This window comes from Pseudophryne corroboree, chromosome 4, assembly GCF_028390025.1.
Source record: "Pseudophryne corroboree isolate aPseCor3 chromosome 4, aPseCor3.hap2, whole genome shotgun sequence".
Lineage (NCBI taxonomy): Eukaryota > Metazoa > Chordata > Amphibia > Anura > Myobatrachidae > Pseudophryne > Pseudophryne corroboree.
The window spans coordinates 324,873,674-325,086,562 of NC_086447.1; the positions used below are offsets into that span (position 1 = coordinate 324,873,674).

General features: G+C 47.0%; 2 protein-coding genes and 1 long non-coding RNA gene across 3 annotated transcripts; all 3 read left to right on the forward strand.

The window, feature by feature from the left end:
• The first annotated feature begins 21,007 nt into the window (after nt 1–21,007).
• LOC134909471 (uncharacterized) lies at nt 21,008–32,929 on the forward strand. The gene is made up of 3 exons (XR_010175947.1): nt 21,008–21,071; nt 31,589–31,710; nt 32,882–32,929. It is a non-coding gene; the product is annotated as an uncharacterized LOC134909471 (long non-coding RNA).
• A 1,121-nt stretch (nt 32,930–34,050) lies between these two features.
• On the forward strand, nt 34,051–69,351 carry LOC134910900 (anosmin-1-like). The gene is made up of 6 exons (XM_063919287.1): nt 34,051–34,098; nt 42,558–42,765; nt 44,647–44,831; nt 61,528–61,657; nt 62,415–62,480; nt 69,131–69,351. Exons 1-6 carry the CDS (start codon nt 34,051–34,053, stop codon nt 69,349–69,351), a joined length of 858 nt encoding a protein of 285 aa, XP_063775357.1.
• A 76-nt stretch (nt 69,352–69,427) lies between these two features.
• LOC134909470 (anosmin-1-like) lies at nt 69,428–161,216 on the forward strand. Its single transcript, XM_063916360.1, has 7 exons — nt 69,428–69,558; nt 69,973–70,122; nt 75,652–75,746; nt 89,259–89,427; nt 104,875–105,077; nt 136,526–136,644; nt 160,600–161,216. The coding sequence occupies exons 1-7, from the start codon at nt 69,513–69,515 to the stop codon at nt 160,643–160,645; spliced, it is 828 nt and encodes a 275-aa protein (XP_063772430.1). The 5' UTR covers nt 69,428–69,512; the 3' UTR covers nt 160,646–161,216.
• Nucleotides 161,217–212,889: the final 51,673 nt, after the last annotated feature.

Genomic DNA, 212,889 nt, shown 5'->3' on the forward strand with positions numbered 1-212,889 from the left:
TCCCAGCAAGCCTCCCCGGAAGCTGGTACACGGAGAACCACAAGTACCAGCATGCGCGGGGGGGGGAATGGGCCCGCTGGTACCTGTAGTTCTTCTGCAAAAAAAATACCCAAATAAAAACAGGACACGCACACCGTGAAAGTAAAACTTTATTACATACGTGCCGACACACGCATACTTACCTATGTTCACACGCCGACCTCTGTCCACTTCTCCAAGTAGAATCCACGGTGTACCTGAAAATAAAATTATACTCACCTAAATCCAGTGTAGCTGTCCTGTTCTTTTTTGTAATCCACGTACTTGGCAAAAAAACAAACCGCATACCCGAACCACGCACTGAAAGGGGTCCCATGTTTACACATGGTACCCCTTTCCCCGAATGCTGAGACCCCCCGTGACTCCTGTCACTAAGGTCCCTTCAGCCAATCAGGGAGCGCCAGGTCGTGGCACTCTCCTGATTGGCTATGCGCATCTGAGCTGTCAGACAGCGCATCGCACAGCCGCTCCATTATCTTCAATGGTGGGAACTTTGCGGTCAGCGGTGAGGTTACTCGCGGTCAGCGGCTGACCGGGGGTAACCTCACCGCTGACCGCAAAGTTCCCACCATTGAAGATAATGGAGCGGCTGTGCGATGCGCTGTCTGACAGCTCAGATGCGCATAGCCAATCAGGAGAGTGCCACGACGTGTCGCTCCCTGATTGGCTGAAGGGACCTTAGTGACAGGAGTCACGGGGGGTCTCAGCATTCGGGGAAAGGGGTACCATGTGTAAACATGGGACCCCTTTCAGTGCGTGGTTCGGGTATGCGGTATGTTTTTTTGCCATGTACGTGGATTACAAAAAAGAACAGGACAGCTACACTGGATTTAGGTGAGTATAATTTTATTTTCAGGTACACCGTGGATTCTACTTGGAGAAGTGGACAGAGGTCGGCGTGTGAACATAGGTAAGTATGTGTGTGTCGGCACGTATGTAATAAAGTTTTACTTTCACGGTGTGCGTGTCCTGTTTTTATTTGGGTATTTTTTTTGCAGAAGAACTACAGGTACCAGCGGGCCCATTTCCCCCTCGCATGCTGGTACTTGTGGTTCTCCAAGTACCAGCTTGCGGGGGATGCTTGCTGCGACTTGTAGTTCTGCTGCAAAAAACAATATTCTTTTAATTGTCACAAGGCTATCAGCCCCCCATCCGCAGCCCATGGATGGGGGGGACAGCCTTGGGCTTCACCCCTGGCCCTTGGGTGGCTGGAGGGGGGGACCCCTTGATTTAAGGGGTCCTCACTCCTCCAGGGTACCCCGGCCAGGGGTGACTAGTTGGGGATTTAATGCCACGGCCGCAGGGACCGATATAAAAGTGTCCCCCGGCTGTGGCATTATCTCTCCAGCTAGTGGAGCCCGGTGCTGGTGTTAAAAATATGGGGGACCCCTACGTCTTTTGTCCCCCGTATTTTTTGCACCAGGACTCGACGCAGAGCCTGGTGCTGGTTCTAAAAATACGGGGGATCCCCTGTCAATTTTCCCCCCGTATTTTTACAACCAGGACCGTCTCAAAGAGCCCGAGGCTGGTTATGCTTAGGAGGGGGGACCCCATGCATTTTTTTTTTTCAGGATTTTAACCCATTCCCACCCCTTCCCACTGAAAACCATGCTCTCTCTATTAGTCAGTTAAAAACAAAACAAAAATCTTTTAAAAAATATATAAAGTATACTTGTGTCTCCTAATAGACAAACCAAGTACATAATCCCTTCTAATATAAATAGATATGCTATTAGCAATAAAAAAACACACAAAAAACATGTTTTTAATTTTTTTTATTAGATTCCGCCAGCAAAGTGAGGCGGAATGAAATTGACGAAATTACTGTCGAAAAGCACTGTTGTCGAATCGACATTCTTCAATTGAATATACTTTTGTCGAAAAGCCGCATTTTTACCACTGCAGACATGTCGAATTTTAAAAATGTCGAATTGCAAAAAGTCGAATCTGAAACATCCGTTTTTTTGTCTAAAAGTACTGTATTGCATTGTCGAATCCAATTCGACATGTTTTTTTTGTCGAAAATGTCCAGTTTTTCGACTTTTGCGGCAATTTGACCGCAATTGCATATACCCCTATGTCTGTATGTATGTATGTATGTATGTATGTATGTATGTACCTCACAAAGAAAGTAATTTACAATAATAAAATTGAGGTTGTTCAGCATGTTCTTAAATGCGCACAGGTTGGCTATGAAATCCCAGAAGTCAAAATCCAGACATCCAATGTGCTGACAGCAGCATCCCAATGGTCAAAATTCCAATGGATCTCTGTATGTATTTTAACCCTAACTGTAACTCACCCATCATGCAGTTTAACCCAAACCACCCCCTCCCACAACTTAACCCTAACGTCTCCTCCTGCAACCTTTTCCCCAACCACCATCCCCTCCACACAGCCTAACTCTAACCTCCACTCCCCCGCAGCCTATCCCTAACCTTTCCCCTAGTTCCTAACCCCAGTACTTACCATTGAGATCACTCAGGATTCTGGGCCTCATTCAGACCTGATCGCAGCAGCAAATTTGTTAGCTACTAGGGAAAACCATGTGCACTGCAGGTGTGGCAGATATAACATTTGCAGAGAGCTAGATTTGGGTGGGTTATAGTGCTGCTGTGCAAAGTAAATACTGGCTGCGTTATTTTTACACTGCAATTTATATTTCAGTTTGAACACACCCCACCCAATTCTAACTCTCTCTGCACATGTTATATCTGCCCCCCTCCCTCCCCGCAAGGGAACATGGGCCCTCATTCCGAGTTGTTCGCTCGCAAGGCGATTTTAGCAGAGTTACACACGCTAAGCCGCCGCCTACTGGGAGTGAATCTTAGCTTCTTAAAATTGCGAACGATGTATTCGCAATATTGCGATTACAAACTACTTAGCAGTTTCAGAGTAGCTTCAGACTTACTCGGCATCTGCGATCAGTTCAGTGCTTGTCGTTCCTGGTTTGACGTCACAAACACACCCAGCGTTCACCCAGACACTCCTCCGTTTCTCCAGCCACTCCCGCGTTTTTTCCGGAAACGGTAGCGTTTATATCCACACGCCCATAAAACGCTGTGTTTCCGCCCAGTAACACCCATTTCCTGTCAATCACATTACGATCGCCGGAGCGAAGAAAAAGCCGTGAGTAAAAAAACTATCTTCATAGCAAAATTACTTGGCGCAGTCGCAGTGCGAACATTGCGCATGCGTACTAAGCAGAAAAACGCTGCGATGCGAAGAAAATTACCGAGCGAACGACTCGGAATGAGGGCCATGGTTTTGCCCTTAAGCTAACAGATCTGAATTAGGCCCTCTGACCATCAGGATCCTTCTGTTGGTATTCTATCAGGATCATAACCCCATCCCCGATTCTTTTCTTTTTTTTTTTTACAATCTCCTCTGCACTTTTTACACTTTGCAGGTTTTCACCTGTGACAGAAATACACAGATAGGAAATAATAAAAAGGTCACCTGAAAGTTCCACATTAGAAACATTTCCATATTGAAAAATGTTTGCTTTTATTTTGTTTACAATTCTACTCCTTTGAGCCTCATTTTTATAAAAAACAAAAAACACTGCATTGAGAAACAGGTACATTTTCTGGCTTTCCCATGTTAAGTATAGAATGGCAAATGCCCCATCAGCTCCACCAATCACAAGGAGTGAGCACACCTGTCACAAGTTGCAGTACGTTATTATTGTACTACTCGTAAATCACTTTCAGCTATATCTCTTACCTGACCATCTAAATATTTATACATCTGACAACAGGCTTAACGGTGCTTCTTCAAGGTTGGCCAGGGACAAGTAGTCCAACTTCAATATTTCTATTTCAACATTTATTTTTCATCCAACTATTAAACATCAAAGGTGACCTGAAGAGACTCTGTGGGATGTGACTTATCATTTGGCAGGGATACACAGTGTAGCTAGGGTCTATGAACTCCAACCCAGCACAGAGCCTGAAAGTGACAAGTGCACTCCAGTACAGTTTAGTTTACCTTCTATAAATCAGACTTGCTTACTGGCTGTGAAAACCTGTTTAATGGTGTGTCATTGAAAATAAAGGGGGAGAAACGCAGGAGCAAAAGCGCAGCAGGTGGCCCATTAAAACATTGCTAATCCTGCTACTGTATGTGGGAAAAGTTAACAGTTTTGTTGTTACTATAATTATATAGTCGGAAGAAGTAATATTGTTCATAAAGGAAAGATTTAGGGTATGTTACACAGAGGATGCAAATGTTCTGGTTACCATGTTGAAACAGTCTTCTGTTAGGCTGGGTACACACTAGACAACATTTTAAATGAATTTGCCGATAACGACCATTTGTTAAGACAAATTGTTAAAATCATCAAGTTTGTAATCACTACATTGCTAGCAATGTGTGCTCCTGCGGGTCGCTAGCGACATCTCCCATCACCTGTAAATTCAGCTCAATCTGGGAATGTCGCTAGCGATACCATGCTGATGAAGGCAACATGCCCCCTACACCCACCCCCGCTGTCGCTCCATCACTGACATCACTATCTAGAGCTGGGTACATATTAGATGGCAAAATGGATTCACAGGAAGTTGGTCTTGGTGGATGAAAAGCGTTCCTAATAACGGTCATAACAGGTGTCTAATGAATGTGCTTGACGCGTTTCGCTAAGAAATACCCATATCTTCCTCAGAAGCACATTTGCCCTCTACCTGAGCTGCATTCGCTAATTTTCAATAGAGCAAAATGCATCGAGACGGAGCTTTAGGTAAGTGTTTCCTATGACGATTTCCAAAGCCAGTAAAAAAACTATTGTGTGCAATGCATGGAGAAGGCAGGACAGAACGTATGTACATCTCCTAATATTTTCTTTCTTCCTTGTCACTGTGGTGGTCCTAACAGAGATTCAGACAGCTCTTGTGCTCAACATAGGACTCACAACACAGATATGATTTCTGGTGGCTGGACTTTAGCTATGACCTCTCCCTTCTCCTCCCACCTTAATGTTTGTCACGGCCTACTCCGTACCCCTTTATAACAAGCGACAGGAAGGGGACAGGTCCAGACATCACACCCAAAACAAGTATCTCAGACTCAGCCAGACCTCAGACACTTCAGCTTGGTGTCCTCCAGTGAAGGTCTCTTTTATAGTCTGCGGGACAAGACCCAGGAAGAGTGCTGCTCCTTCAGATCATCTGGCAGAGGTGAGCATGTTGGTGATCTACAAGCGTGGTAGTCTGATATATAACTAGGAATTTACCTGTGCCTGTCCAGCTGTAGCGAACTACAAGTCCCAGCACACCTTGTTAGCGGGATATATTGAAACCTAAAATGATGACTATTATAATAGTCTCACTCTACTTTATAGTCTAATCCAGAGGTTTTCAAATGCGGTCCTCAAGGCATTCCAACGGTCCAGGTTTTAGGTATATCCATGGTTCAGCACAGATTGTTAAATAAAATTGACTGAGGTGCTAATGAAGTTACTTGTGGCCAAGCATGGATAAACTTAAAACCTGGACCATTGGGGTGCCTTGAGGACCACGTTTGAGTCCCTCTCGTCAAATCATAATATATTTACATGTTACTATATGTTGACAAATTCAATTATTTAAAAATGTTACATCAAGAACAAGTATTTATTTTATTTTTTTGGCATAATCAAGTGATTTAGGGCCAGAGTTGTACAGAATTTGGGTGCATGTGCTCCTGCACTGCATCTAAAAGTAAAAATGTGTATTCATACATATACAGAACTTCATAATTGCACTTAGTGGGAAAACATAAATCCTCCAACACTACATGCACTTATTAACAAAAAATGGCACATATAGAAACTGGATCATATCACAGCATCAACCATGATTGCTGGATCCAATATGTCAGTATCTGGAATAGCTGGACTACTTATTATGAATCTAGCTTTAACTCGTATTCATTAAAGGTCCCTTTTTCTGGTACTTTTAACTTGTGTGCTTCCTTTCCCCCTTCTGCTTATCTCTTTATACTCCTTCAACCCAGTTTTTGTCAATTAATATACACACACACCTATCTATCTATCTATCTATCTATCTATTTTTTTTTTTTTTTAAACATGCATGTTCAGTTGCTCTGGTAAAGAATTATGAAGCTTATATTATAAGCAAACTGCAAATTCATTAAGTCTAAACGCTACCATAACAAGTTTACAACACATTATTCCCTTGAATGGCAAATGGGCATGACCTTTCCACTGAGATGTAAACTTATACTTAAGAGCCCCAAGCATCGACAGACTAATACAAAGGGATTGAAAAGGAAATGTTTTTGGCAAGAGTATTCTAAATCAGACCCCCCCACCTAGAGAGAGTTTTAGACTGGGAGAGAGGAAACACATAAGTATCTGGCCTTTCACATGCTTACAGATGTGTAACATGTCAAAATGTGAAAAATTCTGTATCAATTTTAGAATGCACATTTATAAAGTCAGTTTATACTAAATATTTAAGAGTAATCCATATTTTTAAATACTGTTGGTTCACAAATAAACAATTTTGTACAGTCAATGCAAATCCACATACATTTCAATATTACCTTTGCTGGGAGACAATAGAGAGAGGGCACTTATGTAATGTACAACTTCCTCACATTTCCCCAGACTTCCATCCTGTAGCTCCGGTGCATGACCTCATGGAAAATAAGAAATGACATTAAACTACAAAGCCTCAGCACACATCCGGAGCAGGGAGACTTGCGTGTAATGTATTACTAGCGTATAATGCTGAGTGTTTTGATCCCTCTTATTCAATCAGATGTTAAAAAGAGAGATATTGAGCATGTTTGCCTTCTCTTTGTTCATCCACTGTCTGTAAATCAGAAAAACACTACTTACAGTATACCACCAAACTCAGAGCTCTTCTTCCAGGTGCTAGGTATTATTTTATTCATCTGTGCTGAGCTTTTAAAGCATCGGAAATGCAACCCATGCACAAAGTATTTATACTGTCATTTCCGGAATTGTCAGTAGACTGTGAGTCACAGTCTCATCTCTTTATCTCACTCTTCATTTAATAATCTTGAAATTGTAAGATTTTTATTATTTTTTATATGTAGATGCAAAAGTAGGCTCCCTGTTATGCTAGGAACTCCTCCCATGGACTGATGCTAACTTTTGCATAATGCCAGGTGTATTTACACCACACATAAGAGTACTATAATTTGAATATTCAGGTTAAATGAAATCAATACACTCCATCATCCATTGTTTAGAGAAAGGATAGGTACATACAGAGACGTTTTATGAGGTCAGGCCACCCCTACGCACAATATGTTTAGGTGCCCACTCTACCCTGGGATTCTGGTCAGACTCCGATCCCTCCAGCTCTCTGTTGTTTTTTTACCTTTACAATCTAATGACTCTTTTGGACTTCCGGATTGCACATGCAAATGCTCCCAGACTCTCGCTGATACAAACGTAATCTCCCAGGCCCCTGGACAGCACATGTGCCCTCTGCTAAGACTCCCCCTGATGTATCATGGAGGATGTAGTCTTTGTTCTGGGTCCAAATTGCTGTGGTTTAATTAGGGCAGTGGAAAGCTTTGATGCAGGGGGACTGCTGTGCATCCCCAAAATGGTGGCTCCCGTAGGCATATGTGCCTAGTGGGAAATCCAGCACTTGGTACATGAGTGTCAGGAACCACAGTTCATGCACTGCTCGCACACGCCACTTACCGGCACGCTGGTGTATTCTGTGCCGCAGATCAGCCGCTGGTGCTTTCTGTGGTTACTAGCATGATTTCCACTGACTCTGGCAGAGTCACATGATCCAGAGTCACATGATCCAGGTATCCAGGTAATTACTTCCTGGTTCTGTGCATGCTGCTGCTGCTGCCGGCAGCAACCAATCAGCATCCGTCTTGGGGGATGTAAGCAGGCTTCCCAGAGTCCTCATTGCCTTGAACAACTTGTCAGTTCTCCTGCAAGTTCTCCAGCGTCGCTCTCAAGGCTCCAAGCTTGCTCCAGAGATCCGTTTACATGTGTCCTGCTGTACCTGCCTTTCCTGGTTACTTACCTGCCGCCAGAGACTTCCACTATCTCCATCTCAGTGTGTTACCAGTCTGCGGTGCTCAGTCCAGGATTCCCCTTACAGGCTCCGGATATCCTCAGCTACCCAAGCACTCCAGAGTTCACCATCTCCGATATACTTACCTTTTCATGTCACCATCGGACTCACCATCGATGGTTAAGCACTTCAGTATAATCCGGTATTAAGCATCCCTGTATACCCGAGTGTCTCACAGGCTCCACAGAGGAACCTGAGCAGAGGGCCGCGACCTGCCCGTCAGGCGCAGCGAAGACCATATCCCCTGGCGGGGGTCGCTGGCGAAAACCCCTGGCGAGTTATACTCCGCGCCTCTGCTTCAGGTCTCACCAATTCTCTGTGCTCACTGTGTAATCTTCCAGAGTGCTCCAGCATATGACTTGTCCATATCTCAATCCACCTAACTTCTGCCTCCCTGCGCCCTCCACTGGCTCATCCAGGTCATTACCGGGAACACAATTAGACCAGCCCGTGACAGATTGTTCAAGGCCGATGGACTCGGCACATGACCACAGTGTGGGCCCAGCGGCTCTTCAGGATGTTATTTCACGAATAGAGACACAGGAAGCCACACAGCAGCAAGTCACTACATACCAACAGGAAGTGTCCAATCACTTGGATGCCCTCCAGCAGTCACTCAGGTCACCTGCCCCTGTAGTGTCCACTCCACCAGCTGCTCATTCTTCTGTGTCTGTCTCTCACAGCTTCCTGCTCCTAATAAATATGCTGGCAACCCCAAGCTCTGTAGAGGATTTCTCAATCAGTGTGACATCCAATTTGAACTACAACCACAGAATTTCCCTTCTGCTAGGACCAAGATAGCTTACATTGTCTCCCTGCTAACTGGTTCAGCTTTAAGTTGGGTATCACCGCTGTGGAAAAGGTCTGACCCTTTACTCACTGATTACGTCAAATTTGTTTCCGCATTCAGACGCATATTCGATGACCCAGGTCGAGCAGCGTCCGCCTCTACAGAGATACTCGTATTAAACAAGGCTCCCGTCCCATGGGACAATTTGTAGTCCAATTCCAGACCTTGGCTTCCGAATTAAAGTGGAACAATGAAGCACTAACTGCTGCTTTCTGGCTAGGAGTTTCGGAGCTCATTAAGGACGAGTTGGCTACCCGTAATCTTCCAGTTCAGTTAGAATATTTAATCTCCCTGTGTGTTAAATTAGACCTACGTCTCAGAGAGAGAGGTCTAGAGCGGCAGGGAAAAGTTTTCTCCAGAGTTTCTTCTCCGCCTCTGCATTGTCCAGTGACTGCTAGCACAGAAGAACCTAAGCAAACAGGTAGATCTAGGCACTCACCGGAAGAAAGATCCAGGAGGCAAAAAGAGAAATTGTGTTTGTATTGTGCCGCTTCGGGTTCTATCCTGAGCGTCCAGGAAAACACCAAGCCCTAACCTGCAATGGGGGAGTCAGGTTAGGCCGTTTAATAAAGTCTCCTCCTTCTCCTGACGTAGTACTTCCAGTTACCCTTGTGACTCCAGCAGGTTCCTATCACGTCTCTGCCCTGGCGGACTCTGGGGCAGCAGTGAACTTCATTACCTCAGACTTGTCAAAAAAATGTAGTAATATTTCAGTCTCTTCATTGTCTCCGCCAGAGCCGGCCCTAACCAATATGATGCCCTAGGCAAGATTTTGGCTGGTGCCCCCTAGCACCGCTGCTAGTTCTGCAGGAGATGCCTGGCATGAGTCAGCTGGCAGCTCTGCTAACGTCGGGCGCCTTTTGTTTATGAAAATGCATCTTATTTGCATTACTATGTGGCTAGGATGCACAAGCAGCTTCTGCTGATTAAAATTATATGCAGCATGCTTATATTCTGTCTGCGACTGCAGCTGTATCTGCATACGAAATGCTACATTACAGTGATTTCCAGGAATACACTGCAACGTAGCATTTCGTATGCAGATACAGCCGCAGTAACACACAGAATATAGGCATGCCGCATATCATTTTAATCAGCAGAAGCTGCTGGTGCCCCTAAGCATACCAAATGCCCTAGGCATTTGCCTAGTTTGCCTATGCCTAAGGCTGGCTCTGGTCTCCGCACCTCTATCTGACTGCAGTTGATGGTAATAAAATTCTTGGCAGTGATATCACACATCAGACAGCTTCTGTTACCATCCAAGTGGGGGTTCTTCATCAGGAACGCATTGAGTTTCTCATCATTCCTAAATCTTCTTATGACATTGTGCTAGGTTTGCCGTGGTTACGACTCCACAATCCTCGCATCAATTGGGCCTCACTTCAGATTGAGGAATGGAGTGATTATTGCCAGAAGCATTGCATAAGTGCAGTAACTCCTATCCAGTCCACTGAGATTAAGCCCTTGCCTGGCCTACCCACAGCATATGAAGAATTTTGTGATGTATTCAGTGAACAGGCTGCTGATGTGTTACCTCCTCATCATAAATGGGATTGCCCCATTGACCTTCTTCCTGGAAGGTCCCCTCCTAAGGGGCGCACATACCCACTCTCGGTACCCGAGACTAAAGCAATGTCTGATTACATTCAGGAAAATCTGCAAAAAGGTTTCATCCGCCCTTCCTCCTCTCCCGCCGGAGCGGGTTTCTTCTTTGTAAAAAAGAAAGATGGAGGCCTGCGTCCCTGCATTGATTACAGAGGCTTAAACAACATAACAGTCAAAAACAGTTATCATCTTCCTCTCATAACTGAGCTGTTCGATCGTGTCAAGGGAGCAAAGGTCTTCACCAAACTGGACCTCAGAGGAGCATATAATTTAATCAGAATCCGTGAGGGCGATGACTGTAAAACAGCTTTCAACACCAGAGATGGGCATTACGAGTACCTTGTAATGCCCTTCGGATTAAGTAATGCCCCTGCAGTTTTTCAAGAGTTTGTGAATGATATATTCAGAGATGTATTATACAAGTTCCTCGTAGTAACATAGAAACATAGAATTTGACGGCAGATAAGAACCACTTGGCCCATCTAGTCTGCCCATTTTTTTTATCCTTTAGGTAATCGCAACCCTCTTTGAAACCTAATTCTTTGTAAGGATATTCATATGCCTATCCCAAGCATGTTTAAACTGCTCCACACTCTCAGCCTCCACCACCTCTGATGGGAGGCTATTCCACTTATCCACTACCCTTTCTGTGAAATAATTTTTCCTTAAATTTACCCTGAACCTGCCTCCCTCCAGTTTCAGTATATGTCCTCGAGTTCTAATACTTCTCTTCCTTTGAAAAATGTTTCCCTCCTGAACTTTGTTAAGACCTTTGGTATATTTGAACGTTTCTATCATGTCTCCCCTTTCCCTTCTCTCCTCCATACTATACATGTTAAGATCTTTTAGCCTTTCCGGGTAAGTTTTGTGATGTAGGCCATGCACCATTTTAGTTGCCCTTCTTTGTACACTCTCTAATGTATTTATATCCTTCTGGAGATATGGTCTCCAGAACTGGACACAGTATTCCAGATGAGGCCGCACCGATGACCTATACAGTGGCATTATTACTTCTCTTTTCCTGCTACTGATTCCTCTCCCTATGCAACCAAGCATCTGACTTGCCTTTCTCATTGCTTTGTTGCATTGCTTTCCTGCCTTTAAGTCACTTGAAATAGTGACTCCTAAATCCCTTTCCTCCTCAGTAGTTTCCATTATAGTACCCTTGATACTATATTTAGCCTTTGGGTTTTTGAGACCCAAGTGCATGATTTTGCATTTTTTAGCATTAAACTGTAGTTGCCATGTTCTTGACCATTTTTCAAGCCTAGCTAGGTCATCAATCATTTGTTTTACCCCTCCTGGTGTGTCTACCCTGTTGCATATCTTTGTATCATCTGCAAAAAGGCATACTTTCCCTTCAATACCATATGCAATGTCACCAACAAAGATATTAAAGAGAACTGGTCCGAGTACAGATCCCTGGGGTACTCCACTGGTAACATTTCCCTCCATAGATTGCACTCCATTTACTACAACTGTCTGTTTCCTATCCTGAAACCAGGTTCTTATCCATTTAACTATTCTAGAATCCACCCCCACGCTTTCAAGTTTATTTAGCAGTCTGCAATGTGGGACAGTGTCAAATGCCTTACTAAAGTCTAGATATGCTACATCTACAGCTCCCCCTTGATCTATTATTTTCATCACAGAGTCAAAAAAGTCAATAAGATTAGTTTGGCATGATCTCCCACCAGTAAATCCATGCTGTTTTGGATCCTGTAAGTTGTTTGATTTAAGATATTCCACAACTCTTTTTTTTAGTAGTTTTTCCATTACTTTCCCTACTACTGATGTAAGGCTTACTGGTCTGTAGTTACTTGCTTTTTCCTTGCTTCCACTTTTGTACAATGGAACTACATTTGCTCTTTTCCAGTCCTCTGGAATGGCACCTGTATTTAGTGACTGGTTAAATAATTCTGTTAATGGTGCCACCAGCACATCTTTTAGCTCTTTTAGTATCCTTGGGTGTATCCCATCTGGCCCCATTGATTTATCCACTTTCAGTTTTGAAAGTTCAGTTAGGACCTTCTCCTCTGTAAGTGTACTTTCATCTACCTTATTTTTATTAATGTCCTTGCAACATAACTGGGGCCCCTTCCCTTCTTCTGTAGTAAATACTGAGCAAAAATAATTATTTAGGTGATCTGCTATTGCCTTGTCTCCCTCCACCAAATTGTCACTCTCTGTCTTAAGTCTTATTATTCCTCCATTTGATTTTCTCCTTTCATTTATATACTTAAAAAAAGTTTTGCCCCCTTTATCTACCGACTGGGCCATTGTCTCCTCAGCTTCTGCCTTTGCACGTCTGATCACTTTCTTAGCATCCTTCCGTCTGTCAAGATACACCTCTTTGTCATTATTATTTTGAGTCCGTTAGTATATCTTGACGACATCCTGATATTTTCCCACGATCTCCAAACCCATCGCAGTCAGGTGAAAGAAGTCCTGTCCCGTTTACGTGCAAATAAATTGTACGGTAAACTCTCCAAGTGTACCTTTGAAGTACCCTCTATACCTTTCTTGGGGTACATTATCTCCGGCTCAAAATTACAGATGGACCCCGAAAAACTTGAGGCCATCAACGGTTGGGCCCAACCAACTACACTAAAGGCTGTCCAGCGCTTCATTGGCTTTGCCAATTATTACAGAAAATTTATCAGGGGATTCTCCACGCTCATCTCTCCAATTACAGCCCTGACCAAAAAAGGAGCAAATCCCGCCACCTGGTCTGAATAAGCCTTGCCCTCATTCCATCTGCTAAAACAAGCCTTCATCTCGGCTCCTATTCTCCAGCAACCAGACCCTGATCAGCTCTTTTCCCTTGAGGTTGATGCCTCTAATGTGGGTATTGGCGCAGTGCTATCCCAGACCGCAGAAGATGGGAAGCAACATCCATGTGTTTTTTTCTCACAAAAATTCCTTCCTGCAGAGAAAAACTACTCCATTGGCGATCAAGAGTTGTTAGCGATCAAGTTGGCATTGGAAGAGTGGAGGTACTTGTTAGAGGGTGCCAAATTCACCGTAACCATTTTTACAGACCACAAGAACTTGCTCTACCTCCAAGCGGCCCAGTGCCTGAATCCTCGCCAAGCCCGCTGGTCACTATTCTTCTCGTATTTTGATTTCAAGATCTTGTATCGTCCAGGCTCACAGAATGTAAAGGCAGATGCGTTATCACGGTCCATGGAGGAAGATGTTCAGCCTCATGACCAGCGTCCCATCATCAGTCCCACTGCCTTTGCCACCACTCACGTGTCTCCTGTGCCACCTCCAGGGAAAATATATGTGTCGCCAGAACTTCGGCCGAAGTTACTATCTTGGGCTCACGCCTCACCGTTTTCTGGTCATCCTGGGGTTCTCAAGACACTTGAACTTGTTCGTTGCTCTTACTGGTGGCCCAAAATTAGGAAAGACGTCCAAGATTTTGTGGCCTCTTGTTCCACATGTGCCCAACATTAAGTATATTGCCAAGCTCCTGCAGGTGCTCTCCTCCCATTGCCCATCCCTAAGCATCCATAGACACACTTATCCATGGACTTCATCTCAGAGCTCCCAAAGTCCCAAGAGTGTAATACCATCTGGGTAGTGGTGGATCGATTCTCAAAGATGGCACACTTTATACCACTCACCGGTCTACCTTCGGCTCCCAAGCTCGCCCAAATATTCATACAGCATATTTTCAAGATTCATGGACTTCCTACAGAAATTGTCTCTGACCGCGGTGTACAATTCGTAGCCCGCTTCTGGAAATCCCTTTGTTCTGCCTTACAAGTGAAGTTAAATTTCTCCACAGCGTACCACCCCCAGTCCAATGGGCAAGTGGAGATGGTAAACCAGGACCTTGAAGCATTCCTCAGGCTGTACATTTCCTCTTCACAGGATAACTGGGTTAGTCTACTTCCTTGGGCAGAGTTTGCCCATAATTTTAGGTAGCGTATGGCTACGGGTTATTCACCATTCTATATTGTGTACGGTCAACATCCGCGTCCACCTAACTTTGAGGCGCTACCAGCTTTAGAAGTGCCAGCTGCATCTTCTACACTCAAGCACTTCTCTCTAGTTTGGAAAAATGTCCATGTCTCGCTCAAGAAAGCTTCCAAGCGATATAAAATCTTTGCTGATGGCAAACGGCGAGCTGTTCCTCTGCTGAAACCTGGAGACAAAGTTTGGCTCTCCACTCGGAATCTACGTTTAAGGATTCCTACCATGAAGTTTGCCCCTCGATTCATAGGCCCATACTCCGTGGAACAAATGATCAGTCCTGTGGCATACAAGTTAAAACTACCAGCCTACCTGAGAATACCTAATTCTTTCCACATCTCTTTGCTGCGGCCTCTCATTCTTGACCGCTTCCAAAAAAAATTCCCTGAGTCTCCCAGAGTCTACACCCATCGAGGAATTGAGTTTGAGGTCAATAAAACTGTGGATACTCGCCAGAGATATGGGCATATCCAGTATCTTATTGATTGGAAGGGCTATGGCCCAGAAGAGAGAAGCAGGGTTAATGCCTCTGATGTTCACGCTCCTCGTCTGATCTCAGCCTTCCACAGGGACAATCCTTCCAAGCCTCGTGGGTGTTCGGTGCACACCCTAAAAGGGGGGGGGGGGGTACTGTCAGGAACCACAGTTCACGCACTGCTCGCACACGCCACTTACCAGCACGCTGGTGTATTCTGTGCCGCAGATAAGCCGCTGGTGCTTTCTGTGGTTACTAGCATGATTTCCACTGACTCTGGCAGAGTCACATGATCCAGAGTCACATGATCCAGGTATCCAGGTAATTACTTCCTGGTTCTGTGCATGCTGCTGCCGTCAGCAACCAATCAGCATCCGTCTTGGGGGATGTAAGCAGGCTTCCCAGAGTCCTCATTGCCTTGAACAACTTGTCAGTTCTCCTGCAAGTTCTCCAGCGTCGCTCTCAAGGCTCCAAGCTTGCTCCAGAGATCCGTTTACCTGTGTCCTGCTGTACCTGCCTTTCCTGGTTACTTACTTGCCGCCAGAGACTTCCACTATCTCCATCTCAGTGTGTTACCAGTCTGCGGTGCTCAGTCCAGGATTCCCCTCACAGGCTCCGGATATCCTCAGCTACCCAAGCACTCCAGAGTTCACCATCTTCGATATACTTACCTTTTCATGTCACCATCGGACTCACCATCGATGGTTAAGCACTTCAGTATAATCCAGTATTAAGCATCCCTGTATACCCGAGTGTCTCACAGCCTCCACAGAGTAACCTGAGCAGAGGGCCGCGACCTGCCCGTCAGGCGCAGCGAAGACCATATCCCCTGGCGGGGGTCACTGGCGAAAACCCGTGTCGAGTTAGACTCCGCGCCTCTGCTTCAGGTCTCGCCAATTCTCTGTGCTCACTGTGTAATCTTCCAGAGTGCTCCAGCATATGACTTGTCCATATCTCAAGCCACCTAACTTCTGCCTCCCTGCGCCCTCCACTGGCTCACCCAGGTCATTACCGGGAACACAATCAGACCAGCCCGTGACAATGAGATTTATAAAGGTAAACACTGTTGGCCTCCCTCCCCTAAATAAGAGCAGATGTTAAATCAATAGCATTAGTAGTCATCCACAACACTGAAAGTTGCAGAGTGTGTTAGTGAATGACATTACTGCACATAAGCAAACTGCTCTGTGGCCACTGAGCCCTGCTAGACAGATGGGATACAGGCCAAAAAGCTCCCAATGGTGACCAGTCCTCCTGAAATAAAAATTTGGCCCACTGGGGGACGGGGAGATAGGTCTAGGGCTAGGCACTTAGAAATCCTCCCTGGGTGTGCAACTAACTTGGGAACAAAACTAGGATTTCTTTTACCTGGGGTAAAGACTCAGCCCCCCCCTTCCTTTCGGATCCAGAAGTGGAATGGTTTGACAAGGTATTTGCTGGTACAAGCTTACACAATAAAACTGAAACCAAACAACTGTATAATATTCTACATACAATGCATGCCAGTACAGCGTACACCCAACCCACCATAACGTCTTTATTTCCTCTCCAGCAAGATCCAAGTCTCTAGCCTTATGGTTATGCATTATTGTCATTGATGAAGCTGTTTACCAGGTTAATACAGAAATGGCCACTTTGACTTAAACATTTTAGGATGCAACAACAAAACTCTATTGAAGGGTTTCCATTAAGGATCCATACTCTTTACATGCATACACAAACTTACTGCCACCTCCCTGAAGAGCTCTCACTGCCCCATTCAAATTGCTCCTATTGCCCTTCATATCTCTATCACTGCCCTCTCAATGGCTCTCTTTGTCTCCTTTCACTGCCCAGTCTATCCATAGCTCCCTCACTGCCAACTCCCTCCATATCTTACTGTTCCTTCATCGCTCTCACTGCCCCATACATATCTCTTTCCTCATCACAACTCTCTCTGCCCTGGAACTGTCCTCTTACCTATGCCTTCAGCTCCTTTGGCAGTGGTTCCCAAACTTTTTTGAATCACTATGCCCTAGAGTATCTACATTTGTTCAAGGTACTCCTAGGCCAAATGTTTCTTATTGAGAAATTCAGCAAAAATATAAAATTAAGAAAATTGTGCTTACCTGTCATACTTAGGTTCAGTTATGTGGTGGTGGACAGTGTTGTGTTTCTCTATGTCCAAATATTTTATGATAAGCAGCCACCAACAGTGGTTATGCCTATCACACTGACCATAAATAATTGGATATGGCCCTGAACCTCCAACTCGTGGCACCTCCGCAAGAGCACATAGTACCCAGTTTAGGGAACCACTGTCCTATGGCATCAGACAGAAAGTGAAGTGGACACACTGTGGAGATGGGACTTGACTTCTTGGAACACTTAGATAGTGATCTGAGTAAGATTTTAATCTCATCATCATGAGGTATTAGGGTCAGTGGCGGAACTTGTGAGTGGTGGGCCCAGGTGCAAAACTATACTTTGGGCCCCCCTTCTCCATCCCACCCCAAGTTCACAATATGTCACAAGGCTGTGGGTGAGGTAAAGGGTGATGGGGATGAGGCAGAGGATGATGGGAGTGAGGCAGAGGACGACAGGTAGATGGAGAGTTGGTGAAAGGGAGAGGCAATGGGTGACAGGAAAAAGGTGAGAGGGAGAAGCAGTGGGTGCCAGGGTGAGGCATTGAAAGATGGAGAGAGTGACAGGGATAGGGTGACTGGGAGAAGGTGAAGAGGAGAAGCAGAGGGTATGAGAGGTCTTTGTAGGAAGGATTAAAGGGAGTAAACTGGGTTGAAAGGGCTCACTGGGACATGAAAGGAAAGTGTCAGTGGGGGAGATAGGCAAAAAAAAAACAAGCAGCTTTAACATGAGAGCTGAGGAAAGACAATGCTACTGTAGTGTAAGAGGGTGTAGTATGGCTGCCAGGCGGTCAGGAGACCGCCGGTCAGCATACCGATGCCAGGATCCCGGCGGGGAGGGGCGAGTGCAGCAAGCCCCTTGCGGGCTCAGCGGCAACCTGCGGTCGCCAAGGGTTCTATTCCCACTCTATGGGTGTCGTGGACACCCACGAGTGGAAATAGTCCCTGTTGGTCGGCATACCGACCATCGGGATAGTGAGGGGGCGGGATTTTGGTGGAGGTCATGTGACCATCAGTCTCCCAACCGCCGGTCACATGAATACCACCCCTGTAAGAGTTTACTAAAGGGACAGAAGAAGAATTATGTTTGGGAAGAGGAGAGATAGCGAGAGGGAGGGAGGGAGGGAGAGAGAGACCGGGGAATAGAGATAGAGGGGTGAAGAGGAAGGAAGTGGTGCAGTGGAACAGAGAGAGAGAGAAACAGGAGATGGAGGGAGAGAGAGGAGTGGATACAGAGAGAGGGAGACAAGAGAGAGATACAGAGAGAGACAGAAGGGGGGGGCGGAGAGAGAGGAGCAGAGACGGAGAGAGAGACTGAGAGGGGGAGATGGAGAGAGAAAGGGAAGATGGAGAGAAGGGGCGAGAGAGGTGAAGAGGAAGGAAGAGAGGCGCAGGGGAACAAAGAGAGAGATGTAGGGAGAGTGCGGGGGTCGGAGATGGAGATAGAGAGGGATGGAGACGGAGAGAGGGAGGGGAAGACCACTGCCAGATTAAGGTCCATGGGGCCTGGAACTGAAATTTTTGAAGGGCCTACTGTATCACGTCAAAGGGTGTATGACCAGCGCCAGGTGGGTGTGGCTATTGAATATATATATATATATATATATATATATGGCCTGGATGTTCGGCACTCACAAATACACATGTCAGCTCGCCGGGTGCCCTCCACAGCGCTGCGGCAATGTAGATAAACACGAATAGGCGGCACTCAAAGTACTTTTGATGATGGTTAATTAAAACCGAAACGTTAAGACTACACAAGATGGAGTGATCTCTGTTCTTGTTTATGCAAAAGTCTGTGAGTGCTGCCTATTCCTGTTTATCTATCTATCTATCTATCTATCTATCTATATATATATATATATATATATATATATATATAAATAGCAATACACAGAGGCATTCCCGGACTTCCAACTTGGTGAAACAAATGCGGTGATTTAATTCAACGTTTCGGGGAACTGCCCCCCGTCATCAGGACACACATGTGTGTGTGTCCTGATGACGGGGGGCAGTTCCCCGAAACGTTAAATTAAATCACCGCATTTGTTTCACCAAGTTGGAAGTCCGGGAGTGCCTCTGTGTATTGCTATTTGTATTCAGGGATCTGTTTGACCCAAAGGAGAGCACCCTGGCAAGGTATTTGCAAGCTATCCAGAGAGTGCCGGCTGACAGAAAGTGGTATATATATATATTTTTATATATATATATATATATATTACAGATGAGCGGGTTCGGAGTTACTCGGTTCTTAATGCCAGAATTATCGCAAGTTCTTTTTTTCTGGATTTTTCTTATTGGCTTACCAAAACACGTGACGTTTGTGAGCCAATAAGGAGATTCGGGTAAATCCAAGTAAATCCGACTAAAACTGAATCCGCTCATATCTAAAATATATATATATATATATATATATATATAGATATATAGATGTATATATATATAGATATATAGATCTATACAGATGGGTCACTGCTCATCCTACCCATGAACGGGTCACTAGTGTGAATTTGCCACAATTCAGAATATTCATGGCAACCTGCAGCACGTTCATGGGAGCTTGGACATATTTGCGGGCACAATATTTGCAGAAAACCAGTTGCTGTTGCCGCGAATATTGTTTAAGATCAGCAGGAACACATCTGTGAGTGTTCCCGCCCCTCAACCCTAATGCAGGTCCTTGTCTAATTAATTACCCCCCAACCCTAATGTATAACACCTAATGACTGTCACCCTTTATGTAGAGCCATACCTAATGACCACCCCTTCCTCCTCTAATGTAGACCACTGTCTAATCACCTCCAACCTAATGCAAACATCTATCTAATGACCTTAACCTCTTATACAGACTTAACTCTAATGACCTCCACCCCAATGCAAACCTCAATCTAATGCTCCTCACCTCTAATGCAGACCTCTGAATTGGGATTGGGGTAATTAGACATGGGTCTATGTGCCAATAATGACTCTCCAGCACTGCAGCTCACCACGCACCAGTAACCGGCTATACCAGATACCAGTGACCCGCTATTCAAACAGTCTCATAACCCCCTAGCTGGCACATATCCTAAGATGCAGTCAGTCTGCTGAGCTGGGGAAGAGTATCTGCAGTCGGGGAGAGAGCAAACAGCATGCGGGGTGAGCGAGATCCTGCAGCTACTATGTGTGCGGTTCAGGAGGAGGGGAGGAGCACTGTAGTGTAACACGGAGATAGAGGTAGCGTATATGATTCCCACGGACCCCATGCTTCAAGGGGGCAGAGCTGGGAATGTATGTGGGTGTGGAGAGAAGGCTGGGCGCACCACTAGCGTAAAATGCATCGGCAGTGGGCGCCCGGCATTAGGGATTATGATTGTTGGGGTGCGCGGCAGGATACACCACTAGGGTGCACACCAGCTGCAGCACCCTCCTTATGGCCCTGCCTGTGACTACCTCCTTGGTGCCAGCAATGTGTGGGTAGTGCATGGCCACAGGCTGCCTGTCAAAACTGTATTGGTCTGGGGAGCGGGGGGGGGGGGGAACGGCACTCTGAACCCCATGCTCAGCCCGCCACTGCCTCTGACACAGTGCAACTGATTAACTTCGCCCCGCTGGTCAGTGCAGAAGGAGAGTCAGATCAGGGGGCGTGGCCTGTAGTGTAAATGGAGGGAGCCCCACACAGTTTTTGGTAGCTTGTGACAGGAAAAAAAACTATTCTTTCACTTTTGAGACACTTGAAGATATAAAACGTTTATTACAGGTAACACTTTTGTCTTGGAAAAGTGAGAGTTCAGCTTACCTACAGTGGTTGTAGACATAATCTATAGCTGTATTTGAATGTTTCATATAATTTTCATGCATTATTTGACCTGCACTACAGGTAAACCACAAAGCGAGAAAAATACTTAGGGGAAGAGCCACCAAAATTCTGCAGTCATTACAAGGTAACTAGAGCTAAATTTAGAGATGATTATAATGTCTATATAGTACATATTTTTGTTTTATTTGCTGACTGGACCAAAGCTCTGTTTGAACGTACATGATACAAAATGTCAGTGGGTACAGATAGTGCAGTTCCTATATAGAGCAATGGACAGCTCAATATGCATTGACTGTAGCTGAACAACGAATGGATGCCATTAAAAAAATTTTTAGAGCATATATATATATATATATATATATATATATATATAAAATATCTTATAGAAATGTGTATCTGTTGGGACAGTTTGCACATTTGTATGAAATCAGATTTAATAAAAACCCTTTCAATCACCTATTTCACTTAATATTTAGAGATAAAAAAGTGCATACCGATTTTGGTTGCCAAACTAGCCTCAAATTCTCATATGTGGTCTTGTACCCATCAATCATGTCTGCTCAGGAAGGACATGGCCATCTGAAAACAATTAGGCCCAAATGATCACACAATGAAAACCTCCAAATGTAATGAGCAGAACTCAGAGTCCACACACTCTAGTTCCATCCACCCTCACCCCTTAAATAGCATGTCACATTCTTGTAAATGATTAATCACACTGATTAAACCATGTCTATGAGCAGCTCCATTAGAAATATCCAAAGCTATACTAATACAATTGTACTATAGGCTGGTATATTTGCGTAAATGACACTTTGCAATGTCTATAGAGTATGAATAAAATATTTGAAATACTATTTTGTGAAGAATTTGATGATGACCAATGTAGTAATGCCTTTCATTGCTTATCAAGTACTGTATGATACCTGATAGTATAAAATGTGATTGAACATTGTTTATTTAGTTGAATGTGTTTATATGCATACAGCACCTGATTCTGAGTGTGGCTGGCTGTGGCTGCCCGATTCATGCATGTGGTCACACTGCACTGTTTTCTATCCACAGGCACGGTACAACTGTCATCAGTATTATTGGCCCTTACGGGATGCAGTCAATATACCGGCTGTCGGGAACCCAGCATTCACGAGACAGACAGCCAGATATATACCAACTCGCGGGATCCCAACCAACACTGCCACTCGTTTGGTGGGTCCGCGCCACAGAGTGGGAATAGAACCTGTGGTGAGTGATGTGAGCCACTGGGCCCGATCCATGGCGAGGGGACTCGCTGATGGGATTCCGGCAGGCGGAAAGCCACTGATGGTATAGTGACAGCTGGCATTCCGTCTGCCGGGATATCATATGTATCCCGCACTTACACCTTGGGTGAAAAAATCCAGTAGAAACAGGCTTCCATTCCTCACATGCAAGACTTACAATTATAGCAGAAAATGACTTGGCGCTGAGGTCCAGTGATATCCTCCTAGTTCTCCTGCAGCTGTCAATCAGGAAGTACTCCACCCAGAAAGCTACTGTACAAACACATCTGTTAAGACAGCGCTGATGACACAGTGTTTTTAATTAATTAATCAATCAAATCTCATTTAAAAAGACAAACTTTGTAACATGTACACCATTAATAACAATATGCACTGGCCAGTAATATTCACACAAAAATAATATAAAAAATGTTAACAATACAGTAGTCTGGCTACAAGCCAACAACACTCCCACAAAACGGATCTCTTGTGTGAAATTGGAGCCTTTACCAAGGTTTATAATAATTGGTATGCATGGATGTGTCCACTTTTGGACATTCGTCCGATTAAGAATCAGACAAACATTGCTTAATGCAGTTATAATGGATGACTTAAAGTTACAGGTTATTATGGGACCTGAAGGCATAGTGGGCCTGCCTCCACGGCTCATCTCCCCTGCACCAAGCTCACAACAGCATCAATAGTGCAGTAAGAAGAGGTGACACTACTGAATACAGAAAGGCACAGTCTGCAAACTACAAAGGTGACTAAATAGTTTCACTCGCGCTCACTGGTATGAGTTATACTGTTGTGGGTAGCAAGATTGCAAAGGGAGGCTACCTCAAATGCCTCCCTAAAGATAGCTAACAGTAAAAGAGATTAGCAAATGCACCTGAATAAATGTGCTGAAAAAAACTGTATATAAAATATTCTTTACTTCGTTATTATTGAAAAACATTATAGGTACCATCACAGAATGTAAAAACCTTCACAGTTGGCTATAAGATATGCAACAGATATCAGAAACCACATCTATTGGCCATGGTTGAAGATAATATACATTAAATGTAAAGTATGAAAAAAAAGAAAAAAAAAGAAAAAAAGGAAAAAATTATGAAAATTGTATATATATGTGTATATATAAGTCTTTAGTCCACTAGAGGGTGGCGTTCCACCTCTCTGTGTTGGGGGTTAATTGTATATACAATGAGCTCCAAAAGGAATCCCTCAAAGAGATTTTTACATATTATCTTTAACCATGGCCAATAGATGTGATTTCTGATATCTGTTGCATATCTTATAGCCAACTGTGAAGGTTTTTCCATTTTGTGATAGTACCTATATTGTTTTTCAATAATAACGTAGTAAAGAATATTTTATATACAGTTTTTTCAGCACATTTATTCAGGTACAATTGCTAATCTCTTTTACTGTTTGCAAACTACAAAGGGCCCGATTCAGACCTGATCGCTGCTGTGCGTTTTTGCAGAGGTCTGCGAACAGATAGTCGCCGCCCATAGAGAGTGATAACCCGCGCCGTGCAAGTGTGCGAATGCATGTGTACTCTGTGCTAAAACATCACCAGCTAGCGGACAACTGCAAATCCGTTCGCAACTCACTCACCATCAAATTATTTTTCCAGTCTGTGCGTAGCCCAGGATTTACCCCTACAGTGCGATACAAACAGGCTGATCGGGGCCGGAGCGAACATCACCCACCCACCCTGAAACCGCTTGGGAACGCCTGTGTTTTTCCTGACAATCCCAGAAAACGGCCAGTTACCACCCACAAAAGTCCGCTACTGTCAATCACATTGCGTACGCCTAGGTATCAAAATTTTCTCACCATTCTGTGATTCTGTCGCTGTTTAGTGTCTGTGCATTGCGGTGTATACGCATGCGCAGTCACTCGATAATCGGCCGCTGTGCAATTTCGCACAACAGTGATCAGGTCTGAATCAGGCCCAAAATCTGTTGACTGTCTCTTTCTTCTAGGTGCCACCTCACAGTAGATTGTGTGCAGCACATTTATGGGATTATTCAGGTTTGTTAGCAAACCAAAAAATTAAGCAACTGGACAAAACCATGTTGCACTGCAGGTGGGGCAGAGAAATTTGGATTTGGGTGGGTTATATTGTATCTATACATGCAGGGCCGGTGCTAGGGTGTTCGGTGCCCTCCTGCAAACTCTAAATTTTGCGCCCTCCTACTCCGCTCTCATCCTACCCACAAGCAGCCACATTGCGCTTGCGACTAGCTGCATCCAGTTAGTGGGAGTGCACACACCATGCGATCGTATGGATCATGAGTGTGTGAGAGAGAGAAGATAACAGGAGAGAAAGGGTGACGGGTAGAGGGTGAGAGTAAGTGGGTAACAGGAATGTCAGTGGGTGACAGGGAGAGGGTAACTACAGTGAGAGATAGTGGGAGACGGGCACAGAGTGAAGCTAGGGAGAGGCAGTGGGCAACAGTGAGAAGCGGAAGGTGACAATGAGAGGGTGACAAGCAGAGTGTGAAAAAAGAGGATGATGGGGAGAGGGTGAGTGTCAGTGGCTGACAGGAGAGAGAGTTGATGGGGAAAGGATGAGAATCAGTAGGTGACAGGGATAGTTCGACAGGAGAGAGAGGTGATGCGGAGAGGGGTGGGTGACAGGGAGAGGGTGACAGGAGAGAGAGGTGACGGGGATTGGGTTGGATGACAGGGAGAGAGTGACAGGAAAGAGAGGTGACGGGAAGAGGGTTGGATGACAGGGAGAGAGTGACAGGCGATAGAGGTGACGGGGGGAGGGTTGGATGACAGGGAGAGGGTGACAGGCGATAGAGGTGATGGGGAGAGGGTTGGATGACAGGGAGAGAGTGACAGGCGATAGAGGTGATGGGGAGAGGGTTGGATGACAGGGAGAGGGTGACAGGAGAGAGGTGATGGGTAGGGGGGGTGACAGGGAGAGAGGGACTGGAGAGAGAGGTGATGGTGAGAGGATCAGAGTGAGTGGGTGACAGGAGAGAGAGGTGACGGCTGTGGAGAGGCAGCGGGTGGCAGGCAGTGGAGAAACTGCATTTAACATAAATTTAAAAATTAGAAACATAACAAGTCCGGACTTACAGTCCCATGAAGAGAAAACACTTCCTATGGTACAGTAAGTCACTGCCACTGGTAGGCAGTCCCTGCGGGTGGCAGATTTTACTGGGGGGATGCAGCCATGTATTCCATAGGTATAATCTGTCAGTCCTAGTGACCTTTACACCACATATGGAGGTATCCTATTACCCACGGTCATTGATTGTGGGTAATTGTGTCTCCGGGGGCTATTCAATTAGCCCTGATAAGGCTGTGCGAGACATGGCTTACAAGGGATTTTTTCTCCATCTACCTCCCCCCAATGACTAATTAAGCAATTAATCCCCCCTCGCCACACGCTACACCACAGCTACCCTGCAGCCCAGTCCCCGCACACACTACACTACCACCACCACCCAGCACACATTATATGCCACTTTATCCACCCCCCACCCCAGCACACACTAATATTCCGCTTTATCCCCCCCACCCCAGCACACAGTAACATACCAGTTTATCCTCCTCCCCGACCCCAGTACACAGTAATATTCCACTTAATCCCCCCCAGCACACAGTAACATACCAGTTTATCCCCCCTCCCCCTCCCCCAGTAATATTCCACTTTAACCCCAGCTCACCGTAACATACCAGTTTATCCCCCCCCCCCCCGAGCCCAGTACACAGTAATATTCCACTTTATCCCCCCACCCCAGCACACAGTAACATACCAGTTTATCCCCCCCCCCGAGCCCAGTACACAGTAATATTCCACTTTATCCCCCCACCCCAGCACACAGTAACATACCAGTTTATCCCCCCCGACCCCAGTACACAGTAATAGTCCACTTTATCCCCCCCACCCCACAGTAACATACCAGCTTATCCCCCCTGACCCCAGTACACAGTAATATTCCACTTTCTCCCCCCCACCCCACAGTAACATACCAGCTTATCCCCCCCACCCCAGCACACAGTAACATACAAGTTTATCCCCCCCCCACCCCAGTCCAGTACACAGTAATATTCCACTTTCTCCCCCCCACCCCAGCACACAGTAACATACCAGTTTATCTCGTCTCCCCCCCCCCCCCCCCCGACACCAGTACACAGTAATATTTCACTTTATCTTCACCCCCACCACACAGTATCATACCAGTTTATCTCCCCCCCCACCTCAGCACACAGTAAAATGTCACTGTACACACACGCTAATATACCCTTTCTCCCTACCTGGTCCTGAATCCACCATTGATGAGGGGACTCAGGGGAGGGGTGGTGCTGAAGACTGCTGTGAGAGGGGAGGGAAGAGAGGAGGTGGGGACAATGCTCCTACCTCCCAGCTTGACATGTGCAGTGGGGAGGAGCAAGACGGACAGGGAAGGGGGAGGGCTCTGACACAGGAGGAGATCGAGGATCCTGTGTTTATGCTGCCGGCACCGCTTCTGCTTGTCACACGGTGTGACAGGCGCAGGCTGCGGCAGCTGGCACTAACACTGCGCATCAGCAAGGTACAGTAGCAGAGCAGGGAGAGCGCCTTTAGTGCCAGGCGCCTCCCTGCTTTGCGAACCTTGCTGAGCGGCTAGCGCCGGCACTGTGTACATGGTAAATACTGGCTGCTTCATTTTTACACTGCAATTTAGATTTCAGTTTGAACACACCCCACCCAAAATCCTAAACTGGGTACACACTAGAGCGATGTCTGCACAAAATGCCATTTCGCCTACATCACTCAGTGTGTATGCATGATTGCGCGCTCCTGCGGCCGTTAGCATGTAACATGTTTGTTCTGACCTTCATTAGCATTGCCCCAGTGTGTACACACAATCTAGGGCTGACAGGGATTCGTTCCGACGACAGAACAATCCTCGTCGCTCTAGTGTGTACCCACCATTTGGTTTGCTAACAAACCTGAATAAGGCCCTTAGAACATAGGGGAAGAAGACAACACCTGAGGCTGAAAAATACTGTATGCATTAGCCTGCCAATGTCAACTGGGGTCATTACATGGCATAATATGAACTTGAAAGTACTGTATGGAGCAATATAATCTGGGGTACTACTATGTGGCAAAATGTGAATTAGAGAATCTAGTGTATTATGTTATCTGGCACACTACCGAGTGGCATACGGTGAACTAGGGGCACTGTGTGACATAATATGAACTTGTAGTACTGAGTGATGTAATATAATCTGGGGTACTATAATGTGGCATAATGTGAACTGGGGGATCTACAGTGTGTTATAATGTTAATTGGGGCACTACAAAATGTCATAAGGTGAACTGGGTGCATTGTGTGGCAAAATGTGAACTGAAGGCATTGTGTGGCAAAATGTGAACTGGGGGCACCGTGTGGCATAATGTGAAGTAAGGGACTACTGATTACATGAAGTAAAGCGCTACTATGGGGCATAAAATGAAGAGCCGCTGTTCTTGTTATTCCCCTGCTGAAAATATTATATTTTCTAGCAAAAATCCCATTAATTGAACGGTAAAGTGAGGTGTACTTATAAAACAAATGTATGCAATTAAATAGAGCCTTAGCCACATGCGTGAAATTCTAGAATGGTTTGAAAGTGTATCAGTTTTATAGCTACTGCCCTTGGCTTCCTTTAATGTCTCATGAAGCCTGCCCTATGTTTATGGAATCTCAGCTGACCACTTGCCTAGAAGGCAGCTCTTGGATTTAATCTAGTTCTGCAAATTTATAGAAAGACGGGCACTGGGGGAGCCATATCTAGAGCCACACTCATCTTGTACCAAAACTGTGTACAGCCATATCTGGTGCAAATACTAATTTGTAGACTCCTAAGGTTTTAAAGAATATTAACATGACATTATAAATGTTGACATGATAAACACTGAAAAAATATATCCAATCCATGAAATAATTAAGACTAAAAATAATAGTACAGATGAAGAGTACACTTCACTAGGTGAAAGCATGTGTGCACAAAGTAAGTGGATGTGTTTTTAAATAGGAAATACTGCATCATCAGCTGCAATATATATCCATTAAGTACCATTATAAAATGAATCACTTTTTAGCTGAGGAAATACCTGGTATAATTATGAGAACAAACACTTGCATGGTCTAATGGTGTGCAGCAAATTGTAATCACTGACATTAACCAGGCACTAAGAGAATGGGAATTTAGGTGAGTAACAATGTCATGTCTGTGTACTAAATAATGATAAGTCTCTAGTGGTTTTATGTTGCCTCTTTTAAGACAATTATCAAAGAGCTTCCTAGCTACAACAAATGGTTAACATCCTCTGCAAGTGTTAGCAGTGTGAACTTGTAACCTTAGGTCTATGAAAGATGTCAAGGATCGGGACACCTTGTCTATTAACGGCTATTAAAATGCTGTTAATCAGTATGGTGTTTGATGGTGTGAATCTGCTACTTGATGCTTTCCAGGAATGAACAGCTCCTCTTCATGGGGGTAAGAGATATCAATCACAAGTGATAATACTTAGGATGAGGGCAGTTACACAGGTCACAAGTTCAGGACTAGGGCCATAAAGACATCCTTCTGAGCTCTGAGGTGTGCTAGGAAATCCCCATCTATCTCCTGGGAAGCTGCTGACTTGCACAGTTCAAAAGACAGTCCATAGGTGAAACTTCTTATAAATTATCTGTTTTTCCGCTTTGTGCCCTTCATTTATATAAGTAATAGACTGATATAACATGAAATGAAACAAGTGATTAGGAGACAACATTTTTCACGTTAATGTATAGATTATGGACTTAAAGGAACATGATCACAAAAATAGTAATATCTTAATGTTAACAGACATTTATATAGTGCACATACATCATGCAGCATTTTATAGAGGTTATTTCAGTCATACACATCAGTCCCTGCTGCAGTGGAGCTCAGAATCTATATTCCTGCATGGACAGACACAATCTAGGGTTATTTTTTTGGCAGAAGCTAATTTACCTATTATTATGTTTTTGAAAAGTCAAAGGAAACACACAAAAACACAGAGAGAACATACATACTTCACACTTATAATGCCTTGAACTCATGACCACAGGGCTGTGAGACAGTAATGCTAAGTGCTACACCAACCATCCAATAATATAAATTAGACCACTTCACACAAAAATTATCTTCCCTTATTTGATATGATTGGTCATTTGAGCTAAATATTGTTTTTTATCATTGTATTCTTTGTATAAAGTTTTCCATGAGAGGACTCCTTTTGGTATTTATGATGTAAATATGCAGAAACGTACTTTAAGGTCCAGGGTAGCCAGAGACAATGAACTGATGACAAGCAGATGTAATTGCTGCCCCCTCCACATTTACTCACTGTATTCATTCAGGCACCAAGGAAAACAAAACTGGGTCAGGCCACAGCAGAGTGGCCAATTACTCACTGTATACATCCAAGCACCATGGAAAAGAAAACGGGGTCAGGCCACTCTGAAATCTCAAAACCTCCATCTAGTGTAATACCCTGAGCAGAGCGCACTCAGTGGCTGGATAACCCCAAAAACTCTATGCACATCAAATGCAGGCATCGGGAGGAAGTTCCAAAGCACCACTAGGACTCCTGCTGTCTCTTCCTATCTAGGAAAGTGCCAGGGGAATGGGTTTTAGCAATGGCTGAACATAAAAATATGAAAGGTCTTGCCATGTAGATGTGCCAGTCGAAGAGAAAATGAGATTGGAGCAATGGTTGGGGCATTACGGAGCAGCAAAGATCCCATGTAAAGTTTATGTTAGAAGTGTATATGTATGAATATGTAAAATAAAATTGTTAATCACATAATGTTTACAATTGTTGCTTGATATGAGTTTATTCTTTAAAAAAAAAAAAAAAAAAACATTGATTTTGACGGGTTTCCACTAGATTTTTATCTGCGCACTACAGCTGACAATGAGGAGGCCTCCTTACATTGTGACTTCATATGAGGGGTCTACAGGGATTGAGTATCCCTAAGGAGATCTTTGTGCAAAGTGGATGCCAAAGAGGGAGGGTCTGTGTAATGTGGCTGCCAAAGGGACCCTCTGCATAGTGTGGCTGTCCAGTATTTTGTATGTCTATATTCAATTTGTTTCCAAGGGAGGTTTCTGTGCAGTGCAGCTACCATGAGGGTCACTCTGTAATTCCCCTGAGAAGGGGGCCCAAGAGTGTATAATAATGAAGGTACACTGATGGTACTATAATCATTTGCAAGAACACAGATTTATGGTAGGAATCTAAAACGGTGTACCAGTCACGCTAAACAGCTGTTGAAGTCGCGCCATGATGTGGGGGACTCGGTAGCAACAAGCGTCCTTTTTTAACATTTGTTCCGCAGAAATGCACCTAAGACTCAAAGTAATGTAATAGGACACACATGCAGCTTCTGCTGATTAAAATGATATATGGCATGCCTATATTCAGTGTGTAATTGCAGCTCTATCTGCATCCGAAATGTCATGTTACAGTGTATTCCATGAAAACACTGTTGCATAGTATTTTGTATGCAAATACAGTAGCAGTCACACATAGAATATAGGCATGCTGCATATCACTGTAATCAGCAGAAACAGCTCATGTATTACATTACTTTGTGTCTAAAACGCATTTTTGTAGAGAAAAAATGCAAAAAAGATGCTCGGCACTACCAAGTTACACGGCACTCACGCGTTATGTGTAACGCGACTTGTAGCACACGGCGCAAAGACACATCTGCACATGCATTATTTTGCATTTCTATCTTGACTGCAAGCACAATCTATAACCCTATAGATATACAGATACAATTCTCTGCAAATGACTGCAGAATAAGAAAATAGTAAAAACAAAATGTTATGAGATGCTTTGCCATGTTTATATTAACATGTAACTGTTATGCTCATCTATCCAAAGCGTTCACTCTGCAATGTGTCATCATGAGAACATATAATGCAGATATGTTACATTCTGACTGCCATTACAGCAAGCAATGTTTATTTACATCATTTCTAACAAAACATAGAAACAAATGTAACGCTAGAGAAACTCTGTCACCTGCTCCTATGACCCTATGTGAAATCATGCTTTTCAGACACCACATGTAGCAATCACAGAGCAGTGGGGGATACATGTCAGATTCTGGACTGTTGCAGAAGCTACTGTATAATGTGGGGTCATGCTTGAAGCTGAGGGAGACTGACTGGGGGAGTGTCCCTGTTAGAAGGAGCACCCTCCCAGATACAGACTTCTTACAGAGTGATGTACAGGAGCAGAACAGCACTGGGAAGGAGATGCAGTTACATGTGAGCATGTTATTCAATTGTCATTTGGTACTTTTGCTGGTATACAACATAGTAGTTCTTGCTGCAGGCCGGCGAGTGGATAAGAAGGATGGAGAAGACATTGATAAGAAGATAATGTTGGCCAGATGCACATCACGGTGTCTGACCCTGCACATCACCAAGCTGTCTGCCACTTTCAGAAGTCTACAGGTAATTGACTCAGCTGCTCTCTTCCATTACTGTCAGAGAAGACAAAATAGACTCAACATGTATCTTTATTATATTGCTGAGTATAATAATTCAAATTATGAAAGTAAACAAAGATTTATAAACAAAGACAAGTTTTGATAGCATAAAATGTCCAAGCAAATCAATATATTTTTGGCTAAAAATAATATACAGAAAAACTAAGAAAATAATATGGGTGGGGTTGCAACAATGAAATGAGCAGACAGACCCCAGGCGCAAGGTTTAAAGTGTGCACCAGAAAGTATGCTGTATGCTGTATGTCCCAAAATGTTACAGGTGGAAACTCTTCAAATATTCTACATATAACTTTAGGATAATATGTAAATTAACTGAAATGCAGAACAAACGTCATCATGATTCTGGTTTTATTAAATACAAAATATTTACATCAACGTTCATGTGGGCATGTCTGTCACAAGACCAAACATTTTTGGAACCACTACCCTAGTGGGAGCCAGTGGAGACATTTATCACAGATATATTGTACACACTAGAGGACAAAACAGAAACACTTTGAAAAAAATAGCTAGAGTATTTTGGAGTAATACAGGGACAGTAAACTGTATTTTTGGGCATTTAAAGCTACAAAACCTAGGATGGCTAAGACTGCTGAACTTGGCTTTCATTATAGGATGTAATTCTACTGTATAGTGCAGTCCCTGGTTTGAGGCCCTCAATAGGCTCATCTGTGACCTATACCTTTTATTTACTTTGAAATGAAAGTATCAGCATAGAATGAACAGGCTTCTTATTTAAGAGTACTACCTAACAATAATGCATTAACCTGTAGTGTAGATTTCATGGACAATAGCGGAGATACTGTGTGGTATAACATACTAAAAATATAGCTGTATTTCATCCAAAAGGATAACAGTAAGGATATAGGGAAATCTATAGATTGTAAGCTTGCGAGCAGGGTCTTCCTACCTCTATGACTGTCTGTTATTACCCAGTCTGTCTTATCACTGTTGTTTCCAGTTGTAAAGCGCAACGTAATAGGCTTAACTGTACTTAAATTCAAAAAAATCAAGACAGACTTTTGATTCTTTACATTATGTTATGTAGAGTATTTATGCTTGACCTGCATTTCCAGGTCAAATACATGATGCACTTAATTTTTAATCCTATGCAGAATGATGACATTTTGACATGGTGTGGGAATAAGCGGCGGTGCTCCCAGGTGAGTACAAATTAATGTTATTGGATAAAAATGTATAGTATGATTGTTGGCAGTTGATCAGTGTCCTTCAAGAGACAGAATGATAGAAGAGGAATAATGAATCTATTTATATTAAACCTGGAATGCTACATTAGGAGAATATTAAAACTGTGCATGACTTAGTCTATAACACACATCAAAATAATATGTTACTGGAATTGCTGCCAGCTAGAGGCATTGAAGCTATATTCAAGTCATTATCAGTTTGTAGTATTGTAAATCTGGTACAAGCATCATTGCAGTGTTGTTGTAATGAAGAGAACCCCCTGGAAAGACTTATTTGTCATCGCTTCCTCTCCTAAAGTAAGCTGAATGCTGATTTATCATTTTAACTGCTGTTTAGAATGTAGACAGAATAAGGTATTACTAGATGTAGTCCTGCATAAAATAGTGGACAAATCTACTTTTAATCCCTAGACCACATTTTTTATGTGGGTAATTGCCTATATATACATACATACATACATACATACATATATATATATATATATATATATATATATATATATATATATATATCGATGAAAGATAGCAGAATTTTACTATTTTCTCCTAAACAAAGAGGCTTACAGAATAGGTTTTCTATTTCTGTCCTGCCTCTTTTATCTTCGGTGGTCTACAATAGAGTAACAACAGCATTTCCTGGACCTCCGGGGGCAGTATAAGGGTTATCACAACAAGCAAGGATACCTGCCATGAGGCTGAAGCAATTAAGCATAAGAAAATATTATAGTGATGGGAAGACCTGAAAAAAACTATTTTAGGCCTCAAATATATGCTTATAGTATTAGTATGTGATTGTTAGACGACAGTGTCATCTGATGAAACGTTATTAAAGTTATGAGATGTTTGCCTACATTGCCTTACTATTAAATAAATTGTGCAGTTCAGTTATATTTACATACTATACATGCAATGCTAAAAATATTTTTTAATAATCACCCATTTAAATTATTAGCTATGGTTATGTCTTAGTTTGGAAGTAAAAGCATATGTTGTTTTTGTGATAGCAGTTGGACTGTAGAATATAGTTTTCCAATTCCTTAGTACTATTACTATTGTTTCAGTGTCTACAACCATGCATGGGGAAGTTGGACTCCAAGCCAAAACAGTGTCATAGGAAATGTGAGGTAATAAATATTTTCCTCTTTGTGACTGTCATTTTAAATCATTAAAAATGTTCTTCATTTCATGATGCCATATTTGTATAAAAGCCCCTTTGAAGTTTCTATTCAATGCCTATAATTAGAAGCAATAAAATAAAAACCTTTTAGAAAATACAGGCACTTTAATGGAGATCATCATGGTGGTCAGTCAGCTACTAGCTCTGATAGAAGAATCTGTATAGTTCAGACAAGAGGTGGCCCCAGGCTGGGAAATTTTTAAATGACCAAATTACGGAATAAATCAGAATCTGTATTCTATAAGGGGTGTTTTAACCCTAGAAGACCAACATCGATTGAGATTGATTAAAATTGACGTTTAGTAAATATACCCTCTATAATTATATTAAATATACTTCAATGTAACTAAACACAGAAACTTGTGACACTGTGTAGCCCTGGCAGAATAAAGGCTGATTCAGGGTTGTATACTATCCTAATATTTACGCAGTTGATTATCGGCTGACTGCGCATGTTTCCTGTGCTGCAATAGTCTTGCAACCTTGTACAGAGAGGATTTCCGCGCAAACTGATTGACAGTAAGGGATCATTTGTGGGTGGCAGCAGGGGTGAGGCGACATGTACAGTAGCAGCCATTTTTCGGGGCATGTCCCAATCACATATGCAGTAGAGAGGGGCCATTGAGCATCACCAAAGAGTTACTCAAAACTCTGATAATCGGATGATGTGTGACAGCAGCTGTGTCTTTGTGCTGAGATTTGCGAGGCCGCCGATTGGGCGTCTCTATACATTTCCTGGCGGCTGCAAAATGAGCTTATTTTTGCACATTAGCTGTGTACGGGATTGCAGTAGCGTACATCTCTGAATCAGGCCCTAAGCACTAATCATTGTAAGCTTTCTGATCTGCTAGCTATTGTAATAAATGGATATGAAAAGACAAGATCCGATTAAAAGTTATATTATAGGGCAATTCCACTGGTAACTGAATCGTCTTTTTACATTGATAAACTCCATTCACTACACAACTGCCCCCACTAATGTGAACAAATCACCATAACCCAACATCCCACAACAAACCCCATATAAAATACTATCAATTTAGTTTAAGTGCGATCTTCTGTAAGTTATCCTTGATAAATCAGACTTCTTTCACAGTCAGTAACGGGTCTGGGACTCCAGGTCAACACCAATTGGTCAACACCACAAATAGGTCAACACGGACAAAAGGTCGACGTGGACAAGGTTGACATGGAAAAGTTTTTGTGACTGTTTTTGGTGACGTTTTTTTCGTAAAGTGACGGGGAACCCCAATTAGTGCACCGCGTCCCCTCGCATGGAGGTGCCTCGCTCCGCTGCCACTGCACTCGGCACAGGTTACCGTTCCCAGTTGTAGTTCACGTGTATCGTACAGTCTGAAAAAGCTCAAAAAATGGGAAAAACTCATGTCGACCTTTTTCCATATCGACCTTTTGTCCATGTAGACCTATTTCTGGTGTCGACCTAAGGTGTGTCAACCAATTGATGTCAACCTAATTGGTGTCGACCTGGAGTCCGGATACCGTCAGTAACGGAATCACGGTTCATGCGATGTGTTACAATGTATGTTATCAAAATTGATAAATTCAGCTTCCAGAATTAACGCTAGAGTATTAAGATATAAGTGCAAGCTGGGGACATCCTGGGAATACGTCTACATAGATTAGGTAAAAGTATGACAATTTGTGTAACCTGGGCACAATTTTTAATAAAGTAACAGAATCACCAATGGGGTAATGAGCAAGGTAAAGTGTACTGATTACAATATATATGTTTGTTACGTACTAATGCAACTACTGCTACTTATACTTCTTACAATGTTTTACTAAATATTTAAGGACACAACTGCACAATTAAAACATGATTTAACCACATCATGGGTAGAGATTCATGGCTGTTAAATTTCCTTATTGAGATATTATCTGATACTTAACTGAAACACATATTTTCATTGCTTTATATGCAAATGAATAAAAGCTTGCCCATAATATTGTTTTCATTCAGTGAACACTGATCGTATAAAGGGGGTCATTCCGACCCAATCGCATGCTGCGCTTCTTCGCAGCCATGCGATCAAGTTGGAACTGCGCATGCGCAGCAGCCGCATTGCGCAGGTGCGTCGTTTCCTGTCGACGGCCGTTGCCAGGCAGCGACGCCGCTAGCGAAGAAAGCGGTCGCAGCGGCGACCGCAAGAAGATTGACAGGAGGAAGGCGAATCCGGGTGGCAACTCACCGTTTTCGGGGAGTGGTGAGTCCAACACAGGCGTGTCCAGGCGTTTGGAGGGTGGATGTCTGACGTCAATTCCGGGACATGCATCGCTGGATCGATCGCACAGGGTAAGTAACTCTTACCCTTGTCTTCTTTTACAGGAATCTTTTTTTGCATAGCAGGGCTGCACAAGAGTTCGCAGCCCTGCTTTGCAGAAATACACTCCCTCATAGCCGGTGTCAGGTTGATCGCACGGGCAGCAAAAAGTTGCTACATACGATTAACTCGGAATGACCCCCAGAGTACTAATATGAAGTATTAGATCACAAATCAAATGAGTTTTCTTTATTAGCAAAATAGAACACATCAACTGATTAATAATGCCAACATTTTGTACCTGTGTTGACATTATGTTTTAGGCTCTATGTCTATATTTTCACAGAACTGCCCTATACTAATATCATCCACTGACAGATTAGCTGCTGTAAGATTATTTATCTGATTGTATTCCTCTAATATATTATTAATATTATCCTTTATTTATATGGCGCCACAAGGGATCCGCAGCGCCCATTACAGAGTACATAATCAAATGAGCAAATAAGAAAACAGCACTTACAGTTCAAGACAATATAGGACAGGTATAGAAAACCCGGGGTTAGGTGCCATCAAAGGGACTAAGGAGTATAAAACAGTGTAAGTAAGAAAAGGCACATGAGGAAAGAAGTCCCTGCTCTTGCGAGCTTACAATCTAATACAGCGGTGGACAACCCACGGCTCTTGAGCCGCATACGGCTCTTTTATCTGCCGCATGCGGCTCGAGCAGCTCCTGGCCACGGCTGCTCCGAGCCCGAGACACACGCACGCCTCTCCGGCGGTGGTGTCTCTCTTCATACGGCGCCGGCCCGTGAGCCAATCAGCGCTCGCGGACCGGCGGCTAAGGCTCCTAATCAGGGCTGTCTTAACAGCAGTGTAGGCCCATGGGCACAGCAATGCACTGGACCCCAGGGCCGTCTTTTCGTATGGGCTCAATGGGCTCTTGCCCAAGGGCCCCAGGAGTATAAGGGCCCCCCAGGCTGATAGCTGAGGGTCCCCTCTTTCCAGGGGTACCAGATTTTTGAAAATCGGCCCCGGGGAACCGGAGATATCCGACTTGAAAGCAGTGGTCCCCATCCAAGCCTGTTAATTGCTCTTCCCAGCCAGATATCTCGGGTTCTGTCTGAGTTACAGTTTTTTTGCGGGTATAATCCTAAAGCTGGGATTCTCCCCTTTTGGTGGGCACTGGCAGCTTGTCTCTACTATGCCCAGAACCAGAGATATCAGCCTTCCAGCAGCTGGTCCCTGCTCCAGCTCCACACGCCTAATATGCAGTTTTAGATTTTCATTGGTGAATTGCTCTGGCTCCTGAACTCTGATCCCCAAGTCCCCAAATCCTCCTGAAAGGTGTCCCCAGTACCTCCTGAAAGGTGTCCCCAGTACCTCATGAAAGGTGTCCCCAGTACCTCATGAAAGGTGTACCCAGTACCTCCTGACAGATGTCCCCAGTACCTCATGAAAGGTGTCCCCAGTACCTCATGAAATGTGTCCCCAGTACCTCCTGAAAGGTGTCCCCAGTACCTCCTGAAAGGTGTCCCCAGAACCTCCTGAAAGGTGGGACTCTCTAGGTTTTTATCCCATTCAAAGCTAAGAAATAAATTTTCAGGAACTTAAGATATCTGTAGTCAAGCAAGCTGCCCTCCCACCAGAAAATGATAAATATTAAGCCCACTCCACTATACACCCTCCCCTACGTATTAAACACCTCCTACCACCCTGGAAGCCATGTACCGGGGCCCCTTCATTCAGCTTATGCTCTATTCTACAGTTTAGCCCCATCTGTGCAGTAAAGGAGTAACTAGCAGAAATTACTGCTCCAGGACCTACATGCTGAGCGGAAGATAGAACATCCCTACCGCCCACGGGACATCAAAGCTGCCACTGATAGCACCCCCTGCCCCTATCACTGGAGGATGGGTAGGGGGTCCAGCAGGGCAACATTACTACTGGGGGCAATACGGGCATTGCATAAGGGGCACCACTACTATGGGGTCTATATAAGGGGCACTACCAGTACAGTGGACATTGCATAATGAGGGCTACAACTGTGGGCATTGTATAAGAAGCGCCACCTCACATGCACCGAAGCCGCACGCAAATGTACTTGCCCCTTCCATGGTGCCCCCCCTATCATTTTCTTCTGGATCCGCCCCTGCTGTGGGGGCATGTGTAGCTGGCACTGGGGACATAGCTGGCACTGTGGGGACATGTGTATCTGGCACTGGGGCAGAGCTGGCACTGTGGGGACATGTGTATCTGCACTGGGGCATATCTGGCACTGGGGGGACATGTGTATCTGGCACTGTGGGGACATGTATATCTGGCACTGGGGGCATATCTGGCACTGGGGGGACATGTGTATTTGGCACTGGGGGGACATGTGTAGCTGGCACTGGGGGCATCACTGGCACTGTGGGGACATATGTATCTGGCACTGGGGGCATATCTGGCACTGGGGCATAGCTGGCACTGTGGGGACGTGTATCTGGCACTGGGGACATAGCTGGCACTGTGGGGACATGTGTATCTGCACTGGGGGCTTATCTGGCACTGGGCCATATCTGGCACTAGGGGGACATGTGTAGCTGGCACTGAGGGCATCGCTGGCACTGTGGGGACATATGTATCTGCACTGGGGGCATATCTGGCACTGGGGGGACATGTGTAGCTGGCACTGGGGCATAGCTGGCACTGTGGGGACGTGTATCTGGCACTGGGGACATAGCTGGCACTTTGGGGACATATGTATCTGCACTGGGGGCATAGCTGGCACTGTGGGGATATGTGTATCTGCACTGGGGGCATATCTGGCACTGGGGGCATATCAGGAACTGTGGGGACATGTGTATCTAGCACTGGGGGCAAATCTGGCACTGTGGGGACATATGTATCTGCACTTAGTGGTGCACCCAGGGGGGGTTTCCGAGCACCCAGAAACCCCCCTCCACTAAAAAAAATATTATTATTTTTTATTTTATTTTTTTGAGCTGCATGAGTATTAGTAATGGCTGTCTAGCATCCTCTGCAGCCTGCTGTCTTCCTGGTGGCACTTGTAATTGCAATAAAAGTTTACTTTATTTTAACTATAGTACATATATATCCATGTGCATACATATATACACATGTATATATATATACATACATATAAACACACACACACATGATATATATATATACGTGTATATATATGTCTACTGTATATATATATATGTATGCATGTTTAATATGCTATGTATATGTGTATATGTATGTGTGTGTATGTGTATGTATATATATATATATATATATATATATATATATGTGTGTAGATATAGATATATATATATATATACACACACACACTAGTTTTACGGACCCAGCATATACTGGGTCACCTCAGTCCCCAACCCCGTGATTCGCTCCGCCCAGTTCTGGAAACCCCCCCCCCCCATGCAAATCCTGCGTTTGCCACTGGCACTGGGGACATATATGTATCTGGCACTGTGGGGACATATATGCCCCCACAGTGCCAGATACAGATATGTCCCCACAGTGCCAGATACACATATGTATCTATCTGGCACTGTGGAGGCACCCATTTTTTTGCCGTTTTTATATGTACTGTACTGGGGCATTATATGTATGTGGCACTGTACAACATGACGAAAAAACGGGGTTATGATATGAGGTCATACTCCTACAAACGTCATACCGAAAGGTGTGCGCACAAAAATGGGGTGGGGCTTTGTGACAACTATGCCACGCCCCCATTTTTGCGTGCGCGCCTACGACGCGCGCATCATAGTGGCTCTTGTTCTTGACTACAGATCTTTCCTGGCTCTTCGGTTCTGACTGGTTGGCCACCCCTGATCTAATATAATGTAATAGTTTTGCTAACACAACTGCAATAAAGTCATGTTTTGTACAGATAACCATGATGTTGATTAAAGGACCACTCCATGCATGACTAGAAAGGTCACTTTGGTATGGCAAGCAAGCAGTTAGGATATGAAAACTTGATGCATTATTTGCTGGTTACTTCAGGGTCCCCATGACCGGTAATGAATCATAGAGTCGACCTGACAAAGGTCGACAGGCACTGGGTCTACGTGGCAAAAGGTAGACACGGAAAAGGTAGACACATGAAAGAGGATAACATGAGTTTTTTTGTTTTAATTTTGTCATTTACTCCGTAAAGTGACTGGGAACCCCAATTAGTGCACCGCATACCCATGCAGTGCTCTCTTCTCTCGCCATGCTGAGGCAGAGATTACTATTTCTAATTGTAGTCCACGTGGATGGTAAAGAATGAAAATTTGAAAGTGAAAAAAAAATTTGTAAAAAACTCATGTCAACCTTTTTTCCCAAATTGACCTTTTGTCCATGTCGACCAGTAGTGGTCGACTTAATGACTTTCGACCTAGCATCCGGATACCCCCATGACCATACCAGCCACATGTTTGGCATGTTGATGGCCCTCACCTATGAAATTTCATTTGTCCACCCTCCTGTAAAAACATAACTGAGACTAAGGCTGGGTATACACTTGTGCATTGGCCAAAGTTCCCGACATATAGGTCCGCCCTTCATTTAAATAGCACTAGATCGCTAGCGATTTCTTTTGTTGAGCCTGCAGCAGGTCGGACCGGAGCACGCCGCTAGCAACCTGCAGGAGCGTGCAATCATAGGTACACACTTCTCTATGTAGGCGATTTGTTGTACCACATGGCAAATTGTGCCAACATCATACTAGTATGTACCCAGTTTAACGTAAAAAATTAAACATTGTTGCTGTTTTCATCATTATTTTTTTCAAAATATTGGTGTTTAGTCACAACACTGTCTGGCTCTGCCATACTGTGTTTATAGGTTTACTTCTTTTTCCCATGAGTTCGAAATAATCCAGCTTTAATCCAACTAATAACAATGCGACTGCCACTTAGCCTATAATAAATATGGCTGGATTAAAATACTGCAGGTCGGGGATGCAGGGAGTTCCTCAACATGCCTGGCAGTTACCTCTGGAACCAATAACAGACGGTCAGACACAAAGACATAAGGATGAACACATGTAGTTTTAACTATGCATTACCAAAGTTATGTTGCTTCATTCAAAAAGAAAAAGTAATTAATTGTGTTTGAGGCATAGCTATTATTTGTAACAGAAAACTATGCATCTTTGAAGCATATTAGCTACGTTATGTATTAGGTATAGTCACACTTTCAGTAAGTACAGTGTACTATGGTATCCATTCAGATGGTCGACAGTGTTAATGTCGACACTCATTAGGTCGACCACTAATGGACGGCATTGCCATGGTCGACATGGACAAATGGTCGACACATGAAAGGTCGACATGGCTTTTTTTTTTTTTTTTTTTTACTTTTTTTTTTTTTACTTTTTCATACTTTGCCATCCACGTGGACTACGATTGGGAACGGTAACCTGTGCAGAGCGCAGTGAAGCACCTTGCCCACAGCATGGCGAGCGAAGCGAGCCATGCAAGGGGACGCGGTACACTAATTGGGGTTTCTGGTCATGTTACGGAAAAAATGACACCAAAAACCGTCCAAAAATCCATGTTGACCTTTTCATGTGTCGACCATTTTCATGTGTCGAACATTTGTCCATGTTGACCATGTCAATATCGACCATTAGTGGTCAACCTAATGAGTGTCGACTTTACCATTGTCGACCATTCATACCGGAACCGTGTACTACTACCCCGCAGAGTTCCCTTTAAAAGAAGCAATCTGGAAATTATAATATTAAAACATGGGAATAAATTGTTGTAAATTGTTGTAAACCATTTATTTAGAACTTGGTTAATAGTTGTGTCCTACAAACAATGAACATCAAACAGATGTAAATGTAGCTCACCGAGTACTGACTGGTTGTGGAACAATTCTCAATAGATTATACGGTTACCTTAATTTCCTTATTACTCAATTTAGAGCAATACTAATACCAAGAAGACTGCAATTGGGTAAATATAAAAAAAAAAAAAAACATTTTTAAAACGTAGCAAACCCCATGCTTTTGAAATGAATCCAGTTTATGGAATATTACACAGGAACATTACATTGTTCATCAATTTGTGATACTAATCTTAGTTTCTTAGTTTTGTTTCATTGCTTTACTTAGAACCACCATGAGTGTGTGACCAGCTGTGAGTTCCTGAGATCCCTGCAGGTGACAAGGCAGGGGCAGTGCCCTTCTCCACACAGAGCATCTGGATTTGCAGCTGCCTGTGTGCTGAGCTGCAGTGCAGACAGAGACTGTTCTGGCAAAAGGAAGTGCTGTGCCAATGGATGTGGTTTCACCTGCCAGATGCCAGTTCATATGCTTAAAGGTAGCTTCATTTTATTATCGTAAAATGGATAAAACATCAAGGTAATATGCTCGTAAAACACTGTGACAAAACGGTGTACTACAAAGTTTTCATTAAGCTGGCCAGCAATACTTGCAGACATATCAAACAATTGCCCTGGTATGTAACATTGTAAGGCATGCTGATTACTGTAGTTGGAAGATGACCACTATCAAGCCCCAGTGAAAGAGGAAGAGATCCATCTGCCCGTCCACTGAGCAGAAAGGTCTGGTATTGTTATATTGGCCACCTACGTGTGTTGTAGAATTCCACATTGATCCTGTCTGTACACATTCCCCCCGAGTGGGAGTCTTGATCCATGTGACCACGGGATCTCTATTTATAGAACGGTTTAATATGAGCACTAAAAATCTTGCCGCTTTTCGCTGCATTTTCCACAAAATACTGTTGGTGTTAACAATAGTGTCAAAATGCGACACTGCGACACAGCCTGGTTTTTAGTCCAGATAAATAACCAGCAAGTTGTATGGATATATTACCAGCTTGATGAAGGTGGAAGAGTCCATACAGATGAGTTTGCAACAGTTTGTAGAGGACGATGAAAGTAGTTGGAATAAAGCTCTTATTACTTTTATAAATAGACCCCAATGTACGGCCTGCCACATTAACATTGCCCTCATATATCACATTTCTGCTTCTCATTCATAAATGGCAGTTCTGTAACATTTAAAGTCATCAGGTTCTCTGTAGCAATAAGCTTTGCCACGCACATTGCTATACAGTCACGTTGAGTAATGATCCTGCTGCCCATCTCTGCTTTGATCATCAGGATCAGGCTCTGTGTGGCAGTCTTAAGGCATGTGCCACACAACTGTTTTCAGCTAGGCACAATAGTTCTGCTTTGTTGTACAGCTTATATATATATATATATATATATATATATATATAATTATTATTATTATCCTTTATTTATATGGCGCCACAAGGGTTCCACAGTGCCCAATTACAGAGTACATAAACAAATAATCAAACATGAAAACAGCAACTTACAGTTGACGACAATATAGGACAAGTACAGGGTAAATAAACATAGTTACATCAGCAGATGACAATGAAATAAGTATCAGGTGGCAGAAGACTGCTGGATGTGGTACAGTTGAAGATTATTAAAGTAAGAAAAGGATAAGCACATGAGGGAAGAGGGCCCTGAGCTTACATTCTAAGGGGAGGGGGAGACAGACAGGGGTGACACAGATGGGGTACATAGAGAGCGTGGAACAGAGGTTTAGGATGAGATTAGGCTGGGTTTGGTGAAGAAGTGGGTCTTGAGAACCCGTTTGAAGTTTTGTAGAGAGGTGGAGATGGGAGAGGAGTGGGTGAGGGCTTTGTAAGCAAGTGTGAGAAGCTTGAAATGGATTCTGAAAGGGAATATATACATACATACACACACGCACACACACACACACACACACACACACACACACACACACACACACACACACACACACACACACACACACTATATTGAGAGCTTGAATAATAATAGTATTTAACCTTTTTTAGTGTGTATCTAGTGAACAAGACAGCATTAAAGGGATATGTGGGTACTGGGGCATATTAAGGATTGTCATTGGGGATTTCACTTTAAGATGTTGAAGTTGCAGGGTAGGTACTGTACCTACTTTTATATACATATCTTATCCCTATTCAAACTTTTTATCTTTCTTTATTATTATTATTATTATTATTATTAGAATTTTGAACTCACCCTCAAATCGTTAAAAGCACTCATTTTGTTTTTCTTTTAATCTTATGTTGAAATGATTAAAAGATAATCTATTATCTAAGTTTTATTGCAATAAAGATATTCTTATCATTTTAAGAATACATCTCTCCTTGCAGGAGTCCCATTGAAACCTCACAGTGAATTCATATTTGATGAACATACAAACAGAAGTGTGGCGATAACTTGGAAATCTAGATTCAACATTTCCGTTGAGCCAGTTTTGTATATCCTCCAAAGACGATGGAATTATGGTATTCAGCCCAGTGAAGATCAGTCCACACCTTGGCAGACAATAACTGTGGTTAGTACAGATGGCAGAAAACAGAATTTGTTTTAGGAGAAATTTAAAATATGTGAATATTTTAATACAAAAAAATTAAATAAATTACATCTATGATCTTAATGGTTGCCTTACGTGACAACACATTATTTCTGTGTACTGCATTTCATAAATGTCACCAACAGTATTTAGCAATATGGATTTTTCCAGTGTAATCATAATGATAATCAAGGTTGCTTTGCAATATTCAGAAGTGAATTTAACACATAAGAAATACATTACATCTTGGGGTAAAAGTGTATATATAAATATTTTATTTACATTTTATAAACATTATTAAACATTTAACCTTGACAGACATAGGGCTGAATTATTGTCATGTACTTATTTTATAGAGAGCATAAAGAGGGGGTGAAAACCAAGAAATGCTATGCTGGCAGGTTAGGGACATGAGGCAGCACAGGAAGTGAACCATGCATTGAGCTAAATGTAAATTTGGCCATCATCCTGTACAAACAGATATTTAAACCTCTACATAGGGTCTAATTCTCTATGTATTTTCAGAACAGCACGTGTATATTGTGCTGGTGCTGATATAGAGTTGGACGGAATCTTGTTTTTTTTCCCTACAAAACACTCTTTTGCACTGCACATGCACACTACAATTTGTTACACGTCCATCTATATGTATACACTGTTGTATTTTGTGCTTATGACTTACATATGCAACTAGTCCCATGTACTTGTAGGCCACGGTGTATCCCGACCAGGATTTAAGGGGCAATAAAAAGACTCCCCAAGTATTTAATGAAATTAACCTAACCAAATTAATATAAAGCCAAAACAATAAAAATCAAGCATGAAAACGAAGATGATAATTTGATAGATCAATCCCTTGAGACAATTAAGCAATTAAAGAACAAAAAGGCCAGGAGAATAAGAGCACATAGTAAACATCTGAGTTTTTTAAATAGTAACAGATGAAAAAATAAAAATAGAATACAGGAGATGACAGTAATGAAATATGCAAACAGAATTAAAATAGTAGACACAACTAAGTAAGCAGTATTAATACAGACAGACAGTTTCAAAGATGAATGAGAACTCAGTTGCACTAAAGTTAATCAGGGAGGATCACCCCCCTTCCTCATTTACTCTATACTGTGTACACAGTGTACCCTATATTGTGTACATAGTACACTTGAAGGTCGAGGCTTCTTCAGCTTGTGTTGGCACCCCTTCCACCTGTCCGGAGTGTTTTTTTAATAGTATTGGTCTTTAGCATTCACAGACTGTCAGTTTTGTCACAATTTGTCAGTTTTAGGGCTTGGGGGGTTTGGGGCATGGGGCCCCCTGAGTTTCTGTGGCTGAGCTGATTTGGGGTGGCACCAGTGTCAGACTGGGGAATGAAGGGCCCATCAGGGGAATGCAGTGATAGAGTCCCATACTTAAGGGTGTGGCCAGCCTCCACAGAGGCTTGAAATACACAATAGTCTAGTGCAGTGTAATGCAACATATCTACCATGCACAGTCTGGAACCTGATCCCTAGAGGAAGGAGTGGGCACTCAGGCAGTGGGGCCTACCGGTGGTTTCCCTGGTACCCCTGTGGGCCAGTCCGACCCTGGGTGGAACATAATAACACTTAAGTTAGCACTTTTATTATTATTATTTTTTTACTAATGCAACACTTTTTTGCATTTTAATTAATACCTTTGACCTATGTAACACTGTTTAAACACATAACTTTTGCTCCTTTCTTATTAACACATACTAACACCTTAGCCTCTCACTAGTGTGCTGCCCTGGCTGGCCTTTGCTGGCTTGGTGGGGCCCGCTCCCTAGACTTAAACTTAGTGTTAGGGACCTACCAGAGACGAGGTCACCTGGACACTGGTTGGTAGGACAGTATTTTTTGACCAAAAAGTATGCCAAGCACTTCTATTTGTTCTTTGTTAGATTGCAGTGTGTATTATAATTATTCTGATTAGAAACACTTGATACTAAAGGTGTGCATTGGCATTACATTTTCTTTTTGGAACTACAAGTCTCAGCATGATAGCACATCTCATTATATTTGTAATTATGTTGTGCAGTACAAGGTCCCACTCCCCCATAGGATCATCCCAATCCGGAGCCCACCATCCAGGCCATACGGCAACCTCCCATAAAAAGTTGAAGAGACAGTTACGACCTCCCAAAACGTAGGTGAATAGGAAGCAATAATGAACAGGAAAGCTGGCTGACATACAGACGTCTCCGTAACTGGCTATTTCGATGTGCCAGGCTGTGAAATTCCAAGGAGGTCAGCAGTGCACTGACAAAGAGATGGCAGGTCACAAGGTGGAAATACAATCTTCAGTCTCAGCTATCCGAACCCACGCAAGTTGCAGTTCCTGATGCAGATGAGACAAGTCAGCATGCAGTGCCACCACCTTACCTTACCTGACCCTAATCGAGAATGGTGTCCAGAGAAAGGTCTGCTATTACAGGAACACTGAACAGGAGACTACAAGGTAAACAGCAGGAAGAAGCACAGTATCCTGCAACCCAGAAAGGCACAGAGAAATCTAAAATAACCGGAGTCCAGCAATAAAGCAAGAGTCCAGAGGGTAGCACTGAATGGGAACGGGAGACTAGGGTTGCAGAAGAACCAGCAGGACCATGCCTTGTAAGTGATTGCACCTTTAAAAAAAAACAGCCACAAATCTTGGGCGTCATTACATCCGGCCCCTGGTGTCCGTCTCTGAAATGCCCACATCTCTAATAAATATTTAGTGATTTTTCCAAGCAAAATACACTATTTTGACTGGAGTTTTATTCGTGTATGATTACATCTGAGTGCTACATGTGTACTCCAGTGGCAGTGTGGAATTTAATAACTTCGTTATGCACAAAACCTTGGGGCATTATTATCACTGTTGATGGTAGGTTCTGTAATTTTTCTTCTTGCAGGATAATACAGTATCAATACATAAAGTCATATATAGAGAATTCCCTTGAACTATTTCTAAAAAAAATAAAAATAAATAATAATAATAATAATAATAATTGCAAACTACAGTGGTCAAATCTTGTCCCATTACAGATTAGATTTACACATCACTGTTGTTTTTGATGAATTACAAGGTTAGTGTTATGAGCCACGGCTGTGGCTCATTCCTGTTTTGCATTTTGGTTATGTATTTTATGTTGTACTTCTGTTTATGTTCCCCGTGGGTGTCATGGGGTGTTCGGAGCTCACCCTTAAGGAGAGGGTACTGTTATGAACCACAGGTAGTGGTTCATTCCTGTTTTCCGTATTTTATGTTTATAGTTCTCTTGCAGGCCAGGATTTCCCTTTGCTCTGGTTTAGAAGATTCTTGTTTGCTGTCGGTGGTGAGTCTGTGTAATTGCAGCCTGTTTCCATGTGTTTGGCCTCACCTGTCTGCTAATTGCACCCTGTCAGTTTGGATTCATGCCACAGGGCAGCTGCACGACATAATTAATTAGGGCTCTCTGTTATATTCTGGCTCAGTGCAATACACAGACGCCGGTGATAGTTCTTGAGTTCTGAGCTAGTTCCTGCCAGTTCCTGAGTTTCTGAGCTTCTGTCTAGCTGCTTCCAGTGTCTGATCCCGTGTCCTGCCGTGAAGCGTTCCTGTCCAGAAGTCCTGTGGCTTTGTCTGTGCCTGGTCGAGTATCTGGCTTCTTAGTGTCCACCGGTCTGTCATTTGGGATTCTGCCTGTCCTCCGGTTCTGAGAGCATGTGTCGGCTACATTGGGGGTTCCTGTCCGTTTGCCAGTATTTGTACCGGTTCCGTGAGTAGCGGCTTTGCCGCGTCCGTCGGCCTAGGCCGCTGTATTCTTTGGCTATATCTGTTACTGGTGTTTTGCAGAGGGTTCTGCATATGCTGTCACCGCCGGTACACAACAGTATTGTGTCGGCGTGTGGACAGCATTTCCTTTGTTGTTCTTTTCCTTTGGCGGCGTGCCGCACATATATTTAGTTTTAGGGTTGTTAGTAGCCCCTAGCCTTCTGTTTGCTTTAGTTAGAGGTCCCCTTGTTATTATCCTGTCTCGGTTCACGCCTTGTCTCACTCTAAGACCTGGGTGCATCGGAGTTGGGCAGACCTAATCCGCCCTTCAAACGCGGCTGCCGTGGGCCCAAGAAGCCATAGTCAAGCAGGCGTGAACTGACCACACGGGTGAAACAATGGAGGTAGGCTGCTAGGGGCTATTTCCATACCACACCTTATTTCAGCATCACTTTCTGGTGCTCTGGACTCACTACGCAACATCTCTCTTGTTCTGAGCACCAGGAACGTAACATTATCACCGGCTATACAACAAAAAAGAAACAAAGCTAAATAGTATTTTTTTCTTTTTTGGTCCAGAGTCTTGTCTAGAATCCAGTCCTGTCTAGAACTCAGTGTGCAGAATCCAGTCCGGTGTTTAGAATTCAGTCCTGTCTAGAATTCAGTGTGCAGAATCCAGTCCTGTCTAGAATCCAGTCCTGTCTAGATTTCAGTGTGCAGAATCCAGTCCGGTGTTTAGAATCCAGTCCTGTCTAGAACTCAGTGTGCAGAATCCAGTCCGGTGTTTAGAATCCAGTCCTGTCTAGAATCCAGTCTAGAATCTTGTCTAAGAATCTTGTCTAGAATCGTGTCTGGAATCGTGTCTAGAATCTTGTCTAAGAATCTTGTCTAGAATCTTGTCTAAGAATCTTGTCTAGTCTTGTCTTGTCTAGTTTGAAATCCTCCTATGCCTACTATGCAAGCCCTGCAGACATCTCTCTCAGCCCTGAACTCTGCTTTCAGTGCTTTGAAACCTGAGCGGCTGGAAGTTTTGCAGCAATCCTTAAAGCAACTGCAAAACCTTCTGACCAAAATTTTGCTTATCTTACCAGAAGTTGTTGAGAGTACATCTATCTCTGAAGAGACTCTTGCTCACAATATGGTGACAAGAGAATCCTCAGGTTCAGTTGGAGAGAAAAAGTTTAAAAGTTTTCTGCGGCCCAGGCTCTCAGAAGAGGAGCGTCTGCGTCGCAGAAATGTACATTTATGCCTATATTGTGGGGGTTTAGGCCACTATCTGCAGACCTGTGAGTTGCGCAAGCCAAAGTGTGGCGACAAGTCCTGCCCTCTGGCCAAGTTGAGTCCGGATACAAGACCTACTCCTGTCTCTACTGTGGCAGAGGTACTTGTCACACAACCCACACTAAAAAGCACTCTGTCCTATAATTGGGGTCCTTGGGCTAGGGATCCCCATTATAGATTCAGGAACCAAAGGAGAATGTTTCTCTCCTCTCTTGATTTTCCTGTTGAAGCAGAGTTGCAAACCCCTGGAGTGGTGCCCGATGCCCGGGGACCTGGAGCGGTGCCCGATGCCCAGGGTCCTGGAGCGGTACCCGATGCCCAGAGTACTGGAGCGGTATCCGATGCCCAGAGTCCTGGAGCGGTACCCGATGCCCAGAGTCCTGGAGCGGTACCCGATGCCCAGAGTCCTGGAGTGGTACCCGATGCCCAGAGTCCTGGAGCGGTAGCCGATGCTCTGGGTTATAGAGAGACATCGAATATAATAGCTCAGGTGTCAATACCAGAAGGGGTCTCAGAAGCTGTTACTCCAGGTAGGGACTTGAAAAGTGCAACCCCAGAAAAGGTGTCTAAAACCATAGTTCTAGAAGGGAACTCGAGAAGCAAAATCCCAGAAGGGATCTTTGAAGTAATATCCCCAAGTGGGGTCTCGAGAGACACAGCCCCAAAGAAGGGTCTAGAGGTCGCTTCCCCAGGAAAGAACTCAAGAGGCATAGCGTTAGTGGAGGTTCTAAAGGTTATGGCTTCAGCAAAAGTCCTGGAGGTCATAATCCCGGGAGAAGTTTCGATATCAGAGAGGGAGGCTGACGGCCCGGTCCCAGAGAGGGAGGCTGACGGCCCGGTCCCAGAGAGGGAGGCTGACGGCCCGGTCCCAGGGAGGGAGGCTGACGGCCCGGTCCCAGAGAGGGAGGCTGACGGCCCGGTCCCAGAGAGGGAGGCTGACGGCCCGGTCCCAGAGAGGGAGGCCGACGGCCCGGTCCCAGTAAAAGAATCCGAGGTGCTGACCCCAGCGGGGTTCCCGAAGGCCACTTCCCCAGCGGGGTTCCCGAAGGCCACTGCCCCAGCGGGGTTCCCGAAGGCCACTGCCCCAGCAGGGGTTCCGAGGGCCACTGCCCCAGAGGGGGTTCCGAGGGTCACTACCCCAGGTGGGATTCCAAGGGCCACTGCCCCAGGTGGGGTTCAGAAAGTCACTGCCCCTGGTGAGTTTCAGAAAGTCACAGCCTCGAGTAAGGTCATTAGTGACCAGGTCCTAGCGAAGCACTCTAGTCAGTCAGATGGGAAGAAAGCAGATCCGGACTCTGTTGATATCTCAACATCTATAATCTTTGATGGGGACTTAGTCCAATTTCTGGCGCTTTACAAACACTATTACACCATTTTGTTGTCTAGACCATTTCTGGGCATCACTTCAGAGAACCTTGTGCTCTATCTGATATATTCCTTTAGAGGAGAGCCTTTTGAGTGGGCGTCCAGCTTAATGAAAGCTGAAGATCCCATTCTTCAGGATCCCCCGGCATTCAGTGATGCAGTTATTAAGAGATATGGTTCCAAAGAAATTGGTTCAGGTTCCTCTAGGTCACCCGTTTTATATGCTGAGAGTCCACCGTATACTGTAAACTCGGCACAAAAATCTCAGCCTATTGCTTTGACTACAGGATGTGCTTTTCTGTCTTCTTCTAGTAGTAATATTTTGCCTGAAAGTTCAGCTCCCAAGGTTAAGAAACCAATCTCTGATTTGAACCCAGCCTTGCTGGAAGGTACCATCAGTTCAGACAATGTTTGGGGAATTACCTTGGTCAGACCTCAAGAACTTTGTAAAAAAAGAAGAAAAATAAATAATTATTGACTCTTGCCTTGTGTATAAAAAAATATATATATTTTTTCCTTGTCTTGTGTCCAGCGGCCACCGTCAAGGGGGGGGGGGGAGGGGGGGCACTGTTACAAGCTGTTGCCACAGCTTGTTTCTGTTTTCTTGCCTGTTAGACCAGTGTGTCAGGTTTTTTTTTGTATCCCTTGTTTTGGAAAGGCTGAATTTTGGGGTCCGCTGACCCCTCCTCAAGGGGGGGTACTGTTATGAGCCACGGCTGTGGCTCATTTCTGTTTTGCATTTTGGTTATGTATTTTATGTTATACTTCTGTTTATGTTCCCCGTGGGTGTCATGGGGTGTTCGGAGCTCACCCTTAAGGAGAGGGTACTGTTATGAACCACAGGTAGTGGTTCATTCCTGTTTTCCGTATTTTATGTTTATAGTTCTCTTGCAGGCCAGGATTTCCCTTTGCTCTGGTTTAGAAGATTCTTGTTTGCTGTCGGTGGTGAGTCTGTGTAATTGCAGCCTGTTTCCATGTGTTTGGCCTCACCTGTCTGCTAATTGCACCCTGTCACTTTGGAGTCATGCCACAGGGCAGCTGCACGACATAATTAGGGCTCTCTGTTATATTCTGGCTGAGTGCAATACACAGACGCCGGTGATAGTTCTTGAGTTCTGAGCTAGTTCCTGCCAGTTCCTGAGTTTCTGAGCTTCTGTCTAGCTGCTTCCAGTGTCTGATCCCGTGTCCTGCCGTGAAGTGTTCCTGTCCAGAAATCCTGTGGCTTTGTCTGTGCCTGGTCGAGTATCTGGCTTCTTGGTGTCCACCGGTCTGTCATTTGGGATTCTGCCTGTCCTCCGGTTCTGAGAGCATGTGTCGGCTACATTGGGGGTTCCTGTCCGTTTGCCAGTATTTGTACCGGTTCCGTGAGTAGCGGCTTTGCCGCGTCCGTCGGCCTAGGCCGCTGTATTCTTTGGTTATATCTGTTACTGGTGTTTTGCAGAGGGTTCTGCATATGCTGTCACCACCGGTACACAACAGTATTGTGTCGGCGTGTGGACAGCATTTCCTTTGTTGTTCTTTTCCTTTGGCGGCGTGCCGCACATATATTTAGTTTTAGGGTTGTTAGTAGCCCCTAGCCTTCTGTTTGCTTTAGTTAGAGGTCCCTTTGTTATTATCCTGTCTCGGTTCATGCCTTGTCTCACTCTAAGACCTGGGTGCATCGGAGTTGGGCAGACCTAATCCGCCCTTCAAACGCGGCTGCCGTGGGCCCAAGAAACCATAGTCAAGCAGGCGTGAACTGACCACACGGGTGAAACAATGGAGGTAGGCTGCTAGGGGCTATTTCCATACCACACCTTATTTCAGCGTCACGTTCTGGTGCTCTGGACTCACTACGCAACATCTCTCTTGTTCTGAGCACCAGGAATGTAACATTATCACCGGCCATACAACAAAAAAGAAACAAAGCTAAATAGTAGTTTTTTCTTTTTTGGTCCAGTGTCTTGTCTAGAATCCAGTCCTGTCTAGAACTCAGTGTGCAGAATCCAGTCCGGTGTTTAGAATCCAGTCCTGTCTAGAATTCAGGGTGCAGAATCCAGTCCTGTCTAGATTTCAGTGTGCAGAATCCAGTCCGGTGTTTAGAATCCAGTCCTGTCTAGAACTCAGTGTGCAGAATCCAGTCCGGTGTTTAGAATCCAGTCCTGTCTAGAATCCAGTCCAGAATCTTGTCTAAGAATCTTGTCTAGAATCGTGTCTAGAATCGTGTCTGGAATCGTGTCTAGAATCTTGTCTAAGAATCTTGTCTAGAATCTTGTCTAAGAATCTTGTCTAGTCTTGTCTTGTCTAGTTTGAAATCCTCCTATGCCTACTATGCAAGCCCTGCAGACATCTCTCTCAGCCCTGAATTCTGCTTTCAGTGCTTTGAAACCTGAGCGGCTGGAAGTTTTGCAGCAATCCTTAAAGCAACTGCAAAACCTTCTGACCAAAATTTTGCTTATCTTACCAGAAGTTGTTGAGAGTACATCTATCTCTGAAGAGACTCTTGCTCACAATATGGTGACAAGAGAATCCTCAGGTTCAGTTGGAGAGAAAAAGTTTAAAAGTTTTCTGCAGCCCAGGCTCTCAGAAGAGGAGCGTCTGCGTCGCAGAAATGTACATTTATGCCTATATTGTGGGGGTTTAGGCCACTATCTGCAGACCTGTGAGTTGCGCAAGCCAAAGTGTGGCGACAAGTCCTGCCCTCTGGCCAAGTTGAGTCAGGATACAAGACCCACTCCTGTCTCTACTGTGGCAGAGGTACTTGTCACACAACCCACACTAAAAAGCACTCTGTCCTATAATTGGGGTCCTTGGGCTTGGGAGCCCCATTATAGATTCAGGAACCAAAGGAGAATGTTTCTCTCCTCTCTTGATTTTCCTGTTGAAGCAGAGTTGCAAACCCCTGGAGTGGTGCCCGATGCCCGGGGACCTGGAGCGGTGCCCGATGCCCGGGGACCTGGAGCGGTGTCCGATGCCCAGAGTCCTGGAGCGGTACCCGATGCCCAGAGTCCTGGAGCGGTACCCGATGCCCAGAGTCCTGGAGCGGTACCCGATGCCCAGAGTCCTGGAGCAGTAGCCGATGCTCTGGGTTATAGAGGGACATCGAATATAATAGCTCAGGTGTCAATACCAGAAGGGGTCTCAGAAGCTGTTACCCCAGGTAGGGACTTGAAAAGTGCAACCCCAGAAAAGGTGTCTAAAACCATAGTTCTAGAAGGGAACTCGAGAAGCAAAACCCCAGAAGGGATCTTTGAAGTAATATCCCCAAGTAGGGTCGCGAGAGACACAGCCCCAAAGAAGGGTCTAGAGGTCGCTTCCCCAGGAAAGAACTCAAGAGGCATAGCGTTAGTGGAGGTTCTGAAGGTTATGGCTTCAGCAAAAGTCACGGAGGTCATAATCCCGGGAGAAGTTTCGATATCAGAGAGGGAGGCTGACGGCCCGGTCCCAGAGAGGGAGGCTGACGGCCCGGTCCCAGAGAGGGAGGCTGACGGCCCGGTCCCAGGGAGGGAGGCTGACGGCCCGGTCCCAGAGAGGGAGGCCGACGGCCCGGTCCCAGTAAAAGAATCCGAGGTGCTGACCCCAGCGGGGTTCCCGAAGGCCACTGCCCCAGCGGGGTTCCTGAAGGCCAACTGCCCCAGTGGGGTTCCCGAAGGCCACTGCCCCAGCGGGGTTCCCGAAGGCCACTGCCCCAGCAGGGGTTCCGAGAGCCACTGCCCCAGAGGGGGTTCCGAGGGTCACTACCCCAGGTGGGATTCCAAGGGCCACTGCCCCAGGTGGGGTTCAGAAAGTCACTGCCCCTTGTGGGTTTCAGAAAGTCACAGCCTCGAGTAAGGTCAGTAGTGACCAGGTCCTAGCAAAGCACTCTAGTCAGTCAGATGGGAAGGAAGCAGATCCTGACTCTGTTGATATCTCAACATCTATAATCTTTGATGGGGACTTAGTCCAATTTCTGGCGCTTTACAAACACTATTACACCATTTTGTTGTCTAGACCATTTCTGGGCATCACTTCAGAGAACCTTGTGCTCTATCTGATATATTCCTTTAGAGGAGAGCCTTTTGAGTGGGCGTCCAGCTTAATGAAAGCTGAAGATCCCATTCTTCAGGATCCCCCGGCATTCAGTGATGCAGTTATTAAGAGATATGGTTCCAAAGAAATTGGTTCAGGTTCCTCTAGGTCACCCGTTTTATAGGCTGAGAGTCCACCGTATACTGTAAACTCGGCACAAAAATCTCAGCCTATTGCTTTGACTACAGGATGTGCTTTTCTGTCTTCTTCTAGCAGTAATACTTTGCCTGAAAGTTCAGCTCCCAAGGTTAAGAAACCAATCTCTGATTTGAACCCAGCCTTGCTGGAAGGTACCATCAGTTCAGACAATGTTTGGGGAATTACCTTGGTCAGACCTCAAGAACTTTGTAAAAAAAAGAAGAAAAATAAACAATTATTGACTCTTGCCTTGTGTATAAAAAAATATATATATTTTTTCCTTGTCTTGTGTCCAGCGGCCACCGTCAAGGGGGGGGGGGGGGGGAGGGGGGGCACTGTTACAAGCTGTTGCCACAGCTTGTTTCTGTTTTCTTGCCTGTTAGACCAGTGTGTCAGGTTTTTTTTTGTATCCCTTATTTTGGAAAGGCTGAATTTTGGGGTCCGTTGACCCCTCCTCAAGGGGGGGTACTGTTATGAGCCACGGCTGTGGCTCATTCCTGTTTTGTATTTTGGTTATGTATTTTATGTTATACTTCTGTTTATGTTCCCCGTGGGTGTCATGGGGTGTTCGGAGCTCACCCTTAAGGAGAGGGTACTGTTATGAACCACAGGTAGTGGTTCATTCCTGTTTTCCGTATTTTATGTTTATAGTTCTCTTGCAGGCCAGGATTTCCCTTTGCTCTGGTTTAGAAGATTCTTGTTTGCCGTCGGTGGTGAGTCTGTGTAATTGCAGCCTGTTTCCATGTGTTTGGCCTCACCTGTCTGCTAATTGCATCTTGTCAGTTTGGAGTCATGCAACAGGGCAGCTGCACGACATAATTAATTAGGGCTCTCTGTTATATTCTGGCTCAGTGCAATACACAGACGCCGGTGATAGTTCTTGAGTTCTGAGCTAGTTCCTGCCAGTTCCTGAGTTTCTGAGCTTCTGTCTAGCTGCTTCCAGTGTCTGATCCAGTGTCTGATCCCGTGTCCTGCCGTGAAGCGTTTCTGTCCAGAAGTGCTGTGGCTTTGTCTGTGCCTGGTCGAATATCTGGCTTCTTGGTGTCCACCGGTCTGTCATTTGGGATTCTGCCTGTCCTCCGGTTCTGAGAGCCTGTGTCGGCTACATTGGGGGTTCCTGTCCATTTGCCAGTATTTGTACCGGTTCCGTGAGTAGCGGCTTTGCCGCGTCCGTCGGCCTAGGACGCTGTATTCTTTGGTTATATCTGTTACTGGTGTTTTGCAGAGGGTTCTGCATATGCTGTCACCGCCGGTACACAACAGTATTGTGTCGGCATGTGGACAGCATTTCCTTTGTTGTTCTTTTCCTTTGGCGGCGTGCCGCACATATATTTAGTTTTAGGGTAGTTAGTAGCCCCTAGCCTTCTGTTTGCTTTAGTTAGAGGTCCCCTTGTTATTATCCTGTCTCGGTTCACGCCTTGTCTCACTCTAAGACCTGGGGGCATCGGAGTTGGGCAGACCTAATCCGCCCTTCAAACGCGGCTGCCGTGGGCCCAAGAAACCATAGTCACGCAGGCGTGAACTGACCACACGGGTGAAACAATGGAGGTAGGCTGCTAGGGGCTATTTCCATACCACACCTTATTTCAGCGTCACGTTCTGGTGCTCTGGACTCACTACGCAACATCTCTCTTGTTCTGAGCACCAGGAATGTAACAGTTAGCAATGCAGTGTACAAGAAGTAGAGGTGCTATAAACAGGCATAGGGGGAATTAAATTAGCTAATCCCCGTGATTTATTCAATTGTCCCCGATAGCCTACATTGCCCAGAGGGAGGAGAAAATAAATCTCCAATAAGTGACCTGTTTTCGCAGGCACGATCACAAAAGCACATAGATCCGAGAACATATGCCGGATCCTATGTGTTTTAACACAAAAACTGTCATTTTTGGTGTAGTAAAAAAAGACTCTAACTGAAAAATGCAAAAATAAAAAATTTCGGTAAAGTCCCACTTTTACCACAGAAAAAAATTAATGTGGGCAACTGAATTTTGCCCATAAGCTCACATTCCTCGTAACATAGTTTAGATTTTAATATAGCCTGAAGATCTATCCATATATTACATTACATACAGTATGTATTATAGCTACACAGTAATGTCTGAAAGTCTGAGTTATTTGTACAAAAAGAAAAGTAGAAGGGAGCTCTACAAACACAGAAATATTTTATAAAACTTAAAGGAACACTAGATCACAACTGTTTTCTGTATAAATTATTGTTAAAAGATTAATCAAAAGTTATTAACCACTCAACTGAGATTTTTTTTCCCCAAGAACTGCTCAGAAATTGCAGTTTTTTTTAGGAGTGACTTAGGTGAAGATGTATTTAAATGTAGATGAAGAAAAAGACATTGACACGCAATAGACCATTAACCAATATGAGATAAACACCACCCTTACACATAAGACTTTTAAATAACACAAGTTGAATGTGAATGTGAACATATTGGGGAATTCAATTCTCATCGCAGAGATGTAGCTCCTGGGTCAAGAGCCAGAGCTATTCAATTGATCGCGCAGTAAGGTGCATCTTCCAGTTAAATGCTGTGCATGATGCTCGGTTAGTTTAATAACTCTACGCACTTAACCATGGAGCTACATACCTACTATGAGGATTAAGTTTCCCTCATAGGGACATATACAGTACTTTTTCATATTATCAGCACTAATGTATTATATGAAGCCCTTAGACGGTATACGTTCAGGATCCTGACCGCCGGCATCCCGTCTACGCATACCGATCCTGCTTAAGAGCAGTGTTTACCAACCTCGTCCCTCACATCACACTAACAGTCCAGGTTTTAGTGATATCCATGCTTAAGCAAAGATAATTAAATCACAATAAAATTGAGAAACTAATTAAGCCACCTGTGCTCAAGTATGGATTTCCTTAAAACCTGGACTGTTAGTGTGCCTTGAGGACCACCATCTACCAATAGAAAAATGGTAAAAATCTGTGCCCAGGGGCGTCGGAACAGGGGAGGGGGTAAGGGGGCAGCTTGCCCCCCCAAAATATGACGGAGCGCTTAGCTACGGATCCCTGCAGGCAGAGCCGCCGCGGCTCACTCAGCAAGGGTATGCAAAGCAGGGAGGCGCTCTCCCTGCTTTGCTACCCTGCTGCTGCTGCGCCTGTCAAACTGGATGACAGGTAGCGGCAGCGTGTAGCGCCGCTCCCTCCCCCGTCCTCGCCCCCCAGTGTGCGGCCTCTGCCCACACACTGCTATGCTGCTGCCGCCGACTTCCCCTGCTGCCGAGACATTTGGGGGGGCATGGCCTAATCGTGAGAGGCGTGTCCATGCCCCCTTATGGAAAGTTTGGGGGGGAAATCTGTGCAGTGCCTGACCCCTGACTCAGTCCCCAGCCAGCACCTCAGCCAGGGTGAATTCGAGGGGGGGAATGTGATCAGTGTGATTCCCCCCTACACACACACACACACACACACACACACACACACACACACACACACACACCTGTACAGGAACAGGCAGAGGCTGAGCAATAACAGCAGCCTCTCTGCCTCACTGCAGCACAACACACTGCAGCATGTGCTGTGCTGCCAACATGAGAGCTTATGCTGCTGCCCAGTAAGGAGGGAGGGGGGTGGGAGTGCGGTGCACCAGGGCCCCCGGCGGACCCCTCCATCAGTCCCCGGCCCGGGTAATTAGTACCTGCCCCCCCCCCTCTCGGCATCACTGACGTCATCCTACGGAGCCGCTGCTGCTGGAGTAACGGAGCCTGCGAGAAACCGGAGGCAGAGAAGAGAGAGGAGGAGCAGCGCCCGAGCCGGGACCTTCTGCAGGTACCGGGGCCGCACTGTGGAGGGAATGAGGGCTGTACCTGGCATGGGGGATTATTCAGAGATGAAAGCAGATTGCTGCATACGCAGCCAGATCTGCATTCATCCCTGCACATGCTGGTGGCCGCCCAGCTCAGGGCAAGGCCGCCCAGCATTTGTAAGGCCGCCTCCCGATGCATCCGCAATTAGATTGCGCACACATCTGATCAAAGATTGTGTTGGCTGGCTGCGCTGTCAGCAGACATTTTTTGGGGGGAGCGTCTGTGTGTGACATCATGCAGCCGCCCCAAAAATGGTCCTGGCCTGCCCCTGTTTTTCCGGAACCACCCTGCCTTAACCCCACTATGCTGTCACCTGTCAATCACATTGTGATCGCATCCATCGGAGAAGCGACCACAATGTGTATGGCCTCACGCCCACTGCGCATGCGCAGTTTGCTGCCACCAAAAAACTGCGCTGCGGGCCGCTATTGCGGCAGGGTCTGAATGACCCCTATAATGTGTATAATGGGCTGTACCTAGCATAATGTGTATAATGACCTCTACCTGGCAAATGTGTATAATGGGCTCTAGCTGGATTACGTGCATAAGGGACTCTACCTGGCATAATGTGTATATGCTGCTCTACCTGGCATAAGTGTATAAGCAGCTCTACCTGGCATAACATGTATAAGGTGCTCTACTGTGGCGTAATGTGTATAAGAGGCTTTTACTCTGGCATAACTTGTATAAGCGTCTCTCCTGTGTGGCGTAACGTGTATAAGGGTACTACTGTGCAGTGTAATGTGAATAACGGAAACTACTGTGTGGTGTAATGTGACTAACGGACACTACTGTACAGGGTAATGTGAATTGGTACTATTCTTTGGCCCTATATTTTGTTCGCGCGCCTTCGGCGCATGCTGTATCTATTTTCAGCATGGCAGGTACCAAAGGAAACTTTCACCCTCAGCTTCTCATGGTCTAGAACTGGCCCTGTCATCGATTTTTTTTTAAAACTATCTTTTTCTTTTCAAATGCAAGATTCCCCCAATTCAATACAGAGGAGGTGGCGCTGAAACATACCTTTGCTCAGGGCACCATCGCACCTAGCTATACCTCTGATAAGGGGCACTACTGTGTGCATTGTGTATAAGGGATAGTACTGTGTGGCGAAACGTGTATAAGGGGCACTACTGTGTGGCGTAATGTGAATAAGGGGCACTATTTTGTGGCGTAATATAAATCAGGTGCACTACGTTTGGGGTAGTGCAAATAAGATTGTAATACTGTGTGGCATAATTTGAATTGTGGGTACCATTGTGGCCACGCCCCTTCCTTGTGTGAGCACACCCCTTCTTGCAGTGCGCGCTGTCCCTTTTTTACGAATGGAAGGGCGCAAATTTATCATTTGCAGGGGGACGCCAAACACTCTAGCACCGGCCCTCCTGCGGACGGCATCTCCTTTAAAAACAGCCTGCTACCACAGGGTGCTGTGTCCTCCTATCTTCGTTCGTTGTGTCCTAGCCCCTGCCGACTGTCTCTCCTTCACAGCTGCATTGCTGGGAGGAGGCGTGGCTATGGTCCCGGGATGCCTCCTCCCAGTAATGCATCTGTGAAGGAGAGACAGCTGGCGGCGGCTAGGACACAACGAAGATAGGAGGACACAGCAACCTGCAGTAGCAGGCTGTTTTTAAAGGAGATGTCGCCCGCATGGATCTGCCGGTAAGCGCTCATCTGCACGGCGGAGGAGGGCTAAAAAGGTAGAGGAGTCCGGCACAATGGGGGCGCCAAATTTTTTTTTGTACAATCCCCCCCCCAACCTAAAAACATTCCAGCACCCCTGTCTGTGTCCTAAAGGTTATGTTGCACATCACTGCAGGAACTACATGTTTTTTTCCAGATGGAAAAGCAAAGCATTCAAAGCTGGTAATCTCTGTAATAGTAATACATTACATGAGTGTAGCAAAAGGAAAATTATTCCTCTCTATCACACGGGAAATCCTACATATGAAATCCATTCTGTAACAGCAGCTAAGTTTTCTTTTCACTTCAGTCTGCCACCCAGTAGCCATGCACCTCTTACGAATGCTGCGATTTCCTAGGTTGAAAATCAGACCTCTAGCACTGCCATATGACACCGCAATATGAATATGGATGACAATTATGCTGAACTCAAGATCCATCATGCAGAAAAACTTTTAACAATAACTTTTAACAACACAGTAAAAAATAAATCACAAATATTTGCGATTTAGAGAATATAATTTTCCTTTTTCCAGTTCTCTAATGATAGCTTTCTGTCCTTCTCTTACAGACAGCGGCTCATAATTTTAATATGATAGACGTAAGGCCAGGCAGATGGTACCAGTTCCGGGTGGCAGCAGTGAATGTGCACGGAACACAAGGATTCACCACTCCAAGTAGACACTTCCACTCTACTAAAGGTAAGAAAAATATATGTCTGCTAAAGGATTCTGGTAAGTTTATCAATCCATTATTTTGTGTTCTTCACACAAACACTAAAGTAAATCATTATTAGTCTACGTAGACCCAACACTTATTACCCAACAGGAGAGCAACAGACGATTCTGAAATCTGTCCGGGTGCAGAGATTCTACAGGTATTGTGTGTCTATACAGTGCATCCAGAAAGGGGAGGCAGTCAATTGACTGCCTGTCGGGATCCCGATGGTCAGAATACCGACGCCGGAATCCTAACACCACGCCCCCACCCGTAGGGAAATAGAAACCTGTGGTCACCACCAGGCCCGAAGCGTGGCGAGCGCAGCGAGCCTGCGAGGGGACACGCTGCGCTGGGATTCGGCTGTCGGGGTCCCGGCGTCTGTCTCCTGTCCTCTATGATCTCATACTGATCCCCCGGAAAGTATTCAGAGCGCTTCAATTTTTCCACATTTTGTTATGTTACAGCCTTATTCCAAAATGGAATAAATTAATTTTTCCCTCAAAATTCTACACACAAAACCCCATAATGACAATGTGAAAAAAGTTTTTTTTGAGATTTTTGCAAATTTAATAAAAATAAAAACTAAGAAATGACATGTACATAAGTATGCACAGCCTTTGCTCAATACTTTGTTGATGCACCTTTGGCAGCAATTACAATTACTCAAGTCTTTTTAAATATGAAGCCACAAGCTTGGAACACCTATCTTTGGGCAGTTTCGCCCATTCCTTTTTGCAGCACCGCTCAAGCTCCATCAGGTTGGATGGGAATCGTCGGTGTGCGGCAACTTTCAGATCTCTCCAGGTATGTTCAATCGGATTAAAGTCTGGGCTCTGGCTGGGCCACTCAAGGACATTGATAGAGTTGTCCTAAAGCCACTCCTCTGATATCTTGGTTGTGTGCTTAGGGTCGTTGCCCTGCTGAAAGATGAACCGTTGCCCCAGTCTGAGGTCAAAAGTGCTCTGGAGCAGGTTTTCATCCAGGATGTCTCTGTACATTGCTGCATTCATCTTTCCTTCTATCCTGACTAGTCTCCCAGTTCCTGCCACTGAAAAACATCCCCACATCATGATGCTGCCACCACCATGCTTCACTGTAGGAATGGTATTGGTGATGAGCGGTGCCTGGTTTCCTCCAAACAGGACGCCTGGCATTCAAGCCAAAGAGTTCAATCTTTGTCTCAATAGACCAGAGTATTTTGTTTCTCATGGTCTGAGAGTCCTTCAGGTGCATTTTGGCAGGCAGGCTGCCATGTGCTTTCTGCTAAGGAGTGGCTTCTGTCTGGCCACTCTACCATACAGGCCTGATTGGTGGATTGCTGCAGAGATATTTATCTAGGGTGGCCAATCCTGGGATCGGCGGGATCCCGGCCTAAAACTGTGCGGGATTCAATCCCAGGATTGAAACTTCCAATCCCGGGGATTTTGGTACTGGCCACCAACCTATTTTTGGATATGTTGGGTAGCGTTCAGCGTCCTCAGGATGCTCAGATGCTGCCTGGCTCCCCCTGCTTACCTCCCACGGCTCTGGCTGTCCTGCGCAGCGCGACATGAAGTCAGGGGTCACGCTACGCAGCCACCTGCCCAGCTGCCGCACCTCAACCACCGCACTGGCTGCCCAATCACATAGGAAGTGTCCCACCCTCCCTCCCGGCCAGATTGCTGCGAGTTATCTGGCCTGGGCAAAGTGTGGGGTGGGGGGACACACTGAAATGCAGCCAATCCCAGTTATCTCGGGATTGAACATTTTTCAATCCCTATTCCCGGGATGTAAAAAATGGCCCGGGATTGGCCTCCCTATGGTTGTCCTTCTGGAAGGTTCTCCTCTCTTCACAGAGAAATGCTGTAGCTCTGACAGAGTGACCATCGGGTTCTTGGTCACCTTCCTAACTAAGGCCCTTTACCCCCGATCGCTCAGTTTAGGCGGCCGGCCAGTTCTAGGAAGAGTCCTGGTGGTTCCGAACTTCTTCCATTTATGGATGATGGAGGCCACTGTACTCATTGGGACCTTCAAAGCAGCAGATATTTTTCTGTACCCTTCCCCAGATTTGTGCCTTGAGACAATCCTGTCTCGGAGGTCTACAGACAATTCCTTTGACGTCATGCTTGGTATGTGCTTAGACATGCACTGTCAAGTGTGGGATCTTACATAGACAGGTGTGTGCCTTTCCAAATCATGTCCATTTAACTGAATTTACCACAGGTGGGCTCCAATTAAGCTGTAGGAACATCTCAAGGATGATTAGTGGAAACAGGATGCACCTGAGCTCAATTTTGAGCTTCATGGCAAAGGCTGTGAATACTTATGTACATGTGATTTCTTAGTTTTTTTATTTGTAATACATTTGCAAAAATAAAATAAATTTTTTTTTCACGTTGTCATTATGGGGTATTGGCCCTCATTCCGAGTTGATCGCACCAAGCAACATTTTGCTGCTGGTGCGATCAACTAATCTCCGCCTACAGAGGAGTGTATTTTAGCATAGCAGAGCTGCGAATGCTTGTGCAGCCCTGCTATGCTTAAAAAGTTTCCTGCAAAACAAGACCAGCCCTGGACATACTTACCCTGTGCAACGGATCCAGCGATGAAGGTCCCGGTCCTGACGTCAGACATCCGCCCTCCGTTCGCCTGGACACGCCTGCGTTTTTCTTACCACTCCCCAAAAACAGCAGCAAATGGTGAGTATCCGCCCCGGAACGCCTCCAGCCTAGCCATCTCCTTGCGATCGCCGCTGCGATTACATTTGTCGCTGGCGGCGGCGTTGCCCGGTGACCATCGTCACCAGGCAATAGCGCGCATTCGAAATGCGTCTGCCGCGCATGCGCATTTCCGACCCGTTCACACCGCAGCTAAGAACCGCTGCGTGCGAACGGGTCAGAATGACCCCCATTGTTTGTAGAATTTTGAGGGGAAAAAATTAATTTATCCCATTTTGGAATAATGCTGTAACATAACAAAAAAATGTGGAAAAAGTGAAGAACTGTAAATACTTTCCAGATGTACTGTAAGTGAAACCACCCTATGCTATCTAATGTGTAGGATTGATTTGCATATTAGTTTGCTGACAGAGAATGTTTGCAAACCAGTCCTTTAAATTAACAGTATAGGATAGTTAATTTATAGACAAACTATACCTGTGTATGCCCAGGCTGTAAGGCAGCAATTGTCCTCCTTAACACATGAATAATGTATATCTGCAATGTATATGTGGTCAGCATAAAGTTGCGCCTTGCACATTTGTAATTTTGTGCTATGTCAGTTCATGAAACATAACAACAAGCTATAATGAAGCAACCATCACATTACCTGCTACACTTCTGACCAACTTTACTGTTCCAGTTTTTTTTGGTTTTCCCCCCACGGCTACTACTAGGGACTCCAAAATGGAGCAATTTCTTCTCAGGCAGCGAGAAGAAATGTGTGGAAAGTACTTGGTTTAGACGTTCAAACAGAGGTTTGGGCATACGAACCACAACTTTAGAGGGGATTAGCCGCTATTCACAGCTAAATCCTGTCTATTTGGGCAAGGCACATATAAACTAATGGGTGCCTAATCAGAGCAGCAATCAAATTGCTCTGATGGGTGCCCATTATATTGGGCACCAAAACAAACATTTGAATCACCCCCTTAGAGACCCATGTCCATTATGCTAGAATATCCATTATGCTAGAACCACTGAAGTAGATATACTTGTTCTCAAGCAGCTTTGGAAGCCTCTGGGAAGAGGACATGTTATTTCAAGATCCTCCTTCACAGGAGGCGTTGACAAAAATGGGCCAGGTCCTGGTCATTCCTATAATAGCAGGGCTCCTGCTTGTGATGTCATGTTATAGTGGAAACCTGTCTAGGCTGTCTAACAATAGTCAGATGATTAAGATCTTTTGCAGTTCCCAAAAGCTTGAGTATGTGGGCGTGTTGCCAATTTTTTTGGGAGTTCGATGCAGATTTTCTGGCATCATCTACGGAGCTGCGTCAGACAATCTGAGTAGCCTCAGGCTCACTCAGATGGTCAATGTTTTTGCAGTATCTTAGGAAGTCTTAGGACACAGCAGCGAATCACAAAAGTAGTCAGGAAGCATCTATTTACACTGCTGCATTAGCATATTTTCACATTACAGCTGCTGCAGCGGGCATGGGACGCTGCAGGTTGTCCCGTCCATCAGGGATTTTGTTTTGCCTGCTTCAGGCAGGCGAAACCAAAGCCCCAGAAACAGCCTCGTTTCCGTGCGAAAAACGGGGCTGTTTCTACTGAAAACACACAGGTTTCACTGAAACTGTGTGTTTTCAGGAGAAAGGGCTTTTTTTTTTTTTACAGGTGATCAATCTGGATAGCCTGTAAAAAAAAAAAAAAAAAAAAAAAAAAAATCGGGGTGATTTACCAGGCCTAATAGGATATCCTCCGTAATGTATTTGTAAATATTAATCATATCTCCTTTCAGATGTCTCTTTTCTAATGTAAACATATCTAACCTAAATAGCCTTTCCTCATAATCTAATGACTCTAAGCCCTTAATAAATTTTGTAGCTCTTCTCTGAACCTTTTCAAGTTCCATGAGGTTTTTTTTATAATGTGACGCCCAGAACTGTATACTGTATTCTAGATGCGGCCGTACCAATGATTTATACAGTGGCAGGATTACACTGGCTTCCCTTGTCTCTATTCTTTGTTTTATTCATGCTAATACCTTATTTGCCTTTACTGCTGCATCCCGACATTGGGCATTGCTGCTAAGGGGGATATTCAATTAGTGACAAATTTTCTGACAGTCGGAAAATTGGTACTAATTCGACCTATGTGTATTCAATAGTGGGTGTTTTCGCCCATTTTTGGATCCATTTTCACCCATGCCTTTTCGTTTTTTTTGGTCGAATCGGCATGGGCAAAAACGGACCTAAAAAAATGGCCGAAAACGTCCGCAAATTTGACAGAACGCATGTATCTGCGGTGAATTCGCCGATCCACGTGAATAGATCGAATGTAAATTCGACCTAAAAATGGCCAAAAAGTGTGCCTTTTTTTCTACTGGTCGAAAAAACGGCACTAATTGAATACCCCCTAAGACTACTATCAATGAGCACCCCCAAATCCTTCTCCTTTACTGATTTTCCTACATTTACCACATTTAATTTATTGATTACGTGTTTGTTTAAGTCCCAAAATGCATAACTTTAAATTTCTCAACATTAAACCTCAAACTCCACTTAACTGCCCAAACCTCCAGTTAAATTAAGTCATCCTGTAGAGTCTGCATCCTGATCTGATTTAATTATCTTACACAGTTTAGTGTCATCTGCAAAAATGGACACTTTGCTCTCAAGACCATCTCCTATGTTATTAATGAATATGTTAAACAGAAGTGACCCTAGTACAGACCCTCGAGGTACACCACTTAATACTTTAGCCCAGCTTGAAAATGTTCCATTGGCCACCACTCTCTGTTCCCCAATTTTCCAAATAATTTTTGACCCAAGTACATATGTTGCTTCCTAGGCCAAGCTGTCTTAATTTATAAATCAACCTCATGTGAGGCACTGTGTCAAAGGCTTTAGCAAAATCTAAAAAGATAATCAGATTTCAACTGAATTATTTCTGAAGTCTTCACATTTTGGATCTGAGCTAAATTATCAGTAATTTTCAACTTTTGAACAAAGTAACATAAGTCATTACACAACCTATGCTCTTCTTTATTATTTTTCTGAAATTTTGAATGTCTTATAGCGGTATCCGGTCTTTAGGTCGACAGCACTTAGGTTGACACTTATTAGTTCAACCACTATTGGTCGAAATGGTCACTAGGTCGACATGGCAAAGGTCGACATGAGTTTTTCACATTTTTGGTTAATTTTTTAAAACTTTTTGTTACATTACAATTCATGTGGACTACGATTGGGAATAGTAACACGTGCCGAGTGCAGCGGCAGCAGAGCCAGACACCTTGCCCGAAGCATGGCAAGTGAAGCGAGGGGACACGGTGCACTAATTGGGGTTCCCGGTCACTTTACGAAGAAAATGACGCCACAAAATATATAAAAAAACTTATGTCGACCTAATGACTGTGTCAACCTATTTCAGGTGTTCACTTAGTCATTGTCGACCAATAGTGGTCAACCTAGTTACTGTCGACCCTATGATCCAGACCTCTTATAGCTTACCTCCCAACATTTATGATGTAGGACAGAGTATGAATGCTGCTACAAAGCATGTATAGTGGCACTTGATATACTGGCTGTCAGGATACCGGCACTCTGCATACCGACGCCAGAATCCCGACCACCGGTATACCGACAAGTATTCTCCCTCTTGGGGTGTCTGCGACACCCCTAGAAGGAGAATAAATAGCGTGGCGCACCACCGTGCCCTAGCATGGCGAGCGCAGCGAGGCCGCAAGGGGCTCTTTTCCGCTGGACCCGCTGCTGGCATTCCGGCGGTCGGGATCCCGGCGCTGGGATCCCAAGCGCCGGCAAGTCACACCACACCCGAAATAGGCATGATGATCCTGCTACAAGGAGGTGTGATCATATCACATTTGTACACACAAGATGCATGCACATCACCCCAGGGGCTTGCATGGCATGCCTGAAATGTGGACAGTTACCATCCCCTGTCCTCCACAAAGCAGCTGGTACACAGTGGCGGTTCTTGCCACGGGCAAGCGGTACTTTTGCCCAGGGCGCCGCCTTCCGGAGGGCGCCGGCGCCATCCGGAGGGCGCCGCACCAGGGCAAGATCCGCCACTGTGCCCCCCGCAGTGCCCTGCTGTGCCCCCCGCTTTGAAGGGAACCAGACGCGTAGCGTCTAGTTTCCCTTCATTGAGAGGACCTTAGTTGTGCGGTGCGCGATGACGTCATCGCGCACCGCACAGCAAAGGTCCTCTCCATGAAGGGAAACTAGACGCTACGGTCTAGTTTCCCTTCATGGAGAGGACCTTTGCTGTGCGATGCGCGATGACGTCATCGCGCACCGCACAACATACTGGCACAGACACTAGGGGTCATAATTGACCTCTAGTGTCTATGCTGTTCTATGGGAGAGACGTTATAACGTCTCTCCCATAGATCGAAGAGAGGAGAAGAGCGGCGGCGCCGGCGGAGGCGGTCTGGATCAGGAATGGGGATGGTAAGTATAATTTTTTTTATTTTATTTTTCTTTCAGCGCCGTGGCCACGCCCCCATTTGAAGCCACGCCCCTATATTTTGCCCGGGGCGCCACAAGGCAAAGAACCGGCCCTGCTGGTACACACAACATCACTTAGTAGTACAGATTTTTCAATTGTAAAGAATAAGAACAAAAATCCTGATATATGGGATGGCAGAGCAGTCCCCTGAAATTGGGATTATACCATCTATATCAGGACATTTCAGAGATATGGTATAGCTCTAGTGTGTAGATTATTTATTGACATTTAAAATGATATTACTGTAAATTAAGTATTATTATTCCTAATTTTCTGCAGATCCCTTGCCCCCTGCTGCCCCTAATGACGTCAGAATAGGTGACCTAACTTTTGCCCATAATGGCACTGTGAGCGTGCACATTATCTGGGCCCCTCCAAAAGAACAAGACTTAAAAATTCATCATTACAGAATCTCATGGAGCAGTAGCGCTACTGGAGAGCTGCAATCAGTGCGCAAGACGAACAGTTGGAGGATGACTGATGGGGTGCGTAACGGCTAAAATTCAACTTCCATCCAGATGCAGTCACCTGCTTTTCTTGGAAGATAAAATTATGGTTTCTTTTTATACAGGCAAATACTGAAATTACTTTGATCAGTCTGCTGCCTAATACGGAATATTTGGTGAAAATACAAGCAGTTTCTTACTGGAGACAGAAAAGAATGAAGAGTCTGCAATCACAGATCATTTTCAGTACTGCACAGCAAGGTGTGTTACTGACCATTAGAAATCTCACAATGGTACATACTATATATGTTCACCGGGATGCAGTTAAGTTGCCGACGGTCAACCGGAATCCCAACTGCTGACAATGCAGACAGCCGGTATCCCGGGTACCAGGGTCTATTCCCACTCGTGGGTGTTCACGAAACCCATAGAGTGGGAACAGAACCTGTGTTGAGCGCAGCGAGCCACCAAGCCCGCAAGGGAACTCTTTGCGCTCGCCCGGCTGCAAGCATACTAACGGCCAGGATGCCGCTGTCGGTATGCTGCCTGTATGTCATACTGATTCCTGTTCACCATACAGGTTAAACAGCCATGCAATATAAACTAATGTATAACAAAATAGGATGAACATATTCTGTTCTGCTGTCATTTTCTTTTTCCTGTTTTGATGTACAGATTTAGAATCAGCAAGCCAGAAATCCCCTGCGGATGCGTGTAATGACATAGCCAAATCATACAGACCTAGCTGCAAGAGCACTCTGCGTGCATATTCTTTTTACCACAATAATCAGATACAAATAAAACTGTCCTGGAAGGCAATGTCAGGTAAGAGAGTTATGCATTCTCCTGCCCAATTTTAATTAATTAAAAATTAAAGTTGTCTATAGTTGTGACAGCAAATCTGAACATATGAGCAAGCCTGTCTTAACAGCATAGTAGGCCCTGGGTAAATCAATGCACTGAGGTGCCTACACACCCATTCGCTCGGAAACAGGGCCGTTTCCGGGGATTTGATTTCACCGGCCCAAGGCCGATGAAACAAAATCCCAGCGAACTGCAGTGCCCCATGCCCGCCGCGGCAGCAGCAGGCTGGGAGCCCAGGAGCCAGCACTCAGCACTGGGATCCCGGCATGGAAGCCAGGGCAGTGGCGTGACCCGCATTCCCTCTTCCCCCGCCAGCGGGAGCGGTCATGTAATCGGGGGGAAGCCAGAAGTGGTGCGGTCAGGAGCCAGCACCCGGTTCAGTACAGCAGAAAAACCCAGATAGGCTGCAGCTCGAACCACCTTATCGGGACTAATAGGATAGCCCTGGGCGATATCATTACCTGCAGTAATGTACCCCAAAGGATGGTATCCTATTAGCTGTGGTGAGTTACAGCAGCTAAAGAATTCCTCAGGGACTATCCAATTAGCCCCATAAACCATCACTTATTGTGGCTTATGCTTCACGTGCCTCAAGCACGTGAAGCAGAATCCCCGATAACCAGCCCCAGGAGACTCGTTTTCAGACAGTAACACACAGCCGAGAAGGGACCTCATTCTGAGTTGATCGCTCGCTAGCTGCTTTTAGCAGCATTGCAAACGCTAGGCCGCCGTCCTCTGGGAGTGTATCTTAGCCTAGCAGAATAGCGAACGAAAGATTAGCAGAACTGCTACTAAATAATTTCCTGCAGTTTCTGAGTAGCTCCAGACCTACTCCTAGACTGCGATCACCTCAGTCCGTTTAGTTCCTGCTTTGACGTCACAAACACGCCCTGCGTTCGGCCAGCCACTCCCCCGTTTCTCCAGCCACTCCTGCGTTTTTCCCTGGCACGCCTGCGTGTTTTAGCACACTCCCGGAAAACGCTCAGTTACCTCCCAGAAACGCCCCTTTCCTGTCAATCACTCCCCGATTAGCAGTGCGACTAAAAAGCGCTGCAGGAACACCAGCAAATCTACTAAGTTTTGTGTTAAATAACTTAGCGCATGCGCGCTGCGTACCATGCGCATGCGCAATTTCCACCTATTCGCTGCATTGCGAAAAACGGCAATGAGCGAACAACTCTGAATGACCACCCATGAGTGAATTACTGCATGGTAAAAACGGGTTATAATTGGAAAACCGTGCGGTGAATCACTGCTTGTAATAGAATACCGCCCTAAAGCATTATCAGTGTGAGGTTTGAATGTTCTCCCTATGTTTGCATAGTATCCTCCAGGTGCTCCAGTTTCCTCCCTCACTTCAAAAAACAGGAATTTAATACCAACCGGTAATTCCTTTTCTCTTAGTCCGTAGTGATACTGGGGTCTTGTACTTTAGTACCATGGGGTATAGATCGGGTCCACTGGAGCATGACACTTTAAAACCTTTAGTGTGTGTATGTGTGTGGTGGCTCCTCCCCTCTATGCCCCTACTACCAGACTCAGTCTAGGAAAACTGTGCCCGAGGAGACGGACATAATATGAGAGAAGAACAATACAACAGCGGTGAGGCAACAAGCCAACACACAACCATTAATGAAAGGAGGGCGCTAACCAGAACAGAGGATAGCAACACCAACCTAACCAGGATAGCACAGCTATCCCAACAACTTAACTGGACTGCAACACCAATCCAACCAAATACTTACACAGGTAAACAGGAACGAAGCACTGAGGCGTGTGCCGAGTATCCACTACGGACTAGGAGAAAAGGAATTACCGGTAGGTATTAAATTCCTATTTTCTCTTACATCCTAGTGGATACTGGGGCCTTGTACTTTAGTACCAAAGCTCCCAAATAGGTGGGAGAGTGCTGATACCCCTGTAAAACCGCCTGACCAAACTGAAGGTCATCCTTGGCCAAGGTGTCGAACCTATAGAATTTTACAAACGTGTTTGAACCAGACCAAGTAGCAGCCTGGCACAACTGAAGAGCCGATACACCCCGGCCAGCCGACCAGGAAGATCCCACAGACCTCGTTGAGTGGGCCTGAATAGACGTCGGCAAGAGCAGAGCCGCCGAAGTATAGGCCTGTTGAATGGGTAACCTGAGCAAGCGAGCACTAGATTGCTTAGAAGCTGGCCGACCAATCTTGGAGGCATCATAAAGGACAAACAGCGAGTCAGATTTCCTATGACAGGCCGTCCGTTTGATATAAATCCTCAGAGCCCTGACCACATCCAAGGACTCAGGACCAACGGAAGCGTCAGACAACACTGGAATCACAATAGGTTGATTCACATAAAAGGTTGACACCACTTCATACAAAAACTGAGACGGGTCCTAAGTTCCACTCTGTCTTCATGAAATATCAAATAAGGGCTCTTACAGGATCAGGCCCCCAATTCAGATATGTCTGGCAGACGCCAATGCTAATAACATCACCTTCTTCCAGATGAGAAATTTTAACTCCCCCATATGTAAGGGTTCAAACCAGTCAGACTGGAGAGAGGACAGAACCATATTGTGGTCCCACGGAGCTGTGGGAGAGATAAAGGGCGGTTGCAACTGAAGAACACCCTTCAGAAAAGTTTGAACTTCAGGCACCATGGCAAGTTGTTTCTGGAAGAAAATAGAGAGCGCAGAAATCTGAACCTTGATGGAGCCTAACTGTAGGCCCATATCCACTCCCGCTTGCAGGAAAAGTTAAAAACGACCGATTCTAAATTCCACGGGAGACACCTTTCTACTTTCACACCAGGAAACTTACTTTTTCCAGATACAATGATAATGTTTTGACGTCACCATCTTCCTGGCTTGCTCCATGGTGGAAATAACCCGGGAGGGAAGACCTTTTCTTGCTAGAATCTGCTTGTCAACTTCCAAGCCGTCAAATGTAGCCGATGTAAGTGTGGATAGACGAACGGACCTTGCTGAAGAAGATCGTTTTGGAGCGGCAGAGGCCAGGGATCCTCCAGAGCCATGGCTAGGAGGTCCGAGTACCACGCTCGTCTAGGCCAATCTGAGGCAATTAGAATTTCTAGAACGCTTTCCCTTTTTAATCTTTTTAGAACTCTTTGGATTAGCGGTAGAGGAGGGAACAGGTACACAAACTGGTACGGCCAAGGCGTTGTCAGCGCGTCCACTGCTACAGCCTGCGGATCCCTCGTTCTGGAACAGTAACGGCATAGCTTCTTGTTGAGACGAGAAGCCATCAGTTCTATCTGTGGACAGCCCCACCAGTGAATTAATTGCTGAAACACCTGGGGATGTAGACCCCATTCCCCCAGGTGGAGGTCGTGTCTGCTGAGGAAGTCCGCTTCCCAGTTGACCACTCCTGCAATGAATATGGCTGAGATGGCCCTTGTGTTGGCCTCAGTCCAGAGGATTTTTGACACTTCTTGTATCGCTATTCTGCTTCTTGTTCCCCCTTGTCGGTTTATGTATGCCACCGCCGTGGCGTTGTCTGATTGAACCTGGATCGCTCGATCCCTCAGGAGATGAGAAGCTTGCAGAAGAGCATTGTGAACTGCCCTGAGTTCCAGGACGTTTATCGGTAGATTCCTGAACCGACCATATCCCCTGAAACTGGGCCCCTTGGGTCACAGCCCCCCAACCCCGGAGGCTGGCATCCGATGTCAGTAGAATCCACGAGTGGATATTGAAATTCCTGCCTTCTACCAGGTGAGGAACTTGTAGCCACCATAACAGAAATCCGGGCTTTCGGAGATAAGGTCACTTCCTGATGCATGTGAAGGTGAGACCCCAACCATTTGTCCAGCAGATCCAGCTGAAAAGGCCGGGCATGAAATCTGCCATATTGGATTGCCTCGTAAGCAGCAACCATCTTGCCCAGCAAACGTATGCAAAGATGTATGGACACCTTGAGAGGACAGAGCACTGAGCGAACCAAAGCCTGGATGGGCAAGGCCTTGTCCAGCGGGAGAAATACCTTTTGAGATACTGTATCTAGTATCATTCCCAGGAATTGGAGATGTTGGGTCGGTTCCAGGTGAGATTTCTGGAAATTTACTCATCCACCCATGATCCGTAAGCAGGAGAGTCGTCAGATTGGTGCTGTGCAGCAGATGTTCCATGGACATAACCTTTATCAGGAGATCGTCCAAGTAGGGGACTATGTTGACTCCCATCCTGCACAGTTGCAGCATCATCTCCGCCATGACTTTGGTGAAAACCCTCTGAGCTGTGGACAGGCCAGAGGGCAAGGCCTGAAACTGGAAGTGGTCATCCAAGATGGCGAACCTGAGGTAAGCCTGATGAGGGGGCCACATGGGAATGTGTAGGTAAGCATCCTTGACATCCAGGGATACTAAGAATTCCCCCTCCTCCAGACCGGACACCACTGCCCGCAGGTATTCCATCTTGAATTTGGACACCCGCAGATACAGGTTTAGAGACTTCAGGTTTAAGATGGGCCACACCTAACCCAAATCTAACTCTCTCTGCACATGTTATATCTGCCCCCCTGCAGTACACATGGTTTTGCCGAACTGCTAACAAATTTGGTGCTGCGATCAACTCTGAATTACCCTCTTTGTAACTTCGGCATCGGTTAGAGGGTGGCGGCTAGCTGCTGGCATGGGCACACATACTAAAGATCAGTACCTCAGGAGCTCAGTGTCCTGTCAGCTGAGATTACAAACGATTAACCCTCAGGAGGTTGGTTCGGTCCCCCCTCAAAGTCCCACGAAGCAGGTAGCCTAGTTGCCAACTGGAGCTACCTGAAAATAACTAAAATAAAAGCAAACTCTCTGGAGCTCCAGAGAAATGCACACGGCTCCTTGGGCACATTTTTCTGACTCTGGTAGGAGGGGCATAGGGGGGAGGAGCCAGCACACACATACACACACTAAAGGTTTTAAAGTGCCAGGCTCCAGTGGACCTGATCTATACCCCATAGTACTAAAGTTCAAGACCCCAGTATCCACTAGGATGTAAGAGAACACATACTGGTAAATTCACTGGCTTCTGATAAAGCAAAAAAAAGAATAAATAATCCAGGTGTTTGTGTGTGGCCATGTGGTAAGTAATACAGACTGTAAGCTCTACTGAGGCAAGGGCTGATTTGTTTAAAAAAATATATAGTGTGTGTGTGTGTATATATATATATATATAAATATACACATACACTATATATATATATTTTTTTTAAAAAAAATTTATGTCACATTATGGCCTTTTTAGTAGTGAGGTGACAGTACATCATTTTTAGCTGTATTCTAGTGATATTTAAGGCATAGACATGAACATAGGTCAGGACAATTGATGTTGGGTTGTGACCGCAAATGTTTTAATCAAAATATATTCAGATTTGCAGTGGTAAGGTGAAGTACTGACAACTGTCTGTTTCTTTCTCTTTATGTCACCTCTTGCAAAGTAATATCATGGCAATACATTAACCTATGTCTAAATATATTTCTTTGTATCTACAGATAACTATGTGGAGCCATACACTTACGTAATAAAGTGGAAACCAATTGTGTGCGACAGTAATGAAACTTTCTCTGAGGGAAAGGCAGTTGTTAAGGTGAGACGTACCTGAGTAATATGTTCATTTATAGCCAATAACCGCTGCCGCCTATATTCATTAACCTTTAATAAATGTCATACATGCCACAAATCTCTTTATTACAGTACACAAACACGCACGCACACACATGGGTAAATTTACTAAGGAGTGAGTTTTTCAGGAGTGGAAATGTTGCCCATAGCAACCAGATTTCACTTAACATTTATCTAGCTGCTTCTAGAACAGCGGTGGCCAACCTGTGGCTCTTTCTTTATTCAAATGTGGCTCCCAACACTCTAAATCATGTGACCACAACAGATACAGAAACCGCTGCACTCCAGCCAGACACGCAGAAGCACTACAGGGACTGAAAACTGAAGAAGTCAGATACTAGAGGTGAGACACCCACAAGCAAACAGAGGACACATTAGGGACTGCTGCAATGGCACAAGTTGATGGGGGGGCTGTAGTGATACATGAGGGTGGGCTAGAGTGACGCATGGCAGAGCTGGCTGGAGAGACACTGGAGGTCTTGGCAGGAGTGATGTGGGAGGGTGCTAGAAGTAGTGACACATGGGAGATATGGCTGGAGTGACATAGGAGAGTGGTAGCAGGAGTGACACATGGGAGATATGGCTGGAGTGACATAGGAGGGTGGTAGCAGGAGTGACACATGGGAGATATGGCTGGAGTGACATAGGAGGGTGGTAGCGGGAGTGACACATGGGAGATATGGCTGGAGTGACATAGGAGTGTGGTAGCAGTAGTGACACATGGGGGAGCTGGCTGGAGTGACAGGAGGGTGCTGGAAAAAGTGACACATGGGAGAGCTGGCTGTAGTGACATAGGAGGGTGGTAGCAGGAGTGACACATGGGAAAGTTGGCTGGAGTGACACAGCAGGGTCTTGGCAGTAGTGACACATGGGAGACCTGGCTGGAGTGACACAGCAGGGTCTTAGCAGTAGTGACACATGGGAGAGCTGGCTGGAGTGACACAGCAGGGTCTTAGCAGTAGTGACACATGGGAGAGCTGGCTGGAGTGACACGGGGGAGGCTGGCTGGAGTGACATAGGAGGGTTCTAGCAGGAGAGACACATGGAAGAGCTAGCTGGAGTGACAGGAGGGTGTTGGCTGGTGTGACACATGGGAGAGCTAGCATGAGTGACACGGAGAGCTGGCTGAAGTGACATAGGAGGGTGCTAGCAGGAGTGACACATGGAGGAGCTGGCTGGAATGACAGGAGGGTGTTGGCTGGAGTGACACATGGGGGAACTGGCTGGAGTGACACAGCAGGGTCTTGGCAGTAGTAACACATGGGCGACCTGGCTGGAGTGACACAGCAGGGTCTTGGCAGTAGTGACACATGGGAGAGCTGGCTGGAGTGACACGGGGGAGCTGGCTGTAGTGACATCGGAGGGTGCTAGCAGGAGTGACACATGAAAGAGCTGGCTGGAGTGACAGGAGGGTGTTGGCTGGAGTGACAAATGGGGGAGCTGGCTGGAGTGACACAGCAGGGTCTTGGCAGTAGTGACACATGGGTGAGCTGGCTGGAGTGACATAGGAGGGTGCTAGCAGGAGTGACACATGGAGGAGCTGGCTGGAATGACAGGAGCGTGTTGGCTGGAGTGACACATGGGGGAACTGGCTGGAGTGACCCAGCAGGGTCTTGGCAGTAGTAACACATTGGAGACCTGGCTGGAGTGACACAGCAGGGTCTTGGCAGTAGTGACACATGGGAGAGCTGGCTGGAGTGACACGGGGGAGCTGGCTGTAGTGACATAGGAGGGTGCTAACAGGAGTGACACATGGAAGAGCTGGCTGGAGTGACAGGAGGGTGTTGGCTGGAGTGACAAATGGGGGAGCTGGCTGGAGTGACACAGCAGGGTCTTGGCAGTAGTGACACATGGGAGAGCTGGCTGGAGTGACATAGGAGGGTGCTAGCAGGAGTGACACATGGAAGAGCTGGCTGGAGTGACAGGAGGGTGTTGGCTGGAGTGACACGAGAGAGCTAGCAGGAGTGACATGGGGGAGCTGGCTGGAGTGACATAGGAGGGTGCTAGCAGGAGTGACACATGGGGGAGCTGGCTGGAGTGACAGGAGGGTGTTGGCTAAAGTGACACATGGGGGAGCTGCTGGAGTGACACAGCAGGGTCTTGGCAGTAGTGACACATGGGAGAGCTGGCTGGAGTGACACGGGGGAGCTGAACTTTATTATGTGAATCTGGCTTTTTCAATTATATTTTGTGAAAGTGGCTTTTTCAATGGATCTGGCTTTAAAAATTTTATTTTATGTCGTTCTGGCTTTTTCAATGTATTTTATACCAGGGGTGTGGTCTAGCAGGCACAAGGCCACATTCCATTTTTGCATGCGCGCCATCGGCTCGATGTCGGCTCTTTGACGTACCTAACAAGGTTTTTTGGCTCTTTGTCACTGACTGGTTAGCCACCCCTGTTCTAGAAGATAATAGTTAGAATCTGACTGGTTGCTATGGGCAACATCTCCACTTCTACAAAAACTCACATCTTAGTAAATATACCTGAGAGAGAGCAAGAGAGAGAGAGTGTGTGTATTTGGCACTAACGCTCAACCAGCAGTTGCTGTATGTATGTATATATATATTATCCAAAAAACAGTGTCTACAGGTGCGCTGGTAGTTAAAAGGTAATAGTTCTCAGTCCACAGGTAATCCACTCTGGGCTGTAGCACACCGCAGCAACTCTCCTTAGAAGGCTCAGGACTCTTATGAGCATTAAATAGCGAGAATGGAGAATGAAGAGAGTGCGCTCATAGGGGGTCATTCCGAGTTGTTCGCTCGTTGCCGATTTTCGCTATACTGCGATTAGTCGCTTACTGCGCATGCGCAAGGTTCGCAGAGCGCATGCGCTTAGTTATTTTACACAAAAGTTAGGTATTTTACTCACGGCATAACAAAGCTTTTTCATCGCTGTGCTGATCGTAGTGTGATTGACAGGAAGTGGGTGTTTCTGGGTGGAAACTGGGCGTTTTATGGGAGTGTGCGGAAAAACGCAGGCGTTCGAGTTGCAAAACGCAGGAGTGGCTGGAGAAACGGGGGAGTGGTTGGGCAAACGCTGGGTGTGTTTGTGACGTCGAACCAGGAACGAAAAGGACTGAGCTGGTCGCAATGGCTGAGTAAGTCTGGAGCTACTCAGAAACTGCAGGGTAATCGTTACGAGAAAATTAGCGAAGCTTTCATTAGCAATTCTGCTATGCTAAGATACACTCCCAGTAGGCGGCGGCTTAGCGTGTGCAATGCTGCTAAAAGCAGCTAGCGAGCGAACAACTCGGAATCACCCCCAGTGTGCAGATCAATTTTTATTTAAAAACACAAATGAAATAAAAACATCAAGTAATTCTACAGGACTCGTACCCTGAATAACCCACACCGTGGGCAGGTTAGCACTTATACTTGCCTGAGGACTTTTTGTGACTAACAGAGGATCAAATCCCTCTGTTAGATAAGAGGCCAGATCTGGGTTTCATTTGTGGCTCAGCGCGCCTGCCTCACAGCATGGACACGTCCAAGTGTATCACCTTACTGAGCCCCTGGAGCGCAGCCTGCAGTTGTGCTGCGCTCCTACCCTTGTGCTGCCATTCCTGCCAGCAACCCGCTAACTGGGACCCCGGCGCTGTACTCACCACTCTTCTATCCTCTGGCTCTGTTAGGGGTGGTGGCCTGCTGCTGGAGGGTACGCGCACCCCGTGGTGGGGCTTGCGAATGACTCCCTCAGGAGCTCAGTGACGTGTCAGCGGAGAAACGGGACCATTAACTCTTCAGGAAATTGGGCCATTCTCCCCCATAAGTCCCACGAAGCAGGCAGGCTGTTGACAATCAGCCCTGCCTGAAAACAACAACCACAAAATAAATGCAGAAAACTCTTCAGGAGCTTCCTTAAGCGTGACCGGCTCCTCCGGGCACATTTTCTAAACTGAGTCTGGTAGGAGGGGCATAGAGGGAGGAGCCAGTGCACACTATTGATTTCTTAAAGTGCCCAAGGCTCCTAGTGGACCCATCAATACCCCCCATGGTACTAATGTGGACCCCAGTAAGAGAAAATGGGATGCTGTCAATTTACCTACAATCAAAATCCATACAGTCAAAATATTGACAACCATTGACCGATGGTCAAAATACCGACAAGGTCAAAATACAGACATTAAAAATGTCGACACGGTAAAAATACAGACATTTAAAATGACGTCAGGTCAAAAAAAAATAGACAACAGTATTTAATGATTTTTTTAATTGAAACCAGCTTGTTCATTCATCCCAGTGGACGTGGAATATAATAGTGTGCCAGAAGTATGGCTAGCACATCGAGGCATGCGAGGGGACGTGGCACACTTATTCTGTGTCCATGTCGACCTGTGTTGACATACACAACCCAACAATCGGAAAAAACTTGTGTCGACTTTTTGACCTGTCAACATTTTAAATGTCGGTATTGTGACCGTGTTGACATTTTAAATGTCGGTATTTTGTCCATGTCGGTATTTTGACCGTCGGGATTTTGATTGTAGATAAATCATACTGATCCCGAAAAAAAAATATATATTTTTTACTTTATACAAAATAATAAGAATTTACTTACCGATAATTCTATTTCTCGTAGTCCGTAGTGGATGCTGGGGACTCCGTCAGGACCATGGGGAATAGCGGCTCCGCAGGAGACAGGGCACAAAAATAAAGCTTTAGGATTAGGTGGTGTGTACTGGCTCCTCCCCCTATGACCCTCCTCCAAGCCTCAGTTAGGATACTGTGCCCGGACGAGCGTACACAATAAGGAAGGATATTGAATCCCGGGTAAGACTCATACCAGCCACACCAATCACACCGTATAACTTGTGATCTGAAACCCAGTTAACAGTATGACAAACGTAGGAGCCTCTGAACAGACGGCTCACAACAATAACAACCCGAATTTGTTTGTAACAATAACTATCTACAAGTATTGCAGACAATCCGCACTTGGGATGGGCGCCCAGCATCCACTACGGACTACGAGAAATAGAATTATCGGTAAGTAAATTCTTATTTTCTCTAACGTCCTAAGTGGATGCTGGGGACTCCGTCAGGACCATGGGGATTATACCAAAGCTCCCAAACGGGCGGGAGAGTGCGGATGACTCTGCAGCACCGAATGAGAGAACTCAAGGTCCTCCTCAGCCAGGGTATCAAATTTGTAGAATTTTGCAAATGTGTTTTCCCCTGACCAAGTAGCAGCTCGGCAGAGTTGTAATGCCGAGACCCCCCGGGCAGCCGCCCAGGATGAGCCCACTTTCCTTGTGGAATGGGCCTTGACAGATTTAGGTTGTGGCAAGCCTGCCACAGAATGTGCAAGTTGAATTGTGCTACAAATCCAACGAGCAATCGTCTGCTTAGAAGCAGGAGCACCCATCTTGTTGGGTGCATACAATATAAACAGTGAGTCAGACTTTCTGACTCCCGCCGTTCTTGAAATATATATTTTCAATGCCCGGACCACGTCCAACAACTTGGAATCCTCCAAATCGTTAGTAGCCGCAGGCACCACAATAGGCTGGTTCAGGTGAAACGCTGACACCACCTTAGGCAGAAAATGAGGACGTGTCCGCAGTTCTGCCCTGTCCGTATGGAAAATCAGATATGGTCTCTTATATGATAAAGCCGCCAATTCTGATACTCTCCTGGTTGAAGCCAGGGCCAGTAGCATGGTTACTTTCCATGTAAGATACTTCAACTCCACCGATTTGAGCGGCTCAAACCAATGGGATTTGAGAAAATCCAAGACTACATTAAGATCCCACGGTGCCACTGGGGGCACAACCGGGGGCTGTATATGTAGTACTCCTTTTACAAAAGTCTGGACTTCAGGAACTGAAGCCAATTCTTTCTGGAAGAAAATCGACAGGGCCGAAATTTGAACCTTAATGGACCCCAATTTGAGGCCCATAGACAATCCTGTTTGCAGGAAATGTAGGAATCGACCCAGTTGAAATTCCTCCGTGGGGGCCTTCCTGGCCTCACACCACGCAACATATTTTCTCCAAATGCGGTGATAATGTTGTGCAGTCACCTCCTTCCTGGCTTTTACCAGTGTAGGAATGACCTCTTCCGGAATGCCTTTTTCCCTTAGAATTCGGCGTTCAACCGCCATGCCGTCAAACGCAGCCGCGGTAAGTCTTGGAATAGACACGGTCCCTGCTGAAGCAGGTCCGGTCTTAGAGGTAGAGGCCACGGATCCTCCGTGAGCATCTCTTGAAGTTCCGGGTACCAAGTTCTTCTTGGCCAATCCGGAGCCACTAGTATCGTTCTTACTCCCTTTTGCCGTATAATTCTCAGTACCTTTGGTATGAGAGGCAGAGGAGGGAACACATACACTGACTGGAACACCCACGGTGTTACCAGAGCGTCCACAGCTATTGCCTGAGGGTCTCTTGACCTGGCGCAATACCTGTCCAGTTTTTTGTTGAGGCGGGACGCCATCATATCCACCATTGGTTTTTCCCAACGGTTCACAATCATGTGGAAGACTTCTGGATGAAGTCCCCACTCTCCCGGGTGTAGATCGTGTCTGCTGAGGAAGTCTGCTTCCCAGTTGTCCACTCCCGGAATGAATACTGCTGACAGTGCTATCACATGATCTTCCGCCCAGCGAAGAATCCTTGCAGCTTCTGCCATTGCTGTCCTGCTTCTTGTGCCGCCCTGTCTGTTTACGTGGGCGACTGCCGTGATGTTGTCCGACTGGATCAACACCGGCTGACCCTGAAGCAGGGGTTTTGCCAGACTTAGAGCATTGTAAATCGCTCTTAGCTCCAGTATATTTATGTGAAGAGACATCTCCAGGCTTGACCATACTCCCTGGAAGTTTCTTCCCTGTGTGACCGCTCCCCAGCCTCTCAGACTGGCATCCGTGGTCACCAGGACCCAGTCCTGTATGCCGAATCTGCGGCCCTCTAACAGATGAGCACTCTGCAACCACCACAGAAGAGACACCCTTGTCCGTGGCGATAAGGTTATCCGCTGATGCATCTGCAGATGCGATCCGGACCATTTGTCCAGCAGATCCCACTGAAAAGTTCGTGCGTGGAATCTGCCGAATGGAATCGCTTCGTAAGAAGCCACCATCTTTCCCAGGACTCTTGTGCATTGATGCACAGACACTTTCCCTGGTTTTAGGAGGTTCCTGACAAGTTCGGATATCTCCCTGGCTTTCTCCTCCGGAAGAAACACCTTTTTCTGAACCGTGTCCAGAATCATTCCCAGGAACAGCAGACGTGTCGTCGGGGTCAACTGAGATTTTGGAAAATTCAGAATCCACCCGTGTTGTTGCAGCACTAGTTGGGTTAGTGCTACTCCGTCCTCCAGCTGTTCTCTGGACCTTGCCCTTATCAGGAGATCGTCCAAGTAAGGGATAATTAATACGCCTCTTCTTCGCAGAAGAATCATCATTTCGGCCATTACCTTGGTAAAGACCCGAGGTGCCGTGGACAATCCAAACGGCAGCGTCTGAAACTGATAATGACAGTTTTGCACCACGAACCTGAGGTACCCTTGATGTGAAGGGCAAATTGGGACATGTAGGTAAGCATCCTTTATGTCCAGGGACACCATAAAGTCCCCTTCTTCCAGATTCGCTATCACTGCTCTGAGTGACTCCATCTTGAACTTGAATTTTTGTATGTACAGGTTCAAAGATTTCAGATTTAGAATAGGTCTTACCGAGCCGTCCGGCTTCGGTACCACAAATAGCGTGGAGTAATACCCCTTTCCCTGTTGTAGGAGGGGTACCTTGACTATCACCTGCTGAGAAAACAGCTTGTGAATGGCTTCCAATACCGTCGCCCTGTCTGAGGGAGACGTTGGCAAAGCAGACTTTAGGAACCGGCGAGGGGGAGACTTCTCGAATTCCAACCTGTAACCCTGAGATACTACCTGCAGAATCCAGGGGTCCACCTGTGAGCAAGCCCACTGTGCGCTGAAATTCTTGAGTCGACCCCCCACCGCTCCTGAGTCCGCTTGTAAGGCCCCAGCGTCATGCTGAGGGCTTTGCAGAACCCTGGGAGGGCTTCTGTTCCTGGGCAGGGGCTGCTTGCTGCCCTCTCTTACCCCTTCCTCTGCCCCGAGGCAGATATGACTGTCCTTTTGTCCGCTTGTTCTTATAGGACCGAAAGGACTGCGGCTGAAAAGACGGTGTCTTTTTCTGTTGGGAGGGGGTCTGAGGTAAAAAGGTGGATTTTCCGGCAGTTGCCGTGGCCACCAGATCCGATAGACCGACGCCAAATAATTCCTTCCATATGTCGTTTGGAATCCGCATCACCTGACCACTGTCGCGTCCATAAACTCCTTCTGGCAGATATGGACATCGCATTTACTCTCGATGCCAGAGTGCAAATATCTCTCTGAGCATCTCGCATATAAAGGAAAGCATCCTTTAATTGCTCTATAGTCAATAAAATACTGTCCCTATCCAGGGTATCAATATTTTCAGTCAGGGAATCCAACCAGACGACCCCAGCACTGCACATCCAGGCTGAGGCGATGGCTGGTCGCAGTATAACACCAGTATGTGTGTATATACTTTTTTAGGGTAGTTTCCATTCTCCTATCAGCTGGATCCCTGAGGGCGGCCGTATCAGGAGACGGTAACGCCACTTGTTTTGATAAGCGTGTGAGCGCCTTATCCACCCTAGGGGGTGTTTCCCAGCGCGCCCTAACCTCTGGCGGGAAAGGGTATAATGCTAATAACTTTTTTGAAATTAGCATTTTTCTATCTGGGTTAACCCACGCTTCATCACATACATCATTTAATTCCTCTGATTCAGGAAAAACTACAGGTAGTTTTTTCACCCCCCACATAATACCCCTTTTTGTGGTACTTGCAGTATCAGAGATATGCAAAGCCTCCTTCATTGCCGTGATCATATAACGTGTGGCCCTACTTGAAAATACGTTTGTTTCATCACCGTCGACACTAGATTCAGTGTCTGTGTCGACCGACTGAGGTAAAGGGCGCTTTACAGCCCCTGACGGTGTCTGAGACGCCTGGGCAGGTACTAACTGGTTTGCCGGCCGTCTCATGTCGTCAACTGATTTTTGTAATGTGCTGACATTATCACGTAATTCCATAAACAAAGCCATCCATTCCGGTGTCGACTCCCTGGGGGGTGTCATCATCATTATCGGCAATTGCTCTGCCTCCACACCAACATCGTCCTCATACATGTCGACACACACGTACCGACACACAGCAGACACACAGGGAATGCTCTTATCGAAGACAGGACCCCACTAGCCCTTTGGGGAGACAGAGGGAGAGTTTGCCAGCACACACCCAAGCGCTATAATATATATGGGAACAACCTTATATAAGTGTTGTTCTTTATAGCAGCTTAAATATATCAAAATATCGCCAAAAAAATGCCCCCCCTCTCTGTTTTACCCTGTTTCTGTAGTGCAGTGCAGGGGAGAGTCCTGGGAGCCTTCCTCACAGCGGAGCTGAGCAGGAAAATGGCGCTGTGTGCTGAGGAGAATAAGCTCCGCCCCCTATTTCGGCGGGCTTTTCTCCCGTAGTTTTAGATAACTGGCATGGGTTAAATACATACATATAGCCTCAATGGCTATATGTGATGTATTCTTTTGCCATAAAGGTATTAAATATTGCTGCCCAGGGCGCCCCCAGCAGCGCCCTGCACCCTCCGTGACCGCTTGGTGTGAAGTGTGTGACAACAATGGCGCACAGCTGCAGTGCTGTGCGCTACCTTCATGAAGACTGAAGAGCCTTCTGCCGCCTGTTTCCGGACCTTCAATCTTCAGCATCTGTAAGGGGGGTCGGCGGCGCGGCTCCGGGACGAACCCCAGGGTGAGACCTGTGTTCCGACTCCCTCTGGAGCTAATGGTGTCCAGTAGCCTAAGAATCCAATCCATCCTGCACGCAGGTGAGTTGAAATTCTCTCCCCTAAGTCCCTCGATGCAGTGAGCCTGTTGCCAGCAGGACTCACTGAAAATAAAAAACCTAAAAACTTTTTCTAAGCAGCTCTTTAGGAGAGCCACCTAGATTGCACCCTGCTCGGACGGGCACAAAAACCTAACTGAGGCTTGGAGGAGGGTCATAGGGGGAGGAGCCAGTACACACCACCTAATCCTAAAGCTTTATTTTTGTGCCCTGTCTCCTGCGGAGCCGCTATTCCCCATGGTCCTGACGGAGTCACCAGCATCCACTTAGGACGTTAGAGAAAGATAAAATAAAAACAAATCTCCATTTATTGTAAAGACTTTATTTAAAGAATAAAGTATTATTTTAATTATACTAATCTAAAAAACAAGTATTGTAGCAAAACGTGACCGCCAGCATCAAAGAAGGAATGAGGACAAGACATACCAAATACATACATGGAGTTAGGTGGGCATTACAAATTCAATCAAATGATCTTGGATTGCAGGAGTTAATAGAGGTACTGACACAACTGTAAAGTGCAATGGAATTTGCAGGCGCTATATACATAAATGTTAATTAAATAAATATATGATGAAAAGACATTCATGGAAATAGCCATTGCAGTCTGTAGAATTTAGATTACAAGTGCTAACACAGACAATGATAGCAACATATACCTGAATATGAAACAGGGAATGTGGCCATATCCACATGTAGGAGGACAGACTGGCGTAACCACTGCCCCCGCAGTCCTCGTGGTGGCTTGGGGGCGAGGGGCTGCGGGGGCGCCACTGATTTACAGCAGACTGACATGCGGACGAGCATCCGCATGTCAGTCTGCAGTCTCCTTCCCCCCGCCGCTTGTTGGAGGGACACGGAGGGACAGCGCGCCTCCCTGTGTCCCTCCTGCTGCATCATCTCCGGCGGCCGCGGGTCTAATAGGGGAAAGTGCCGTCCGTGAGCTCTAATTGGCTCACGAACCGGCACTTCCCCCTATTAGACCCGCGGCCGCCGGAGATGATGCAGCAGGAGGGACACAGGAGAGACGAGCTGTGCCCTCCGTGTCCCTCCAAAAAGCGACGGCGGGGGGGGGGGGGGGAGATATATGGCACTGGGGGCATATATGGCACGGGGGGGGGGGAGGAATATCTGGCACTGGGGCATTTCTGGCACTGGGGGGAATATCTGGCACTGGGGGCATATCTGGCACTGGGGGGGTATCTGGCACTGGGGCATATATGGCACTGGGGGGGAATATCTGGCACTGGGGGCATATATGGCACTGGGGGGGGATATCTGGCACTGGGGGCATATATGGCACTGGGGGCATATATGGCACTGGGGGGGGGATATCTGGCACTGGGGCATATATGGCACTGGGGGGAATATCTGGCACTGGGGCATATATGGCACTGGGGGGAATATCTGGCACTGGGGGGGGATATCTGGCACTGGGGGGGAATATCTGGCACTGGGGGGGAATATCTGGCACTGGGGGCATATGTGGCACTGGGGGGGATATCTGGCACTGGGGGCATATATGGCACGGGGGGAATATCTGGCACTGGGGGGGAATATCTGGCACTGGGCTCATATATGGCACGGGGGAATATCTGGCACTGGGGGGGGAATATCTGGCACTGGGGGCATATTTGGCACTGGGGGGGAATATATGGCACTGGGGGCATATCTGGCACTGGGGGCATATCTGGCACTGGGGGGGGGAATATCTGGCACTGGGGGCATATGTGGCACTGGGGGGTATATGTGTACCTGGCACATGGGGGGGGGACTATATTTGGCACTGGGGCATGTAAGTACACTGGGGACATATGTGGCACTGGGAGCACAGCCCTAGCAACAAGGACTACCTCCTAGCAACGAGCATGACACCCAGTGCATGAAACACCTGGCAACGAGCATGACACCCAGTGCATGAAACACCTGGCAACGAGCATGACACCCAGTGCATGAAACCCCTGGCAACGAGCATGACACCCTGAGCATGAAAACCCCTGGCACCGTGCATGGAACCAAGAGCATGAAACCCCTGGCAACGAGCATGACACCCAGTGCATGAAACCCCTGACAACGAGCAGGTAATTGAAAAGTAATTAGAAGCCTTACTGTAGGACTTAATGTGTAATGGGCATTACGGTGTGTGGCATAATGTATCACGGACATTGCGGTGTGTGTCATAATGTGTCACAGGCATTATGGTGTATGGTATACTATATCGCGGGCATTGTGATATGTGGTATAATGTCTCAGGGTCATTGCAGTGTGTGGCATAATGTATCACGGACATTGCGGTGTGTGTCATAATGTGTCAGGCATTACGGTGTGTGGTATACTATATCACGGGCATTGTGGTATGTGGTATAATGTCTCAGGGTCATTGCAGTGTGGCATAATACATAACGGGCATTGCGATGTGTGGCATAGGGTATAACGGGCAGGGCATTGCGGTATGTGTCACAGGCATTACGGTGTATGGTATACTATATCACGGGCATTGTGGTATAATGTCTCAAGGTCATTGCAGTGTGTGGCATAATGTGTCACAGGCATTGTATGTGCTATAATGTATCGGGCATTGCAGTGTGTGGCATAATGTATCACGGACATTGCGGTGTGTGTCATAATGTGTCACAGACATTGTATGTGCTATAATGTATCAGGGGCATTGCAGTGTGTAGCATAATGTATAACGGGCATTGCGATTCCTGTCATAATGTGTCACAGGCATTACGGTGTGTGGCATAATGTGTCACAGACATTACGGTGTGTGGCATAATGTGTCGGGGCATTACAGTGTGTGCATATTGTGTCGTGCATTATTGTGTGCAGCATAATGTCTAAGGGCCATTGCAGTATGTGGCATAATGTATACTGGGCATTAATATAAGGAGGAAAAATGACAAATAATGTAAGGGGCATGAATCAGGATTATTTTTCTTTCCTGTGGTGGCCAACGTATGGGCGTGCAGGTTGCAAAACTGGGGTATAAGGTAGTCTTTTCCTGCAATGCCACGCCCCTTTATGCGAAACCACGCCCACTCCAACAAAAGCACGCCCCTTTTTTGGCTCACGCGCCGAAGGCGCGCGCATATTTATTCCTTTCTTGCTCCCAATTATGGAGCATGAAGGGGGGGGGGGGGCGCCGAAGAATTTTTTGGCTTGGGGGAGAAAAATTTCTAGTTACGCCACTGGACAGACAGCTGAATATAGAAGGGTCTTGTCTAAGTGTGACATCAAATTACCTTTGTACAGTAAGTGAATCGCTTAGAAAAGGACTCGCAGTTGCATCCAACAGAGTAAATACATCTCTCTAATCTTCATGTATATTTAACAAAAAAAATGATTAATACTTTTTTATACTAAAAAGCTTTATTTATCCTGAAGAAGAAAACAAAAGTGCAGTCAGATCAACAAATCAAATGTAATTTTTTTTAAAAAGCAATACATTTGGAAAAGTAGTCTGCTCATTGACGTGTACCTCTAGATTTGAAGAGGTTAAATACACACTTTGATGAGTAGTCACAGAATGGGGGCTTTGTGTTAAATGAGGACTACCGATTTTTCTTATTGCAGGGTTCAAACTTCATTATCACTGGGCTCCAGTTTGCATGCAAGTATAAAGTAACTGTGCGGCCATTCACCCTTCAGGGACCACTGGTTGAAGAGGTGACATTTGTAAAGACGCCCAAGTGCAACAACATGAAAGTTAAAAGCCTGAAACATGGACGTTGTTCTAGACAGGGTGAGTGGCCTTCAAACAAATGGCATGTATATAACCTGGTTACTGCACACAAAATCTGTCAGTAATATATTGATTCATCAGAGACAAAAGTCAGTATGCAGAGAACACATCTAATTTAATTTTTGTTTAAAGTCATTTTTTATAGTTCTCAAAGAGCTACAGGTAGTTGGTCATGACAAATACATTATTTGTCTTTTTACCCGATTTTCATCGCATTGCGAATTGGTTCGATTTTATCACCTCACATCCACATCCTCAGATGAGGATGATGATAAATCGGCCCCTAAAAGATATAATAGGATTTTAATACCTACCGGTAAATCCTTTTCTCTTAGTCCATAGAGGATGCTGGGGACACTTCAAGAACCATGGGGTATAGACGGGATCCGCAGGAGAAATGTGCACTTTAAGACTTTAAAAGGGGTGTGAACTGGCTCCTCCCTCTATGCCCCTCCTCCAGACTCCAGTTATAGGAACTGTGCCCAGGGAGACGGACATTTCGAGGAAAAAGGATTTATTTTGATTTAAACTAAGGTGAGATACATACCAGCTCACACCTCAAGCATGCCGTACAACATGGCATTCAACCCAACGCATGCAACGGCATGAATAATGACAAAAAGGACAACAGCATGATCACTTTCCAAGTGACGAATTTCAACTCTACCTTACGTAAAGGTTCAAGCCAATGAGATTGCAGGAACTGCAACACCACGTTAAGATCCCATGGTGCCACCGGGGGCACAAAGGGAGGTTGGATGTGCAGCACGCCTTTCACGAAAGTCTGAACTTCCAGAAGGGAAGCCAATTCTTTTTGAAAGAAAATTGACAAGGCCAAAATTTGTACTTTAATTGAGCCTAACTTTAGGCCCGCATCCACCCCTGCTTGCAGAAAATGGAGAAATGGCCCAGCTGAAAGTCTTCCGTAGGAGCCTCCTTGGATTCACACCAAGACACATATTTTCTCCAAATACAGTGATAATGTCTCGCCGTTACCTCTTTTCTAGCCTGAAGCAGTGTGGGAATTACTTCACCGGGAATACCCTTTCAGGCTAGGATCCTGCGTTCAACCTCCAAGCCGCCAAACGAAGCCGCGGTAAGTCTTGGTACACGCACGGCCCCTGCTGTAACAGATCCTCTCGTAGAGGAAGAGGCCAGGGATCTCCTATGAGCAATTCCTGAAGATCTGGATACCAGGCCCTCCTTGGCCAGTCTGGAACAATGAGGATTGTATGAACCCTTGTTCTTCTTATAATCTTTATCACTTTTGGAATGAGTGGAATCGGAGGGAACACATATACCGACTGAAACACCCACGGTGTCACTAGGGCGTCCACCGCTATTGCTTGAGGGTCCCTCGACCTGGAACAATATCTCGGAAGTTTCTTGTTGAGGCGAGACGCCATCATGTCTCTTTGAGGAATTCCACAATGACTTATCACTTCTGCAAAGACCTCTTGATGAAGACCCCACTCCCCTGGATGGAGATCGTGTCTGCTGAGGAAGTCTGCTTCCCAGTTGTCCACAACTGGAATGAAGACCGCTGACAGAGCGCTTACATGCTTTTCCGCCCAATGGAAAACTTTTGTGGCTTCTGCCATTGCCGCTCTGCTCTTCGTTCCGCCCTGGCGGTTTACGTACGCCACTGCTGTTATGTTGTCCGACTGAATCAAGACGGGCAGATCGCGAAGAAGATGTCCCGCTTGTAGAAGGCCGTTGTAAATGGCCCTTAATTCCAGAATGTTTATGTGTAGACAAGCTTCCTGGCTTGACCATTTTCCCTGGAAATTTTCCCCCTGTGTGACTGCACCCCAGCCTCGGAGACTCGCTTCCGTGGTCACCAGGATCCAGTCCTGGATCCCGAATCTGCATCCCTCTAGGAGGTGAGAGCTGTGCAGCCACCACAGGAGTGAGATTCTGGTCTTGGAAGACAGGATTATCTGTCGGTGCATGTGCAGATGGGATCCGGACCATTTGTCCAACAGGTCCCACTGAAACACTCTGGCATGGAATCTGCCAAACTGAATGGCCTCGTAGGCCGCCACCATCTTCCCTAGCAACCGAGTGCATTGATGAATCGACACTCTTGCTGGTTTCAGAATCTGTTTGACCAGGTTCTGAATCTCCAGAGCCTTTTCCTCTGGAAGAAAAACTCTCTGTAATTCCGTGTCCAGAATCATATCCAAGAATGATAGCCTTGTCGTCGGAACCAACTGTGATTTTGGCAAGTTTAGGAGCCAACCATGTTGTTGCAGAATTGTCAGAGAGAGCGACACGCTCTGCAGTAATTGTTCCTTGGACCTCGCTTTTATCAGGAGATCGTCCAAGTACGGGATAATTGTGACTCCTTGCTTGCGCAGGAGAACCATAATTTCCGCCATAACTTTGGTGAAAACCCTCGGAGCCGTGGACAGACCAAACGGCAACGTCTGAAATCGGTAATGACAATCCTGAACGGCAGACCTCAGGTAAGCCTGATGTGGAGGATATATGGGGACGTGTAAGTAGGCATCCTTTATGTCGACCGACACCATCAAATCCCCTTCCTCCAGACTGGAGATCACTGCTCGGAGAGACTCCATCTTTAATTTTCTTAGATAGAAATTGAGGGATTTTAAGTTCAGAATAGGTCTGACCGAGCCGTCCGGCTTCGGGACCACGAACAGGCTCGAATAAAAGCCTTCTCCCTGTTGTGACGATGTGACCGTGATAATGACTTGATTTTGACATAGCTTTTGTATAGCATCGCATACCACCTCCCTGTCCAGAAGAGAAACTGGTAAGGCTGATTTGAAAAATCGTCGAGGGGGCACGTCTTGAAATTCCAGCTTGTACCCTTGGGACACTATTTCTAATACCCATGGGTCTAGAGCCGAACGAACCCAGAAATGATTGAAGAGTCGTGCCCCCACAGAGGAGTCCCAGCGTCATGCGGTGGATTTGGTAGAAGCCGGAGAGGACTTTTGCTCTTGGGAACCTGCCACAGCCGGTGACCTTTTTCCCTTTCCTCTTCCTCTAGAAGCAAGGAAGGAAGACCCTCGTCCTCTTTTGTATTTATTGGGCCGAAAGGACTGCATCTGATAGTGGTGCGTTTTCTTTTGTTGTGCAGGAACATAAGGTAAAAAGGATGACTTACCCGCGGTAGCCGTAGATACCAGGTCAGCGAGGCCGTCACCAAACAAGATACCACCTTTATACGGCAGAGACTCCATTGCCTTGTTAGAGTCAGCATCAGTATTCCATTGATGAATCCACAATGCTCTCCTAGCTGAGACTGCCATAGCATTGGCCCTTGATCCCAAAAGGCCAATGTCCCTTCCAGCTTCCTTAAGGTAGGCTGCTGCATCCCTTATATGACCCAGTGTCAAAAGAATGCTATCCCTACCCAGGGTATCTAACTCAGATGACAAGTTATCTGCCCACTTTTCAATAGCGCTACTCACCCACGCCGAAGCAACGGCAGGTCTGAGTAGCGTAGTGACATAAATGGATTTCAATGTATTTTCCTGCTTACGATCCACAAGTTCCTTTAGGGCTGCCATGTCAGGAGACGGAAGCACCACCTTTTTGGACAGCCATGATAGAGCTTTGTCCACAGTGGGGGGTGACTCCCACTTTTCCCTATCCCCAGAGGGGCCGGATATGCCACCGGAATTCTCTTGGGAATCTGAAACTTCTTGTCAGGATTTTCCCAGACCTTTTCAAAAAGAGCGTTCAGTTCATGAGAGGGAGGAAACGTTACCTCAGGTTTCTTTCCTTTAAACATACAGACCCTTGTATCAAGAACAGCAGGGTCCTCCGTGATATGTAACACGTCTTATCGCCACAATCATGTACTGAATGCTTTTAGCCAGTTTTGGATTTAATCTGGCATCACTATAGTTGACACTGGAGTCAGAGTCCGTGTCGGTATCTGGATCTGCTATCTGGGTAAAAGAACGCTTTTGTGACCCCGAGGGGGTCTGAACTTGTGACAACACATCCTCCACGGATTTCTTCCATGCCTGGGTCTGAGACTCAGACTTATCCAATCTCTTATTTAATAGAGCCACAGCACTCAAAACATTTCCCCAATCAGGCGTCGGCGGTGCCGACGGTCACTCCCACAGTCATTTCTTTCCCTAATCCAGTCTCCTCCTGGGAAGAGCACTCAGCCTCAGACATGCCGACACACGTGTACCGACACCACAAACACACTGGGCATATAGGGGACAGACCCACAGTAAAGCCTGTCAGAGAAACACAGAGGGAGTGTGCCAGCTCACAACCCAGCGCCTATCCCGGTTCTGAAACTTTTTATATAATGCCTCAGACCTGGTAGCGCTTTTATATCATTAATCCAGCACCAAATTAACTGTACCCCCCCCCCCCCCCGCTTTGCACCCTGTCACTTGATACAGCAGTGTTGAGGAAGGACCAGCGTCTCTGCAACTCTGTGAAGAGAAAATGGCGCTGATGAGAGCCCCGCTATTTTTTCAATTATTTATACTGGCAGGGGTTCGGATTTAGTGTCTAGGCACTTAAATACCACATAGCCAGTCTCAAAATGAGGATTTTATGCTGCCCAGGGCGCCCCCCTGCACCCTGCAGTGCCGCTGTGTGTGGGAGCATGGCGCGCAGCGCGGCCGCTGTGCGTTACCTCAAAGCAGTCACTGAAGTCTTCTGATCTTCTTCTACTCACCCGTCTTCTGACTTCTAGCACTGTAAGGGGGGTGACGGCGGGCTCTGGGAACGAGCATCTAGGCGTACCTAGCGTTCAGACCCTCAGGAGCTAATGGTGTCCTGTAGCCTAAGAAGCAGAGCCTTGAAACTCACAGAAGTAGGTCTGCTTCTCTCCCCTCAGTCCCATGATGCAGGGAGCCTGTTGCCAGCAGGTCTCCCTGAAAATAATAAACCTAACAAAAGTATTTTTTCAGAGAAACTCAGGAGAGCTCCTCAGTGTGCATCCAGTCTCACTGGGCACAGATTCTAAACTGGAGTCTGGAGGAGGGGCATAGAGGGAGGAGCCAGTTCACACCCCTTTTAAAGTCTTAAAGTGCCCATGTCTCCTGCGGATCTCGTCTATACCCCATGGTTCTTGAAGTGTCCCCAGCATCCTCTAGGACGTAGGAGAAAATAGGCTTAATTTCTATAAAGTGATGCGTAGTTCACTGGTGGGCAACAGGTAGCCTCAGCTTTGAAGGGGACTGCGGTTATGCACCGTATTACAAATCACACTATTGTAAAACAGGTGCTTGTAATAATAGGATTTTAATTACCTACCGGTAAATCCTTTTGTCGTAGTCCGTAGAGGATGCTGGGGTCCATATTAGTACCATGGGGTATAGACGGGACCACCAGGAGCCATGGGCACTTTAAGACTTTGATAGTGTGGGCTGGCTCCTCCCTCTATGCCCCTCCTACCAGACTCAGTCTAGAAACTGTGCCCGAGGAGACGGACATCTTCGAGAGAAGGATTTTACACAGATAGTGGCGAGATTCACACCAGCTCACACATACAAGGCAAATCAAGCTAACCAGCTCGAAAACTCAGCAACGGCTGAACAATACTACTTAACCAAGTAACCAAAACACTACTTAACCAAGAACAAAGCAGTACTGAACGAAATAACCACTGCAGGATCACTGCGGGCACCCAGTATCCTCTACGGAATACGAGAAAAGGATTTACCAGTAGGTAATTAAAATTCTATTTTCTCTTACGTCCTAGAGGATGCTGGAGTACATATTAGTACCATGGGGATGTACCAAAGCTCCCAGAACGGGAGAGTGCGCGCGGAGGCTCCTGCATAACTGATTGACCAAACGTCAGAGGCCAAAGTATCGAACTTGTAGAACTTAGCAAACGTGTTTGACCCAGATCAAGTAGCTGCACGGCAAAGTTGTAAAGCCAAGACACCCCGGGCAGCCGTCCAGGAAGAACCCACCTTACAAGTAGAGTGGGCCTTAACAGATTTTCGACAAGGCACCCAGCCATAGAATATGCATGCTGGATAGTGACCCTGATCCAGCGAGATATCGTCTGCTTAGACGCAGGAGACCCAATTTTCTTGGAATCATACAGGACAAACAGAGAGTCCGATTTTCTGTGATGAGCAGTCCTCTTCACATAAATTTTCAGAGCCCTTACAACATCCAAGGACTTTGATGGAATTAAGGAGTCAGTAGCAACTGGCACCACAATAGGTTGGTTGATATGAAATGCCGACACAACCTTCGGAAGGAACTGCTGACGTGTTCAGAGCTCAGCTCTATCTTCATGGAAGATCAAGCAGGGGGCTCTTACAGGACAAAGCCCCCAACTCTGACACACGCCTAGCAGAAGCTAAGGCCAACAAAGTGACAGCCTTCCACGTGAGAAACTTGACCTCAACCTCAGGTAGAGGCTTGAACCAATCCGATTGGAGGAACTGTAACACCACGTTAAGATTCCAGGGCGCCGTAGGCGGCACAAAGGGAGGCTGGATGTGCAGAACCCCTTTCAAGAAAGTATGAACCTCAGGAAGTGAAGCCAGTTGTTTCTGGAAGAAAACGGATAAGGCCGAAATCTGGACCATTATGGAACCCAAACTCAGACCCATATCCACACCTGCTTGCAGGAAGAGGAGAAACCATTCCAGTTGAAACTCCACCACAGGAAACTTCTTGGATTCACACCAAGATACATACTTTTTCCAAATGCGATGGTAATGTTTAGACGTTACTCCTTTCCTAGCCTGCATCAGGGTAGGAATAACCTTATTCAGAATGCCCTTCTGAGCTAAAATCTGGCGTTCAACCTCCATGCCATCAAACGTAGCCGTGGTCAGTCTTGATAAGCGAACGGCCCCTGTCGCAGAAGGTCCTCCCGAAGAGGAAGAGGCCTCGGATCTTCCAGCAATAGATCCAGAAGATCCGCGTATCAAGTGCTTCTTGGCAAGTCCGGTGCAATGAAGATTGCCTGAACTTCTGTTCTCTTTATGAGTTTTAGAATCCGTGGAATGAGTGGAAGAGGAGGAAACACGTACACTGACTGGAATACCCACAGAGTCACCAGGGTGTCCACCGCCACTGCTTGTGGGTCTCGTGACCTGAAACAGTACCTCCGAAGCTTTTTGTTGAGACGGGAGGCCATCATGTCTATTTGAGGTACACCCCAAAGACTTGTCACCTCCATGAACACCTCCGGCTGAAGGCCCCACTCTCCTGGATGGAGATCGTGTCTGCTGAGGAAGTCCGCTTCCCAGTTGTCCACTCCCGGAATGAAGATTGCTGACAGCGCCAACGCGTGCCTTTCTGCACAGAGGATTCTTGTTACCTCTGACATTGCAGCTCTGCTCTTCGTTCCGCCCTGTCGGTTTATGTAGGCCACCGTCGTTACATTGTCCAACTGCACCTGAATGGCTTGATCTTGTAGAAGATGCGCAGCTTGTAGAAGGCCGTTGTACACGGCTCTTAGCTCCAGAATGTTTATTAGAAGAATGGATTCCAGTCTTGACCACCATCCTTGGAATGTTTTCCCTTGGGTGACTGCGCCCCAACCTCTGAGACTTGCATCCGTGGTTAAAAGGATCCAGTTCTGAATCCCGAACCTGTGTCCCTCGAAAAGGTGAGACAGCTGTAGCCACCACAGGAGTGAAATCCTTGCTTTCGGCGACAGACGTATCCTCTGGTGCATGTGCAGGTGAGATCCCGACCACTTGTCCAGAAGATCCAGTTGGAAGGACCGTGCATGAAATCTTCCGTACTGTAGAGCCTCGTAGGAGGCAACCATCTTCCCCAGAAGGCGAATGCACTGATGAACCGATACCCGGGCAGGTCTCAAGACATCCCAGACCACCGTTTGTATCACCAACGCTTTTTCCACCGGAAGAAATACCCTCTGCACCTCCGTGTCGAGGATCATCCCTAGGAAAGACAATCTCCTTGTCGGCTCCAAATGCGACTTTAGAAGATTCAGGATCCATCCGTGTTCCCTGAGCAGTCGAGTCGTGAGAGCAATGGACTGCAACAACCTCTCCCTGGAAGCTACCTTTATCAGCAAATCGTCCAGATATGGAATTATATTCACCACCTGCTTGCGGAGGAGAATCATCATCTCTGCCATTACCTTGGTGAACACCCTCGGTGCTGTGGAGAGGCCGAATGGCAGTGGCTGGAACTGATAGTGACAATCCAATAGTGCAAATCTGAGATAAGCCTGGTGTGGCAGCCAAATCGGAATGTGGAGGTACGCATCCTTGATATCTAGAGATACCAGGAACTCTCCCTCCTCTAGCCCTGAGATCACCGCTCTCAGAGACTCCATTTTGAACTTGAGTTCCCTCAGATAAGGGTTTAGCGACTTCAGGTTCAAAATTGGCCTGACCGAACCATCCAGTTTCGGTACCACAAAAAAAGGTTTGAACAGTAACCCTGGTGTACCAGATGAGGTGGAACTGCAGACCTTTCCAATTTGCAAATGGCTTCCTGAAGGATAGCTCTTTCTGTCAGCAAAGCTGGCAGGCCTGATTTGAAAAACCTGTGGGGTGGTAGCTCTTGAAACTCCAGTTGTATCCCTGGGACACAATATCCAGTACCAAGGGATCCAGACAGGATAATACCCAGACGCGACTGAAACGTCTGAGCCTCTCTCCCACCTGCCCGTTCTCCAGGCAGGGAGGTCCACCGTCATGCTGAGGATTTTGAGGACACAGAGGCAGGTTTCTGTTCTTGGGAACCAGCAGGTGCCGGCTTTTTGGATTTTGCACGCCCACCTCTGAAGAAAGTGGTAGGAGCCTTAGATTTTTTTGCTTTTGCAGGACTGCATAGAGGAGTTAGAAAAAGATTTCTTCGTCGGCGGAGAAGCTGAGGGAAGAAAGGTTGACTTACCAGCGGTTGCTGTGGAGATCCACGCATCCAATGTTTCCCCAAATAAAGCCTGACGTGTAAAGGGAAGGTTCTTCACACTTCCCCTGGATTCCGCATCTGCAGACCATAGGCGTAGCTGAAAAAGCCATGGACGACGTCCTTGCAGTCAGATTACCCAGGTCCTTCATGGCCTCCACCATGAAACCCGCAGAATCCTGTATGTTACGTATAAACAATTACATTTCACTTCTATCCATAGAATCTAATTCCTCTAGTAATATGCCTGACCACTTTACTACGGCTTTAGAAATCCATGCACAGGCCATAGTGGGCCTTAATGCCACTCCTGAAGCAGTGTATATGGATTTGAGGGTAGTTTCTATCTTGCAGACTGCCGCTTCTTTCAAAGCGGTAGACCACGGGACAGGTAAAACCACCTTCTTAGACAGTCTAGATACAGAAGCGTCTACAATAGGCGGGTTTTCCCACTTTTTCCTATCATCCTCAGGGAAAGGAAAAGCTACAAGAACCCTTTTTGGAATCTGGAATTTTTTCTCTGGATTTTTCAAATAATTCCTTAAACGCAGGAAAGGTCAGGGAGACTTTCTTATTGTCTGTAAAGTAAGCCTCCTATACCTGTTCAGGTGGTTTTTCAGTAATGTGTAACACATCCCTAACAGCCTCAATCATGAGTTGCACCCCTCTTGCCAGGGAAGCCCCCCCCCCTCCCCCCCCCCCCCGCATATCCGCATCACCCTCTGCCATGTCAGAGTCGGTGTCTGTGTCGACCTGCATAATTTGAGCAAGCTCACGTTTTTTGGATACACCAGGGGATTTTGAGGTAGTGGGGACAGAACCAGACAAAGGCCCTCATTCCGAGTTGTTCGCTCGCAAGCTGCTTTTAGCAGCATTGCACACGCTAGGCCGCCGCCTACTGGGAGTGAATCTTAGCTTCTCTAAATTGCGAATAGAAATTTCTTTGCAGTTTCTGGACATGGTTATGTGGGAATTTGCATACATACACACACAGGAAAATGTCAGACACAGTTTCCCCCCCCAAGTACCTTCAGAGAAACACAGAGCTTGAATCCAGCACACACAGCGCCCCAATAGGCAGTTATAAAACAACTGGCTGGCGCCGACTGTGTACCCATAATAGAAATACACAGCAAAATACAGCCCCCCCCCTTCTACCACCCCCTGGTACCGCACAGGATAACTGGAGTTGTGGAGGGTCAGCGCTCCCTGTCAGCGTCTCAGCGGTGGATCTGCTGGTAGAAAGTGGCGCTGGATTCTGCTCTGAGAAGCTCCGACCTTTTAACATAGCGCGTCTTTGCGCACAGTTTGAATCTTTATACTGGCCTGAGGTAGCGGCGCTAGCAGCACAATCGAAGTCCCTGCTAGCTGAGTGACCAGTGAATAGGGTATCGTCGCTGGCCCAGGGCACTCCCCAAACAAGGCGCATCATTATCACTGAGCCTTCCGGAGCGCAGTGTTAGTACTGCGCTCTACACCCTGACGCCGCCATTTATACCGGCTCCCCGCTTGTCGGGTCACCGGTGTTACACTCACCACCACGATCTTCTGGATCTGTTAGGGGGTGGTGGCAAGCTGCGGGAGTGAGCGGTCGCCTCGGGGGCTAACGATCATCACCCTCAGGAGCTCAGTGTCCTGTCAGCGGAGATAGTGGCCATTAACCTCAGCGGGTTCAACACTACTCCCCCCCCTTAGTCCCACGAAGCAGGGAGGCTGTTGCCAGCAGCCTCCCTGTGCCTAACCTGTCTTAAAAAATAAATAAACCAAAGAAGCTCTAGGAGCACCCCTAGCTGTGACCGGCTCCTCCAGGCACATTTTCTAACCTGAGTCTGGTAGGAGGGGCATAGAGGGAGGAGCCAGCCCACACTATCAAAGTCTTAAAGTGCCCATGGCTCCTGGTGGATCCGTCTATACCCCATGGTACTAATATGGACCCCAGCATCCTCTAGGACGTAAGAGAAAAGGACTCGTTAAGCAGGTTTACCTGTAAAACGCAGTGTCTTTACTAGCATCAGACACTGGACATAGCATACACAGGCTAGGGCCTAGTCACAGAGACACATAACTTAAAACTAACAAATTAAAGCAAATGTTTTCGCACTCCCCGTGCTCAAGTCATTCTGCTGCAATGACCTGCAGCCACCATCCGCCATGCTCTCCTTGCACAGCAAACGTCCACAGTCCCTGGCACAAACAAAACTGCATCCTACTCTCTGGCCCCTAACAGGCATCAGTGCAATGTGCATGGGGTGAATGGGAGTTTTAAACCCCTTTCCTGCTTCTGACTTCCTGCTAGCGCTTGATGAGCTGGAAGACATGGAATTCTATTTTTCTAGCTTGAGCTGTGTAGCTTATAAACCCCGGAGTTCTACACTGCAGGTCTCGTTTTCCTCTCCCTTGGAGGGGGCTGATCCCACAGAGATGTGGGCAATTGTATTGAGACACAAGCCATCTTACCGCACTACGTGTGCAGTTGTGGTAGATATTTGGCAAGTCTACATAGTTTTTTTTCTGGTCTTTTGGGGATTAACAACGAAAAATAAAATCACCTATTGTCCAGAAATTATATATCCTTTCCCAGCCCCATTTATTACACAAGTGCACCTGTATATGCTTGATTAATCTCAGACGCTGCCATGGAAACAGGGTTTCTTATTATCATGTTTTCACTGACTGCACTGGCTACTACATAGTTTATACTTTGTTTACAGTTTTCCTTAACAAAGAAATTGACAGATAAATATAAAGTTAACAATATAATTCGGTGACGTCACCCCACCGCCAGGGCAAACATGCAAATTTTCTGACAGTCAAAATTGAGCAGCATGCACAGGCGACAACAACGACCCACAGGAGTGCGCTTCGTTAACGATATAGGGCCTAATTCACCCCTGGTCGCACGCAGGCTATTTTTTGCACTGCTGCGATCAGGTAATTGCCACCTACAGGGGAGGGGGTAAGCGCTTTGCAGGGGTGCCATCAGCTCTGCAGTGAGCAGCACAAACAAAAGTTTGTGCAGTTTCAGCACAGCCCAGGACTTACTTAGCCACTGCGACGACCCGGGTTGGTGGTGACATCAAGAATTCTTCTCCTGCGTTTTTACGGACACTCCAAGAAAACAGTGGGTTGCCGCCCACGAACGCCTTCTGCTGTCAATCTTCTTGCGATCACTTTCTTTGTTAGATTCGTCGCTGCCCGGCGATCCCCGTCTCCGGCGGCCGCTGCACCTGCGCATTGCGGACCGCACGCATGTGCTTTTCAGACCCAATCGCACAGCTTTGGAAAAAGGTAGCGTGCGATCGGGTCTGAATGACCCCCATAGTGCCTACACACTGGGCGATATTACAAAAGATATCGCTATTTAAAAGATTGCGTAGTGTGTACTCAGCTTTAGTATGTGTCACCTGCAGCCTAACATGTCCACTGTCATGTCCCATTAGAAATGCTATGTCCTGTTGGTAACATTTATCAAGTGCATTATACGTAGCAGTTCCATTGACTCACTTCTCCACTCTATTCATTGCTTCATACATCTACCCCACAATGCCTTGCCACAAATTACCATTTGGAACATTGCCTTTTTAATTGCACTGATACGAGTATTTGATGTTAACGGTGTTTTTAACACATTATATAAATACAGAGGGGTAAATTTACTAAGCTCCCGATTTTGACCGAGATGCTGTTTTTTCATCAAAGTGTCATCTCGGTAATTTACTAAGCAATAATCACGGCAGTGATGAGGGCATTCGTAATTTTTTGCAAGTCCAAGAAAAAAATGACGAATGAATACACCATCGGTCAAAACGCGGCTGTTTAAGTATGAATCTCGGTAATTTACTAAGAAGTGCAAAGCAAAAAAAAAACAAACACTGCCGTGAAAAATTACAACTCGTAAAAAAGTGCAAAAAAAAAACAGACCTGCTTTTTTTTTCCGTGATTGGATAGGCATGCAGGGATCCATGAGATCCGTGCATGTATATCAGTGGGAAGGGGTGGGAAAGTTGTTATTTTATTTAAAAAAATTGCGTGGGGTCCCCCCTCCTAAGCATAACCAGCCTCGGGCTCTTTGAGCCGATCCTGGTTGCAGAAATATGGGGAAAAAATTGACAGGGGTTCCCCCATATTTAAGCAACCAGCATCGGGCTCTGCGCCTGGTCCTGGTTCCAAAAATACGGGGGACAAAAAGAGTAGGGGTCCCCCGTATTTTTAAAACCAGCACCGGGCTCCACTAGCTGGACAGATAATGCCACAGCCGGGGGTCACTTTGATATAGTGCCCTGCGGCCGTGGCATCAAAAATCCAACTAGTCACCCCTGGCCGGGGTACCCTGGGGGAGTGGGGACCCCTTCAATCAAGGGGTCCCCCCCCCCCAGCCACCCAAGGGCCAGGGGTGAAGCCCGAGGCTGTCCCCCCCCCATCCAATGGGCTGCGGATGGGGAGGCTGATAGCCTTTTGTGATAATGAAAAGATATTGTTTTTAGTAGCAGTACTACAAGGCCCAGCAAGCCTCCCCCGCATGCTGGTACTTGGAGAACCACAAGTACCAGCATGCAACGGAAAAACGGGCCCGCTGGTACCTGTAGTACTACTACTAAAAAAATACCCAAAAAAAGACAACACACACACACCGTGAAAGTAAAGATTTATTACATACATGCACACAAACATACATACATACTTACCTTATGTTCACACGCAGGTCGGTCCTCTTCTCCAGTAGAATCCAAGGGGTACCTGTTGAATAAATTCTACTCACCAGATCGCGGGTCCCAGGGTCCTCGGGGCATCCATTTGTAATCCACGTACTTGCATAAAATAAGAAAACGGAAAGCCGAGCCACGAACTGAAAGGGGCCCCATGTTTTCACATGGGACTCCTTTCCCCGAATGCCAGAAACCCACTCTGACTGATGTCTAAGTGGGTTTCTTCAGCCAATCATGGAGCGCCACGTTGTAGCACTCTCCTGATCGGCTGTGTGCTCCTGTACTGTATGACAGGCAGCACACGGCAGTGTTACAATGTAGCGCCTATGCGCTCCATTGTAACCAATGGTGGGAACTTTCTGCCCTGCGGTTGACCTAAAGTGACGTCACCGCTGAGCAGAAAGTTCCCACCATTGGTTACAATGGAGCGCATAGGCGCTACATTGTAACACTGCCGTGTGCCGCCTGTCACTCAGTACAGGAGCACACAGCCGATCAGGAGAGTGCTACAACGTGGCGCTCCCTGATTGGCTGAAGAAACCCACTTAGACAGAAGTCAGAGTGGGTTTCTGGCATTCGGGGTAAGGAGTCCCATGTGAAAACATGGGGCCCCTTTCAGTTCGTGGCTCGGCTTTCCGTTTTCTTATTTTATGCAAGTACGTGGATTACAAATGGATGCCCCGAGGACCCTGGGACCCGCGATCTGGTGAGTAGAATTTATTCAACAGGTACCCCTTGGATTCTACTGGAGAAGAGGACCGACCTGCGTGTGAACATAAGGTAAGTATGTATGTATGTTTGTGTGCATGTATGTAATAAATCTTTACTTTCACGGTGTGTGTGTGTTGTCTTTTTTTGGGTATTTTTTTAGTAGTAGTACTACAGGTACCAGCGGGCCCGTTTTTCCGTCGCATGCTGGTACTTGTGGTTCTCCAAGTACCAGCATGCGGGGGAGGCTTGCTGGGCCTTGTAGTACTGCTACTAAAAACAATATCTTTTCATTATCACAAAAGGCTATCAGCCTCCCCATCCGCAGCCCATTGGATGGGGGGGGGACAGCCTCGGGCATCACCCCTGGCCCTTGGGTGGCTGGGGGGGGGGGACCCCTTGATTGAAGGGGTCCCCACTCCCCCAGGGTACCCCGGCCAGGGGTGACTAGTTGGATTTTTGATGCCACGGCCGCAGGGCACTATATCAAAGTGACCCCCGGCTGTGGCATTATCTGTCCAGCTAGTGGAGCCCGGTGCTGGTTTTAAAAATACGGGGGACCCCTACTCTTTTTGTCCCCCGTATTTTTGGAACCAGGACCAGGCAGAGCCCGATGCTGGTTGCTTAAATATGGGGGAACCCCTGTCAATTTTTTCCCCATATTTCTGCAACCAGGATCGGCTCAAAGAGCCCGAGGCTGGTTATGCTTAGGAGGGGGGACCCCACGCAATTTTTTTTTGGGATTTTACAGTGTTTAATTTAAAAAAAAAAAAAAAATGAACCCCAGCACGGATCACACAGATCCGGCCGAGATTCATTGTAAAAAAGTCGGCAGTGTTTTGCTAATCACTGCCGTAAAAAAAAAAAAAAAAACACGAATGACATCGACATCGGAACAAAAGAAAAACCCGAATACGACAGCTTAGTAAATCCATCGTAACAAATTCAAAAAGTTGCAGTTTTACACTTTCGATGTCATTCGTGATTGAACTTTGACCTGAAACGGGAAAACACGAATCTTAGTAAATTTACCCCAGAGTGTATATATATATATATATTTTACACACACAAACATTAGGGATACCCCATGAACTGCATGATGTGTTTGTTTGATTTTCTTATAAATGCTGAGGTCAATAATGGAACATGTTTGTATCTGTAACTCCAGGGCGCCACCGTCTGTCCAGAAACGTGATGCACACACCAGACAGGTTAAGTGCAGCCTTCTACAGAGTAAATGGAAGAATTGAAGGCAAATTTCACTGGCAATTTTTGCAAAGTGAACAATCACACACTATTACAGCCTTTCTGTTCCGTTGGGCTGAGATATCAGACACTGCTCAAGTTTACAATACACGGACACTCCCGCCTGTGAGTACAGTATGATGTGGTTATAGAATTAGTGTGCATTTACTGGGCAATATCCGATTATGGTCTTGTGATCTAATAATAATGTAATTAAAAGCAGAAAGGGTTTATTTAAAAATTAAACATTCTTAATACCATTACGGAAACTCTCTGTCATTATCAGAGAATGATGTGCCTATAATATTTCCAAGCAGCACTGGACTACGACTAAAAGCAGGCCTGATATTCAAAGTGCACAAACCCACCTGCTGTGAGCTCCTTGTAACAAAATCATTGGAATTATTGTAGCACCTAGAGCAGGGGTGGGCAATTATTTCAGCTGGGGGGCCGCTTAATACTTCCAGCGAATATTCGAGGGCCACACACAAAATACTCAAAAAGAGTCCCCTTTTTACACATTACGGCAGACAGCGTGCCCTTTTTTTTTTTTTACACATTACGGCAGATAGCGTCCCCCTTTTTACACATTACGGAAGACAGCGTCCCCTTTTTACACATTACAGCAGACAGCGTCCCCTTTTTACACATTACGGCAGACAGCGCCCCCGTTTTTACACATTACGGCAGACATCGTCCCCCTTTTTACACATTACGGCAGACATCGTCCCCCTTTTTACACATTACGGCAGACATCGTCCCCCTTTTTACACATTACGGCAGACAGTGCTCCCGTTTTTACACATTACGGCAGACAACGTCCCCCTTTTCACACATTACGGCAGACATCGTCCCCCTTTTTACACATTACGGCAGACATCGTCCCCCTTTTTACACATTACGGCGGACATCGTCCCCCGTTTTTACACATTACGGCAGACATCGTCCCCCTTTTTACACATTACGGCAGACATCGTCCCCCTTTTTACACATTACGGCAGACAGCGTCCCACTTTTTTACATATTATGGCAGACAGTCCCTTCCCCCCTCCCCTAAACCCATATTGCAGATTTTAACTCCGCGGCCTCCCCACCCCTAAACCTATATGGCAGCTGAAGCGCTGATCCAGGGGCTGCCTGGACAGGGGGTTTACCTGTTTGTCACAGTGGCAGACGATCCCCACTGTCCGATGATCCGCGCTGCTGCTGCCGCCTGGAGTCGCTGCTGATGTGGCCTCTCCTGCTCCCGCTCGCTGGCCACCGCTTCTTCTCCTCACTCAGCCGCCGCTCCTGCTCACTGCAGTGCCCGCCCCCCGTGCCGCCCAGCGCGCGCATGGTAACAGAGGAAATCCCGGTCAGCTGACCCTGTGACGTGACCGGGATTTCCTCAGCAGCGCCGCGTCTGAGAGCAGTGCAATGACAAGCGACCTGTCGGGCCGCTTGTCATTGCACTCTGGTGGGGCACAGCGGGCCAGGCACGATCGGTCCGCGGGCCGCATCCGGCCCGCGGGCCGCATGTTGCCCACCCCTAATTTAGAGCCTTATTCAGGTTGCATTGCAAATGCGATGCAACAGCAATTTTTGAGATTGGCCTGCAGCGTGCATGTGCAGGTCCTATCCTGCACGTTCATGTGCAGTTGATGCGGTCAGCTCACATTAACTGCGAACGCCTCTGCCTGATTGACAGGCAGAAGCATTAACAAGGCGGGAGGGGGGACATTCGCAGACTGTTGCAAGGGCGGCAGGGGGGAAAACGGGAGCTGGTAGGCTGCATTTTTGGGGCAGCTGCATGATGTCACACGCAGCTGCTCCGAACAAAAAGATGGGGGCAGGACTCCTGCCGTTGCAGCCAGGCTGCACCGGCAGGAGGCTACTCTAGTTTCTGCGACCACACACGAATTGTGGCACGATCGCAATTAGAGCGTGGTCGCAGTTGGTAAGCAGCGGACAGCATGCTGAGCGAACTTGCCCTGCGATGGGCAGAACATAGCACGCGACTGAATGGATTCCAAATTCTGTAATCCGTACTGAATAGAGTCCTTACTGCTGAAATTCCTGGCAAGTAAAACAGTTTAGTCCAGTGGTTCCCAAACTGTGTGAGGTGGCAATCTGGGGTGCCCCAGGACACTTGCAGGGTGCCCTGGGTTGGTGGTCCAGGACCAGTTCTTCATTACTTATGGTCAATTAAATTAGTGCTGGTGACTTCCAGTTATAAAATATGTGGACAAACATAAATGAGCCTAAGAGTGACATATAAACACAATTTACTTAATTTAATATATTTTTCTGAATTTCTCAATAAGAAACTTTTGTCCTAGGGGTGCCGTGAAATTCTAGGGTGCAGTGACTCAAAAAAGTTTGGGAACTACTGGTTTAGTCTATGTAATCCAAGGTTCTATTTAAAAAGGCAGTAAATGCCAGTTTGTAAGACGGCACATGGGCCCTCATTCTGAGTTGTTCGCTCGCTAGCCGCTTTTCGCAGCAGTGCACACGCTAAGCCGCCGCCCTCTGGGAGTGAATCTTAGCTTGGCAGAATTGCGAACGAAGTATTCGCAATATTTTTCTTTGCAGTTTCTGAGTAGCTCGAGACTTACTCTTCCAGTGCGATCAGTTCAGTGCCTGTCGTTTGTGGTTTGACGTCACAAACACACCCAGCGTTCGCCTAGACACTCCCCCGTTTCTCCAGCCACTCCCGCGTTTTTCCCAGAAACGGCAGCGTTTTTTCACACACACCCATAAAACGGCCAGTTTCCGCCCAGAAACACCCACTTCCTGTCAATCACACTCCGATCACCAGAACGAAGAAAAAACCTCGTAATGCCGTGAGTAAAATACCAAACTTTTTAGCAAATTTACTTGACGCAGCGCGAACATTGCGCATGCGCAGTTAGCGGAAAATCGCACCGATACGAAGGAAAAGAACGAGCGAACCACTCGGAATGAGGGCCATAGACCATGGTTTATTGAGGTGACAGAAACACCAGTTTGCATTAGGTGGGAAGAGATCTATAGGAAAAGTGAAGACAGGCACCCTCTGGTGAATTTTCTAAAACAAAATTGGTATTTTCAAGGTAAGTTATATTAGGTATACCATTAATTTGCCAGCTGACGATATCCCGGCGTTAGGGTACCGACGCCAGAATCCTGACAGCTGGCAATGCTGGCAGCCGAAATACCGAAGCAACAGGACTATTCACACTCATGGTTGTCCACAGGAACTCTTTGCGCTCGCCCTGCTGCCGACATACTGGCGGTCGGGATGCCACTGTCGGCATATTGACGCCCGGCATCCCAGCCGCTGGTAAATCATACTGAACCCGTATATTAGGCTGAACCCAAAAATACACAGTAGTAAATGTCTCCCTTCTTAACTCTGTTGAAAACCTGTTAATAAATAAGGAGATTTATGGTAGACTTACCATTGTCAAATCTTTCTGCGAGGTACACTGGGTTCCACAGGGAATACATTGGGGTGTAGAGAACGATCTTGATCCAGGCACCAACAGGTTAAAGCCTTAGCTGTCCCAAGATGCATTAGGGCCTCCTCTATAACCCCACCTCCAGGCACTGTGAGCTCAGTTTCGTTAACCAGTCCAATGCAGGAGCAGGTAAAAGAGAAGGCAGATGTTAGTCACATAGAACCACATTCTCATGACAGGAGAAGGGACCAGCGGCTAATACCATACAAACCCATAGAAGCTAGGTGCGTCAGGGCGGGTACAGTGTACCTCGCAGAAAGAGATTTAACAACGGTAAGTCTACCATAAATCTCCTTTTCTGCAGCGGGGTACACTGTGTTCCACAGGGAATTCATTGGGGATGTCCCAAAGCAGTTCCTCAAGGGAGGGGACGCGTCTTAGCGGGTATGAGAACCCGGCATCCAAAAGCAAGCAGGCCAGGTACGTTTGTGAAAACCAAAAAAGTACAAAAAGGGAATCTGACCTCTGATAGAGGCAGTCCTCTCCACGTATATACAGAGAGCTCGTACCAAACCTAAACTGCTCTTTGTAGGACAAACCAGAAGAGATGAAGGCCGGAACCACAATCTCTTGGTTAAGGTGAAAAGATAACCCCACCTTAGGCAAATAACCAGGGCGAGTTTTAAGAACTGCTCGGTCATGGTGAAATATCAGAAAGGGTGGACGACAGGACAAGGCGCCTAGGTCCGACACCCTCCTAGCAGAGGCAATAGCCAGTAGGAACAGGACCTTGGCCATGAGCCATTTAAGGTCCTCTGACTCAAGAGGTTCAAATGGAGACTCTTGCAGGGCATTCAGAACAACAGACAAATCCCATGAAGCCACAAGAGGGACATAGGGAGGCTGAATCCGTAAAACACCCTGAGTGAAAGTATGAACGTCAAAAAAAGACACAATTTTTCTCTGAAACAATACCAACAAGGCAGGGATATGAACCTTGAGGGAGGCCAGATGAAGGCCTAAGTCCAGGCCTTGTTGCAGAAAAGCCAGAAGTCTGGAAGTACTGAATTCGTAATTCTTAGCAGCCCACCAGGTGAAGTAAGAATTCCAGAACCTATAATAAATACGTGCAGATGCCAGTTTGCGGGCCTTCAGCATAGTTTGGATAACTATGCCTCAGAGAATCCTTTGGCCCTCAGGAGTAAAGCTTCAAGAGCCACGCCGTCAAAGCCAGTCTTGCCAGGTCCGGATAGGCACAAGGGGCCCTGAACGAGGAGATCTGGGCATTGAGGAAGTAGAAGAGGACGCTCTGTCGATAGACCCTGCAGGTCTGAGAACCAATGCCGTCTGGGAGATGCTAGAGGTAGTATTCCTCCTACTTCTTTGAACTTCCGTAGTACCCTGGGCAGGAGTGACACTGGAGGGAACACGTAGGGCAGCCGAAAGTTCAATGGAATTGCCAGTGTGTCCACGAACACTGCTTGAGGATCCCTGGTTCTTGATCCGAAGACCGGAACTTTGTGATTGTGTCGAGATGCCATCAGGTCTACATCTGGTAGACCCCACTTGTTCATTAGTTGAAAGACTTTCTGATGAAGACTCCACTTTCCGGCGTGCATGTCCTGACGACGGAGGAAATTACTTTCCCAGTTGAGGACTCCCGGAACGAACACTGCCAATATTGGCGGCAAAAGGCGTTCTGCCCAACGAATGATTTTTGACACTTCCATCATTGCCATGTGGCTTCGAGTGCCACCTTGATGGTTTATGTAAGCCACTATGGTGGCGTTTTCTGACCGTACTTGAACATGCCTGTTCTGTATCAAGAGGCAGGGCGAGAGACAAAGTATTGAACACTACCCGCAATTCCAGAAGTTTATCGGGAGGAGTGATTCCTCCATGCTCCACTGACCCTGGAAAGAGTGTTGCTCCAACACCGCACCCCAACCCCTCAGACTGGCATCTGTAGTCAGTAGGACCCAGTTGGGGATTCAGAATGAAGGGACGGACCCTGCTCAACTGCTGGTCCTGTAGCCACCAGGTCAGCGAAAGACGAACCTCCGGAGTCAAGGAGATCATGTGAGACCTGATCCGATGAGGCAGGCCATCCCACCTGGAAAGGATTAACCTCTGTATAGGGCGGGTATGGAATTGAGCGTACTCTACTGTGTCGAAAACCAACACCATGAGGCTTAGTACTTGTATCGCCGAGTGTATCGACACTCTTGGGCGAGAAAGGAAGTGTCTGATTCTGTCCTGAAGTTTTAGGACCTTCTCTGGAGACAGAAACAGCCGTTGACTGTGTGTCCGGTAGGGCCCCCAGGTGCACCATGCTCCAAGCAGGGACCAGCAAGGACTTCTTCCAGTTGATGAACCACCCGTGGGCTTGTAGGAAGTTTACCGTCAGTTGTAGAGGACTGAAGAGGACATTATGGGAGTTTGCCAGAATCAGCAAATCGTCCAGATACGGCAGGATCCTGACTCCCTGGTGATGGAGATGGCCGTCATCCCGGCCATAACCTTGGTGAAGATCTGAGGGACCGTGGCCAGTCCAAATGGCAGAGCCTGGAATTGATAGTGAAGGTTACCAATAGCAAACTGCAGACATTGCTGATGTGATATGGCAATAGGCATATGCAGGTAAGCATCTTGTATATCCAGGGATACCATATAGCCTCCGGGTTCCATGGCCAGTACAATGAAGCGCAGTTTTTCCATACGGAACTTGGACACTCTCACAAACATGTTAAGTGATTTGAGGTTGAGAATAGGCCGGAAAAACCCATCAGATTTCGGGACTAGAAAGAGGGTCGAGTAGTATCCTCTGCCACTCTGGGACAGAGGTACCGACACTACCACTCCTGTATCCAGGAGGGAACGCACAACCATCTGTAGAGCTTGCGCCTTTAACGGATCCAAAGGGATAACCTTTGTGCAGAACTGGCGAGGGGGACGTCTCTTGAAAGAGACTGCATACCCGTGAGAGAGAACTTCTCGCACCAATGCGTTTGAAGCGGTCATTAACCAGGCCTGGATGAATCGTAGAAGTCGGACCCCCACCCTGGGATCCCCCAGGGGAAGGCCTGTCCAGTCATGCAGCAAACTTGTTATGAGAAGCAGGCTGACGAGCAGCCCAGGATAGTTATGCCTTGGGCTTAGTGGTTGCTGGGAGCACGAGATTAGCTCTGGTATGCCTGACCTTCGCTTTCCCTTAAGGCCGAAAGCAGGGAAAACTGGTTCCTTATGCCTTCTGTACAGAAGGAGTAGCATTTGGGGGAAGGGCAGTCATAGTAGCCGCCGATTCAGATGCAATATTTAATTAGGTCTTCCCCAAATAAGATGTCCCCAGTAAAGGGGAATACCTCCAAGGACATTTGGAGTCCAGATCCACCTTCCATGACCTCAACCACAGAATACGGTGAGCCAGGACAGACGTATTCGATGCCTTGGCAGGCAACAAACCCACCTCGGGGGACGCCTCCTGGTGTAGAAAAAGGTGGCAGTGGTATTGTGAGACAGGGAATGTCTGGCATTGTTAGATATATCCTCGAGCAGCTCCTCCTCTAATGCCTGATCCAGTCCTCAATCTATTTTGCACCCCCAAGAGGACGCAATCGTGGTCTATGTACAACACCCGTAAGGGAGTAATAGACTTCAGGCATCCGTCCACACACTTATCTGTCGGTTCCTACAGTGAGGGGACAGTGGTGAGAGGCAGAGTGGACGACACCCGATGGGCGACACATGAGTTCACTAGCAGTGCATTACCTACTTGTTATATAACTCTGCAGGGGGAGGATATTGAGCTAATGCCCATTGTAGACGGGGGAATGTCTTAACATAGTAACATAGTATCTGAGGTTGAAAAAAGACAATTTGTCCATCGATTTCAACCTATTGGTGGTCTCCTGTGCAGTTTTCTTTTAGGACTAATTTTGCCTAATGCTGATGTCACCCGTTTTGTTTTAATGACAGCCGTTGTTTTAATAACTATAGTGCGTGACTAAGTACCATAACCCTGAATATCCTTATCCATTAGGAATTTATCTAATCCATTCTTAAAGGTGTTGACTGAGTCCGCCGTTACTACTTCCTCAGGCAGGGAATTCCAAACACGTATTGTCCTTACTGTCAAAAAAACTTTTTGCCGCATTGTGCGGAATTTCCTCTAACCTAAGCGTGTCCTCTGAGCTGATTTTATCAACAACAGGTCCCGCTCAAGCTCAGTGTATTGTCCCCTTATATTTTTGTAGATGTTGATCATGTCCCCTCTTAGTCTCCTCTTTTCCAGTGTAAACATGCCTAGCCTTGCAAGCCTTTCCTCGTATTCCAGCGTCTCCATTCCCTTTCTTCCCTGGATTAGACCAGGGGTCTTGTCTGATGTACACTTAATGGTCAGATTGTGGTAACAGAGTTTTATTTACCCTCTGACGTGTGAACATATCAGTGGGGGAATCCTCTTATCATCAGTGATTTGTAGGATATGTTTCCCAGTAACCACAATGTCAGTGGTATCATTTAGCAATGAAAAATCCTTGTCAGAAACACCTAATATAGGGACTGACAGGACAGCATGATAAAATATTAGAGAGATTATTGGATAGGAAAGAGGGAGCAGCCCGCTTAGATGACCCAGAGACACAAGAGTGACCTGGAATACGCCACAACCCATGAGGTAAAATTTTCCCACTCAAAGCGGAGTAACCATGAGGACATCAGTGACTAATGTTACAGGTGGTCCCATATGGGGCATAAAGCGTTCAACTAGAGTACCCAGTAGGTTTGAGAACGCAGCCCAGGTTGGCTCCAGATTGATTACAGGAGCTGCGGACTGACTGGAAGATGAATGACATAGTACAGAGACCATCACACAAAACTTCCCCCTCAGGTAAATTCATTGCGCATGCTCTGCAGGATGCAGGAGCGTCCCCAGATTTACTGCCCTACATGTTAAATATTATACACAAATGCAACAGAGAGCGGTTTAGTACGATGAAGCCAGACAGAGTACAATACCTGCAAATAATAGGATTTTAAATTAACTAAGTAAATCCTTTTCTCGTAGTCCGTGGAGGATGCTGAGGTCCACATTAGTACCATGGGGTATAGACGGGTCCACTAGGAGCCACTGGTACTTTAAGAGTTTGAGAGTGTGGGCTGGCTCCTCCCTCTAAGCACCTCCTACCAGACTCAGTCTAGAAACTGTGCCCCGAGGAGACGGACAACTTCGAGAGAAGGATTTTACACAGATAGTGGTGAGAGATTAACACCAGCTCACATACACAAGGCAAACTAAGCTAACCAGCTTGAAAAATCAGCAACGGCTGAACAATATTACTAAACCAAGTAACAAAGCAGTACTTAACCAAGACTAAGCAGTACTGAACTAAGTAACCACTGCAGGATCACGGAGCGCTGGGCGGGCGTCCAGCATCCTCTACGGACTACGAGAAAAAGATTTACCGGTAGGTAATTAAAATCCTATTTTCTCTTACGTCCTAGAGGATGCTGGGGTCAACATTAGTACCATGGGGATGTACCAAAGCTCCCAAAATGGGAGGGAGAGCGTGGAGGTTCCTGCAGAACTGATTTACCAAACTTCAGGTCCTCAGAGGCCAAAGTATCGAACTTGTAGAAAGTTGCAAACGTGTTCGACCCAGACCAAGTGGCCGCTCGGCAAAGCTGTAAAGCCGAGACACCCCGGGCAGCCGCCCAGGAAGAACCCACCTTACGAGTAGAGTGGGCCTTAACAGACGTAGGACATGGCAAGCCTGCCATAGAATACACATGCTGGATAGTGAACCTGATCCAGCGAGAAATAGTCTGCTTAGAAGCAGGACACCCAATTTTCTTGGGATCATACAGGACACACAGAGAGTCCGATTTTCTGTGACAAGCAGTCCTCTTCACATAGATTTTCAGAGCCCTTACAACTGTCGGGAAAGTGCAGCAGAGGTTGTTCTTCCTCAGGCAACTAAGGAAGTTCAACATCCCACAGAAGCTTCTGCTCCTCTTCTACTCTGCGATTGTGGAGTCGGTAGTGTGCTCCTCGATACTGGTATGGTACAGCTCGGCCAGCGCGATGGACAGATGCAGGCTACAAAAGGTGGTCAGAACCGCAGAGAAGATCATGGGGGCCGACCTTCCCTCCGTCCAGGACCTGTACCTGTCCAGAGCTAAAAATCGGGCAACGAAGGTACTAAAAGACCAGCTACACCCCAGCCACAGCATGTTTAACTTGCTTCCTTCAGGCAGGCGTTACAGGGTCGTCCCCGCCAGGTCCACCAGAAGCCTCAAAAGTTTCTTTCCCCAAGCCATCCGCCTGCTGAACTCCTGAACATTGACTGACTAGCCGTACATGTAACTCACTTGTGTCCCTACGATATGCCTATCTGTATGACACACCCTTATCTGTTACCTACTGGCTGTTGTATAGCAAACCGAAGACAAATTCCTAGTATACGCAAGTATACCTGATAAAATGAAGCTGATTCTGATTCTTGGACTCACACCAAGATACATAATTTTTTCCAAATGTGATGGTAATGTTTAGACGTTACTCCTTTCCTAGCCTGTATCAGGGTATTTGTTCGGAATGCCCTTCCGAGCTAAAATCTGGCGTTCAACCTCCATGCCTTCAAATGTAGCTGTGACAAGTCTTGATAAGCGAACGGCCCCTGTCGTAGAAGGTCCTCCCGAAGAGGAAGAGGCCTCGGATCTTCCAGCAGTAGATCCAGAAGATCCGCATACCAAGCCCTTCTTGGCCAGTCTGGAGCAATAAGGGTTGCCTGAACTCTTGTTCTCCTTATGAGTTTTAGAACTCTTGGAATGAGTGGAAGTGGAGGAAACACGTACACCGACTGGAACACCCACGGAGTCACTAGGGTGTCCACCGCCACTGCTTGCGGGTCCCTTGACCTGGAACAATACCTCCGAAGCTTCTTGTTGAGACGAGAGGCCATCATGCCTATTTGAGGTACACCCCAAAGATCTGTTACCTCTGTGAACACCTCCCGATGGAGGCCCCACTCTCCTGGATGGAGATCGTGTCTGCTGAAGAAGTCTGCTTCCCAGTTGTCTACTCCCGGAATGAATATTGCTGACAGCGCCAACGCGTGCTTTTCTGCCCAGAGGATTATTCTTGTTACCTCTGACATTGCAGCTCTGCTCTTCGTTCCGCCCTGTCGGTTTATGTAAGCCACCGTCGTTACATACTTAAATGGCTCGATCTCGCAGAAGATGGGCCGCTTGGAGAAGACCGTTGTAGACAGCTCTTAGTTCCAGAAGGTTTATTGGAAGGCTAGATTCCAGGCTTGACCACCTTCCTTGGAATGTTTCCACCTGAGTGATTGCGCCCCATCCCTGGAGACTTGCATCCGTTGTTAGAAGGATCCAGTCCTGAATATCGAACCTGCGGCCCTCCAGAAGGTGAGCTAGTTGTAGCCACCACAGGAGTGAAATCCTGGCTTTTGTATTCTCAGGTGCATGTATAGATGAGATCCCAACCACTTGTCCAGGAGATCCAGTTGGAAGGACCGAGCATGAAACCTTCTGTACTCTAGAGTCTCGTAAGAGTCCACTATCTTCCCCAGAAGGCGAATGCACTGATGAACAGATACCCGGGCTGGCTTCAGGACGTCCCAGAACATTGTTTGAATCACCAACGCTTTCTCCTCTGGCAGAAACACCCTCTGCACTTCTGTGTCGAGGATCATTCCCAGAAAAGACAACCTCCTTGTCGGCTCCAAATGTGATTTTGGAAGGTTCAGGATCCAACTGTGTTCCCTGAGCAGATAAGTTGTGAGAACAATGGACTGCAACAACGTCTCCCTGGACGATGCCTTTATCAGCAGATCGTCCAGATATGGGATGATGTTCACCCCCTTTCTGCGGAGGAGAACCATCATCTCTGCCATCACCTTGGTGAACACCCTCGGTGCTGTGGAGAGGCCGAATGGCAGTGCCTGAAATTGATAGTGACTGTCTAACAGTGCAAATCTGAGATAAGCCTGGTGCGGCAGCCAAATCGGAATGTGTAGGTACGTATCCTTGATATCCAGGGATACCAGAAACTCTCCCTCCTCCAGACCTGAAATCACTGCTCTGAGAGACTCCATTTTGAATTTGAACACCCTCGGGTAAGGGTTCAACGATTTCAAGTTCAAAATTGGTCTGACCGAACCATCCGGTTTCGGTACCACGAAAATAGGATTTTAATACCTACCGGTAAATCCTTTTCTCTTAGTCCGTAGAGGATGCTGGGGATGCTTCAAGAACCATGGGGTATAGACGGGATCCGCAGGAGACATAGGCACACTTCAAGACTTTGATTGGGTGTGAACTGGCTCCTCCCTCTATGCCCCTCCTCCAGACTCCAGTTTAAGTAACTGTGCCCAGGGAGACTGACATTTCGAGGAAAGAATTTATTGTTAAACCACGGTGAGCATCTTACCAGCTCACACCTCAGTATACCGCATAACGTGGCATTCAATAGAACACCAGCCGACGGCATGAAGAATATGCAGCAATACGCTGACATAAAGTGTAACGCATGCCATGGCATGAACATCATCAGCCACAGGCTGACTTAAACACAAAACACCATATGTGTAAACATACCCAATAACTGCAGATACAGTACGCACTGGGACGAGCGCCCAGCATCCTCTACGGCAGTGATTTTCAACCTTTTTTTACTCGCGGCACACCAAACAATATTTTAAAACTGCCAAGGCACACCATCCGACCCCCACAGAAAAGTTCCCAAAAAACACACATTGGGCCTCACAGTAATAAAAAATCCACACATACATTGGCCTACACAGAAAAAACAATCACATTGCTCCCCACATAAATCAATCACATTGCTCCTCACATACTGTAAATAATGTTGCTCACACATAAATAAATCACATTTCTCCCCACATAAATCCTATTGCTCCCCACATGAATTATTCACATTGTTCCCCCCCATAAATCCATAAATCCTACTGCTCCCCACAGGAGAAATAACATAAGAAATATTAGCCCCTACCGGTCAGCTGTCCCCCTCCCTGTTCCTCAGTGGCGGGGATTGTTCATAGTGGAGTGCTGTGAATACTGAGCAGCGGGCGATCGGGCACGTGTGGATGTGGGTGGGCAAGGAAAGCTGTGGATGTAGGTGGGAACTGGAAGATGTGTATGCAGGCGGGGGGGCTGGCTGGGTGGTGAGATGCGGCGGCTGTGACCTATGATATCACACCGCCGGGCCATCAAGGCACAGGTCACAGCCGGAGCATGAATGATCCTCTAAGAAGAGCCCGGGCCAACAGTTCACTCTGAAGATGCAGGAAGCTGCTCTGCCTCCGCGGCACACCTTGCAACTGGTCGCGGCACACTAGTGTGCCACAGCACACTGGTGGAAAAAGCCGGCTCTATGGACTAAGAGAAAAGGATTTACTGGTAGGTATTAAAATCCTATTTTCTCATACGTCCTAAAGGATGCTGGGGATGCTTCAAGAACCATGGAGTTTATACCAAAGCTCTAGAACGGGCGGGAGAGTGCGGACGACTCTGCAGCACCGAATGACCAAACAAGAAGTCCTCATCAGCTAGGGTATAAAACTTGTAAAACTTCGTAAAGGTGTTTGATCCCGGTCAAGTAGTAGCGCGGCCAAGCTGTAATGCCAGCCGCCCAGGATGAGCCCACCTTTCTAGTAGACTGGGCCTTCACCGATTTCGGTAACGGCAATCCTGCCGTATAATGAGCCTGCTGAATCGTAGCACAGATCCAGCGCGCAATAGTCTGCTTGGAAGCAGTAGCCCCAATCATGTTGGGAGCCCATAGGACAAATAGAGTCTCTGTTTTCCCAATATGATCCGTTCTGGCGACATAGATTTTTAAAGCTCTGACCACATCGAGAGACTTCGATTCCACCAAGGTGTCAGTAGTCACTGGCACCACAATAGGCTGGTTTATGTGAAACCACTTTTGGCAGAAACTGCTGACGAGTTCTCAACTCCGCTCTATCAGCATGGAAGATTAAATAGGGGCTTTTGTGAGACAAAGCCGCCAATTCAGATACCCGCCTTGCGGATGCTAAGGCCAACATCATGACTACTTTCCAAGTAAGAAATTTTAATGCAACCTTACGTAAAGGTTCAAACCAATGAGATTGCAGGAACTGCAACACCACATTAAGAACCCATGGAGCCACACGGGGCACAAAGGGAGGTTGGATGTGCAACACGCCTTTCAAGAAGGTCTGTAGTTCTGGAATGGAAGCCAATTCCTTCTGGAAGAGAATTGATAAGGCCGAAATTTGTACTTTAATGGAGCCTAACTTTAGGCCCGCATCCACACCTGCTTGCAAAACATGGAGCAACCGCCCCCGCGGAAAATCCTCCGTAGGAGCTTTCTTGGATTCACACCAAGACACATATTTTCTCCAAAAATGGTGGTAATGCTTTGCCGTTACGTCTTTTCTAGCCTGAAGAAGTGTGGGAATGACTTCACTGGGAATACCCTTCCAGGCTAGGATTTGGCGTTCAACCGCCATGCTGTCAAACGCAGCCACGGTAAGTCTTGATACACGCACTGCCCCTGTTGTAACAGGACCTCTCGAAGAGGAAGAGGCCAGGGATCGTCTATGAGCAACTCCTGAAGATCTAGATACCAGGCCCTCCTTGACCAGTCTGGAACAATGAGTATCGCCTGAACCCTTGTTCCTCTCATGATCTTTATCACCTTGGAAGGAGTGGAAGTGGAGGGAACACCTAGACCGACTGAAACACCCATGGTGTCACCAGGGCGTCCACCTCTATTACTTGAGGGTCCCTCGACCTGGAACAATATCTTTGAAGTATCTTGTTGAGGCGACACGTCAACATGTCTATTAGAGGAATTCCCCAACGACTTGACACTTCTGCAAAGACCTCTTGATGAAGACCCCACTCTCCTGAATGGAGGTCGTGTCTGCTGAGGAAGTCTGTTTCCCAGTTGTCTACACCAGAAATGAAGATCGCTGACAGAGCTTTTACATGCCTTTCCGCCCAGCGGAAACCTTTTGTGGCTTCTGCCATCTCCGCTCTGCTCTCCGAGCCGCCCTGGCGGTTTATGTACGCCACTGCTGTATGTTGTCCGACTAAATTAAGATGGGCAGACCACGAACAAGACGTTCCAGAATGTTTATGTGCAGACAAGCTTCCTGGCTTGACCATTTTCCCTGGAAATTCGTTTCCCCCTGAATGACTGCTCCCCAGCCCTGGAGACTTGCATCCATGGACACCAGGATCCCATCCTGCATCCCGAACCTTCTTCCCTCTAGGAGGTGAGAACTGAGCAGCCACCACAGGAGATAAATTCTGGTCCTGGAAGATAAGATTATTTTCTGGTGCATGTGCAGGTGAGACCCGGACCACATGTCCAATTGGTCCCGCTAACAACACTCTGGCATTTAACCTGCTCACTGAATGGCCTTGTAGGCCGCAACCCTCTTTTTCATCAATGGAACATATTGATGGATTGACACTGTTGTAGATCTGACCCGACTCTGGATCTTCAGAGCACTTTCCATTGGAAGAAACAAACTCTCAACAGTTCTGTATCCAACAGTTTTCCCAACGCCGACAACCGCGTCGTTGGGATCAACCGTGATTCTGGCAAGTTCAGGAGCCAACCACCTTGTTGAAGCTCAGTCAGGGATAAAACAACGTTTTGCACCACTTGTTCTTGCCCTCCCCGTACGCAGGAGAGCGTCCCAGTACAGAGTAATAATGCTTTTACTATTGAAGGAAATCATCATACCGCCATCACTCCGGTGAATTGGCACTGACAATCCTGAATAGCAAACCCAGGTAAGCCTAATGCAGAAGAACCATATTTAGTCCCTCTTTCTCCTTTAACAGATTGGAGATCCCTGCCCCGAGAGATTCCATCTTGTAGTTCAACTTCTTAAGTAGAAATTGTTTGGAATTGTTCTGCCCCGGCCTTCCGGCCTCAGAAGCACGAAAGCTTGAATAACAGCTTTTTTTTTTTTATGACCGGGACAGCAGGGCAATGACCTGATCCTGGCCTAGTATGGCGTCGCATACTACCTCCCCGTCCAGAGGAGATTTTGAAAAATCAGTGAGGGGAATCGTCTGGAACTCCAGTATGTCCCCCTTTGGACTCTATTCTTAAACTCACTGGTCCATGTCCATTCCAGGACTGACTGAAGAGTATTAGATGTGGTCCCACCGGTGTGGGCTCCCGCAAGATAGTCCCAGTGGATGTGGTAGAAACAGAGGATGAATTCTGCTTCTGCAAACTTGAAAAGGCTGCTGACCTCTTACCTTTTTCACCTTCCTCAACCTGCAAAGAAAGGGAAAACCGTATCCATTCGGTCGAAATGACTGCATCCTACAAAAATGCGTCACCAACCGTCGTGAGGGAACATAGGTCAAGAAGGTAGACTTACCAGTGGTATCTGCCGAGATCAACTTGACAAAGCCATCCCCAAACCAGATTTCACCTTCATAGGAAAGATACTCCAGTTCTTCTCGGAGTCAGCCTCAGCATTCCATTGGTGAATCCACAACGCCCTCCTAGTCGAGACCGCCATGGAAGTGGCCCGCGAAAATAAGAATCCTATATCCCTTGTAGTCGCACGGCAGTATGCTGCAATGATATAGACATGACTCTATTTAAGTTGCATACAACTACTCCCCCATGTGCATGTAATGCAAGTATAATCAACGGACATGCGGACACATACTTAAAGTATCACATATCTTCCTGCATACGATCCTTTGTGACAGGGGGTGACCCTCACCTTCTATCCATTGAGAAGGAAAAACTTTACCTCAGCATTCATTATAAATATCTCTATATACATATATATATATACCTTCCAATGCACCTATATACACACATCTATATATACATATATATATATATATATATATATATATATATACATACGCACACACATCTACATCTACATATCCAATACATATACATATATTTTGTCAGGAACAACAAGGTCCCTAGTGATGTTAATATTCTAATGTGTATGAACAGGTACTGAATGCCAATTCTTGACATTATGGTCGACCTAAGAAAGATTATTCGAGTCGATCTCAGGGAGTAGTAACTGGGCAAAATAACACTTTTGCGACCCTGAGGGGTATGAGAGAATCCATTCAATGAATATGACTCCCTCCATAAATATTATCACGTCTGTGATCTTGCCACAGACCTATATAATCTTACTATACATACATATTACATATAGGTATAGCTTTATCTGATATGCATCACATCATCATGTCCATATCCACCCAGTCAGATATTGTTGGTGCCGGCAGGGACACCCCCCTCGTCTGTGTCTCCCATATAGTTTTCTCTTGGGAAAAATATACCTCTACTGACATGTTGACTTGTACAAAGTACCATTAGGAGTCGACACCACCGACATAGTCATTCCCTTTGTGGCAGAGCCCTCAGCCTCAAATATGCCGACACACGTGTACCAAACACCCACCGACATTACACTGGCTATAAGGGATAGAGCCCAGTACATTCTATCATGGAAACACAGAAGGAGTTTACCAGCTCATTTCCCCCAGCGCCCATGATATAGTGTTTTTATTTCAACTTATAGAACAGCAAAAAACTGTGCCCCCCCTCATTTTTCACTCTGAACTATACAGCAGTGTTTAGGAAGGACCAGCGTCTCTGAGGAGAAAATGGCGCTGGAGAGATCTGTGAGGGCTAAGCCACGCCCCCTCACCGGCGCGCTTCAGTCCCGCTCAAATCTACAAATTATACTGGCGGGGGTCTTATATTTAGTGCCTCGGCACTTTTAATACACTTATTTGCCAGTTTAAAACTTCAGTGTTCATGCTGCCCAGGGCGCCCCCCCCGCGCCCTGCACCCTGCCAGTGCCGCTGTGTGTGTGGGAGCATGGCGCGCAGCGCGACCGCTGCGCAGTACTTCAACACTGAGGTCTTCTTCTCTTCTTTTACTCACCCGGCTTCTTTCTTCTGGCTCTGCAAGGGGGGTGACATCGCAGCTCCGGGAACGAACAGCTAGGCGTACCAAGTGATCGGACCCTCTGGAGCTAATGGTGTCCAGTAGCCTAAGAAGCAGAGCCTTTGAACTCAGAGAAGTAAGTCTGCTTCTCTCCCCTCAGTCCCACGAAGCAGGGAGCCTGTTGCCAGCAGGTCTCCCTGAAAATAATAAACCTAACAAGTCTTTTCAGAGAAACTCAGTAGAGCTCCCCTGTGTGTGACCAGTCTCGCTGGGCACAGAATCTAAACTGGAGTCTGGAGGAGGGGCATAGAGGGAGGAGCCAGTTCACACCCAAAGTCTTAAAGTGTGCCTATGTCTCCTGCGGATCCCGTCTATACCCCATGGTTCTTGAGGCATCCCCAGCATCCTCTAGGACATATGAGAAAAGGTTTAAATAATAACCCTTGATTTGCATATGAGGTGGAACTGGGACAATGACCTCTGACTTTTCCAATTTTAGGATGGCTTCCTGTAGGATAGCCCTGTCTGTCAGCAAAGCTGGCAAGCCTGATTTGAGGAATCGGTGAGGCAGGAGTTCTTGAAACTCCAGTCTGTACCCCTGGGACACAATATCCTGTACCCAAGGATCCAGGCTGGACGACACCCAGACGTGTCTGAAACGTCTGAGTCTGGCACCCACAAGCCCGTCCTCCAGGCCTTGCGGTCCACCGTCATGCTGAGGATTTTGAGGAACCAGAAGCAGGTCTCTGGTCCTGGGAGCCTGCGGGTGCAGGCTTTTTGGATTTTGCACGACCACCTCTAAAGAAAGTGGTAGAAAGTGGTAGGAGGCTTGGACTTTTTTTCCTTAACGGTCCGAAAGGACTGCGGCACAGCTGATGAAAATTGTTTCTTCTTAGAAGGTGTAGCAGAGGGAAGGAGAGGTGACTTACCTGCAGTTGCCGTGGAAATCCACGCATCCAACGCTTCCCCAAATAGAGCCTGACCTGTGTAGGGTAGGATCTCCACACTTCTCCTGGATTCCGCGTCTGTAAACCATTGGCGTAGCCAGAGTCCCCTGCGGGCTGAGACCGACATGGAAGATATCCGTGCAGTCAGCGTACCCAGGTCCTTCATGGATTCCACCATGAACCCCGCAGAATCCTGTATGTTACATAAAAACAATTCAATGTCACTTCTAACTATTGTATCCAAATCCTCTAGTAATGTGCCTGCCCACTTTACTATGGCTTTAGAAATCCATGCACAGTCAATAGTGGGCCTTAACGCCACTCCTGAAGCAGTGTAAATGGATCTGAGCGTAGAGTCAATCTTACGATCAGCCGGTTCTTTTAACGCCGTAGATCCAGGGACAGGTAAAACCACTTTTTTAGACAGTCTGGAGACAGATGCGTCAACAACGGGTGGGTTTTCCCATTTTTTCCTATCCTCCTCGGGGAAGAGAAAAGCAACCAGAACCCTTTTTGGGATCTGGAATTTTTTCTCCGGGTTTCCCCCGGATTTTTCAAATATAGCATTATTTTTTAGACGCAGGGAAGGTTAGCGAGGCTTTCTTATTGTAAGTGAAGTAAGCCTCCTCAACCTGCTCTGTTGTTGTGTCATTAATGTTTAACACATCTCTAATGGCCTCAATCATGATAACAAGGGATGCCGACCCCCTCAGCACATCCCCATCACCGTCTGCAGTATCAGAACCGTGTCATCTTACATAATTTGGGCAAGTACACGTTTCTGTGGGAACATGCTAGGGGATTTTGCAGGAATAGGGACAGAGCCTGACCAAACTACCATAGACTTCAACACCTGAGTTTCAGTCTCAGTATTAGCTACCCTAGTAGAGATCTGACAGATCATTCCTTTGATAGAAGTTAACCACTCAGGCTCAACAATAGGGATCTGAGACAAAGCATTACAATCCTGTGTACATGGAATGGATCCTTCCTGAGAGGAAACCTCTTCCGCAGCATATGACACAGAGGGGTACATTTACTAAGCAGTGGCAAGAGCATAGAAGTGAGCCAGTGGAGAAATTTCCCCATCAACCAATGAGCAGCTCTGTATCATTTTATAGTATGCAAATGATAGATGTTACTTCAGTGCTGATTGGTTGCCATGGGCAACTTCTCCACTGGCTCACTTCTCCGCTCTTATCACTGCTTAGTAAATGTACCCCAGAGTCCCTAGACATGGCTATGTGAGAAATTAAACACCCCCACACACACAGAGAAATGTCAGACACAGTTTCCCCCAAGTATGCCACAGAGATTGGAGCCAACCCACACACAGCGCCCCCCCCCCCCCCCCCTTCTACAACTCCCTGGTACCGCACAGGATAGCTGGAGTTGCTTGGAGGGACAGCTCTCTCTGTCAGCATCTGTGTACAGGAACTGCAGGCAGGAAAATGGCGTGGAACGCTGCTGGGTCTGCTCTGAGGAGAAGCTCCGCCCCCCGAATATGGCGCTGCTTCCCGCTCTTCATTATATTATACTGGCCTGAGGATTTCTGCTGGCAGCGATACGGGGACCCTGACAGGCTTGCTGACCAGTGTAGAGTATAGGCGCTGGCTCAGGGCGCCCCTCACAGCGCCGCACTATGTACCGCTGAGCCCCGGAGCGCAGTTAGTACTGCGCTCCCTACCCTATTACCGCCATCTTCACACCGGCTCCCCGCTTGCCTGGGGGGCCGGTGACTCACTCACCACCGAAGTCTTCTGGCTCTGTAAGGGGGTGGCGGCATGCTGCGGGAGTGACCGGTTGCCTGGAGCGGCTAACGATCATCACCCCCAGGAGCTCAGTGTCCTGTCAGCGGAGATAGTGGCTCAGACCCCGCAGGGCGGGGTGCCTAAGTTAACTCTTAGAAAAAAAGAAAACTAAAGAAGCTCTAGGAGCTTCCCTAGCTGTGACCGGCTCCTCCGGGCATATTTTCTAAACTGAGTCTGGTAGGAGGGGCATAGAGGGAGGAGCCAGCCAACACTCTCAAACGCTTAAAGTGCCAGTGGCTTCTAGTGGACCCGTCTATACCCCATGGTACTAATGTGGACCCCAGCATCCTCTAGGACGGAGGAGAAAAATCCTTTAGCATGTGACTGAGTGCCCAGTAGAATACACATAATAGGTAAATACTGTGACGCACTATATATTGACCCAGACACACCTAGTCCCCTAGGGTACTGTATACAGTGATAGACATATTTGGAATACACCGCAGTGAAATCATATAGCAGATACAGGCACACAGTCACGTTTGCAATGCAGATAATTATTTTCATGACAATAAAATTGCATTGGATTAATATATGAACACATATTTTTTTTAAAATAATAAGATTTTAAACACACCGGTAAATCTTTTTCTCTTAGTCCGTAGAGGATGCTGGGGACTCCGTTAGGACCATGGGGATAGACGGGCTCCGCAGGAGACATGGGCACTTTAAGAAAGAACTTTAGGTATGGGTGTGCACTGGCTCCTCCCTCTATGCCCCTCCTCCAGACCTCAGTTAGAGAAACTGTGCCCAGAGGAGATGGACAACATGAGGAAAGGATTTTGTTAATCTAAGGGCAAGATTCATACCAGCCCACACCAATCATACCATATAACCTGGAAAATACGCAACCAGTTAACAGTAACAGTCCAAAGTAACCAGTAAAACAGTATCAGTCCAAGACCGATTCCAACTGTAACATAACCCTTATGTAAGCAACAACTATATACAAGTCTTGCAGATTTAGTCTGCACTGGGACGGGCGCCCAGCATCCTCTACGGACTAGGAGAAAAAGATTTACCTGTAGGATTAAAATCTTCTTTTCTCTTACGTCCTAGAGGATGCTGGGGACTCCGTAAGGACCATGGGGTTTATACCAAAGCTCCAAACCGGGCGGGAGAGTGCGGATGACTCTGCAGCACCGACTGAGCAAACGCAAGGTCCTCATCAGCCAGGCTATCAAACTTGTAGAATTTTGCAAAAAAGAGTTTGAACCCGACCAAGTAGCTGCTCGGCAAAGCTGTAATGCCGAGACGCCTCGCGCAGTCGCCCAAGAAGAGCCCACCTTCCTAGTGGAACGGGCCTTTACCGAATTTGGTAACGGCCATCCAGCCGTAGAATGAGCCTGCTGAATCGTGTTACAGATCCAGCGAGCAATAGTCTGCTTAGAAGCAGGAGCGCCAACTTTGTTGGCTGCATACAGGACAAACAGAGCCTCTGTTTTCCTAACCCTAGCCGTCCAGGCTACATACATTTTTAAGGCCCTGACTACATCCAGGGACTTGGAGTCCTCCAAGTTCCCCGTAGCCACAGGCACCACAATAGGTTGGTTCATATGAAATGAAGAAACCACCTTAGGCAAAAATTGAGGACGAGTCCTCAGCTCCGCTCTATCTACATGGAAAATCAAATAGGGGCTCTTGTGGGACAAGGCCGCCAATTCGGACACCCGCCTTGCAGATGCCAAGGCCAATAACATGACCACCTTCCACGTGAGAAATTTTAATTCAACCGTTTGAAGAGGTTCAAACCAGTGAGATTTTAGGAAACTTAACACCACGTTAAGGTCCCACGGTGCCACTGGGGGCACAAAGGGTGGCTGGATGTGCAGCACTCCCTTCACAAACGTCTGGACTTCTGGGAGCGAAGCCAATTCCTTCTGGAAGAATATAGATAGGACTGAAATCTGTACCTTAATGGAGCCTAACTTCAGGCCCATATCCACTCCTGTCTGTAGAAAGTGGAGAAAACGGCCCAGATGGAAATCTTCCGTAGGAGCATTCTTGGTTTCACACCAAGATACATACTTCCTCCAGATACGGTGATAATGTTTTGCCGTCACCTCCTTCCTAGCCTTTATCAGAGTAGGGATGACTTCGTCCGGAATACCTTTCCCAGCTAGGATTCGGTGTTCAACCGCAATGCCGTCAAACGTAACCGCGGTAAGTCTTGGAACACGCACGGCCCCTGCTGTAACAGGTCCTCCCTGAGAGGAAGAGGCCACGAATCTTCTGTGAGCATTTCCTGAAGATCTGAGTACCAGGTCCTTCGAGGCCAATCTGGAACAATCAGTATTGTCTGCACTCTTTTTCGTCTTATGATTCTCAATATTTTTGAGATGAGAGGAAGAGGAGGGAACACATAGACCGACTGAAACACCCATGGTGTCACCAGGGCGTCCACCGCTACTGCCTGAGGGTCCCGTGACCTGGCACAATACCTCCGAAGCTTCTTGTTGAGGCGTGACACCATCATGTCTATTTGAGGAATTCCCCAAAGACTTGTTATCTCTGCAAAAACTTCTTGATGAAGTCCCCACTCTCCTGGATGGAGATCGTGTCTGCTTAGGAAGTCTGCTTCCCAGTTGTTCACTCCCGGAATGAAGACAGCTGATAGCGCGCTTACGTGATTTTCCACCCAGCGAAGAATCCTGGTGGCTTCCGCCATCGCCACTCTGCTCCTTGTCCCGCCTTGGCGGTTTACATGTGCCACGGCTGTGACGTTGTCTGATTGAATCAGAACCGGTAGGTCGCAAAGAAGATTCTCCGTTTGTCGTAGGCCATTGTATATGGCCCTCAATTCCAGTATGTTGATGTGTAGACAAGCCTCCTGGCTTGACCATAGTCCCTGAAAATTTCTTCCTTGTGTGACTGCTCCCCATCCTCGGAGGCTCGCGTCCGTGGTCACCAGAACCCAGTCTTGAATGCCGAACCTGCGATCCTCTACAAGGTGAGCACTCTGCAGCCACCACAGGAGAGACATCCTGGCCCTGGGGGACAGGGTTATTTTCTGATGTATTTGTAGATGGGATCCGGAGCACTTGTCCAGAAGGTCCCACTGAAATGTCCTCGCATGGAACCTGCCAAAGGGGATGGCCTCGTAGGCTGCCACCATTTTTCCCAGAACTCGAGTGCATTGATGAACAGACACCCTTTTTAGTTTTAGCAGGTCTCTGACCATGTTCTGGAGGTCCTGGGCTTTTTCCAATGGGAGAAAAACCCTCTTTTGTTCCGTGTCCAGAATCATGCCTAGGAATGATAGCAGAGTCGTTGGAACCAATTGAGACTTTGGAAGATTGAGAATCCAACCGTGCTGTTGCAGCACTCTCAGGGAGAGCGACACGCTCTTACGCAATTGATCTCTCGATCTCGCCTTTATCAGGAGATCATCCATGTATGGGATAATTGTGACTCCCTGCCTGCGCAGGAGCACCATCATCTCCGCCATCACCTTGGTGAAAATCCTCGGGGCCGTGGGAAGCCTAAACTGCAACGTCTGAAACTTGTAATGACAGTCCTGTATAGCGAATCTCAGGTACTCCTGATGAGGGGGATATATGGGGACATGAAGGTATGCATCCTTTATGTCTGATGACACCAAAAAATCCCTCTCTTCAAGGCTGGATATTACAGCTCGGAGCGATTCCATCTTGAATTTGAACTTTTTCAAGTACAGGTTTAGGGATTTAAGATTTAAAATGGGTCTGACCGAACCATCCGGCTTCGGGACCACGAACAGAGTTGAATAGTACCCTTTTCCCTGTTGGACCAGGGGAACCTTGACAATCACTTCCTGTTGAAACAACTTTTGAATTGCAGCTAACACTACTTCCCTCTCCGGGGGTGAAGCTGGCAAGGCCGACTTGAAAAATCAGCGAGGGGGCACCTCTTCGAATTCCAGCTTGTAGCCTTGGGAAACAATTTCTATCGCCCAAGGATCCACGTCTGAAAGAACCCAGATCTGGCTGAAAAGTAGAAGTCGTGCCCCCACTGGTGCGGACTCCCTCAGTGGAGCCCCAGCGTCATGCGGTGGATTTTGTAGAAGCCGGGGAGGACTTCTGCTCCTGGGAACTAGCCGAAGCAGGCGTTCTCTTTCCTCTACCCTTACCTCTGGCAAGGAAGGAGGAGCCCCGACCTCTTCTGGACTTATGCGACCGAAAGGATTGCATCTGATACTGTGGAGTTTTCTTTTGCTTTTGGGGAACAAAAGGTAGATTTACCCGCGGTATCTGTGGAAACCAGGTCCGCGAGCCCATCTCCAAACAACACTTCACCCTTGTAAGGTAAAACTTCCAAATGCTTCTTTGAGTCTGCATCACCCATCCATTGGCGGGTCCATAGAGCTCGTCTCGCAGAAATAGCCATGGCATTGGCTCTGGAACCCAGCAGCCCAACGTCTCTTTGAGCGTCCCTCATATATAAGACTGTGTCTTTAATGTGGGCTAAGGTCAGCTGACAAGGTATCTGTCCACGCTGCAACTGCACTACACACCCATGCCGATGCTATTGCCGTCTGAGCAAAGCACCTGTATGCGCATAAATAGACTTTAAAGTAGTTTCCTGTCTGCGATCAGCAGGATCCTTGAGGGCTGCCGTGTCCGGAGACGGTAGCGCCACCTTCTTGGACAGGCGTGTTAAAGCCTTGTCCATCCTGGGAGCGGATTCCCAACGTACCCTGTCCTGTGCAGGGAAAGGATACGCCATAAGAACCCTTTTGGGAATCTGCAGTTTTTTATCTGGAGTTTCCCAAGCCTTTTCAAATAACTCGTTAAGCTCATGGGATGGGGGAAAGGTTACCTCAGGTTTCTTTTCCTTATACATACGCATCCTCATGTCAGGGACAGAGGGGTCATCAGTGATATGCAAAATATCTTTTATTGCAATAATCATATACTGAATACTTTTTGCCACCCTTGGGTGTCATTTTGCATCATCGTAGTCGACACTGGAGTCAGAATCCATGTCGGTACCAGTGTCTGCTATTTGGGATAGGGGACGTTTTTGAGACCCAGAAGGGCCCTGTGACCCAGTCCAATCCGTGGATTGACTCCCTGCTTTTGCCCTGGACTCTGCTTTGTCCATTCTCTTATGTAATGAGGTCACACTTGCATTTAACATATGCCACATGTCCATCCAATCATGAGTCAGCGTTGCCGACGGAGACACACCACTCATCTGCTCCACCTCCACCTTGGACGAGCCTTCCGCTTCAGACATGCCGACACGCACGTACCGACACCCCCACACACACAGGGATATAGCTATAAGGGGACAATTCTCCAACAAGGCCCTTTGGAGAGACAGAGAGAGAGTATGCCAGCACACACCCAGCGCCAACTGACACTGGAATAAAAACCCAGATATAGCGCTTTTTATATGTATAATAAATGTGTATACACTCACTGCGCCTTACAAATGCCCCCCCCCCCCCCTCTTTCCAGTCCTCTGTCACCGTGTTCAGCAGGGGAGAGTCCGGGGAGCCAGCTTCTCTGCAGCGTTCTGTGGAGAAAATGGCGCTGTTAGTGCTGAGGGATCAAGCTCCGCCCCCTCCAGCGGCGGGCTTCGGTCCCGCTCCAATATACAAAGAATGGCGGGGGGATTTTTTATTTTACTGCCTCCGCAGCCTAATGTACCGTTGCCATTCCAGAGGTTTAGATTGCTGCCCATGGCGCCCCCCCTGCACCCTGCACCCATCAGTGCCTTCAGTGTGTGTGTAGTGTGTGGGAGCAATGGCGCGCAGCATTACCGCTGCGCGCTTACCTCAGTGAAAATCTGAAGTCTTCTGCCGCCTTGAAGTCTTCTTTTCTTCTTATACTCACCCGGCTTCTATCTTCCGGCTCTGCGAGGAGGACGGCGGCGCGGCTCTGGGACAAACGGCGGGGTGAGACCTGCGTTCCGACTCCCTCTGGAGCTAATGGTGTCCAGTAGCCTAAGAAGCAGAGCCTATCATTTAAGTAGGTCTGCTTCTCTCTCCTCAGTCCCACGATGCAGGGAGCCTGTTGCCAGAGGTGCTCCCTGAAAATAAAAAACCTAACAAAATTTTTTTTCAGAGAAACTCAGGAGAGCTCCCCTGTAATGCACCCTATCTCCTCTTGGCACAAAATCTAACTGAGGTCTGGAGGAGGGGCATAGAGTGAGGAGCCAGTGCACACCCATACTAAAAGTTCTTTATAGTGCCCATGTCTCCTGCGGAGCCCGTCTATACCCCATGGTCCTTACGGAGTCCCCAGCATCCTCTAGGACGTAAGAGAAAATAATAATAATATATATAACAATGTGCGGTCTGAGACCGGATGTATATATCAGAATACTCGTACAATATATTCTGGCACAGGTACACTTGTTCTTAACTACGCTGTCTTAATATCGACATGTAGAATACTTAAGTGTTTGTAAAACCACGGTGCTGATGTACAGCCGGGTTTACAAAGGAGACCTTGCCCTGCAGTCCCAAAGACCAGTTGCATCTATTTTAGAAAATGGCGCCCAGCATCCCAGTCAGGGAGGGAGAGTGTGAGGCAGCTCCAGGGCAGGAACACCAGCAGTAGATGGTGCCCTGGGTCGGGGGATGGGCTACAGGTCAAGCGCCGGCTTCCCTATGCTGGACTTCACCACCTGGTACTGTGGAGTCTTATTAAAAGTGGACATTAGTATAACCGACCTGTACTCCTATTCCCTGGTGGATATAGTGGGGTCCCTGCTCGGTCACAGTGTCCACGCCAGCGTCGCAGTCCGTCTCCCTAGGCTGCGATCGGACTGTGTGCCTAAGCGTCTCCGCCACAAGTACCCGGGAACAGAGCCAACGGGTGTATGCTACGCCGCTTGGGAGGTGATGGAGCTGCAGTGCTGAAGTGTCACCCTGACATACAGCGCTGACAGCCCAGTTTTGTAGAAATTTTCTGTCAGCCCACCTGTTAAGTGACCTGCTTCTGCAGACACCAACTGAAAACTGAGCTCACAGTGCCTGGAGGCAGGGTTATAGAGGAGGCCCCAATAACATGTTGGTGCCTGGATCAAGTTCCATCTCTACACCCCAATGTATTCCCTGTGGAACATAGTGTACTCCGCTGCAGAAAATAAAATTAGGAACCGCTCAAAATTGTACCCAGTAAGACTCGGTAATCTTTGCTGATAGTCTGCAGGCACAGAATGCGCTCACAAGGTTTTTATCATGTAATTTCAAATCCAAGCTACTGCGCTGAGTGCAACTGACGTTAGACTGATCTCTATGGGCCTGAGTCAGCATTGTGCGCTAATGCATTCACAGCTGCCAATGTGGGTCTTTCCGACCCGATCGCAACATGTTCATTCGCACAGCTGCAACCGGGTCACTACTGCGCACGCGCGGGGTCCATAATGTGCACGCGCGTCGTTGCCCAATGATGCCGACTACGAAGAAAGCGGTCACAGCGGCAACCGCAAGAAGACTGACAGCGGAGGCGTTCCACGGCAGATACTCACAGTTGGATGCCATTTTTGGGGAGTGGTCGGCCGAACGCAGGCGTGTCCAGGCGAACGGAGGGCGGATGTCTGATGTCAAAGCCAGGACTTTGTCGCTGGATCCGTCACACAGGGTAAGTAGCTCCAGCCTTACTCTTAACTTGCACAAAACTTTTTTAGCTAAGCAGGGCTGCACAAGCGAACACAGCCCTGCTAAGCTAAAATACACTCCCCCATAGGCGGAGATTAGTTGATCGCACCAGCAGCAAAAAGTTGCTTGGTGCGATCAACTATGAATGAGGGCCAATGTGTGAAAATATGCAAATGACACAGACACTTGGATTTCAATTGAGACACCCACCTGCGGCTTCGCAGATACAAGCAAATGCGTACAAACGCGCAGCGGTGATCACAGGTGCTTCGACAAATGTCATGCAGAATGTCCACGTATGCTAACGCCATGTTTTGTGGCTCAGTTGTAGGCGGAGACACATCACGAAAATGGTCATGACACATCTGCATTTTTGCCACCATTCTGTTACCTCCCCCAAACGGACCCTGAGTGTCAAACATTATGCAAATAAACCCTCACTGCGATTGGCATCTCTAAGGTACCATTGTGGGCGACAATTACAGGAAGCAAGCCTTCCTTGGAGGAAGCAAAACAGAAGAAGTGGCCTGCCTACTTTCATGTATTAACTGCAGCATGCAGTCATATTTTATTTGGTAGATGAGCTTTAACCTTAGTACCAGCCTTTTCCTGCCCTGGAGGCACTGGCGCATCAGACATTTGCCAGCTGGCCAAACCTGCAGGGCCGTCTTTTCGTATGGGCTCAATGGGCTCTTGCCCAAGGGCCCCAGGAGTATAAGGGCCCTAGGCTGATAGCTGAGGGTCCCCTCTTTCCAGAGGTACCAAATTTTTGAAAATCGGCCATAGGGAACCAGAGATATCCGACTTCAAAGCAGTGATCCCCATCCAAGCCTGTTAATTGCTCTTGCCAGCCAGATATATCGGGCTCTGTATGATGCAGAGTTTTTCTGAGGGTACATTTCAAAAGCTGGGACTCTCCCCTTTTGGTGGACACTGGCAGCTTGTCTCTACTATGTCCAGAACCAGAGATATCAGCCTTCAAGCAGCTGGTCCCTGCTCCAGCTCCACACGCCTGGGATGCAGTTTTATATTTTCATTGGTGGATTGCTCTGGATCCTGAACTCTGATCCCCAAGTCCCCAGAACTTCCTGACAGGTGAGACTTTCTCATTTTTATCCCATTCAAATCTAAGAAATCATTTTCCAGGAACTTGAGATATCTACAGTCATGCAAGCTGCTCTCTCACCAGAAAATGATGAATATTAAGCCCACTCCGCTATCCACACCGCCCCTGTGTATTAAACACTCCCTGCCACCCTGGAGGTTATGTACCGGGCCCCTTCATTCAGCCCAATGCCACCTTCTACAGTTTAGTGATCTCCATCCTGCCCCATCTGTGCAGTAAAGGAGTAATTAGCAGATTACTGCTCCAGGTTCTACATGCTGAGCGGAAGATAGAACCCCCCTACCCCCGCAGGACATCAAAGCAGCCGCTGATAGCCCCCCCCCCCCCCCTGGAGGATGGGTAGGGGCCCCAGTACATTGCTGTGCCCAGGGGCCCATACTGCTGTTAAGACGGCCCTGCAAACCTGGTTCTGTCCCTAAGCAGAATAACGATAACAACTGATTACTAAGAAAAAGAAGAACGTTGATCCTTGAACTTTGAAACTTCAATCCACTTAGTTCCCTTCTGATATTTACGAATTTACAATCCATTAGAAATACATGTGCTCCTGTGACACAGCTATCATTTTTAGTTGGATAGAAATTAATTTATTAACAGGCAAGACTACCTCTTTTTGCACATTTTATATACTGACATGGGAAACATACGATTAGTAGTACTTAAACATATAATAGAGGCCCAAAGCATTTCTAGGTGCAGTTTTTTAAAATGAGGAAACACCAGGATTGGTTCTGGACTGTGGATCAAAATACTATATAAATGCCAGTTAAAAGGTAAAATATATCAATGCTGGTCAAGAAATTACTAAGGGGGTTATTCAGAGTTGGTTGCAGATTTTGTAACAAAATCTGTGACCACTAAAATCGCATGATGGTGGTCTTCCAAGATGTGTGGTGCCGCCTCACGATACAATTGCAATTCAATTGTGATCGCATCGCAAAAAAACTCAAATAGAGGTTGACCCCCTGCCTGCACACCCCCATGTTTCAGATTGCAGGAAACACAGGTGATGTCATCAACCGACCCTGAAAATGGCCATGAAATGCCTACGTTTCCTGGACCACTCCCACCTAATGCCGCATTGCTCGCCCTTGTCAATCATGATGTGATCGCATCCTTCAGGAAGCAATCACATCATGATGGCTCGCACACTGCGGCCGTTGCACCTGCGCAGATGTCCGAACTTCACCTATTTGCACCTCTGAATAGCCCCCTAAGTCCTCAAGGCACCCCAACAGTCCAGGTTTTAAGTAAATCCATAGCTCAGCACAGCACAACTCAAACTGACTGAGGTACTAATTAAGTCACCTGTGGTCAAGCATGGATATACTTAAAAGCTGGACCTTTGGGGTGCCTTGAGGGCCGTATCTGATACTGGAAAATTAATATTTTTAAACATTCAACACTTCTCCATTAGCCATCATATTCTTAAGTTGCTACTAAACCTGCATTCACCGATGACACATTAAAAAGCCTTTTCTATTTCTTTAAATAAGGCACTTTGTCATAGAGAAACTGCTATATCTTGGTGGAATTGAAAGGGGGATATATATTTTGAGCCAAGATCAGTTCTTTAGTAGTTGCGCCCCTTGAGTATTGAGGTGGTGCAGGTCCCTACCAGTGGAATCTTCTCTGTTACCCAGGATTCAAGATTTCCTCCTATTGCTATAGGATAAAGCTTTAGTGGCAGAAGGTAGCATATAATTAAAGTATTCTGTAGAGAAAGGTTTATAACGATTGCCCCATCTGATTCGATGGCTACCAATCCAACCAGGGGTCACATTCACACGCAGAGTGGCAGTCCATAGCACAGGGGTAAGATATGTATGTCGAATGATGATATAGGACTTAAAAACTGCTTCTGCGCCTGTGGGAGACATTTCTGAGGGTGCTAGAGCACCTTCAATACCTACACTTATGACTAAACAAAGCTTTCAAGTTCAGTGCAAACATTGTTTAGTTATAAGTGTAGATATCTTGAGCAACCCCAATCAATAAGGACAGCATTTTGTGGTACCCATATATGACACGCCTGATGCGGAGTTGAATGTATGTCTATTTGTGGAGCAAATCCTGAGTCATTTCACATAGCAGAAGCTCTAGAGCAGGCCTGGCCAACCTGTGGCTCCCCAGCTGTTTTAAAACTACAGGTCCCATCATGCCTTACAACTGTTTTGCTATTAGGAAATGCTAAAACTGTGGCAATGCATGCTGGGATGTGTAGTTTCACAACATCTGGAGAACCACAGGTTGGCCAGGCCTGCTTTAGAGCCTGATGTACTACATGTCTAACACATCTCCATTTGTGACTAAAGCAGTGTAATAGAGCGCTCTCATGTAAGCAAGGCAGAGTTGGACGCAGGCATACAGTATATATACACCTGCACTTACTATAGGCTGGTGCAAACGTGCCATGATGGTGATCAAACTAAGCGTACTGATAGTTGTTGGGTGCATCATGATGCGTAGAAAAACTCTCCGTACAGGCAAATACACACATTTAGGTCCATGTACGCAAAGCGGGAGCAATTATAGATAATTCAGAATTAGGACCAACATTTCCAGAAATACTACACAGGTGCTGCACTGTGTTCTGCAAATAAAATACAGGTTCTAAGCTATTAGATCCATCTCGTGCTACATTTGCAAAAGTCTTATATTTAATTACTTGGCTATTTGTATTGCAGGATAACACCTTTACATATATTGAGGATCTCAAACCATCTACATCCTACCACATTGCAGTCCAAGTAATCTCCAGGAACCAAAATATATCCTCTGCAGAGAAAACGGTCCTCACACCTGGGTTAGTGATTTGCATTTGCATGACAAGCGTCCTATATTTGTATGTTCAATAATTGCAGAGTATACAGCCCACATGATGACTGGATGTGCCAAAATGTCTGGAAAAATCTGGGGGGGGGGGGGGGGGGGGGAGGAGGAGATTTATGGTAGACTTATCATGGTTAAATCACTTTCTTTGAGGTACACTGGATTCTACAGGGAATAACATTGGGGGGTGCAGAGTTAGATCTTGATCCAAGGCACCAACAGGCTAAAGCTTGGACTGTACCCAGGATGCATTGCACCACCTCCTCTATAACCCCGCCACCAGGCACTGGAGCTCAGTTTCGTTAACCAGTCCAATGCAGTAGCAGACAAAAGAGACGGTAGATGTTAGTCACATAGAACCACATTCTCACGACAGGAGAAGGGACTAGTGGCTAATGCCATACAAACCCAAAGAAGCTAAGTGCGTCAGGGTGGGCGCCCTGTGGAATCCAGTGAACCTCGCAGAAAGAGATTTAACCATGGTAATTCTACCATAAATCTCCTTTTTGCAGCCAGGTACACTGGTATTCCACAGGGAATAACATCGGGGATGTCCTAAAGCAGTTCCTCATGGGAGGGGACGCACTGTAGCGGGCACAAGCACTCGGCATTCAAAGGAAGCATCATGGGAGGTGGTATTATCAAAAGCATAGAACCTAATGAACGTGTTCACAGAGGACCACGTAGCCGCCTTGCACATTTGTTCAGCGGACGCACCTCGGCGGGCCGCCCAAGAAGGTCCAACAGACCGAGTAGAATGGGCTTTGATAGCAGCAGGAGCTGGGAGACGAGCCTGTGGATAAGCTTGTGCAATTACCATTCTAATCCATCTGGCCAAGGTTTGCTTATTCACAGGCCAGCCACGTTTATGAAAACCAAAAAGTACAAAAACGGTATCTGACCACCTGAGGAAGGCAGTCCTCTCTACATAAATACAGAGAGCCCATTCCACATCCAAAGACCGCTCTTTGGAGGACAAACCAGAAGAGATAAAGGCCGGAACCACAATCTCTTGGTTAAGATGAAAAGATGATACCACCGTAGTTAACCAGGGTGAGTACGAAGAACTGCCCGGTCACGGTAGAAAATCAGAAAGGGTGGACGACAGGACAAGGCGCCAAAGTCCGACAACCTCCTAGCAGAGGCAATAGCCAGTAAAAAACACGACCTTAAGTGTAAGACATTTAAGATTCACAGACTCAAGAGGTTCAAATGGAGTCTCTTGTAGGGCATTTTTTAGACAACAGAGAGATCACATGGAGCCACAGGAGGGACATAGGGAAGCTGAATCCGTAAAACGCCGAGTGAAAGTATGAATGTCAGGAATAGACGTAAATTTTCCTCTGAAACCACACCGACAAGGCAGATATATGAACCTTGAAGGAGGCCAGATGAAGGCCTAAATCTAGGCCTTGTTGCAGAAAAGCCATAAGCCCAGAAGTACTGAATAAATAGGCATCATAATCCTTAGCAGCACACCATGTGAAGTAAGAGTTCCAGACCCTGTAATAAATCCGTGCAAAAGCCGGCTTGCGGGCCTTTAACATAGTTTGAATAACCATCTATGAGAATCCCTTGGCCCTCAGGAGTGAAGCTTCAAGAGCCACACCGTCAAAGCCAGTCTGGCCAGGTCCGGATAGACACAAGGGCCCTGAACAAGGAGGTCTGGGCGTTGAGGAAGTAGAACAGGACGTCTGGGCCACGGCTGGAGCGACTAGAAGTAGTATTCCTCTTTCTTTCTTGAACTTCCTTAGAACCCTGGGCAGGAGTGACACTGGAGGGAACACGTATGGCAGCCGAAAGTTCCATGGATTTGCCAGTGCGTCCACGAACGCTGCTTGAGGATCCCTGGTTCTTGATCCGAAGACCGGAACCTTGTGATTGTGTCGAGACGCCATCAGGTCTACATCTGGTAGGCCCCACTTGTCCACTAGGAGTTGAAAGACTTCCGGATGTAGACTCCACTCTCCGGCGTGAACGTCCTGACGACTGAGGAAATCCGCTTCCCAGTTGAGGACTCCGGGGATGACCACTGCCGATATTGCTGGCAGATGTCGTTCCGCCCAACGGAGGATTTTTGATACTTCCAGCATTGCCATGCGGTTTCGAGTGCCGCCTTGATGATTTATGTATGCCACCGTGGTGGCGTTGTCTGATTGTACTTGAACAGGCCTGTTCTGTACTAGAGGCAAGGCCAGTGTCAATGCATTGAACACTGCCCGCAATTCAAGACTGTTTATCGTGAGGAGATTCCTCCCCGGTCCACCAACCCTGGAGAGAGTGTTGCTCCAACACCACGCCCCAACCTCGCAGACTGGCATCCGTTGTCAGCCGGACCTAGTTGGAAATCCAGAAGGGACGGCCCCTGCTCAACCCTTGGTCCTGTAGCCACCAGCTCAGTGACAGACGAACCTCCGGAGTCAAGATCATTTGAGACCTGATCCGATGAGGTAAGCCGTCCCACTTGGAAAGGATTAACTTCTGCAGAGGGCGGGAATGAAATTGAGCGTACTCTACCATGTCGAATGCCGACACCATGAGGCCTAATGCTTGCATCGCCGAGTGTATCGACACTCTTGGGCGAGAGTGGAAGTATCTGATCCTGTCCTGAAGTTTCAGGACTTTCTCTGGAGACAGAAACAATCTCTGTGTGTGTGTGCAGCAGCGCCACCAGGTGCACCATGCTCTGAGCAGGGACAAGCGAGGACTTTTTCCAGTTGATGAGTCACCCGTGGGCTTGTAAGAATTGAACGGTCAATTCCAGATGACTGAGGAGAACCTCTGGGGAGTTCGCCAGAATCAGCAAGTCGTCCAGATATGGCAGGATCCTGATTCCCTGACGACGGAGATGAGCCGTCATCACGGCCATTATATTGGTGAATATCCGAGGTGCCATGGTCAATCCAAAAGACAGGGCCTGGAATTGATAATGTAGGTTGCCAATAGCAAACCGCAGATACTGCTGATGCGATATGGCAATAGGAATATGCAGGTAAGCATCCTGTATGTCCAGGGATAGCATATAGTACACTAGAGCGCAGAGTTTCCATACGGAATTTGTACACTCTCACAAATTTGTTCAATGATTTGAGGTTGAGAATAGGCCGGAAGAACCCATTTGGCTTCGGAACTAGAAACAAGGTTGAATAGTATCCCGTCGATAACCTTTGTGCAAAACTGGCGAGGGGGACGTCTCTTGAAAGAGATTGCGGACCTGTGAGAGACAACTTTCCGCACCTAGGCATCCTAGTGGACTTTAACCAGGCCTGGGCGAACTGCAGAAGTCGACCTCCCACCCTGGGGTCCCCAGAGGGAGGCCCGCCCCGTCATGAAGCAGGCTTGTTTTGTTTGGAAGCAGGCTGACAGGCAGCCCAGGATTGTTTAGATTTAGGCTTAGTGGTTTTGGAAGTACACGCCTGCCGCTGATACACTTTACCCTTTGCCTTCCATGGAGGTCGAAAGGAACGAAAGGTGGCACTCTTAGCCTTCGGAGCAGAGGGATTAGTACTTGGGAGACACGCAGTCTTGGCAGTAGCCAAGTCAGTTACAATCTTGTTCAGATCCTCCCCAAATAGGATGTCTCCTTTAAAAGGGAGCAAGTCCAAGTTGTTTTTGGAGTCCAGGTCCACCTTCCAGGACCTCAACCACATAATTCGACGAGCCAGGATAGACATAGTAGACGCCTTGGTTGCCATTACACCTGCATCAGAGGCCGCCTCCTGAATATAGTGGGAGGCTGTGGTAATATAAGACAGATATTGTCTGTCAGTGTCAGAAAATTCCTGAGGCAACTCATCCTCAATTGCCTGAACCCATGCTTCAATTCCTTTTGCAGCCCAGGAGGCTGCCATAGTGGGTTTATGTACAGCACCTGTAAGGGAGTAAATAGACTTCAGGCATGTCTGTCGGTTCCTTCAGTGAAGTGACAGGCAGAGTAGATGACACCACCAGACAGGCGACATGAGAGTCCACCGGTGGTGGAATTTCGCACTTGTTTCTCAACTCCGCAGGGATAGGATAAGCTAGCATCTTTTTAGACTGGGAATTTTTTTTCCTGAAAACGACTAGGATTTTTGACTTATGTCAATTAAATGGTCCGAATGTGGCAAGACTACTTTAGCAATCTTCTGACATTTGAACTTATCAGGTTTCTTAGATGCAGTAGTATGCTCAATGTCATCATCTATTTGAAGAATTAGCTTAATTGCCTCCACTAGGTCAGGAACATCAACCTGGGTTGTAGATTCTTCATCAGAAGCAACTGTATCAGTGTCTGACGGATCAGTATATTCTCCATCCTCATCGGAAGAATTATCCAAAATATCAATGGAAGAAATGACCTGTTTAGATGACCCCTTGGCCCTAGAGGGGCGTGGACTATAGAATTTTGTCTAACCAAAGATTGATTTAATTGTTGTAACTGGGTAGACAGAGTATCTGCCCATGGCGGATTAACTATAGGGACAATATGTGGCTGCAATGGCACAGGAGGTCTCACAGGGGGTGTAAGATGTGTCACAAGTGTACTCAGCATACTTGAGAACGCTGCCCAAGGTGGGTCCTGATTGGCCACAGGTTGACTGGGTGTATGGCACTCAGCGTCTAAACCAGCAGCTAAAACTTCTCCCTCAGGTAATTTTGTGGAGTCAGAACTGCATAATGCAGATGTGTCCGTGGAATTCCCGCCCTATGTGGCAGACATTATAAGGAATGTAGCCCTAGGGCGTAACAGTATAATATAGCCAGACACATAAAATACCTGAAAATAACCCTCTGTGTTATGTGACAGTAAATACAGGACACAGAATAGAGGATTTAGGCGGTATGAGGTGACTGAAAAACCCCTGAAAAATACCAAACTGTATATTCTGTGTGGGACCCTGATGCCCCTCAGGGTACAGAATATAGTGATAGCAATATGTGATACAGAAGAATGGAATCCCACACAACAGCTACAGGCATACTCGGTCACATGTACAATGCAGGAGTTATTACATATAAACAATAAAACTGCACTGGACTAGTAATACTACATATAAATATTTATAGGTATAGATATAACAATGCACAGTAGATAGTGGATGTATATCACAGAATACTTATACTAAATATTCAGATAAGAGTACACTTGTACACCGTCTAAAAATAGGATTTTAATACCTACCGGTAAATCCTTTTCTCTTAGTCCGTAGAGGATGCTGGGGTCACATCAAGAACCATGGGGTATATACGGGATCCGCAGGAGACATGGGCACTTTAATACTTTCAAAAAGTGTGACCTGGCTCCTCCCTCTATGCCCCTCCTCCAGACTCCAGTTTAAGGAACTGTGCCCAGGGAGACGGACATTTCGAGGAAAGGATTTATTGTTAAACCATGATGAGCATCTTACCAGCTCACACAGCAAGCATGCTGCAGAACGTGGCATTTAATAGAACACCAGCCAACGGCATGAAGAATATGCAGCAATATGCTGACAAAAAACGTAACACAACCTGTGTGTAACCACAACCAATAACTGCAGATACAGTACGCACTGGGACAGGCGCCCAGCATCCTCTACGGCCTAAGAGAAAGGATTTACCGGTAGGTATTAAAATCCTATTTTCTCATACGTCCTAGAGGATGCTGGGGTCACATCAAGAACCATGGGGTTTATATCAAAGCTCTAGAACGGGCGGGAGAGTGCGGATGACTCTGCAGCACCGATTGACCAAACATGAGGTCCTCATCAGCCAGGGTATCAATCTTGCAGAACTTCGCAAAGGTGTTTGAACCCAAGTAGCCGCTCGGCAAAGTTGTAATGCCGACACCCTCCCGGGCAGCCGCCCAGGACGAGCCCACCTTTCTGGTAGAATGGCCCTTTACTGATTTTGGTAACGGAAATCCAGCCGTAGAATGAGCCTGCTGAATCGTATGACAGATCCAGCACGCAATAGTGTGCTTGGAAGCAGGAGCCCCAATTTTGTTGTGAGTATACGGGACAAAGAGAGCCTCCGTTTTCCTAAACTGAGCCGTTCTGGCCACATAAATTTTCAAAGCTCTGACTACGTAGAGAAACTTCGATTCCAGCAAGGTGTCAGTAGCCACTGGCACCACAATAGGTTGGTTCAAGTGGAACGACGAAACGACTTTTGGCAGAAACTGCTGACGAGTCCTCAACTCTGCCCTATCTTCATGGAAGATCAAATAAGGGCTCTTGTGAAATAAGGCCCCTAACTCAGACACCCACCTTGCAGACGCCAAGGCCAATAGGATGAGCAATTTTCAAGTGAGAAAAACCGCAACTCCACCTTCTGTAAAATAAAACAGAGAGATAGGAAAGTGCCTCAAGTGGCGCAATGCAGCTATAGTACCTGATGGTTTAAAATAAATGTCACCACATTTAAAGACAAGAATAAATACAACAAAAGTAAACCTTCCTAGTACACACAGCGCAAGCAACAAGAAAAGGAAAAATTACGTTCCTGATTGAATGTGCGGACTCAGATGTCTCTGTCCAGCTTTCCGAGTGTGTGGAATCCAACTCGTAAATATGAAACAGAGAAAATAAAAGGACAACCAATGTGTAGTATTTCACAACAATAAATGGATAAAAAATGTCTTTGGATGAGTAGACTTAGATATCCAGATCCAGCGTACCCCACTCACTCAGTGATAGGTGGATATATGCATATAAAGGTATCTTTATGCCATCATGACATTGTGACACATTGGTTGTCCTTTTAATTTCTCTGTTTCATATTTACGAGTTGGATTCCACACACTCGGAAAGCTGGACAGAGACATCTGAGTCCGCACATTCAATCAGGAACGTAATTCCACCTTCTGTAAAAGTTCAAACCCACGTGATTCAAGGCACAGCAACACCACATTAAGATCCCAAGGTGCCACTGGAGGCACAAATGGAAGTTGGATGCGCAACACGCCCTTTAAGAAAGAATGAACTTCCGGAAGGGAAGCCAAGTGTTTCTGAAAGAAAATTGGCAATGCTGAAAACTGGACCTTAATGGAGTCCAATTTCAGGCTGCATTCTCTCCAGCCCATAGGAAATGGAGAAAACGTCCTAACTGAAACTCTTCCATTGAAGCTTTCTTGGATTTACACCAAGACCCATATTTTCTCCAAAGACATTGGTAACGTCTAAACGTTACTCCTTTCCTGGCCTAAATAAGAGTGGGGATAACTTCCATGAGAATACCCTTTCGGCTAGAATCTGGCGCTCAACAGTTATGTCGTCAAACTTAGCCGCGGTAAGTCTAGGTACACACAGGGCACCTACTGTAGTAAGGTCTTTTCTAAGAGGAAGAGGCCAAGGATCTTTTTTTTTATTTTTTTAAAGTAACTCTGAAAGATCTGGGCACCAAGCCCTCCTTGGCCAGTCTGGGACAATTAAAATTTTCCCGAAACCACGATCTTCTCATGATCCTGAGAACTTTTGGGAACAGTGGAAGTGGAGGGTGCATCTATCGCTATTGCCTGAGGGTCTCTTGACCAGGAACAATACATCTGAAGCTCCCCGTTGAGACGTGATGTCCTCATGTCTACCTAAGACTTCTTGGTGGAGGTTCCACTCTCCCAGATGGAGATCGTGTCTGTTGAGGAAGTCTGCTTCCCAGTTGTCCACTCCTGGAATGAAAATTTGCCGACAGAGGCCTTGTTTTTCTGTCCAGAGGAGGACCTTTGTCACCTCTGCCATTTCCGCTCTGCTTTTCGTTCCGTCTTGCTGTTACATTATCGAACTGGACCTGCTCGGGATGATCTTGAAGAAGATGTACCGCTTATCGAAGACCGTTGTAAATGGCTCTCAATACCAGCCTGTTCATGTGAAGGCAGGTTTCCTGACTTTAGCATTCTCCTTGGAAGCTTTTCCTTGAGTGACAGCCCCTCAGCCTCGGAGACTTGCATCCGTGGTTACCAGGACCCAGTCCTGAATCCTGAACCTGTGTCCCTCTAATAGGTACGAGCTGTGTAATCACCACAGGAGTGAAAACCTGGCTTTCGACAACAGGACTATCTTCCGGTGCATGTGCAGGTGGGATCTACTTTACCAACAGGTCCCACTGGAATACCCTGGCATGGAACCTGCCAACCTGTATGGCCTCTTAAGCCGTCACCATATTTGCACGGAAGGATCGACCCTCTTGATGGTTTCAAAACTAGTATTACCATTTTCTAGATTTCCAGAGCCTTTTCCACCGGAAGGAAAAAAAAAATCTCTGAACTATCCTGCCCCGAAAAACAAATCTTTTGAAAAATGTATGATCCAACCGTGTTGTTGGAGTATGGACAGGGAGAGCGCAATGTTTTGTACCAACCGCTCACTGGATCTCGCCTTTATCAGGATATCTTTTAGATAAGGAATAATATTGACTCCTTCTTGATGCAGAAGGACCATCATCTCCACCATCCCCTTGGTGAAAAGCCCTCTGCGCCATGGAGATACCGAAAGGTAACATCTGGAATTGGTAATGGCAATTCTGAACCGCGAATCACAGATAAGCCTGGTGAGGAGGATATGTGACCCAGAGAGGGTCGCCTGCAGATGGAAGAAACAGAATGCTGACAAACATCTTCTACATATCCAGCATGCAGCCTTAGATACAGCCTTATCCAAGGCTGTGGAGGCATGTGTATCTGCACTGGGGGCATATCTGGCACTGTGGGGAAATGTGTATCTGCACTGAGGGCAGATTGACTTCAATTCTGACTGAGCAGTTTTAGACGTGGTCCGTCTCCTGGGACCGCAAGCGGATTGCGATTACCGGAGGGTCCCACCTGGGGGACCCTCTTACCTCCTCCCTGATGTGCAGCCACACGATCCTGGAGAGCTTCAGCGGTGGTGTGTCTGATGACCGGTGCGCCACTGCTCCAAGTACCCGGCTGTAGGAGTATGCAGCGCTGCTGAGGAAGGTGATGGAGCCACAGCACAGAATGTCAGAATGACATAAACAGTGCTGCGGCCCTTGAAGTCTTCTTAAAAAGCTCTTTTCAGGGCTGCCTAGCGCAGCCCCACCTGTTAGCTGCCTGGAGGCAGGCACCAACTTACAAACTGAGCTCCAGTGCCTGGAGGCGGGGTTTCAAAGGAGGCGGTGCAATGCATCCTGGGAAAAGTCAAAGCTTTAGCCTGTTGGTGCCTCAGATCAAGATCCAACTCTACACCCCCTGATGCTATTCCCTGTGGAATACCAGTGTATCCTGCTGCAGAAAACAAATTTTCCAATTTTTTTCCCCCACCAAATTACCTATTCCCACTTCTGCCTCCAAAATTTTGCCAGTGCTGCACCCCACCACTGGAACTCTTTCTCTCCGAGACTCTCCGCCTCTCCCCAAAGCTTCAAACAGGCTCCCTGCCTCTCAACTGTGTAACCCCTCTCTGCCACTCCCCTTTAGATTGTAAACTCCTGCAAGCTGACTCATCTCCCCTCATGTGCTTTTTCTTCCCTTACACCTCCCGGGATGTAATTAATTATGTGACCAGCGGTCAGGAGACAACTGGTCACAATACCTCCCCCTACATCTCGCCAACTCACAATCCCGATGGTCGGCATGCCGACCAACAGGGACTATTCCCATAGAGTGGGAATAGAACCCACCACCGAGCCCACAGCGCGGCGAACGCAGCGATGATGAAGGATGTACGAGCGCAGCAACATCTGCACTTCTAAAAACCTGCACCATAGTAAATCTACGCATTAGTATTGCAGATGTATCAAACTTCTAAATTAAATTCCTGGGAATTTCCTTACAACACCACCCATCAATTTTTTAAAGTCTGTAAAAGTGTAGCTGTTCTCAGAGTGCTCAGCTGATACATCTCAACGTCAAATAAGTCTTTTTCCAGACGTCAACTTATTTGAAGATAACACGTCAGCTATATTAGATGCCACCAATATATCAGTCTGAATACATGCAACTCTTTGATGTAACATATTGGCCCTCCTTCAGAGGTGGTTGGAGTCGCATTTGCAGCTGCTATGGTAATGCAGCAGGAGGTGTGCTTGCATTACAGGTGCAAACTGCGTCTAAGATGTAATATCGGATCATCTCCAACACCATCAGCTGGCTGCGTGATCCATGGGGTCGCACAAGCTGCCCGCCGTATTTGCTACACAGAGGCCAGGAAATCTGTGTTGTCTGATGGAGATCCTGGCCTCAACGGCTTCAGATTGTCAATCACTGATGCCATCCTGCATCTGCCGTCACAGACCCATACTGCACATGCGCAGTACGGGTCCAGTGCAAGCGCAAAGTACCAAACATGTGCCACCGCTCCTTTGGGATCTGGATGAGCCATTTATTTTTATGTAGTGCAATAGTATCTTAAATAAAATGTATATATTGAGGGTAATAAGTCAGATTAGCTATACATTATCTAGTTTATCTAGATTTAGGATGACTGCACTATAATTCTGGAGGAATTTGTAAAGACTTTGGAAACAGGCCAGGGGTCTGCGTTACAACTTCAGGGTAATTATGAGGGGTGTGCAATAAGTTTCTGGATGGGCAAAAAGTAGTATACTGTATTTATAAAGTGAGCGTTACATTTAAAAAATAAATAAATAGGATTTTAGTACCTACCGGTAAATCCTTTTCTCCTAGTCCGTGAAGGATGCTGGGGACTCCAAAAGGACCATGGGGTATAGACGGGATCCGCAGGAGCTTGGGCACACTGAAAAGACTTTAACTGGGTGTGAACTGGCTCCTCCCTCTATGCCCCTCCCCCAGACCTCAGTTATAGGAACTGTGCCCAGGAGAGACGGACATTTCGAGGAAAGGATTTTTGTTTAAATTAAGGGCTACAAATATTCCAGCCCACCGGAGTAAAAGTAAACCAGATAACAGCATGAAATAACCACATCAACAGGCTGATAACAAAAAATACAATACCCGTGTATAAACTAATTTAACCAGTAAGAACACACTGCAAGTAACAGTCCGCACTGGGATGGGCACTCAGCATCCTCTACGGACTAGGAGAAAAGGATTTACCGGTAGGTACTAAAATCCTATTTTCTCTTACGTCCTAGAGGATGCTGGGGACTCCAAAAGGACCATGGGGTCTATACCAAAGCTCCAACACGGGCGGGAGAGTGCGGACAACTCTGCAGCACCGATTGAGCAAATATGAGGTCCTCCTCAGCTAGGGTATCAAACTTGTAAAACTTAGCAAAGGTGTTTGAACCCGACCACGTAGCTGCTCGGCAAAGCTGAACTGCCGAGACCCCTCGGGCAGCCGCCCAAGATGAGCCCACTTTCCTGGTAGAATGGGCCTTTACTGATTTCGGCACCGGTAACCCAGCCGAAGAATGAGCTTGCTGAATCGTACTACAAATCCAGCGTGCAATAGTCTGCTTCGAAGCAGGATGACCAAGATTGTTGGAAGCATACAGAACAAACAGCGCCTCTGTCTTTCTGGCCACCGCCGTTCTGGCGACGTAGATCTTCAAAGCTCTCACAACATCAAGAGACTTTGGAACTGCCACAGCATCTGTAGCCACAGGCACCACAATAGGCTGGTTAATGTGAAATGAAGGAACCACCTTCGGCAGAAATTGTTGACGAGTCCTCAATTCCGCCCTATCCGAATGAAAGATCAAGTACGGACTCTTGTGTGACAAGGCCGCTAACTCCGACACCCGCCTGGCAGACGCTAGAGCTAACAGCATGACCACCTTCCACTCAACCTTATGCAAAGGTTCAAACCAGGAAGACATAAGAAACTGTAAGACCACGTCAAGGTCCCATGGTGCCACCGGGGGCACAAACGGAGGATTGATATGCATCACTCCCTTCACAAAAGTTTGAACCTCAGGGTGAACCGCCAATTCCTTCTGAAAGAAGATAAAGCCGAAATCTGCACCTTGATGGAATCCAATTTCAGGCTGGCATCGACGCCTGCATGCAAAAAATGGAGAAACCGACCCAAGTGAAATTTTTCCGCAGGAGCAGCTTTAGTCTCACACCACGAAACATACTTTCTCCAAATACGGTGATAATGTTTCGCCATAACTTCCTTCCTCGCCTTAAGGAGAGTGGGAATGACCTCCACGGGAATACCTTTCCGAGCTAAGATTTGGCGCTCAACTTCCATGCCGTCAAACGCAGCCGCGGTAAGTCTGGAAACACGCATGGACCCTGCAATAACAGGTCCTCCCTTAGAGGAAGTGGCCAAGGATCTTCCACAAGTAATTCCTGAAGATCTGGATACCAGGCCCTTCTTGGCCAATCTGGAATCACAAGAAGTGCTCGCACTCTTGCCCGACTAATGATTCCCAGCACCTTTGGAATGAGAGGAAGCGGAGGGTACACATACACCGACTGAAAAACCCACGGAGTCACCAGGGCATCCACTGCACTGGCCTGGGGGTCCCTTGACCTGGAACAATACCTCGGAAGCTTCTTGCTGAGGCGAGACGCCATCATGTCGATCATCGGAGTTCCCCAACGCTTCGTCAGTTCTGTAAACACCTCTTGATGAAGAGCCCACTCTCCTGGATGGAGATCGTGTCTGCTGAGGAAGTCTGCTTCCCAGTTGTCCACTCCCGGAAGGAAGACTGCTGACAGGGCGCTCACGTGCTGTTCCGCCCAGCAAGGGATTTTTGTGGCCTCCGCCATAGCCGCCCTGCTCCTTGTTCCGCCTTGACGGTTTATATGCGCCACCGCAGTTATGTTGTCTGATTGTATCAGGACAGGCCGACCCTGAAGAAGGTTTCTTGCTTGAAGCAGGCCGTTGTAAATGGCTCTTAACTCGAGAACATGTATGTGGAGACAGGATTCTTGGAGCGACCATTTCCCCTGGAAATTTCTTCCCTGGGTGACTGCGCCCCAGCCTCGGAGACTTGCATCTGTTGTCAACAGGACCCAATCCAGGATACCGAATCGGCGGCCTCCTAGGAGGTGAGAACTTTGTAGCCACCACAGAAGAGAAATCCTGGCCCTGGGAGATAGACATATCTGCCGGTGCATGTGCAGGTGAGACCCGGACCACTTGCTCAGCAGATCCCACTGAAAAGTCAGAGCATGAAACCTGCCAAACGGAATGGCTTTGTACGCCGCAACCATCTTCCCCAGAACCCGAGTACATTGCTGAACCGACACACTCTTTGGCCTCAGAAGTTCCCTGACCATCGACTGAAGTTCCAGAGCTTTTTCTTCCGGAAGAATCACATTCCCTAAGCCCGTGTCCAGAATCATGCCCAGAAAGGGCAACCGAGTGGTCGGAATTAACTGCGACTTTGGCAAATTTAGCAGCCAACCGTGATGTCGCAGAATGGACAGAGACAAATCCACATTTCTTAGTAACCGTTCCCTGGACCTCGCCTTTATCAGGAGATCGTCCAAGTACGGGATAATGGTAACCCCTTGCTTGCGAAGGAGACCCATCATTTCTGCCATGACTTTGGTGGTAATCCTCGGGGCCGTGGAAAGCCCAAACGGCAACGTCTGAAATTGGTAATGAGAATCCTGTACCGCAAACCTTAGGAAGGATTGGTGCGGAGGATATATCGGAACGTGTAAGTAGGCATCCTTTATGTCGACTGACGCCATAAAGTCCCCCCCTTCTAGGCTGGCAATCACAGCTCGAAGAGATTCCATCTTGAACTTGAAAACCTTCAAGTATGGATTGAGGGACTTTAGGTTCAGAATCGGTCTGACCGAACCGTCCGGTTTCGGTACCACAAAAAGGCTCGAATAGAACCCTTCCCCCTGTTGGGACGGGGGAACGGGAACAATGACCCTCTGTTGACACAACTTTTGTATTGCTGCCAGCACCACCTCCCTGTCCGGAAGAGACACTGGCAAGGCCGACATGAAAAACCGGTGAGGGGGCGTCTCCTGAAACTCCAGCTTGTATCCCTGAGACACAATCTCTAGGACCCAAGGATCCAGGCCTGATTGAATCCAGACCTGACTGAAGATCTGCAGCCGGCCCCCCACCGGTCCGGACTCCCCCAGGGAAGCCCCAGCGTCATGCGGTGGACTTGGTAGAGGCAGGGGAGGACTTCTGGTCCTGGGCGCCTGACACTGCAGGCGACTTCCTTCCCCTTCCTCTACCCTTTGAAGCGAGAAAGGACGAACCTTTTCCCCGCCTGTTTTTATTCGGACGAAAGGACTGCATCTGCTGATGTGGTGCCTTTTTCTGTTGTGTGGGAACATAGGGAAGAAAAGACGACTTACCTGCAGTCGCGGTAGAAACCAGGTCAGCCAAGCCGTCCCCAAACAAGACATTACCTTTGAAGGGTAAAGCTTCCATAGCTCTCTTGGAATCGGCATCAGCATTCCATTGATGGATCCACAGCGCCCTCCAGGCCGAAATCGACAAGGCATTGGCTCTTGATCCCAAGAGACCAACATTCCTCGCCGCATCCTTCAGGTAATCTGCAGCGTCCTTGATATAACCAAGAGTCAAAAGAACAGTATCTTTATAAAGGGTATCCATATCAGCAGCTAAATTCTCAGCCCATTTAGCAATAGCACTACTCACCCATACCGATGCCACAGCAGGTCTGAGCAATGCACCCGTATTAGCGAAAATGGACTTCAGAGACGTCTCCAGCTTGCGATCCGCCGGATCCTTGAGAGCCGCCGTGACAGGAGACGGAAGCGCCACCTTCTTAGACAAATGAGATAGAGCTTTGTCAACATTCGGAGACGCCTCCCATTTTTCCCTGTCAATAGTGGGGAATGGATACGCCATGTAAATCCTCTTGGGAATCTGCCACCTCTTGTCCGGCGACTCCCAAGCCTTTTCACAAAGAGTATTCATTTCATGAGAAGGGGGAAACTGCACCTCAGGTTTTTTCTCTTTGAACAAGCAAATCCTTGTTTCCTGCACCGCAGGTTCATCAGAAATACGTAAAACATCCTTTATAGCCACAATCATGTACTGAATACTCTTAACTAATCGTGGATGTAAAGCCGCCTCAGTGAAATCGACCTCGGAATCAGAATCCGTGTCGGTATCAGTATCTACCACTTGAGTAAACGACCGCTTTTTTGACCCCGATGGGGTCTGCACCTGAGTCAAAGCATCCTCCATGGATTTTTTCCACACCTGTGTCTGTGACTCAGACTTATCTAACTTCTTTGGCAAAGAAGCCACATTTGTATTAATTGTATTTAACAATGTGAGTAAATCAGGTGTCGGCTGCGCCGACAGAGCCAATTCCAGACCTGCATCTGGCCCCCCAATAACCTCCTCCGGTGAATAACATTCAGCCTCGGACATGTCGACACGGAGCATCGACCCACCGACACACACACAATATGTCTCAGCTAGGGGACAGGCCCACAATGAAGCCCGGAAGGAGAAACACAGAGGGAGTATGCCAGCTCACACCCCAGCGCCCATATATCCCCCAAAAGCATATATGTGAAAGCGCTGCTGAAGGACAATAATATGCACCACCAAACTGTGCCCCCCCACCCCCCCCGCCCAGCTCCCTGTTACTGTTAGAGGAGCTCTGGAGGTCCCGGGCCAGCGTCTCCTGCAGCCGCGTGTGGAGGAGAAATGGCGCCTGTGAGCCGCGAGGCTAAGCTCCGCCCCTTCCAGGCGCGCTTCAGCACGCCAAATTTGAAAATGAAAAATGCCGGCGGGGGTCTCGAAAAACGGTGCAGAGGCACCGAAAAAAGGCTTCTGCCGGCTCCCAGACCTCAGTAACTGCTGCCCGGGGCGTCCCCCCACCCCCCCCCCTGCACCCTGCGAGTGCCGATGGTGTAGTGTGTGGGAGCATGGAGCGCAGCGCTACCGCTGTACCTAGTTACTGAAGTCTTCTGCCGTCCTGAAGTCTTCTGCATACTCACGCGGCTTCTGTCTTCTGTGAGGGGGCTGACGGCGCGGCTCCGGGAACAAGCAGCAAGGCGCACCAAGCGATCGAACCCTCTGGAGCTAATGGTGTCTAGTAGCCTAAGAAGCAGAGCCCTTAACTCAAAAGAAGTAGGTCTGACTTCTCTCCCCTTAGTCCCACGAAGCAGGGAGCCTGAAGCCAGCAGGTCTCCCTGAAAATAAAAAAGCCTAACATAAAGTCTTTCCAGAGAAACTCAGTAGAGCTCCCCTAGTGTGTGTCCAGTCACTCCTGGGCACAGAATCTAACTGAGGTCTGGAGGAGGGACATAGAGGGAGGAGCCAGTTCACACCCAGTTAAAGTCTTTTAGTGTGCCCATGTCTCCTGCGGATCCCATCTATACCCCATGGTCCTTTTGGAGTCCCCAGCATCCTCTAGGACGTAAGAGAGAGAAAAAAATTAAGTATTCACCAGAGGAGTCTATGCAAATTTGCATGCACTCAAACCACTTGATGAAGTAGCTAAACCAGTCCGAAGCAGGTATGTCTTCTACAAGCTCAATAAAGATCTCCACTGCAGCTTCCGGTGACTTAAAATGAATCCCACGCATCTTGCACTTGACTGGCGCGAAAACGAAGTCGCAGGAGGCCAGGTCTGGACTGTATGGGGGATGACCAAGCTCCTAGATGCGTTCATGAGCCAGAAAATCCACCACTTTCCTCGACTTGTGCATTGTTATGATGAAGGGGTACGAGGGCAAGATCTTGGACAGCACCTGGAAATGGTTTCCAGCACTTGCAGCAGGCATTGGTTGGCGTAACAGTCCCCAGTGACGATGCACTGCTGCACAAGTGGTATGGTAGCTTCATGGCCAGTCGTGGCAAAAATAAGATTTTACTCACCGGTAAATCTATTTCTCGTAGTCCGTAGTGGATGATGGGTACTCCGTAAGGACCATGGGGAATAAACGGGCTCCGCAGGAGACTGGGCACTCTAAAGAAAAGATTAGGTACTACATCTGGTGTGCACTGGCTCCTCCCTCTATGCCCCTCCTCCAGACCTCAGTTAGGGAAACTGTGCCCGGAAGAGCTGACATTACTAGGAAAGGATTTGGAATCCAGGGTAAGACTCATACCAGCCACACCAATCACATCGTACAACTTGTGATAATTATACCCAGTTAACAGTATGAACAACAACTGAGCCTCATTAAACTGATGGCTCAGAACAAAAAACCCTATAGTTAAGCAATAACTATATACAAGTATTGCAGAATTCCGCACTTGGGACGGGCTCCCAGCATCCACTACGGACTACGAGAAATAGATTTACCGGTGAGTAAAATCTTATTTTCTCTGACGTCCTAGTTGATGCTGGGTACTCCGTAAGGACCATGGGGATTATACCAAAGCTCCCAAACGGGCGGGAGAGTACGGATGACTCTGCAGCATCGAATGAGCAAACTCAAGGTCCTCCTCAGCCAGGGTATCAAACTTGTAGAATTTTGCAAACGTGTTTGATCCCGACCAGGTAGCAGCTCGGCAAAGTTGTAAAGCCGAGACCCCTCGGGCAGCCGCCCAATAGGAGCCCACCTTCCTCGTGGAATGGGCTTTGACTGATTTAGGATGCGGGAGTCCAGCCGCAGAATGTGCAAGTTGAATCGTGCAACAGATCCAGCGAGCAATAGTCTGCTTAGAAGCAGGAGCACCCAGCTTGTTGGGTGCATGCAGGATAAACAGCGAGTCAGTTTTTCTGACTCTAGCCGTCCAGGAAACATAGATTTTCAGGGCCCGGACTACGTCCAGCAACTTGGAAGCCTCCAAGTCCCGAGTAGCCGCAGGCACCACAATAGGTTGGTTCAAATGAAACGCTGATACCACCTTAGGGAGAAATTGGGGACGAGTCCTCATTTCTGCCCTGTCCATATGGAAGATCAGATAGGGGCTTTTGCATGACAAAGCCGCCAATTCTGACACACGCCTAGCCGAAGCCAAGGCCAAAAGCATGACCACTTTCCACGTGAGATATTTCAACTCCACGGTCTGAAGTGGCTCAAACCAATATGATTTTAGGAAATCCAACACAACGTTGAGATCCCAAGGTGCCACTGGGGGCACAAAAGGGGGCTGAATATGCAGCACTCCCTTAACAAACGTCTGAACTTCAGGCAGTGAAGCCAGTTCTTTTTGAAAGAAAATAGACAGGGCCGAAATCTGGACTTTAATGGATCCCAATTTTAGGCCCATAGTCACTCCTGACTGTAGGAAGTGCAGAAATCGACCCAACTGAAATTCTTCTGTTGGGGCCTTCATAGCCTCACACCAAGCAACATATTTTCGCCATATGCGGTGATAATGTTTTGCTGTCACATCCTTCCTAGCTTTATCAGCGTAGGAATGACTTCAACCGGAATGCCCTTTTCCATCAGGATCCGGCGTTCAAACGCCATGCCGTCAAACGCAGCCGCGGTAAGTCTTGGAACAGACAGGGCCCCTGCTGTAGCAGGTCCTGTCTGAGAGGCAGAGGCCAAGGGTCCTCTGAGATCATTTCTTGTAGTTCCGGGTACCAAGTCCTTCTTGGCCAATCCGGAACGATGAGTATAGTTCTTACTCCTCTCTTTCTTATTATCCTCTACCTTTGGTATGAGAGGAAGAGGAGGGAACACATAAACCGACTGGTACACCCACGGTGTCACTAGAGCGTCCACAGCTATCGTCTGAGTGTCCCTTGACCTGGCGCAATATCTTTTTAGCTTTTTGTTGAGGTGGGATGCCATCATGTCCACCTGTGGCCTTTCCCAACGATTTACAATCAGCTGGAAGACTTCTGGATGAAGTCCCCACTCTCCCGGGTGGAGGTCGTGCCTGCTGAGGAAGTCTGCTTCCCAGTTGTCCACTCCCGGAATGAACACTGCTGACAGTGCTATCACGTGATTTTCCGCCCATCGGAGAATCCTTGTGGCTTCTGCCATCGCCATCCTGCTTCTTGTGCCACCCCGTCGGTTTACATGGGCGACCGCCGTGATGTTGTCTGACTGAATCAGCACCGGCTGGTTTTGAAGCAGGGGTTTTGCCTGACTTAGGGCATTGTAAATGGCCCTTAGTTCCAGAATGTTTATGTGTAGGGAAGCTTCATGACTCGACCATTGTCCTTGGAAGTTTCTTCCCTGACTGACTGCCCCCCAACCTCGGAGGCTTGCATCCGTGGTCACCAGGACCCAGTCCTGTATGCCGAATCTGCGGCCCTCGAGTAGATGAGCACTCTGCAGGCACCACAGCAGAGACACCCTGGCCCTCGGGGACAGGGTGATCAGCCGATGCATCTGAAGATGCGATCCGGACCACTTGTCTAACAGATCCCACTGAAAGATCCGTGCATGGAACCTGCCGAATGGAATTGCCTCATAAGAAGCTACCATCTTTCCCAGGACTCGCGTGCAGTGTTGCACCGACACCTGTTTTGGTTTTAGGAGGTCTCTGACCAGAGATGACAACTCCTTGGCCTTCTCCTCCGGGAGAAACACCTTCTTCTGTTCTGTGTCCAGAATCATACCCAGGAACAGCAGACGCGTCGTAGGAACCAGCTGCGACTTCGGGATATTCAGAATCCAGCCGTGCTGTTGTAGTACTTCCTGATATAGTGCTACTCCGACCAACAACTGCTCCCTGGACCTCGCCTTTATAAGGAGATCGTCCAAGTACGGGATAATTATAACTCCCTTCTTTCGAAGGAGTATCATCATTTCGGCCATTACTTTGGTAAATACACTCGGTGCCGTGGACAGACCAAACGGCAACGTCTGGAATTGGTAATGGCAGTCCTGTACCACAAAACGGAGGTACATCTGGTGAGGTGGGTAAATGGGGACATGTAGGTAAGCATCCTTGATGTCCAGTGATACCATGTAATCCCCCTCTTCCAGGCTTGCAATAACCGCCCTGAGCGATTCCATTTTGAACTTGAACTTCCTTTTATAAGTGTTCAAGGATTTCAAATTTAGAATGGGTCTCACCGAACCGTCTGGTTTCGGTACCACAAACATTGTGGAATAGTAACCTCGTCCCTGTTGAAGGAGGGGAACTTTTATTATCACCTGCTGGAGGTACAGCTTGTGAATTGCCGCCAGTACTACCTCCCTGTCCTGGGGAGTAGCTGGCAAGGCTGATTTGAGGTAACGGCGAGGGGGAGACGTCTCGAACTCCAGCTTGTATCCCTGAGATACCACTTGTAGAACCCAGAGATCCACCTGTGAGCGAACCCACTGGTCGCTGAAGTTCCGGAGACGGGCCCCCACCGCACCTGGCTCCACATGTGGAGCCCCAGCGTCATGCGGTGGACTTAGTGGAAGCAGGGGAGGATTTTTGTTCTTGGGAACTGGCTGTATGGTGCAGCTTTTTCCCTCTACCCCTGCCTCTGGGCAGAAAGGACGCGCCTCTAACCCGCTTGCCTTTCTGAGGCCGAAAGACTGTACTTGATAATACGGTGCTTTCTTAGGCTGTGAGGGAACCTGAGGTAAAAAAAGTCGACTTCCCAGCTGTTGCTGTGGATACGAGGTCCGAAAGACCGTCCCCAAACAATTCCTCACCCTTATAAGGCAAAATTTCCATGTGCCTTTTAGAATCAGCATTTATCAGACAGGGAATTAGACCACGCTGCTGCAGCACTGCACATCCATGCTGAAGCAATAGCAGGTCTCAGTATAGTACCTGAGTGTGTATACACAGACTTCAGGATAGCCTCCTGCTTTCTATCTGCAGGCTCCTTTAAGGCGGCCGTATCCTGAGACGGCAGTGCCACCTTTTTTGATAAGCGTGTGAGCGCCTTGTCCACCTTAGGGGATGTCTCCCAGCGTAACCTATCCATTGGCGGGAAAGGGTACGCCATTAGTAACCGCTTAGAAATTACTAGTTTCTTATCTGGTGAACCCCACGCTTCTTCACACAATTCGTTTAACTCATCAGATGGGGGAAAAGTCACTGGCTGCTTTTTCTCCCCAAACATAATACCCTTTTTTGTGGTAACCGGGTTAATGTCAGAAACGTGCAACACATTTTTCATTGCCGTAATCATGCATCGGATGGCCCTAGTGGATTGTATATTTGTCTCATCCTCGTCGACACTGGAGTCAGACTCCGTGTCGACATCTGTGTCTGCCATCTGAGGTAGCGGGCGTTTTTGAGCCCGACGGCCTCTGAGATGCCTGGGCAGGCGCGGGCTGAGATGCCGGCTGTCCCAAAGCTGCGTCATCGAACCTTTTATGTAAGGAGTTGACACTGTCGGTTAATACCTTCCACATATCCATCCACTCAGGTGTCGGCCCCGCAGGGGGCGACATCACACTTATCGGCACCTGCTCCGCCTCCACGTAAGCGTCTTCATCAAACATGTCGACACAGCCGTACCGACACACCACACACACACACAGGGAATGCTCTGACTGAGGACAGGGCCCCACAAAGTCCTTTGGGGAGACAGAGAGAGAGTATGCCAGCACACACCACAGCGCTATATAAACAGGGATTTACACTAACAAAAGTGAATTTTCCCTATAGCTGCTTAATATACTCAGTCTGCGCCTAAATTTAGTGCCCCCCCCCCTCTCTTTTTTACCCTTTGAGCCTGGAAACTGCAGGGGAGAGCCTGGGGAGCTGTCTTCCAGCGGAGCTGTGAAGAGAAAATGGCGCCGGTGTGCTAAGGGAGATAGCCCCGCCCCCTTCTCGGCGGACTTCTCCCGCTTTTTTATATACTTTTATGGCGGGGGATTATGCACATATACAGTTTATTAGACTGTATTATGTGCTTTTTGCCATGTAAGGTACTCTAATTGCTGCCCAGGGCGCCCCCCCCAGCGCCCTGCACCCATCAGTGACCGGAGTGTGTGGTGTGCAAAGGGAGCAATGGCGCACAGCTGCAGTGCTGTGCGCTACCTTAATGAAGACCGAAGTCTTCAGCCGCCGATTTCCTCCGGTTTCTTCCGTCTTCTGGCTCTGCAAGGGGGACGGCGGCGCGGCTCCGGGAACGGACGATCGAGGTCGGGCCCTGTGTTCGATCCCTCTGGAGCTAATGGTGTCCAGTAGCCTAGAAGCACAAGCTAGCTGCAAGCAGGTAGGTTTGCTTCTCTCCCCTAAGTCCCACGTAGCAGTGAGTCTGTTGCCAGCAGATCTCACTGAAAATAAAAAACCTAACAAATACTTTTCTTTCTAGGAAGCTCAGGAGAGCCCCTAGTGTGCAACCAGCTCTGGCCGGGCACAGATTCTAACTGAGGTCTGGAGGAGGGGCATAGAGGGAGGAGCCAGTGCACACCAGATGTAGTACCTAATCTTTTATTTAGAGTGCCCAGTCTCCTGCGGAGCCCGTCTATTCCCCATGGTCCTTACGGAGTACCCAGCATCCACTAGGATGTCAGAGAAATAAACAGTAACCATCTACTTAGCCACACTGCGCTCACATCTGAACTACTGTGGCGGTTCACCTTCAGTTGGGGTCCACTGGGCCGACTGCTGTTTGGTCTCAGAGTTGAAACTGTAGAACCAGGATTCACTGCCACTGATGATCTCCCAGAGTTTGAGTGACCAACATCAAACCTGGCCAGCATGTTATGGCACCAAGTTACCCGAGCCTCCTTCTGTAACTGGGCCACAGTCACCCTGGCGTCTAACTCAACTATGGCCCACACGGCAGCAAAATTGTCCTCAGTAATGGCAGACATAGGTCGGCCGTAGTGTTCCTCGTCTTCCAGGGATCTCCTGCGCCGAAATTCTGCAAACCACTCACAGTGGTTCGGGAAGGTGATTCCTCCCCAAAAGCAGCTTGCGGTCGATCAAAACTTTCCTGCTGTTGCACAGACCACTCTAGTAGTCGTAGAAGATCATGGCTCTCTAGTGGCCTCTGTTGAGCTCCATAGCGAGCTTGTTAAGGAAGTGAACATGTTAACTTCTTCGGTGTGCTTATACACGGTTCTGTGCCTTGACATTTCTCAAGAACTTTAGTCAGAGATTAGTTCTCAACCAGACAGACTGTAGGGGTAATTCAGAGTTGATTGCAGCACAAAATCTGTTTGCAGTTGGGCAAAACCATGTGCACTGCCAGGGGGGGGGGGGGAGAGCATGATATAACATGTGCAGAGAGTTAGATTTGGGTGGGTTATTTTGTTTCTGTGCAGGGTAAATACAGGCTGCTTTATTTTTACACTGCAATTTAGATTTCAGTTTGAACACACCCCACCCAAATCGAACTCTCTCTGCACGTTATATCTGCTCCCCCTGCAGTGCACATGGTTTTGCCCAACTGCTAACAAATTTGCTGTTGCGATCAACTCTGAATTAGGCCCTATGGGGGTCATTCCGAGTTGATCGTAGCTGTGCTAAATTTAGCGCAGCTACGATCCGGCACCCAGACATGCGGGGGTATGCCCAGCACAGGGCTAGTCCGCCACACGTCAGCCCCCCCCCCCCCCCCCCCCCAAGAAATGCAAAAGCATCATGCAGCGGCAATGCTTTTAGATTTGAGGAGTAACTCCCGGCCAGCGCAGCTCCTGCGGCTGCCCGGGAGAACGTCTTCGCTGCCGAAGTCGCAGCAGCTGCGTGTGACGTTACAAAGCCGCCGCGGCCTGCCCCCCCGAACGGTCCGGCCATGCCTGCGTTGGCTGGACCGCGGCCCTTAAATAGCGGCTTAACGCCACCGACCAGCCCCCTCCCGCCCAGCGACCACCTCTGCCTGTCAATCAGGCAGAGGCAATCGCTAGGCAGCGACGGCCTTCGGCCGTCTGGCATGGGCCGGCACACTGCGGCACCGGCGCATGTGCAGTTCCGACCCGATCGCTGTAAACTGCAGCGAGCGATCGGGTCGGAATGACCCCCTATGTGTCTACCGATGCACTGCACATCCAGAAACTTATCGCACACCACTCGTGTGCAGTACATACATTGTTCCTATAAGCTTAAGCATAAGAGGGATATGGTGAAAGCACACATGGCGTATACTGTATTTACAAAGTGAGCGAGTGCCTTATATTAATCCTCTATGAACTATCATATAATTGCTTTTGAAATACTGTTATTGCATGTAATTAGTCTTTTACATCTATTTTATACAACATTTGTTATCCTATAATAATTAAAATGTCTTTCTTTTCTACCTTAAGAGTAAAGGAAACATTACGGATTTCTATCAAAGCTGCTGAAAAATAAGCAGTTACATTAATAAATTGCTTAGAAAATGAATTTTAGAAGATCTTCACGTCCTTCTGCCAAGAAAGAAAAATAATTCAAAGATCCTGCCATCTTGGAATTTAATAATAAGATTGAAGGACAGATGTACTAAGCCTTAGTGAGTGATAAAGTGAAGAGAGATAAACTACCAATCAATCAGCTCCTATAATTTTAAACACAGACTGTAACATGGCATTTAGGAACTGAATGGTTGGTACTTTTATCTCGCTCCAAGGTTTAGTATCTGCCCCTGAGTCTTAAAGGAGTGCCACACTAAAGGAACCACTCACTTGTTGCCCTATTTTGACCAGTCTCTATGTATTCACTAAACCATTCCATCTCACATGTGCCACATAATTTGTGAATTGGAACAGATTTCAGTTAGTCAGAAAGAACATCCTCAGTTTCCCTAATAGTTCAGTTACAGTAGTTAGTAGTAATTATTGTAATTTCACATTTCTTAAGAAAGCACTCTGTCAACTTACTGAATTTAAGAATCTACTATTGTTAGTGTTATTTTAATGTTATTTCCATTTCACACAAGGCAAATAATTTCACAATTATGATGTATGTAATACTTTTCTATACTAATTATATATTTTATTTGTACAGTGCATTTTTAAGTTATCATTGAATAATGATTTTGTATATACTTCCGTTTCTACTTGTTTGTATTTTTATTTAGTGTATTTTCATAAAAATGCATATTTATAGGAAATACAGTAATGCTGACAAGTATGGTGGCCAATCCCAGGATCGGCGGGATCTAGGCCCAAAAATGGCCGGGATTCAATCCCGGGATTGGAAGCTCCAATTCCGGGGATTGAGGGATCAGCGTTGAGCGTCCACAGGACGCTCAAACGCTGCCCGGCTTCCTCCTTCCGGGTCCCCAGCGCAGCGTGAGAGGTCACGCTGCGCTGTCGGCTGCTGGTGGGAGCCACCAGCAGCGTTCACAGGATGTTCCCCTCCCGCCCGCCCCCGGTATATGGTGAGTTATATGTGCGGGGCGGGCGGGGTGGGGCGAGGGGGCGGCCACCTAGGTAAAAGCCAATCCCGGGTATCCCGGGAATCCCGGGATTGGCCATTTTTCAATCCCGATACCCGGGATTGAAAAAATGGCCCGGGATTGGCTTCCCTACTGACAAGTTTAATATACACTCACCAGTTGTAGAAGAGAGAAAAAAAATCCTTTATTGGAGCATTTCAGCAAGTAGAAAACCAAAACGTTGGTGTTTTCTACTTGCTGACATTCTCCAATAAAGGATATTTTTCTATTCTACAATTGGTGGGTACACCCATTTTATCCTATACATTTTGACTGGAGTGGATAGCTACATATCTTTATAATGTGTGGTACCCCAGGATATACTGACCTACTGTACATAGATGGATGGATGGATGGATATACTAGCACTTGTCTTCGGTGCTGTTTTTTTTCCCTCTTTCTCTTCATTGTATACCCCCTTTTTTCTCCTTCTTTCTCTTTTACTCCATCACTAGCTTCTTCATCCAGTCTCTTTTTTTCCCTCTGAAACGCTTCACCCTCTTTCTATCCACTTCCCCCCCCCCCCACTGTCTTGCTCTCCCACTCGTCTCTATTTTGCCTCCTCTCTTGCTCTTCTCCAATTTCTCTCTCTGTTATTTTTGATAACAGACACCTTCATTAGGGGCAGAAGCTGGGACAGGTTGCTGGGTCGCAGCCATGACCCCCTGCTGTTTCATCCAATCTGATAGCGGTAGTGGCAGGCCTTTGGTTCTTGAACCTGCATGCTGCAGCTGTATGTTAATAGAGCATGGTGGCAGGTGCGCAGGGTGCATATTAGGCCAAGTGTTCACTGTGCGCATGGCACCTTACATGACAACATAATTAAAATCAGGAAATAAAGCTTAGGGGCATATTTATTGATCTTATGGCAGACAAGATGGAGGGGTGAGTAGTATGGTGCCATGACTGCATTATGGGCTGCCCTCTGCTATATAAAGATGCGATTTGCATCAATTAAAAGCACAGAGATTAAATTATTCACTCTGGAAGTAAAAAGCATCCAGGACTCTTGGACAGTCACATGAAATTTTGAAGAAAATATGTATGGTTTGGTGCACCCCTCCAATTCTAAGGAAAAAGAACACATGAAAAGAGATTAAAGCAATCTGAGCCCCTTAGTGCCCTCTGGAGACTAGATAGGAGTCTATATTGCCTAATGTATGATCCGGCTGTGAATCACCATGGTATTACTTCTGGATGAATCTATATTGCACATTCATATTTTCAGAAAAATTTGGATTTTAATACCTACTGGTAAATCCTTTTCTCTTAGTCTGTAGAGGCTGGGGTCACCATTAGAACCATGGGGTATAGACGGGATCCGCAGGAGACATGGGCACTTTAAGACTTTGAAAGGGTGTGAACTGGCTCCTCCCTCTATGCCCCTCCTCCGGACTCCAGTTATAGAAACTGTGCCCAGGGAGACGGACATTTCGAGGAAAGGATTTATTGTTAAACTAAGGTGAGATTCATACCAGCTCACACCTCAAGCATGCCGCACAACATGGCATTCAACAGAACACAAGCCAACGGCATGAACAATTGCAGCAACATGCTGACAATAACCGTAACACAACATGTGTGTAACCACAACTAATAACTGCAGACACAGTACGCACTGGGACGGGCGCCCAGCATCCTCTACGGACTAAGAGAAAAGGATTTACTGGTAGGTATTAAAATCCTATTTCCTCATACGTCCTAGAGGATGCTGGGGTCACCATTAGAACCATGGGGATATACCAAAGCTCTAGAACGGGCGGGAGAGTGCGGATGACTCTGCAGTACCGACTGACCAAACTTAAGGTCCTCATCGGCCAAGGTGTCAAACTTGTAGAACTTTGCAAATGTGTTTGACCCCGACCAAGTAGCTGCTCGGCAAAGTTGCAATGCAGAGACCCACCGGGCAGCCGCCCAAGATGAGCCCACCTTTCTAGTAGAATGGGCCTTCACCGATTCCGGTAACGGCAATCCAGCCGTGGAATGAGTATGCTGAATCGTGTTACAGATCCAGCGTGCAATGGTCTGCTTGGAAGCAGGACACCCAACCTTGTTGGGAGCATACAGGACAAACAGAGCTTCTGTTTTCCTAATCTGAGCCGTTCTGGTGACATAAATCTACAAAGCTCTGACCACATCCAGAGATTTTAACTCGGTAAAGGCGTCAGTAGCCACAGGCACCACAATAGGTTGGTTCATGTGGAAAGAGGAAACCACCTTCGGTAGAAATTGTAGACGTATCCTCAATTCAGCTCTATCTTCATGGAAGATCAAATAAGGGCTCTTTTGAGACAAGGCCGCTAACTCAGACACCCGCCTTGCAGATGCCAAGGCCAACAGGATGACCACTTTCCAAGTGAGGAATTTCAACTCCACCTTCCGTAAAGGTTCAAACCAATGTGATTGAAGGAACTGAAACACCACATTAAGATCCCATGGTGCCACTGGAGGCACAAATGGAGGTTGGATGTGCAACACCCCTTTCACTAAAGTCTGAACTTCTGGAAGGGAGGCCAATTGTTTCTGAAAGAAAACCGATAAGGCTGAAATCTGTACCTTAATTGAGCCCAATTTTAGGCCCGCATCCACGCCTGCTTGTAGAAAATGGAGAAAACGTCCTAGCCAAAACTCTTCCATAGGAGCTCCCTTGGATTCACACCAAGAAACATATTTCCTCCAAATACGGTGGTAATGTTTAGACATTATCCCTTTCCTGGCCTGAATAAGTGTGGGAATGACTTCACTGGGAATACCCTTACGGGCAAGGATTTTGCGCTCAACTGCCACGCCGTCAAACGTAGCCGCGGTAAGTCCTGATACACGCACGGCCCCTGTTGCAACAGGTCCTCGCGCAGAGGAAGAGGCCAGGGATCTCCTATGAGTAATTCCTAAAGATCTGGATACCAAGCCCTCCTTGGCCAGTCTGAGACAATGAGGATCGGCCGGATCCTTGTTCTTCTTATGATCTTTAGAACTTTTGCAATGAGAGGAAGTGGAGGGAATACATACACCGACTGAAACACCCACGGTGTCACCAGAGCATTCACTGCAATTGCTTGAGGGTCCCTTGACCTGGAACAATATCTCTGAAGCTTCTTGTTGAGACAAGATGCCATCATGTGTACTTAAAACTCCCCAACGACCTGTCACCTCTGCGAAGACTTCTTGGTGGAGGCCCCACTCTCCTGGATGGAGATCGTGTCTGTTGAGGAAGTCTGCTTCCCAGTTGTCCACTCCTGGAATGAAGATCGCTGACAGAGCGCTTGTATGCTTTTCCGCCCAGCGGAAAATCCTTGTGGCTTCTGCCATTGCCGCTCTGCTTTTAATTCCGCCCTGACTGTTTATGTACGCTACTGCTGTTACATTGTCCGACTGGATCAGTACAGGCAGATCTCGAAGAAGATGTTCTGCTTGCAGAAGGCCAGCACCTCCGTTTACATACTACTCGCATTTAATACTCCGTTTACTATATAACATTGCTACAAAGGTACATGGTCCACTGTGAACTTGGGTAAATTATTTACAATGTATCTGAATATGAGTTCGTTACATGTTTTGCACATAATATCTGTCTCACTAGAGAGACATTACAAGCCAGAGTTGCTGTGGTTATAACCCAAATGTGCATATGAAACTAATCATTTAGAGCATAAATATTGATTTTATTGTGACATTTTATTGATTTTGTGCATTGCCGGCCGGCACTATAAATATATAATGTGCGTTTAGGAAATATTAATATTTAAGGAAAAATAAAATCCACATTAGATGTGAATAGCGCTCTCTTGTTTGGTTTTTCCTTTTCTTTCTCTTACTAATAAGAGCCACATTAGCATTCAAGGCGTTCAACACATTTACCTAATCAGGCGTCGGCGGCGCCGACAGGGTCACCGCCGTAGCCGTTTGTGTCCCTAATACAGCCTCCTCCTGGGCATATGGGGGACAGACCCACAGTCAAGTCTGTCAAAGAGACACAGAGGGGATTTGCCAGCTCACAATCCAGCGCTAAATCAACGGGTTTGAAATCACCAAGAAATTGCCTCAGACCTATAGCGCTTTTACTATCACATATATTGCACCAATTTACATGCCTCCCCCCCGTTTTGCACCCCTGGTACTTGTCATTGTGAGGAGGACCAGCGTCTCTGCAGCTTGTGGAGAGGAAGAAGCTCCGCTCCCTCAATGTTGCGCTTTTGTCTCGCTTTTTCTAATATTTACACTGGCGGGGGTTAGGACAGTGCCGTGGCACTAATGTCCCCTCTTGCCAGTGGAATAATGAGGATGTTTTTTAGCCGCCCTGGGCGCCCGCCCCCCCTTCACACTGTAGTGTTGTGTGTGGGAGCTTGCGCGGTACCTCAGAAAATGCTGTCACTGAAGAAGTCTTCTTTTCTTCTGTTACTCACCTGTCTTCTGACTTCTGGCTCTGTAAGGGGGTGACGGCCGGCTGCGGGAAGTGAGCATCTAGGCGTACCCAGCGATCAGCACCCTCAGGAGCTAATGGTGTCCTGTAGCCAGAAGCAGAGCCCTTGAACTCACTGGAAGTGGGTCATACTTCTCTCCCCTAAGTCCCACGAAGCAGGGAGACTGTTGCCAGCAGCCTCCCTGAACATAAAAAAACCTAACATAAGTCTTTTTCAGAGAAACTCAGTAGAGCTCCCTGTAGTGCGTCCAGTCTCACTGGGCACAATTCTAAAACTGGAGTCTGGAGGAGGGGCATAGAGGGAGGAGCCAGTTCACACCCTTTCAAAGTCTTAAAGTGCCCATGTCTCCTGCGGATCTCGTCTATACCCCATGGTTCTAATGGTGACCCCAGCATCCTCTAGGACGTATGAGAAATAATATAGCATGAACACTAACAGTCCAGCAGATCTTCATATCATCTGTGGAGACAATGCTACAATCTAAGAAACAACTTAAAGTACCTATTCTCATATAATTATGACACCATTGTAATGCCACAGTCATGTACAAGGCCCAATCTCACAAATCAAATGACAAGAGAATACTATGTCCGGATCATTATCTTTTGTAGACATTTTGGGGCGACACACTGTACAACATTGGATCAGTTGCCACATATCAGCTGAGATATTGCAGAATGCTTGATCACATTTTCTGACATGAAACAAAGCATGCATGTCAGGGAACCCAGTACGTATCCATGCGTTGCACTGACTATGGTCAGGGCCAGTGATTGATTCATCTTGACTGGTACTACATTAGCATGAGTACTGCAATCATGAAGATTCCCAAGCATGGATGTAATGAGGGCAGAGACAAATATGAAACAATGAATATCACTGTTCCCGTTACACCATACACTCTCTACTGCCATCACCCATGGAAATTACAAAGAGGGGCTCCAAGTACCCTAACATATGACAATTGTGCAGGCTAGGTGACACAATCTACCTCTCACTTAAGGTGTCATTCCGAGTTGCTAAATTTAGCACAGCTACGATCATGAACTCAGACATGTGGGGGGGGACCCAGCACAGGGCTAGTTCACCCCGCATATCACTACCCCCCCCCCCCCCCCAGCAGAAGTGCAAAGGCATTGCACAGCGGCGATGCCTTTGCATTTCGAAAGTAGCTCCCGACCATCGACAGTCTCTGCCTGTCAATCAGGCAGAGGCAATCGTAGCACAGCGACGGGCGGCCATGCGCCGGCGCACTGCGGCGGATGCGCAGTTCTGACCAGATCGCTACGCTGTGAAAAACTGCAGCGTGCGATCGGGTTAGAATGACCCCCTAGTTAGTCTCTCCTTGCTTCAACCAATAAATAGTAGTTATAGTGTTACCGCAGTGTTCAATTAGCTTCTTCAAAAACTGGGTTCTGGAGCATATGTGAAATAAACTAATAAAGGAACACTATTTACAAAAGAAGTATAATGATTAGTTACAGAAATGTTATAAATAAAAAGGGTTACAGATTATATACAGTACACAAACGTGTTGCAATTTCAAAATAAAAGGGAATGCTTACACAGAATTATAAGCAGCTTATTCTGGCTGGGGAAGTGGGGGGGGGAGCACGGCACGAAAATGTAGGTCCAGGATTCAAATTAGAATTGATCCTTTAAGTCTGACATAGAACAAAGGGCCTAAACCATCTATCAGCTCCCCCCACCCCACCCCCCAATCACTGATGTCATGACCAAGTTCCTGATGACTGGCTGCTTTGTTCATTAACTCAGGGAACATGTCAGTTCTGCCCAGTAACCTTTAACTTAAGTACAAATAACTGCAATGTAATAGCTACATTAAATATAACATGTCCACATTAAAAATCTATTATTTAAGCTATAAAATAAACGTAAACAATACTGGTCAGAGATGTGCGACTGGTTAGATATATCATTTCTCCAAAACCATATGTCCTAGGTGTCCGCAAATCACACCAGCCCAGCGTACATTTTTCTACGATTTTGGGAACTACTAGCTGTTATAGAAATATAAATTTTACAACAAAAATAGTTAAAATATGGTCAGGTCTTTGATCCCTGTTTATGTTGCATCACACCTTATATATATTATATATATACACACACACACACACACACACACACACACACACATACATGCACTGCTCAAAAAAATAAAGGGAACACTAAAATGACATCCTAGATCTGAATGAATGAAATATTCTTATTAAATACTTTGTTCTTTACATAGTTGAATGTGCGGACAACAAAATCACACAAAAATGATCAATGGAACTCAAATTTATTAACCCATGGAGGTCTGGATTTGGAGTCACACTCAAAATTAAAGTGGAAAAACACACTACAGGCTGATCCAACTTTGATGTAATGTCCTTAATACAAGTCAAAATGAGGCTCAGTAGTGTGTGTGGCGTCCACGTGCCTGTATAACCTCCCTACAACGCCTGGGCATGCTCCTGATGAGGTGGCGGATGGTCTCCTGAGGGATCTCCTCCCAGACCTGGACTAAAGCATCCGCCAACTCCTGGACAGTCTGTGGTGCGTTGGTGGATGGAGCGAGACATGATGTCCCAGATGTGCTCAATTGGATTCAGGTCTGGGGAACGGGTGGGCCAGTCCATAGCATCAATGCCTTCGTCTTGCAGGAAGAGCTGACACACTCCAGCCACATGAGGTCTAGCATTGTCTTGCATTAGGAGGAATCAAGGGCCAACCGCACCAGCATATGGTCTCACAAGGGGTCTGAGGATCTCATCTCGGTAGCTAATGGCAGTCAGGCTACCTCTGGCGAGCACATGGAGGGCCCTGCGGCCCCCCCAAAGAAATGCCACTCCACACCATAACTGACCCACTGCCAAACCGGTAATGCTGGAGGATGTTGCAGGCAGCAGAATGTTCTCCTTGGCGTCTCCAGACTCTGTCACATGTGCTCAGTGAGAACCTGCTTTCATCTGTGAAGAGCACAGGGCGCCAGTGGCGAATTTGCCAATCTTGGTGTTCTCTGGCAAATGCCAAACGTTCTGCACGGTGTTGGGCTGTAAGCACAACCCCCACCTGTGGACGTCGGGCCCTCATACCACCCTCATGGAGTCTGTTTCTGATCGTTTGAGTAGACACATGCACATTTGTGGCTTGCTGGAGGTCATTTTGCAGGGCTCTGGCAGTGCTCCTCCTGTTCCTCCTTGCACAAAGGCAGAGGTAGCGGTCCTGCTGCTGGGTTGTTGCCCTCCTACGGCCTCCTCCACGTCTCCTGATGTACTGGCCTGTCTCCTGGTAGCGCCTCCATGCTCTGGACACTACGCTGACAGACACAGCAAACCTTCTTGCCACAGCTCGCATTGATGTGCCATCTTGGATGAGCTGCACTACCTGTGCCACTTGTGTGGGTTGTAAACTCCGTCTTATGCTACCACTAGAGTGAAAGCACCGCCAGCTTTCAAAAGTGACTGAAACATCAGCCAGAAAGCATAGGAGCTGAGAAGTGGTCAGTGGTCACCACCTGCAGAGCAACTCCTTTATTGGGGGTGTCTTGGTAATTGCCTATAATTTCCACCTGTTATCTATTCCATTTGCACAACAGCATGTGCAATTGAATATCAATCAGTGTTGCTTCCTAAGTGGACAATTTGATTTCACAGAAGTGTGACTGACTTGGAGTTACATTGTGTTGTTTAAGTGTTCCCTTTATGTTTTTGAGCAGTGTATATATATATATATATATATATATATACACACACACACACACACACACACACACACACACACACACACACATTTATTATTTAAGCAATAGTTGATTAAATTATCATCAATGGTAGATATTTTCCATGTCTATAATGCCTTGAGTGTCACAATGCTGGTTGCCGACTACTAAACTTACTAGCAGATGTATATGAAAAGATTTCTGTACCTTGACAAAAATTTTAAATTTCACATAGTATTTGCATTTGATTTTACACGTTATGCAAGTTACTGTACTGTCGTGTTGTCAACCCTCTAGGCTGAGGAGAGGCTGGCTGCAAAGTCCTTACTGCTTAGATTGCTGTGTAGGAAAGGAACCCAAACAATTACAACTCTATCTCAGTTAACTTCAGATCTGATAAGCTCCATAAAATGTCACATATATTATAAGAATAATATTAGTAACTTGTTATATGAATCCTTTTAGGTTTTGTGGTCAGTTTCAACACAGTATCTGCTGCATAAATTACTAAATCAAAATAGTATTAACAAAATAATGTATCAAAAATCATCAGAAAATGAGACTATGTACATAAATGGTGCAAGTCCAATGTGATTGGTGAAGAGTTACTTATTGATTACTGTATGGGGGGGGGGGGGGGACTAAAACCAAATGCAAATTATTTTCTTTGCATGGCTACCTATTCACTGCATTTATTATGTTTTTTTAATGTATGTTAAAATGCAAGTAATACACACTGTACTGCAATGCAGTTATATATGTATTTCATATGCAAAAGAAAAATCTCCCATGGTCCATGGTAGAAGATATAGCAGTCAATCTCGGAGAAGGGTAGGGCGGTAATGGAAGTATCTTCAATCTTCACAATCACACACACTAAGAATAATTAGTCCCATCTACAGTATATAGGGATAGATCATGTAAAATGTGATATTATGTTTAATTTAAAAAAAACAAAAAACATTTCTTTCATCCAGTATAAAAATGCTAGATAAAATATCAAAAGTTTCTCTGTGACTCCGGCAGAGATCCAAATTCAGATACTCTCACAAGATGGTGGTTTTCCGGACCTAAAATGCCACTCTAACTAGAGTACACAGGAGTGGATGAAAGATGTGGCATTAGAGAACACAGATAAAAGTCACCTAAACTCCTACCATATGCATTTCGCCTTGAAACTTCTTTAGGGGATATCATCTATGTTCACTTTAGGCTTTCTTGCCCCTATGCCTAGATTCTCTAAAGGGCAAGAAAACTGGCATCTTATGAGAGAATCAGAATTTGTACCTTCACCAGAATTACAGGTTGGCTTAGATTTATTTAGATTTTATATCCGGATTTTTAGAATGGATATTTTTTTTTATTTTTTCGTAAAAGCTACCACACGACTATGTGCTATTTATCTAATATATATATATATATATATATATATATATATATATAAACCCTTCATTGCTAACCTGGTAACATCAGAGAATCTGTTCAGAAATTAGCCAATATCTTCTACACATACCCAAAGAAAAATTATCTGCATTAGGTTATATGGCAAGTAATTAAGTACCTTATTTAGCATGTGGTTTGGCCGCGTTCTGTTTCACTTCACCATACAGCATTGTCTGTTTTTGATCATACATTTATATTTATCTACAAACATGTTTTTCAAAAAAGTATCTGTAAGAAAACATTAAGCCACATACATTTAAAAATACATATGTAAACACTTCCTTTAGTACATGTACAGTGTACTTCCAGTAAATGCAGGTTCCTAACTGTAGACTCACTGAAATGAAACAAGAAATATATTTTTTTAAGTAAAATAAAGAAGAAAAATGCAACACACAAATAAAAATGCCAAATGTTTCATTTCATTTACTAGAATGCTTTTTATTTTCACAGCCATTTACTTGTACTTACTTTGCATTAGAAACAAAAAACAAAACAAATGGGAGTGCTGTCTAGCAGCCATTTAGACTCTGAGGGCAGTATTAAATTCTTTCCACCCCCTTCCACACCTGTTTTCTGCTGACAGGCATGGTATCATCATTTCAGCTCGCTACCCTTTGGGTAGCGAGGCACCTTAACCCTTTACGCAGGTAAACCTGATTACTATGGGCGTGATATACCGCCCTGAGAGGCTGAAGAAAAGCGCCATCTGTTATCTAGGTCACATATTAGGTGCCTGAATCTGAAATGAGAGCTGTTATCAACAAATTCTGGTCTGACCTTGCAAAATTGAGATCCCATACGGCACACTTGCACTAAAAGTGAACAAGATGTGTCAGTTCAAAACTACCATGGAACATAAATTTGCAGATCTAAGAAATTAATTTGAATCTAATAAAAATCAGCTTGAGGACATGTAAAAATAAGATTTTAAACCTACCGGTAAATCTTTTTCTCTTAGTCCGTAGAGGATGCTGGGGACTCCGTAAGGACCATGGGGATAGACGGGCTCCACAGGAGACATGGGCACTTTAAGAAAGAACTTTAGGTATGGGTGTGCACTGGCTCCTCCCTCTATGCCCCTCCTCCAGACCTCAGTTAGAGAAACTGTGCCCAGAGGAGACGGATAGTACGACGAAAGGATTTATGTTAATCCAAGGGCAAGATTCATACCAGCCCACACCATTCACACTGTATAACTTGTGATATACTACCCAGTTACCAGTATGAAAACAATATAGCATCAGTCCGAAACCGATGAAAACTATAACATAACCCTTATGTAAGCAAAACCATATACAAAACCATATACAAGTCTTGCAGAAGCAGTCCGCACTTGGGACGGGCGGGAGAGTGCGGATGACTCTGCAGCACCGATTGAGCAAACAGGAGGTCCTCCTCAGCCAGGGTATCAAACTTATAGAACTTTGCAAAGGTGTTTGAACCCGACCAAGTAGCAGCTCGGCACAGCTGTAGTGCCGAGACCCCTCGGGCAGCCGCCCAAGAAGAGCCCACCTTCCTAGTGGAATGGGCCTTTACCGATTTTGGTAACGGCAATCCAGCCGTAGAATGAGCCTGCTGAATCGTGTTACAGATCCAACGAGCAATAGTCTGCTTTTAAGTAAGAGCGCCAACCTTGTTAGCTGCATACAGGACAAACAGTGCTTCTGTTTTTCTGACTCTAGCCGTTCTGGCCACGTAAATTTTCAAAACCCTGACTACATCAAGTGGCTCGGATCCTCCAAGTCTCGCGTAGCCACAGGCATCACAATAGGTTGGTTCATATGAAAAGTTGACACCACCTTAGGCAAGAATTGAGGACGGGTCCGCAATTCTGCTCTATCCATATGGAAAACCAGATAGGGGCTTTTATGAGACAAAGTCAATTTTTTTAACACTTGCCTAGCCGAAGCCAAGGCTAACCGCATGACCACCTTTCATGTTAAGTGGTTCAAACCACTGCGACTTAAGGAACCTCAACACCACGTTAAGGTCCCACGGCGCCACCGGAGGTACAACAGGAGGCTGAATATGCAGCACTACAGAAAGAAATTGCTGCGCCTGTGTCTAACAATTATTCATTTAACCGGTCTTAATGACCCGAACCTGGAATTAATGATGTAAAGAGCACGTTCGCCTCTATATGGAGTTGTGTGGTACTCCTACCTACATGAACCAAGAAAAGAAATTAATAGAGGCGCTCATTGCATTTAAACACCATAATTTCCTGAGTTCTATTACAACCAGAGTCAAATAGATTTATAAAATAAATATTTAATGATCACAATGATTCAATAAAATACCACTTGATTAAACCAAGTACATAAGTAGTTAATATATAATTCCTATCTCACTGATTTACCACATGTATACACATAAGAATCACATGAATTGTATGAACTGTTACAGTAAATACTATAACAGTAAAGCTCACTGAAGTAGCTAATGAAGAGTTCAAATGTAAAAATCTGTTACAATAATTAGGGAACACTGTTGCCAAAGCTGCTGTATATGAAGTTCATGAATGAAACACAGTTACTAAGTGTGTGGCCAAATAGGCTCTGTAGTATTTAAACCGTTGGAAGGATAACTTCAGAATTGGTGGCCGGCATATAGATAGCAATTGAGCAAAAGATTACCTCTCCCTTTGGGCTGATGAACCCGAGCGTCCCCGGGTGAGTCCAGAAATTGGCCAGTATTGTATGGGGCTGGAGGTACAAACGTCTGTACCTCTGGGAGAGAAGTTAATTCCTTTGGAAAGTAAATGGACAGGGTCGTAATCTGAACCTTAATGGAGCCTAACTTTTAGGCCCAAATTTACTCCAGTTTGTAGGAAGTGAAGGAAAACGGCCCAGATGGAATTCTTCCGTAGGAGGATTCCTGGCCTCACACCAAGAAACATACATCCGCCATATACGGTGATAATGTTTAGCTGTCACGTCATTCCTAGCCTTTATCAGAGTAGGAATTACCTCATCCGGAATGCCCTTTTCCGCTAGGATCCGGCGATCAACCACCATGCTGTCAACGCAGCCGCGGTAAGTCTTGGAACCAACCTGTTGCAACAGGTCCTGTCTTAGAGGAAGAGGCCACGGATCTTCCGTGAGCATTTCCTGTAGATCCGGATACCAGGCCATTCGCGCCAATCTGGAACAATGAGAATTGTCTGTACTCCTCTTATTCTTATTATTCTCAACACCTTGGGGATGAGAGGAAGAGGAGGAAACACATAGACCGACTGGAACACCCACGGTGTCACTAGGGCGTCCACTGCCACCGCCTGAGGGTCTCTTGACCTGGCACAATACCTCTGAATATTTTTTTTTATTTAGGCAAGACGCCATCATGTCTATCTGGGGCAGGCCCCACTGACTTGCAATTTGTGCGAAGACTTCCTCATGAAGTGCCCACTCTCCTGGATGTAGATCTTGTCTGCTGAGGAAGTCTGCTTCCCAGTTGTCCACTCCCGGAATGAACACTGCTGACAGTGCGCTTACATGATTTTCCGCCCAGCGAAGAATCCTGGTGGCTTTCATTGCCACTCTGCTCATTGTGCTGCCTTGGCGGTTTACCTGAGCCACTGCTGTGATGTTGTCTGCCTGGATCAGAACCGGTAGGTCGCGAAGCAAAGTCTCCGCTTGACGAAGGGCGTTATATATGGCCCTCAGTTCCAGGACGTTGACTTGGAGACAAGTCTCTTCACTTGACCAAATACCTTGGAAGTTTCTTCCCTGTGTGACTGCTTCCCAACCTCGGAGGCTCACGTCCGTGGTCACCAGAACCAAGTCCTGGATGCCGAATCTGCGACCTTCCAGAAGGTGAGCACTCTGCAGCCACCACAGGAGATACCCTGGCCCTGGGTGACAGGGTGATCAACTGATGAATCTGTAGATGTGACCCGGACCACTTGTCTAGTAGGTCCCATTGGAAAGACCTCGCAAGGAACCTGCCGAAAGGGATGGCCTCGTAAGATGCCACCATCTTTTCCAGGACTCGAGTGCAGTGATGCACAGACACCTGTTTTGGCGTCAATAGGTCCCTAACCAGAGTCATGAGTTCCTGGCCTTTTCTATCGGAAGATAAACCCTATTCTGGTCCGTATCCAGAATTATGCCTAAGAAGGTCAAACGAGTCGCAGGAACCAACTATGACTTCGGGATACTGAGAATCCAGCCTTGTTGCTGTAACACCTTCAGTGAAAGTGACACGCTGTTCAACAACTGCTCTCGTGATCTCGCTTTTATGAGATCGTCCAAGTACGGGATCTGAAATTAGGAATGACAATCCTGTACCGCAACCCTTAGGTACGCCTGATGAGGTGGATATATGGGAACATGAAGGTATGCATGCTTTATGTCCAGGGATACCATAAAATCCCACCCTTCTAGGCTCAGTGTCACGATCCGGGTATCTGGACGCCATTTCTTACCTATCAGATGCCTCCTAAGGCTGGCTCAGCGCTCCAGGACCGGATCCCATCTGTCATCCTGATGTGCACATTCCCGCATTCTCTCCTGTCTCTCTGGACGCAGTCACAGTAACGCCTTATACATCTGGCATGGCGTCTCCCGCGGCCTCCGCCGCCGTCCCTGAGCTTCTGCATTCAGAGTGGCGATTACGCCAGCCGCGGCCTCCGCTGTGTCCGCGTGGTCAGATGTGCATCTGTCAGCCTGGCGTCTCCTGTCTCTGGTGGCCGGCGCCGCCATTGCTGTTTTCCAGACCACATGGATTGCAATCCAAACTTCCCTCCAAGTGTCTGCATGGGCGCAGCCATCTTGGATTCTGTCAGCTGATCATTCCTACCAATCCGTTGTCAGTATTATTAATTTGCATAATTGCCTAGCCAATGCCTTCCTTGCTGCAGGTATAAATAGGTTGTGCCTGAGCAAGGAAGGCGTCAGTGCTTTGGTTGTCAAACCTAGTTCCAGTTTGTCTCTCTCCTGTGATTGTCTTCCAGGTTCCAGCTCCTGTCTCCAGACTTCTGCTATAGAGACCCGCACCAGCATTCCATCTGCGGTGTAGCCTGACTCTCCGATCCATTCTGGACTCACCTGTTTCCAGCTTCAACAATCACCTGCTTCCAGCCCAGCTTCCAGCAGTGTACAGCTTCTCTTAAAGGGCCGGTGTACCAGCATTCCATCTGCGGTGTAGCCTGACTCTCTGATCCATTCTGGACTCACCTGTTTCCAGCTACAACAATCACCTGCTTCCAGCCCAGCTTCCAGCAGTGTGCAGCTTCTCTTAAAGGGCCGGTGTCCTTTCTGCAGTTTACCTCTCTCCACCGGTATTATTATTTCTCCGTTCTCAAATTCTACATTTCATCCATATTGCATCGCTCTCAAGCCTCATTTATTATTTAACTGGTTCCAGCCAGTATCCACTCTGTGCCAACACCTGTCTGGTTCTAACCAGTACCCACAGCAGCATTTTATCTTCAGCAGTCCAGCTTTCCCTGGAACACCAGCTGGTACGACCCTGGGCTTTCTGCATTGCTACAGTTGAGCCTGGTAAGGACTTTCCAACTTGCAGATAATAAGAACTGTCTCATACCACCAGAGCTCTGTGGCCCCTGCCACCCTGTAGTACCCAGGAACTGTATTAATATTTCTCTGCTGATTTTTATGTTTCTTTACTGCTACTGTGATGCATGGAGTTTGTCATAAATAAACATCATTGACTTTTATTCCTGGTTGTCGTGGTCACGCCTTCGGGCAATTCTTCTATATGTCTAGGGGTCTGATACAACCTACCAGGTTCCATTACACCTCAGCCCCTACAACTGAGGCTGCCTCCCGTCAGCTCAGGCCCTCAGTTGTGACAGTAAGCACTGACCTAATGAATCCAGCCGGAGACCAGGATCAAGCGGCTAGGCCAATGCAAGAACTGGCAGCCCGACTTGAACATCAGGAGGCTGCACAGGGCCACATCATCCGCTGTCTCCAGGATCTCTCTACTCGGCTGGATGGGATTCAGACAACCCTCCGTGGATCAGACGCGTCCGGTGCGTCAACCACAGTGACTCCAACTATAACCCCACCCACCTTACCCGTTTCTGCTCCACGTCTTCATCTTCCAACGCCAGCAAAATTTGACGGATCTCCAAGATTCTGCAGGGGATTTCTCAACCAGTGTGAGATTCAGTTTGAGCTACAACCTGGCAATTTTCCCAGTGACCGTACAAAAATTGCCTACATCATCTCTCTTCTCAGTGGCTCAGCCCTTGACTGGGCATCACCGTTATGGGAGAGGTCCGACACCCTGCTATCTTCTTACACTGCATTCGTGTCAACATTCAGGCGCATCTTCGACGAGCCAGGCCGGGTAACTTCAGCTTCGTCTGAGATTCTCCGTTTACGCCAGGGATCACGTACTGTAGGACAATATCTTATACAGTTCCAGATCCTGGCATCCGAACTGGCATGGAACGACGAGGCCCTGTATGCTGCATTCTGGCATGGTTTATCCGAGCGTATTAAAGATGAGTTAGCTACCAGAGACTTACCCTCCAAGTTAGATGAGCTAATCTCACTTTGTACAAAAGTTGACTTACGGTTCAGAGAGAGAGCAACTGAGCGTGGAAGATCATCTGCTCCAAAATCTTCTGCTCCTCCTCCTCGCCAACTGTCACCATCTAAAGATGAGCTCATGCAAATTGGTCGTTCCCGTTTAACTCCTGCTGAGCGCCGAAGACGTCTCTCCGAGTCTCTCTGTCTTTATTGTGCAGCTCCGTCTCACACCATTAATGCCTGTCCCAAACGTCCGGGACTCCAGACCCTAGCTCGCCAAGGAGAGGGCCGGCTAGGAGTAATGACCTCCTCTCCATCTCCTCAAGATTGTTATCTCCCAGTCTCGCTTCAAGTTGCTCAACGTTATCAGAACGTCATTGCCCTCCTGGATTCCGGAGCAGCTGGGAACTTTATTACCGAAGCCTATGTTAAACGGTGGTCCCTACCCACCGAGAGACTTCCTTCCTCCTTTTCCTTAACTGCCGTGGATGGCAGTAAAATTTTTGATACAGTTATTGCTCTAAGGACTCTACCAGTTCGTCTGAGAGTGGGAGTTCTTCATTCCGAACTTATTTCACTTTTAGTGATTCCAAGAGCCACACATCCTGTGGTCCTGGGCCTTCCATGGCTCCGTCTTCACAATCCTACAATTGATTGGACGACTACGCAAATCCTGGCATGGGGTTCCTCCTGTGCTGAGACATGTTTGTTTAAAGTGTTGCCTGTCTGTTCTTCCTCCCCCAGGTCGTCTGATGTTCCACCTCCTCCATATCAAGATTTCACGGATGTGTTCAGTAAAGCTTCTGCTGATATCCTTCCTCCTCATAGAGAATGGGACTGCCCGATTGATCTCGTTCCAGGGAAGGTTCCACCTCGAGGCCGAACTTATCCGTTGTCTCTGCCCGAGACGCATTCTATGGAGGAATACATTAAAGAGAACCTAGCAAAGGGGTTCATTCGACCTTCTTCTTCTCCAGCCGGCGCAGGCTTCTTTTTTGTAAAAAAGAAGGATTATGGTCTGCGGCCGTGCATCGACTACAGAGGTTTGAACGACATTACCATCAAGAACCGCTATCCTTTACCCCTGATTACTGAGCTCTTTGACAGAGTTAGCGGAGCTACCATCTTTACAAAGCTGGACTTGAGAGGTGCATACAATCTCATCCGGATCCGTGAGGGTGACGAGTGGAAGACCGCATTTAACACCCGTGACGGACATTATGAGTACCTCGTCATGCCCTTCGGATTGAGCAATGCTCCAGCTGTCTTCCAGCATTTCGTCAATGAGATCTTCAGAGACATTCTATACCGTCATGTCGTGGTCTATCTAGATGATATCCTCATTTTTGCCAACAATTTAGAGGAACATCGTTTTTGGGTAAAGGAGGTTCTGTCCCGTCTCCGTGTCAATCATCTCTATTGCAAATTAGAGAAATGCGTCTTTGAAGTCAAGTCCATTCCGTTTCTAGGGTACATTGTGTCCGGTTCCGGACTAGAGATGGATCCTGAGAAACTACAAGCAATCCAGAATTGGCCGGTACCCTTAACCCTCAAAGGGGTCCAGAGGTTCTTAGGGTTCGCCAATTATTACCGAAAGTTTATACGAGACTTTTCCACCATTGTGGCGCCTATTACTGCTTTCACCAAGAAGGGTGCTAACCCGTCCAAGTGGTCTGAAGAAGCCATGCAAGCTTTTCATCTTTTAAAACAGAGGTTCATCTCTGCGCCTGTCCTGAAACAGCCTGACATCGACTCTCCTTTCATCTTAGAGGTGGATGCCTCCTCCGTTGGAGTAGGAGCGGTGTTATCTCAGAGGGCTAAAGATGGCCATTTACATCCTTGCAGTTTCTTCTCACGGAAGTTCTCCCCAGCGGAGCGCAACTATGCCATTGGCGACCAGGAGTTGCTAGCCATCAAGCTCGCTCTAGAGGAGTGGAGATATCTGTTGGAGGGAGCTTCTCATTCAATCACCATCCTTACAGACCACAAGAACCTTCTATATCTGAAAGGCGCACAATGTCTCAACCCTCGTCAGGCCAGATGGGCACGTTTCTTTTCCAGGTTCGACTTTAAACTCCAGTTCTGTCCGGGCTCTCAGAATCGCAAGGCCGATGCCCTTTCCCGCTCATGGGAGCAAGAAAATGAGTCAGAGTCTTCAGACAAGCATCCTATTATAAATCCGTTGGCATTCTCCACGGTAGGGATGGACTCTACGCCCCCATCAGGGAAAAGTTTTGTGAAGCCGACACTAAGGAAGAAGCTCATGCATTGGGCCCATGCTTCCCGCTTTGCCGGACATACAGGTATCCAAAAAACCCTGGAGTTTATCTCTAGGTCCTATTGGTGGCCAACTCTGAAAAAGGACGTTTTGGAGTTTATTGCATCTTGCCCAAAGTGTGCTCAACATAAAGTATCCCGCCAGTCGCCTGCGGGGCAACTGGTTCCACTATCTGTTCCCCGTCGACCATGGACCCATTTGTCGATGGATTTTATTACAGATTTGCCCATGTGCAACAAGTTTAATACCATCTGGGTGGTAGTTGACCGGTTCACCAAGATGGCACACTTCATTCCTCTCACCGGTCTTCCGTCAGTTTCCAAGTTGGCTCAAGTGTTCATACAAGAGATCTTTCGACTCCACGGTCTTCCAGAAGAAATTATCTCAGATCGAGGAGTTCAATTCACAGCCAAATTCTGGCGAAGTTTATGTCAAGTCCTCCAAGTCAAGCTAAAGTTTTCCACGGCTTACCATCCTCAGACCAATGGTCAAACTGAGAGGGTGAATCAGGACTTGGAGTCCTTCCTCCGCATCTATGTGTCCTCCTCTCAAGATGACTGGGTTCAATTACTTCCCTGGGCCGAGTTCTGTCATAACAACCAGTATCATTCTTCATCTTCTTCAACACCATTCTTCACCAACTTTGGATTCCACCCTAAAGTCCCTGAGTTCCAACCGCTTCCAGCAACTTCTGTTCCCGCAGTGGATATCACCTTGCATCAGTTTGCCAATATCTGGAAGAGCGTACGATCAGCTCTGCTCAAGGCATCGTTCAGGTACAAGAAGTTTGCGGATAAGAAGCGTCGAGCAGTTCCTGCTCTCAAGGTGGGTGATCGGGTATGGTTATCCACGAAGAATTTGAGGTTAAGAGTTCCCAGTATGAAGTTTGCACCTCGCTACATCGGTCCTTTTAAAATTGATCAACTCATCAATCCTGTTGCTTACAGACTCCAGTTGCCTCCCTTCTTAAAGATACCCAGGACATTCCATGTTTCCCTGTTGAAACCGCTAATCTTGAATCGGTTTCATTCCTCACTTCCTCCAACTCCGAAAGTCCAAACTCAACGAGGCGTTGAGTATGAAGTAGCCAAGATCCTGGACTCACGTCACCGTTACGGTCAACTTCAGTATCTTATTGACTGGAAGGGTTATGGCCCTGAGGAACGTTCATGGACCAATGCTTCTGATGTCCATGCTCCTGCCTTGGTCCGGAGATTCCATTCCAAGTTTCCTCAAAAGCCAAAGAAGTGTCCTGGGGCCACTCCTAAAGGGGGGGGTGCTGTCACGATCCGGGTATCTGGACGCCATTTCTTACCTATCAGATGCCTCCTAAGGCTGGCTCAGCGCTCCAGGACCGGATCCCATCTGTCATCCTGATGTGCACATTCCCGCATTCTCTCCTGTCTCTCTGGACGCAGTCACAGTAACGCCTTATACATCTGGCATGGCGTCTCCCGCGGCCTCCGCCGCCGTCCCTGAGCTTCTGCATTCAGAGTGGCGATTACGCCAGCCGCGGCCTCCGCTGTGTCCGCGTGGTCAGATGTGCATCTGTCAGCCTGGCGTCTCCTGTCTCTGGTGGCCGGCGCCGCCATTGCTGTTTTCCAGACCACATGGATTGCAATCCAAACTTCCCTCCAAGTGTCTGCATGGGCGCAGCCATCTTGGATTCTGTCAGCTGATCATTCCTACCAATCCGTTGTCAGTATTATTAATTTGCATAATTGCCTAGCCAATGCCTTCCTTGCTGCAGGTATAAATAGGTTGTGCCTGAGCAAGGAAGGCTTCAGTGCTTTGGTTGTCAAACCTAGTTCCAGTTTGTCTCTCTCCTGTGATTGTCTTCCAGGTTCCAGCTCCTGTCTCCAGACTTCTGCTATAGAGACCCGCACCAGCATTCCATCTGCGGTGTAGCCTGACTCTCCGATCCATTCTGGACTCACCTGTTTCCAGCTTCAACAATCACCTGCTTCCAGCCCAGCTTCCAGCAGTGTACAGCTTCTCTTAAAGGGCCGGTGTACCAGCATTCCATCTGCGGTGTAGCCTGACTCTCCGATCCATTCTGGACTCACCTGTTTCCAGCTACAACAATCACCTGCTTCCAGCCCAGCTTCCAGCAGTGTGCAGCTTCTCTTAAAGGGCCGGTGTCCTTTCTGCAGTTTACCTCTCTCCACCGGTATTATTATTTCTCCGTTCTCAAATTCTACATTTCATCCATATTGCATCGCTCTCAAGCCTCATTTATTATTTAACTGGTTCCAGCCAGTATCCACTCTGTGCCAACACCTGTCTGGTTCTAACCAGTACCCACAGCAGCATTTTATCTTCAGCAGTCCAGCTTTCCCTGGAACACCAGCTGGTACGACCCTGGGCTTTCTGCATTGCTACAGTTGAGCCTGGTAAGGACTTTCCAACTTGCAGATAATAAGAACTGTCTCATACCACCAGAGCTCTGTGGCCCCTGCCACCCTGTAGTACCCAGGAACTGTATTATTATTTCTCTGCTGATTTTTATGTTTCTTTACTGCTACTGTGATGCATGGAGTTTGTCATAAATAAACATCATTGACTTTTATTCCTGGTTGTCGTGGTCACGCCTTCGGGCAATTCTTCTATATGTCTAGGGGTCTGATACAACCTACCAGGTTCCATTACACCTCAGCCCCTACAACTGAGGCTGCCTCCCGTCAGCTCAGGCCCTCAGTTGTGACACTCAGGGACGGATCTAGACTTTTCTTTAGGGGGGGCGGTTTACTGTTTAATCTTGACTCCTCCCTCTACAGTCCCAACTCCTCCCATCTGCAATCCTAACTCCTCCTCTCTCAATTCTGACTGAACTTTTTGAGTGAGACTGAGATAAAGCTTTGTGATTGTTCTATGTACATGTGACTGTGCTATGGGGTAATTTTATTTATTAGCCCTAGTACCTACACACCAGCAAGTGAGGGGCAAATGCTCTGTAACCCTTGCTCTTGTGGCTCCTCTGTGCTGCTGTGGTATAAGCTGCAGCACATCGTTCTGCCTCAGGCTATCCCAGTCATAGCCACGCCCAAAAGTGGGCATGGCTATGACTGTTAGGGGGGGGGGCGGTCACCCCCTTCGGCCCCCCCCCCTTAGATCCGGCCCTGTCTAGGCAAGCGATGACCGCTCTGAGCGATTGCATCTTGAATTTGAACCTTGTCAAGTATAGGTACAAGGGTTTTAAATGTAAAATGTGTCTGACCGAACCGTCCGGTTTCGGAACTACAACAGGGTTGATTAATACCCCTTCCCTTGTTGAAGTAGGGGAATTCTGACCACCACCTTTTGAAGATACAATTTGTGAATTGCATTTAACACTATCTCCCCTTCTGGGGGAGAATCTGTTAGGGCCGATTTGAAAAAAAACGGCGAGGAGACACCTCTTCGATTTCCAGCTTGTAACCCTGGGAAATAATTTCTATTGCCCAGGGATCCACCTGTGAGTGAACCCAGATGTGGTTGACAAGTCGAAGACGTGCCCCCCCTGGGGCGGACTCCCTCAGCGGAGCTCCCGCGCCATGCTGTGGATTTTGTAGAGGCCGGGGCGGACTTTTGCTCCTGGGAACTAGCTGTGGTTGGCAGCTTGTTTCTCCTGCCCTTACCTCTGGCAAGAAAAGACGATCCTCGTACTTTCTTGTTCTTATTTAACCGAAAGGACTGCATTAGATAATGTGGCGCTTTCTTAGGCTGTGAGGGAATATAAGGCAAAAAATTGGATTTACCAGCTGTAGCTGTGGAGACCAGGTCAGAGAGACCTTCCCCAAACAATTCCTCACCCTTGTAAGGTAAAACCTCCATATGCCTTTTTGAGTCGGCCTCACCTGTACATTGCCGGGCCCATAGGACTCGTCTAGCAGAAATCGACATAGCGTTGATTCTAGAACCCAGTAGGCCAATGTCTCTTTGAGCATCTCTCATATATAAGACAGCACCGTTAATATCCAGGGTATCAATTTCTGTCGATAAGGTACCTATCCACGCTGCTACAGCGCTACAAACTCCAGCCGACACTATCGCCGGTCTGAGTAAGGTACTAGAACGTGTGTATATGGACTTTAAGGTAGCCTGCTGTTTGCGATCAGCAGGATCCCTGAGGGTAGCCATATCTTGGGATGGCAGCTTTACCTATTTGGATAAGCGTGTCCACGCTTTTTTCCCCCCTTGAGGAAGATTCTCACCGTATCCTGTCCTTAGTCGGGAAAGGATACACCCTAGGAATCCTTTTGGGAATCTGCAGTTTCTTGTCTGGAGATTCCCAAGACTTTTCAATAACTCGTTCATGAGATGGGGGAAAGGTTACCTCAGGTTTCTTTACCCTATACATGTGTACCCTCGTGTCAGGGACAGGGGGTTTCTCTGTGATATGCAAAACATCTTTTATTACAATAATCATATATGGAATACTATTTGCCAATTCTGGCTGTAACTTTGCATCATCGTAGTCGACACTGGAGTCAGAATCCGTGTCGGCGTCAGTGTCTACTATTTTGGATAGTGGGCGCTTTTGAGACCCCGGAGGTCCCTGTGACATAGGGGAAAGGCAGGGTTTGACGCCTGTACTTTCCCTAGACTCAGTGCAATAAATTCACATTAGCACTAAAACATTCCACATATCCAACCAGTCAGGTGTCGGTGTTGCCGACGGAGACACCACAGTCATTTACTCCACCTACTCCCTATGAGAGCCTTCTACCTCAGACATGCCGACACACGCGTACCAACACACCACACACTCAGGGAATCCTCTTATCTGAAGACAGTTCCCCCGCAAGGCCCTTTGGAGAGACAGAGAGAGAGTATGCCAGCACACACCCAGCGCAAATGACCCAGGAAAAAACACACAATATGTTTACCCAGATAGCGCTGTAATCTTTATTTTTGCGCCAATTATGTGCCCCCCCCCCCTTCTTTAAAACCCTCTTTCACTGTGGATAAGCAGGGGAGAGTCCGGGGAGCTTCCTCTCAGCGCTGTGGAGAAAATGGCGCTGGTGAGTGCTGAGGAAGAAGCCCCGCCCCCTCAGCGGCGGGCTTCTGTCCCGCTAAAATATATAAAAAACTGGCGGGGACTCTTTATATATACAGTGCCTAGCTGTATTTATCTGCTTTTGCCAGAAAATTAGGTTATATTGCTGCCCAGGGCGCCCCCCCTGCGCCCTGCACCCTTACAGCGACTGCCATTTGTGTGTGCTGTGTGGGAGCAATGGCGCATAGCTTTACTGCTGTGCGTTACCTCAGTGAAGATCTGAAGTCTTCTTTCTTCTCATACTCACCCGGCTTCTATCTTCCGGCTCTGTGAGGAGGACGGCGGCGCGGCTCCGGGACGAACTCCAGGGTGAGACCTGTGTTCCGACTCCCTCTGGAGCTAATGGTGTCCAGTAGCCTAAGAAACAGAGCCTAACATTAAAGCAGGTCTGTTTCTCTCCCCTCAGTCCCTCGATGCAGGGAGTCTGTTGCCAGCAGGCTCCCTGAAAATAAAAAACCTAACAAAATACTTTCTTTTCAGGAAACTCAGGAGAGCTCCCTGTAATGCACCCAGTCTCCTCTAGGCACAATAATAAACTGATGTCTGGAGGAGGGGCATAGAGGGAGGAGCCAGAGCACACCCATACCTAAAGTTATTTCTTAAAGTGCCCATGTCTCCTGCGGAGCCCGTCTATCCCCATGGTCCTTACGGAGTCCCCAGCATCCTCTAGGACGTAAGAGAAATCATAATTCGCAAAAGAATATCCATCTAAAAAATATCCGTATCAAGGAAGCAGCAATGATAGCAAATCCAACCCAACCACACCTTAATGACCACCACAGATTTCTCTGCCCCAAACCCAACAAGGATCAACCTCAAAGGGATGTCATTGTTCCCTTTTATTTTAAAACCAAGGATAAAGTTATAATTTCAGTTAGGAAAGTTCTTTCTAGCACTTACAGTATTTAGGCTTACAACTATTACCGTACTATTGCAAGACCTTGGGTCTAATTCAGACCTGATCACAGCAGCAAATTTGTTAGCTGTTGGGCAAAACCATGTGCACTGCAGGTGGTGCAGATATAACATGTACAGAGAGAGTTAGATTTGGGTGGGGTGTGTTCAAACTGAAATCTTAATTGCAGTGTAAAAATAAAGCAGCCAGAACTTACCTTGCACAGAAACAATATAAGCCACCCAAATCTAAAGATAGGTACATACTATGGTCGATTGCCATTTGCTCTCATCCATTACCAAATTTTCATTCTAAACAGATAAATCTGGCAGATTACAATTATCTGTTAAATAATCTGCCAGATTTATCTGGTTAGAATGAAAATTTGGTAATGGATTAGAGCAAATGGCAATCGACCATTTGCTCCCAAAAACTGTAAAATAGACAAAAAAACTGTCATTCATCCAAGTTGGTTACATTTGTGTTTAACCAATTTGTATGACGGACAGGTTTTGTTAGTTTTCCAGTGTTTGGGAGCAAATTGTCGATTGTCATTTGCTCTCATCCATTACCAGGTTTTTATTACAACCAGCTGGATCTGGCAGATTATCTGACAGATAATTGTATAGTGTGTAACTAGGCGGGTCTGGGACTCAGGGTCGACAACAAAAAGGTTGACACACCTTAGGTCGACACACCTTAGGTCGACATGGACAAAAGGTCGACAGGAACAAGGTCGACATGGAAAAAAGTCGACATGAGTTTTTTATGTTTTTTTGGTGTCGTTTTCTTCGTAGTGTGACCGGGAACCCCAATTAGTGCACCGCTTTGCTCGCCATGCTTCGGGCATGGGGCCTTCGCTCCGCTACCGCTTCGCTCGGCACAGATTACCGTTCCAATCGTAGTCCACGTGGATCGTTAAGTATGAAAAGGTTCCAAACAAGAAAAAAATTGTGAAAAACCCATGTTGACCTTTTTTCCATGTCGACCTAAGGTGTGTCGACCTTTTTGTTGTTGACCTGGAGTCCGGATACCAACTAGCCTTACTCTCTCTGCAAATGTTTTATCTGCCCCACCTGCAGTGCACATGGTTTTATCCATTAGCTAACAAATTTGCTGCTGCAATCAGATCTCAATTAGGCCCCTTGCCCCTTCTACACTCAAAGAGACTTGGCCTTATTAATATTACAAAGGCTCTGTGGAATCACTCAAATACAAATGGGCTTTACCTTCCAACTTATCCTAACGAAGGATAGCAACAATTATTCTGTTAGAACACTGGATCAGGCTACATCCATCTTAAGGTGCATACACACAGTGAGATTTTGGCTATCTCCGATTTTGACTTTGCAATTTCCCCTGAACTCCCTGTAGTCCTGAACCACTGATATGGACTATCTTTACTTGAGATTTTGACTATGTGGCAATTTTGACTGTACCATGTACTAGATTGTACACAATATAGTCAAGATTGACTTGTGTGTACGCACCTTTAAAAAGCTTCATATCATGCAGGAACTGACAGACACATACAGCCAACCTACCTCTCTACCCAGGAGAGATTTCACTACTGCTACTTTGGAGCAGAACACGGCTAGATTCCTTGCTTCTCACTTGGACCACTGTTAAGTAAATTTTACTCTTACGGGGAGATTCAAATGTTTGAAAAGTCAGTTGGGAGTCTGTTTTTCCTATCTAATAGACAGGAAAAAACAGACACCCAACCGACTTTTCAAACATTTGAATCTCCCCCTTAGGCTTCTGCTCTATTTAAAGATTCAATGTACCTGTTTTCTACACTTGACCATCAAAGTTATACATGTTACCCAGTGACGATACCTCTTAAATTTGCATTTATCGTTGTTTCATATGCAAAGTTTTTCGTAGCTCTGTCTAGAGGTAAATGTGACTATTCTATAGGTATATGCAGGAATATTTTAGGCCAATCTTACTAATTTCATCAATACTAGTTTTTCTCCAGTTTTTTTTTTTTTGTGTAACTGTCTTTTCTAAGCAATCTATACATTGGTCCACACTTGTTTTCTATGCACTGTATGCCCATTATTACACTATAATGTTAATTGAAACTTTGTTTTTGTCCTTGTGACTGCATATTTTTCACACATTTTCCCCTACCAACCTCTGTTACGCCCCCTGTGTCCAGACAATGCTATTCTATTACATACACCCAAGAAGAAGCTTATTCCCACACTGATGAATGAAACATGGGTTCTCTCTCTGGCAGTTGTTCTGTGTGCACATGCATTAAAAACATTTGAACAGGTTATAGTTATCGCCTTGACAGTCTCCTATTGGACAACTTGTCCCCACAAATTAAAAAACCATGTTCATCAATATATTAATAGCATTAGGATGACTTATTAATGAGACATACATTTATTTCTATGATGCTATTGTCTGAGCATCAAAATTAAAGGTCTTGGTCCGTAGAATTGCAGAAAACTACTGGCATTGTAATTGGTTGCTTCGTTTTGGAGTTAAGTGACAAAACGTCCACATTCCATTTACAATGCTTCATCATTGTACTCTGGAAAATGTGACAGTTGGTGACTCTCCCTGTGCACCTGCTGAGTGACCTGTAACATGTGACCTGCAGGGTAGATGCATGATGGAAACTGCAGGGTAGATGCATGATGTTACATGTGTTGATACCGCTTCCCCCCATGTATTACAGTGAAGTGAGCGCCCCTGTCATTGTCGGCGTTGCTATCTAAAGAATAGCATGCCGATGTGCAGGGTAATGTATGAACGGTGAGTTGCACTGACCATTCCAACACCTGCAGCTATCAATTTCGACAGCTGCAGGCGTCGTTGCCCTATCTCCACAGCAGGGACAGCGATGTCCCTGGCTGTGGTGGATGCCTGCTCCAGGCTGCACAGGAAATGTTGTGATAATAGCAAGATCTCGATCATGCCCTGAGGAACAGAACTGCGGAGACACACAACGCATCAGCACTAGGCTGATGTGCTGTGTACACAGGCGGGGATCACCAGAAGGGGGGACTTTTCACTCCCACCCCAGCAGACAAAATGTTTATACATCTTGTTAGTATAGCTTCCGTGCCTCTATAATACATCTCCCCCTATTACAGCTATTATCAGCCACTCACTAAGCAGTGATTTTTCGAAATTCGACCCCTAAGGGGGTGAACAGGGGTAACATTTTTCATCTTGCAAACCTTTGCCCGGTTGAAACAGTGCACAGCAGCTAGTTAATCTTATTACCGCAATTAGCATGGCAAAAATGGACACCATGAATATGTAGGGGGGATTAATTTAGTCGTGGTGGATTACAATCAGACAATTATATAGTATACTATACTGACATTTTGTGGAAGGGTATGACCACAGGAATCTATCAGCATTTAGGATAAGAGTGTTCACTATAATAAAGTGACTGAAAATATGCTGCAGATGGGACAAATTCCCTGTTAATTTTATGTAACAATAATATTCAGGACAATACACTGCAGCAAGCTATCTAATAAAGTCTCTTAATTATAAGCCCACCCATTCCAGTGAGGGGACTATGTTTAAAACATTATATTACAATTTATACACATAATCCTATGGACAAATATTGACAACAGACACATTGCTATAGTTGGAGTTTATTAAAGAATAAGACTACATAGCTGATATTGAAAATATTTGAGACCAGTGTGTGTTCAATTCTTTTGTTAATTTTGAATTTTTCTTTGCACAATTCACCATTTCATTTAATTTTCTTTGAATACTTTGCAAGCTATTTAAGATTAGTATTTTATACTAGTGATGAGCGAGGTTCGGTTTTACTCGGTTTTACTCGGTTCTCAAAACGGCATCTTATTGGCTATCCAAAACACGTGACATCCGTGAGCCAATAAGATGCCGTTTTGAGAACCGAGTAAAACCGAATCCGCTCATCACTATTTTATACAAATAATAAATAAGATTTTACTCACCGGTAAATCTATTTCTCATAGTCCGTAGTGGATGCTGGGACTCCGTAAGGACCATGGGGAATAGCGGCTCCGCAGGAGACTGGGCACAACTAAAGAAAGCTTTAGGACTACCTGGTGTGCACTGGCTCCTCCCACTATGACCCTCCTCCAGACCTCAGTTAGGATACTGTGCCCGGAAGAGCTGACACAATAAGGAAGGATTTTGAATCCCGGGTAAGACTCATACCAGCCACACCAATCACACCATATAACTCGTGATACTATACCCAGTTAACAGTATGAAACATAACTGAGCCTCTCAACAGATGGCTCATAACAATAACCCTTTAGTTAGGCAATAACTATATACAAGTATTGCAGACAATCCGCACTTGGGATGGGCGCCCAGCATCCACTACGGACTACGAGAAATAGATTTACCGGTGAGTAAAATCTTATTTTCTCTGACGTCCTAGTGGATGCTGGGAACTCCGTAAGGACCATGGGGATTATACCAAAGCTCCCAAACGGGCGGGAGAGTGCGGATGACTCTGCAGCACCGAATGAGAGAACTCAAGGTCCTCCTCAGCCAGGGTATCAAATTTGTAGAATTTTGCAAACGTGTTTGACCCTATACCAAGTAGCAGCTCGGCAAAGTTGTAAAGCCGAGACCCCTCGGGCAGCCGCCCAAGAAGAGCCCACCTTCCTCGTGGAATGGGCTTTCACTGATTTAGGATGCGGCAGTCCAGCCGCAGAATGCGCAAGCTGAATTGTGCTACAAATCCAGCGAGCAATCGTCTGCTTCGAAGCAGGAGCACCCAGCTTGTTGGGTGCATACAGGATAAATAGCGAGTCAGTTTTCCTGACTCCAGCCGTCCTGGAAACCTTAAATTTTCAAGGCCCTGACTACGTCCAGTAACTTGGAATCCTCCAAGTCTCTAGTAGCCGCAGGCACTACGATAGGTTGGTTCAAGTGAAACGCTGATACCACCTTAGGGAGAAACTGGGGACGAGTCCTCAATTCTGCCCTATCCATATGGAAAATCAGATAAGGGCTTTTACATGACAAAGCCGCCAATTCTGACACACGCCTGGCCGAAGCCAAGGCCAAAAGCATTACCACTTTCCTCGTGAGATATTTTAGATCCGCGGTTTTAAGTGGCTCGAACCAATGTGACTTTAGGAAACTCAACACCACGGTGAGATCCCAAGGTGCCGGAGATACACAAAAAGAGGCCGAGTATGCAGCACTCCCTTAACAAAAGTCTGAACTTCAGGCAGTGAAGCCAGTTCTTTTTGGAAGAAAATGTACAGAGCCGAAATCTGGACCTTAATGGAAGCCAATTTTAGGCCCATAGTCACTCCTGACTGTAGGAAGTGCAGAAATCGACCCAGTTGAAATTCTTCTGTTGGGGCCTTCCTGGCCTCACACCAAGCAACATATTTTCACCATATGCGGTGATAATGTTGTGCGGTCACATCTTTCCTAGCCCCAATCAGCGTAGGAATGACTTCCTCCGGAATTCCTTTTTCCTTTAGGATCCGGTGTTCAACCGCCATGCCGCCAAACGCAGCCGCGGTAAGTCTTGGAACAGACAGGGCCCCTGCTGCAGCAGATCCTGACTGAGCGGCAGAGACCATGGGTCCTCTGAGATCATTTCTTGAAGTTCTGGGTACCAAGCTCTTCTTCGCCAATCCAAACCACGAGTATAGTTCTTACTCCTCTCCTTCTTATTATTCTCAGTACCTTAGGTATGAGAGGCAGAGGAGGGAACACATACACCGACTGGTACACCCACGGTGTCACCAGAGCGTCCCCAGCTATCGCCTGAGGGTCCCTTGACCTGGCGCAATATCTTTTTAGCTTTTAGTTGAGGCGGGATGCCATCATGTCCACCTGTGGCCTTTCCCAATGGTGTACAATCATTTGGAAGACTTCTGGATGAAGTCCCCACTCTCCCGGGTGGAGGTCGTGTCTGCTGAGAAAATCTGCTTCCCAGTTGTCCACTCCAGGAATGAACACTGCTGACAGTGCTAACACATGATTTTCCACCCATTGGAGAATCCTTGTGGCTTCTGCCATCGCCATCCTGCTTCTTGTGCCGCCCTGTTGGTTTACATGGGCGACCGCCGTGATGTTGTCTGACTGAATCAGTACCGGCTGGCTTTAAAGCAGGGGTCTTGCTTGACTTAGGGCATTGTAAATGGCCCTCAGTTCCAGAATGTTCATGTGTAGGGAAATCTCCTGATTCGACCATAGTCCCTGGAAGTTTTTTCCCTGTGTGACTGCCCCCCAGCCTCAAAGGCTGGCATCCGTGGTCACCAGAACCCAGTCCTGTATGCTGAATCTGCGGCCCTCTCGAAGATGAGCACCCTGCAGTCACCACGGCAGAGATACCCTGGTCCTTGGAGACAGGGTTATCAGCCGATGCATCTGAAGATGCGATCCGGACCACTTGTCCAACAGGTCCCACTGAAAAGCTCTTGCATGGAACCTGCCGAATGGCATTGCTTCGTAGGAAGCTACCATTTTTCCCAGGACTCACGTGCAGTGATGCACCGACACCTGTTTTGGTTTCAGGAGGCCTCTGACTAGAGATGACAGCTCCTCGGCTTTCTCCTCCGGGAGAAACCCTTTTTTCTGGTCTGTGTCCAGAACCATCCCCAGGAACAGTAGACGTGTCGTAGGAACCAGCTGTGCTGTTGTAGCACTTCCCGAGATAGTGCTACCCCGACCAATAACTGCTCCTTGGACCTCGCCTTTATCAGGAGATAGTCCAAGTACGGGATAATTAAAAACTCCCTTTTTTTTTAAGGAGTATCATCATTTCGGCCATTACCTTGGTAAATACTCTCGGTGCCGTGGACAGACCGAACGGCAACGTCTGGAATTGGTAACGACAAACCTGTACCACAAAACTGAGGTACTCCTGGTGAGGATGGTAAATGGGGACATACAGGTAAGCATCCTTGATGTCCAGAGATACCATGTAATCTCCCTCGTCCAGGCTTGCAATAACCGCCCTGAGCGATTTCATTTTTAACTGGAACCTTCGTATATAAGTGTTCAAGGATTTCAATTTTAGAATGGGTTTCACCGAACCGTCTGGTTTCGGTACCACAACATTGTGGAATAGTAACCCCGGCCTTGTTGAAGGAGGGGTACCTTGATTTTCACCTGCTGGAAGTACAGCTTGCTGATTTGAGGTAACGGCGAGAGGGAGTCGCCTCGAACTCCAGCTTGTATCCCTGTTATACTACATGCAGAACCCAGGGATCCACCTGTGAGCGAGCCCACTGGACGCTGAAGTTCTCGAGACGCGCCCCCCCACCGCACCTGGTTACACCTGTGGAGCCCCCGCGTCATGCGGTGGACTCAGAGGAAGCGGGGGAAGAATTTGGATCCTGGGAACTGGCTGACTGGTGCAGCTTTTTCCCTCTTCCCTTGTCTCTGTGCAGAAAGGAAGCGCCTTTGACCCGCTTGCTTTTCTGAAGCCGAAAGGACTGTACCTGATAATACAGTGCTTTCTTAGGCTGTGAGGAAAACCTGAGGTAAAAAAAAAATTCTTCCCAGCTGTTGCTGTGGATACGAGGTCCCAGAGACCATCCCCAAACAATTCCTCACTCTTATAAGGCAGAATCTCTATGTGCCTTTTAAAGTCAGCATCACCTGTCCAGTGCCGGGTCTCTAATACCTTCCTGGCAGAATGGACATTGCATTAATTTAGGATGGCAGCCGGCAAAATATCCCTCTGTGCATCCCTCATATATAAGACGACGTCTTTAATATGCTCTTATGTTAGTAAAATAGTAACCCTGTCTGACAGGGTCACAGACCACACCGCAGCAGCACTATCCATGCTGAGGCAATTGCAGGTCTCAGTCTAGCACCTGAGTGTGTAAATACTAGAGATGAGCGCCTGAAATTTTTCGGGTTTTGTGTTTTGGTTTTGGGTTCGGTTCCGCGGCCGTGTTTTGGGTTCGAACGCGTTTTGGCAAAACCTCACCGAATTTTTTTTGTCGGATTCGGGTGTGTTTTGGATTCGGGTGTTTTTTTCAAAAAACACTAAAAAACAGCTTAAATCATAGAATTTGGGGGTCATTTTGATCCCAATGTATTATTAACCTCAAAAACCATAATTTACACTCATTTTCAGTCTATTCTGAATACCTCACACCTCACAATATTATTTTTAGTCCTAAAATTTGCACCGAGGTCGCTGTGTGAGTAAGATAAGCGACCCTAGTGGCCGACACAAACACCGGGCCCATCTAGGAGTGGCACTGCAGTGTCACGCAGGATGTCCCTTCCAAAAAACCCTCCCCAAACAGCACATGACGCAAAGAAAAAAAGAGGCGCAATGAGGTAGCTGTGTGAGTAAGATTAGCGACCCTAGTGGCCGACACAAACACCGGGCCCATCTAGGAGTGGCACTGCAGTGTCACGCAGGATGGCCCTTCCAAAAAACCCTCCCCAAACAGCACATGACGCAAAGAAAAAAAGAGGCGCAATGAGGTAGCTGTGTGAGTAAGATTAGCGACCCTAGTGGCCGACACAAACACCGGGCCCATCTAGGAGTGGCACTGCAGTGTCACGCAGGATGTCCCTTCCAAAAAACCCTCCCCAAACAGCACATGACGCAAAGAAAAAAAGAGGCGCAATGAGGTAGCTGTGTGAGTAAGATTAGCGACCCTAGTGGCCGACACAAACACCGGGCCCATCTAGGAGTGGCACTGCAGTGTCACGCAGGATGTCCCTTCCAAAAAACCCTCCCCAAACAGCACATGACGCAAAGAAAAAAAGAGGCGCAATGAGGTAGCTGACTGTGTGAGTAAGATTAGCGACCCTAGTGGCCGACACAAACACCGGGCCCATTTAGGAGTGGCACTGCAGTGTCACGCAGGATGTCCCTTCCAAAAAACCCTCCCCAATCAGCACATGATGCAAAGAAAAAATAAGAATTTACTTACCGATAATTCTATTTCTCGTAGTCCGTAGTGGATACTGGGAACTCCGTAAGGACCATGGGGAATAGCGGCTCCGCAGGAGACTGGGCACATCTAAAGAAAGCTTTAGGATCACCTGGTGTGCACTGGCTCCTCACCCTATGACCCTCCTCCAAGCCTCAGTTAGGATACTGTGCCCGGACGAGCGTACACAATAAGGAAGGATTTTGAATCCCGGGTAAGACTCATACCAGCCACACCAATCACACTGTACAACTTGTGATCTGAACCCAGTTAACAGCATGATAATAGAGGAGCCTCTAGAAAAGATGGCTCACTACAACAATAACCCGAATTTTTTGGTAACAATAATTATGTACCAGTATTGCAGACAATCCGCACTTGGGATGGGCGCCCAGCATCCACTACGGACTACGAGAAATAGAATTATCGGTAAGTAAATTCTTATTTTCTCTGACGTCCTAGTGGATGCTGGGAACTCCGTAAGGACCATGGGGATTATACCAAAGCTCCCAAACGGGCGGGAGAGTGCGGATGACTCTGCAGCACCGAATGAGAGAACTCCAGGTCCTCCTCAGCCAAGATATCAACTTTGTAGAATTTTACAAACGTATTTGCTCCTGACCAAGTAACTGCTCGGCAAAGTTGTAAAGCCGAGACCCCTCGGGCAGCTGCCCAAGATGAGCCCACCTTCCTTGTGGAGTGGGCATTTTAAGATTTTTGGCTGTGGCAGGCCTGCCACAGAATGTGCAAGCTGAATTGTACTACAAATCCAACGAGCAATCGTCTGCTTAGAAGCAGGAGCACCCAGTTTTTTGGGTGCATACAGGATAAACAGCGAGTCAGATTTTCTGACTCCAGCCGTCCTGGAAACATGTATTTTCAGGGTCCTGACCACGTCAAGCAACTTGGAATCCTCCAAGTCCTTAGTAGCCGCAGGTACCACAATAGGTTGGTTCATGTGAAATGCAGAAACCACCTTAGGTAGAAAATTTGAGGACGAGTCCTCAATTCTGCCCTTTCAGAATGAAATATTAAGTAAGGGCTTTTATATGATAAAGCCGCCAATTCTGACACCCGCCTGGCTGAAACCAGGGCTAACTCGTCACTTCCATGTGAGATATTTTAAGTCCACAGTGGTGAGTGGTTCAAACCAATGTGACTTTAGGAAACTCAACACAACATTGAGATCCCCAAGGTGCCACTGGAGGCACAAAAGGAGACTGTATATGCAGTACCCCTTTTACAAATGTCTGAACTTCAGGCACTGAAGCCAGTTCTTTTTGGAAGAAAATCGACAGGGCCGAAATTTGAACCTTAATGGACCCTAATTTTAGGCCCATAGACAGTCCTGTTTGCAGGAAATGGAGGAAACGACCCAGTTGAAATTCCTCTGTAGGGGCCTTCTTGGCCTCACCCCACGCAACATATTTTCGCCAAATGCGGTGATAATGTTTTGCGGTTACGTCTTTCCTGGCCTTGACCAGGGTAGGGATCTTCAGGATCCGGCGTTCAACCGCCATGCCGTCAAACGCAGCCGCGGTAAGTCTTGGAACAGACAAGGCCCTTGCTGGAGCAGGTCCTTTCTTAGAGGTAAAGGCCACGGTTCGTCCGTGAGCATCTCTTGAAGTTCCGGATACCAAGTCCTTCTTGGCCAATCCGGAACCACGAGTATAGTTCTTACTCCTCTCCTTCTTATGATTCTCAGTACTTTTGGTATGAGGGGCAGAGGAGGGAACACATACACTGACTGGTACACCCACGGTGTTACCAGAGCGTCCACCGCTATTGCCTGAGGGTCCCTTGACCTGGCGCAATATCTGTCTAGTTTTTTGTTTAGACGGGACGCCATTATGTCCACCTTTTGTTTTTCCAACGGTTTACAATCAGGTGGAAGACTTCTGGGTGAAGTCCCCACTCTCCCGGGTGAAGGTCGTGTCTGCTGAGGAAGTCTGCTTCCCAGTTGTCCACTCCCGGAATGAACACTGCTGACAGTGCTATCACATGATTTTCCGCCCAGCGAAAATCCTTGCAGCTTCTGCCATTGCCCTCCTGCTTCTCGTGCCGCCCTGTGTTTACGTGGGCGACTGACGTGATGTTGTCCGATTGGATCAATACCGCCTGACCCTGAAGCAGGGGTTTCGCTTGACTTAGGGCATTGTAAATGGCCCTTAGTTCCAGAATGTTTATATGAAGAGATGTCTCCAGGCTTGACCATAAGCCCTGGAAATTCCTTCCCTGTGTGACTGCTCCCCAGCCTCGCAGGCTGGCATCCGTGGCAACCAGGACCCAGTGCCGAATGCCGAATCTGCGGCCCTCTAGAAGATGAGCACTCTGCAACCACCACAGGAGGGATACCCTTGTCCCTGGTGACAGGGTTATCCGCTGAAGCATCTGAAGATGCGACCCGGACCATTTGTCCAGAAGGTTCCACTGTGCGTGGAATCTGCCGAATGGGATTGCTTCGTAGGAAGCCACCATTTTTACCCAGAACCCTTGTGCATTGATGCACTGAGACTTGGTTCGGTTTTAGGAGGTTCCTGACTAGCTCGGATAACTCCCTGGCTTTCTCCTCCGGGAGAAGCACCTTCTTTCTGGACTATGTCCAGAATCATCCCTAGGAACAGAAGACAAGTCGTCGGAACCAGCTGTGATTTTGGAATATTGAAAATCCAATCGTGCTGCCGCAACACTACCTGATATAGTGCTACACCGATCTCCAACTGTTCCCTGGATCTTACCCTTATCAGGGAATCGTCCAAGTAAAGGATAACTAAAATTCCCTTCCTTCGAAGGAATATCATCATTTCGGTCATTACTTCAGTAAAGACCCGGGGTGCCGTGGACCATCCCTACGGCAGCGTCCGAACTGATACAGTTCTGTACCATAACCTGAAATACCCTTGGTGAGAAGGGTAAATTTTGACATGAAGGTAAGCATCCTTGATGTCCCGAGACATCATGTAGTCCCCTTCTTCCAGGTTTGCAATCACTGCTCTGAGTGACTCAATTTTGAATTTGAACCTCTGTATGCAAGTGTTCAAAGATTTTAGATTTTAAAATCGGTCTCACCGAGCCGTCTGGCTTCGGTACCACAATAGTGTGGAATAATACCCCGTTCCCTGTTGCAGGAGGGGTACCTTGATTATCACCTGCTGGGAATACAGCTTGTGAATGGCTTCCAAAACTGCCTCCCTGTCAGCGGGAGACGTCGGTAAAACAGACTTTTGGAAACGGCGAGGGGAATACGTCTCGAATTCCAATTTGTACCCCTGAAATATTATCTGAAGGATCCAGGGGTCTACTTGCGAGTGAGCCCACTGCGCACTGAAATTCATTGAGAACGGGACCCCACCGTGCCTGAACTTGTAAAGCCCTAGCGTCATACTGAGGGCTTGGCAGCGGCGGAAAAGGGTTTCTGTTCCTTGGAACTGGCTGATCTCTGCAGCCATTTTCCTCTCCCTCTGTCACGAGCAGAAAAGAGGAACCCTTTTGTCCGCCTGCCAACCAGGACTGCGCCTGATAATACGGCGTCTTATTTTGAGAGGCGACCTGGGGTACATCCCCTCTTTTAAGGCAATACTTCCAAATGCCGTTTGGAATCCGCATCACCTGACCACTTTACTGGAATAATTGGACAACGCACTTATACTTGATGCCAGTCGGCAAATATTCCGCTGTGCATCCTGCATATATAGAAATGCATCTTTTAATTGCTCTATAGGCAATAATATACTGTCCTTATCTAGGATATCATATTTCCAGTCAGGGAATCCGACCACGCCAACCCAGCACTGCACATCCAGGCTGAGGCGATTGCTGGTCGCAGTATAACACCAGTATGTGTGTAAATACATTTTAGGATACGCTCCTGCTTTCTATCAGCAGGATCCTTAAGGGCGGCCATCTCAGGAGAGGGTAGAGCCCTTGTTTTTACAAGCGTGTGAGCGCTTTTTCCACCCTAGGGGGTGTTTCCCAACGCACCCTAACCTCTGGCGGGAAAAGGTATACTGCCAATAACTTTTTAGAAAATATCAATTGTTATCGGGGGGAAACCCACGCATCATCACACCCTCATTTTATTTCTCAGATTCAGGAAAACTACAGGAAGTTTTTCCTCACCAAACATAATACCCCTTTTTTTTGGTGGTATTCATATCAGAAAAGTGTAAACTTTTTCCATTGCCTCAATCATGCAATGTGTGGCCCTATTGGAAATCACGGTTGTCTCTTCACCGTCGACACAGGAGTCAGTACCCCTGTCGGCGTCTGTATCTGAGGTAACGGGCGCTTTAGGGCCCCTGCATGAGACGTCTGGACATGCACAAGCTGAGTAGCCGGCTGTCTCATGTCAACCACTGTCTTTTATACAAAGCTGACACTGTCACGCAATTTCAACAGTACATCCACTCAGGTGTCGACCCCCTAGGGGGTGACAACACTATTTCAGACACTCTACTCCGTCTCCTCATCATTTTTCTCCTCATACATGTCGACACCAACGTACCGACACACAGCACACACACAGGGAATGCTCTGATAGAGGACAGGACCCCACTAGCCCTTTGGGGAGACAGAGGGAGAGTTTGCCAGCACACACCAGAGCGCTATATATATACAGGGATAACCTTATATAAGTGTTTTTCCCTTTATAGCTGCTGTATTGTTATATACTGCGCCTAATTTGTGCCCCCCTCTCTTTTTTAACCCCTTTCTGTAGTGTAGTGACTACAGGGGAGAGCCAGGGAGCTTCCCTCCAACTGAGCTGTGAGGGAAAATGGCGCCAGTGTGCTGAGGAGATAGGCTCCGCCCCTTTCTCGGCGTCCTTATCATCCTTTTTCTGTATGTTTTGGCAGGGGTTAAATGCATCCATATAGCCCAGGAGTTATATGTGATGCATTTATTTTAGCCATATAAGGTTTTTTTTATCGATTTATTGCGTCTCAGGGCGCTGCCCCCCCCAGCGCCCTGCACCCTCAGTGACCGGAGTGTGAAGTGTGCTGAGAGCAATGGCGCACAGCTGCGGTGCTGTGCGCTACCTTATCTGAAGACAGGATCGTCTTCTGCCGCCGATTTTTCCGGACCTCTTCGCTCTTCTGGCTCTGTAAGGGGGACGGCGGCGCGGCTCCGGTGACCCATCCAGGCTGAACCTGTGATCGTCCCTCTGGAGCTAATGTCCAGTAGCCTAAGAAGCCCAATCCACTCTGCACGCAGGTGAGTTCGCTTCTTCTCCCCTTAGTCCCTCGATGCAGTGAGCCTGTTGCCAGCAGGTCTCACTGAAAATAATAAACCTAAACTAAAACTTTCACAAAGAGCTCAGGAGAGCCCCTAGTGTGCACCCTTCTCGTCGGGCACAGAAATCTAACTGAGGCTTGGAGGAGGGTCATAGGGGGAGGAGCCAGTGCACACCAGGTGATCCTAAAGCTTTCTTTAGATGTGCCCAGTCTCCTGCGGAGCCGCTATTCCCCATGGTCCTTACGGAGTTCCCAGCATCCACTAGGACGTCAGAGAAATAAAAGAAAAAAAGAGGTGCAAGATGGAATTGTCCTTGGGCCCTCCCACCCACCCTTATGTTGTATAAACAAAACAGGACATGCACACTTTAACCAACCCATCATTTCAGTGACAGGGTCTGCCACACGACTGTGACTGATATGACGGGTTGGTTTGGACCCCCCCCAAAAAAGAAGCAATTAATCTCTCCTTGCACAAACTGGCTCTACAGAGGCAAGATGTCCACCTCATCATCACCCTCCGATATATCACCGTGTACATCCCCCTCCTCACAGATTATCAATTCGTCCCCACTGGAATCCACCATCTCAGCTCCCTGTGTACTTTGTGGAGGCAATTGCTGCTGGTCAATGTCTCCGCGGAGGAATTGATTATAATTCATTTTAATGAACATCATCTTCTCCACATTTTCTGGATGTAACCTCGTACGCCGATTGCTGACAAGGTGAGCGGCGGCACTAAACACTCTTTCGGAGTACACACTTGTGGGAGGGCAACTTAGGTAGAATAAAGCCAGTTTGTGCAAGGGCCTCCAAATTGCCTCTTTTTCCTGCCAGTATAAGTACGGACTGTGTGACGTGCCTACTTGGATGCGGTCACTCATATAATCCTCCACCATTCTATCAATGTTGAGAGAATCATATGCAGTGACAGTAGACGACATGTCCGTAATCGTTGTCAGGTCCTTCAGTCCGGACCAGATGTCAGCATCAGCAGTCGCTCCAGACTGCCCTGCATCACCGCCAGCGGGTGGGCTCGGAATTCTGAGCCTTTTCCTCGCACCCCCAGTTGCGGGAGAATGTGAAGGAGGAGATGTTGACAGGTCGCGTTCCGCTTGACTTGACAATTTTGTCACCAGCAGGTCTTTCAACCCCAGCAGACTTGTGTCTGCCGGAAAGAGAGATCCAAGGTAGGCTTTAAATCTAGGATCGAGCACGGTGGCCAAAATGTAGTGCTCTGATTTCAACAGATTGACCACCCGTGAATCCTTGTTAAGCGAATTAAGGGCTCCATCCACAAGTCCCACATGCCTAGCGGAATCGCTCCGTGTTAGCTCCTCCTTCAATGTCTCCAGCTTCTTCTGCAAAAGCCTGATGAGGGGAATGACCTGACTCAGGCTGGCAGTGTCTGAACTGACTTCACGTGTGGCAAGTTCAAAGGGCATCAGAACCTTGCACAACGTTGAAATCATTCTCCACTGCGCTTGAGACAGGTGCATTCCACCTACTATATCGTGCTCAATTGTATAGGCTTGAATGGCCTTTTGCTGCTCCTCCAACCTCTGAAGCATATAGAGGGTTGAATTCCACCTCGTTACCACTTCTTGCTTCAGATGATGGCAGGGCAGGTTCAGTAGTTTTTGGTGGTGCTCCAGTCTTCTGTACGTGGTGCCTGTACGCCGAAAGTGTCCCGCAATTCTTCTGGCCACCGACAGCATCTCTTGCACGCCCCTGTCGTTTTTTTAAAAATTCTGCACCACCAAATTCAAGGTATGTGCAAAACATGGGACGTGCTGGAATTTGCCCATATTTAATGCACACACAATATTGCTGGCGTTGTCCGATGCCACAAATCCACAGGAGAGTCCAATTGGGGTAAGCCATTCCGCGATGATCTTCCTCAGTTGCCGTAAGAGGTTTTCAGCTGTGTGCGTATTCTGGAAAGCGGTGATACAAAGCGTAGCCTGCCTAGGAAAGAGTTGGCGTTTGCGAGATGCTGCTACTGGTGCCGCCGCTGCTGTTCTTGCGGCGGGAGTCCATACATCTACCCAGTGGGCTGTCACAGTCATATAGTCCTGACCCTGCCCTGCTCCACTTGTCCACATGTCCGTGGTTAAGTGGACATTGGGTACAACTGCATTTTTTAGGACACTGGTGAGTCTTTTTCTGACGTCCGTGTACATTCTCGGTATCGCCTGCCTAGAGAAGTGGAACCTAGATGGTATTTTGTAACGGGGGCACACTGCCTCAATAAATTGTCTAGTTCCCTGTGAACTAACGGCGGATACCGGACGCACGTCTAACACCAACATAGTTGTCAGGGCCTCAGTTATCCGCTTTGCAGCAGGATGACTGCTGTGATATTTCATCTTCCTCGCAAAGGACTGTTGAACAGTCAATTGCTTACTGGAAGTAGTACAAGTGGGCTTACGACTTCCCCTCTGGGATGACCATCGACTCCCAGCAGCAACAACAGCAGCGCCAGCAGCAGTAGGCGTTACACGCAAGGATGCATCGGAGGAATCCCAGGCAGGAGAGGAATCGTCAGAATTGCCAGTGACATGGCCTGCAGGACTATTGGCATTCCTGGGGAAGGAGGAAATTGACACTGAGGGAGTTGGTGGGGTGGTTTGCGTGAGCTTGGTTACAAGAGGAAGGGATTTACTGGTCAGTGGACTGCTTCCGCTGTCACCCAAAGTTTTTGAACTTGTCACTGACTTATTATGAATGCGCTGCAGGTGACGTATAAGGGAGGATGTTCCGAGGTGGTTAACGTCCTTACCCCTACTTATTACAGCTTGACAAAGGGAACACACGGCTTGACACCTGTTGTCCGCATTTCTGGTGAAATACCTCCACACCGAAGAGCTGATTTTTTTGGTATTTTCACCTGGCATGTCAACGGCCATATTCCTCCCACGGACAACAGGTGTCTCCCCGGGTGCCTGACTTAAACAAACCACCTCACCATCAGAATCCTCCTGGTCAATTTCCTCCCCAGCGCCAGCAACACCCATATCCTCCTCATCCTGGTGTACTTCAACACTGACATCTTCAATCTGACTACCAGGAACTGGACTGCGGGTGCTCCTTCCAGCACTTGCAGGGGGCGTGCAAATGGTGGAAGGCGCATGCTCTTCACGTCCAGTGTTGGGAAGGTCAGGCATCGCAACCGACACAATTGGACTCTCCTTGTGGATTTGGGATTTCGAAGAATGCACAGTTCTTTGCTGTGCTGCTTTTGCCAGCTTGAGTCTTTTCATTTTTCTAGCGAGAGGCTGAGTGCTTCCATCCTCATGTGAAGCTGAACCACTAGCCATGAACATAGGCCAGGGCCTCAGCCGTTCCTTGCCACTCCGTGTCGTAAATGGCATATTGGCAAGTTTACGCTTCTCCTCCGACAATTTTATTTTAGGTTTTGGAGTCCTTTTTTTTCTGATATTTGGTGTTTTGGATTTGACATGCTCTGTACTATGACATTGGGCATCGGCCTTGGCAGACGACGTTGCTGGCATTTCATCGTCTCGGCCATGACTAGTGGCAGCAGCTTCAGCACGAGGTGGAAGTGGATCTTGATCTTTCCCTAATTTTGGAACCTCAACATTTTTGTTCTCCATATTTTAATAGGCACAACTAAAAGGCACCTCAGGTAAACAATGGAGATGGATACTAGTATACAATTATGGACTGCCTGCCGAGTGCAGACACAGAGGTAGCCACAGCCGTGAACTACCGTACTGTACTGTGTCTGCTGCTAATATAGACTGGTTGATAAAGAGATGTCTATGTAACTATGTATGTATAAAGAAGAAAGAAAAAAAAACCACGGTTAGGTGGTATACAATTATGGACGGACTGCCTGCCGAGTGCAGACACAGAGGTAGCCACAGCCGTGAACTACCGTACTGTACTGTGTCTGCTGCTAATATAGACTGGTTGATAAAGAGATGTCGTAGTAGTATGTATGTATAAAGAAGAAAAAAAACCACGGTTAGGTGGTATACAATTATGGACGGACTGCCTGCCGAGTGCAGACACAGAGGTAGCCACAGCCGTGAACTACCGTACTGTGTCTGCTGCGACTGGATGATAAATGATATAAAAAATATATATATATCACTACTGCAGCCGGACAGGTATATATTATATATTATATAATGACGGACCTGCTGGACACTGTCTGTCAGCAGAATGAGTTTTATTTTTATAGAATAAAAAAAACAACAACACACAAGTGAAGTCACACGACGAGTGTTTAACTTTTTCAGGCAATCACAATATAAGTATACTACTAACTATACTGGTGGTCAGTGTGGTCAGGTCACTGGTCAGTCACACTGGCAGTGGCACTCCTGCAGCAAAAGTGTGCACTGTTTAATTTTAATATAATATTATGTACTCCTGGCTCCTGCTATAACCTATAACTGGCACTGCAGTGCTCCCCAGTCTCCCCCACAATTATAAGCTGTGTGAGCTGAGCAGTCAGACAGATATATAATATATATAGATGATGCAGCACACTGGGCTGAGCCTGAGCAGTGCACACAGATATGGTATGTGACTGAGTCACTGTGTGTATCGCTTTTTTCAGGCAGAGAACGGATATATTAAATAAACTGCACTGTCTGGTGGTCACTCACTATATAATATTATGTACTCCTGGCTCCTGCTATAACCTATAACTGGCACTGCAGTGCTCCCCAGTCTCCCCCACAATTATAAGCTGTGTGAGCTGAGCAGTCAGACAGATATATAATATATATAGATGATGCAGCACACTGGGCTGAGCCTGAGCAGTGCACACAGATATGGTATGTGACTGAGTCACTGTGTGTATCGCTTTTTTCAGGCAGAGAACGGATATATTAAATAAACTGCACTGTCTGGTGGTCACTCACTAGTAAACTCTCTGCACTCTCTACACTTCTACAGTACTCCTCCTAGTCCTAAGCTCCAGTAAATCTCTCTCTCTTATAATCTAAATGGAGAGGACGCCAGCCACGTCCTCTCCCTATCAATCTCAATGCACGTGTGAAAATGGCGGCGACGCGCGGCTCCTTATATAGAATCCGAGTCTCGCGATAGAATCCGAGCCTCGCGAGAATCCGACAGCGTCATGATGACGTTCGGGCGCGCTCGGGTTAACCGAGCAAGGCGGGAAGATCCGAGTCGCTCGGATCCGTGTAAAAAAAGCTGAAGTTCGGGCGGGTTCGGATTCCGAGGAACCGAACCCGCTCATCTCTAGTAAATACAGACTTCAGGATAGCCTCCTGCTTTTTATCAACAGGTACCTTCAAAGTGGCCGTATCCTAAGACGGCAGTGCCACCTTTTTTGACAAACGTGAGCGCCTTATCCACCCTAGGGGATATCTCCCAGCGTAACCTATCCTCTGGCGGGAAAGGGTACGCCATCAGTAACTTTTTAGAAATTACCAGTTTCTTATCGGGGGAACCCACGCTTTTTCACACACTTCATTCACTCATCTGATGGGGGAACAAAACACTGCCTGCTTTTCCTCCCCAAACATAAAACCCTTTTCTCTATCGTCCTAGTGGATGCTGGGGTTCCTGAAAGGACCATGGGGAATAGCGGCTCCGCAGGAGACAGGGCACAAAAAGTAAAGCTTTTCCGATCAGGTGGTGTGCACTGGCTCCTCCCCCTATGACCCTCCTCCAGACTCCAGTTAGATTTTTGTGCCCGGCCGAGAAGGGTGCAATCTAGGTGGCTCTCCTAAAGAGCTGCTTAGAGAAAGTTTAGCTAGGTTTTTTATGTTACAGTGATTCCTGCTGGCAACAGGATCACTGCAGCGAGGGACTGAGGGGAGAAGGAGTCAACTCACCTGCGTGCAGGATGGATTGGCTTCTTGGCTACTGGACATCAAGCTCCAGAGGGACGATCACAGGTACAGCCTGGATGGTCACCGGAGCCGCGCCGCCGGCCCCCTTGCAGATGCTGAAGACAGAAGAGGTCCAGAATCGGCGGCTGAAGACTCCTGCAGTCTTCTAAAGGTAGCGCACAGCACTGCAGCTGTGCGCCATTTTCCTCTCAGCACACTTCACACGGCAGTCACTGAGGGTGCAGGGCGCTGGGAGGGGGGCGCCCTGGGAGGCAAAATGAGTACCTATAAAGGCTAAAAATACCTCACATATAGCCCTAGAGGCTATATGGAGATATTTAACCCCTGCCTGATTTCTCAAAATAGCGGGAGACGAGCCCGCCGGAAAAGGGGCGGGGCCTATCTCCTCAGCACACGGCGCCATTTCCTCTCACAGCTCCGCTGGTCAGGACGGCTCCCAGGTCTCTCCCCTGCACTGCACTACAGAAACAGGGTAAAACAGAGAGGGGGGGCAAATTTATGGCGATATTTTTATATAACAAAGCAGCTATAGGGGAGCACTTATTATAAGGCTATCCCTGATATATATATAGCGCTTTTGGTGTGTGCTGGCAAACTCTCCCTCTGTCTCCCCAAAGGGCTAGTGGGTCCTGTCTTCATTAGGAGCATTCCCTGTGTGTCTGCTGTGTGTCGGTACGTGTGTGTCGACATGTATGAGGACGATATTGGTGTGGAGGCGGAGCAATTGCCAAATATGGGGATGTCACCTCCTAGGGGGTCGACACCAGAATGGATGCCTTTATTTATGGAACTACGGGATAGTGTCAACACGCTAAAGCAGTCGTTTGACGACATGAGACGGCCGGACAATCAATTAGTGCCTGTCCAGGCGACTCAAACACCGTCAGGGGCTGTGAAACGCCCTTTGCCTCAGTCGGTCGACACAGACCCAGACACAGGCGATGACTCCAGTGGTGACGGTGACGAATCAACCGTATTTTCCAGTAGGGCCACACGTTATATGATTTTGGCAATGAAGGAGGCGTTACATTTAGCTGATACTACAGGTACCACTAAACAGGGTATTATGTGGGGTATGAAAATACTACCTATAGTTTTTCCTGAATCAGAAGAACTAAATGACGTGTGTAATGAAGCGTGGGTTGCCCCTGATAAAAAGCTGATAATTTCAAAGAAATTATTGGCATTATACCCTTTCCCGCCAGAGGTTAGGGAGCGCTGGGAAACACCTCCTAGGGTGGACAAGGCGCTAACACGCTTATCTAAACAAGTGGCGTTACCCTCTCCTGAGACGGCCGCACTTAAAGATCCATCAGATAGGAGGATGGAAAATATCCAAAAAAGTATATACACACATGCAGGTGTTATACTACGACCAGCTGTAGCAACTGCCTGGATGGGCAGTGCGGGGGTAGTTTGGTCAGAATCCCTGATTGAAAATATTGATACCCTGGACAGGGACAATATTCTACTGTCGTTAGAACAAATAAAGGATGCATTTCTTTATATGCGTGATGCACAGAGGGATATATGCACACTGGCATCACGGGTAAGTGCTATGTCCATTTCGGCCAGAAGAGCTTTATGGACGCGACAGTGGACAGGCGATGCGGATTCAAAACGGCATATGGAAGTTTTGCCGTATAAGGGGGAGGAGTTATTTGGAGTCGGTCTATCAGATTTGGTGGCCACGGCTACAGCCGGGAAATCCACCTTTCTACCTCAAGTCACTCCCCAACAGAAAAAGGCACCGACTTTTCAACCGCAGCCCTTTCGTTCCTTTAAAAATAAGAGAGCAAAGGGCTATTCATATTTGCCACGAGGCAAAGGTCGAGGGAAGAGACAGCAACACGCAGCTCCTTCCCAGGATCAGAAGCCCTCCCCGGCTTCTACAAAAGCCTCAGCATGACGCTGGGGCTTCTCAAGCGGACTCGGGGACGGTGGGCGGTCGTCTCAAAAATTACAGCGCGCAGTGGGCTCACTCGCAAGTAGATCCCTGGATCCTGCAGATAATATCTCAGGGATACAGGTTGGAATTAGAGACAGATCCACCTCGCCGTTTCCTGAGGTCTGCTTTACCAACGTCCCCCTCCGAAAGGGAGACGGTGTTGGAAGCCTTTCACAAGCTGTACTCTCAGCAGGTGATAGTCAAGGTACCTCTTCTGCAACAAGGGAAGGGGTATTATTCCACTCTTTTTGTGGTACCGAAGCCGGATGGCTCGGTAAGGCCTATTCTAAATCTGAAGTCCTTGAACCTGTACATAAAGAAGTTCAAGTTCAAAATGGAGTCACTCAGAGCAGTGATAGCGAACCTGGAAGAGGGGAACTTTATGGTATCCTTGGACATCAAGGATGCGTATCTCCACGTTCCAATTTACCCCTCACACCAGGGGTACCTCAGGTTCGTTGTACAAAACTGTCACTATCAGTTTCAGACGCTGCCGTTCGGATTGTCCACGGCACCTCGGATCTTTACAAAGGTAATGGCCGAGATGATGATTCTTCTTCGAAGAAAAGGCGTATTAATTATCCCATACTTGGACGATCTCCTAATAAGGGCGAGGTCCAGAGAACAGCTAGAGATGGGATTAGCACTGTCTCAAGAAGTGCTAAAACAGCACGGGTGGATTCTGAATATTCCAAAATCCCAGTTAATGCCGACAACTCGTCTGCTGTTCCTAGGGATGATTCTGGACACGGTTCAGAAAAAGGTTTTTCTCCCGGAGGAAAAAGCCAAGGAGTTATCCGAGCTTGTCAGGAACCTCCTAAAACCAGGAAAGGTGTCTGTACATCAATGCACAAGAGTCCTGGGAAAAATGGTGGCTTCTTACGAAGCGATTCCATTCGGCAGATTCCACGCAAGAATTTTCCAAAGGGATCTGTTGGACAAATGGTCAGGGTCGCATCTTCAGATGCACCTACGGATAACCCTGTCTCCAAGGACAAGGGTGTCTCTTCTGTGGTGGTTGCAGAGTGCTCATCTATTGGAGGGCCGCAGATTCGGCATACAGGATTGGATCCTGGTGACCACGGACGCCAGCCTGAGAGGCTGGGGAGCAGTCACACAAGGAAGAAACTTCCAGGGAGTATGGACGAGCCTGGAAACGTCTCTTCACATAAACATTCTGGAACTAAGAGCAATATACAATGCTCTAAACCAGGCAGAACCTCTGCTTCAGGGAAAACCGGTATTGATCCAGTCGGACAACATCACGGCAGTCGCCCATGTGAACAGACAGGGCGGCACAAGAAGCAGGAGGGCAATGGCAGAAGCTGCAAGGATTCTTCGCTGGGCAGAGAATCATGTGATAGCACTGTCAGCAGTGTTCATCCCGGGAGTGGACAACTGGGAAGCAGACTTCCTCAGCAGACACGATCTTCACCCGGGAGAGTGGGGACTTCATCCAGAAGTCTTCCACATGCTGGTAACCCGTTGGGAAAGACCAATGGTGGACATGATGGCGTCTCGCCTCAACAAAAAACTGGACAGGTATTGCGCCAGGTCAAGAGATCCGCAGGCAATAGCTGTGGACGCGCTGGTAACGCCTTGGGTGTACCAGTCGGTGTATGTGTTTCCTCCTCTGCCTCTCATACCAAAAGTATTGAGAATTATACGGCAAAGAGGCGTAAGAACGATACTAGTGGTTCCGGATTGGCCAAGGAGGACTTGGTACCCGGAACTTCAAGAGATGATCACGGAAGATCCGTGGCCTCTACCTCTAAGGAGGGACTTGCTTCAGCAGGGTCCCTGTCTGTTTCAAGACTTACCGCGGCTGCGTTTGACGGCATGGCGGTTGAACGCCGGATCCTAAAGGAAAGAGGCATGCCGGAAGAAGTCATTCCTACTTTGATTAAAGCAAGGAAGGAAGTAACCGTGCAACATTATCACCGAATTTGGCGAAAATATGTTGCGTGGTGCGAAGATCGGAGTGCTCCGACGGAGGAATTTCAACTGGGTCGATTCCTACATTTCCTGCAATCAGGATTGTCAATGGGTCTCAAATTGGGATCTATTAAGGTTCAAATTTCGGCCCTGTCGATTTTCTTTCAAAAAGAATTGGCTTCAGTCCCTGAAGTCCAGACCTTTGTTAAGGGAGTGCTGCATATACAGCCTCCTGTGGTGCCTCCAGTGGCACCGTGGGATCTAAATGTGGTTTTGGACTTCCTAAAATCTCATTGGTTTGAACCACTAAAAAAGGTGGATTTGAAATATCTCACATGGAAAGTGACCATGCTTCTAGCCCTGGCTTCTGCCAGGAGAGTGTCAGAATTGGCAGCTTTATCTTACAAAAGCCCATATCTGATTTTCCATTCGGACAGGGCAGAACTGCGAACTCGTCCGCATTTTCTCCCTAAGGTGGTGTCAGCATTTCATCTGAACCAGCCTATTGTAGTGCCTGCGGCTACAAGTGACTTGGAGGACTCCAAGTTACTGGACGTTGTCAGAGCATTAAAAATATATATTGCAAGGACAGCTGGAGTCAGAAAATCTGACTCGTTGTTTATATTGTATGCACCCAACAAGATGGGTGCTCCTGCGTCTAAGCAGACGATTGCTCGTTGGATCTGTAGCACAATCCAACTTGCACATTCTGTGGCAGGCTTGCCACAGCCTAAATCTGTAAAGGCCCACTCCACAAGGAAGGTGGGCTCATCTTGGGCGGCTGCCCGAGGGGTCTCGGCATTACAACTTTGCCGAGCAGCTACGTGGTCAGGGGAGAACACGTTTGTAAAATTTTACAAATTTGATACTCTGGCTAAGGAGGACCTGGAGTTCTCTCATTCGGTGCTGCAGAGTCATCCGCACTCTCCCGCCCGTTTGGGAGCTTTGGTATAATCCCCATGGTCCTTTCAGGAACCCCAGCATCCACTAGGACGATAGAGAAAATAAGATTTTACTTACCGATAAATCTATTTCTCGGAGTCCGTAGTGGATGCTGGGCGCCCATCCCAAGTGCGGATTATCTGCATAAGTTGTACATAGTTATTGTTAACTAATTCGGGTTATTGTTAAAGGAAGCCATCTTTCAGAGGCTCCGCTGTTATCATACTGTTAACTGGGTTTAGATCACAAGTTGTACGGTGTGATTGGTGTGGCTGGTATGAGTCTTACCCGGGATTCAAAATCCTCCCTTATTGTGTACGCTCGTCCGGGCACAGTACCTAACTGGAGTCTGGAGGAGGGTCATAGGGGGAGGAGCCAGTGCACACCACCTGATCGGAAAAGCTTTACTTTTTGTGCCCTGTCTCCTGCGGAGCCGCTATTCCCCATGGTCCTTTCAGGAACCCCAGCATCCACTACGGACTCCGAGAAATAGATTTATCGGTAAGTAAAATCTTATTTTTTAGTGGTACTTGGGTTAATGTCAGAAATGTGTAACACATTTTTTATTGCCGGGATCATGCAACGGATGTTCCTAGTGGATTGTGTATATGTCTCAACCTCGTCGACACTGGAGTCAGACTCCGTGTCGACATCTGTGTCTGCCATCTGAGGTAACGGGCGTTTTTTGAGCCCCTGATGGCCTTTGAGACGCCTGGGCAGGCGCGGGCTGAGAAGCCGGCTGTTCCACAGCTGTTACGTCATCCAGCCTTTTATGTAAGGAGTTGACACTGTCGGTTAATACCTTCCACCTATCCATCCACTCTGGTGTCGGCCCCACAGGGGCGACATCACATTTATCGGCATCTGCTCCGCCTCCACATAAGCCTCCTCATCAACCATGTCGACACAGCCGTACCGACACACCGCACACACACAGGGAATGCTCTTACTGAGGACAGGACCCCACAAAGCCCTTTGGGGAGACAGAGAGAGAGTATGCCAGCACACACCAGAGCGCTATGTAATGTAGGGATTAACACTATAACTGAGTGAATTTTCCCCAATAGCTGCTTGTATAAACAATATTGCGCTTAAATTTAGTGCCCCCCCTCTCTTTTTAACCCTTTGAGCCTGAAAACTACAGGGGAGAGCCTGGGGAGCTGTCTTCCAGCTGCACTGTGAAGAGAAAATGGCGCCAGTGTGCTGAGGGAGATAGCCCCGCCCCTTTTTCGGCAGACTTTTCTCCCGCTTTTTTATGGATTCTGGCAGGGGTATTTATCACATATATAGCCTCTGGGACTATATATTGTGATTATTTTGCCAGCCAAGGTCTTAATATTGCTGCTGCACCCATTAGTGACCGGAGTGTGAGGTGTGCATGAGGAGCAATGGCGCACAGCTGCAGTGCTGTGCGCTACCTTGGTGAAGACTGAAGTCTTCTGCCGCCGATTTTCCGGAACACTTCTTGCTTCTGGCTCTGTAAGGGGGCCGGCGGCGCGGCTCCGGGACCGAACATCAAGGCCGGTTCCTGCGGTCGATCCCTCTGGAGCTAATGGTGTCCAGTAGCCTAAGAAGCCCAAGCTACCACCAGTTAGGTAGGTTCGCTTCTTCTCCCCTTAGTCCCTCGCTGCAGTGAGTCTGTTGCCAGCAGATCTCACTGTAAAATAAAAAACCTAAATATACTTTCTTTCTAGGAGCTCAGGAGAGCCCCTAGTGTGCATCCAGCTCAGCCGGGCACAAGATTCTAACTGAGGTCTGGAGGAGGGTCATAGTGGGAGGAGCCAGTGCACACCAGGTAGTCCTAAAGCTTTCTTTAGTTGTGCCCAGTCTCCTGCGGAGCCGCTATTCCCCATGGTCCTTACGGAGTTCCCAGCATCCACTAGGACGTCAGAGAAATGTATATTTTTTAAATATTTCCTGATAAATTTACTCAGATAAACATTCCAAACTTGAATATGCCAATATTTTTACAAATCAGGCCTCAGTTACAAAATGAATGTGTCCTATGTATAAGACATTGGGTCTATATTTATACATAAAT

Bases quoted from the DNA above. Each gene is read 5' to 3' on its own strand.
- LOC134909470 (XM_063916360.1), top strand. From the start codon at position 69,513: ATGAAGAGTCTGCAATCACAGATCATTTTCAGTACTGCACAGCAAG. The intron at 69,559-69,972 runs GTGTGTTACTGA...TTTGATGTACAG, and splicing joins TTTCAGTACTGCACAGCAAG to ATTTAGAATCAGCAAGCCAG. The intron at 105,078-136,525 runs GTGAGTACAGTA...TTTGTATTGCAG, and splicing joins ATACACGGACACTCCCGCCT to GATAACACCTTTACATATAT.
- LOC134910900 (XM_063919287.1), top strand. From the start codon at position 34,051: ATGGGGAAGTTGGACTCCAAGCCAAAACAGTGTCATAGGAAATGTGAG. The intron at 34,099-42,557 runs GTAATAAATATT...TGCTTTACTTAG, and splicing joins AGTGTCATAGGAAATGTGAG to AACCACCATGAGTGTGTGAC. The intron at 62,481-69,130 runs GTATGTTCAATC...AATTTTCTGCAG, and splicing joins CAACTTTCAGATCTCTCCAG to ATCCCTTGCCCCCTGCTGCC.